Source organism: Alexandromys fortis, unplaced genomic scaffold (genome assembly GCF_014885135.2).
Source record: "Alexandromys fortis isolate MF-2015 unplaced genomic scaffold, M_Fortis_MF-2015_v1.1 scaffold_12, whole genome shotgun sequence".
NCBI classification, from domain to species: Eukaryota; Metazoa; Chordata; class Mammalia; order Rodentia; family Cricetidae; genus Alexandromys; species Alexandromys fortis.
In genome coordinates, this window is record NW_026067937.1 from 20,087,997 (window position 1) to 20,376,354 (window position 288,358).

The window sequence follows — 288,358 nt, forward strand, 5'->3', positions numbered from 1 at the left end:
TACTTAAACAAACGCAGCGTAAACAAAAGTAACACACCTTCACTCAGTTCACGTAATATTCCTCAGCATAAACAAATGTAGCACATCTTTGCCCAGTTAAAATAATATTCCATAGAAGTATTAGATTTGAGTGGCCCCAGGGCTGGATGGGGCCTAATGGGTGTTGTCTCTGAGAGGTAGCCTCCAGCACTGGGGGGAAGAAGTGTCCAGCATTCAGTGCTGGCTAGCTGGAGACAAGGCTCTTCCAGAGACTGAGGACAACCCGCCAGGGGCAGCTGATCCTGGAAATTGCTCTCGAGGAGTGCTGGCCCCCGTGGGTGGGAGGGGCCTCTAAGTCCACCTGTAGGCCTGGGCAGGGCATCTGTTTGAAGTGCTGACCCTCAAGAAAAGCACACATTCAGGAAGCCCAGCCCTAGCTCTGGGCTCACAGATGGTGACCGGACAGCCTATCCTGAGTTCCCTGCTCCCTTAAGAGGAGCGTGAACTAACGCCATGAACATGGTCTGGACCTAAGAACGCTGTCTCCCAAGCCCCCCCGTTTCAGGTGGACGTTTCTGACCACTCCTGGGGAGCAGCCATGTATCACAAGGACATCGCCGGGACACCTCTGGTCAGAGGAGACGGTAAGTCTCAGTTTAATACAAATTCCATAGACCGTGAGGTAAGGCTGTGGCCTTCTGTGTAACTTATGACCCCTGTGAGGATAGTTCAGGTATCCAGTTATGTTTGTTCCGTCACCAGTGTTTTACAGCCCGAAACTCTGAAGTATGGTCACATACATAGTGTTTCCTACTCTCTGGGTCTCTTGGGGTGAAAGGACATGATAAATGTGCTCACACAAAATGCCAGGTTTGCTGGTGGACACAGCTGCTCTAACCGTTTGAGTATAAAATGTCACTGGGAACGGATGTTGCTGAAGGCTGGGTCCCTGGAGGTGTGGTGCTCTTGTGAGATGACTGAGCCGTGACTTAGCAGCTGGTGAGGTCACAGCTGAGTGAGAGCCACTGGACAGCAGACAGGGCCTGCTTAGAGGAAGTGGTTACTGGAGGCATGCCTTTAAAAGCTCGCCTTGTTCCTGGTCCCTTCACCCTTCACCCTCTGCCTCCTCTGGCCACTGTAGAGTCGGGTCCTTCAACCAGTGTTTCTGCCATGCCACGGCCTGAAAGCAAGGGACTTAAGCCATAAGTAAAAATAACCCTTTCTTCCTCTAAGTGGTGTCTCAGATAATGTCGTCTCAAAAGCCTGACTGATAGATCTGGGATTAGGCCACGCTTGGGAACCCCACCCATGGCTGTGGGAGATGAAGACAGGCTGGGGTCCCTGGCTGACCCATTTTGTGGCTGCTCCCTGCGTCTTCTTGTCTCCACTTCCTTTCTCCCTCTGCCATAGGCTGTTTGTTCCCTGTAGCTAGCTAGCGGCTCCCTCAAACACTGGCCTGCAGGCCTTTGCATTCTCGGCCCTGAGGGAAATCTGGAATCTGGACTGAGCATCACAGTAAGCAGTGAAGAGGCCCAAAGGTGACATGTGAGCAAAGAGGGAGCCCTGTGTAGAGGGCTGGGCCCCGGGTCCAGGTTCCCGTGTGACTTGGCCGATAGCCTGCGCTTAGGAAATCTGCCTAGGGGAGGAGCTCAGATGAAGACTGAAAGGGAATGTGGCTCTGGCCTTGCTGGTTGATCGAGTTGTGGGGACCGTGGGAACAATGACTAGGAAGAGGATGGTTTCATTTTCCGGGGTTCTGTTCTATTTTATTACTAGAGAACACAAGGGTGTTAAGGGGGCTGGAGAAGAGGGCTCCATGGTTAAGAGCACTGTTGCTCTTGTACAGGACCTGGCCTTGGGTCCCAGCACCCAGATGGCAGCTCACCAACAGTTTCTAACTCCAATTCCAGGGGTCCCAACACTCTCTGTTGTCTCTGCTGGCACCAGGCACACGTGTGGTGCCCATCCCTACATGTGGGGTAGTTGCTCTTGCACATAAATCTAAAAGATTCTGAGAGGCACATGTCTCTCAACATCAGAGAGGACATTAAAACATTTTAATAATAATTTTTAGTATGCATGTGCGCCAGTACACACCAGGGCCAGCAGAAGACATTGGATACCCTCATGCTGGAATTAGGTATTATGACCCACTCTGTGTAGGTGCTGAGTATTGAACCCTGGTCCCCTGCCAGAGCGGCAGACACTTGTAACAGCTGAGCCATCTCTTGAGCCTCCAGCATTAAAATATTTTTGCAACACATTATAACGATGCCTGAAGTTTTCTGCGGCTCAAAGATAGTTTCGAAGCATGCTTTAAAATCTCAGTGATTTCCAGTCGGTCTCTCAGGAAGGGCAGATTTGCCTTCACTACTTTCTGTGTATCTTGATGTAATAACTTTTTAATAAAATGGCGACTTTCTCCTAATCCCGTTTTTGATCCCTTCCCTCTATGGCTCTGTCCACATGTCTGCAGTTACCCTTTTAGCTTCCTTTCCCAAAATTCCTGTTGGAGGAGAGAGAGACAGGGACAGAGGAAGACAACAGAAGGAAATGGGGCTCTCTGAGAGCTTGCTCCCAGAAGACATTGCGAGTAGATGGCAATGAGGGGGGGGGGCATCTAAACAGGACCAGCAGGGACAAGAAGAGAGCCCAGGCTTTTATGAACTAACTACCCAGGCCAGCGCCGCCGAATCCCACGGGGCTTCTCCCAGCTCCAAGGAATGAAGCTGTTACTTTCCCTTTCTCTGTGGTTTGGTCTTTAGTCTTTTCGGATGTCAGTTCTTTGTCCATCCCAGAGAATGAGTTCAGTGATGACCTCCACCTGCTAGATGACCATCAGCACCCCCATTACATTTCCTGGCTTCTCTTGTTTGGATTTGAGACGTATACCTGACTAAAAATCATGAAGTACTTGGAAGTGGCCTTACAATCTGGACATGGCTTCTTCTGAGCAACGGGACACCCCCACCACTGGCATGGTGGGAATCCAGTAAGGCCCCACCTCCATTGCAAGTAAGGAGAGCAAGGGAGCGGGCCTCAGGCGATCATTTAGATTTTGTGTGGCTGGCAAACTTCTACTGAAAGAGCTAGGGTGGAGGCTTTTGAGAGATCCTGCAAACCAAACCCCCGGGAACTGATGATCCTCCCAGGGAGAGCAGGAGGGAGAGGGAAGACTCCCCACTGGACATTCCTGGGGAACGGCCATGGGGAATGACCAGAGCACACACTCCTCTGTTCGGTTGCTTCCTCACCCCACACTTGGCTCTTGGGCCCCTGGGCTGTGAAGAGCAAAGGGCAGGCACCTGGGGCCAGCTGGGAGCCCGGAAGACTTGCTGGGTTTTCTCTTGGCATTCTAGCGCCTAGGCAGAACTCAAAGTCGTCTTGAAGTTCTGATGGAAGGAAGTAATACAAAGTGGAAGAAAGCCTGCTTTGAGTTCAGGATGGGGATTGCCTGCAGCTCAAGTCCAGCAGGTTCCAAGTGGACTGGAGGGCAAGGGCTGTCTGTGTAGGGAAGCTTCATCGGAGGTTGTATATCCGAGGGGCTGTTTGTCCAGGCTCCACAGAGATACTGCTGGCGCGACAGGGCCAATGCCTTCATACATGTGTCCTTCCCCTAGCCTACGCTCCGCCATGCCCCTGGCCCTGTTGTATATGCACTGCTCTCTGCTGCCCTTGCAAAAAGAAAGCAGTGTCTGGGGGTCTCCAAGCTGATGGGTAAGCGGGGAAGAGAATGGCAAAAGTGCAGGGTGTGGGGCTGCAGGGTTGCAGAGCTGCGGGGCTGCAGGGCTGCAGGGGGCATTCGGTGGAGAAGTCTTGCCCTGGGTTCTACCCCTGGCCCTGCAACAATCAGCCCATGCTACTAACGATGTGTAAGGGTTTTCCCAGCCTGTAGCCTAAACGGCTAGACCTTGGACGCACGTGTCCATGTGCAGTCGGCCCAGGCCAGGTGCTACCCACAAGCTGCTGCCAGGATCAGCCTGCTTGAGTGCCAGGCTGTAACAAGGGCTCCCCCAGGTCTCAGTGTCTGTTCCTTCTGCCTGGCATCTCTTGGCCTGTTTTTCTCTGGTTGAACTAGAATATTCTTTCCCTCCTTGCTGCCACGTTTGCTCTGTCCTTCTACACCTTCTCATCTGGTTTTCACTTCCCAGCTGCATTCCGTGCTCTCCAGATTACAGGTGCATGGGGCAGGTTATTCACACAGGGCATCTATCATGCTTCGAGATCATAAACGTGAGAAGAGGGGTCAAAGGTGACACTGACTCCAGATTTTATTTAATGGTGGGTTTTACAAGGCTGGGAATTAAGGTCACAGGGTATTGAAGACTCGCATTTGCGAGAGTAAATAATCCAGGCAGGTACCCATGCCCGTGTCTGCAAGTAAGTGACAACCTTCGGACAACACAGACTGGAGATGCTCCAGTGTATGTTTTGTCTTACGAAGGGGTAGTATGGGGCAGCCCCCCCTAGACTGTCCTTGCCCACGGGGGTCTCTTTGATCTGTGGGCTTTTAGAAGGAACACCTGATAATTTTATACACGTGAGCCTGGTCTCATATAAACTAGAGGTTAAGAAAATTGGCCTTCGCTGGGAAATATCAGAGTATGTGAAAACCAAGACAGAAAGTCTCCACAGCTTCAAGCAGATCCTGGCGTGGGCTGAGGGACTAAATGAACTCATTACTTGCCCGTGAGGCTTAAGAGAATTGCCCATGTGTTCCTAAGCACTTTTCTGCCAGGTGTTGTCAATAAAGGAAGGACCTTCATGAAAGGCTTCCAAGGTCACAGAGGGACCACTCACTGCTGTAGAGCCAGGCCTAAAAGAGCTGGGTAAGCCCTGCTCTCAGGACATGGAGTGATTATCCCCCTAGCTTCCCATGTCACGTGATCAAGAGTGGGATAAGGTCGCTAGTTCTGCTTGTCCACCTCCGACAATGCTCCCATTAGCCTGGCCTGGCCCGGATATTCAACCAGGGCATTTCTAGAGGTTGGACAATGGTTAGCTTCGTGGCCAAGAGTGTCCCGTAGATGTCCACCAGTGTGAACCCTTCAATCCGTGGGACTATAACCGCATCCCCTTTTATCTACCCACCGCCCACCAGCGATGGCTTCAGACCTGAATGAGAATCCCCTTTCTCTATGACTGTTCCCTAGGTCAAGTTGCCACTTGTTGGAACTTTGACTCCTTCACCTGATGCACATGTCATGAGGTATAGTAGGTAAGGTGGCTCTGAATAGCCAGTTTCTGCTGGAAAATGGAAGAGTGGCTGGCAGGTAGCAGTGGCTGGATGCAGGCACAGCACAGATCAGCCTGAAAGGACCCATGAGCTGGAGGTAACCTGTTTCAGTTGGATAGCATTAGGTTTGTAGCCAAGTCTCGTGTGTGAAGCTTTCTTAAGCAGGAGTTTTCTCCTCCAAAGGCCCCTAGCTTGCACATCTGGGGCCAGACAGGAATGTGACAGTCACCAGAGGCCAACCTATAAGAAAGGAACGACCTTGCCTAGATGCCGTGGCTGAGAATGAGCTGGGAATTCTGTTTCTCTGGGATTTCTGTAAATGACTAGCACGGGGAATTTCTAAACTGGAAGATTGGTTCCCAGAAGGAGGCAGAACCCAAATTCTGGGCTTCTGAGAGGATGTTACTGTGCCGAAGCTTGGCTCCCGGGCTCTGCCTAGTAGACCCTAGTATAACACGCGTGACCACGAGCTGACGGGCTAGAGCCCACTTGTCTCCTTTCTGTATCTGGTTGTCTGTGAACTGTGTAAGCTTGACCCTGGGGATGTTTTAACTTTGGGGTTTGGCATGATATGAGGCTGGAGCAGAGCAGCCTCCATCACACAGAATGCTCTTGGTGAACTCAGTCAATGGGGCTTCTTGCCCATCTCAGGGATGGTGTGGTCCACATAGTGTTTTGAGGACTGGTGGCATCAAATGTCCTGAATACAAGTAGAACTTTAGGGGACCTGGGCCTGAGTCCCAGTGGTGAAGGACAAGGCAATGAAAAAGACTGAAAGAGGAGGGTGGGAGGTGGCAGGGGTCTGAACCATGGGTGGGTGCAGAAAATCCGTCACTTAGCCTAGCCAGCTCAGACTCTTTCTGGGGAAAGGGCTCTAGCTCCCCACTGCTGACAGGCTTGGACAGCCTCCCCAGGTGGAGGAGGGAATGCAGGTAGCAAAAGGGCAACTCCTCCTGTCTTATGTAGAAGGGACAAACTGGTTCCAAAATTCCTCCAAAGTCAACACATATCTGCTTTCTCAAACACTGGGCAGGTTTAGGCCCCCAGACACTCAAACAGAATCCTGATCTTTGTCAGAAGATGTAATCCCACATCTTTGCGGGAGATGATGGGAGACGAAGGCCGCCTATGCTCACAGAGCCACGGGGTATTGAATTGTTCAGGCTGTCTGCCTTCATATGCAGGCGCATGCATATGTGAATTATGATTGCGATTGTGAATGTAGGTTTCTAAGTAGCTGGCCACTGTCTCGGGGTGACCATTGCTGTGATGGAACACCTTCGGGCGAAAAGCGTTTATTTGGCTTATATTTCATTATCAAGAAGGAAATTGGGGCAGAAACTCAAGCAGGGTAGGAAGCTGAAGGCAGGAGCTGATGCAGAGACCACGGAGGGGTACTGCTTACTGGCTTCTCAAGGTTGCTCAGCTTTCTTATAGAGCCCAGGACCACTAGCCCAAGGGCTGGGCCTTCCCTATCACTAATTAAGAAAATGCCCCTACAGGCCAATCTTATGGAGGCATTTTTCTTTTTCAACTGAGGTTCCCTTCTCTCAGATGATTTTGCTTGGGTCAAGTTGCCATAAAACTACCCAGGACAGTCACCCTGTCTATCCAGGGAGGGTCTCAAGTTAGACACTGGGAAAGACAGGTATCTCTGTCATCTCAATCTCCTTGCTCACGGGAGCTCACTGGACTCTCCTGTGACCTTATGGCTGGCTAGTTTTTATTGTCAGCTTGACACAAGATAGCCACGTGGGAAGAGGAACTCTCAGTTAAGAAAATGTCTCCCGTGACATTGGCCTGAGGGCGGTCTGCGAGATATTGTCTTGATTTAGGGATTGCCGTGGGAGGCCTCAGCTCACTGCGGAGGGTGGGCGGAGCTACCGCCAGACAGGTAGTCGGGATAGTTTAGAAAACAGGCTGAGCAAACTGTAGGGAGCAGCACCCACGTGTGGTCTCTGCTTCAGTTTCCATCCCCAGGTTCCTGCCCTGAAGTCCTGTCCTGGCTCGCTCCATGATGGACTTCTATCCGGACAAGGAAGCTGAAATAAACGCTTTCCTCCCCAGGTTGTGTTTGGTCATGGTGTTTCATCACAGCAAGAGAAGCCCTAAGACAGCTTATACAGTTTAAAAGTTCTGGCAGAGCCTAAGGAACACAGAGTATTACAATGTTCAGGAAGTCTCACCGGTTCCTGTTTCAGTCATCTGGGTGCACCTCTCCTGGTTATGAGGGCAGGTGCTTTGGGTCCAACCAGTTATCATCCGACTCACACTGGTCTTCTGTTGAGTGTGAGCCGCTGGGTTCAGCTTTCCTATAAACGGCTGTGCACTGTTAGAACTCCCTGAGAAGCGGGCTTTGGAGGCAGGATTTGGCTTCCGACTTCTGACTCAAACATCTGTCATTAAATAAATGTCCTCCTTTTGCTGAATCAGGCTGCCCCGACTCCTGGACAGGAAGAGGTGGCAGAGGAGACAGTTTCAAGGGGATGATGCTCTAAGACAGGCTTACCTGAGTATGAGATGCTATTTAGACTGCTATTTATCATTAATAATTTCTTCCTGATAAGGAAAGTGTGGGGCACCATGACCTTGGCTCGCTTTAACACTGCAGCATCTACCTGCAGCATTGCGGCTCTTTATCTCGTGACATAAACCTCTGCGGCTGTCATTCATTCAACATTGAAAGCGCCACCATCGTAGATCTCTCTACTGTCTTGAGTTTTCTGTCAGGTTTACTGGGAATGCCCCAGGTCCATGGTTTAACCATATGCACACAGGTAAGAGTATGTGTGAGTTGCTATTCAACTTTATTTTATTAAGGTGATCTTGTACCATATGGTCTGCCAAGCTAAACAATGGCCACCTTCATGACATCAGCTGTGTCAGCTTCCAAAAGATCAAAGCCAGGCCTCCTGGCTGTTGGGCTAATTAACGTTATTCTAAGATTGCTAGATGTTTTTCCAATGGCAAAGAACGTTATAAAGCTTAAGCAAGTCACATAAACTATGTAAAAGGTCAAAGTTCAATGCACTGCTATCAAATCTGAGCTTAGATCTATGGAGTTGTTGGGCAATTCTCTGGAACAATTATAAGGACTGACTGAAATGGGAAAATGTATGTCATCAGTTTTAACTGTTTGGTGTTTGCTCAAACTTTATCTAAATATTACACAGTAACTAAAGTATGAGATTGGTGTCATGAGATTACTGACCTTCTGGAGGTCATAACCATACGTGGAGGCTATACTAACGTGGTCAGAGGAGTTAAAGGGGAGAATGTTTTCCACCTTGCCTTCCAAGGTCAAGTAGATACCAGGAGTCTGTGTAGCACCTCTCACAATGTTCTGTAACTATTGGGGAACCAATAGTTCTCTTATTTGTGGATGCCACGGAGCCCCCACCCAGCAGGAAGTAGATTATTAAACAAAACAAAGCAAAAACCAGGCATCGAGGTATAAGCAGGAACTTCTGACCAGTAGAAAACCAGATCTCTTGATTGCCAGAATGAAAACAGCTGAAGCTGGGGCACCTGGGCTGTCTGTCACTCACTGTCACTGCGACAGGGCACTGTACCCAGCCAGGAAGCAGGAGGGAGTACCTTCCTTCCTGTGGCAAACCTTTTGGACACTGGCAAATTTAGGGCCAGCATCTCTAAGCTTCACCACTAGGAGGCGCTCGAGCCCAAAAGGTTTGAGACAGTTCTGCAGGGCCAGAGCGCAGAGTCTGTTGGCTCTCTGAAGGGCAGGCAGCGCTAGACCCTGAAGCTCCCAGTAACATTGGCTTCCGTAGCAGGTGCTGATGGGAGGGTGTGGCCGCCAAGGGAGGGTTCTACCTGTACCCACACAGCCCAGCAGAATATCTGAAGAGCTAGGAAAGGAGCCATCCAGGTCAAATCAAGGTTGTGGCCTCTAAGGACAGGGTTGTATGTAGAGTCTGCTACTGTTGGCCTGGATTCGGGCTGGGAGAGGGGCAGGTGTAGGTGCTGCTGTCTGGCTTCGGCAGGGTCACAGTAACAAGACAGAGGCAAATCTAACCCGATCTTACCTGCATTCCCCGATCTTCCAAACCCAGTTTTTTGCCTTTCTTCTTTCCTGGGATGTATCCCCAACTTTGGACGAGGTTGTTCCCAGTCTGTCCAGCAGAGGGAAGCAGAGTCTCAAGTTATCACGAAACAGACAAAATGTGTTCAATGTGGCAAACGGGGTTGAACTGTGGGGAAGCTGGGACTATGAAGACACCACCCAAAGTGAGAGCAGCGACAATAAGGTCTGGGGACTAATGTAGAGTGTCAGGAAAGGAATGGGAAAGGGTTGTAGTCCTACAGTCCTTCACGTGGCTACTGATGTCTAGGTCTATAAAGGACCCATTCACTTGTGGGAACAGTTAAGAGGACAGAGGTCCCTGATCTATAGTGATATATTATTTGTGTTTTAATACACAAAACTTGCCTGAAAATCAGAGGGCAAAGTAGCCACACTAGTTAGCTGCACAGGTCAGGGAGGGCTGGCCCACTCCTTTAATCCCAGGACTGCAGACAAATCTCAGAGTTCAAGGCTACCCTGAGCTACACTAGATTGATCCAGAAACAGATCCAGGTGGTGGTGGCTCACACCTTTAATCCCAGCACTAGAGAGGTGGGGACAGGAATGATAATGGCTGGGTGGAGAGAGGATTATAAAGGGGAAGAGACAGGAACTCAGCAGAGTGTGGAGTCCGAGGATTCATGGAGACAGGGTCTCGCCCTTTTGGTCTGACAATCTGGTAGAGGTTAAAGGTCTCTCTAAGTGACTGGCTGTTTTGCTTTTCTCATCTTCAGCTTGAAGCCCGATGTCTGTCTCTGGGTTTCTATTATTTGTGCAACACTGATCCTATTCTATATTTTCCAGTAGAGGAAAAGTGCACAGGGAACGTGACAGAGAAGCAGGACTTGGGAAGGGGGAGGGGCGGCACGTTGCCTTCCAGGTCTGCTGGGAGCTCACCAAGGAGAGCAGCAGCAGGGGTGGCCCTGCCTCAGATGAGCTGAGCCACCATCACAGGGACTCTGGCGGAGGCTAAGGACTTCACCTGGGTTTCCAAGCAAGAGTGTCAGGGACACAGGCTAGTGGCTCAGCCACCAGGAGAAAGAGGTCAGGACTGGAGCCCAGGGATACTCACACCCAGAGCCCGCTGTTCCTCCCACTCGGTCCATCCCAAGCCAGGCAACCTGACTCTCTCTTGGAAAACTCTGTCTAGTCATGGAGTTCTTCCCTAGACAAAGGGAAGGCTCAGCAGCCACTGGCTGACTGGCAGGAATTCAGCCAAGTGGGTGAGGTGCTGTGCTTCCGGCCACCTGGACAGCCCACCCCACTCCCACCAGGACACCAAGAAGAGAAGACAACAGCTGTGCTCTCTGATGGACAAGCTGACCCAACCCCTGGTTCTTGGCTATTCCCAACTCATAAGATATTGAGAACTCAGGGTGAAAGCCCACAAACAGTCTAAAATGGCTGTGCTCACAGCACCTCTGAAACAGCTGACCTTAGCGAAACAACAGCTTTTTTTTTCTGTGTGGACAGAAGAGCTGTGGCCCTGATCCAGGGTGCTGGTCTGTGATCTTTGCCATCGTGAAGCCCACTGTCACTATCAGTAAGGTTGCCACCCGGCAGTACTGGCTTGTGCGAGGGGCACTATTTGGTGCCTCTGTCCCAGCACCATCCATGACCACTTTCTAGGGCACGTGGGTGACCGATGGGATAGTGAAGAGAAGGCTTTCGTCATTCACACAATATTCCCAGACAGACACTGCCTCTGGGCCAGCGCCCCGACAATTCAGTCTGTGTCCACAAGCCTTCCCATCGGGTTCCTGACTTAACGGTTTGACTCAACGACACATCAGAGAAACACTCCGAGGCACCGTGAGCTCCTTTACTCCCAGGCCTTGGTGTTTTCTGCATCTTGGGTCAAGTTTGCTGTCAAAACATTTGGCATGAGAACGCTCAGTTGAGTGAGCTCCTGCTCCTCTACTTCATTCCTTTCCTTTGCTTCTTGATACGAGCTCTCTGGAACTTTTGACATAGCCAAAGATGACTTTGGATGTCCGATGCCCCCACCTTCATCTCAAGTGCCGGAATTACAGTGTATCTCACCAAACCTACTGATTTTTTCAAAATGAGAGAAGCTAATGAAATTCGGGTCTGCTATATGAGACCCACCCTACAGGCCTGAGCAACTTTTTGGTTACAAAGAGATCCTTGACAGAGATGTCTGTCCCTCTGGCAAGCTGGGCAGGAGCTGTTCCTGGTAGGGTGTACATGGATGTTTCCTTGGCGAGGAGTGGCTCACCATCGGGGCTCAAGCCTTAGGTGTAAATGCAGAGATCTGCCTTCCATTTAAGACATTCCCAGATATCCAAGAGCATAGAATTACTACACACCCAAAGCTGTTCGCCCATAGCTGCTCAGATAGAGGAAATAAGCGTGCCCTGGTTTTACCTCCCTTATGGATGAGAAAAGTGATTACCTAAAAGTAACCTTGCATTAAAAGATTCCTAACCCCTCATGCTCACCTTCACCTCAGTTTACTGATGATTTAGTTCAGGAGATTTATTGCTTATATTGTATTCTCAGGAGAAATAATCATCCATCTACCTACTGCCTGGGGGAAGACAAACCTCCATTGGTGCTTCTGATAGGCATCAAGCCCCAGATCTGATAACTAAGAGGCTCGGGTCTCCTCTTTGTTTTCAGTTGCTTAGAGTAAAAAGTGTAAACTTCAGACCTAAAAGGCCCTTAGAGCTTGCTAACATTTGACAAAAGTGCTAATAGACTAAGGGCCAAAAATGTTCCTTGTCTGTGTGTGTGTGTTTCTGGTTCCTTACTATGCCTACAGGATTTTGTGGTCTCTGTAGCTGGGTAAGAACAAAGAGAATTAACAGAAGCTGGAGCTGAAGTGTCCCAGAGATTAGCAGATAGGAAAATGAGGAAGAGGAAGAAGAAAGAAGCAGATAATTGGAATTGGAATTGGAATTAGAATTGAGACAGAGTTAGAGCTAAGAAATTATAGACAGGACAGAAGAATTAGAATAGAGAACAAGAAGAAACCCACGGGTAGAAAGAACGTGTTGTGAGGAGATTTTTTTCCCTTTCACTTATTGTGGCATCTTTCTTTCGAATCTTGAGAGAAAACTTTAGAGGCAGAATCTTTAAAGTTTTTGATAAAAAAATACACTTAGGAATGAGTACATACCATATTTGTCTTTCTGGGCTGATTTTTATAGTTCCATCCATTAGCATGAAAATTTCACAATATCACTGTTTTTCATAGCTGAGTAATACTCCACTGTGTAAGTATACATTTTGTTTATCCATTCTTTAATTGAGGAACATCTAGGTTGTTTCCAGGTTCTGGCTATTACAAATAATGCTATTACAAATAATAACGAACATAGCTGAGCAAGTGTCCGTGTAGTGTGAACAGTCTGTGAGACTGGATCATCTCACCAGCAGCCTTGAAGCTGTTCTGAAGGCAGAACTCTAAGAAACTGCAGCAAAGGCATTGAGAGGCTGGACCACCTGGCCACCCGTTTGCATTGGTGTCTGCCCCCTTATCTGCAAACATTTAAACTTTCAAAGCTAACACATCTGCATTAATACGAGTATGGAATGTGCAGTATCTTTAACAAGTCAGTTAAAGATTTTTTTTTTGTTTTATGTTTGAGAAAGTAAAATATACATCATCTATTTTATAGGTTTTTACAGGTTTATTTCTTTATGTCTGTAGTCATAATTTTCAGATTTCTGATCAAATCTTCTTTAACCTTGGATAAATCCACAGCCTTTGTTTTCTGTGGAAACAAAAGCATAACCCCTTCTCCAATGCAACATATTTTTTGGCTTCCACTTTGAAGTTAAGACATTTTAAAAATATCTAGGTTAGTTTAATTTAGCAGTTTCTGTAATCCAGTGTCTCTTAGCAGCTAACATTTGTTCATCAGTAATCAAAAATTCAAAGATAACACAATAACATACAGGATCCAGACTCCCTGTGTATTTCCCATTTCTACATGGTTTATTCTTTTTAAAATTTAGACTTTATTACTTCTAGACTATTTACTTTTATGGTTGTCTATATCCTGTTTCATTCTTTTTAAAGCCTATGCACATTGTTAAAGACATTGCAATCTGTTTAGAGGTTTTCTCCATCTGAATTTCCTTTACTGCTATCTGTAATCTTTTCTGTCTGCATAATCAAAATCTTAAACCACTGTGCAGCTTAGCTCATGAAGCCCTGGTGGTTCAAGCCCTAGGGCAGTGGCCAGGAGATGTTTCTCTGTACTGCGACCTGTATAAGAGATGTCAGAACAAGGAAGTGGGTTTGGATCTGTTTTTGTGTGTTTATAACCTTTTAAAAAAGCTTTCTCAGATCTTATGTGGTAATACATGGTGAGACATTGGATGCCATTTGTAATGTGTTTTTCTCTGTCTGACTAGTCAGCTCCCAAATCACAACACAGAGACTTCTTATTAATTATTAATTATGAAACTCAGCCAATAGTTCTAGCTTGTTTTTAGTTAGGTCTTATAGCTTTAACTCATTTCTATTCATATATAATCCACCATGTGACTTTTACCTTCATCCCATTTTGTGTGTCTGACTTGTTCAGTGCCTGGCTTCTCCACCGTTCTTCCCAGCGTTCTCTCTGCCCCTAAAATCCTGCCTATTGGCTATTTTGTTTTTATTAAACCAATCACAGTGACATATCTTCACACAGAGTAAAAGAATATTACACAAGTTTGTTTATATGGTGGATTATATCAACAGACTTTCTTATGTTGAACCATCCTTGCATCTCGGGATGAAGCCTACTTGATAATGGTAGATGACTTTTTTTTTTTTTTATGTGTTCTTGGATTTTGTTTGCCAGTATTTTATTGAGTATTTTTGCACTGATGTTCATGAAAGGAATTGGGCTGTAATTCTTTCTTGTTGAGTCTTTGTGTGGTTTGAGGATCAGGGTAACTATAGCCTCATAAAAAGAATTTGGCAATGTTTCTTATGTTTCTTCTGTGTGGAACAATTTGAGGAGTATTGGTATTAGCTCTTCTTTAAACACCTGGTCAAATTCTCTACTAAACCCATCTAGCCCTGGGATTTTTTTGGTTGGGAGATTTAATGGCTGCTTTTATTTCCTTAGCAGTTATAGGTCTATTTAAACTCTTTATCTTGCCTTGATTTAATTTTGATATGGTACCCATAAAATTGTTTCTTTTTAGATTTTCCAATTCTGTGAAGTATGACCTACTGATTCTTTGGATTCACTCCGTATCTGTTAAGTTCCCCCTTTTGTTTCCAATTTTGTTAATTTGAGTATTCTCTCTCTGCCTTTTAGTTAGCTTGGATAAGGGTTTGTCTATCTTGTTCATTTTCTCAAAGAACAAACACTTCGTTTCATTGATTCTTTGTATTGTTCTTTGTTTCTATTTTATTGATTTCAGCCCAGAGTTTGACTATTTCCTGCCATCTACTCCTCTTGGTATGTGCTATAGGCATGTTATCCTTTGCTTTACAGCTAGTATCCACTTATGAGTGAGTACATACCATGCTCATCTTTCTGGGTCTGGGTTACCTCACTTAGTATTGTTTTTTCTAGTTCATCCATTTGCATGAAAATATCAAGATGTCATTGGTTTTTACTGCTGAGTAGTACTCCATTGTGTAAATGTATAACATCTTCTTTATCCATTTTGGATGAGGGGCATCTAGGCTGTTTCCAGGTTCGGGCTATTACAAATAATGCTGCTATGAATATAGTTGAAAAAATGTCCTTGTAGTATGATTGAGCATCTGTTGGGTATATACCCAAGAGTGGTATTGTGCTGGGTCTTGAGGTAGGTTGATTCCCAATTTTCTGAGAAACCGCCATACTAATTTCCAAAGTGGTTGTACAAGTTTGCATCATTGATTTTTTTTTTTTTATTTTAGCCATTCTGACTGGTGTAAGATGGAATCTCAGAGTCGTTTTGATTTGCATTTCCTTGACGGCTAATGATGTTGAACATCTCTTTAAGTGTCTTTTGGCCATTTGAGATAGATTCTTCTGTTGAGAATTCTGTTTAGATGTGTACCCCATTTTGGATTATTTGATATTTTGATATCTAATTTCTTGAGTTCTTTATATATTTTGGAAATCAGTCCTCTGCCTGATGTGGGGTTGGTGAAGATCTTTTCCCATTCAGTAGGCTGCCTTTTTTGTCTTATTGATTGTGCACTTTACTGAAGCTTCTCAGTTTCAGTAGATCCCATTTATTTATTGTTGCTCTCAGTGTCTGTGCTGCTGGGGTTATATTTAGGAAGTGGTCTCCTGTGCCCATGTATTGCAGTCTACTTCCCACTTTCTCTTCTATCAGGTTCAGTTTGGTCGGATTTATATTGAGGTCTTTAATGCATCTGGACTTGAGTTTTGTGCATGGGGATAGGTTTGGATCTATTCTCATTCTTCTACATGTTGACATCCAGTTATGCCAGCACCATTTATTGAAGATGCTTTTTTCCCATTGTATAATTTTAGCTTCTTTGTCAAAAATAAGGTGTTCATAGGTGTGTGGATTAATATTCAGGTCTTTGATTTGATTCTATTGGTCAAACTGTTTTTATGCCAATACCAAGCTGTTTTCATTACTGTGGCTCAATAGTAGAACTTGATGTTGGGGATGGTGATGCCTCTGGAAGTTCCTTTATTGTACAGGATTGTTTTGGCTATCCTGGGTTTTTTTTTTTTCCATATGAAGTTGAGTATTATTCTTTCAAGGTTTGTGAAGAATTGTGTTGGGATTTTAATGGAAATTGCATTGAATTTGTAGATTGCTTTTGGTAGTATTGCCATTTTTTGCTATGTTGATCCTACCTATCCAAAATGGAGATCTTTCCTTTTTCTGGTGTCTTCTTCAATTTCTTTCTTCAAAGACTTAAAGTTCTTGTAGGATAGGTCTTTCACTTCTTTGGTTACTGTTACCCCAAGATATTTTATGTTATTTGTGGGTATTATTAATGGTGATGTTTCTCTGATTTCTTTCTCAGCTTCTTTATCATTTGTATATAGGAGGGCTACTGTTTTTTTTTTTTAGTTGATCTTGTATCCTGCCATATACTAATGGTATTTATCAACTGTAGGAGTTCCCTGGTAGAGTTTTTGGGATCACTTATGTATACTATCATATCATCTGCAAATAGTGAAAATTTGACTTCTTCCTTTCCAATTTGTATCCCCTTTATCTCCTTTTATTATCTTATTGCTCTAGCTAGAACTTCAAGAACTATGTTGAATAGATATGGAGAGAGTGGACAGCCTTGTCTTGTTCCTGATTTTAGTAGAATCACTTTGAGTTTCTCTCCATTTAATTTGATGTAGACTGTCAGCTTGCTATATATTGCTTTTATTATATTTAGATATGTTCCCTGTATCCTGATCTCTCCAAGACCTTTATCATGAAGCAGTGTTGAATTTTGTCTAAGGCTTTTCAGCATCTCATGAGATGATCATGTTTTTTTTTCATTCAGTTTATTTATATGATGGATTACATTGATAGATTTTCATTTGTTGTGAACTATTCCTGCATATCTGGCATAAAGCTGACTTGATAATGGTGGATAATTTTTTGATGTGTTTTTGGATTCACTTTGCCAGTATTTTATTTAGTATTTCTGTATCAGTGTTCATGAGGGAGATGATATGGGATTCCCCCTGTATGCTGTGAATACCATTGGTTAATAAGGAAACTGTCTTGGGCTTGCATGGGGAATAGAGGTAGGTGGGGGAAATGCTGGGAGGAAAAAGGCAGGGTAAGGGAGAAGCCATGTAACCCCACTGGAGACAGATGCTGGAACTTTGCCAGTAAGCCACAGCCACATGACGATACACAGATGAATAGAAATGGGTTAAATTAATATGAAAGAATTAGCCAATAAGAAGCTAGAGCTAGGCTGGGTGGTGGTGGCACACACCTTTAATCCCAGCACTTGGGAGGCAGAGGCAGGAGGATCTCTGTGAGTTCAAGGTGAGCCTGGTCTATAAGAACTAGTTCCAGGACAGGCTCTAAAGCTACAGAGAAACCCTGTCTCAAAACAAAGAAATAAACAAAGAAACAAACAAGAAGCTAGAGCTAATGGGCCAAGCAGTGATTTAATTAATACAGTTTCTGTGTGATTATTTCATGGCTAAGCAGCTAGGAACCAACCAAGTGGCCCCTTCCTTCTATAGTGAAATCAGTCTATAATTCTCTTTCTTGGTTGAGTCTTTATGTGGTTTTGGTATCAGGGTAACTGTAGCCTCCTAAAAAGAATTTGGAAATGTTGCTTCTGTTTCTATTATGTGTAAAAATTTGAGGAGTATAGGTATTAGCTTTTCTTTGAAGTTCTGGTAGAATTCTGCATTTAAACCATCAGGCCCTGGGCTTTTTTTGGTTGGGAGGCTTTTGATGACTGCTTCTATTTCCTTGCAGGTTATAGGTCTATTTAAACTGCTCATCTGGCCTTGATTTAATTTTGATATGTGGTACCTATCCAGAAAATTGTCCACTTCTTTTACATTTTCAAATTTTCTTTGTATTTCCTCAGTGTCTGTTGTTATGTTCCCCTTTTCATTTCTGATTTTGTTAATTTAAGTATTTTCTCTCTGCTTTTTGGTTAGTTTGGATAAAGGTTTGTCTATCTCATTGATTTTGTCAAAGAACCAGTTCTTTGTTTCATTGATTCTTAGTATTATTTTCTTTGTTTCTATTTTATTGATTTCAGCCCTCAATTTGATTATTTCCTGTAATCTATTTCTCCTAGGTTATTCTGCTTCTTTTTGTTTTAGAGATTTCAGGTGTGCTGTTAAGTCACTAGTGTGAGATTTCTTCTTTCATAGTGTCCCATAGGTTTGGGTACATTGTGCCTTCATTTTCATTGAATTCTAGGAATTCTTTAATCTCTTTATTTCTTCCTTGACCCAGGGGGTAGTTCAATTGAGCACTGTTCAATTTTCATGAGTTTGTAGGCTTTCTGCAATTAGTGTTGTTGATATCTAATTTTAAGCCATGGCGATCTGATAAGATACAAGAGGGTACTCCAATTTTTTTTTAATCTGTTGAGGTTTGCTTTGCTCCCAAGTATGTGGTCAATTTTAGAGAAGGTTCCATAAGGTGTTGAGAAAAAGGTATATTCTTTTGTGTTTGGGTGAAACGTTCTATAGATGTCTGTTAAGTCCATTTGAGTCATGACATCTCTTATTTCTCTATAAGTTTCCTTCTGGTTGATCTGTCCACTGTAGGGTGTGGGGTGTTTGTCTCTTACTATTAGTGTGTGTGGTTTAATGTGCAATTTAAGCTTTAGTAATGTTTCTTTTACATATGTGGGTGCTCTTGTATTTGGGGCAGAGATGTTCAGGATTGAGACTTCATCTTGATGGATTTTTCCTGTGATGAGTATGAAGTGCCCTTCTTTATCTCTTCTGATTGATTTTAGTTTGAAGTCTATTTTGTTAGATATTAGGATAGCTACACTCACTTGTTTCTTAGGTCCATTTGATTGGAAAATCTTTTCCCAACCCTATACTATGAGGTAATGTCTGTCTTTGAGGTTGAGGTGTGTTTCTTGTATACAGAAGAAGGATGGAGCCTTCTTTTGTATCCATTCTGTTAGCCTGTGTCTTTTTATAGGTGAATTGAGTCCATTGATATTAAGAGATATAAACAGTGATTGTTAATTCTTGTTATCATTTGGTGGTAGCATTTGTGTGTTTTTCTTTTTTGTGGTTTGCTGGTGTGAGGTCATCTGTTGCCTATGTTTTTGTGGGCACAGCTTCCTTGGGTTGGAGTTTTCCTTCTAGTTCTTTCTGTAGAGCTGGATTTGTGGATAAGTATTGTTAAATCTGTTTTTTTTTTTTTCACGGAATATCTTGTTTTCCCCATCGATGGTGATTGAAAGCTTTGCGGGATATGGTAGTCTTGGCTTGCATCTGTGGTCTCTTAGTGTCTGCAGCACTTCTATCCAGGACCAGATTCTGGCTTTCAGGGTTTCCATTGAGAAGTCGGGTGTAATTATGACAAGTCTACCTTTATATGTTACTTGGTTTTTTTCCTTTGCAGCTCTTAATACTCTTTCTTTATTCTGTATGTTTTGTATTTTGATTATTATATTATATGGCAAAGGGACTTTTTTTTTGATCCAGTTTATTTGGTTTTCTGTAAGCTTCTTGTCCCTTCATAGACATATCCTTCATTAGGTTAGGAAAGTTTTCTTCTATGATTTTGTCGTATATATTTTCCGTGACTTTGAGCTGGGATTTCCCCTTCTTCTATTCCTATTATTGTTAGGCTTGATATTTTCATGATGTTCCAGATTTCATGGATGTTTTAAGAATTTTTTGGATTTAACATTTTCTCTCACCAATGGATCTAACTCCTTTGTAGTATCTTCAGCCCCTGAGATTCTGTCTTCCGTCTCTTGCATTCTGTTGGTTATGCTTGCATCTGTAGTTCCCTTCATTTACCCAGATTTTCAGTTTCCAGAATTTCCTCAGTTTGTGTTTTCTTTATTGCCTCTATTTCAGTTTTCAAGTCTTGAACTGTTTGAGCTGTTTGCTTCACCTGTTTGATTGTCGATTTCTTCCAATTTTTTGTTTGTCTTTTCTTCCATTTATTTAAGGGAATTTTCATTTCATCTTTAAGGGTCTCTATCAACTTCATAAAGTTATATTTAAGATCTTTTCTTCTGCCTCTTCTGGGTTAAGATGATCAGGCCTTCCTGTTGTATAACCACTAGGTTCTGGTGTTACCATGTTGCTTTTTAGGTTGTTGAGGGAATTCTTGCATTGGCACCTACCCATCTCTTCCTCCAATTGGTGCTGGCAGTGTCTTTGTCTCTTGGTCCAATCCTTGCCTGTGTCTTAGGGAGCTTCTCTTAGTCTACTCTGTGCAGTTGCTGTCTGTGTCTCAGGGAGCCACTGAGGTGTCTTCTGGCCTGTGCTCTTGGTCTGCTCTGTGCTCTTGGTCTGCTCTGTGCAGTCACAACCTGTGCTTCAGGGGGCAAAGTGGGACTTGTAGCTTACAAGGGTCTGATCAGTGGGGATGGTGTTGGAACAGTCTACCTGTAGGAACTCGCCTGCTGGATGGGTAGTGAAGCTGATGCAGATTGGAGAGGGGCCTGAGGGTTTGCCCTGGTACCAAGGGGTGCCCAGCTGGGTTCACTCGCTTCTTGGTCCACTGTTTCCTCGATTTCTTTAAGAGACTTTTTCATGTCCTCTATAGGCCCCTATCATCTTCATAGAGTTATTTTTAAGGTTGTTTTCTTGTACTTAGCTGCACTGGAATGTTCAGGTCTTGCTGTTGTAGGATCACTGGGTTCTGGTGGTGCCACACTGCCCTTCCTGTTACTGAATGTATTCTTATACTGACACTTACTCCTCTGGGTTTGGGATGATTATAGGTGGGGAGGGAGACTCTTGTGTTGTCTTTGTTGGATGGGTGTTTCATTCCTTTAGTATGTTTCCTTTATTGTCTTCTGGCCTGAATGGCCAAGGGTTCTGGTGTGGACTTCGGAGCTGTTTCCTTTACTTGTTCATGTAAGACAACACATTCAGTCGGGGTTCAATGTCTCCAGTGGAAATTTCACGGAGTGGCAGTCCTGTCATTGCTCCCTGGAGGGCCACCTTTCAGTTGGTGTGTAATAATACAGGGCCACAGTGCTGTCCTCATGCCACCTCTGACTAGGGTGCCACTATTGCAGTGAGCAGAGGGTCCCATTCCAGACTGTCATGGGGTGCAAAGGGGTGGGTCTAGGGCACAAGTACAAACTTGACCTCTGACTTCCATGGAACCCCACTTCCTTCTCACAAGGCCTTCAGCCTTTCATAATATTCTCCCCCAGTCCTTGGGAGCTATAAAGGGACGGCTCAGCTTGGACTCTCCTGGAGGCCTGCCACCCTTCCCACAACCCCTGTCACACACAGCACTGCACTGAGCCCTCCCCAGGACAGGCTCGGCCTCAGAGATGGCGCCTCACTTGTCCTATGTGAATAAGTCAGTCACATAGACTTGCCCTGGCTTCCCCAGTGCCAAAACAGGTAAAACTTCACAGGTTATGAATATTAGAGGTGACACTTACCGCAGGGCTGGCCAGTCCAGGCCCGTGTCACTGAGGTAACTCCGTGTCCTCTTCTCATCACCCATTCCCACCTCGCAAGCTTTCTCCTTGTTCCGGAGTGGCCCCTCTTAGCGACAGATGAGAACTCAGCACAAGACTGACCTCATTCTCCTCCCTTCATCCTCCTACTGGATCAGCCTGGATGGAATTCGGGTAGGCAGCAGGTACTTGCTGTGCTCAAAGCAGTCTACCTGATTCCCACCCTCTAACCCAACCCCTAGCCCCTAACCCCTCACCCCTCCATACAGCGCCAGGGCCAAGGGGCACACTCTCACACGGTCTTTTCCTTTCTTTATTCTGGGGTCTTGTTCTTTCTCTTGCCCAGCTCATTTCCTGTGCAGTTCCAAGGTAGAGAGAAGACGGCCAGCCATACCTTAGGCCCCTTCAGTCCTGTGCTCTGGGCTCCATCTGTGGGTGGCCTGAGGTTTGCAGAGGGGCCTTCCTCTACATTTCTCCTTGGCTCAGCTGCTCTCCCTCACACCGCCCCCCCCCCCGCCTCTAGCACCTGCCAGCGGATGTCAATAAAAACACACGTTGGGCACTCACTGGTGCCAGTCAGGGTTTTCTAGACAGACCAGTAAGTACATACATGTAAGAGGACATGGGCAAGGCAGCTGACCGCATCGTGGAGTGGAGAAGACCCACACCAGGCTTTTTGCAGGTCAAAGCCCTGAAATGTTACTTAGCTTGTGTTCACAGACTCAGGAACAAGCGTTTTCTGGGAAAGTTCTGGAACTCAAGGGCCAGAGAGCCTAGAGCTCCCACGCCAGTGCACACAACGGCAGAGTCCTAGCTCCTTTTGTCCTAACACAGCCAGTGCTGCCACCGTTTCTCCCCCTGATCCGCCTCTCACAGGCCAGTTTCTGCGGGGCACTACTAGCACCCTTGTAGCAAAGAGAGAATCTAAAATGAAGCCCATTTCTGAAGGGCAGAGATAGGAAGTCACCTCCACCAACAGGGGGTGCATGGATGCCGAGAGATGCAAGTGTCCTGCCAGGCACACGGGGGCGCTCTGGAGCTCAGGCAGGAAAACCCGCCTACCCACACCACGTGCTTCTGAGAGCCTTGATGTGTTTTTCCTTCCCCATTGTGACCTCTGCCAGAAACAGTATTTTGCTCTATTACGACTGAAGCTTACGGACAGGGGCTATCATTTCTGTTTTTGTTTGGTTTTGTAAATCAGCTATTTTCATCACATTAACGACTGCAGCTTTCCATACACCGTCTATGTGTACCAAAGCAGTGTACGGCTGCTTTGGAATCACAGCAGGGGTGGGGTGAGGTGAGATGGGACACTCTTACCCAGCGAGCTCACTGTAAACTAGAAAGCGTCTTGGTATGACTGGCTGCTTTATGATCTGCTGCAATGTGCTTTTTTTTTTTTTTCTCATTTGAAACCCTCTTGAGGGGAGCCCTGAGCTGCCAGCAGGTACCAGAGAAGCCAAGAGCAGGAAGAGAAAGGGGCTCAGTAGGCCAGCAGCCACCTTCCCAAGGTTCAAGACCATGTCACTGATCCGTTCATCCTATTGTGGCCCCAATCCTTCCCACAAGGGTAAGCCTGCCAGGCTCCCTGTGGCTCAGGAAACAGTGGCCGCTTTCTATCCCCTGACAAGGACACACAGGAAGCAGCTGCCCATCTGCTTCCCAGGCTCCTAAGTCTAGGGGACCCACCTAGGAGTGTGATGACTGTCAGAGGGGTTTGTCCTACACATGGTGGGGGGTGGGGGGTGGGGGGAGCAGGCAGTGTGTTCAGTGTTGAGCCCATAGCTGAGCTGAATGAAGTCCAAGCTCTTGGGTTTCTTGTAACAAGAGATAATGAATATCTTTATTTGAACTACATGTATGTGACATGGTTCCAAGAGAACTCTCCAGCTCAAGGGTAACAAGGGCCTTCTGGGATGTCCTTCAGCAGGCTGTAGTCAGGATCTCCACATTCCACATGCCTCCTAGTGGTGATCCCAAGGACTCCTCCCATGATCCTCCAAGGTCCATGCCTTTCTGGGCCTCACTGAAACACTCTGAAAGAAACCACTACATGGCTACCACGACCCATAAATTCAACACAGCTGAGCTGTATGTCTGGCCCTGGGCTGAGACCTCCTGTATATCACCCTGCAACCCTCCTGCTGGCACCCAGGCTAGACCTTGGGGATAGACGGCCTTTTAGAGATGCGGCTTAGAGTCTCTTCAGATAGTCTGAGGTCCTGGGACATTGCCAAATTATATGCTAATGCCTTTGCCTCTCAGGTGGCCACAGAGCCAAAGTTTTGCTGTCTCAAATAACTGAGTGAGTGTGGTCTCGGAGGGTTCAGGCGTTTCCTAGTCTTGGATCTTATCTTGGACCAAACTACGAGACTGCTGGCTGGTGTTTATGTTCCTGGACACACAGCTAGTCACACAAAGGTGTGTTAGAGGGCATGTGCCAGGCCGGGATGGATGGCACAGCCACAGATGGCTGGCTGGTGAGCACTTTAAATACGTGTAAGAATTTGGTTCCTAGAGGGTATGAGTCAAGTGTCCAGGGTAGATTACAGAAAATGGGACGCATGGGATTCAGGCAACTTTGGGTCAGTCCCTACTTTTATCAGCGCCTGTTTCTTAAATCTGTGAAGTGTAAGCGCATTGAAGGGGCTGGGCAGGTGTCTGGCACAGCCTAACTGTTCCATCCCACTAACAATTGCCATTATGGATACAATAATAGCAGGCACGGTATTGGAGGTGTTTTAGAGGAGGGAGGAGGGGCCCAGAAGCAAGAGCTGGATTCCAGCCTTCTGCCTGGTCCCACACCTCATAGAGACCACCAGACAGCAGCTGAACATATCTATAAAGTATCTTCTCTTTATTTAAGTTAAACAATTTCAAGGATGGTTTCCATCTATAAAATGGACAAAGTACAAGCTCTGTACAGCAGTTCTTTTTAAAAATTAACTGGAAAAAAAATTACCAAACTATATTTTGAATTTGCAAGACATACTCACAGATACCATCATAACCAGCTTCATGGAGACTCGAGGACCACCACGGAAAACGACCACCCTTGCCTGCGTGTGCCCAGGGCTCCTGGGAGTTTTCAGTTTTAGAAACAGGAGTGGGAGGGTGGGATAGCCCCATGGCTACAAAAGAAGGCGAGCACGGGGAGTCACTTTGGCACACTGTCATGTAAACATGGCTCACCGCAGGGCCTTGCCCAGTCCCCCCTCTGTTCAGAGCCGGGTTGAGTGGCACCCTGGTGGCCAGACAGATGGTACAAAGGTGATGACACACAGGGTGGGGTGCCAGTGTGTGGATGGGAAGCTCCACCCACACACCTACTTAAAATCAGCCCGCACTGCTTCACATCCGTGGCTCTCACTCTGCTAAGGGTAGTACAGAGGTGTCAGGGCTCAGCAGTGTGGACTACGCTGGGCCTCAGTTCCTGCCTTGTCCCTGACAGCCTTGCACTCGTACCTGTGAGTGACATTCCTCAGAGCCTACCTTGGAAGGTGGACATGTGCGGACTTAACCAGACACAAGGGCACCCTGTCTGATATAATTGTTTGTTGGCTTCTTGGCAGGGGTTAAGGAGACAGAGGGTCAGCACCTGGCCAGGCCTTCACAGAGGGTCCATGGTCATGGTGTGTACACAGATGGAGCTCCTCAGGTAGAAGAAAACTAGCCACGCCCCCTTTCGGTGCAGGTGGGAAGCAGAGCACTCACTGGCCGGCCCTCTGACCACCTGAAACTATGGTTCCTGTGATCTCGGGGACACCTGAGATGTTTGTGCGTGACGCTTGCAGCCCTACAAGGCAGACACACAGGCCACCCCTGTGGCTGACATGTGCCTGGATCCTCTGTGAATGCCCAGGTTCTAAGTCTACCCACAGTTCCTGCACCAGCCTGAGGATATACCTGGGGCTAACACTGTACCAGGGCTGCAGACACGCGGAGTTCACCCACATGCTGAAGGGATGGTCTTCTGTGCTCTGCTGGGCTCAGTAAGTGCCAAGGACCCAACATACAGGGTCTCAAACCACGATGAGCCTAGGGATAGCATGTGACAGCGGTCCAGTATCTCTGGTCTGTCACAGGGCAGTGGGGTCCCGCTGGCTCACATTATTTAGAAGCTGTTGGATTGAGTTTTCTCAAAGAAAAAAAATCTAATTTTAAAAGAAAACTCAAAGTAATAACTTGCCAAAAGAGGTAACCTATTTAGGTTGACAGATGACAATGGGCACAAAGTGGACTTTCTGACCCAGCCGCAAGACCCTCGCTCACATTAAACATTGATGCTCGTGGCTGGGGCCAGTGGTTCTGGGATGCCTACAGCTGGCAGAGCAGCATGGACTGGCTGGTGAGGCTTCAGAGACAGTGATGTCGCCTTTGGCTCTGAGAGCGCAGGCCCCTCTGCACGGCTGAGCTGCGCTGTGGGGTTCACAAGATGATGATGTAGGGGAAGCCTAGGGAGCTATCATTCTCTTTCTATGATCTCTATTTAGTCCCACTCAGAAGTTCATATGCAAACACAGCAAGTATGTCAGTGGAAGAGGGGAAGTGGCCAAGAGGCCAGCTGAGCCCAGAGGTACAAGGACAGGGGAAGACAAGGAAACCTGCAAGGGGGAGGGTCACCTTTGTGGGAATCACTTCTTTTCTCTTTAGACAGGGTCTGCCTGCCTCAGTCTCCTGAGTGTTGCGAGTACAGGCATCAACCACCATGCCTGGTTCACACACATGATTTTGGATGGGTAGAAAAACACAATGGAGACTTTTGAGTGCTTGCTATGAGGGCACCTGCCCCTGCTCCCTCCGTCCTCAACACAAACATGCTTGCTGCTTGTCCACTTGGTTGGCCAGCACTGGCCTGTTCCTCTGCTGGGGCGTGAGCAGAAAGTAGAAAGTGGGAGGCAGAGGACGCCAGTCTTGGGAGGGGGACCCTCTGGCCCGAGCCCCGGGGGCTCAACTTCCTCTTCTGCACACAGTCAGCCCAGCTCACGCCTCGCTGAGACTTGAGACTTAAGACTTTCAGACCATGATGGAACACTGAGGTATATAGTTTTGCGGAAAGTTTCAGAAACGTAAAATGTGATCTTCCAACTGAGCCGGTGTGCAGGCGGACGGCGGGCCCTTGAGGCCTCTTATTGCTGAAGGTTGAGTGAGAATTTCCACTGCTGCGACAGGGCCGGGCCACACACCTCCACACTCAGGCCTCCGCTCTTGGCTGTGCGGCTATCCAGGCACAGGTTGCTGCCCACGTGTCGCAGCTTGGAGTTGCCCTCGATCTGCTCCCATTTCTGCAGCAGACAAGAGAACAGCAGGGGAGAGGAGTGTGAGTCTGTGGGTGACTGTGGGCACACACCTGCTAGCTGCAGTCTTTCACTCTTGGGCACAGGTTATCCTAACAATGCTACTGTGAATACTGGCACATTAGAGCCAACCATAGCCAGCAAGTCCACCAACCCACTCTGCCACGCACAAAGCCCTAACAGCCTCAACAAGTCTGAGATGCCCTTATCCTACTGTTTAGCAAGTAATGTAAACATTCTATTTAAATATTTATGGTTTTATTTTTTAAAATAATACACTCTTCCCCACAGCTCCTCTTCCATTAACAAGGACTTGGCTCTAATTAATTTTGAAGCATGCACTAAAAGTTCCTGGAGTATGTCTGAAAATTCGGACACCATGGAATTAACTTTTTCACTCTTGCTGCCTCCTTTCTCCTTTTGACTGTGCAAATGCCACATACACGTGCCCAGAAACCCACTGTTCTCAATGGCCAAACAGTAAAGCACCGCACTGAGACACGCCGTGAGGCTGACCCTCCAGCACGGCTGATGCGAGCGGCCCTCTCCTGACCCTCCTGATTATTCTTCCACCTGCTCATGCAGATTCCTTGCCAACAGTGGAAGTCAAGGGCAACCACAGCCGGAGAGGCTCTGCCATTTGCACCATCTCGTTCCCTCCCTGTCCTTGACGCTGTCGGTTTTCTCAGGTCCCCATGATTGTCATGGAAAGCATGCCAAGAGTCTGCCTGACAGAGAGCGGAGTGAACAGAATCTGATGCTGGCTCCTGGGGGGGGGACCCTGTCTGTCATATGCTGAAGCATCAGCTGGACAGGGGGTGCTAAGAAAATACTGAGGTCACAGCTGTCCTTGGAAGGTGGCCCTCAGTGGAGTCACTGAATCTGTTCTCCCACAGGTGGAGGCATGAGGCTGTACTCACCACCCAGAAGGACCAAGTGTAGCCTCCCCTGCCTTAGAGTCAGTAAAGGAGCCAAGAATAACCCTAGCAAGTGCTTCTGTCCACTCTTACAGCAAGGACCAGATTAAAGTCTCACTTTATCACTGCTTTATGTCAAAGACACCGCAAGGACACTTAGGCTGTGGCTAGCTTGGATGTGTTCTACGTATCTGGGGACAGTGGCTTTCCCTGTTCATCCTCCAGGGTCAGGGCGCCCAGAGATGGGAGCGGCTCTCTGGAGACGGCTGGGGAGAGAGGACCCTTTGCTGGCGTTTCTCCGATACCTGGGATCTAAACAGGAACTGGATGATGGCTACGCCCCCGTCCTAGTGGTGATGAGCTGGGAAATTGGGTCTCTGCTTCTCTTTGTGAAATCAGGTGGATGGAAGGTGGCTTAGCTGTGGCTCTGGTAGCCCTCAGGCCTCAGTTTCCCCATGTCTTCTAGGGAGGGACTGTGGGGAGACTGGCTGAATCCTCCTGCAATAGGCTAGAAGGGCCTGCCTGCATAGCTACTGCTAATGCCAACTGGTGCTCTAAGGCTCAGAAAGGTGGTGTCAAGACCCCCAGCCAGACCAAGACCAGCTTCCAAGGCTTCAGTAAGCGTGGACCCAATGGAAGAAGCAACATACAGAGAGGCTCCTCACCTCACCAGGGCTAAGATTCTGTGATCTCGAGTGACATAGATGCACCTCCCAACACTCGGTCACACAGCCCAGGGCACTGAGGGCGAGCAGCCACTCCCTTTACGATGGGCTGACAGGGAGCTGAAGAGGCTGCTGTGGTTCTGGACTTCAGGAGAATGTCATGTTACAGGCAGCTGGCCCTGAGAGAAGTGGTTTCAAAGCCCCAAAGTCTACTTGCTGTGGGATGTGAGTGGCTCTGCTGCCGTCTCTGTGCTCGCCCAGGCTCACGTGTTTAATCATTTAGATTAGAATTTGTAAAACAAGTGGTTAATGTTTCTGTTTAAAAAAATCATGTAATTTCATATGAAATGCGCTGTGGTGTGAGGGGGACTGTGTGATGCGAACCCTCCAGTGTAGGAATGGCAGCAACTGGATCTGAGGGCGAGGGGATAACCATGTGGCCCTTGTCACTGTCACCACCATGGAAGCCTAGGACCTGTGCCACCTTGTTCCTGAGTGACGCACCTGTCTGCTGTCATTCTCCCGGCATCCCTGCAGCCTGATGAGCGAGCCAGGAGACCGGTCCACCACAGTAAGGCACAGGTCCATGTGCTTCACCGACTTTTCCTTTGTCAAGGCCCATTCCTGGAAGAGACCACAGTCAGACTGCAACCATCAGGGACCCCTGACTCAGCTACCCCACCTGGCCACTAAGCTCGCCCTGGGGAACAGTTTGCTTTAGTGGCAAATGTGTTTGAACACATGGGAAGCTGTGGAACTCCCCACTCCTGCAGCCTCCGCGGTCATGATGGACTGACTATGCTCTCAATCCAGGAACCAAAATAAACCCACCCTCAAGTCGTTTCTGTCGAGTGTTTGGTCAGAGCAGCAAGAAACGGAGTTAGTTAATACAGTGACAAAAATGAATCGTATCAAGAAACATGACTAAACAAAACCCAGAAAAGTTAACTAACAGAGTTATCAAGACTAATCGTATTAAGTATTTTAGGTCAAAGTGCAGGCTGGAGAGCAGGGTCACCTGTCTGGCCCTCACCCGCAGTTCCTCCCGCATTGTTCTGGAATGGCTCTGGTTTGGAAACAGATTTATGAATGTAGGCTGAGTTTGTGAAAATTATATAAATGATATATTGCAGCTCTCAGCAAATATCTACAGGGCTGACGTCTGCAGGAACCTGCTGCTGGAACAATCTACACGTCAACACACAGCATGGCTCCTCTAACTGGATGCTCACTATATGCCAAACCATCTCAGGTCTCTTCACAAGAACTGCATGGGGGCTTTGTTGACTTTCCAGACAAGAAAACTGGGTCGGAATGCATTTAAATATTCTTGCCTATGCTTTTAAAAACTCAAACACATGTATATGCATGTGCACACAGAGGGCAAGACTGTCAATCATCTCTCTGAATGCTAAACAAGATCACGTAGAAGATGGAAGACTGAGGACAGAGAGGGAGTGACATTTATGGATGGCAGTGGCTCTGTGTAGGGCCAGAAGGTAGGGTTTCCTAAAGTCATGTAAGAACCTGATCCATTTAAGGGTATAGCCACCCATATAGGGCCTCCAGGATCCACGTGGATACAGAGCTGCCCAGGCCCTGGGGCTTCTCAGCTTTCCTCTGGTGCCGCTGAGCTCTGTGTCCCTCAGTGGGGAAAAGGAGGATGCAGGATGTAAGAGCTGCAAAGGCTGCCTTTTCTCTCTCAGACCACAGGATAGGGCTGATAAACAGCAGAGACACCGTGCTATCAACTGCCAAGCAGTCTGGTGGCAGCAAGACACTGAAATCCAAAAGGGACAGAACTCACACTGGGGCAGCCACTGGGCATGTGGTCTCTTGACTCTGGGGAGTGCAGGAGGCAAGGGGGTATGGAGGGCAAGCGAGGGTAGCAGGACACAGAATGGATGGGGGTGTCCAGGACAGAGAGGCTGGGGAAAGAAGTGAGCCTGGGGCTTTGGTCTGATCTTGGTCTATTCCTGCCTTGAAATGGGAAGGTTTTTTTTCTCTGTATCACTGTACCTTAGCAGGAGTCACTGGGGAAGGCCCTTCTGTGCCTACTTCCTGTCTACCGTCTGCTTCCAGACACGAGGGGAGGACACAGGAACCTTCCTCTCTTCAGCTGTTTGTCAGCTGTTTTGGTAGGATAATGAAAAGTGTGTCTGCTATTTACCCAGCGTGCTGGGTTCCAGATGTGTCCAGGGTGTACCGCAGCTCTAGAATATAGAAGCCCACGACCCCTGCCATCTCCACTCCTTGTCCACCACACCTATATGTGGGCAACAGCTGGAGACACACCGGCTGTGGTCAGGAGGGTTATGGGAACCTCTGAGCTCTGAGGGTCTAGTCTACTTCCTATAACAAGTGTGGGCAGATGCTGAGGCAGCCATGGCGATCACATGAGGACATTGTGCACTTCGTTATTTTAGGAAGGGAAATACACTGTTGTCAAAAAATCTGGTTTGGCTACGCAAGCAGCAGGACCGGCCACCTCTGTGCTGGGTCCATCAGCAACCTGAATGTGTAAAGTATTTGAGATGCCTCTATGAGCTGCCATCCTTAAAGGGCATGGCCATCAATTCTCTCGTTCCCTGTGTGCTGCTGAGGCTACACTGGGAACCAAACAGCAGAGCTCGGACCACGCTGCTGAGAGCCAAGGAAGCACTGTTTCCCACCCACGGACACTCCTCTATTAACCCTGAGAGGCCTGAAGTCTTGGTAGGGACTGCTGGTGTCATCCCCTCCAAGCACTGAGTGCTAGCCACCAGCCACACACGGCAGCCTGAATTTAAACTCAGGAGAGTTAAACAACATTGAGGACTCGGTTCACAGCAGACACATCTTAAGGCCTCGTGTGCACGGTGGCTGCTGGCTGCAGTTCTACATTTCCAGCACAGCCCATGGGCACATGGACCCCAGGTAGGCCGTGGGGTGAGGCATCCGAGGCTGTGGTAAAGTGTGCCAGTCCCCAAGTATGCCAAGGGGTGGAGCCCAACACCTCCTAATCTTCACTAGCAGGCACTGATCCTCCACCCGAAAAGGCTGACGCCAAGAGCCTGCTAAGCAGGGACTAGGCAGTTTATGACACATCAAGGACCAACACGGGTGCAGATGAAGGCCTGGTACTATGGGAGCAGCTATGGCGAGGGTGACAGAGCCGACAGGAAGAGGTCAGGGAGACGCCTGCAGTCACAGCCTGAACAACAGGCGCTGATACCACCTTCTGTCCGCCTACCTGGTTTCCTCCAGCATTGTGACACTCATAAATTCCAACGACTCCATCGGCAAAGTGCCCCAATGTGTCCAGGCAGTTGGTTCCCTGCTGCAAGGCCCCAAAAGCTATGTCTTGGTGGTCTGGAACCCTGAAAGGTATTCATTGTACGAGTCAGTGCCTGCACCCTGGAGTTACTGTTCACCACGCCCTCTGCACATGGTCTCAAACTAGGCAGCAGAAACAGAGTGGCTTCTTGTCACTCCCTGACATGATACGGCTATAGCCTCTGGGTTCCCAAGAGTGTAAGTGGGCCAGACGCGGTGGCACGTGTCTGTAGTCCCAACACTCAGAAGGTTAGAGGAGGGTTTCTGTGAGAGTTAAGGCAGCCTGGGCTACAGAGGGAGAGCCCCTTCCCCATCTCAAATGACAAAATCAGCTGCAAATGGAAGAAGTTTCCTAGTGCTCTGCGGAGGGAGAGCTCCTCACAGGGGTCAGGAGGGCGCAGTCTGTGAGGATCTGTTGAGTGGTCCAATGTGCACACATGGTGGACTGTATGTTGAGTATCACGTGCTTAGGAAGACAAAAGCTTGGTTTCACCTTGGAGAGGCCGCGGTCATTGGATTAAGCATCCTATGCTCAGCCTTAACTGTGTGGGCCCTTGCAGATGAGGACCTGGAGCATCTGCTGCCAGAGCCCACTGGTCCTCTCAGGACATAGAGGTCCTGGCAGCTGACAGTGAAGAGTGGGGTTGAGGCTCGGCAGAGCGTTTCTGTCATTCACCCTCCAATAGGTGACACCATCATTGCTAATCCTACCCTATGCTCACCAAGAAGGCAGGAGCAGCTGAAGGCAGCTATGGGGGTGAGGACTGAGGAGCAGCATTGGCCCCTGGAGACAGGGTGCCATGGAGAGACAGCCTCTGCCTCACTAAAGTCAAAGCAGAGGTGCTCTGGAATTCTTCCAGGCCCACACAGCGAGGTAACTCTGTAAGAGAGCAGGGTCTGTGGGCACCTGTAGGGGTGGCACCACGGGCTCTCCCTGGTAGCCAGCTCCCAGCCTTATAAGCCTCTGGAACCTCTCTGATCATCTTTGTTTCTCAACCTTCATGATATGCACTGAGGCCCGCAGGACTCACCTTAGCTCTGGGTAGACGTTGTCCAGGTACCACTTGAAGGGCTTGCAGCCCAGCTTTTTCCTGAGCTCCAGCCTGCTTTGAATACTGGAGGAAAGGAGAGACACATTCACTTCTGAATGCCAGGGAGACTGATGTGGCCTAGGTGGTAAGGCATGGTCCGTCCAGCCTCTAGTGCCCACGACCTGCTCGCCTCCCACCAGGGCCTTGTTGGCAAAGAGCAGAGGCACCTGTTGATGCTGCAAGCTACCCCACCTGCTCCCAACGCCCACACTAGAAGGACCAGGCAGGCAGCACTCACTTTCCGTAGGGCACATTTCGGGCAGAAGGCACTGCTGCGTAGTAGAAGTTCTTGTATTCGTCCATCCAGACCTCAGCTGCCCGGCGGGTGTTCCTGCAAACCAAGTGCGCCTTCCTGAGCTGCAGCTCCCATCCTGTCCCCAGTTACCTGTTGTTTGCGCCTTCCTGAGCTGCAGCTCCCATCCTGTCCCCAGAGTTACCTGGCCATGCTTGCCTGCTGGTGTGAATAAGGACAGTGCCCACGAGTGTGTCCCTAGCAGAAGCTGCGAGGACAGCACAGACGTGTGCTGAGATGAAACCCCTGCTGGGCCATGGAGAAGGAGCCTCTAGCAGAGACCACTGAGACTCTGGTCATCCCAGCCTCCCACAGCATGCGTGGGTGCAGCACCAACCACTAGCATACTGGGAAAGGGAAGGAGCTCCCTTAGCTTCACTTTCTTTCATGTGGCCTTCGGCTGAGGGGGAAGTGATGGGTAGATTAGAAATGACAGCATGGAGAGGTGGGGCCGCCATGCCCTGGGCCTAGGGATCCTCACTGTCCTCAGCTCTGGTTCATACAGGAAGCATGCACCCACCCACAACACTTAGGAAGGGCCACTGTAAGCACAGACACAGCAGATCCTCTGCTCAGAGGAAACATGGCCTAGCATGTTCTTCCATGAAGACAGCAGGCAGGCAGTGGTTGCCCTACAGGGAAATCTTTTTCTCTACAGTAAAGGCATTTTAAATGCTAAACCTGTCATGTTGTCTGAGCTGTAATTACTAAATCCATCTCCATGTGGGGCCTCCATATTCCCCATAAAGTGATAAATATTCCTGTTGTCCCTGAATGGGGGAGGGGCCAGACTGCTGCCACTGAGACAAGATGTAAACACACTCATTCTTGGAATCCTGGTGCTAACCCCAGAAATGAAATACGTGTGCAAATGTCCTCACTTCACGGTGTATAGTGGAAACACTAGGGACTGATGAGTGGTTGTGGAGTGCACACTCACAGACATGTAGGTTTGTGCACTGGGAAGTGCCCAGATGACCGAAAGACACCTCTGGGCTTTTCTGGGTATGTCTGTAGGGGGGCAGAAATGAATAGATCAAGGAGGCTCTGACCTAACCAATGGCCATATCCCTCGGCAGAGTCACAATCTGGTGGTGTTGGTGAAAGGTAGGGAGTGCAGGCATCCCCATGGGGCTCTATCTGCCTTCCCGCCCGCCATGCAGTGAGAAGCCTCTTGACATGACACTGCCACCAGCTGTCTCTAGAGAGGTTCAGAAAGAGGCAAGTAACCATGGGCAGAAACCCCTGAAACATTCTGCAGACTCTGGCCACTGATGTTCTTTCCCTGGGTCCAACAGCCTGAAGTCTTACGCCATCTCCACACAGAGCTCTGTGTGTCTTAACTTGTCAAGTCTGTCCCTCAGCTGTCCGGTGAGCCCAATCTCCCTTCCCCATGGCGCTGACCAGATGAGCATCAGAAGTATCTTGTCTGACTTAGAGGTTTTGTTGGCTGCTCCCTAAGGGCCAGTTCCATACTGTCTGCCCCTATGAGGTCTCAGTTTTTTGTTATTTTAGACAGGGTCTCACTATGTAACCTTGGTTGGCCTCAGACTCACAGATATCTACCTGCTCCGCCTTCTGCGCACTGGGGTTAAAGGTGTGGGCTACCATTTTAGAACGGGAAAAGATTCCCAGGAAAAGCCTGGCTGGACCAAGCAGTTTTTGGTTTTGTTTACTAGAATCTATTGCCAATCACTAATCGGTTATGACCCATGACGTCTCGGCTGGAGAGAAGTGTGACGTGCTTTCTGATACGGTTTCAATGTCTGCTCCTTCAGAACTCATGCCGAAGATCTAGTTGTGCTGAAATGACACCGAGAGGCAGGAGCTTCAAGCAGTGGCCAGGCCATGGGCTCTGCAGTCGTGAGACTAGGGCAGCTACTGTGTTCCCATCTCCTCTCCTACCCTTCACTACATGGGCAGCGGGACAGCCCTTGGTAGGGGTTGATACCTTAGCTACCGGACAGTCAGCCAACAACGCCGCTTTTCTAATGACTCCGCAGCAGCACCGTTACTGCAGTGCGTGGTGGAAGAACAACACTGGTCTTATTTGCACCGAGTGATACAGCACTAAACCAGGTTCCCCTTTGCGATACCTGTGTACGTTTTTGTGCCCATCACATGGTAGCCTTTCCCTGGTGTCCGTCCCAGTGCTAACTCCCTTGACACCACACTTTTAGTGGCCACATCTGCACCCTGCCCCCGTGACGCTCTTCTGAGCTCTCCACGGAGCACACCGAGCAGCTTCTTTTCTTACTGGAATACCCTCTTCTCTCAGCCTGGAGGCCATGCCTGTCAAAGGACGCTGTCGCCACACAGTTCCAGGGTGTCTTCTGAGCAGACCGCAGACAACTTACCGGGCAAAGACAGTGCCACTGCCACCTGGGAATGTGTAGGGGTGCTGCTTCCGGAACACATGTCCCACACGGCTACACGGAATGATCTCGAGGCTGCCACCGCATTGCCACACTCGGAATGAGATTTCTGATAAAAAGGGAATTCGGCAACCATAAGTCTGCCACAGCTCTTGTCTCCATGGCATTGCTACCCCTGTCCTAGCCACCTACTACAGCTCACTTTTAACTGCAAGGAAAACCAATGAAGGGCTGCTTCTCTGGAACCAGATCCGGAACCTTTTATAGCACAAACCCTGGATACATCTGCATAGGCCAAGTCCACAGCACACCCCAAACTGAACATGCAAGGAAAACACCGGCCCACAAGTCTCCCAGACTACGGGAGTGTGCATCCCAGCAAACCACAGCTGTCCATGGAGACGGGGCACAGCCCAGGCTTCTCCACACCACTTCCTGTACACTGAGTACCAGGGTGCACTCTTTCTTTCCGGGAAAACAAGAATCCTTGCCTATCACCCTCATAGGCAAGGTCCATCAGGTCCAGGCGCTAACCAAGTTCCCAGGGTAGTGACCAGGGACAGTCCCCCACCCTTAGCAAGACAACTAAGTTTAAACAGGAAGAGCAACGCGTGCCATTCTGAAAGCCACCACTGAAGTCTGTAAGAAGGAGCTCCTCTCTAGGCGGTGCCCACACCCCTCAGCACGTGCTAGCACAAGAACTCTACAGAACCAGCACAGTCACCGACGGGACAGAGAAAGAAATGAGGAGATCTTTGCAAACCGTGAAGCTAGTGGTGGGCTAAGTCTTCCAGGCCAGCGTGCTGTCGTGGCAGCAGTGCTGGGAGTCTGAATGTCACTTGGTCGTCCTGCCTGGAGCCCTGTCCAGGAATGGAGGGAGAGCAGGGCAAGCTTGGGAAGAAAAGATTCCATCAACCAATTCTCTTGCATTGTGAGGCCAACCTCACCTGAACAGATAGGAGGTTTCTCAGCTTTTCCAACATCCAATAAAACTGTGAGTGAGACACACTGTATCTCAGGAAGAAAACTCGTATGAATACGCCTGCATGAAGACTCCAAGATCATCTCTCTGGTCAGGGCATCTGCTGAGCCAGCAAGGGGCAGCTTGGAGGCCAGGTCGGCTGCTTTCCAGGCTGAGCCCACGGCAGCTCCTTTCAACTGATTTCACATGAGCCCTGGGCCTGGGCATCCCCTCTGCTGCTAGCCTGTGGGCCCTGGGCATGGAGTACACCTTCCCTAGGCCTCTCTTTTGGGCACTAGAAGCACAGGACACCCATCCTAACACCACCAGGACCTGCCTAAAAGACAGCCCTGTCCCGAATCTCACACCATTTTTCTTTTGCAACTGCTTCCTACGTCAGTTACTGTTGGTCAGGAAAACAGGCAGTCTTGTGAGCACACATGAAGACATGCTCTGACATTTCTCAGACAACTTTACTCTCCTCCTCCCAGCATTACAGCCACCAAACCGGCATGGACTGTTAACTGCCAGCAATCTGTAGGGCTCCGCAGAAGGTGGACCCCATCACAGGCCTGGTGGTCCTGCTGAAACCCTCTGCTCAGCCTCCAAGTGTTTCCAGGGGGCACCTGCCAGGGACCAGAGGACATCAGACCTCCTCCTAGAAGGGAAGGCCTTCCACTCAAGGGTTGCCTTCCCCAACTGCTTGGGTTATTAAGCAGAATATAACAAAAGCCCATGACATCAACCTTGTGCTCTCTTCTCTCTGGGCTCCAGGCCAGGTCACCTTAGAGACAAATCAACCTCTGTACAGTGACACAGGAGATGGGCTGAGTGTATCTGTCAGCCTGTCTCTCAGAACCACATCAGTTCCTCCCGTGGCCTCCTGCACTCAGGACACACACTGCCCCGCTGGGTGGCTCTAGCCCCTGGAACCTACAGGTGGAAGAGGCTCAGGGACCTTTCAGGTTCACTACTTCAAAGTCTTTCTTGCTCAGAAAGCTTCACCCAAGCCCAACACTGCACCGAGACAAGGAAAAGAGACCGACTCATGACCCCTCCCTTCCCTCCCCACGGAGCCAGAGCTGGAAGCAGCTTTTTATCATGCTGGGTGGAGGCGCCCTACCAGATGAAATGTCTCCACCAACTTCAACTTCAAATGACACATTCCAACAACAGGCTAGCGGAAGCTGTTCTTTTAAGCCAACAGAAACTATCAAAGTCTCTGTCACAAGAAAAACTACTCAAAGTGAGTACTTTCCTCCCTCTTGAGTCCCCTTTCCTCACAGGGCACACCTGCGTACTAACTAAAAAAGCTAAACTCTGGATAGTGAGGGGAGTCATCTCTGAATGACACGCACTTAAGACCAAAGGCTTCAAGTAAAACAAGAAACAAAACCCGACAAGCTGACTGGAGTCTTTTCATCTGTCACACAAGATGTGGAGACAGCTGCCTGTGCAGACCACCACCTGGAAAGGGACCACATCCCACTTCTAGCAAACACGTTCTCCACACAACCCCAGAGAACCTAGACAACAAAGGAGACCCTAAGAGAGACACACATGGATCTACATAGGAAGGAGGAAAAGACAAGATCTCCTGGTAAATTAGAAGTGGGGGCTGCGGGAGAAAGGAGGAGGGGAGGGGGAGGAAAGGAGAGGAACAATAAAAACAAACAAAAGCTGTGGAGAAGGATCTGAACATCAGGGCCCAACCAGCAGCTGCCCAACCCCACTACCATTCTACATTAACCAGAGCCCTGGAATCAGCCAGATTTCTCCAGTTTTGGAGGCATGCATTCCGAACCCCCAGGTCAAAGGATGTGATAGCACCTGGCTTCTGTGCAGGATGACCTGAACTTTGGTCTCCTCTACCATCATCCCTGTGGTAAGTGTGTGTGCATGCACATACGCGTGTTCAGGGACGTGTTTGCCCACTGAATGGCTGCTCTGGGGCCTTAAGTGCTACCATGCCACCCTGCCTCCCATACTTCATCCCGGAGACACTGGTGGACTTGAGGCCAGAGGGTTGTACATACCCAAGTTCTCTCCTCCCCACACATCCATCATCATGTCGTACTTTCCCAGCTCTTCAAAATAGAGCTTATCCATCACAAACAGGCCTCCAGCGATCATAGGGGTTCTGAAGAGGAAGAAGGAGCAAGGGCGAAGTTAGACCACACCACAGGCTGACATCTGTCCTCTGCTGTGCTCCGAGGGGGTCTTTCATTCTCCACTGGCTTCTATGTCACTGCCTGGGGTCCCACAAAGGCTGAGACCCTTGGTTTTTATGTGCCTTAACTTAGGAGGTAAGCACAGTAGTAACACTTAAGTCGATAGCATATAGTTCCATTCTGATGTGAGAGTCTCATCTGTATGCTGTGAATGCCACTGGTTAATAAAGAAGCTGCTTTGGGCCTATTACAGCATAGAATAGGGTAAGGCAAGAATTCCAAGCAGATAGAGGAGGAGAGAATGCCATGGAGCCGCCACAGGAGACAGACACACTGGAACCTTTCTGGTAAACCATGAGCCTCATGGTAAAATATAAAATTATAGAAATAAGTCAATTTAAGATGTAAGATCTAGCTAGAAATACGCTTAAGCTATTGGCTGAACAGGATTGCAAATAATATGGTTTCTGTGTGATTATTTCAGGTCTGGATGGCCAGAAACGAATGAGCAGTCTCTGACAACACCACTCTGCTACAGAAAACATAAAAAGGAGACAACATGAGTCAGCAGAGAAGCCTTCTAAGAAAAGGGACCTAAAATTTCCTCACTGTTTGACCTGGTAGCAGATGCTGGTCTTGAAGGGAAACCAGGAACCTGGAGGGTGGGAGGCACAGAGCCCCAGTATCCTGGAAGCACATTGCGGCAGGGGTCAGGTGTGGGCTCTCCCCGAGGAGGGTTTCCTGCCATATGCTGCACTTACTTTATAGGTGCAACTGGGTTCCCCTGCCGGGACCTCCTCTGCTCCGGCGTCATGTAATCCCATTTGAACACCAAGTTCCAGTCAAAACCTGCCGACCCAGAAAAGAAATAGAGATGAGAAGACACAGCCCCTCTCACCTGGCTGTCCCACCCTAGTGTCTTGACAACGGCACATATGGACAGGCTCACTGCCAACCAACCAAGATGAAGACGGTGAGGAGGGAAACTAACAGCTGGGGTGGCCGGGAAACGGGTGGTGGGGGAGTATGGTGCACAGCAAAATCTTCTGTCTGCCAAAGCAACACAGAGCTGAGTTTTCTTTAAAACAACAAAACAATACATGTGGCTATGTGTCTGTGTGTGATTATGTACCCAAGAGTGCACGTGCCCATGGAGTCCAAAGGGAGTGCTGAAGCCCTTGGAGCAGGAGTGCTAGGCACTGTGTTCAGGTCCTCTGAAGTGTAGCACGTGCTCTCTGAACCTTATTTCTTGTCTCCTCTAACCGTGGTGTGTGTGTGTTGGTTTTTGACATAGGGCACTGCTATGTAGTCCAGATTGATCTTGAACTTGCAGCAGTCCTCCTTCCTCAGCCCACTCCCCCCACCCCCCACCCCAGGGCTGGGACTGGAGACATATGCCATCATGCCTGGCTTGGATTTTGCAACATTAAAATGTGTAAGAACAAGTGTGGTATCTGTGTGTGGTGCCAGTGCACCTACAAGGGCTGTGCACGTAAGACTGGGGACCTAGGGACAAGTCAGAGCTAGAAAAATCACAACTGGCTCCCAGAACCACAGTGTAGCATATAGTACCTCTGTGGGACCCATGGCTCTCCGGGCCTGGACCAGGACCTTTCAGGGTCCATGTGACAAGATCTTACACACAGAGTGTGATGGTGCAGGCCTGTAATCCCAGCACTTATGAGGACTGCCAAGGTAACAGGAGCTCTAGGCCAGTTCAGCCTTCTACCCTACTCTTTGCTATTGTGGAGTTGGGGGATCTGTGTGAGGCAGTGACTCTGCAGTCACAGAGCAGGGACAGAGGAAGCTGCTCCATCTGCGGGCAGCAATGACTCCACTGTCATGTCTAGTACGATCTCACTCCCACCTGCAAAGCACTGAAGTCAACAATTCCTAAAAGCAAAGGAAAATCTTGGACGAATTTCTCTAACATTTGTAGGCTGTATGACCCTACAAGATGCCAGTCCATTCACAAAAACAAAGGTCACCCAGTGGTGAAGCAGGCTATGTTTGGGTGGAGGGGAGGAAGGGCCAGCATCCAAGCTTGAACACAAAGGTAGGACTGGTGCCTAGTGGGCAGGCAGTGAGGGCCAGCAGCGGGATGGCAGAACTCCAGGGCAGCAAGCTGGCCAGGCATATAGGCTACAAGAGGAAGGGCTAGAACAGCCAGAGGACACAAAAACAGGTTCCAGGCCCATTCTGCAAATCCTAAATTCCATGGAGTCTCTCAAGCCCTGCCTCTGGCTGGGAGCAGCTCTAAAGCCTCTCAGATCGCCCCTCAGTTGTTGGGGCGTCTCCACCTCTATCTGCAGGGACATTGCACATTCCACTAGGTCTCTCAGTAACAGCTCCAGGAGAGAGGGACGGGTTAACAGGCTGGGGTTTCTGCCAGGGAAGTAGGGCTGGTTTCTTCTGTGAGGTGTACCCATCAGAACCCATACTATGTGAACTCTGTTGTCAATGTTACTGCTGACCATAGGACAGCAGAGGTCAGGAGCCTAGCCACACAGAACAAGCCAGCAGGTAGACAAATCACGGCTGACACCTACCACCCTTGAGGTCAGCAGAGGCACCCACATACTGGAAGTTGTCCATGTTAATGACATCAATAATGGGGGACACAACTCGGGTCCTGTCCTGAACAGGGACAAAGGAAGGAGAGAATATTTGTTACGTCCCCATAAAGCAAAAGCCACCATCCCAACAGGCCTTCCCATGAGATACCACCCTTGCAAAGTGGGCAGGGGCGGTGGCATGAGAGGGGCAGCTGACGACTGGACACTTCTGCTACTTCTTCTCCCAGGCTGTGCAGTGGCCCTGAAACCTTGGGTAGATTTCAGTGAGCAGAGCTAGGCCCAGCCACTCTATGACCGCCACCCTCTCATGGGCTGCACTGGGACAGCTCAGGAATGAACTCAGGGCTGAGGTGCCTACACCACAAAGACAGAACGGCTTCTGGGTGCAGATGGCATAAGAGAGGCGGAAGTCATCACCTCCACAGCAACCGACTGGAGTTTTCAGATCCTAATTCAACTCCTCTGGGATTCTACCGGACACGCCCACCTTCCCCTGACCCGTTTTGTTCATGTCTCAGTGCCACTCTGCTGAGGGCAAACACAGGCCCTTTGACTTCCTCAGACCTTCAGATGCAGCTCTGCCTCATGCTGACGAGAGGGTGTGTGGTCTGAGTTACAGAGTATTGCTAGCCAAAGAGATACTCGAAGGAAGCTCAGTGACAGGACTGGCAGAGCTCGGCACTCTTCACAGGTGTCCCCCATGGGCTTGAGGGTTGCTGGGAAACAAGCCTTGGGCCATGGAGACCAGCAGTCCCTGCGGCCACCCTACTCCCGAAGGCTGAGCATCGGGTGCTTCATGTTCTTTCTGCTGAGAAGAGATTACAAGAACCCTCATCTTGGCCTGCCCCTGTGAGCTGGCAACTCCATGACTCTCCAACATGGTGGGAAGCTAGCCCTAGCTCGGCTTTCAGCCAGTGGGGCTAGGACACTGGGATAAGTTGTGTGACATGGGTGGGTGTGTCAGAGAGGGGCCAGTTGAGGGCAACCTGACCCCACATGATTGTGGACGCTACTGAAATCCCTGAATGACCCCACGTGATTGTGGACGCTACTGAAGTCCCTGAATGACCCCACGTGATTGTGGACGTTACTGAAGTCCCTGAATGACCCCATGTGATTGTGGACGTTACTGAGGTCCCTGAAGTCGGTTCCTCACCTATCGGCTGAGCGGCACCTGAGCCCAGTAGAGGGCAGAGATGGGACTTGAGCAGCTTTTGGTGACTTAGTGACTTGCAGCCTGCAGAACGTGCTCGTTCTGTTTCCTTTCATTATGTTTGCTTTGTGGCCCCCAAGGAAGCACTTTCATAGCAGCCAGGAAAGAAAGAAAGACAAGCAGAAGGCAAGAAGAATAGGCCACACACAGTACAGTGCTGAAGCTTCTAGAAGGCAGGATGTGCCCGAGTGTGGTCAAAGATCACCTGACAAGCCCACCAAGGGGCATTGCGGTAAACTGTTTGTTTCTCCTTGTAAGCCGGGAACAGGCGGTCAGTCTGTCCTTACCAGGGCAGAGGACAATCACTGCGGCCACCCCAGTCCTCCCGACAGGCACCCCATCAGACGGCACTCCTATCAATGGGCAACCCTGCTGGCCACAAATGTTCCTGCATGTGAGCAGGGAAGGTATTCCCCCATGACTGGCCACTTCTTCTTCCCAGGCTCCTGCCAGCTTCAAGGAACCTGTCTTCCTCGGGCAAAGTGACCATTCTGTATCAATGGCACCAACAATGCCTAGGGTACCAACGTCCTTCCCAGTGTCAAGAAAAGCCACAGCCAGTGTGTCAAGCACACCCTCTGCGTGACCCAGGCTCACCTCGGCAACCCGCTCCAGCAGTGGTTCCAGCCATCGCTCGTTACACTCGCAGTGACTGTCCAGGAAGGTCAGGACCTTGGCCTGCGCGGCGTCGGCACCCCGGACTCGAGAGCGCATCAGACCTGTGAAGATAAAGTTCAAAGTGCACGAGGGGAGAGAGCTCCACCTGAGAGCCTTCCTGCACAGGCAGATCCCCAGCAGGACTTCAAACACTCAACCATTTCCCTAAGGCTATGACCCCAAGAAAGGCCTTCATCTAGCAGAAGTTCCCCTTAGCAAACACCCAAAGCATGACTTGAAAGCATTTTGCTGTCATGACTATAGTTCCCTACTGAGCTAAGGAAGATGCCATTCCACAGCCTAAGAGCTAACAGTGCAAGTCTGGTGGTCACAACACCTGTGGCTGCAATGCAAACAGCTCTGCCTTCATACAACAGGGACAGCAGATCAAAACCGAGTTTTGCGGCTGTGACATAAATCAGGGTCGTATTTGGCCGTGTCTGCAGTCAAGGCTGTGAGTAGTCGCTGGCAAGCTCGTCATCGTGATAGTCTTCCCATCAACTGCGCACTGACCCCGGGAGACTGCTACCCCTGCACAGGATGACTCCTCACCATGAACAAGGACGAGGGCGCTAAGTTCTTTTTAACACCAGCAAAATGGATTTTTGATTCATCTTATGATAGCAGTTTGAATAAGAATGGTCCCCAGAGACCCATGTGTTGGAATGCTTGGTCCATAGGAAGTGGCACTATTAGGTGGCATGGCCTTGTCAGAGTAGGTGTGATCTTTTTGGAGAAAGTGTGTCACTGTGGAAGTGGGCTTTGAGGTATTCTACATGCTCAAGCCATGCCCAGTGTGAGAGACACATTTTCCTTCTGCTGCTTCTATGTCAAGATGTAGAAGTCTCAGCTCCTTTTCCAGCACCATGTCTGCCTGCACACTGCCATGTCCTGCCATGAAGATAAGGGACTGAACCTCTGAAACTGTGAGCCACTCCAATTAAATGTTTTCTTTTTATAAGAGCCTCACAGAATGTTGAGACACAGAATGTTGTCTCTTCACAGCAATGGAAACACTAAGACACTTATTAATCACATGCTATATCAGAGGAAAAGACGAGATTTCCAACTCCAAGCCATATAAACCTTCACTCAGGTAATGGCTACAACGGCGGAGCTAAACATAAGCGGAAACTGTTTGAAAGGGCCTCCAAGAAGTCACTCGGGAGAAACTTGAGGGGATTCAATGCTTGGGAGCAGGAATCAGTAGGACCCAGGTCTGCACGGGCTTGCCCTCATTTCCCAGGCCCCTCCCACCTGCTGCAGCGCAATCCTTCCAGCCTGAGGTGTCTGTCAGGCGACCAGGACTTACAGAGTGGCTGGAAAGGAAAACAAGAAAACCCCAAACCTAGTGGTCAGTCCCGAAGCCTGTGGTCAGCTCCCGACTCGGGCGGCCACAGGAGCCGAGGCCTCAACTGCTCTCTCCAGTGCACACAGGTTTTGGAATTTGAGCTTGCCAAGTAAACAAAGCTCGGAAAACACCTCTGCCCTCCTACAGAAATTACAGAAGGACTTCCATTTATAATACAATTGTTTTGTAGATAAGGCATCTACCCAAATGTACTTGTCTGAACAAAAACTGCAGAGAAGCACCAGTATCGTGTAAGTATGAGGGCCTCAGCGGTGCCGCTCGGATATAAGCCCACCAGCCGCCAGCAGAAGCTCACAAGCTGGAGCCTTGGTCCTCAGCTATGGTGCTGAGAGGTCAGCGAATAAGAATAACCCAGCAACATCAAACTCAGCATGTGGTGGTACTACAGGAGGTGCTGGGAAGCAGGTGGGGCCTCGCTGGAGAAAATTGGTCACTGGAAGGGTACGTCTTCCCAGGCCCTGTCTCTTCCCTGCAGCCCTACTGCAAATGACGTGAGTTTAGGTCTGAAGCTATGAGCCAAAATAGCCCTTTCCCCGTTAAGGCTCTTTTCCTAAGGACTTTATTCCGGAAGTGAAGAACACATCTGGTGATTGCTTATGCTTGTCCCTGGCATCAAAGGCTAATATTCTTCTGGAGAGAAATGAGATGACTCAGAATATCTACAGTGCATCATTCTTATCATCTATCATACAAGGAAACATCAGTCAACAAGAGAAGGAGCAAGAGAATGTGGACCACACCCAAGAGGAAAAAAAACAAGCCTCAAGTGAAATTCACCTTGAGATGACTCAGATGACGGGATTAAAAGATAAAGATCTAAAAATGGCTATGACTATGCTCAGGAACTCATGGGAAATGACGGCTTTAATGAGTGAACAGGTGGGGACTCAGAGAATCGAGAACTGTAGGAAGAGTTAAATGGGTATTTCTCCAACAAAAAACTCACATGGCAGGAGGACTAGGGAACTTGAAGACAGTCAACAGAAATAGATCACCCAGGAAACTGAAGACAAAAACACGAGGAGCAAAAGGCTTGAGTGACTTTGAAAGGACACGAAGCAGTTACGTGCGGCCAGAGTTGAAGAACGGCACCAGAACTGTACCTGAAGGTGTGGTAGCCAACTATTTTCTAAATCTGTGGAAAACATCAACTTATAAAGAAAATGAGGGCTAGGTGGATCAAATGTGACTGCAGAGACACAGACAGATAAAGGCTCAGGAGGGCTGCAGGTGCCAACGACCTGTCACACGGAAGGGATGACAGCATGTATTAGGACAGTGCTCTGGGAGAAAAACAGCTGGACAATGGCTCAGTGGTTCAAAGCATTCTCTGTTCTTTCAGGAGACTGGGGTTCAGTTCCCAGCTTTCAGTTACATGTAACTCCAGTTCTAGGGAGTCCAGTGTCCTCCTCTGGCCTCTGAAGATACACGCACACATACATGCGCGAGCAAACACAAACACACACACATACACACTTTAAAAAAAAAAAGGAAAACAGGGTCTAAAACGTAGACCCTGCAATATTTTAAAGAGCTGAAAGCAAGACTCACGGTCAGGTCAGAACTCTCGGCCGAGAAAATGCCATTTAATAATAAAGGAGAACGATTCTTCGGATAGAGAAGCTGATGGGAAAGTCCTGAAAGGAACCGTCTGGGCTACAGGGCAAACACCACCAACAGCAGTGTGAGTGTGTGGAAGGGAGCAGCAGACTTGTGGCAGAGTCTCGTAGCCCAGCCCACTTTTCTACTCTTTTAACTTCCTTCAACAGTACCTGAGGCTCTGCGGATATGAGGTTTACAACTTACTCGAGAATAGGTGGCAGCGATGGCGCAGGGAACAGGACAGTGGAGGGGAGGCGGACAGACCAGGGCTCTCAGGGATCATGGACAGTGGCACCAACTCCAAGCCTACTGAGCTACAGATCAGCTCCTCGGGACCACATTCTCTGTGCTAATTAAGTGCCATTTGTGCCTGGTTCACAGGTGGGGCTTGAGGTCAACGTGCACACAGCTTTGTCATGCATCGAGCTTCATGTACGCTCTGCTCAGCTGTCAAGCCTACTACCGTTCCACACCGGCCATGATCTGGCTCCCCAAGTCTCACCACCGGAAACAGCACGAAGGACAGCTCTTATTGAGAGCTACCGTTTAGTGTGCTGTTCTGAGTTGGAACAAAGTACTCTGCTCAAGAGATTTATCAATTATTCTTTCTTCCTCTACCCTCCCTACTTCTTTTCTGACCCCTTGGTTGACCTCCTTTTTTAGGTAGGAGAGTGGGAGCAAAAACTGAGCTGGAAACCAGTTATCTGGTAGGTTGTCTGGGGAAGAACTTGGGGATCAGATGCTCTTTGGTTTACCGTAAGCTTGAGCAACTGACTCAAGTCCTGCAGCAACCTGCTCAGGGAGAGGACAACTTCCGTCTGTGTGGGATGGGCTGGTGACCTTGGGTGTGGGGAGCAGTGGGCTCAGTCACTGCACTGATTTCAGTCCAGTGAGCCTTCTGTTGCTTGCCTCTGCGCCTTCCTCATGAGAGCCTTATTTCCTGTGTGTCTGCTGAATGAGCACTTTCTGACTGACGGCAGCATGCATAGAGGCCCTCTTCCACGCACTTACTAAAGTGCTGCCCTGCAATTTCAAACAGGCTGCGTTCTAGGCTCACGTTCATGCTGACCTCCAAAATGAAAATGCAAGCACCCCAAGGGCAGGAGTAATGGCCTTCACATTTCTAACCTTTTGCCCTCTGGTGTCTAGCACAGTATAAAGCATGTATTAAATGTTTAATAAATGCATGATTTTTTAAAAAAGATTCTGGGGGCTGGATGGATGACTTAGTGATTAAGAGCACTTGCTGCCCTTCCAGAGGTCCCAGCACCCACATCAGGCAGCTCACAACCTAGGACCACATCTGTAGCTCCAGGTCCTAGGGATCTGATGCCTTCTTCACCTGCACACATATGACATACCCATCAGACACACATAAATTTTAAAACTGAAAAAAAAAAACCAACTCTTTCTGGACTGGGGAGTTGGCTCAGCAGTTAAGAGCACTGGCTGCTTTCCCAGAGAACCTAGGTTTGATTTGCAGCACCCATATGGTAGCTCACAACTGTAAGTCCAGCTCCAGGGGATCTGACACCCTCTTCTGGACTCTGCAGACACCAGGCTCACATGTGATACATGGATATACATGCATGAAAAACATCCATACACATAAACTGGAACAAAAATCCTTGCATGAACACCTTCCTGCTCTGATGGTATATGGGGACCAGGAGGAGAGAGTCTGCACTGACTCAGGATACAAATGCCACTCCTGGGTTCACATCAGTCTCATGAGGTGGAGTGGCGAAGGCCATCACTCTGACTGCTGGAAACTGGAAGAGGACTAGACAGTCACACCCACGAGTGGCCCTGAGAAGCCTCCTGACTCTCCAGTGAGAAGCCAGTCTTTTCCGTAACTGCCCACATGGTGGAGAGTGGCAGCTGGGGAAGGGCTGGCATCTGCAAAGTCACATCGACATGAAACAACAGCACTCTCCCACTCTCCCCGTCAGCAGGCTGTCAAACTTCGAATCTTGATGTGGGAAGGTCATCTGTCTATCTTTAGCTTTCATTGGTTAATTAATAAAGAAATTGCTTGGCCTGATAGGTCAGAACATAGGTGGGTGGAGTAGACAGAACAGAATGCTGGGAAGAAGGGAAGTGAGGTCAGAGGCTATGGAGCCAGCTGCCAGGTCAGACATGCTGAATCTTTCCCAGTAAGCCACCACCTCGTGGTGCTACACAGATTATTAGAAATGGGTTAATCAAGATGTGAGAATTTAGCCGATAAGAGGCTAGAACTAACGGGCCAGGCAGTGTTTAAAAGAATACAGTTTCCGTGTTATTATTTCCGGGGCTAAGCTAGCCGTGCAGGAGCTGGGCAGGACGAAAAGCAGGCCTGCCTGCAGCGCTATCTACAGAATCTGATTTGTATCACATGCCTGGAATTCAGAGACACTCTGCTCTTGATGGCTAAGCCTTAATGCTTTTTCTAAACCTTTGCAGTCAAGGGGCTGAAGGGACTTGTCTAGCTGCAAGGGAAAGACAGTAGCCTATTATTCCCAATGTGTAAACACAAATACAAATGTGGTTAGAAAATCTGACAGTTAAGCTGTGACTGTCCTTCCTGCATCTGCTGGGACAGGGCTACTGGGTGGCTCTGGTGAGGAAGAGAGACAGACAACGGCTGCTGTTCCCTGAAGTAGTTACACTGGGCCAGGAGAGGCAGGACCTAGAGCCCCAAAAGAAGCTGTACCCGTGTAGAAGGCCACGAAGACTGACTTATTGACTAGAACTTCATGGGAAATTCGAATGTTGCAGATCATAAGCCAAAATTATCTTGGTCCCTCTTGTTTTTATTAAATTTTGATTTTATGTGCCTGGGCATTTGTGGCTGTATATATGCATGTCTGTGTACCATATGCCTACTACCTTAGGAAGCCAGAATAGGATGCTGGATCCCCAGAAACTGGCAGTTACAGATGGCTGTGAGCCGTCACGTGAGTGCTGGGACTTGAACCTGGGTCCTCTGGAAGAGTAATCAGTGCTCTTAACTATGGAGTCATCTCTCCAGCCCCGCTGGCTCTCTGCTCAGTGTCAAGGTGACCAAGCATTCTGGTGACTGCAGATCTTCAGCAGGTCACTACCTACCAACCTCAAAGCCAAGAATGTCATCACAGAGCTGCTCTGTCCCTCTGCTCTGCCGTCACTAGTCCAATTAATGTCCCCACCAATATACTCTGTAAGCACACCAACTTACGACTTTAAGCTCATGACACCTCTTCTACAGCAGATGTCATTCAGAACAATCTAACGCCCTCTGGAGCAAGAACACTAACACAGGAGTTCAGAGTGATAGTCAATCTTGACAGGACTTGGAATCACCACGGAAACACCTCTGGTTGTGTCTGAGGGCAATTTTCTAAGATTAGATCAAAAGTGGGTGGCCCTATCCCATGGGCTGGGTTCTGGCTGCGTAAGGAGAAAGTGGGCTAAACACCAGTGCTCACTCCTCTCTGCTTGCTGTGGGCCCACTGTGACCAGCTGCCTCCATTCTGGCCACCAGGATGACCTGCATCCTTTGGGACCAGGAGCCCAAACAAACCCTTTGTTCCTTGAATTTCACTGATCCCACCAATGAGAAAAACAACTAATACACACCACCTCAAAAGTGCCCCAATAGACTTTCTTACCTTCTCGTCGGTCATTTCTGAGGACCCTCACTTTCTCGATTTTCCCCAATAAGGCCCCGTCCTCAGCTAAGGAAAGAAAAGAGAGAATAGTGAACCTCCAGTCTACACAGGCTGGATGGCCACATATTTGGTCACCTCTCCCCTATGGCCTCTGGAGGACATAACTTCCCTGCCCCAGGTGCCTGCTCCACTCTCTGCTCCATTAGGTCAGCCCTCCCACACAACACCCCAAACCAGGAAGGCAACGCCAGAGGTGGGGCTGTGAAACTCACGGTCATTGCTGTAGTCATCCACCAGGATTATCTCCTTGATGAGATGCGGTGGGCTCCTCTTAAGGACACTGAGAGCAGACAGAGGGACAAAGCCTTGTAAGGGCAGAACTCTGCTTGGAGCCGCCTCTCCCTTGCGGTCCCCAGTCTTGGCTAGAGGAGCCAATCCCCATGCCCCATGCTTGGCAGATGGATGCACTCGTCTGTAGCTCCCGCTGTTTGTGGCTGAGACGCAGCTGCCGTTAGGTACCCCACCCTTCCTGTGAGACCCTGGACCCTGGAGTTATCTGTTGGCCTCACCTGACCACCGTCCGCAGCAAGGCTGACCTGGCTTCATTGTGAAATGTGATCACCACACTGGTAGCTGGCAGGTCCACCCGCCACTGCTTCCGCTGACACCTGAGGAGGAAGAAGAGGATCCTGTGAGCATAGGCACAACTGGCCAGGGCCACCCCGGCTGACAAGCAGAGTGGACTGCCAAGACCTAAGGACCGCGGTGAGTCCAGCAGCTATGGGGGGTTCCGGCACAGATGGGACATATGAAAGCACAAGATACAACCAGATTCTGCTTACAGACAAGGGCATTCTGCAAGCTGTATGAGCTCAGAGCAGGCTTCTAACATGTAAAACGTGTGTTCCAAAGCAGTGAAACCCTCCCACCTCCAGGCAGACGCACCTCAGTCACATGCCTGCCTCAGTTCTCAGCAGCTATCTCTGGGGGACTGGTGCCATTGTTTTTCCTCACCTTGCACGTTGTATGTAACAGGCATGTGCTGTTTGGGGGACTGGCTCTCACAGTAACAGCCTACTGACTGCTATCCTTCACACTGCCTGCCAGGCTTCCTCCTAGTAACCTGGTGGTGAGTGTGCTCGTGGAAACAGGGCTGCCAGGTGGACAGGCACATTAGGGCTACCTCAGGAACAAGGGCATAGGACCTCTTCATTAAACTCTGTGGATGCCAGTTTTAAAGCCACACCTCTTCTGGGCCTTGGCAGAAATGCTCAAGTATCACATGGCCAAAACACTCAGCACGACAGGACCCAGCTCAGCAGAACCCACACGAGGACTCCTTTCAGGCCCATCTGGGGATGCCAGCACAGAGCAGTGTCCCAGAGTCTCCACACAGTCATCTGGGAGGATGGGGGACTTGTCAGAGCCCCAGGAAAACTGTTAGGTATGTCTGAGTGCAGCCAGAGTCCTGAGTCACCAAATGGTGCTGCCACTGACTCCAGACTAGTGGGAGCCCAGCCGTGCAGCAGGGTTAAGGGGTGTACTGAATTGAGGGGGGCAACTGTGAACCCCAAGGGGATCCAGTCCCTGCCCCAGGCTCCTCCATGTCCATTCTTGTCATCTCTTCGGGTGACAGAGTCTTCCACAGCCCCACTCATGGAAGACTCAGTCTACCTGGCAGCTTCATCATCAGTTCCCATGAGTATGTCTCTTGAATGGAAGTGGGAGGAGGAGATGGACTTTAGAGCCCTGGAGCTAAGCCACGGCTTAGCACTCAGCTGCTGAGCAATGGAACGTTGGAGGGCAGCACTAGGGCATGTGTGCTCCCCCCAGGTTTCACACATGAGCTCAGACCCCTCCCTCAGGTCTCACAACACGAGCTCAGACCCCTCCCCCAGGTTTCAATACAAGCTCAGACCCACAGATTCTGAGCAGAAGCAAGGGAAGCAGCGTAATTAGAAGGCAATTAGGCTAGGATTGCAGAAGGGGCGTCTTTGGCTAATTTTAGTCATTATAGTAAGTTCCTTTTAATTAATCATCAAAAAATGTGTAACAGTTGTTTTGGGGGCTGGGGGAACGAATTCCACAGTTAGTATCTGGTCTCACTGTAAGTGAGCCTTCATGGACAGGCAAACTGATAAAAATTAGCAGAAACTTATATTACAGAATCTGCAAAGCTTCAACTGTAAACAAATTACCAGATGATGTCACTGTCAAGAAGTCAACCTGGAATGCTACAGGAGGGAGGACTCCATGATTTGGGGCCACATCACCCCCTGCAGCCAGGTCTCCACTTGCACCAGCAGGAGACTGAGCCAGCGGATAGCAGTAGGGCTCACAGGGCTGGCTGGGAATGCGGAAACACGGGGCAGGGGACAGCATTCTTCATTCTCAAACTGCTGGATTTGAGGCCCAACCAATCAGGCCCGGTTCTCTCATTTCCCCTTTCTCTGCAGGAAGCTCATCTTCCAGGAGCTTTTGGAAGTCTCCTGGGCTCTGAGCATTTTCTGGGAGAAGCAGGCTGCTGCTTCCCACCGCTTTATTAAAACTCCTCTACATATTCATAAGGCTCTGGGCCTTGGTAGTCATGAGGCTTCAAGCAGGATCCCATCCTAAGGCAGAGGAGTAACAGGCAGGAACTGAAGGATCTCACACCCCATGGGTTGGAGTGTGTGCATGAATTCAGATAAGCCTCACAGTCAACCAAGATAGGGCCCCAGGGGAATCTCTTTAAAAAGAAAAGCAACGCTTCCTGCTGTAAAGAGTCCTCTAGGCCTGTCAGCCAGTCCTTGCTGCTCCAGAGGCACTGGGGAATGGGAGGCAGCGGGAAAGAGTCAGCTGTAGGGTGCTTCCTCTGTCCTGTGAGGACTGAGCAGCCGACAGCAAGAGGAGGGCTGCAGCTGGGTTCTCTTCCAGAGCCACACCACTAGCAGCCCGCCTGGGACCCTAGCTCACTTGAGGCTTCAAAGACTTGGTGTGACATAGTCATTGTCGAAGCTTCCTGTCCTTTAAATGGTGACTTGACAAACCAGATACATACAGAGAAAACACGCACACACACGTGCGCACGATCAACACTAAATAGATTCAGTAGGTTGTATTTATAAATATTCAAGAAACAGTAACAATAATAATTAAAGAGAAACAAGCCATGAATTTGAGAAGGGAATAGTGGAGGGGCTGGGGAAAACTACATAAATACAGTCTACATATATGAATTAAAAAAGTAAAATTAAAAGATTTTTAAAAACCCATAGTCTAGCTAGAAAGAGGCCAAGAAGAATCCTGCTTCTCCTGAACATGACACACCTTTGCAAACACTGGGTCTTCCCCCATCTCTGCTTTATTTTTTCCTGGAGCAAATCAAAGCTATGGTTGACTCTCAGGGACAGACCAATGCTACATTCACAGACTGAATGATCCTAAATACTGTTGGAACATTTGTAAAGATTAATGTGCGTCACGGTGACCAGACCTTGATATGGTGGCCTTGCTGATCCTGGCATTATCCATGGGTATCACAAGGGTGACGCTGAGGACACACAGTATGCCTAAGGTGAGGGCCAAATTCTGGCTACAGTAAGGTCACCAGGGTGATGTGGGTCCCTGGATCTCTTGGCAGGCAACCTCACCTCACATGACATCAAGACATCCACAGTGTAGTGCACTGACTAATGTAGAGACAAAAACAAGCAAGCAGGCCTTCACTTGTAGTCATGTCTTAACAGTCTGCAATGCTGCCATCTAGTTCAGAATTTCAAATGAAACGGCAGGTGACAGGCAATAGTAGCCATTCCTTTGTGCCCCTTTCAGCCTCAATCCCATTGTCAGGGGAGGAACCGCTACCCCAGATTTGTGGCTCAGTCATCCCGAGGTATGTTTTCAATAAGTCACACACGACAGACAGACATACCTGCTCTTGAACAACACAGCATCTCCATGGGCCTAGAGCTGATTTGGAGGACAACAGAATTACTGCTCACCTGGGCGTTCAGCTTGGCCACAAAACCCTGCTTGTTCCTACTCTTCAGCAGGGACACTCAGTCACTCCATGCTGCTCACGCGGTGGAGACACCAAGTGACAGCTAAGCCGTGCCCCATTCCTGTTTCACTCCATTGCGAACCTAAGGTCACATGGCCTTCTATTTCTTGAGTGGTTTTGGTAATAACATTTTCCTAGAAAATTACTCATTCCCTTTAAAAGTTTCAAATTTCTTAGCATAATCGTATACTTGCCATTTTCTTGTGATTTCAGCTATTCTTCAGCACGTATTATCTACTATCTGACCATGCTTTCTGTGTCTGTTAACAGCTACCCCTGGAGATGGAGCTGGGGATGAACTGCACACCGTCCTCTGTGCTGGTTCACTTTCCTGGTGTGCTCACCTTTCCTCCCCGCCTCCCTTCCTCGGTTACAGGCTGCCCCAGCTAAGAAACAAAGCTGATTTGGACTGATTCGGTCCTCACTTGGAAACATGGTAAGTTCTGTTCTGGCCAAGAGCAGTTAGGGGTAGGGGCACCACCTGGCTCTATAAAGATACTACAGAGGTGTTTGCTCTATCCTGAGCAGAGGTCTGCTCCTGCAGCCCCATGGCTGCTCTCACTGCTGCCGTTCCCACTCACTCAGCCCTTGTACGCACCTGAGTCTCCACAACACGCTAACAGCCAAAAGTCTTGAAAATCAGAGGAACTGGAAATAGATCCTCTTTCTCAGCTGGTGTATGGAAATGCAGGAAGGCTGTTGCCACCCTGACATGGGGATGCCGACCGCGAGCAGAGCCAGTGGCACACTGGAGGTCTGAATGCCTCTGTCCTTCCGCTGTGCTTGCCCACAGAAAATACTGGTCAGTTCCTCAGTCAGGGGAAGACAGCTCTGTCATCTCAGTGTCTGCCATGGCAATTGCTACAACGTTCCCCAGAGTATCTGGAACAGCATTGTCTACCTGCTGTGTGGTTAGGGCTCTTGCCAAGCCATAGCTGACCACTCATATGGGGCTGGCACAGGGCAGGCAGCTGCTGGAAGACTACAGACTGCTGACCACTACAAAGCCTGAGCTGAGCTGGCTGGGAGGGGGGGGTCAGCAGGTCACCAGACTCATGCATGGGGCTTAGTAAGATGCAGGTGCCTGGCGCTGTAAGTCCCTTGACCTAACAAGCAGACCAGGCAAAAACAAACAAACAAACAAACAAACAAACAAAAAAACAAAACCCAGGTTAAGCTGAAACATTTAGATTCATTTAAAAATATTTCTTTTTTTAAGTTTTCATATATACATGTATTTGTGTTAAGCCTATTTCCCACATACCCTCTTCCTTCCCAAGAGTCTCCTTTGCTCTAACCTAAACAATTTTATTTCTACTTTTATGCCATACATATATGATTTTATGCATTTATATAAAAATTTAGGACCTGCAAGTGACAGGAAACATGGGATGTCTTTCTGAGATAATACGATTATCCCACATTGCATCCATTTTCCTGCAGAAGGCATGACTTTGTTCCTTCTCTATGGCTGAAAACAATCCCAGTTTCCTTGTCTTTCCCCATGCTGGTGGCAGCTGGGTTGCTCTGACTAGCGCTGCAGAGACACCTGTGTGCAAGTGTCTGCCTGTGTGATCTTGACTTGGATATCCTCTAGGTAAATCCCCAGTGGTGGAGTGGCCGGGTCATCAGAACCTCATCTCTGGGTTTCTGTGAGAACTCCACACTGACTTCCTTTTATGAGACATGGGAGATGCTGTTCATGGCAGCATGTTCTGCCGTCCCTTCCCTGACCACAGTCACAGCACAGAGCAGACCCAGCCACCATGGTAAGCTGGAAATGGTCCCACCCCATCCCTACCTGGGCCAGATGCATGTCTCTAGCTCTTTCCTCTGCCTCTCAAAACAATACAGGCGGTTGCTATGGAATCTTCTAGAAGCCTGGGTGAGTGAACAATTGGATAACTTGTGAAGTAGAAATGGAAGCAGAAGAGGAAAAACAGCTAAAAGAACAAACTAGCTGTTATATAATGTTTGCTTAATCAAAATGCTCGTAGTGACCCTCCCAACAGTAGGGGCGGGACATCCAGCCACCAGCTGGCTCCCAGCTAGTCCTGATATCTACCCAGACTGTTCTGAGTCTTCTAGCACCAGAGAGCCAAACCTAAAATATTTAATGACCTTTTCAGGCTGCTCTGGAATTAAGCTTCTTAAGGTCTGGCTGCCAGCAGGTCTGACAAGCCCCATTCACCCTGGGTTTGTCTCATGTCACCATTTCTCACGTCCTGTAGCCCGGCACCACACACTGCAAACATATTAAGAGCCAAGTTCAAAAGCACACTAATCATCCCATGACACAAGACACAGTCTATCTACTGGCTGCTCTGCCTCTGAAAGCTTCCCACCCTTTGGGAAGTCAAGGGTCTAAGAGGAAAGTGCACGCGCACACGGACACCCCACCAGGGCTGGTAGACCTGCTGAGGGTGTATGAGGAAAGCAGGCACGCACGTGCGCACACATACGTGCACACCCCAGGGCCAGCAGACCTGCTAGCTCTCTACACACTGGACAGCTGTGAGGTTATATTCTGCTCACGGAAGACAGTGTGCACCTGCAGAGCCTCAAGCGATGCTCTCAGCAAGCTGAGCTGTCGTGTGAGGGAGGGAGGCTCTTTCATAGGGCCATCACTCACACTCTCTCCATTGGCTCATGATTTCCAGACACTAAAGAAACAAAAAATTTTCAGGTGGTGGCGCACGCCTTTAATCCCAGCACTCGAAAGGCAGAGGCAGGCGGATCTCTGGGAGTTCGAGGCCAGCCTGGTCTACAAGAGCTAGTTCCAGGACAGGCACCAAAAACTACAGAGAAACCCTGTCTTGAAAAACCAAAAAAAAAAAATTTTTTTTTTCAAAAGAGTTAAAAACTATTGGACGCTGAGCAAGCAGCAGCCTTGGATCTTCCTTAATCTTAGCACAGCTCATAGCAGTGAGCACTTGCCCTTAGGGCTGGAGTCACTTCTGAGAGTCAAAGCAAGAACTATCCTTTTAACTCATTCCTCCTGATGGCAGGGGCCTCTCCCAGAAGCTCAACTGCTGAGCAGCTGGGAGGAACCACAGTCCATCCCTTCCCCTTGCTTGGCCAGATGCCCACTGTGGTCCTCAGCTGTAGACGCCTTCTAACTCCAGCGTCCTATGTGGGACAACCCAGGTCTGGTTCCCACAGAGCCAGCCATGCCTCCATTTGCTCTACTCCTAAGTGCCAAGGCAACCTTCCCAGGGACTGTTGGGGTGAGCCGCTTACTTTCCCTCCTATGCCGAGCTCCTCCAGGCCAAATGCCAGTGTCTCATGGCAGTGGAAGTTATTCTCCCTATATGGAGCTGCCGATGGGCAAGACTATGACTTCTGCACAGCAAGTGGTCTGGGAATTGCCTAACCACAGATGCCTTCAATGTTCTGTGTTTTGTCACTTTTGGCAAACAGATCAGCTGGCAACTGCAGGCTGTGCTGGTCCCTGTGTTCTCAAAGTGAAGGACGACTAATAGGCGTGTAATTGCTGGGTATGTGGAGGTGGTCGTGAACCTCCATTCGGTGGACAGGACAGCATCACTGCCCATCTCTCCAAGCGCTGTGGCCTGCTGAGCTCTCTTAACCCACTCACGGTGAGTCCACAACCTTTCTTCCGAGGCTTGGGGAAGAACAACCTCCCTCTGACGACAAAATGTCAATCATGATGACAATGACTGGCCCTGGGCCCCGAGACATCAAGAGTTGCTGTGCTTCAGTCCAGCCTTCACCCGTGACACTGGGGGCCTCTGTGTATCTGCAGGCAAGTATGCCTGTCCAGCAGGACAGACTCATCCCTGTCACCCTCTTCTTGTGGACTCTGGTTTGGGAGGGTGAGCCTCTATCAAAGACAAGTTCACTTGCTTCCTGGGTCATGAGTAGCCATGCTGGCATCTCGGCCAAGGACAATGGCAGCAAGTCCTGGAGGTTCCTGGGACAGATCAGCTTCTGAATCAGAGGAGAGAGCCACTGAAGAAAAGCCCGCTTCCACCCCTCTGTGGCTGGTCTGGAAACAATCAAGACGCATGGAGCTGTGGCAGCCTTCCTGCACAGGCAAAGATGACGAGGCAGAAAACCAAAAGGTTGAGGCAGGGCTGAGGAAAGCTGAAGTGCTCCCAGCCCGAGACTCAGTCTCAGATGGCCACTTCCAGATTCCTTGCTCAACAGTGTCCCCATACCATAAATTCCTGCCGTAGGAATGCTCCAGGCCTCCCTGACAGCCTTCACCAGGGAAGAGTGACACAGTGTGACAAGGCACACCTACATTCCAGGAAAACCACAGCTTCCGTGGATCTGTGCACTGTGAACTTAAGTGTTTCCAGGAAGCAGGGGAAAGCTGTCCCTGGGAAGGCAAAGGCTCCAGAAGCATATCAGTGATGGGACCAAGATCCTACAAACCCACAAGAAGCTCCAGCCGAAACCAGATAGAGACCTTGGGTCATAAGCCAGGGAGATGACTCATACAAAGGCACTGACCACCAAGCCTGACAAACAGAGTTCAATTCCTGGGACCCATACAGCAGCAGGAGAGAACCAAGTCCTGCAAGCTGTCCTCTGACTTCTACACATGCATCATTGTGCGCATGCATGCACACACATGCGCGCGCTCGTACACGCACACAAGTAAAACATTAAAAAATTGAAAGATGTAATAAAGTAAGTTGGGGTACACCACAGGAGGAAGCATAAAACTACCTCACACCAGTGCAGATTTCCTGTGTGTACAGACACTGTGCAAATCAATATTTAAATCGTGTGTGTGTGTGCAGTGCCTTCAGAGGTCAGGAGAGGGCATCAGATCTCCTGGAGCTAGAGTAACAGGCCTTTGTGAGGCACCTGATGTGGATGATGGGCACTGAACTCGGGTCGTCTGCAAGAGACATCTGTGAAAGGTGACTATGAGCACTGGCTGCTTTTCCAGGTGAGTAAGGTTCAATTCCTAGCACTCACACGGTGGCTCACAACCCCCTGGAGCTCCAGGGTATCTGAATGCTGGGCCTCCAGCAGCATTGCTCTTAGAGTGGTGCAAAGATACACATGCAGGCAAAACACCCATACACACAAAAATGCCCCCCCAAAAACTTAAGATAATTATAATAATTGATCTAATCCCAGATATCAAATAAAACAAAACGTGGATGGGCCAGAGAAAAGCATATGTGCTCCTTGTTAAGAGGAGGCATGGCTTTAGTCTCAGCATTACACCAATGCTTGTCTAATTACGACTTTTGCTAAAAATGGCAACTAATTGAGTTACAAGTAGAAAAGAAAACTTTGTTAACCAATTAGAGGGGAAGATAAAGCAAAGACTAGCAAGTGAAGCAAAACCGTACCTGCATTAGAGCAGGCCACTGAACTGGCAAGAAAGCTGGTGGGGGAAGGGGCGGAGAAGGAGGCCGGAGCCTGGTGTCCTGCCTACTTTTCCACAATGGCTGCCTTCTGTCATGAGCTAAACCAGCACAAGGTTCTCAGAGGCTGAGTGGCATCCCCACCATGCTTTTGGACTGGCAGTCTCCAAAGCCATGAACCAAATAAAATTTACCTTCACCTCAGAATTTATTCAGTCTTTGGTACTCTGCTACAGGAGCAGAAAAAGGACCAAGATACAAATTCAAGGTAAACTGGCCCTCGGAAGTGAAGGATAACAGAAGACCTACTACATAGCAAGAATAAATGGCAGGGCCTGTGAGACACACCGCTGTCTCCACTGCTGAAGAGGCTGAGGCAGAAGACTGGCAAACTAAAGGTCTGCCTGGGCCACAGAATGGGAAATCTAATGGACTCTGTTTCAAAAGTAAACCAAGTCTGGGATGGAGTTCAGCGGTAGAGGGCTTGCCTAGCAAGAGCAAGCCCTGGCTCAACCCCTAGTCCAGGGCAAAACAAAATAAAGAAAAGTAAAACAGCCTATGAGTGCCATGCAGGCTAAACCATGTGCAGAATGAGAACGTTACAGGGGTGATTTATGTTGACAACGGAATAACCCAGGAACATACCCTCCCACCGGCCAGCCTACGACACTGCAGAGGCCTGTGACGGTGGAGGGAACATAGACTGTCAGGGGACCCAGGTTTCCAACATGGCAGTCAGGCTGTGGCACTCAAACAATTCTGTGTACTTTAAACCGTGTTCAACATACCTAGAAAATGTATAGAGGAAGGGAGAGGGAGGCCCGGAGTATGGCGCAGTCAGCAAAGTTTCTACATAAACATAAAAAACTGAGTCTTCGCCCTGGGAAAAGTCAGGAGCAGGAAATCCCAGCACTGGAGGAGAGAGGGTGGAGACAGGCAGATGGTGGAGCTCACTAGCCGCTAGCCCAACCAACTCAATGAGCTAACTCCAGATTAAGTGAGAGACCCTGTCCCAAAAAATGAAGAGGAGAACAGTTAAGGAAGATACCCTACCTCTGGCTGCTACAAATTGAACACACACGGTGAGGACATGAAGACATGGCCCCTATATGCAGGCATGTTCATGCTGCCCCCACCTGCTTAGCTAGAGGTGTGTGATCTCTCTGATTCTCAGTTTTCTCCCTGACTTGATGCGGGAACAATAATGAACACACCTGCCTCTAAGATCACTGTGGGAACCAGGTGAGAAATGTGAGACAGCCAGATGACGATGCTAAGGCCCCAGCACCAAGCAGGAACATAAGATCATGAAGCATGAGATCTGCTTCCTGAGTAATAAGATGAAGAAAAGACTGACAGCTTCAGTTTAAACTGACAGGAAGAGAAGTCATGCAGTTGTGAAACTGTTGCCGAAACACACACTGGCTTAAAAAAAGAAACTCAAAGCAGAGCTGCAGACAAGTGGGAAATAACAATATTTTAGCTATTTTAAAGGAGTCTTAAAAATAACTGGAACGATAACACTGCTCGGAGTGGTAGAAAGGAGAGAGCACTAAAAGGCTGGCGGACCCCAGTGCACCGGGTTATGGAACCCCTCCCATGGAGAAGTGAACAAACACCCATTCACCCCAGCTAGGGCATCCATGACGGACCAAATGTAGAACTGGTGAGTCAGGGCTAAGTTACAGGAGTGTGGGCAGCTCTAACTGAAGAGCTCTCCTCCCAGGGACTACTGAAGGCCTGGTCCTGTGACGGTCTTGGAGTCCCCACAGCTGCTGTGATTTCAAGATGACAATGGTCATGTGAGGACCAGTTCTGTCGGGCACACACAAACACTAGAGTGCACATGTGAAGTAGAACCTGCACGGAACCCAGAGGTGTGAGCAGGGCTTCCCCTTCCACTGTGGGCAAATCTGACGCAAATGTGAGCTTGGTTCTCCAGGATGAGAGAGAGGGAAGAGAGAGAAGACACACTTCTACACCTGGTGAGAGACAGAGGTTTCCTGGCTGCTAGAGACCTCAGTGCAGGCACGTATAGCACTGTCAGGAGGGGTTACAGTCTTCTGGGAGGACAAAATCTCCAGAGCTATTCATGTAAAACAGAAAAGTTCACCATATGCCAACCTCCATGGGCAATCCTTTCGAATGCATCAAAGGATTAGCACGATTAAAACAGCCACAGGTGTGGGTGGCATTCGTAGGTGGAGTGTAAGAAAACAAATCCTTTGCAAAGAATCTTCTGAAAGCACCTAAAGGGGTGGATGCCTTTGTCCTGCATTCACGGCACAGAGTTTATCAACACCATGAAACTGAAGAGAAAGAAGGCAAGGACACTGGCCCCAGAAAGTCTGAATTAGGGACCTAACTCAAACTCAAAGCAGCAGTCTTAATCAGCATAGAGAGAATAAATGCTGGGACCTTGTCAGAACCAAGCAACACACTGCCCTTTCAAATTATATCTTCTTTTGAATCAGTGAGCAAAGGACATTATTAAAAAATACTCAGCCCACATAGTCAGCACTGCAAACAGAAAGGGACATCACAGTCCACCCAGAGAGCCACAAAGCCACAAAAGCTGCAGCTATGAAGACCCCAGAAATCACTTCCCACATGAGGCCCAGAACGACGAGCAACACGGGGATGGGGACAAGTCCGGAGGGATGTTCTTAAGAGACGGCGAGTACTTCTTAGCTTTCTGATGTGGTTTCCTTTTGCTTTTTAAAAACACAACAGATGTACCTACTTAAAAAAAAAAAAAAGATCTCAAAATAATAATTTAAAAAGCAGTCTAGGAAAACGGGAGTATTTAAAGAAAGGAGGACGAGGGGAGGTTGCAGCACAAGGCTTTTCCACACGAGATGTAACAGAATAAGTTCATATCTGCCCGAGACAAGGTCCCCGGCAATGGGGGCCAGCAGCACCCTTGTCACCAGCATTGTCCTTGCTGTCAGCTAACCGTGATTTCCATGGACTGGCACTGCTAAGGCCAAGCATGACAGGGTGCAGACCCTCAGGTGAGGACACCGCTGTGTGCAAACCTCCAGGGGGCATACCATGACAGAGGAACTAGAGTCCTGGGTGGCGGAGGCACTTTGCTAGTGGCCAGAACAAAGAAACAGGCCGTTATAGCAGGTAGCTATCAAGGAAGACCTCAAAGTGGCCTCCAAACCACAGACTTTCCACCATCCCTTAGAGATGACGTTGGCTGTTCTGTGTAAACCAGAGAGATCCTTTTCTCACTAACCCAATAAAAACTCACTATTCCTTCTCTTCTCTTACAACATCATAACATAAAGAAGACATGGGTAACACTATCATATTTGGTAGTATGCATGAGAAGGGCCTGGAATGCTGGGGGAAGCCCTGTGTGCATAAGCAGTGTGAGCCCCATGTGTGTGTCTGCTCTGTACGACCTGCCCCACGCCAGAGACATCAGCCCTGAGAGAAAGAAGCAGGTGCATGGGCAGGCCCGGGCACCACTGCTCTTGCCAGGCATTATTCCACAGGAAATGATGTCCACTCTACCTCCTGCTTCCCTCTGCTGGCGCACACAGCATCCAAAGTGCCATGCTTGGAGCAGAAACCAGCTCTCCAGACAGCAGACCCACGTGTCCTGATCTTGTGATCCTCTGGAATGGAGAGGTAGACACTCCTACTCCTGGCAGGCACCCAACATTCTGTGACTGTGGCACAAATGGGCCTAGACGGGCAGGCAAGCCAGCACCCTCACAACGTGCCCTGTGCCCATGGCACGTGTGTATGCAGGCACACACGCATGTTCACATGTATACACACATACGTTCCAGCTTCCTGCATGAAGTTAAGGTAAATGGCTGTTATTGTATTAGACTGAAGTGGGGGTCTGGGCACTCACGGATTCCGTCACTAAGACCCAGTATCTTCAGAGCACATGGTCTGCACTAGAGAAGACACAGGTAACATTTGTGAGCCAATGTCCTTGACTGCTTACCAGCAAAGACGATGTAACTTCTAAAACCACATCCAAGTGTGGAATGTAGGCCAACTGTCCCAGAAATGCAAGACCTCGTATCATTCTGTCATCTTCCTGTACTACATGAAGCTTTTCCACTTCAAAAGCAAGTGAGCTGGATCTATTGCTATGCATCTGTAAGCCCAGCTATGTAAAAGGCTGAGGAAGAAGGAACTCAGGCTTAGGGTCTGTCTGGGCTATAGAGTAAGTTCACAATCAGCCTAGTCAACTGAGACCCTGTATCACAAACAAACAAACAAACAAACAAAAAAAGGTGGGGGGGAGGGGCTGGCAATGTGCCCTAGGGAGGACCTTTCGCCTGGCACGTGTGAGGCCTATGTTCAATGTCGGCACTACAAACAAACATCAAGTCGCTCCTTCTCTGGTGGAGGTGAAGTGAAGGCTCTCCAGTGGGCAGCTGGTGGAGGACAGCTTTATTGACTTATTTATCAAGCCATCCTGCTGAGTCTGTCTTTCCTGCTCTGATTCCCTTGGTAGTAGGCAGGGTCACGGTTTCAAAGGTATTCCCTCAAACTGGTTTTCTGCTGACCGGCTGCAGAATGCGCCACATACTCATGAAGCAACACAGCATATTCAGGGTCTGTCCTGGAGCTCAGTTTGGCACACAAGTCAAGAACAAAGCTCCCAGAGCACAGCTTGGTCTGCTCAAGCTGATTCACATAACAGAACTGCTGGTCAAGGGGCAGCAGTGACCGACACCTGCACAGAGGCCTTTTATATTTCCACAGATGTTCAAGCTTACGACAGCACCAAGAGACAGTCACAGCTATATTGTGATGGCTTTGCAGATAAAACCAAGGGTCAGAGTTCATCCCCACCTTAAACCCAGAGTAGCAAGTGACAGAGTTACTAACGAAAGTCACATCATCCCTTCCCGTGTCCACGACACTTCTGTTTACTTACCCACTCTCCTCAGAGACAGACACTGCCACTTAGGGCGAGATGTAAGAACTGCTGACTTTACACTGGGTTAGGATTCCAAATGAAACACTCAGGTATTCCTCTGCATTTAGTGACAATAAAGTCCTTTGTTCTGGACAGAAGCATTCATGGAAAACAGAGAATGAGATACATAAATTGCCTTGAAAGTTCTAGAGAGACTGCAGGCAGCCAGATGTACCCAGAAAGTGGGCCAGGTGGACAGATGCACCCAGAGAGTGGGCCAGGTGGACGGATGCACCAGAGAGTGGGCCAGCACTTCTTTTGCCCTCCCCTCACCTATGAAACCACCAGGGCAAAATATACCCAACAGAGCAATGGCCTTGTGGACAGGAAGCCAAGCCAAGTTTTGAAGGTGCCCTGGGCTCGGAAGCCAGTATTCAAGTCAGGATTTGAAAGCAATGAGACTGAAATTAGGGTGGGTATTCTAGGGGCTGGTTTATAGAAAGAGAAGGACCTGGAAACTTCTAGACTTCTCCCACTCAACGGAACCCAGTCTGTGGTTCAGTTCTGCATAGTACAAAGGTGACCTGCTTGTCTTCCCTGCTAAGTATATCTTCCTTGGGAGGTGGAGACAGCAGGGAGCGCCTCCAAACAGCTCTCTACACCTGTTCTCTACCACAGCACAGCATTCTATGCAGGGATTCGGCAGATTTCAGGCGGCGTTAATACTGACATGCAGGGGTCCCTGAACAGGAATCACAGACAGAGGAATAAAAATAAGAACATAAGAGGGCAGAGGACCAGGGGAAATAACCAACGAGAATGTGATGAGGGACTTAAAGGGGGGGAAGGGCACACAACGTTGGCAGAAGGGAGGCTGCAGGCACTCAAACCCTTCAAACCCTAAAACAGGCTTAAGTCACAAAAAGCAATGCCTACAAGTTCTTATAAATCACTAAAAAGCAAACACAGAGATATATCTTAAAATCTAACTGCAATACAAGACAAACTGGACCATAAAGAACAAGTCACAGTCAATTTCCACCAGGAACAGGGAGACAGCGATGAAGGGAAAGGAAAGATGCGGATACAACTGCCTTCCAAAAATCCTGCACTTTTAATGGGGGGTGTGGGTGGCATGAAACAGATGTCTTCAGACAAGCAGATCAATAGGATCCCCTGCCAGTGAACTGGTACCAACCGGAGCCACTGTGACAAGCTCATAGGATACAGATGGACAATGGTCCGGGCAGGAAGACAAGTAACAAGTTCTCATTCATCTTGGATTCCGCTAGTTTATCACAGTTCAAACTTTATCTAGCTGGCAAGACATGAACACTCACAGGAAGGAGAAGGACAAGTGGAAAGGACACAGCAGGCAGGACTCGTAACACAGTGAGATGCTGGCCTTAAGCTCAGCTCTCTAGAGCACACATCAGACACACAAGGGCTAAATGCTCCTGCCACGAGACAAGCTTGTCAGAGCAGATGCAAGTCCAGAAGTGAACAAGAGGCTACTTTACAGATCACGTTGAAGGTTCGGGGATGTGCACAGGTAGCAACACCAATAACGGAGAGCCCTCCTATGGCAAAGGTGTCGGCCCACTGGGAAGAGTGGAAACTTTTCTTCTTGCCATCCCAGGTAAGAAGCACAGGGCTCCAGGTAAAGTGCCTCCAGGGCTGGTCAACCTTACAGAGTGATGGCTGCTCAGCCATGAGCTGGTCCACTAGGCTGCAGACCTGGGGTGTGTGGGCAGCTGGGGGATGTATATACTGCTATCATGGAGTCCAGGATCCAGGGAGAAAGGAAGGACCAGAGAATAAGAAACCAATGTCATTACTGATTTAGCGTCACCTCACCTATTTCTGTCCACATAACAGATGGAGAAACTGAGCCCTGTGTGGAGCCATGCATGTGGTGATAAGCTTTGTAATCTTGCTGACAATCTTGGGGGTGGTGACTCCCTCCAGGCCTTCAGAAAGGCTGGCACAGTCAAAGTGAAATCTGCTGCCCATGGCCAGGCACTTTCCCCAGTGCCCGTCACACCTCAAAGGGCCCAACGGGGAAGGGCTCACACAGGAAAAGAGCAGTCTTGTCTGCAACACAGAGCGAACCAAAAGGAAGAATACACTGATGAATGGCAGGCCTTTCCCCGTTGGCCTGGAGAACTTGAACTGGGCAACGATAGCCAGCCCTCCTCCAGATTCTCGGGACCCTTCCCTCTGTGCCAGAGAAACCAGCTGCCAGCTGTCAAGAGTCACTGCTTCCTGATTTTAGTTACGTGTAGGTCGCATGCCAGAGGCTCATGCCTAAAGTTAGGAGCGTAAGGACTGGGGCATCGCAGCAAGGCAGCTGCACCCAGCAGCAGGGCACTGAGAGGGCACCTGGAAGCTAGGGGCTCAGATTCTTGTGGGCATTAGGTTTACCCTGAGCTTGGTGTTTGTGGCATACGACAAACATCTAAGTAACTTCATAATCTGCTGGCTTCCCAGCAGGTGAGATTCGAGGTGGCACCCCAAGTGTCCCAGTTGCCTACCCTGGCCAAGATCTACTGGTGGGATTTGTCAGTCATCCATCACTGCCACAAATGACCCACAGCTGCAAGCCCCGGTTTAGAAGCTTCAGTCCTGGTCACTGGCTTATCACTGAGGGTCAGTGGGAAGGCCCGGCGGTAGAAGAGCAGAGTGGGCAAAGCTGCTCACCTTATGGCGGAAGAGGAGCTGCCGCTATACAGAGTCCCCAGGGCTTCACTTTCTTCAGCTAAGTCCCACTTAGTTTCTGTCCCCTCCCAACAGCCTGACAAACTGTAAAGTCGCCCACAACTAATACCTGGACAAAGTCAGAGTCCTCATGATCCAGCCACTTTCCCACGTCTCCACCCAGCTGCACTGGGGACCAGCCAAGCCTTTAACACACAACCTAACAAACCATTCCACAGAGGGAGTAAGATGGGAAAGCCACCGGGCTTGCCCACCAAGGCCTAGTTCCAGTTGGCTGCCAGGTGAGTTCTGAGCGCAGGGCTTTGGGAACTTGACCTACCCACTTCACACCGGTGTACACTGAGTGGGAAAGACCAATGCACACGAGACCAAACACACGGGGCGTGCAAGGCTGGCTGCCTAACAACATGAAGAGGGAGCACACAGGTGGTTCCTCACCAGAGAGATGACACCCTCCAACTAAAAGATGTTTCCTCACCAGAGAGATGACACCCTCCAACCAAAAGATGTTAGCCCAGCAGCACACAAAAGGTGTTGCAGTATCAAGCTTAGGCTGCTCTGGCCCCTCAGCTACACTAGGAACTGGACTGCCCTCACCCAGGTCTTACATCTCAGTGGAAAATCTCTGTGCTGGCGGGCTCCTGAGACAGCCTTCTCTCGGCATTCACAGTGTTTACTCTCCAGAGGAACAAGGACAGCCAGGGCTGTGGCTAGCCCACAGTTCCAAACCTGGCCAACGCTGGTGACCCAGAGTAAGCAAGCACACCCAGCACGGTAAACACCCACCTAACCTGAAAAGTCCTGCTGGAAGCCAGTGACAACCTCAAGAGTGTGACATCCCTGAGGGCTACAAGTATGCCTTCTGTTTATGGCCAGACCTTCTGAAGAGTGGCTGCTGAAGTCAGAGTTCTCAGAAGAGCAGAGCTGAGCAACCACACTGTGCAAACTGAGCAAAGATTAGGCACTCTAAGGGAAGCCTGATGGACAAACAGGTTTGGAACGTGGGCAACCCCTCATCAGATGCTGCCCTGGGGGACTCGGCAGGACACCCCTAATCTCAGGGCCATCTTTCAGTGGGAGATGCAAGCACATTTCAAAGTCCCAAGATTTGAAATTCAAGATAAAAAGAAACAGGAGCAACTGACTTAGCACAGACAGCTGGGGAATCTGCCTTCACCAAAAGGGGTCTAATGAAACAAGCACAAAGGGCGGTGCTTGGCCAGCAGGAAAAGAAGCCCGACAGTGTGCTTCCATGAAGGTTATTGTTTCCAACAGAGAAGACTCTGAAGTGTGCTACCTTGAGCTCTTGGCAGAGAAAAGTCTCCAAACTCCAGGCTCCGCTTGGAAGCTGCATACTGTCCTCACAGGAGCACTTCCAAATGGTCCCACGAGCTAAGAGACCTGCATGGCTCATACCCCACTGCTGAGGGATACAAAGGTTCATGGATTCCAGACAAGGTGCTCCCTGAGTCATTCAGGACACACTGGGCTACTGCCATCCATGGCTGCTCACGGAGGTGGCCTCCTCTGCTGTCTCAGTCTATTCTGCCAGGCATTTTGTCTCATATGGACCCACCTATGATCAAGGGCTGGCAGATGGCCACCTTCCCACCATGTCCTCATCTGGCCAAGGGGAAGCTGTCCCTCTCAGTCTCCCTCTCTCTTCCTCAACAGCCTTCCTCCCCTCCATCCTCTTACTGGGATACCTGTTCCACTGGGTCAGGGTCCCATTCCTACAACTTTATTTCACCTTAACTGTATCTAATAAAGAACCTATCTCCAAATTCAGACACGATGGAGACTTGGGACTTCCACACGCTCATTCACCCACAAATACCCATGCTGCCGCTGGCTGCTGGCCAGAGGGAATGGAGGCTCCTGGTGGGGTCCTGGGAGCCAAAAAGCACACGAAAGAACCACATCATGTCATTTTGCAGGGGACAGAAGTCACAGACGGAAGTACTGAAAGAACCCTGGGCCTCAGTCCAGGCCCACAGGGTTCTGGGGCACTACATCCCAAATCTGATTTCTGCTGTGATGGGGTCTTCAGCCCACACAGAAGGAGACACTCACAGAACAGGTTGTGCTATACCTGCTGTCCCAGAAATTGCAGAGGGCCAGAGAGAAAGCCTGGTGTTCTCCACTGATGCCAACATTAGGAGAGCGGCCACAGTTCCCTTCCAGGAGACTGCCAGGCTTTCTGCAGGATTTAATTCACCCCAATCGAACCAACGGGGAAGGGTCCCAGCAGCTGCTGTGACACAGGCCGAGCAGAAATCAACCGTCCTGGGAGGGGTCATCAAAGATCATTTTGGATAAATAGTCATTTCAAAAATATTGGACAATAACATGTCTGTAGAGCTTGAGGGAATTTGAGAACTCACAATGGAGGCAGCAGCCGAGAAACCCAGCGCCATGCCGACAAGCCCCAAACTGCACCTTTTCCTGCACCACAGCAATACCCTGGTGGGAGAACCAGCTCAGCAACAGCTGGTGACACAAAGCCCAATGATCACACGGAGATTAAACTTCAGTCACTCCAAGTGGCCAGGTGACATTTTTACCCTAACTCCGCTGGGCTCTATTCCTGGAGGCTAAAACCCTGTATTAGTTACTTTTGTCACTCTGTGACCAGATATCTGACAACGTAAGGAAAGAAGGGTTTATTCTGGCTCAAAGCGGAGTGCAATTTACCATGGCTTAACATGACATCTGCTGGTCACATGACATATGCTGGTCACATGACATATGCTGATCACATGACACCTGCTGGTCACATGACACCTGCCAGAAAGCGAAGAGAGACAAATGCTGCTGCTCACCCTGCTTTCTCTCTGCATTCGATCTGGGACCCAGCTCATGGGATGATGCTGTACATCCAAAGCGAGACCCGCCTCAGCTAACCTAATCTAGAAACTCCCTTGCAAATATGGCCAGGGCCTTGTCTCCTCGGTGAGCACAATCCTGTCATGTTGATAATCACTGACCCTTCCAATCTTTTGTCAGCAGCTCCTAGTCCAGTGGGACATGAAGAAAGGGCTGTATGTCCTGAAGGGCCATCTAGACATCCCCCGCTATTAGCTGGACAGAGGGAGCAGAAGTAGACTCTGGACGCTGTCCCCAGACATGCATACTCCTCTGACTGTGTAACAGGGCTTTGTGCTCAACGCTTTCACAGCCTGAAACTCCACTCAGAGGTCCCAGGGGCCCTGGGACTGAGCCTGCCGCCCTCTTTTTAGAGACTGAAACAGGATGGCTACAACCAGAAGCACAACAAGAAGCTGAACAAAGCTGCCTTTAAAGAAAGAAAGAAATGCAGACAATCACCTGGTGTGGATGGAGAAGGATGAGAGCTGACACCATGAATCGATATCGCTGTGGTTACCTGGGTCATATACTGAATAATCCACAGGCTTTTCCCTGGTCCCAAAGGATAACAAGGCTATGTTTTCTCTGTAAAAACTGTTGAGTTCAGTGCTGACCACTACCCAAAGATGGCTGATAAGGAAAGAAATGAACCCCTAGCAGTCCCCAGTATCCAATCCTAAGTCTGAGGCAGGAGGGGAAAATCTTCCTGTCAGGGCACAAAGCTGTTTGCCAGTCTTCTAGGCCAATGTGTTGCCTGCCCCTCGGCTTTGCCTTCTTCAGTCTCTGGACTGTGATGGAGAACTTAACAAAGAGACTGGCACCTGGATAGCAGCGGGGGAAGAGCACCCCCGAATGTGTGTGGCACCACCTGAGAGGCTCCTCTTCCCAGGCATCCCAGGTCCCTGTCCTGACACCTGTGCCTGGCATGCAGAAGCAGAGAAAAGGCTCCCAGGTATACGGTGTATCCCCTGGCAGGGCTTCTGACATGCAGAGAGATGGGCCCCAGATCTGCACCCAGTCTGACCACGGGCAGATGTGAGACCCACTGCATGTTCCACTCCCCAAGAAACCAGGGGCTCTGGAAGCAGCTTCATTCATAGAAAGAGTCACCCACTCAGGACAAGAGCTGCCCTCAGGGGTCAGAGGTGTGAGAAGTGTCTCCTCACTTCTCAGTGACCCAAACCCAACCAGCCCAGTATGAGTTGCCAGAGTTAACAGTGCCCTGTCAAGGTTCTTACAGGAACCTTCGGGACACAGGGGAGGGGACCAGGCTGTGAACACCGCTTTCCTTATTATTGGTGCCAGACTGGTCTTCAGGGTCTGAGGATGCCGTGAGCTGAGCGTGGCAGAGCAGCCCACCCTCCACCCAAGTCCTGAATCATAGAAACGTGTGTCACGTCCCTTCTCCAGTGGTGTCCAGAGACAAGTGCTAGCGCTTGTCCTGCCTCCTGGTTCCCAACTCACTGAGAAGTCCATCTCTTCTCTGATTTCCAGAACATTCCCCTACTAAAGCTGGCCCAGCAAGTGGAAGATCTTCCTTCCAAGATTGTAAACTGTGTTTATGAACGCAACTTCAAGGTACTAAATGATCAGCAAAGACAAGGCCCACACAACTTTCTCCTGATCCCTCCGCTGGCCTATAGCCTGCTGCCTCTGCAAACCGCCAAGAGGCATGAGCCTCATTCCAGCATCCTTCCTGCTCTGACAATGCTACCCGGGTGAGGAGCTCCAGTGGCTTCAACAAGCCTGGAGGGACTTACTGGTCATGCCGGGTGTCAGGGATGCCTCTGTCCATACGCAGCTTGTCACTCTCAACTTGGTTGAACTTGTTGCGTGCATAGGGGTCCTGCCCAGAGCGAACCATTGTCCCACCAACATACGCCTCCTGGTTAAAGTCTGGCCACCGGACTTTCCCTGGAAAAAGCAGAGCAGAGGGTGTGTGACAAGAGGATACAAGACCAAAGTGCTGTCAGAGATGGCAACAAGTGTTAGATCAAGAAACGGTGGCCTTGGCTCGTTCACAGGATGACAATTTTAATAATAATAATAATAATAATAATAATGATGATGATGATGATGTAGCTGAAAGCACCCCGAGAGCTGTCATATGGGAAGCTGAGCGTCTGCAGTTTGCAAGACTCAGGCTCCACCTAAAGCTTCCCAACACAGCGCTGGCAACTCTGACAGCACTTCTCTTTCTGGGAAAGGGATGTCCTGTCTGCCTACTTTCCCATGGGACTTCACCCATGTCCCCAAAGCAGCCCAGGAAGGCAAAGGAGACAATGTGTGCATACATTAATAAGGTACTCCACTGTTCAGCCAGGTACTACAAGAATAAACGTTTGGACTATTGGGGTCCAAAACCAACGCCAAAGAGAAGCCACCAGGAGACGGAACTGAAGGGCCCAGAGGCAGCGGAGGCGACAGTCAAGGCACTCTAGGCCTCCTCCAGACTGCGCCTCCAGGAGGTCAAGGGCTAAGGTCAAGACAGTAAGAGGAAAGGGGGGTGCCAGAGTCGTTCCAACCAGGGTGCTGCCAGTTCTTTGGTTGGCTGGTGTTTAAGACAGTATCTCATGCAGCCCAGGCTGTCCTCACACTCACTAACTAGGCAGCTGAAGATGGTCTTACCTCCTGATCCTCCTGCCATCATCCTCAGCTCTCACTAAAACCATTCCATACTCACGTCTTTCCTCCCCACGAGGAGAGTCCCACGCTGCTAAATACCACTGGGCTAAGGGTTTCATTATTCATCCCTGTAACTCCTTGTGCACCCAGTACACCCAAACATGCTTCCCCTCTGAATCCCACTACTACAGCAGAATCACTGAACATCTGGAGAGGGACACACTCCCACAGTGTAGAAAATACCACACCCTAAGAAAAGGTATTTCCACAGCCTCTTGTGAGGCCTCCTTGGGGACCTCTCTGCAGCTGTCAGGATGCCTGGCCTTCTGGAGAAGTGAGAAATGTGACCGTCAGAGACACTCCATGACAGACAGGACACGGTTGTCCCTCGTGCACATGCCTTTTCCTGGGGAGAAGGTCGCTAGAATTGCCGGTGCACTGTACCCCCACACATACGTTTATTAGTTTTGCTTCAACTCCTTCCCGTTGGCATCTTCCCTGGAGTCCAGACTCCTATTGTGGTCACGGAGAGCGTTTTATGTGGTACATCAGGCCATGCAATTGCAGGGCACCTCACAGCCTTGCCTCGGTGTCTGAGGCACGAGTCACATGCTGGCATCATGGGCATAGCTGAGCACGGCAGGCTCATGCCTAGCCCCACTGAAGTGTTCATGTTCTGAGGGTGGGGGAGACAGACTAGGGAGCCATATCTAACCCTGGGGACCAGAAAGCCCCACAAAAGTCTATCTGAGCTGAGGCCAGGAGTCCCTGCGACACCTCAATGAATAAACTACTCTGCAGCAGCTCTTCCCTCTGACCGTGACCATATCCAGCTGGACACACAGATCCCACCTTGTACGATAGGGACTCTCCCTCGGGCACAATACCACAGGGCGAGAATGTGCTTTCCTTTCGGAAGTGTGGTAGATGTGAGAATGCCATGGGGGCTGCAGACATTTCCAACTGTGACACGCACCGAGTCCCGAATCAGAAGTGGCAAGGCATTCATACAAACCGCTAGAACCCTGGCCTCACTAGAACCTGACAGTGTAACCCTGGCCTCGCTAGAGCTGACAGTGTAACCCTGGCCTCGCTAGAGGAGAGGCGCGGTGCAGTCAGTGCTTTCATGCGGGTGGGACATAAAATTGACTTCATCATCTAATAATGGTTCAAAACCCACAATCTGAAAAACACTGGGCTCCAGAGCATCATAGAAATTGGTCGGTATCATGCAGAATTGTTAGGTTGGAGACTCCTGGGGCAGAGACAGTGGAAAGCAGAGGAAGAAAGCTCAGGGGAATAGGCTTCAGTCTGGCCCATCCCCTAGCCTCCACTCCATCCTGGCCCATGCCCTCTCCCGAGTCCAGCCCAGCCCACACAGACAGGCAGGCAGCCAGGAGCAGAGAGCTGAGCGCTAGGCAGCTCAAGCCACAGGAAGAAACAATGAACCGAATCCTGATATTCACAAAACACCTGTACTCACAAGAGATTAAAATTTCAGCTTGGGAAATTACAAGTTACAGAAAACAAAACAAAACAAAAACCCATCAACTTTGTGATAGGCTAAGAAAGAGGCATATGGCAAAGGTTCCAGTCATCAGTGAGAGCCCTGCTCCCACACACCCCACCTCGAGCTGATGGAAAAGCGTGAGACTACACTTCACAGGAGGCAGCAGGAGCTAGTGTCACCACTAAAGATGACAAGAAGATAAAGTGCACATCCAGAGAGTGTGAGAACCACAGAGCAGGTCACCAAGCCAGCTGTGGAGCAGGGCTAAGAAAACACTCCCCAGCAGCTTTGCTTAGGAGTAGACTTCTCAAAGGCATGGCCTTCGAGGAGCTGCGTGCTCTAGTGCATGCTGAGACCAGCCACAAGAACGAGGTGCACAGTGACCTACAAGCAGGGTGAGCTGTCTGAGACCACACTGACTGGGCTGGAACAGGAAAGGCTGGCATGTCTTTCCCCCACACCCCAGGTAGCCCTAGGCTCCTTGCCTCTCTAGAAATGGTGTTTAACCAGTCGAAGGTCACCTTCAAGATCATGTCCTTCCGGAGAGCACTGGCCCATGTGGGTTCCCATTGACTCTGTAGTGCTCCAGTCTTCCATTCCCCACAAGACAGAATCCAGAACTCCATGGTCAGCCCCAGTCACCTGTTGGCTCTTACTCTCAGCATCCTTGGTACCCAACATGTCACAAACCCCTGCGTCTACTGCTTCACCCTGGGGTCTCATCCTGGACGAAGCTTCCTGAAGCTGAGTATCAAACTTGACAAATCCTAGGCCTGGCCTGGAAGAGTACAGCTTCACACTGGCTCTCACTCCTGCTGCAGCACGCCAGGGAAGACCTCCAACTGGCAGCCAGAAAACAGCAAGTCTATACCCAACCTCAGGTTCTTCAGGATGAAAACAGCTGCTACCTATACAGCCCTTTCTAATGTCATCCCCAGGGACCAGAGATGGAAAAGAGGTAGTCTTCCTCTCCTGCCCACTCACTGCTGGTCAGTCTCTGATGGCCAATAGTGGCAAGCTGGAGGAAGAGCTAGGATAACAGCAAGAGGAGGCATGAGTGCTCCTTGCCCATCATTCCCAACCCACGGCCTGCATCATGAAAACAACAGCTCAGAGTCAGGAGAGGATGAGTCAGTGGACGTGGATCACCATGCCCTTGGGAGACGAGGACGGAGGGAGCGGGTGTGGGCCCCGAGAGGGGACCCTAGGGATGGTGCTGTGAAGATGCTATCCTCCACCTTTGTCTCTGGGCCATTCTATCCCCTGCACTGTCCTGTCCTAGCCACTGCCTTCCCTTGACTCCTGGCTGTACCACCCTCCGGCCACCATCTCTTCCTCCACTCTTTTCCCACAGATGATGTTCCCAGATGTCTACTGACATTCTGGCTGCACTAGGTCGGCCTGTGTTTTGGACTGCAGCTGTGTTTTGGGCTGCAGTTTTAGACATGGCTGGGCTCCCGAGAGGCCTCTCTATCCCAGAGCCTCCTGGGAGGCTTCATGAGTCACTCCTTATGGCTGCAATCCTTGGGTTCTCAGTTCAGTTCAAGAAACTTCCCACATCACCTGCGCTTGGGCAGGAGCACTCACAGGTCGGCTACACACGGGGCAGAAGCCCTGGGAAGCTATCTACCCAGCTCAGGGCTTGGGTGGCCAGGACAGAGAACTCCTTAGCACCAGAGAGCTGATGTCAGGTTTCTAACTCATCTATAAATGAACTTGAAAAGACCACAGAGCTTCTCAATCAAAATGTGCCAGCCTTCACATGACTCATATCAATACTTTTTACTTAAAATAATGTAGATTTCTTTCTTGAAATTTTTGTTTTTACTAAACCCCATACCTGAAAGAATAATTGCATCAATATATAATATGTTTTCACACCAACATGGCCTGGTGCATGTTTGAAACAGGCACCGAGAGACACATGCTCTTTTAAGAGGCTCTGGGAGCAAGGACAGGGTACCTGACACAAGCTCCTGAGGATGGGCGCACCATCTGTCATCACAGGTGTCTCAGGGGCTCTGAGTTCAGCACAGATGTGAGCCCCCCAGGATGTGGACTCTCCAGCAGAGGCTACTCAAGCACACTGGATAGAACGCTTGACCAGAGTAGAAGCACCTTCTCCTGGGACAGCACAGGAGGGGGCCTGCAATAACCCATAGACAGACACCTGTGCCCACGAAGATCCTAAACTCCAAGGTTGATCTCAAACTGAACCTATTACTCCTGCTTGAAAGAAAAACCTCATGATGTCCCTGCTCTAAGTGCTGAGCACAGAAGAGAAGGCCAGGAGGACAAGGCCAGGACTGCAGCAAACAAGCCTGCTTCCACAAGGAAGAATGTGAGTGCTGTTATTGCTCCCTAGCTGGTATGGAGGAATCTTGCTGCACTATGAGAAACTTCTCTTGAAATAAAGCATCCTAAAACAACTCATTATTAGGGATGAAAAGGCAGAAAATTCAAAGCAATGAAAAGTAATTTATCAATAAATCTATGGAATTGCCAGATGTTACAGGAGAAACAGAATTTCTTTAGAATCATTGATGCTATCAAACGAGCAGTTTCAAACAGCAATGAGCAGGAGCAGTTGGTCTGCATTCATGAGGTTTAAGCCTAGCAGTTATGGGCAGTAGGCAGAATGTCTGGCCTAACACCAAAGCTGGAGGACAACAGAAGAAACTAAAACTACAGAATACAATTTTTTTCATGAACATATACAAAAAAGTCAATGAAATATTAGCAAATAAAACCCAGGGATATACAAAAAGAATTCCATTTTACAGATGGGAATTATAAGTTATTTATAGTTGTACAGAAAATAAAAAGCAAAGAAGCACATACATGACTATATCAAACAATGCAGACAGGGTCCCTGACAAAACCCAACACTTCGTGACAGAAACTCTCAGCAAACTAAGTCAACAAAGAATATCTGAAACAAATCCATAGCCCAAATACAAGACACTCAAAAGTCTCACTGATGAGAAAGAAGGAAAAGGACCATCCCCTTTCATGCTGCGCCAGAAGTACTAGTTAACGTAGTAAGACAGGAAAGGGGACTAAAAGTTCCAGGGACTGGAAAGAAATAAACTGTTGTTAACACCATGCTTATCTATGCATAAAGAATGAAAGAACAACAAAAACCAGAATGTCTGGAAGCAATTTCAGCAAGACAGTAAGACATGACACTAATGAATAAAGGCGCACTGCTGCACACTGGCGATGAAAAAGTGGAATCTGAAGTGAGAAACACAATATCATCTACGTTGGCATTCCCCAAAATGAATCTCACACTTAAATCTAACCAATATGTAAAAGAACCACACAGACGAAAACTACAACGCTTTGAGGAAAGACACCAGGAAAAAAGAATAAGCGGCCATATATTTTATGTCTGCGGATAGGGGACACAATGCTGTCTGTCAAATGTCAGTTCTCTCAGCTTGATCCACAAATTCAATGTGATACCCAATCAAAATCTCAGCAAGCTATTTTGTGGCTATTAGCAAACAGACTATTTCAAGAGAGAGAAGACCCTGAAGGGCCACTGCTATCCTGAAAGAGAAAGATCAAGACAGAGGACTGATCTCATCCAAATTTAAAGTTGTAGTAATTATGGTTTTGGTAAAAAACACAAATACATCAACTGATCTGAATAAAAGAAATACATACACAGAATTGGTTGACTTTGACAAGGGAAAAAGCAGAAAAAATAAACTTCTTTCCACTTTTTCTTTTTTTTTCGGATGCTGGAAATAAGCATCTTCATTAAGGATGCTACCTGGATGCTGGAGACAAGCATCCTCATTAAGGATGCTACCAAAATTTTGGCAAACATTTCAAAACAGGTTTGTAATCAGAGTGTCTCCCTTTTCAGCCACAGCACTTTGAAGAGACGATAGAAGACAACACAACTTGAGCCAACATTAGCCAGAAATCCTTATATTTGATCACATAACTTCTGTTCCCACATGGTAAGACAAGTGAAAGTTTAAGTCGGTGTTAAGATATAAACTCCCTGCAAGGGAAGTTTGTGCTGTTTGCTGGATCACAGTATGCTATGATGAAATACATCCACTTGTTTTTATATTTCCGGTATCCAGGATTTAAAAAAGTCAAACTATACATTTAATGTGGGAAATAGCTTCTTTGCAAATCTCTCTTCAAAAAACACTAGATGACAGTATAAAAACAGATTACCTACACATTTAGTTTCTCATTTTTCCACAAAATTATTGAGCTGCTTCATTTTTATAAATATCAAATTTGCCCAGCATAATCAATCTGACACACTGTAGAAATGCAAATGCCTGTCTTCCACAGCAGGAGAAGCAGCTGACAGAAACAAACAAACAGAGCCGACAGCCTACTATAATGCATCTGTTGTTGAACCTGAGCATACCGCCTACTGAGGAAGGAGCTCACATCACATCAGCTCTGCAGACATACAGGCTGAACACACACGTTCTGACATTCTGACACTGGGAGGCCACAGCATGCTTCCCATGGCTGGGAGCTGGAGGCAGTGTGGCTACTTCTTAGCCACACAAAAACACTTTAAGGCAGCCATTGCAATGCAGCTTTAATGCACAGGGCAGATCTAACTCCAGAGCCAGTCAGCCCCAACACGTGTATGTGCATAGAAAACCACACTACTTTCTATTTTTTAACCCTCCAGAACAATATTTTGATCCTTTTTCATTTTGTGCAAATGTTTAAATATTCTACCATTTAAGGCAAAGAGTTTACATTAAATAAAGGTTAGAAAATAGGCTTCTGTTTATCCAAATGCACTCACCTTGCACATTAATTACTTTGCTTTGTTCTAAACACACAGTTCCTGAGTGTGGGCATCGCATCCCTGATATCTAAAAAAAAATCATCTCAAATAACAATACCAGCCAGCTTTCAAGGGAAAACTGATTTTACACAGACACTGGATGCCTAATATCTAAAATATTGCTTCGACTAACAAACAAGTCTGGGCGGAGAGGAGAGGCCAAGGTAAAAAGCAACTTCAAAATTCAGAGAAGCAAAGTATAATGAAGGGAAAAAAGTAACTCAAGTTTACTAATACTGAAACTTCCAACAAGCAAAGTTACATCTTTTAGAACCTAGATCAATGGTTCTCACCTGTGATTCATGACTCCTTTGGGGGTTGAATGATTCTTCCACAGGGGTCACGTATCAGATATTTACATTACAATTCATAACAGTAGTAAAATTAGCTATGAAGAAACAACAAAAAAACTCACGGCTGGGGGTCAGCACAACATGAAGAATTGTATGAACGGCCGCAGCACTAGGAGGGCTGAGAACACTGCTCTAGAGCAGCTCATGGAGGACTGTAGATACATCAAACCTTCCGGTCCAAGCAGAATTCCAGTGCCATGACTCTGCTTGCTGTTGGTCAAATTCACCTATTAGTCTTTGGATGTGAGCCGGCTTGTTATGAAGACACCGCATCTATAGTTTTTTTTTTTCATGGTAGTGGAGGCAATGCAACCTTCTTTAATATCTTTACTGGGATTTGGACTGGAGTTACTCAGCTTGACAGTTTCTTCTCTTTGGAGGTCTTCATCCTTTTCCATGCTCTCAATACCATATCATGTCGTCCCCCCCCCCCTTTTTGAGACAGGGTTTCTCTGTGTACCCCTGGCTGTACTGGAACTCACTCTGTAAGACCAGGCTGGCCTCAAACTCAGAGATCTGCCTGCCTTTGCCTCCTGAGTAAGTAATCTTCCACAACTCGACATTCATAAACAAACCAACACAGGAGTCTAGACAGGCACCTCCATCTGTAAACAAACCAATACAGGAGTCTAGACAGGCACCTCCGTCTCCTCACAAAAACTAACTCAAATGAGATCATAGACTTAAATTTCTAGAAAGTAACACACAAAAAAATTTTCAGATCCATAGACAAAATCATCTCCTGCTGTCTTCAGTCTCCTTCACAGCTGCTTACCAATCCCTGTGTCTGAAAACTGCACCCAAACCCCCAGGGGAGAGTCCCTGCTCTGCTGACCTCACGGGTGGGTCTGGTGCACATCTTGTTTCATGACCTTTTCTTTGTTCTAATTATAAATTCTCACAGAATCTCTCCCACGGTAGGACATGCCATGTTCCTAGGTTATGGTCACTTACATTTGACTCAGACTTTGCCACTGCTTATGCCCTTTGAGACAGGCTATGTTTTGCATTTATCATTATTTATACAATAGTTTTATTCACAATTAACAAAAATTGGAAGCAACTAAGACACCATTCAGCAAGTGAATGCAAAATTAAACTGTGTTATATCTAGGCAATGAACTATTACCCAGTGATAAAAATTAACCAGGGCTGGAGAGATGGCTCAGTGGTTAAAATGTTTTTGCTCTTGTAGAACCCTGGAGTTGAGTTCCCACAACCCACATCAAGTGGTTTACAAGACCAAGGACCTGACACCTTCTTCTGGCCTCTACAGATACTCACATGCATGCACACAAACACACCTACACACACACACAAACACACCCACACGAGGAGGGGAATAAGCCTAAAGAAAAGAAATTAGCGATCAAGCCATAAGAAGACAGGAAGGAGCTTGCGCAAATTAGTAAGTAAAGGCGGATCTGTGAACTCTAACCATAGGCCACCCCAGAAAAGGCAGTGCTGGGAGCCAGTGAGAAGAGAGGGAGGGAGTGCAGACAGAGCACAAGCAGTTTCCAGGATAGTCATTCTACCCTGACATTCAATGACTCTCTGCCACACATCTGTCAGAACTCGAGAGATGGGGCAAGTGGATGAGAGCACCGTACAATCCTGAGGGGCCACACATTAGGCCTCCATTGTATACCAGTACCTCCAGCCCCAAGAGAGCAGAGACTGAGCAACCACTGGGGCTTGCTGAGATAAAGGGGTCCCTCGTTCAAGGAAAGTCCCTGCCTCGAATGAACAAGTTGAGAATGACAGATGACACCCAGTATCTCTTCTGGCCATTGCACATGCACTTAATTCCTTCCCTGCGTGTAAATGTGTGTGTGTGTGTGTGTGTGTGTGTGTGTGTGTGTGTGTGTGTGTCCTACCAGGAATGTGCCTACCAGGAATGGCCCTCACCTTGGACTTTGGTGGTGATCCTGAGCTAATGTAGGTCATGGCTTGTTCCCAGTGCCCCAATGTGGTAAGAATATAGAGAGAAGAGGGGAGGTAATGGTATGAGACAATGCACTTGTACAATGTAAAGATTTGTCACTGGCATTGGTTTAATATAATGCTGATTGGCCAGTAACCAGGCAGGAAGTACAGGTGGGGCAACCAGACTAGGAGAATTCTGGAAGGGGAAAGGTAGAGACACAGTCGTCATCCAGACACAGGAAGTAAGATGAGGATGCCTCACTGAGAAAAGCTACCATATGGCTAAACACAGATAAGAATTATGGGTTAATTTAAGTTGTAATAGGTAGTTAGTAATAAGCCTGAACAATATGCCAAACAGTTTATAATTAATATAAGCCTCTGTGTGTTTCTTTGGGACTAAACAGACAGCTGTGGACCAGTGGGTCAGAAACTCCCGTCTACAGGTGGATGTGTGGCACAGGAATATTCTGGATCTTTTGGCAATTTTGCTATGAACCTAAAACTCCTTAATGATGTGGGATTCCCCTCTGTATGCTGTGAATACCGTTGCTTAATAAAGGAACTGCTTTGGGCCTATGGCAGAGCTAGAAGGGTACAGAGCTAGGTGGGGAAATCTAAACTGAACTCTGGGAGGAAGAAAGGCGGAGTCAGGAGAAGCCAGTCAGCCCCACGGGAGACAGACGCCGGTGGGAACTTTAGCCGGTAAGCCACAGCCACATAGCGATACACAGATTAATAGAAATGAGTTAAATTAACATGTAAGAGTTAGCCAATAAAAAGCTAGAGCTAATGGGCCAACCAGTGATTTAAATAACACAGTTTCTGTGTGATTATTTCAGGGCTAAGCAGCCAGGAACCAACAAGCAGCCTGCTGCTACACCTTAAGAAAAAAATTAAGTCTATTTAAAATTTTTTTCATGAACTAAAACTTCAGATCCTGTGTTTATAACTTTCTTCTTTCTCTTTCAATAGATTCTGCTGGTCACCCACCAACGTCCTGACCGGAAAAGCAAAAGTGTGGTCTTGAGCAGTGTCCAGGTGCTCAAGGGATTCACTCTTTGCCCCAAGCCACTGCTCCTAGCGCTACACTCAGGCAGTTCACAGTTAGGAGGCCACGGAGCAGGCTCCGGTCCAGATACAGTACCTGGAGGGAGGGTCTCCACACTCTGTGCTTTGTCGTCTCCATTGCTGTGGTGAAGGTCTTTCTTTTTAATGGAGTCGATGTCATTCCAGTCATCCTGGGGAAACAAAGACACTGAGTGAGTTGTCTGCTGGCTCACCTTCACCCACTTCAAAGGCTGTGTCTCATGATGCTGTCACCCTGGGGCACTCAACAGTAAGCAGGGAGTGCTCCCAGCATGCAGGGACTCAACAGTGAACAGGGAGTGCTCCCAGCATACAGGGACTCAACAGTAAGCAGGGAGTGCTCCCAGCATACAGGGACTCAACAGGGAGTGCTCCCAGCATAGAATCATCTTCAGAAGCACCCAGAAGTCTAGACTACACTCTAGGACTCTAGGGAGAGAGTGGGAGGTGATCTCTGTGGGAACACACTTGTACTTCCTCTGGCTGTGACCTGATCACACACCAATAGAAAGATCACTCAGAATTCTGGAATCCCAGGCTCTGTGGTGAGTACCACAGCAACTATGTGCTGAGCACAGCATTGTCATGGTGGACAAGTCATGGGACCAAGGTAGGCCCTGGGAAATCTAGAAGGTTTGGGTCTCTGAGCTCCTAATATGTCAGAGGACACATTAATCCTACTGACGGTAAACCAAAAGCTCACAGGGGACTGCCAGGGAGCCAGCCTTCAGAGCAAGACATAAGCTCTGGTGGAAATTATTCCACCCATATGGGCAAGCAATTGGCTGTCGTTTATCAATATTAAATCAAACTAAATAACAGCTCCGCAGCCACACAGCTTAATGCATTTTCCACCCACTTCAGTCTGATTTCTGCAAATAAAAAGTGCTTCCGTGTATAACCCAGATAGGAAAACTCCCTGAGCCCAGCCTTGGGGAAGACCACTTCTGGAGCAAAGATGCTAGGCAGTGGGAACCTTCCCTGGCAGCCCCGCCTGCTCTCCACGTAGCCACACTCCTTGAACTGCCTGCTGTGTGTGTCTGCTGTGCTGTGCTGTGTGCGCTGTGCTGTGTGTCTGCTGTGTTGTGTGTCTGCTGTGTTGTATGTGCTGTGTGCGCTGTGCTGTGTGTGCTGTGTGCGCTGTGTTGTGTGTGCTGTGTGCGCTGTGCTGTGTGTGCTGTGTGCGCTGTGCTGTGTGTGCTTGCTGTGCTGTGCTGTGTGTGCTTGCTGTGCTGTGCTGTGCTGTGTGGCTCTAAGGAAGATTTCCTTGAGCTTTGGTAAACAGACATTCTTGCCAAACATTACTTGTCCTGCCCATAATCTGCCTTTAAGGGAAGTCATCCTGTCCTTGGCCCCTCCTCTCTCTGAAGTCTTTCCTTCCTCCCACGGTTTCTGCAGTACAGTGATATGGCTGGGTTTATCATGGGAAGGGCATGTGGGGGTGAGGGGAGGGGGATGACGGACACACTGACCCCCTCACTCCAAACCATGTCCTGAGCCAGCCCTGCCCATCAAAGCTTCTTTCCCAGCCTCCACTGGCTCCCAGCACTTTTTGCTCCACATGGTAACAAATGTTTTCACATTCATCTGGACCCTATTTACAAATTTTCTTGGGGCCAGAAGATTCTAAAATGATACTTGTAATCAGTTCTTCTGATGATTGGATTATAAATAAACTTTCAACCCACCACTGGTGATGATTATGCAGTGACCCTAGAAGCGCAGCGGCCTGTGCTAACTACAGCTGTGCAGTAAGGAGAACCATTAGAAACTAAAGCAGCCAGCTATGGCACCGCAGGGTTGCACAGTGCCATCTTTTAATTAAGGGTCCATTTCTACTTCATAGCGGGTCTGTCAGATTTTATGACTAATAATGCTTCCCCCTACCAGGGCCTCCACCCTCTCACATAGTCTGGCTGCTGGATCAAGCTATTTCACCTTGAATAAAACCGAATGTTGATGCTGTCTGTGGAGCTGGTGGCTCCAGGCAAACCCTAGTCTGTAGCTGTCACATAACCAACACATCCAGGTCAACTATCATCGTTTTGGTTTTTTTTTCTTCCCAAAATACACTTTCTTCCCACCCATCCCCCAACTTCCCTATCTACTGTGTCTACCAAAACCCTAATTCTGGATGGGTGGATCAGCAGAGTGAAAGGTGGCGAATATGAAGAACAGATAGCTCAAGGCATTGGTGGGGGTGGGGCCTAGGAGAAGGCACTGTCAGGGAATAGCTATCATGCACCCCACCCCTCTAGTGAAGTAAATCGCCAGGGGCTCATTCTGAACATGTCATTAAAATGCAAAAATATTTTTCTGAGGGTCAAACAGGACTGCTTTGTAGTGGACTTCCACTCAAAATCCCCAACAGTGAGAAGAAGGAGGAGGAGGAGGGCAGGAGAGAGCAGGAGGAGCCACAGCCTGGGCTAACCCCATAGAGGGACCGTCTATGCAGGCGCTGAGAGCACTGTGAATACAGCCATCACCAACCACACTGTCAAAGACCAAGTTGAGACACATTCTGAACCCAGGGTCCAGAGGGCTGGAGTCCAGGCTAGGACATCTACCGTGCTACCTTCTAAATGAGGTAGTTTCCCTCTCCATCAGATAAACCACTATAATGAAGGGATATCGTGGAAACTTCTTCAGCCAATAGCTTTTAAGATACTGGCCCACTTTGGGCGTGGTCTCATGTACTGTAAGTGCAGGTGAAAAGCATGTGTGCCCCCCCTTTTTTCTGGATTTGGTTCCAGGTTCCAGTTCCCAGCGCACGCAGAGGACTGCAGATTCCCTCTCTCCTTCAAGCCTATAAGCTACGCGTTCAGCAGGCACAAATGGCCTCTCCCCCCATGCTGTATGAACTTGGGCTAGAGCAGAGAACCAGCAAGCACTCTGGGAGGGCTCTGGGAAAGATTGTGCACTGTGTACAGACGTAAGTTTCAGGGAAACCCGAGGGAGGGGAGCAGTAAGGATAGGGATGGGCATGGGCAGCCCCCAACATGAAGCAGAAGACAGGTAGACAAGGGCACCTTGAAGTTGTTCTAAAAACTCTTTGAAGAGGCCAGGCCAAGTGGTCAAGATACAGATGCAGTATAAAGAAAGGTCACACTGGACAAGGAAGTCTAGGACAGAGAGAGATGGTCAAGTCTCACCAGAAAAAAAGAGATCAGAGGTGGCACCAGGAATCCAACTGAACACCCTGGACAAGGCAGGCGGCTCTGGTCTGGAAGCGAGGCGCACCTATGAAGCCCTGAAGGAGGAATCTGGAAAATGGGTGGAGTTCAGGGACATATATATCATTCATGCTGCCCTCAAGAAGAGACCACAGGTGGGTGAAAGTGGAGCATGAAGGGTCAGTACTGACAGAGAAGCAGAGCTAAGAGTCCTAGCTTAGAGCCTGAGCCCAAGCCTGGGCTTCTAGGCAGGGCCTAGTCAGTGATAATAAAGTCTCACTAGCACTGAACTTCAAAACTGGGAGTCTGCGTGAGCTACCATGACTTCCTGTGGCCCAGGTTTTCTGTCACTGGTGGCCTTTTACACGAGCTACTTATTACAAGCACAGCATGTAGCATGCAAGACCTGCAGGTCCTCTGTGGTCACAAGTACTGTTCATATTCCTTTGGTGTATCCTTGGCAGTGTGGTGAATGTAGCTAGACAACACGCTCCTCCACCGGTAAGCCATGACACTTTTAGCTAGACAACACACTCCTCCCTCCACTGGCCAGCCATGATCACTTTAAGACTCCTCACATCTGCAGGCATTAACAGCACACCTCATCCAGCAGCACTGTTCTAATATGAAAATGTCCTAATGTCACCATGTGGGGATGCCCTGTGCTCAGGACGCTTGTGTCCAGGCTGGAGAGCAGGCGCTGTGCTTCTCCTGCTAGAGTCTGCTTAGTGGTGGGTATATGCCTGTGAGGTGGGAGCAGGAACCACATGGTTTGTGCCATGTTTGTAACAGGCATAAAAATATCCCTCTGAAGAAAAGAGAAAATAAACAGGCTGTTTGAAATCTCCCCTCCTGAAACATATTTAGTCAATGTTAAATCATCTCAGTTACTAGACCATATGTCAGGCACAGAACAAGTCCCCAAAATACTCCTGAATGTCGGGTTCCTCAATGTCACCTGTCAGCATCATTTAGAGACTATTTGGTAGTTGTCACCGAGGCTGATCAGAGCAGCAACACTTGCGTTTATAAAAAGCCAGGTTTCCAGATTCTGAAAGAGGCGCTTACTCAGACACTCCATACCCACTGAGGGGCCATTCAGCCAGAAGCCAAGCTCTCAGAGCATATCAGACCACACCTCCCACAGCCAAGCTCTTCCACCAAGGGATCCAGAAGGACTCAGGGACTATTGGCTGCTTCTAATTCCTTGGGGTGGGTGTTCTACCATGGTGGAGCAGAAGAAAAACCACAAGGTTCTCCCAGACAGGGGGAAGCACCCGCTGCCCACTGTGTCAGGGCCTCACTTTGACTGGGAGCTACTTTTCTTGTTGTGACCAAATACCCGTAAGCAGTTTTAGTGGAGATAGTCCATCATGGCAGGGAAGGCATGGCTGGGACACCTTGTGCTAAGGGTGACAAGAACAGAGGCCGCCTGCTCACACCTCCCCGGGGAGCAGACACAGGACACAAAGAAAGGCTGGGTTGTATTTCCCAGGGCTGCACTGTAGAGATACACTTCACCATCTCCTGAAGTTTCTACAACCTCTCAAAATAGTGCATCAAACCAAGCAACAGACAGACTGAGTCTGGGCGAGGCCCCGGGCAGGAGGATCACACTGTACATTACAGGTTTCCCAACACAATCTCTGCACACACTGATCGCTCTGCTTTAGAAAGCAGTCTGAGCTTCATTTGTGGTAAAAGGCCTACTGGGAGCATAAGCTGGGCTAAAGAAGCAGGGCGGCCCTCCTAACCATCACCGGCTGTGGAGGGGCAGCCTGGAACCACAGTCATGCTTGACAGATGCCTGTTCCATCTCTGAAGCTGTTTTGTACCACACACAATGGAAAATAGTGAATCTTCTGGTCTCACCATGAAGGGATGGCACTGAGACACCTCTGAAGAACAGTAAGTGCCCACACCAGTCTTCCGAGCCCACACAGACAGCTCAGAGCCTTCACTGGGATAATAGCCGAAAGACATCAAAGTGGAGGAATCAGGAGTGGAAGGGAGGTGAAAAACCGAGTTCTTAGTCTTAGTCCCAATGGCTGGTCCTAGTCAATCCCACCGTGAGGGCGGGACCTGGCTGGGGTCTGAGAGGTCCCATAGCCTTGGGATGCTGCTTCTCCCTTATGCTCAGTGCACTGACCAGCTTGTGGAGCTCTGTCCTGCTCAAACAGGCAGAGGGTAAGATTCTACTGTGACATCTGAGTTAGTGTGCTTTATATACATACACTCAGTTAACCACAAACAACAGGCACGTCGTGTCAAAGGTCATCTGCGCATCTGTTTTACTATGTGTGTTCACAGGAAAGCTGCTGAGGAGTAGCATGGGCACTGATCCTCTGGAGTACTGCAACCAGCTCCACCATGTAACCTTTCTCACACACACTAATTTGGCAGAGTACCCTGCACGCTCAGCGTCAAAGCTCTTTTAGCTAAATGTTCTCAGCCACACACAAGAGCAATGGCTGACAGCACCCCAGTCTGCCAGGTCCCGTAAGCCAGGGGCACCCGAGACACACTGGGGAGGATTAGACTTGTGCTGGTCTGTCACCTTAGGTGACTCTGGCTACATCCTTGGGCCTCAGTTTGCTAATATACAACACAGAAATTAAACATACTCTATCCTTTCTCCATAAATGGCATTCTGATGGGGTCAGCGACCGCAAGGCAGGATACAACCTAGATCACACTGCAGACCTGCACTGAGGAAGCCTTTCATCCTTGCGCAGAGCCTACGCAGGCTAACCGCAGCTATTACACGTCCTCCTGTCCTACTCTGACTTGTCTTTAAAAGAATGTCCACTTCTACAGTCGTCTCTCCCAAGTACATGACCCATGAGAAAAACACACCAGACAGCATGAGGGACATTCTACAAATCCTTGATTGGGACTCATAAATAAATAAGCAAATGAGTAAATCAATAAATGCAAAAAACACAGAACGAAGTGTAAGAGGAGTATCACAGCAAAGAGGAGAGCCTAAAAAGGTGAGGACTAGATCTTGTGCCTTGGCCACGAGAGGATCAAGGTGCCACAGGGCCATGTTGCAATGCCACCTTGCTCCCAGTAGGAGCCTCCAACCACACGATTCCTTGTCATGGCTTGGCTCCTATAACATGGTACTTCTCTGGGCAGTTGTGTGGACGGAGAGGGAAGGAGACTCTAGGTGACATGCTAGGAGCCCAGGAACCCAGGGGGTTGGGTTAAAACCTAAAGGAAAACGTGACTTCACACACTATGTCCAAATACACCTTCCTTACGAGTCACCACACCTAGGTGTGCATCTGAACACAGAGACAATTAAATAAAGCGAGAACTTTAATGAATAAAATATCCATATTGGCATCCTATGAATGCAAAAACTGAACGGTGAGAATGGGAATTCCGTACAACATTCACAAGTTCTCCAAACCTAAAGTTTTAAACATTATAAGTACAATGCTCACATAGATCTCATTTATACAAAGCTGTCATCTGCTTACGTCTGGGCGGTGGGGTCCCTGGACATTCTGAATGGCAGTTTCAAGCAATCATGCTCCCATCCCCCTTCAAAGACGCTAAGACAGAAATCTCTTGAGAAAATGCTAAGTTACTCAATGCCAGCCCTAGGAGACAAGGAGTGGGGCCTAGGAGTGATCTATTTCACACTGCGACCTTTCTAAAAAGAGCAACTGGTACACACAAAACATGGCCAATGACATCCACAAGGGGCCAGTAGATGGCAAGTCACCTTGCAGTCCTGTCCCTGAATGCAGGAGCAGTGGCCCCAGGATACGGTGATGGAGTTCATGGCTGAGCTGGACGTGATCCGGGTTTGGCATCCATTCTCCTCCTGTAAATGGAGAGCCTGCATAGATAGCGGCGTGGACAGCCGCTTCTCAGCCTCGATTCTGTTTGTTCTGGGCTTCCAGCTCCAGCCACAGCAGATCCTCTCACATTACAGAAGTGACACATGTCAGAAGCTTGACAAGAAAATGTCTTTCACATAAAAAGGAGGAATTTTAGCAAATGCTTCCCACTGTGACTCATGCTAGTCAATCAAGCCTTAAAATAAAGTGAAACTTCCAAACAGATGACAGCAAAGTGGTGGGAAGGCTCTGCAGTCAGACAGCACTGCACCGTGTACAGCCAAGGGGGAGGGCAGCAGCAGAGGGCACAGAGCAGGGGCAGGGTCTCCCCGGCTCGTGTGACCATGGCCTTATGCGTCACTATTCTGCACATTTCACACCATGTGGCATCCTGCCCTATTCACCACCAAGATTCTGTGTGTCCTTGTCAGCCTCAAACATCCACAAGGTGTCCCATTGTATCTTGGATGATCACACCTTGCTCCAGTAGGCCACACCTTGTGATGGGCCTGGCTTCTACATCATGGTCCTTGCCTGGCTGGTTCTGTGACCCAAATAAAGACCTGCAGACTGTGCATGTGCCTTACAGAGTATCTCTGAGGGGGAAAGTGAGACTGGGGGAGGGGGGCTAGGAGCCCTGGGAGCCAGAGGTTAAAAACATGAACACAGACCACCTCCCTGTTTCCCACAAATCACCATGGGAGCAGACACCCACAGGAAAGTCCAGGGAGGCCATTCCAACAGTGAGTAGACAGGACGGGTGCTTGAAAAGCCCACTAGTTCCAAGCTGGACCTGGTTAGTCCCTCAGAAGAGCACCCTCTTCAGAGAACCTAGTATTTCCCCTATGGAAGCATCAGTTCTATGGAGATGCTGGAAGACAGAAGTGGGCAGTGTCAGGAGGGCAGAGGGGCCATCCCAACACTGCTCATGGAGACAGAGCAGAGCCAGCATATTCCAGTGGGGGTCACAGCTAAGGGGCGGAGTGGGAGAAGGTGCATGTGTACTTGGTACAATGTGGCTGCCGTGAACACCATGATGCTCTTGCAGCCAGGTGGGAGACAGAGGAAATGTGTGAAAATACTCACAGCAGAATGACGGTAACCCTGAGAGTCTTCCAGAAAGATGGGGGACACAGCGGAAGAGAGAAGCAGACATGAGACAGGCTCTACACATCAAAGATGGCCTGCACTAAGAAAAACCACGATACCTCAGGGAGGCTGTGGGGGGTTCATGGAGGGGCCTCAGTAAACATTTAAGTTCTGATCAAGCTCAGCTAACACAGCTATTTCCCTCACCTAGTCTGGTCTTTCCACGACTAAACACCAGGTCTTTATTCACAATGGGCCTGAGGCTTGCTAATCTCCTGTTCCTGATGAGGAAGCACATGGTGAAAAGTGGCAGATACAATGTAATCACCGGGAAAAGTGGCAGGTACAATGTAATCACCGGGAAAAGTGGTAGATACAATGGAATCACCAGGAGCAGGATCCACCACATCTGATCCAAAGGCTGCCTCTCCTGAGGGCCAAGCGCTCCTGAGGCCGTTACTCTCTTTACAGTGTTCACATCTCCTAAGGGAGTGACCAGTGAACCCCAACCCTAAATACAGGAGCAGCTCTTTCTAGGTAGCCCTGAGACAGGGCCTTACCTCCCCTTCCAGGTCTACCTACCTTCTGCCCAGTTATCACAATGAACTAATACCAAATAAGGAACACATTCTTTGCACAAATACTACAGTATTGCTTATACAAGTAGAGAAGAAACTTAAAATATTCTCCACTAAGCACTTGATTTATGTTATAGCCCCTTAAGAGGATATTATGGATTCATTAAAAATTATAATGATAAAGACCACATCAAATATGCAAAATGCTATGTTAAGCAGGAGACCAAATTTTATGTACACAATAAAACAACTATGTAAAAATACGCACCCATATGGACTAGCCTGGAATGAGACTCAGGGAAGTAGAAAAGCTCACGCTGGCTGGGAAAGCTGGGTGGTGTTTCCGCTTCTCCAACTTTCTTCCATGTTCTTAAATTATTCTCATGAATAATTTTTAAATCCAGCACAAATATGTTACGGGTGGAATTATGAATCTACATAGTGCGCAGCGTTACTTAAGCAACAGAAGAGCTGGCCAGACCTGGCCTAAGGTTGCCAACAGTGCCTGGCTGGAGAGCGGTTTCTGGAAATGCAGTGAGCCCAGCCTCTGCTCCTCAGGTGTAGCCTACACAGTAGTCCAGAAGCCAAAGGACCCTAGGAATTACGATAAATATCCAGAGAACCTTACAGCCTGGACTTCAGCAATGCTGGGCTTGTCTCTGTCTTTTTGGTAAACACCACTCCCCATAATAAACCTGTTTTCTTCCATCAACTGGCCAAGGAGAGACCACATCAGCCTTGTAAGAACATAGTCATTACTATGAGCTCATGGCCATTGCCAGAATAAGCCTTAGAGATACTAAGCAATGATGCCCTGCAAGCAGTCACCACTGGACTAAGTGTCAGAGGAGCGCTGGATGCTGACGTCTTTACAGGAGGCTGGCCATGTGCAGAGCCAGGTGCTCCCACATGGTTCAGTGAGAACGACAACACTGCCCCCCTAAAGCTCCTGCCTCTGAACACCCCACCTGCTGGAACTATCAAGCTCTTGATCTCCCCGTTATTTAGTGTGTGATCTTCACCACACCTGTGGACAGTACCAGCATCCCATTCAAGAGAGGAGAAATCTGAGACACAAAAGAATGGAGGGCAAACGAGTCTATCATGAAATCAAGGCTGCCTAGGCCAGGGTGCCAGCTCTGTTCCCATCACAGAGACAGTTCGGGATAGACTGGCTGATCAGATCACGGTCAATCTCCTGGCACATGCTGGCCAGAGCCTGGGCCACAGCTGTTCCGGCAGCACAGGTCTTCTCATTCTTCTCAGCAACTTGGAATGCTGTGACCTACTCATGCCTGTCTTGAAAGTCACCTCCGTGGCCACACGTTATCACATCTGAGCCTCATGAGGCACCAGGGTGACCTGCTTTACAGCACTCAGCTTTGAATAAACTCAAATTCCTGCCCCAGGCCAAGAGCCACGGGAGTCATCCTTTCCGTGTGTGGTGGCACTGGAGGAATGGAGATGACACACACGAGAGCAGCAGGGGAACGTTAACAAAACCACAGAGCTAAAGCCACAGACCCACATTCGAGTGCTCAAATGAAGTCAGAAGTCTGCTGCCCGCGATCTGGTGTCTGGCATTAAATCCTGAAACGCGTCATGAAGAACACTGGTTTGGAGCTATGGGCTGCAGGTCAGAAGTGGCCATGTTTCTTTGCCCTTCCTCCGTGGACAGCTGAGGTGAGAGGCTGGATGTGGCCTCCAGGGCACTCTGGCAACTGCACCAGACTACGCTGCCATGTGGAGAACTGGAAAGTGGTGCATGTGTTGTGGCTATCTTGGATGAGGAGCAGGATGGCGCTACCAACTACAAGGCTATGGAAGGAGACCCAGCATTACCCACATCTAGGGTGGTTTGCTGGGTGGCACAGATAACTAGACATGGGTGTGACACGAAACTGTGCAGGAAGTCACCAACCACAGCTATTCCACAAGCAGAAGCAGGTCCTAGACTGCCAACAGCCAGTGCCATCCACACAGCTTAAGGCAGCAGCCCCACTCTGGGTTCTGCACTCTTCTGGAAATGGGGAACCAGGAGAGTTGGTGTGGAGCCTGACGACAGTCCTTAGGTGCAGCTGCCATCTCATGTGACCAGCTAGGAGGAAGAGACCAGAGGCTCTCATCATTCGACCCCTGAGCTGTGCTGTGTGAACCTGGCCCCCTTGGCACCTTTCCTGAACTTACGCTCTTGTGACTAAACGCAGACGAGCTAAGTCATCACACAGAACGTCTACAACCTCCAGGTACCACTTCCAACATGTGCCACATGGCAGGAATGCCAGGTGCTGCGCCTCCCATGGCAGAAACCCAACACCAAGAGGAACATTCCTTGCCTTGGCATGAACGCTGGTGGAAGGAGGTGAGGGAGAACCGTTAGGGGTAGTGGTGGTCATGGAACACATAAGTCACCTGATGGGTGACCACTGGGTTCCAAAGGCATTCAAAGACAGCCTCCCCTGTGTCTCTTAAAAGTCATTTAAAAGGTCAGCCACCGCTGGGCGTAATCCCAGCACTCAGGAGGCAGAGACGGGCGGATCTCTGTGAGTTCGAGGCTAGCCTGGTCTACAAGAGCTAGTGCGAGGATAGGCTCCAAAACCACAGAGAAACCCTGTCTTGAAAAACCAAAAAAAAAAAAAAATTTTTTTTAAAATTAAAAGGTCAGCCACCTTTCCAGAGCCAGGAAGAAAGGGAGACAGACTGCCTACAGGAAAGTGGGTAACCTCACTCTTTCTCCTCAGACTGATACATTTAGCCATACTCTGCCCACAACCAGAAGTTTACCACATCAAACTAGCAGTTCATCACACCTCCAACCATAAAATTATTTTGCTGCTACTTTATAACTAATTTTGCTACTGTTATGAATTATAATCTAAATATATGTTTTCCCATGGTCTTAAGCGACCCCTGTTAAATGGTCATTCAACCTGCAAAGGATCATGACCCACAGGTTGAGAACTGCTGGCCTAGTGGGAACCAGACACTGGGCAGGGTAGTATTCTGAGGTCACAGTACCCCATATCCTGGAGGTAACAATAGAAAAGCAGAGTGGCCTCCCTCTCCCCCAACAGGAAAGCCTAGTGCATCTGAATCTAACCAGATTATATCCAACTAGTTTCTTCAGACTGCAGAAGGCAGAGCAAGGGCTAAAGACAGCAAGCAACCAGGAAAATTCCCATCATCCCTGGGCTCACTAATTCCTGAATGCCACTTTTTCCTGATGCCTCTGGTGAGCTCCAGGAGCACTGATCATTCCAGTCTCAAAGCTGGAGAGTCGGGCAACATTAAATGGAGAGAGAGCTGGCTGACAGAATACGGGTCACTCCTGGGTACACAGCTCACAGGTAACTGCTCAGGGCAGTGGGAGGCACTGACCTGCGCAGACCAGATGAGGCCAGAGGGATACTAACAGGGGCTGCCCTGGACGTTCTGCTTCAGCCACTCAGCACCCACAGCAGAGGAGACCCTGGCCAAACTCACAGGCCTGCCCTGTGGCTCAACAGCCAACTGCAGGAGAACTCAGCCTTTCGAGGCTGAAGCCCAAGGCCAGTCCCCCTTATCCTTCTGTTCATGCCTGTGTAACAACCCACCTGTCCACGGGCTTGCCAACAGGCTGATGGCACTCTACCTTTATCTGTAAGCAGTGGCAAACCAATGGCTTCTTGGAAGAGTCTGGATGGGACCTGCAGATGCTGGTTCACAACCTGATTTGGGTCTATCTGCAAGAAAACTGGCCTGGACACTTTAACAGGCCTCAGCCTGTAACAGCGGGGAGCTGCCCAAGATGGGCAAGAAAGCAGGTGCTGCCGAGGGGGCTGCTACAGACACTGCCATTCTCTCTACTACTCCAGAACCCCGCCCCTGCCGGTCCTCACTCCCTGGGTCACACATACCACCCAGAAAAGGTAGGTCTCTCTGCATTTCCGATCAGCAGCCAATCCTCCATAGGAAGCAATCACGTCTGCCTCTGTGGATACTCACCCTGTCACCCCCATGTACCCCCAGGCTACCCCAGGCACTATGCTAGCCCTCTTTCCCCCAGCCAGCAGCTGGTGTCCTCTCAACCAACACAGTAGTTCATTCAACAGGCATCCTTGTTCTAATGGACCTCTGTCTACACTTTGACATTGCTTTCTCGGTGTGTGTACATGTGTGCATGTGGAGGCCAGAGATCAACTTCATGTCCTTCTACTTGAATCTTTGAGAGAGGGTCTCTTACTGACCTAGAGCCTGCCCAGCTGGCCAGCAGAGTCCAGCAATTCAAAGGACTACAAGCATGTACCACCACAACTAGCCTTCTCATATGGGGTCTGGGAACTACCCCAGCTTCTCACCTAGTACAGCAAGTGCTATACCAACTAAGCCCACCTCCTCAGGCCTCGCGAGAGACTAGAAATGCTCTTCTAATGGCCTATAACCCACCCTGGGTGCTCTTCTGTGTAGCCTGATTTGGGGTTATAAACCCTGTACCCCTCAGAAATAGTGTTTCATAGAAAGACTTCAGGCCTCACAAAGCCATGTTCTGCCCATAGCTGGGAGAGTCCTACCAGCCCCACAGAGGAGGCTCTGTGTGGCTACACAACCTGTAACACTTGTGGGAACGGAGATCTAACCACTAACACTCCCAGTTCCCAATCTGTGCTTAAAAAACATGGAACTGAGGATTTGTTTATCTTAACCTCTGAACTAAGTCATCCTGAAAAACCTTCCAGATGGACTCTATTCTAATTTCAGTGCGAGGACAGGTCACCTGCATTGGTCACTGGGAACGGGTGGCCATGACATCAGAGACCTAGCTCCTAAAGGTCACAGCAGAAAACAATGACCCGACCCAGAGAGGGATCTGGACAGGGCACCGAACCAGGGAGAACTGGCACCCAACTTCCTGGCAGAACCTCAACCAAAGCCGAGTGATTTCTATATAGAGAGAAGCAAGCTCCCCTGGACCTGAACTCAAAGCTGGACAGAGCTGCAGCCTCCTGGGGGTGCTAGAACAAAGCCCAGACCAAGGTCCAACAGCAAAGGCTCTTTTAGTTTGGGTTCAATCAGGAGAGGCTGTAGTCATACTAAATAGTATATAACCACGTGGGTCAGGTCTTGAAGTTAACTCACAGCCCAGAAGATATTACTTGAATCTGGGAGGCTCAAACAGCACAAGTTTATCTTTCATAGTTCTGGGCAGCCAAGGCCTAAGGGTCACAGGGTTGGTACCTTGGCAGCTGAGATGTCTGCTCCAGGCCCCTGTCCCTAAGCCTGCAGGTGGCTGCCTAGTCCCCATATCTTCTCATCACCTCCCTCTATGTGTCTCAGTGTCTAAGTTCCCCTTTTATAAGGACACCAGTTACATGGCTTAGAGCCACCCTGATGACCTCATTGCGACTACATTTCTTCTGCAAAGACCCTGTCACCAAATACAGCCCCATTCTGAGGTCCTGGGGATTAGGGCTCTAGCCCTCATTTAACCACCCCAGAGATTTTCCCAAGGGGACAGACTATATGAAAAGACAGTCCCAGGGACCTCCCTTGGCTTTGGCTTCCTTCCCATCCCCAGTGGCTTGATCTTAAAAAGCCTGGTGATTCTGGCTGTGGACCAGCCCTGGGAGGGCAGGTGCAGAGGCCAGTACGCTCAAGGGACCACGCTCCCTCTCTGTGCAAGTGTGCCCCACACAGAGACGAACACAGCCCCACAGCCCCATGTCACTGAGGGTCTCCACCCGCTTGTTTTCTGCCAAGACTGAACAGTAAAGTATTTCAAATGTTCAGAATAACACTTTTCAGTTTCAGGAGGAGGTGAGTTCTTGGCCCAAGAGCTCCACAGACAGTTACTATTCAATTTTGAGTCCCAAGAAGCTAATCTGTCAGAGACTTATTATTCTCCTCGAATAATGGATGAGAAAAAGCCCATTTTGTTGTCTTTAATAAGTTAGACACTCAGGCAGACAGACCCACACAATAAATCTGCATATGTGCGTAAAAGGGGCTGGGCTCCGGGGACTTTTATTAACGTATCAATTCCAGACTGGAGGCAGAGGCCAAGTGAATGCAAACCAGTGCCTCTGGGGAGCCTGGGCCTCCACCTAACCCTGCTGTCAGCCGTGCCAGGAGGCCTCAAGAACAATGAATGTAATCTATCTCCCGGGGTGGGGAGCAGCCCAGACAGCCTGAGCTCATGGGCTGACAAAAGGAACCTCAGACAAGACCTCTGGGTGGAATCAGGAAAGCAAGCAGGGGAGGGCTGGAAGCAAACTCAGACTGGTGATTGGTGGGTTCAGAAGGCGTCCTCAGACAAAATGGGTATTGTTTTTCAAAAGAACAGAACAAGGTCGCTGTAAAGCCTATTTCTACATAGAAAGTGCTATGGGTGTTGTTTTTGCTTTGTTTTGCTTTCCTCTGATATGTAGAAATATGCTTACAAAAGAAAGGAAAAGGACAAGCCAAGTCAGGTCCTAGTGGGTCCAAGGAAGAGCTGCAAGCTGTACTGCTCCTGTATGCTCTATATACCGTATCTAAGGCAGCCACACAAACACCCTGTGGTGAGGGAGACATCAAGGCTCTCTGCTATCGGTTCCAGGCAGAGCGTAGCTTCTCGATTATATCATTTAATTTTAGCCCACTAAAGAGATCCGAGAGACAGTTCATACTGTGACGGTTCAGGCATGAGAAGAAGATAACGTTTGCCCACCCCAGGGTCAGTGTGGAGGCAGCAGGCACAGGGGAGGAAGGTCCAGGAAAGAGAACAAAGAGCCCCCTCCTGGGTGTGTACTTGGAGCACGGGATGATGAGGGTGAGAAGACAGGACGTGGACATAAGAGATCAGGACTTAACAAAGGACCAAACTCAATGACCTGGCTCGCAGACAACCTGTCTCCCTGGTCCCCTCTGGAGATGCACGAGGCACAGAGCCTTTCAGACTTCTCACCAAACTCACAGTAACGCAGGTTTGATGCAGAAACAGTCAGCACATGGAACGAGGCTCAAAGAGCACCGTTTGCCTCCTCTCAAGGAATGTACTCTGGGCTTACTGTCTGTGTCACAACTTTCAACGGGAAAACTTTGCCAAGGTGTCTGGACAGCGTGTGAGGTTCTTGCCCAACATCCGCTGCAGTGAAGCCAGGAGGCCATGCCTGAATCAAGGGAGCAAAGCCCTCCCTCTGGGTGGGTGGGTGGGTTGGAGTTGAGCCCTCCCAGCCTCTGCTCACAGACAAAGCCACACATGAATTATGAACTCCACTCTTGCTCCTGGGGTCTCCCAAGCCAGGGAGCTCTGTAACACATTCTCCCTGGACCACCTTACAGCTTTCCTGCCTGTTAAGGAAATCGTTGCTTTACAAAGGTATTTTAACAAGCTGTCTCCATGGCAACATATGCTGACATTCCTTTAGTAGGTATCATCTGGAGCCTCCTGGGACACCAAGGTGGACACAGTCCACCATCCTGGCCATATCTAACCATGCTAGGATGCAGCAGTAAAATTCTGTGAGAATACAATTTCATTGGTCTTTTATCAGGAAGATATTCTAGAACATCCTACAAGCTGCAGCGGACAGAGGAACTGATCCCATATCTGGCTGTGGCTCTGAGGAACAGTATCATCAAGGAAACAGGCCTCCTGGGACTGCTGCCCTGGGACTCTAAGGAGGCCAGAACCTGCCCACTTAGAATGTTCGGTTTTGAAACAAACACAAAAAGCATAACTCATAAATATTCAGAAAACTCAAGCCCTTGCTGGTAGGCCCACAGGAGCACAAGTGTCAAGCCAGAAAGTATGCACAAATGATCAGCAAGCAGACAAGAATATCCTGTTAACAGCAGGCCCCACTCCACCCATGAAAGCTGAGTCTCACTCTGCGTATCCATCTTACCCACGATGGAGAGGTCACTCAAGGTTAATCCACCTGCCCCAGGTTCAGCAGCCAAATGGCAAAGCTGACTGGCAGTCCCCAAACATTAAACCACACAGTCTATGCCCAGAAAGCATGGACTCACCTCAGAGCTTGTTGGGAGAGTGGCGCACTGTGCTGCACAGGGTGGCCTAACCTCTGCTGAGCTCCCAAGCCCCACGGATGGGGTATCACACCGATGGAGAATACTACCACACAGACCTTGCCAGATGCCACAGAGAATAGTCTTCCACATATAATACCACATTTGCGAGAGACAGGCTGCCTCTTCACCCAGATATTCCCATGGATGTGTAGAATTTATGACCACAGAACTTGCCTCAAATCTCTTCAGGACTTGACTGCCAGCTTACCCACTTTTCCTGGTTACAAAGCCTGAGCCACCTTCCCTCAGCAAATGCAAGCAGGAACAACCATACCTGTGCTCCCAACCATCTCTACACTTGAGTAAAAATGTCTTTTTATTATGATGTCTTGGTTTATAGTAGAAGCAAGACACACATGTAGGAAAGAGAATTGGCCAGGAAGAGAGGAGACAGCCCTGTCTAACATGGGTGTCTGCAGAACTTTCTCCTCCAGGTCCCCTGTCCACAGCAGCACCTGCCCAAGTGAAGCTCACTTCTAGTTGAACTGAATGACAAGGACTTCCCAGTCTGACTGACAGGATACCAAATATGACTGTATAGTCACCATGATCCCTCGAAGACAACATGGGAAGAAAGGAGAGTATAGTCTGGAAGAGGACCCCATGCTGTATTTACAATGGAATTATACCAACAGCACAGTATCCATCAACACAGGCAATGAAGTGTGCACTTCCACAGCAGAGTACTGCCCATGCCTAAAGGAGGCCAACACACACACACACACACACACACACACTCTATGGCAAGTGAACCCTAAAGATGCTGGTCAGCAAAACACACCTCAGAAAAGGACAGTGTGTCCACCCACAAAAGGCTTGCTCAGACAGCTGCGAAGGATGAGCAGAGTTTGAGGCGGGACCATGGTAACGGCAGCATAACTGTGAAGTTGACTAATGCCAGGAAACTGTGCACTGAAAGACAAGTGAGATGGTCTGATGGTGTGTGCGCTTTAGCACTACTTAAAAATCGTGCACATGTGCACATGTGTGCATACACACAGAAGCACACCACAGCTGGATATACCAGAGCCAGCATAGCTCATATCCATATGCCTTAAATGATGTTAAGGTCTCTTCTTCCAGTTGTAATATTATGTACCAACATTTCTAAGACAAATCAGCTTCCAGTATCCTGGTTACCTAATTCCTGTTCATCACAGATTCTGAAATTACAAGTCTCCTGGAAGTAACATCAGAAGGCTCTCCATTTATACTCTGAGGTATTCCTATCCGTCTTGTGGTCTGCCCAAGTGTGTATATATTTCAAGAGAAGTTACAACTTTTTGGTGACATGTAACCAAAGACCACAGAGCTGAGGCTGGCAGCACGGCAGAGCCAGGTGCTGGCAGGAGGGAAATAAACACAAGACCCTTGGCCGAACCTCCCAGCCACGCTGTCTAAGACGGTGTTGATACCTGACTAGAGATGTGAGCAAAGGGTCTCCTCGACTGCTCTGCCCCTACCCACACACAGCCCACAATCCTAGAGGTACAGTTACGAGGCTAACACCTGGGAAAGACAGAGGTCTGGAGGAATGGTCTGTTGGGATGGATTAGTCATGTGGGCTCTAAGGGATGCTAGACTAATATTTTTCTGGTCCCTTCCAGTGTTCTAAAAGGAGCCTATGAACCCACAACAGTTGCAGGCCTCCAGAGCTTAAAGACAGTCATGCTGAGCAGATATTTCTACAGTTCTCCAGAAACCTCAGTCATCTTCAGGTTCTCGGCGAGCCACTTGAATCCTGTGGGTTCCCCCAGCTTTGCTGCGATGCTGGGAAAGGCAGACTCTTTTCCAATCTGCTTCTGCACCACAGGTCATGGAGGGGAGTGGGTGCATCTACTGCAGACCTGGGGCAGTATGCCATGGGCTCCAGGTACACTGGCAAGGCAGAGGCAAAGACCTGGAAGTCTGTGTCATGTGCTGATTCAGCCCAGGACTCGGCCCCAGCCTGCTGGTGTGGCACAAGGACTGGACAGGGACCCACATGGTGAGCATCTCACCTGAGAGACATGAAGGGGACAGAAGCTGGCTCTCTGCAGTACCACCAGCACACCTCAGTTGTAATGACTGAACCTGGAGCTCTCATCCACATTTCCTCATTTCAATACATGCCCAGAAACAGGATGGACAGACCCTTCCACCATGAGGGACAATGCCTCAGCCAGGGGAAATGGCTGCTGGGGTCTCCGAGGGTAATAAACACTAGCAGCACAGCAATACTGGGCACTGTTCCCGCATACGGTGCTGCAGGAAGAAGGCAAGTGGCAAGTGGGTACATGTTCCCATTACTAAATAAAAAACACAGAGGAAATGACAAACTGAAATCACGAGGGATCAGAATGGAGTACAATTCTAAAACTGAGAACATCAGAAGGAAGAAATTTCCATTTTCTTCCTTAAGTCAGATGAGTGAGCATATATCTCCACTGTGTTAATGAAAGACAAAAGCTGAGCCACACAGCCTCGCTCCTAAGCCAAATGCTTCTCAGTGTGGGCAATGGCTGGGTAAGAGCCTCCATCCTGAGGGCCTGTGTAAGATGCTGAGCATCTGTCCAGATCAGCCCCGATGCTACAACAGGAGGGAGGAAGAATCCATGAGGAGAAATTCCCATCTACCCTCAAAGACTAGATTCCCCCATGGCCACCCAGCAGAGAGAATACCCTATAAGTACCTTGGAGGTACTGGGACAAAGGCCATCAGGCCTGGCCCATGTGACAAGGACACCCCTGGGTAAAGCCCTTCTCAGTAGAACATCTGCTGACAATCCCGAGAACTAGCCTTTGCAGACTGAATGTGGAGAAAACCAGCCCTGCCTATGTTGGACTTCCAGGAGTCCTAGCACAGCTAGACAGTCAGGAGCCTCCCAGTCTCCCCCAGCACAGCCTGAGGACTCCCAGGGGGAAAGGGGGTTTAAAACAAGCTAGGTGGGGAAAGATCTGTCTGTCTCTGGTCTGAAGGAAGCCCTAAGGAAGAACCCCAACCCCTTCTCTTGATGGCTGACAAATTACGATGTGGGTCACCACACCAATCCCCCCTTTAGACCCTAGATCTCACTGTTACCAAGACCCAGCCCTGCCAGACCCCAAGGGGATACACAGGTAGGGGCAGTCATTCCAGAGCCAGCAGGAGGGGTACAGGCCCAGTCCCACAATCTTTCCCACGGCCCTATCTCCTCTGTGGCAGTGGTGACTACTTGGAGCAGAGATACCCACAGAACACCCACTTGGATCAATCAAGCCCTCGCATCTCTCTCCAGGCCTTGCTCTCCACCTTCCTGCTCTAGGTTCAGACCCAACACCCAAGGGTCAGCCTCCTCCTAGCTTGAGTCCCTGCCTTCCAAATTCCGAGTCTCCTGACCTGGGCTGCTATTTTGCTGCTATCCCATGAGCTCATAAGGTGGCTTGACCAAGGTCCACCAAACTTGACTGGGAACACACAGAAACCACTGCTGACACATCCACATCTACTTGAGTGTGAATCCCATCGTCCCCTGTGGGCATAAGCTGTATGGAAGCACCCCCCTGCCTGTCCCACTGTGCACAGGACTTCCCTAGACAGACAGGATATAATTCATGCTGGCTGCCTCTCCAGTGAAACCCAAATGGCTCTGTATCAACTGCTGTCTCCTGAGGCACCTCACCCAACATTGGGGCTAAACAGCACGCTTCTAGATTCTTCACTGCAAAGTATGGGCCCGGTGCATCTCTAGCGTAAATTATGGCATTGCAGCAACTCAGAAGCAGGTATTAAATGGGTGTTTCTAACTGCCAGGGCTGATAGATGCTGAGCCCAGGGACGGCAGGCACAGTCATATAACCCAAATGGCACTAACAGGTACTAATGACAATACAAACTATATGGCATAAAAGGGGCATGTGCAAGGCACTAAGGTGCAACTGCCAGCAAGTGAACCATTGAGCCAGTGGACTTAGAGTTTATTATGGGGTTGAGGGTGGGGGGCATTCAAGTGTCTCCAGAGAGTTGACAGGTTTCTATATACAAGCAATCCTCAGTCTGCTGTGGTAGTTTGAATGAGAATGGCCCCTTGGCTTATGTCTTTGGATGGTTGGTTCCCAGTTGGTGGAACTATTTGGGAAAAACTAGGAGAGCCCACTGGGAGTGGTCTTTGGGGTTTCAAGAACTTATGCTATTCCCAGTTAGCTTCGCCCCCAACCTTGCTTCTCAGTTGTTGTTTCAATACGCTAAGTTCTTAGCTACTGCTGCAACACCATGCCTGCCTCCCAGCTACCATGTTCCCTGCCAGGATGATCATGAACTCTACCTCCTGGAACCGTGAGTCCCAAATTAAATGCTTTCTTTCATAAGCTGCCCTGGTCATGGTTCTATTCCTCAAGGGGACTAAGGTGAACAGAAGCCGCTAGAAGGGATCTATCTCAAGGACCATCTGCCCAAATTCCCCATTTAAAAGTAAGAACACAAAGGTCAGAAAGATCTGTGTGCGAGGCTCTGACCACATCCTGAGTTGTAACCCTGCTGTTCTGTGGAACCCTAACAAGCAGGTGGTATCTGCCCTCAAGCAACTGCAGAGGAAACACCTCTCTGCAGATCCTTGAGCCTGGACTGTCTGTGCCTCTTCAGACCCAAGGCTCTGACACCCAGTGATCCACATAGCAGGGGACTTTCTGGTGTTGGGTAACTGGACACTGCAGGATATGAACTCATCACTTCTTTCTGAGAGTTCCATGTCTGTATTCTCTCCCCAGTAGTAGGCAGGCAACAGGACGGAGAAACAAGTATTAAGAACAGCAACAGACCCTGCATTTCCACACTCAGATTCTGGCTTTGATTCCTGGCAACACAATCTATTGAGCATGAGACGAGTTCACTAGTTCCAAATGAGCCAGCTTAGACTACAACCACCAGCAAGCACGCTGTGAAGCTGTGGCAGCACCCCAATATCCTCATTTCCACAGGACCAGAGGAAACAGAACTGCTTCGTATGGGCTACAGGCTTTAGGAAGGGGTCTGTTGGGGACCCCTCCTGACTAAAACATCTGAAACGTGCCGGAGTTGGTGGTTGTGACCATGCAGGGCCACTAGCTATCCCTGAGCACTGCTCAGTCACCAGTCCAGATGTGAGGGACAGTGGTTCAGGAAGGCTGGTGATTCAGCAGAGAAGAGGGGCTTCTAGACAAGGGAAGGCTGGGAAGGAAAAGACCCATAGGACAGGTGTGAGTCCTATCCAACCACAGCTCAGGCTTCTCTGACCCTTCAAGGAGAGAAACTTGGGAAAGACCGAAGTCCCACTGGAATCCTTGACTAATTCCCTTCACTGCTTAGAGTTCTTTCTTTTTTTTTTTTTTTTTAATCAAACCCAGACACCAGTGGTCCCAACTTGCCACAGACTTGAGTGTGGCTTTTAACTAACAAGACACAATGCAATACTGGGCTCCACACCCTCTAGAGACTCACAGCACAAGCCTGCTCCTAGTGGAGCTCTGGGAAAGGGCGTGGAGCCCAAAGGATCATTGAGCCTGCCATTTACACACGGTAGTAATCAAGGCCCAGGTCACTGGCAGAGCCATGTGTGGGGTCTCCTGCATTCATGAGTTGAAAAAATATCTCATATCGAAAATTCTGAGCCCTAGCATCCACGAAAAAGTCAGGCTGGTGGCACACTTACAATTCCAGTACCGGGGAGATACAGACAGCCAATCCTAGGGCCTTGCTGGCCAATCAGCCTAGCCCAACTGACAAGCTCCAGATCCAGGGAGAGATCTTGTCTCAAAAAACAATGTGGATGCTGTCCACAGAGTGTAAAGGAAACTACACTCTGGCTTCCGTGTGCACACACACAAAACCTAAATGCAGAAGCAGCTGGGATGAGAGACGGGGAGAAGAGCAGCCCCTGTGGTAGAGAACTAATGTCCCTGGGCAGCCAAAGGGCACTAGGTAACTTCAGAGACACCAGAAAGGACTCAGAGGCCAAGCCTGCACCCAACAACACTGCCATGAGCAGCTCAGAGAAGACAAGAGCCCCATGTATGTAAGCCACCTACTCCCTCACGCCCTCCTCCCCACCACAGCATGTGCTGGGGCTTCAGGATCCTCACAGGGCACCACAAAGTGAGGCTTTGTCTGAACTCATCAACGCGACTCGTGTTTCACGCCGTGTAAGCAATACCACAGTAACATGGAATGAGTTATAGCACCAATAATTCACACCTCGAGAAGGTTCCCACACCCAGCAGCACGCAGGGCAGACAACAAATCGTTTTGATGTATTCTAAACAGAGCGCACCACCCAGGAACATCACAACATGCCGCAAGGTGCTCAAATACATGACATCCTTCAAAATAAAAGGACCTTTCATAATAAATTTTAAATCAAACTATTAAGACAACCTCCCAAAGCAAACAAATAAGGAGGGCCTGGCATGTGTGGAGAGGTAAACGCCACACCAGAGCGAGAGCTCACAGTGGGATTCGGGGAGCCTCTCACCCCTGCAGAGACTCTCTTCCCAATAAATTAGGAGGGGCCTGAGCCCCTGCCTCAGTCACCAAATGTCTATCCTGAAGAGGGAGCGACTCCCACCACCAGGCTGTGACTGTGCACCAATGGCTTACACGTGGGAACAAGGTCAGCCCTTGATACTTTTCTCCCATTCTGAGCTCTGAGGGGCGCAAGGCTGACCCACAGACTATAATCTGTGCTGATGCCTGGAGAAAGAACTACCACCCGCCCCTGTGCCCGGAAGGCCCAACTACCCAGCATGGCCTGAACTGTGCCTCCTTAGAAGCCACTCCCAACACAGCAGCAGTTTCTCTTCTGATCCCAACCAGCCTAAATCTCCCCAAAGTAGCATTTCTCACCAAAACCTTTACTCCTTAGCTCCTACCCTGAAGACGCAGGCTGAAGGGTGGCTCAGGCCTCCTGGCAGACTCCTCACAGTGCTCCACAGTGAGCCCCAGTGATGCCCATCTTCCCCTTCCCTGACTGTACTTCACACCCAGTCCTCTCCACAGCCCCATGTTGCCGTCTGCTCCCACCAAGCAGTAAACACACGACCACCGTGCGGCCCTTTACCCTCTGGGTTCACGCTCGAAGCTGTTCCCCGGCTCTTCTCTCAGTGAACACCTCATACACCAACCCTGTTCCTGGCCTGTCTGTCTCAGAGGGTTTGCATGTGCATGCATGTGACCTCCATCTGGTTGGGCACCAGAGGTCACCATCCCACCCAACACCTGTCAGTTTGGTCCATGAAACATGTAAGTAGGTCCAGGGAGACGAACAGGAAAGAAACCATGTAGGGCCCATGGAGATTCGACATGGGAGAGCAGATGTCAGTGCCGAGAATGGTTTATCCACTGAGACAAAGCTGGGCACCTGGTTCCATGCCGAGTGTCACCAACCCCAAAGTTCTTCAACCTTCACAGCAGACAATGTCCTCCTGCTTAAGGAAGCTCCCAAACCCTTTAGTACTCAGCTCTCCCGCTGCCCATCAAAACCCACAACCTCCGAGGACCAACCCCTGTACAGATGCAGGCTTTGCCCGCACTTCCGCCACTCCCTATTGGTATAACACTACACAATACAAACTGAACACACAATCCTGGCTGCAAGGCTCCTGATCCTAACAGCAACCCCCACCACCTCCTTGTTCCATCTGCCTTTGATTTAAAACATGTTATGCTCTCAAACTCCAGCCAAACTGGCTGGCACTCTCAGGAGGGCGACTTGCAAACTGTGAAGTGGACTGGAGCAGTATCTTCCGCAGCTGCTTCTGATCCTGTGTCCCCACCCTCCTCCATCACATACGGGCCAGAGACCCATGCTCAACAGCTTACAGGCTCTGTCTGAGCTCCGACCTTTCCCACACTGCAGTGTCAGGAAGCCAGCAGACGTGGGTCAAATCTTACCCGCTAAGGACAGAGAATTCTAGCTCAAGCTATAACAGGTCACAGGTTACAGGTGGCCCTCTAATCTCAGCCAGGAGACAACATCTAGGGGTCTGGCTGAAAACAGTTCACAGAAAGAAAGCAGAATGACCTCCTAGTGTGGAGAGTAGGTTGTGTCTAGCATCTCTCACCAAACCTAACTAATCCTCCTCCTGAAAAAAACCTGGGTACTCAGGAATAGGCCATATCCCCAGACCCCACTGACTGCACTGCATCCTGCCACAGCGTAAACCCAGGTGAGTGCAGCCTGCCCAACGGGGACACCACTGTGACCGCTGACACCAAAGGAAGAGTTCAGGCCAGAAAAGCAGGGGACTCCTGATTACAACCCTACTTCTCAAAGGCTCGGAAGAAACCGAGTGTTCTCCGAACCCCTGGGAAATCACAACCTCTCTTCGAATCTCCACACCTGACTCTTCCGTACACCAGCGGCTCCCCATGGCTGCTTCCGTACACCCACCATGGCTGCTTCTGAGCATGACTCATGGCACAGGCAGATTTTGGAAGAAGTCCTGGTTATTTTTTTTTCTGCTTTTTCATAATATCAGGCATCCCACTACTGACAAGAAGCCATGCTGGCTTGTTAAAAGCCTAGAATAACCAAAGCTGGGGCCAAAGGGATAGCTTATTCACAACATTCACCCACAATCTAAAACACACACTTGGGTGCCGATGACTTCCACTTTGCCGTCTTCTTATGTGCGCCAAAATCAGAAACAGAAATAAGAGAATCAACTTCCAAGAAGCACCTGGCAGGCAATGGACTTCATTTGCCTCAATCTGAATCAGGGCTTGACATTATACGGAACTGGTGACATTTTTGTCTTGGTTGGCTTTTGGTTTTTGTTGTTGTTGTTTGCTTGCTTTAGGCAGAGTCTCACTATATAACTAGCTGGTCTGGAACTCTCTAGGTAGACCAGGCTAGCCTCAAACTCAAGAATTCAACCTGCCCTTGCCCCTCAAATGCTGAGATTAAGGGTGTGTGCTGCCACATCCACCCATCTCTGCTGCTTAAAGCTGAGGCAGCTTGTGAGCAGTCCAGAGGACAGTCATCAGAAATTCTCTCAAGCTAGCTACATGCCATCACTGGAGACTGGACTGTGTGGAGAAGGGGCGGGGGGAGCGGCTAGAGTTCACCATGGATAATCACATGAGTCTTTAAATGCCAGATGGTTCCGTTTTATATCATGCCTGTCAAGTGTACAGGCCATTTTCAGAATTACAGATGCCCAGAGTCTAACAAAACTGTGGTCACAAGGCTAAAGTAGAACAAACCCAAAAACAGCAGTGGAAACACTTCTACGGGACTGGATATGGCTCAGCTAGCAGAACACTTGCCCAGCATGTACAAAGCCTTGGGTTCCACCCTCAGCACTGGATAAAAAGCGCATGGTGGCATATGCTTGTAATTCCAGCACTCGGGAGTTGGAGGCAGGAGGATCAGAAGTTTAAAGTCACCTATATACCAAATTCTAGATCAGCTTGGGACTTAAGACCACCTCAAAATGGGGAGGGGGTGGGAAAACATACAATACAGCCCTCCTGTTGTTCTATAATAAATGCATTTTTCCTTCCATGGGCAGCAGGACAGCAGGAAAAAGAGGCCCACTGGGTGGAGCAGAAGTTTTTCTCCGCAGGCACTCCAGCACAGTCATGCTGACAGGAACAAGAAGGTAAGTCAGGACAGAAATCAAAGGTGAAATCTGCCAGGCTCATGCGTGTGCCCCTCACTGTGAGGGATGGCATGAGTCAGCCATCTTCAGACCCTGGAACTCCCCCAGAGCCCGGAGCAACAGCTGAGCCCACTGTGACAGGGTCCTGAGCAGTACCACGACGTGCCGTTTACCTACAGAGCTGATGAAGCCATTTCCTTTACCGTAGCGGTACTTCTTAACAGGAGAAAACAAGCCAAATCACCAGCAGTCTAGCCTGCTCTGAGCAGGACAGCATCAGTCAAGCAAGAGGCAGAGCCAGTCTCCCAAACAGCATCTTTGGAGATGGAAATTTCTCTAAAGGCACATGCCACTTAGAGGATGAGACCAGTGTTCTGACTTCATAGTCACCTCCTGAGAAGCTGCCCCTGGGCACACCTCCTCAGTATAACCCCAAATGAGCTGTCACCGATGAGAGACAGGTGGCATCTCAGCCAATGAAGACGACTATGAGTAACAACAGTGTATGCAGAGACAAGATGCCAGTATTCTGGGAACAGACGCCAACACGCAGGAGTGGGGCAGACATAAATATGCATTACATGTGTACAGACCTCACACACACTATAGAGTCACAGCTTGTTCGTCAGCATTATCCTAAATGCGGGTAACAGATCCATGTTAATAACATCAGAGCCCTTTAAACACGCTCTGGGGGAAACACATCCTCATGCCTGTGCACACACACACTCCTGTAGGCTGACCAAACAACCGTGACCCCAGGCCTCCTACTCCCGGGAGGAAAACTGTTAGGAAGTACAGCCAGAGGAAAGAAAAAGTGGAATCCTCAACTCTGCAGGTAAAGGATGGGACCAGAAAGGATTGTACTGAGTGAGGTGACTCAGATTCAGAAGACAAACGTCACATGTTCTTCTCATCAGAGGCTCTAGTTCCGAACTAAATAACTACAGATATCAGGAAAGTAAAAGGGAACCACTGCCAGGGTCGGGGTGGCAAGCAACAGTGAGGGAAAGTGGGGTACAAGAGATCTGACGGGGAAATGGGAAAACAGAGCAGCCCTATTTAGGGAGGAGGAGGTGATAATACAGAAAAAGGAGGAAGGAGGGTAAAATAACAGGAAGGGTGTCTGGAAAAGTCATGGGGAATCATACCATTAACCAGCTACCTAAAAATACCTATAATACATATAAATGTCCCTCCCACCCACCCTACACACACACATAAAATAATTTAAATTAAGTTTTCCCTTTGGGCTGACAATGCTTCCTCCAAGAGCCAAAGACCACCTATTAAAACCCCAGAACCAGGCATGAGAAGGCCTCTTTGAGTTATTGGTCAGGGCTGTCCAAAAGATTCCCAATCATCACAGGCTACTGCACCCCAGAAGTGGAAGGTAAGTCCCTATTACTGAAGACATCATGCACCGCAGGCATGGCAAAGTCTCCTCCCTGATGACTAGAGCTCATGGTACCAGAGGGCACCACGAAAGCTTCTAGAGACCAACAACCTGCCTGGCTATGACACCTATGAACGACAACCAGCATGGCACAATAGCCCAAGGGTACAGTAGTGACATGTGTTACGTTGGCAGTAACCAACAGCTGTTAAACTAACTTAAGACCGCTCAACAAGAGAGAAACCATGCCAGCACTGGAACCCAGCCAGCTACCCAGAACTAGTGAAGTCATGCATCTTGGAGGAAAACCCACTACTTTATAAACCAGCACAATCTCTTACTACATTCCAAATATCTGTCCTTTTACTCAGATAAATGGAATCCTATCCTTTTCTAAGGAAACTTCTCTTTGCAACAGACGGAGACCACTGTAGAAACCCACACGCAATCAAAATGCAGTTGTGGAGGTCAGCTCCAATGGATCCATCTACAACCCAACTTCTGAAAGGGGGGCAGGAAGGCTGTAAGAGCCAGAGGAACGGGTAACTTGCTGTAAGACTGTATCTCCTAGGAATGTCAGAGGCTACACCGCTAAGGTCTCACCAACTGGACTGCCTAAAAGTGAGCTGAACAATAGTAGAGAAGCTAAAGTGGACGGGGTGGGGCACAGAGAACTAAAGGCAATTAAAGAATGCTAAAAGGGAGAAATAGTCTTCCCCAAGGAAGAGCACGTCAATTGGTTATCCAACACCAAATGGTCAGTCCCGAAACATGCATACAGGTAACAAAATACAGACTGAGCAGGTTGTATTTATGTATTTATAAATATATACAGATCAGTGAAAAGAGAAATCATGAATTTGAAAGAGAACAAGATAGGGTATATGGGAGGTCTGGGGAGGAATGAAAAGGAAGGGAGAAATGATGTAACTATAATCTCAAATGAAAAGAATGTTAAAGAAGTACATACAACCGGGAACATTAGACAGAGGAAGCAGCAACAGTAAGAAGGAGCAGTGACTGGCAGGAAGAGCGGTGGGGCCACACAGCCACTATCAATCAGCCTCGGGCTTGTGACTTAACTATTCAATCCAATAAAGAACAAACACTGTTGAGGGAAAACTACGCAGCTTGCTTTTCCAAATAAGATATGGTCCCCTGATTCATGACTATGCCCGGGAGAAAGGCATGCCTGTTCACACTGGAGGGTGTGGTGTGAAGAACACAGCATCTGCAGTTCCAACAACCAACCTGCTCAGGAACACAGGAGCATGCTTAACCACAAACCCAGGTCTAACTTCAGCAACCCTTTTCTGCTTCTGCAAGTTCCTCTCAACATGGTGTCTTACTTAAGGGTTTCTGCTGCTGTGACCATGGCAACTCTTTAAGGAAAGCATTTCATTGGAGCCGGCTTACAGTTCAGAGGGTTAGTGCACTGTCATCACGGTGGAAAGCATGGCAGCACACAGACACGGTGCTGAAGAAGCAGCTGAGAGTTCTACACCTGGATCAGCAGGCAGCGGGAAGGAGACACGGTCTGTCTTGCACATCTAAGACCTCAAAGTCCACCCCCAGTGACACTTCTTCCAACAAGGCCACACCTCCTAACAGTGCCATGCCCTAGGGGTCATGAGAGCCATTTTCATTCAGCCCACCAACAATGGGTGTTGGGGGTTCCTGTCAAGTAGGGCTCATGATGGTACTGACCTCCTAGAGCTGTCATGAGGCCCAAGCCAAGAGGTCCGGAAAGAGTTCCACACACAAGGCCTTGGATATAAGCAATGACTGTTGCAAATGATGGCTCTCACCCTCTTTCTGCAACCCTCCTCCAGAGGAGGGACAGACAGAGACATGAAGACAGCTGCCCCCTTTCAGGAGTGTCTGGAAGATACACCTGTCAGGACTAAGGTAGGCACTAGTATCTGGGAGCAGAACAAAACCCTGCCAAGTACACTCCTGCTGCCTGGTTGAGTAACTGGCACTGGCAGGTACCGTCCTTACCAAGATGGAAACTGACAGAAAGAGGCCCCAGAACTGAAGCAACAGTCAGCACAAACTTAAAAGGGAGAGGCCGGACAGGCAGGCAGGTGGGACAGTGCAGCCTGCAAGGCCTGGAACCAAACCCGAGCAAAGGATGTCAGGATTAACACTTACCCCAATCCGAGGGCAAATGCGGTGAACAACGCCTGTCTGCGCTCTATGCGCTACCATGCAGTTCGCAAGCTTCGGGCAAGGGGCTGGAGGTTGAAACACACAAAGACAGAGACAGGGAGACAGAAGCACGGACCTCTAGTCACTGGTAAGAAGCCCTCTATTCAATAGCACCATGGAGGCTTATATACCCGTCAGGTGGGTCAACAGGTTAAAACCTTATCCTCTGATCCTCAAAGCAAGGCAACACGTGCTCGTGAAGCAGAGCTGGTAAACAACTTTGACACAGCTTTCAGTAACTCAAATCAGAAGGAAAGTAAAGATCTCTAGCAGGGAAGAGCAGCTGGAGGCCAGAACTCCAAATGGTCCCAACACAGGACAGCATGGGACTATCTACATACACTGGCTCCGTTGGCATCTCGTCTAAGCTGCCCCACAGGTGCTATGCCACTGCAATTCTGAGTGGAATCCAAGGACCTGTCTGAATTCCTTGGGCACTCATGGGCTCTAGGAAGCATACAGCAGGTACAGGGAGGACCACAGCTCTGGAAAAAAGAAAAGCAGCAAAGGCAACAGATGGCCTGGTATCCAGAAGGGCACAGGTAAATGGCTGCACCCATGTGCCTACCAGCTCTGAGGATGAGCACAGGAGACACAACATAGGGCAACAACACCTGGGAGAAGTCTAAAGGACGCTCCCCAGAAGCTGTCCTAGATTAACTGGTTCATTTCTAGCTTGGCACACACAGGAAGCTATTGTGTAAGTTTTCTCCTAGACTGAAACATTCCATCCTTCAGGGAAGATCTTTAAACAGAAAGTGAAACAACTTGAAAGAGTTTCAGGAAGTCCCTGAAACTGACCAGATTCACTAGGCCCCTCCCTGCCCGAGTAAGCAATAAAAGCTGCAGATCTCCCTCACCGCAAGTTCGACCCTGGGATCAGAACATCTGTTTGGAAGAAGTAGAAATCAGAAGAGCTGCCTGGAAGAGGTTTGGACCAACTGAGGCACCAGGAAAGGACACCTTCAACCTGCTGAGTTGCCTGCAGGCTGTACACTGTGTTCCGGGTTCCCAGCTTCATGCACTGTCACCTGTGCAACTGCTTCTGGATCATTCCTGTTCCTGTAAGTAACGCCAGTAAAACTCATTGGTTCACCAAGCTGAACTTTGGAGTCTTTGGTCTGTCATGGGCTCCCTATGAGTAGACACATATGCAGCTCCCCAGGAAAGGTTTTGTCACACACAGATGCTCACTTGAAAGCTTCTTGGCCTTTCAAGTTGGGAAAGGGGCAGAGAGCTGGCTCAGCCAGAAGAGGCACTTGTGCAAGTCTGATGACCTGAGTTCAATCCCTGGAACCCATGTAAAGGTGGAAGGAAAAAACTGACTCTGCAACATTGTATTCTGACCTCTCACAAATGCTGTGCCCCTGCCTATAATATATACACTTATACAACAGTAATAAGAAGGGGCTAAGCCAGGCAGTGGTGGCGCACACCTTTAATCCTAGCACTTGGGAGGCAGAGGCAGGCCAGCCTGGTCTACAAGAGCAAGTTCCAGGACAGCTCCGAAACTACAGTGAAACCCTGTCTCAAAAAAACAAAAAAAAAGGGGGGGGGCTGAAGAGATGGCTCCTTGGATTAGAGCACTAGCTACTCTGACAAAGGACCCAGTTTCAATGCCCAGGATCTACATGGCGGTTTACAACCATCTATAAGTCTAGTTCTAGGAGTCCCCAACAACTTCTTACCACCACAGGCACCAGGCACACATGTAGTACAGACATACTTGCAGGCATACACATAAAATACTTTTTTTAACAGCTAGGGAAGCCATTGGACATTTTACCATCAGCTGGCCCGGGCAGAGCATGCCTGGTACGGTGACGAGCAGAGAACACTAACCCTGGAATTTTTTTTTTTTTAAAGGGGCTTGTGTAAGTGGAAGAGCAAGAGGGAGACAGTCAAGGAAAGGATCCCCTGAGGAGCAGGGCTCCCCCCAGGACAGCATGGAAGGGCTGTAAGCCTGTCTCATGACTGTGAGCCACAGGGCTTGGTGTGCAGCTGGCACAGGGCCATGGTGACACAGGGAGGGAGGGACGTGGGTTCCACTCAGAGCACAGAGTTCCGATGGGTGGAGGCACCATGGAAAACACTCAGAGATCAGAGGGCAGCCCTTTCCAGGAAGAGGTTTGTGATAGCTAGCTACCCTGGGCACAAGTGAAAGCCACAGGTGCCAAAACCTGACCTCCTCTGTCAAATGCCCATGTGCCACTTGGGAGACAGAAGAGAACAGTTCACACAGCTATAGCCTGCTGTGACACGGGCTGGCCCTGCTTTTGTGGTAAGGGTCACGTGTTGTGCAGCTAAACCACTAGTGAGGCCAAGAGCCTAATATGAGCTACCCGGCCTGCCTCTGGACATTGCCCCTCACCCTCCTCAGCCTCCCAAAGGGAACAGCAGAGCAGCAGCAAAGGACAGCCACACCTGGTGACGGCTCTCAACTGCACAGTAGGCCATGTGCACAGCAATAGAACGGAAAACAGAAAAAGAGGGCCGCCTGGCCTGAGGACCCTGGGCGCTGTGAAGCAGGAGACGCTCAGCCTGGGGCAGGAAGGACAAAGGAATCCTATAATTAAGGTCATAGAGAACAGAAAGATGTGGCTCCAGGCTAGAGGGTCACCAGACAAACCCAGGGCGACCTCAGGTAGTGCTAATAGACCAGAGTAGGAGCACTTCAAACACTGGAAGAGCACTAACCAGAATGAGCACAAATGACTCAAAATCAAATGAAAACCCTACCGGGTCACCACCGCCTGAACACTGACCATGAAAGCACAGGGCCCACTGTGTGCTTACACCCTTCAGAGACGGGACTACACACACCACACCACACCACACCACACCACACCACACCACACCACACCACACCACACCGTGGATGGCAGCGTGCTTCACAGGTGCTTTCAGAAGAAACACTACATCTATGGACAGAGTTAAAACAGCAGCACAATGAGAGCCTGAAAACTCTGAGCCCCATCACCGTCCACTGATGTGGGAGTGTCATATATCAATCTGTTGATTTCATTGGCTGAGCAATAAAGAAACTGCTGGCCCTGATAGGTTAAAAGATAGGTGGGCGGAATAAACAGGATAGGATTCTGGGCAGAAGAGGAAGTGAGGTCAGACTGCTCTGCTCCCGAAGAGACACCATGCTCAGCTCTCCCTGGCAGATGCACGCAATGAAGCTCAGACCCAGGATGGACATAGGCTAGAATCTTCCCGGTAAGCGCACCTTAGGGTGCTTACACGCATTGTTAGAAATGGGCTAGTCCAGGTGCGAGAATTAGCCTGTAAGGGCTAGAGTTCATGGGCAAAGCAGTTCTTTAAATGAATACAGTTTGTGTGTTGTTATTTCGGGCATGAGCTAGCCAAGCGGCCGGGGTGTTGGGGACGCAGCCCCGCAGCCACTTCATATTTCAACAGTCCACAAGGCTGCCCACAGCACAGAGTGCAGACCAGGGCCAAGGGACACCTCTGGTGCAGGAAATAATCCTGCCCACCACTGAGAAAGGAAGAGGGGACTTAAATAAAATAATTTCTATCCTCAACAAGCCTCGAAGCCAAGTTCCAACTTGCATAAAGGAAGCATTTAAAGGATCACAAGAAACTACACCATGGGGATGCCACCCACAAAAGGCAAAAGCCAGGCCCCTAAACTAAACCTACAAAAGCTCACCAGCAAACAAGCAGCAGGTATCAAGGGAAGAGGAGACTAAGGCTGTGATTAACCGCAGAGGGAGCCTGATTGAATGCTGAATTAAGAAAAGTTCAAAATAAAGTTACAACATGCATGAACCACTACCCAATGATGTAAGCTGCTCGTTCATTACACGGCAGGGGCATCCGTGGCACTGCGTGTTTTTAAATACCTTTCATAGACACACAACAAAGTACAGAAAAAAATCCCCTTGGGAGTCCAGTGCAGAGGGGCAGGGGCAGGGTGAGCCTGGCCCCCAGCTGCTGGGAGGCTTGACGTAGGATGAAAGGCACCAGGACCCATTCAGCCTATTGCATTTATTTCAACTCCTCTGTGAGGCCGTCATCACAGGAGTATGGGGACGTAGTCTGTAGAGTCAGGTCTTACATGACGGGGACACCCCTCAGACAGAGCATGCAGAAAGGGAATGCCAGCCAGTCCTTGCATGGCAAAGGCAGAGAAGAGCAGAGGATGGGGTAGAGAATTTGCTATAATGTCTCCTCGATTTTCCTGGCCCAGAACTGCTCTAAAAACAGTAAAGCCGCCGGGCGATGGTGGCGCACGCCTTTAATCCCAGCACTCGGGAGGCAGAGGCAGGTGGATCTCTGTGAGTTCGAGACCAGCCTGGTGTACAGAGCTAGTGCCAGGACAGGCTCCAAAGCCACAGAGAAACCCTGTCTCGAAAAACCAAAAAAAAAAAAAAAAAAAAGAAAGAAAAAAAAAAAAAACAGTAAAGCCTATCAAAGATCGGCTTGTCTTTTCCACAGGGTGCATGCCATGTGTCTTCACCATTCTCATGGGGCCACTGCACACTTTGGTAAGACGAGAGCCAGACAGGAAGGAGCATCGGCACTACTGTGGTCACAACAGTCAGGGCGGCTACACGCCCCATCAGCATTCCAAGCCTCTTGGCAGTTCAACATGCTCTCCGTGCTCACGGCACTGTGTGGCCTCTTCAACAGGAGTCTCTCCCTCCTCACAGCACTCAGAGGCAGCGGCAACAAGGGCAAGGGGGTAAAAACCTGAGAATGAACCCAGTGCAGCCCTGAGCTTGGCCAAGAAATTTACATTTGGGAAAATTCTTCCATGGGAGCAATTCTGAAGTTACCAGGCAACAGCGGAGACAGGCAGGCTAACCTGCACCAGCCAGACATGGACATGGTGGGAAACAGAAAACAAAAATGGCTTGACAGAGGTCTAACAACGTGTCATGGCCCGAGAATCTGATGGCCAGGGACACAGTGAAACGGGTCAGAATCCACAGCTGTAACAGAAGTTAGCTTCATGCTAAAAAGAAACCGGTATCAACTCCAGGCTGTGTTAAAAGGAGACAGAGACCCAGGCTTAGAACAAGGTTAATGGTCCTCGTGGAGACATGCAAGAGGACCCAGCCCCCTACCCACTGCCCCTCTCTGTGGCATTATGCTGACATTACTCTGTCAAGAAAGGTAGGGGACAACTTGCCTCTGGGCATATGATGCTCAGCTGCACATCTCCCAGCGCCCCACACAGAGACAGTGACTTCCTCTATCCATCCAGGCGTAACTTATCAGTGCATTACTCCCTGGGCCTCTGAAGCCAAGATCTCAATCCTGCACATCTGACATAGGAAAGGCGGAGAGGCTCCATCAAAGCCCGAAGACCTTTCTGGCTCCCAAACCTTTTGATAAGGATTGTCCCATCATTTGCTCAACACATCACATAGATGCCATGCCAAGCTCATGCACGGACTGTGCCCATGGTCTTCCACAGCTTCACTGTACTGGCTTTCTGGCCCCAAGGCATGCCGGCCACATCTTACCCCACACACCTGGGCATGGGAGCTGTGCCCTACAGCCACAGAGATAGCCTAGACCTAGCGCCCAAGGACAGCATAAACCAGATTGCTGGGCTGTGCCGAGGAGAGGCGTGGGGGAGAATGGGGCTCAGGAACAAAGCTCACCTTGCTGCCTGCTCAGAGTGGGTGGCTGCTCTGAGCACCACAGGAATTGTCCCAACAAGGTCTGTACCATGGCTTGGGGCTCTGCCTCTCTAGCTGATGTGTGGGAAGAACACCGCCTCAGGCCAGAAACGCCTTAGCAAGCATGCTCACAAGTGTGCTCAGAAGTCATTAGGAGCTCAGGCCCGGATGCCATGATCTGGATACCTGGGGTGGACACTGGTCAGAGCTGAAGAGGCAGCAGAATTCAGAAGAAAAACCGGAATGCAGTAAGACTTTCCTGAGCCCATGGAAAAGCCCTCAAAGTCCAATGAGGACAGTTGCTTTCTGGGAAAGACACTCAGTGTGAGTCTTCACCCTGGCCTGGCCTGGGCTTCACCAGCTTCCTGCCCCGAGTACCCCGCATAAGACAAGTTTTCAGGGAATCTCTGCAATATAGTACACCTTCCCACAGACGACCCTCTCACTCTTTTTGCACTGCCCTCAACCCCACGGAGAAGCTCTAACATCTCTGTTTAACTCACGTAAGAAAGAACAAGTCCCAGTCCAGAAAGGGAGCTCTCGGAGCAGGCTGGCTGCACCCCAACGCCTATGCTGCCAGCCCCTCTCTTCTCCCTCCACCACAACCTATCCAGGCTAAGAACAAAACACACAGGAGCAACACGTTTTCCTGCGCGAGACTCTGAAAATAGAACCTGCACATGTGACGCCTGCTCTACACAGACCACCATGACTGAAGTCATGACCTTCAACAACCAGCCACATCTGCATGGCACACACCCCTTTCCCATGTGTCAACAGCAGCGGCCCATATTAAACAGGGCTCATGGGCTCCTTCAAGGAGCTCAGTCCAGGCTGAGCAGCGGGACTGGGGACCATTACAGGATCCCTGAGTAGAAAATACCTCCACGGAAAAAGGAGCAGAGCCACCTGTTCTGGGAGCCCAAAGCCAGGCCACTATGACTGTGATGGCCCATGCTGATGCCAGTTCTCATGCCTTCCTGGCCCTCTTCTTGGTGAAGCAAGATCCCATCAACCCGAAGCACTCCCTCTTGGCTAAAGCCTGTCCTAGGTTGTTTTTACTTATAACCAAGATGCTCTACAAGGGAGACACCTATAACGAAGAACACAAGGAGTGCTGGCCATGCATCCTGGCTTATATCTAGAGCAGGCTCCAGCCCAGAGCCCCAGATTCTGCATTCAGGTGACCTGGCCCTTCCTCCACAGGAAAATCTTCCATTCTTCATCTTGCATAAATTTCCCGAGTGAAACAGTTTTCATTTTAAGAGGCTTTAGTTCCAGGCAAGCTGACAATTAATTTAATCAAATGAGCTAATCCAAGCGAGAAGCGTAACAGCAAACATTCCCATTCAAATGCAGGCACAGGGACTTAAGGGAGTGGAAGTGGGGAGTTAGGACTGAAAGCATCCCTAGTGATTTCTGCAGAGAAAGTCAGCTCACTCAGGCTTCTGCATAAACAGTGTGGCCAGACTGTCTCCTGGGGAGTTCACCTGGAATGTAAGTACATGCATGCACACATGTCACAAGCACATACAGGTCTGAGGATACACAAATAGGCATGTACATGTGCCATGTGCACACACATACATGTACACAACATGCACTGTGGTATGCTGTGGATACACATGAAATACATGCACAAACTTCTGAGAAGGCAAGCCCCAGGAGCAGGCTCGAGAAGTGAATAAGCCTTATTGCATTTTCTATGATCACTATGGAGGCCTGGAAGGACAAAACTCAGGGGAGCAGACAGAGTGGGAGGACAGGGGAGGACAGACATCTGTCAACCGTTCTCTGGGCTGACACCCAGTGCTCACAGAACAGATAAACAAGTTTAGCTGTCAGCCAGATGCTGGCTCCTCTGGAAGCCTGGAAGCAAATATCTGAATTGTGAAGATCCTTGGGGAACCTGTAGGGCTCTCATCACTACAGGGCTGCCATTTCTGCCACGGTCCCTCTCAGGCTGCTGCCAACCATGTAGGAGACAGTGGGAAAAGAAGAAGATGCCTGGGTTCCCTGAGCTTCCAATGCAATCTCTGCAGGGCAGGTGCTTAGCACTACCTTCTAGAGTGGTGTGTAAAAGCATTAAACCTCTTAACACCAACCACTGAAAGAGGCATCACAATTTCAGAGGTGCCAAAATGTGGGGTAGGAGTACTCCTGAGAATCTGGAGGTAACCCAGCAGGAGCCCCAAGGCAGCAGGAACTCAACTCTGTTCTTGTCTGGGGAGTGCAAGTGAGAGGCAGCACTGGAGACTTGCCCCCTTTTATCCAGGGGAAATGGCTGCTTCAGATCCTGACCTCACAGAGACTTACCGGGCTGCTACAGATCAGCCTGGAGACTCTCTCACTTAAAACAACTGGATGACGAAGTACTCTGGGCCTCTACTTCCAGAAGGGACCATGGACGTTCCATGGATGCTCCATGCTGGTCCCCCTATTTCAGATGCCCCCCAACCTAATGCACCAGAGTGCCATTTGTGAAAAGTCAGGTCAACTAAAATAGGCAAATGATAAATAGCCAAAAAGCATTGGGGCCAACCTCGGCCTCCGGCTCCAAGACACACCTCAGGAAGGAGCACTGAGCAGCAGGGTCAACAGACAGTGTAGCCCCAGACCCACCAGGTACGCCACACCCTGTGCAATTCACTTTCCAAGTCTGTGCTTGCAAACCTGCGCCTGCAACAGATGGACTGGGGGAATCCTGGATGTCTCCAGCTCTGAGGGCCATCAAGAGTGGCTTCCTAATGAGGCCAGCGGTCACAGGCCAAAGACTGCTTACAACACAGCCCCTAACACTTCTGTGAAAGAGATGAGGTATGCAGGAAATGTGGGCAGGCCTCCATGCACTTGAGTCTACATTTTAGGATTACAGAAACCAATTAAGAAAGGCCAGTGGCAAAGTGGACAGCTGCACAAAGCAGTCCTGACCACCTGTCTCCCTTTCCTGACCCACTCAACACATAATACATTGTACCTAAAGAGGCAGGTGTTGATGGAGGAAGGTCATTGGTTAATTATAATAAACCAACTGCTTGGCCTCATAGCTTAGAACATAGATGGGAGGAGTAAACAGAATAGAATTCTGGGCGGAAGAGGAAGTGAGGTCAGACTCTGCTCTGCTCCCGGACAGACCCAACAGCTCTGCTCTCTGGAGCAGAGACACCAGGATGGACGGAGGCTAGAATCTTCCCGGTAAGCGCACCTTGGGGTGCTTACACAGATTATTAGAAATGGGCTAGTCCAGGTGCGAGAAATAGCCTGTAAGGGCTAGAGTTCATGGGCCAAGCAGTTCTTAAATGAATACAGTTTGTGTGTTGTTATTTCGGGCATAAGCTAGCCAAGCGGCCAGGGTGTTGGGGACGCAGCCCCGCCACCGCCCGTATTTCAACAAGGTGTCCCAAGGTGTCACTGTCCTGAGGCACACAGTGCAGGGAAGGGCAACCCTGGGAGCAAGTGGCAAGACCTCTGGGCTAGAATAAGAGCCATCTGAGGCTGCTAGGTCGTCAGAACAACCTAGCCCGGAACAACAGAGGGCAGTTCTCCAGCTTCCTCCACCATCAATCCAGCCTAAGACCTTCATTTCCTAGAGCAGCAGTTCTCTGCCTGTGGACTGCAACCCTCTGGCAAACTTCTATCTCCAAAAATATTTGCGACTCATAACAGCAGTAAAATTACAGTTATGAAGTAGCAACAAAAATAATTTTATGGTTGGGGGTCACCACAACACGAAGAACAGTATAAAGGGTTGCAGCATTAGGAAAACTGAGAGCCACTGTTCTATAGAGTACTTCCACTGAGGTTTAGAGGATAGAGAGAAACCCCCACTGTGTAACAGCCACAGGTGACGTCTTGGCCTGTGGCCCAAGCAGGTCTGGGGTCTTCGTCTGTATCCAGAGGGCAGGTACAGGACTAGCAGCCAGAGGAGCACACACCTGCAGAGCATGGTGCATCCTCAGTAGGGTGACATACATGCGTTTTCCTCTGGAAAACTAACCTGAGTGAGGGGGAAGGAAGGGTCCTCTGGAGGTGATGCCAACTAGATCGGCCTTCAGCCAGAGGGCAGCAACTGCTGGGAGTGAGTGGCCATAGAAGAGAACCTTATAGTCTGAACCCACAAGGTCATTCCAGAATCAAGTCCAAATCAGACCAAGTGATTACGTGCTGGGGGAGGGGTGCTTTCAAAAACTGCCAACCACTGTGTTCCTGGAGCCACACATCGGGCCTGCCAGAGTTTCACCTTCTTTCTTCCAGGCCCTTCCCTCTCTTTTATTTCTGCCTTTGTTTCATTTTGGTTCTAGGGAGCTTCGCTTATGGTGCTCAGAACTGAAGCTGGAATCCCGACCTTACTACAGGCACTCTGCACTAAGGATGCTCGGAATTGAAGCTGGAACCCCGACCTTACTACAGGCCCTCTCTGCTAAGGGTGCTCGGAATTGAAGCTGGAACCCCGACCTTACTACAGGAACTCTGCGCTAAGCTGCCTCCAGGGTCTCCTGCTCTCACAGTTTGGAGACAGGTTCTTACTAAGTTATCCAGGTACCTGGAAGTCGCTCTGTAGACCAGATAATCCTTGAACTTGTGATCCTCCCTGCCTCAGCCTCCCAACCAGTGAGAAATTATAGCTCTAAGCTGCCACAGTAGTCAGCTTCCTGGGAGCAGAAACCTCCTCAGAGACGCAGACGGCTGCAGCCGCCCACATCTGCCCAGAGCCAGCCAGAAGACAGCATTCTTCTGTCAACCCCCGAGGTGTAGGATAGAGTGCTGGTCACACTATTCTGTGGAGTCACTATCTGCTAAGGAAAGTGTTTCTAAAGCCGGAAACTTGTTGGAGGTCGGGCTTTCCTAGGGAGAGCAGGCAGCCCTTCAGCAGGAAGGCATCTGGATTTTTCAGCTCTAGTGAATTCTCCCAGGAAATGAACCACCTTCCGCAACAGCTACAAGGGAGCCACGCAGGCAAGGTCTGAACAGCAAGGAGAAAACCCACAGATCTGAGGAACATCGTTAAAACCTACACGCCCTGGACGCCCTGCTATCTGAGGAACCATCACTGAGCCCAAAGCCGCACTTGCTGCCTTTGCCTACTCCTTCCCAGCAGCCTCTTCCCTGCACAAGGCTTGGTGGGAGGCAAGGTGCCTGCAAGGTCTCCACGCGCAAACCTAACTTGAGTATAAGACACCTTTTATGAAGTGTGGCTCTAAATAGTCTTGGGACTATTCCATCATTCCTCAGCTCAACATGACATGCCAGCACACTGTCCCTTCTGCCTTCTGTGTGGTCCCTACTTGTTCCTCTGGCCCGCCCTCTCACTGCCCTCAAAGGAATGTTTTACACCAACACTATCAGGGTACTTTCAGCCTCCACCACCCAAGAGTCTGCTGTTTGCCACAGAACCTTCATCTGCGGGTAGCCATGAACCAACTGGAAGGTGTGTGGCTTTCCTGCTCTAAGGAAAGCCATGGACGGCCTGAGTTGTCACCCACCTGACTGGGGGAGGGGTCCTGACTAGGCACTGTCATGCTTGCCACTGTGTCAGACCTAGGAATTATTACTATCTACACTCAGAAAGCAGTGTGAACTCCCCCACAGAGCCACATCTGCTGCACACCCCAGGAACTGCACCCAGCTTGCAACTGAAAATGATGTTCACTTCAGGCCCAAGTCACTGTGTTTCTCTGAAGCTGTGGTTGCCTCTGGCAGGAGCTCCCTGTCCTTGTCCTGTTCCCACACTCCAGAGAATCATCTACCTGGCCTGTGGGCAGCCAACATGTCAGGTACTAGACAGAGGTAACAGCGGGTGCTGAAGACGCCTCAGCAAGCAAGTCTGACCTGCCGTCTTCGAGCTTCATCTGGTTTAAAGGGCAGGGCAAGCTTGTTTTCAGGAGGGGAAAGTGCCTCTGCTAACAGAACAATGGAACATGAAGTTCTGTAAGCCGCTCTGACACATGACCTGTCTTCGGTCCTTCACACAACACTGGAGGGACCGTGAAGGAGCCAGCGGGGTGGTACCAGGGAAACAGAGTGGCTGACTGGGGAGACAGTGCCTTCGCTGGAGCCCTCTGCACTTCTTCAGGCAAAAAGGGGCAGAAAAAAGGTAAGAAAAGAGGCCCTTAGTCTCCCCAGGGATAACTCCATCACACATCAATCCACCCTGCCAGGCTCAAGTGCAGCAAACTGTTGAGAATGGGGGCCCACTGCAGGTCTCCAAAAGAACAGGAGACTGTTTTCAGGAAAGATGTGAATAACCACATGCACCGAAGCAGCACGGAACTGTGGCGCACTACAGAAGCCTGCCCCGGAGGGTACCCTCAACACTGCCTTCTGCCCCGGACCTCAGCAGCCCAGGGCCTGACACTGCAGGCATGCCATTTGGAGCCTTTCACATCAGGATACTGCAGGCAGGGGAGTCTTGGCCACACTAACATGCCTTGAGACACGTGTATGCAAGGTGGGACAGGCAACTGAGAGGGTCAAAACCATGACATCTAGAAGGAGCTGGACACAAGCCAGAGACCTCAGTTCCCCCAAAGGAAGAATTACAGTGAGCAAACACTTAGGTGTAAAACACACACACACACATACAACCTGTGCACATATATATTACCTCACCCCCACCCCCGGGCACACTTCCTAAGGGTGCCTGCGTGAACATGTATAGTTACCGGGCTCATAGCTGCTGCAGACCTGCATAAGTTCCACCCACGTCCTTTGGACCCATTCAAGAAACACTTAAATACACTCAAAAATCTAGACAACACGCGTTTGGGCAAGCTGCCTAGAATCACAGCGAATTAAAACTGCTGCCAGGACAGACTCTTCACTTTTAATCATTTGCTGAACAACCCGGTTTTTAATTCTAACTGCAAAGACCTGGGACTCCATCCATGGGGAGCTTATGCCCTACTGCGCGCATGCGCCTGAGGGGGACGGAGATGGGGGGGGGTCTTTTGCCCAGAAGAGCTCAGGCCTGAGGGAGGAAGTAGACCACTAGCTAACGGGTCACATGTGTGGTGCCCAGGATACCAAGCCCAGGGAAAGCAGTTCCATAGAAGGCAGGTATCTCTCGAGAGTACTGTAGGGAGGGACAGCGCCCTGCCCACAGGCGTCAGGCCCAGGACACTGGTATGGAACAGTTTCTGACATTAGAGGAGCAGAGTGTCCACCCAACTCTGCACAGGCCAGATTCCCAAAGATACCTGGTCACAATACTAAAGGCTAAGGCCAGCCAAAGGCCAAGACTGTAAAAGTAAAACAAAATATACTAAAAACTGGAAGCCCATGGCTGAGTGAGCCTGCAGCAGAGCTCTGGCCTCAGTCTAAGTATCCAGACCAGCCAGACCAGCTGCTCCGCTCCGGGCGAGCTGTGTACATGCCTTAGCATCAGGAAGCTCTCCCCTGCCTCACAGAGTGAACGCCCATCTTGGTCAGACATGAGCACGGGGTACTCAATAAACACACTCTGGAAATGGACTCAGCCGGCTCCTCTCCTTACGAATGTCATCCTTGTGAGGACAGAGTTACACAAAAGGCGAAAGACAGGACACAAAGAAAGCCAGGTCCAGGTAGGCACCAGCAGTCCTTCCACACGCAGAACTCAGACACAGCTTCAGCCCTCACTCCGCACACAGTCCCAGATAGCTTAAGCCTGGGCTAAAGAGACATAGCGAGTATAAGCACTTGGAATTTCTAGGAAAATTAAATCATGTCCAATTCATACTGCCAATATTTATGGCACACACACACATATCAGGATGTATTATCTGGTATTAATACTCATAATTGGTCATTTGGTTACCTAGAGTCACCGAGTCATACAGATCACCTACAAACATTTTTGCACAGCATACTCACACACACCAACCCATCTAGAGCCCTGAAATCCAGACACGTAATTAGTTACATTAACTATTTTGCAGAAGCCAGCCTAAAGACTCAGAATATACTTTGCCCTACACACCAACCAGTTTCACGTTACTGATACAATGTACTCTGGTACATACTACCCTATTTCTCCAAAATAAAGATACCTTCAGGCCGGGCGGTGGTGGCGCACGCCTTTAATCCCAGCACTCGGGAGGCAGAGGCAGGCGGATCTCTGTGAGTTCGAGGCCAGCCTGGTCTACAAGAGCTAGTTCCGGGATCGGCAGGCACCAAAGCTACAGAGAAACCCTGTCTCGAAAAACCAAAGATAGTGGGACACAGAATGTTTCACTTTCATGTGAAACTGTAAGAAGTATTATAACTTTTAAACAGCCAAAAAGAAAAAAACCCTAGCTAGTGTCCACAGATGGGTCAGCTGGATAAACAAAGGAAATATAGGTCATCTACAAGACACTGTAGCGGAGGGGGGGAGCCTAACAAAAGGTCTACCATTCATGGATTACACTTTAGTTTATTTACTTTGTGTGTATTTATTTTAACTTATTTATTTGGTATGGCTCAGGAGCATAGTGCTTGCTTCACACACACAATGGCCATACGATTTCCAGCACAGCAAATCATAATAACCATTTGGAGTACATTGTTACAGAAGCCATCTGTGACGCTAGGGTAGAATTCTGCAATGCCCAACAAGCCTTTCCCTTTCTGCCGCTATCTGCCTTCTCCATGAACTCTAGATGGCACTCAGCATGATTCTGAAATCCTCACAGCAAATGTTATAGTGGGAGGAGCCATTTGTTTGTGCCTCAACAACTGTCAGATGCAAGAAGGAAGCACTCACTGTGTCTGAGACAGCCTTTCCCGCAGGAGGAGCCATGTGGACGAAGTCCTGCTTCTAGGTTCAGCTCCAGAGTCACTCCAGTGACTCACTGCAGAGCTATCCCTCAGCAGTGACTAGTGAAGGGGAAGGAGGTTCTGGGGAAGACGGAGGGGGAAGAGAGTGGAAGAAAGGAGGAAGTGAAGAGAGAAGCCCAGAATACAACAAGGGAGTAAGAGGGAAAAGAGGCAGGGTGAGTTGGGTGGGGAAGGGAAATGAGGCGGAGGAGGGGGAAGTAAGAAAAAGGGGGGGGGAGGAAAGAACAGAAGGAATAGAAAGGGGAGAGGGGTGGAGAGGAAAAAGTAGGGCAGGGAAGGAAGAGGGAGAGATGAGAATGAAAGGAGAGGAAGAAGGAAGGGAGAGGGAAAGAAGGGGGGAGGAGGGAAAAGGGAGGCTGCCAGGGTCCCCAATAAGCTGTGCGTTCACACTCTTCTGGTCACTGAAGCAGATGACTAAGCTTCACCACAGATAAGCACATGTTCATATTTCAGCTCAGTAATTAGAACCTTCTCCAAAGAGAGAATCCTCTCTGCCTAATGTGCTGGGTGCTGGAAGGAGAAGGCTCATGCAGCTAGCGAGGGTCCCTTCTTAAACCAAAAGCAGTAGGCATCACCCAGGCTGGTGAGAACCCCACGAACCCTTGCATGTCCAGCTGAACAAGGTTCCATTAGCCATACACATGAGCATGGAAGTGCATCACAGCAGGCAGGAGTTCAAGCCGCCATTATCACACACACATTCTGCAAACAGACTGGCTTGAACAAAGGTCTCTATCTCGGATCCTTCCTCGGCAACTGGGTGGGCCTGGAATTCTACCAGAGGGACTGCTGGTGTTGACACCCGGCCTCTGAACTAAGGCCTCAACCTACCTGGCCCTCCACAGGCCTTCCTTTCCCACTACAATGGCAGAATGCCTAAGCATAGCAGCTGGGCTCCTAGTTACAAATTCAGGGCTGTAGCACAATTCTAGTTGTTCTTAATAAAAAACCCGGAGTCAGATATCAGGGGGTGAAAGCAGAGAGATCAGAGAAGCAGTGCAGCCAGCCACTAGAGAGACCTTTTACCTCCACCGAATCCTTAGACCAAAAGGATGATCCTGTCCTCAGACTGCATGCTCAGACTGTGTCCTCAGACTGCGTCCTCAGACTGCTACATCGGACTGCTGCCTCAGATTGCATCTCAGACTGCATCTGAGTTTCTGCCTCCTCCTGCTTTATACTTCTCTCTCCACCCAGCCATACCTCTTTCTGTCTCCACCCCCCTAGTGCTGGGATTAAGGGCATGGGACTCCCAAATACTGGGATTAAAGGTGTGAGCCACCACTGCCTGGACACTAGTGGCTTAGCTGTGCACTCTGATCTTCAGGCAAGCTGTATTTGTTAAAACACAAACAAAATATCACTACAGAGGGTAGCCAGGCCCAAGGTCACATCCATTCAGCAGGCTGTCCCAGGTCCATGGGGCCTCGGTGTGAGAAGGAGCACTTGGATGGAGGAAGCAGAAAGTTCTCCCACCAACATGGACCCTAGGGTCACCACTCTCTCAGGCTGGTCAATCCCCACAAAAGACACAGTACTCCAGAACTCTTCTATGTGCCTGGGATGCAGACCCAGATATCTCAGAATTCACACCGAGGACAGAAGCAGAGCAGAGCACCCTACCCTAATACCCCCTTGCCCCAGGCAATGCCATGGAGCCCCCTTCCTCCCCGCCCGCAGACTTCTCCATTACATGAAACACAGACAGCAAGAAGGCTTCCCAGAGTTTGGTTTGGTGAGAGATTTTCCTGTGAGGGTTTTTGGGGTTTGTTTGGTTTTTGTTTTTTGTTTTTGCAGGTGACAGGTTTAAGATAGGGCTAGGCTGGCCTGGTACTCACAGAGATCCACCTGCCTCTGTCTTCTGAGTACTTGGATTAAAGGTATTTGGACTCCATCTGACCCCTCATGCTCATGGGCATGTAGTATTGGCCAGCACTGCATTCAGTCATGTTCACGGCCACATTTTTATCATACCTAAGTGTAGTAAAGACCAATCATACCCCTGTGACTTGCTGGTCATGACCAATTCAGAGGCAGCCCTTAGCTCCAGTGACTAACACACTGCCTGCCAACACTACACAACTACACAACTGGAGACACTGGAAACAGTGTAGTAACAGCACAGTGGAATGGAAGGGCTGTCTCTGCAGCAGCTGAGGCAGCCAGGTGACCACCATGAGTTCTGGGTATCTCTAGTCTGTGCCCAGTTTAACTGCATGGCGTCACCTGGCGCTTTTCACCTGTAAGGAGCTAGGAGCACGTATAACACAGGTGGGGACCAGGATTCAGAATCTACTTTCCATCTGTGAGGAGAAAGACCACTGGCCTCTAGCAGCCCAGGCACCTTGGGCAAGCAATGAATTTAAAGGCAAACCAAAGACACTGTTGTCCCCGGTTAACAATGAATGATCCTAAGGTTTCGAGGCTTACAAGGCTCTGACTGGTCCAGTGGTGACTGTGCTACTCACCAAAGCGTTCTGGCTTACTAGAGTCAAGCGGCAGCAAGCTTCACCCTGGCCGGAGGCAGAGCTAGCACATCAGATCCTGGCACTTCCTTAACTGAACAGGCTGCAGGAGCACATCTTCACTCAGTAATATCCCCACAGCAATAACCATTACTATGTTTCATGACCTTGAAGGCAGCACCCACAATGATTTGTATCAAATTGAAAGGCTACCAAAAACATCTTCACATGGAGATGCCTCATTCTCTGAGAAAATGTGAATTGTGCAGGCCAACACGTTGCCTTGTTTTGGCTACCATACACACTATTCTTAACCAAATCGGCTTCTCTGAACCTGTTGACAAGCAACGGGGGTCCTGGAGCCCCTCAGGATGCTGACTGGTTGGGGGTGGGGCAGTATATTGTGGTGGACTGTGCTGAGCACTTAACAAGACGTAGGGGAGAAGCAGGGCCAGGATCAGCTTGGGGCCGCAAGGGCTCGGGGACTCTGTCAGTTCTCCATCCGGGCCACAAGGGCTCCGACATTATACACACACACACACACACACACACACACACACCTCTGTACTGTTCGAAAGCTTTACAATGTTACATTAACAGTTTCATAAGATCAGCTAGGCCACTGAGAATTCAAAGGCTCAGACGGAGGGAAAGGTTGTCATGAAAGGAGTGAACCAAGGTCTGACCCTGGGTGGCAGTCCTCCCTGACCCAGCTCAGCATGCTGGTGCCATCCCTCCCACTTCGGGTGCGGACTGCAACCCCACCTGCAAAAACACCAGGGACTCATGGCGTAGCGCAAACACAGCGCAGGCAGGTCAGCAGAAGCCCAGTGAAGGGTTCCAAGAGGCCTCACGTCTCGCCTACCCTTGTACCCACTGCACGGCAGAGAAAGCCAGACTCACCTCAGAAACAATGCTGACTCCCTACCTCGGCCAGCACTGAGGACCACCTCACACAGCAGATCCCAGTATAAAGACTAAAATGACTTAAAACCCATATGCTGGGTCCAGGAGAAAGATGCTGAGCCTACACTTCCATTCCCCTGCGGAAGTAAAACCCAGAACACCTCCCCCTCAGCACAGCACCACTTCATAGCAAGGCAGCTTTCTGAAGGACACAGCAATGCCTTAGGGAGGAGGGATTTCAGTCTTGAGCACTACAGGCTCCAGATCACCTGCTCTCCACCCACTCCCCGCTCCTCTGGCACGGCTGCTAGCTGGCCTTTGACCTGTGCTTTCCCACCGACGGTCTTCTGGTTGTCAACCAGGATGGCTGACCCTGTCAGCTATTCTGTGTGCAAAGTCCTCCCCGCCTTGACAGACAGCTGCCACACTTCCTCCCTGGAGTGAAACAGAAAAAATGGAAGGTGTCTATGCCAGACACTTCTGCAGCTCAAGTGAAAGGACAAAAAGAGTTACTTCGAGCAAGAAGGACACAGAGGTGTTGTATGGACTTCCTTGGGGAGATGCAAACAAACACACCCCTAGACAAGGCACCAAGAGACCAAAGGTAACCAAACTTGGAGAACTAAGGAGTTTACTGGGCTTACTTACAGAACACAGGTGACCCCCAAATCAGACACCCCCCAAAAAGTCTCACCTTAACCTGGACGCTGACTTCGCTATGGCTACACAAACGGAGTTAGCACTCAATTAACCTTCCACACTCAATCTAGTTTATCACCTCCCAAGACTACAGCACACTTACAGCTGGGGTAGAACTGCAGACAGCTAGCTGGGAGGGCGGTGTAGGGAGGAAGGGCTGGAATCTCAGATGAAGGTCATTATCAATAAAGCAAGCTCAACGGGCCACTGGCAGGTGATCACGGATGCTCAGATTAAGATGGTGACAGCTGTTATACCTGGAGGGCAGCTCTACACTGGGCTCTCAGGGGTGGTGTGATACATCAAGGCCCTGGAGGGAAGAGAACACCACCTGGGGAAAGGCATGGTGCACCAGAGAATCTCAGGAGTGGGCCACCAAAGGGGCAGGCATGGAGCATTGGAGGACCTCAAAGTGAGAGAGTAAAACCAGCCTGGACACCTGTGGGACCAGAAAGGCAAAGCAAGCCAGGCACCTGTTCAGCAGCCACCCAGTCCAGTCACCAGTGCCACCTACTAATCAATGAGACCTTCAATCTTCATTGCCTGGGACCATCACTACAGGCGGACTCGTGGAAATCCCTTAAAATAGGACCCACAAATGACACAGCCTCACAGAACCACAGCTTCTCTGTAACAAAAGGGTCCTTCCTGGATCCAAGACAATACCAGGAGGCCCAAAGGAGAGAAAGACAGTCCAGGAAGATAAAGAAACTATTCTTCATCTGACAACTCTCCCCCATCTGCTCCCTGAAGCCCTCCCCAGCAGATGGGCCTCACTGCTTCACAGAAGGGAGAATGGGCACATGTACAGTAGGGGCCGCAGATAAGCCTCACTACCCCCTTGGGCACCACCTCCATCTCTCACTGACCCCAGCGCACCCCTCTTCATCAAGAGCAGTACAAACAGGGATCAGTCACTCAGCATCCTCACTGTGCTGGTTTGAATAGGAATGGTCCCCATAGATTCATCTGTTGGGATGCTTGGCCCATAGGAAGTGGCACTATTAGGAGGTGTGGCCTTGTTAGAGGACGTGTGTCACTGTGGAGGTGGGCTTTGAGGTCTTATATGCTCAGGCTAGGCCTAGTGTCACAGTCTCCTGCTGCTGCCTGCAGATCAAGATGTAGACTGCTCAGCTACCTCTCCAGCACCATGGCGGCCTGTAGCTGTCATGTTTCCCACCATGACTATAATGGACTAAACATCTGAACCGTAAGCCAGACCCAATTAAATGTTTTCCTTTGTAAGAACTGCCGTAAGTCGGCCATGGGTTTGCGGTCAGTCTGATCTACAAAGTAAGTGACAGTTATAGAGAAACCCTGTTTCAAAAACGAAAAATTAAATTAAAAAAAAAGGAGTTGTCATGGTCATGGTGTCTCTTCACAGCAACAGTAACTCACCAGCATTTATATTTTAGACTATTTTTTGCTGGAATCATGACACAGTGAAGTTTGTTCATCTGTGATGCAGGAGTAAACATGGAAAGTCTGCACCAATTGGCAGAGGCAGCTCTCGGGCCCTGCAGGAGGCTGTGCTCACGCTGTATGGCTCCCCTTGCCCATGCTGTATGGCTCCTCTGGCTCACACTATATGGCTCCCCTCCCTCACGCTGTATGGCTCCCCTCCCTCACGCTGTACGGCTCCCCTCCCCCACGCTGTATGGCTCCCCTCCCTCACGCTGTACGGCTCCCCTCCCTCACGCTGTATGGCTCCCCTTACTCATTTGTCTTGCACGTGTCACTCGCCTACGATTTCAAAGGCAAGCAGAACTGAACTGATGAAATGAGGAAATCAGTTCCTGTGGGAAAGTTCCAGGTAACGTGCAATTCTCAGACAGTAACAACTCCAGATGTTGAAATAACCAATTAACAATTAGTTTTAAAAATTAATTATATAGCCACACAGTTAAAACACACATCCTGATACAAATGTTCAAAGACAAGTTACCAGGGAAGAAGGGAAGGAATTGGGAAAGAACTTTTGAGAAACTCAGTGCTGGGTATGAAGGCTGAGGCCTGTGCACTGGCTCTCACAATGGGACACTGCCCAGCCTACCATCCTCTCTGGACTCAGCTTCCTCAGGTGAAGAAGGAGCAAGAGTGCAGAGTCCTGTCACCTCAGCTCTTCCACAACAACCCACTGTGTAGAGGCTCCCATCTCTAACATAACCCTCAACACTAACAACAGCCGTCAAATGCTGAGCATCTGCTGGGTGACACCAGGACCAATCCCAACAGTTCACACACAGGAACCGGCTCCCCACTGCAAACTGCTGAGACAGGCAAATGAGGAAACCGCACAGAAAGGCTAGGGGACTTGCCTGAGGTCACAGGGCCACCCAGGAAGCCTGGCTTAGGCCCAAGCCCGGGCTCAGTAGTTGGCTATGTCCTTTCTGCCACATCACACCAACCCTACAGAGGAACCCAGAGCCACTCGGCTGCAGTGTCCAGGTTGTCTCCAACCCAAGTGGTCTTCAGCGTTTCTGTGCACCGCTCTAGCACTATGACCCCCAAGCCTTGGTGACCAGGTGGCAGGGAATCGCTACTTGCAAACACTGTATTGGGCTCAGGTCCCACACTGGACCTGCTTACGGATCCTGGCAACTTGGCGGTCAGAAGAGGCAAACAACCTTTTGTGCCATCCATGTCCTGTTAGGGAGAAAAACCTCTAAAACAAAACTCTACTGCAACAATGCCGACCAAGCCAGGAAGGAGAGATAGTCCATTTCCTAAAACGAAGGTACGAACTAGCTCATGCCATCACGGGCAGATGACGGGTGGCCCACACTATTCCCTGATACCTACTGCTATGTGTTCTTGGTTTCTATCAGGAACGAGACACCCCAGCCCTTACCTGCCTCTGTGAGCTCAATGGTGAACCTGGGCAGCTGCAGCCACACCTTTCACAATGCCAGCCTTGGGCCTGGTCCTCAGACCACCCAGAAACCCAGACACTCCCCTCTGGGCTCATCCACATCAGCAGTCTAGATGGAGGATAAGCCGAGAACAGCCGTGTAATCAGCACCCTCCTGGTCTGAAGCTGTGGCTCTGACTCCCAGAGGGAGACCTGCTATTTGTGCCTATGTATCGGAGACACAGCTGGAAAACAAGCCAGCCAGTGCTGGCTTCCTGCAAGCAGCTACTGGGACCTTAAAATAGCCTGCCTTTGCTATAGCAGGACCTGGGGGATAGTCTGGTAGCCTTGGGGTTTTCTAGAAATTTAATGTGTGTACAGAGGAAAAACTTCCCAGCCCAGTATGGCCTTAGGCCTAAAGGGAAGCAAGGCAAATGGCGAGGGCTGAGAGCCTTTCAGAACTGCAGCGACAGACTCATATAAACTGAAGTCACCAGGAATTACACCTTACAGAAAATATGCAGCATCACATCCTTGCCAAAACCACCGGTTACAAATACAACATAATATGTGGGACTTTTGCAACAACATCCTGGTGGAGGAACAAAAAGGAATAAAACATATTTATTAATCGTCTCCCACTCCAGCTTCCTGCCCACGATAAGGCAAGGTATTGACGTAGATATACAGGGTGACCAAGAAATCACTATTGAATGGCCACGCCAGCCTTGTTGGGTAAGGGGCTGTGAGCTACTGATGGCAGCTTAGGGGACAGTGACTTGTGTCTACCCAGATTCACACCCTGCCACCAACTGCTCCTAGAAAGGTATCAAAGTCAGTCAGGTGATTCTTACAGGAAAAAAAAATGGCAACAAACAGTGAGTGCCTTCCTGTCAGGGTCTCCCAGCATTTCAGAGCAGCCCGGATAAAACCTCACTAGGGTTCTGAACCCCAGAAGGGACCAAGCTAGCTGCTTGGTAATGGGAATCTCAGTGTAAGACAGGACTGCCCTCTGCGACCTGCGGAAATCTCAGTGTAAGACAGGACTGCCCTCTGCGACCTACAGAAACCTCAGTGTAAGACTGGACTGCCCTCTGCGACCTGCGGAAATCTCAGTATAAGACAGGACTGCCCTCTGCGACCTGGCACCTGAGGTGACCTCTCTCACCGTTAGTACTCCGGAATGTTCCTGAATGGCTGTACGCTCACAGCTACTCTCTGTCTATCAGGATTCTGGGAAATCTGTCAGAAAAGAGGCCCAGAGAACAACTAGGCTCTCCTGGGTGGGAAGAGCAGGGCCCTAACTGGTTCATTCTGAGATGGTTTTGCAGTTGAACTTCAGAAATTGGTATGTCTCCAAAAAACATCCAAGATTCTGTAAGCCAGGTTAGGGCCTCAGTGCATCACTGCAGGCTCAGAGTCTCAATCTGCTGGGCATGTCAAAAGCTTAAACAAAAATCCAAAAACAATAATCCCTGGAAATCCCACGAGATGGGAACAGACGGTGAAACGGAGAACTCGGTAGGATTCAGGGTGGGGGTGGCTAATTACACAACTGTCAAGACACCTTAGGAAAAGCTGTCAGCAACGATTTTGGTGACACAGTGGACAAGTGAAATGAGCAGACAGAAAGTGACTTAGGGTAGCTGGACTCAGAAAAGGTTTTGGAAACACCTTATATATTCCACTTGTGTTTTCCTTTGTGTCTACGAACAAGAGTGATATACAGGAAAATCAATGTCTAATTAAGTCAGAAAGGGCTTTTCCAGTGATTAGAAAATAAAAACGTTACCGAATAGAAACCATGGTATTTAGTTCAATGGACAGTTTTCTCTTTCCTAGTGGCACATAAACCACAGAGTATTTTACAAATAAGGGAGCCTTGGAGCTGATGAAAAAGAATTACAAATGGACAAAATTGAGTTGGGAAGACAAACTGCCAAGGCCAGGTGGGCAGGGACAGAGAGGAGGTGGCCTCTGGAAGCAAAGGTCCAGCAAGTGGGTCAACAGGAAAGCCCACGCAGTTAGAACAGGATGGTCAGGCCTCAAGGCATCCCATGCTGGGCCAAGCGGCTGCACCGAGGCACCACATAAATTCCCAGTGTGAGCGTCTATACTCGCCCCAGACCTGGGGGGAACTTCATTTACAGGCCAAGTCTTTAATTTGCATGAGCTCCTCAAGCTCCCATCCCAAGTGATTCGGCTGAGAAAGACCTTTCATCTGACGTCTGTCCATTTCCCAAAGCCAGAAATCAAAGGTCACACCTGGGCTGGCCTTCCAGGAAGCTATCAGAAGCCACCACAGCACTCCTTCCCGTACTACCTATCCTGGGCTGCCACATAGCCACTCTAGCTGTTTGCTCCCAGAAACCCCTGTGTAACAACTCCCTCCCCCACAGATACCTGCCTGTCCTGGGAGTAAAGCTGACAGACAGCTCTCACCTGGGGAACCCACAGGAGTTATGTTTTTATCAGGTGATGTCCCCCAGCAACTCCAGACAGTGAGGTCACAGCTTCATCTTGCTTTCCACAAATACCACAGACCCCAGAACCCACGTTACCAAGTGCCACCTCCCCAAAGCGGGGCACCAGCAGGTTCTAGCTTGTGCCCTCTTGCAATCGTGAGGGATGAACAAGCCCACTTGCACCTCCAGCTGCTCCTGGGGATGGAACAGTAATTAATGGAGGAGACCCTTGACTGCAACACAGGCTCAAGACCTGAGCTCTGACAAGAGGGGACAACTCTGTATATTCACGATGTCCTTTCATAGACCCTAAACCATAAACTTCCTTCCTGCCTGCCCTGCTGCCCCTCACAGACCAGCTCAGGAATCCAGAGACTATCCCAAACACAGCCTAGCTAGTCTACCACACACTCAACTGTAGGTGTCTTTTGGAACTGAGAACAATAGGAGGGTAAGCTACAAGGGAGCAGCAGGTAGCTTGGCATTCACCAGGCGCATGAGGTAACCAAGGGAGCAGGAACAGGAAGCCTAGGCAGCCTGTGACACAAGAGCTCTGCTGGTACACTATAGGCAGTGACCCCTGGAAACTGGTTTATTCTAGTCACTGAGCACAGATGAGGATGGGCAGAGAGGCTGAGCACTGGGGAACCTGGGGGCCTCGGGAGCAGAGAAAACCACAGGCTGGACTCACTCTCTCCATGATCCGCATGCCCTCTGCCCCCATCCCCTTACGCTGCTGTGTGCCAGCACCGCCCTTTATGTTACACTGTCTGCTGTCCTCCCCGCCCCACCCCTGTGGAGTCAAGAATCACAGTCTGCTGGGTGCCCAGGAGGATTCCAGACACGGCTGTGCTAGGCGCACAGAGAGTCTCGAGAGACACTTGGTAAGAGAATAAAAGGCACAGACTCTGGTACCACTCTCCTGGCCAATGCAGCATTGAGGACAGCTGTTCAGGTCAGGCCAAAGCCTGTGGGTAAGAGGGTAGATCTAATGGTGGACAGAAAGAAACCTAAGTAAGGCAAGCAGCCTGCCGCTGCTTAGAACTCTCCTGAGCATGGAGGTTACAGGGTACCTTCCCAGAGTCGCCACGTTGTAAGGGAAAGGACATTGACAATCAAGGAAGGGGTCGGGGAAGCCTGGGGGTTCACAGCCACATCCTGACAATGGGAAGACCTCAGGAGACAGGTGCCACCACAGCCCAAGTGATTCCCTACTCACAAGCTCTGTGACCCTGGGAGAGCCTCTTGCCTTCCCTACCCTTCAGTTTCTTCAATAATATGATAGAAGCTTTCAGGACATACATGGCGTGCAGCAGGTGTAGGCAGGTATCTGCTAGATTGTAAAACTTCATTCTCACCTGAGTGCCCCTAAAGGGGGCCTACCGTAGAGACCTCAGAGAGTGGCTGTTTCCTTCTGAGAAGGCCCAGACACAAAGGTGTAGGGAGAAAAAGCAAAAGCTAACAGTCCCATCAACAGGTGAGTCAATCCTGTCTCATGTCCTGGCAGGATCTGGTATGACCTATGAGGGGCACTGGCACCCAGTGTGCCAGGCTGACAAGGCTGTGAACCTCTCACAGTGGAGAGGGCGTCACCATGGAGACAAGTCCTCCAGCCCCAAAGCTATCCTGCTGGATGTGAGAAAGCCCAAAGAGTGTAACCACTGCTCCTGCGGAGACAGATGCTGCAATTCAGGGGCCCTGCCCCATCCCTTCCAGGTACTCCTCCTCCTTGAGAGAGAGAAAGGAGCTGCTGGAGGTTTAGCTGGCCAGCAAGAGGGCTTGGAAGAGACTGCTCACACCACGGGGCGGGGCGCTTCTAGGAGGAAGGAAACAAATGGAAGAGACTATTCACCGGGATGACAACCTGCAAGGAGAGGTTGGGCCACGGTAACAGGTACAGGTTGGCCCCAGAACGCCACCCTCCGCTGTGGCTGTCAGAACCAGCTTCAGAATGACTATGGCTCCCAGGAAAATTCAAACTACAGCTCCGCAAATGAGACTCCAAGTGAGAGGGTCTGCTTTTCTACACGTCCAGCCCAGATGAATAGCGGCCATCTACATGCCGGCATGCTAAGAAACCCAATCTGTTCATCACGACACACACTTCCTAGGCCCACACTACTGGACAGGATTAAGTACAGACGAGTCAGTTTTACAGCCCAAACCATGTAGGAAGAGGGCTGGGCAGCTCCACAGCCATTCCAGGCCTGGGAACCTAAAGAAACAAAGGGTTCCAGCAGGTGAGCTGATTGGTGTTGACGCCTGAGACCCCACCCCCACTATAGGAAATGGCCTATAGTCTCTGGGGATAGAGGTGTGGAGGCCTTCTAGAGAACCTCTGAACCCGAGGTTAGTCCTGAATATAAAGTCAGGGTCAAAGGTCAGGGAGTCTTCCCACCCAGAGAGAACAAGGTCAAGTTGTGCCCAGGCCAGGAGAGGCTGTGGTGAGCTCCTCTGCAGATCAGAGTGGCAGTGGCCACACAGCTAGCAGAGCTGCCCACCCGGCCCAGCCTGTCCTAGAAGCTCCGTGGCAGCCTTTGTGGGAAGCACTATTGGGTCCTTGCATCAGAAGAGACCTCAGCAGGAAGGAGCTGAGAGCATGTGTGTGGAACAAGTGCCTCTGTGTGGAAGGCCAGGCCTCAAGGCAGCCAGCGGAGAGAGCGCCAACACTGGCACCTGCTTTGACCCGACAGGGAAGTGGCAGGCGTCCTACTGGGTGACAGGGTTCACCCTTAGCTGCTCAATGTGGAAAGAGGAGCCAAGAGAAAGACTGTCTTTCTCAAAAATACAGGGGGCAGAGGGCAGGGAGAGACAAGCAGCTGGGGGGGGGTGAATCTAGGTGCTTAAAACAGTGGCAGCCAGGCTGTATGACCTGGTGACATACATGACCCCACTCTGCCTAGCTAGCAAATCTCAGTGTCACCCTCAAACCGAGCTCTCAAGGGAGTGGGCTTGGCCAAGGCCCAGGTTTCTCACAGTGCGTTCAGCTGGGTCTGCAGAAGGCTGTCCAAAGCTGCCCAGAAACACCTGCGGGCTTCCTGGCCTCTGCCTGACCCTCCACTCAGTGCCCAGGCAGCCACCACTGAACATGGACAGGGGAATCAGGGCAGCCTTGGGCTGACATGTCCTCTCAAAGAAACACAGTAGTCAAAACCCCGAGACTACAGCAGCAGCAGCAGCAGAAGCAGCAGCAGCAGCAGCAGCAGCAGCAGAAGCAGCAGCAGCAGCAGCAGCAGCAGAGAAGCTACAAACATCCCTGACTTCCTGACCTAACTGTTCTTCTAACCACTTCTCACAACCCTTAAACACAAAGGATGGCAAACAATCCCCAACTCCGCCACTCCTTTTCTTCCAGCCTCGCTGGGGAGATCACAGCAGGCTTACAGCCTCAGAAAAGCGCTCCTGTTCCCAGGGCCTTGCCACACAACCCCCCCCCCCACACACACACACAGCAGTTAGCCCTTCAAGCTGAGCAGACTGAGGGACCCAAGCCACCGACAAACAGGTTCATTTTCACTACTGCTGGAGGGCCCAGGGCATAGCTCACTATCTTTGTAGTGTTTACAGTCACAATCTGTTTCTATTGTGTTTGCGCTCCCGTGGGCAGCCACAACAGAATTCTACACAGGACTCTACTTTAAGGAGGCCAATCTTACAGCGTAAGCAAGGCTATTGCTGGGCTTTCCCTGGCAGTCTTCCACCTCCACTACTGTTCTTCTGAAGCAGGATCATACAGCCCAGGCTGGCCTGGACTTGAATGTCATATGTAAGAAAAGGTAACCTTGAATTCCTGATCCTCCAGCTTCCACCTCCCAAGTGCTAGCATGACAACCTATGTCATCACACTTAGTGCAAACGGCCTTTCTGAAATTGCACACCTATCACTGCTAACCTGCTAGCACAGGTAACAACACTGTGCATGGCAGCCTCTGGCTAGCCTTCAATAATCACGGCGACACTTCCCAACAAGGGATCAGGGAGGAGTGGGGAGCCCAGAGCCTACCCTGTCAAACTCAGGTGAACCGCCAACCTGATCAGGGAGGAGTGGGGGGCACAGAGCCTACCCTGTGAAACTCAGGAGCACCTTCAGCCAGATCAGGGAGGAGTGCGGAGCCCAGAGCCTACCCTGACAAACTCAGGTGCACCTCCAGCCCTCTCACCATCATGGACTTTACCTTCCACACCTCACCTACTTCCTTTACTGGCAGTTGGCTACCGGGAACCCTACCATGACACCACCGTGGGGTACAGAGCTGGTGTGAGTGTCCCCAGGGTTTTCCCATAGATGGCTCATTAACAGTATCCAAGGTCCCAGCGCAAACCGAGAAGGAACCCCCCCTACCCCCCGCAGACCTGTCCCTCGGGAGCTATGCAAAGACATACACAGTTAGCCAGAAACAAAGACCTCACTGGATTCTGGCTCACTTCATTTCAGGGGTTGAGGGATTTTTCTCTGCTGCCTTCTTTCTTTTCTTCTTTCTACATCAGTTATTTAGCACCTGTTTTTTTTTAAAAGCCATGGTACCAGGATGCTAATCTCCCAAGGTTATGATAAGAGAACTGAGAGTCAGAGATGAGCGGTGAGGGAGGGAGGGTCACTAAGCACACGGAAGAAAACAAGGTGGTACTTGGCACCAGTGGAGGCACTGTGCCACCACCTTCCAGTTGCATGTCTAGACGGTACTGGTTCCCTCCAAACCAGCCAAATGAACTAGCAAGCCAGCTTGTCATGGGACGCCCTCTGCAGGACAGCATAGCCCCTACAGTTCTCCCGCTGAGTGTCCCCCATCAGCAGTCCCTCCCTAGTTCTTAGAGAAGCCCCTCCCCCAGTGTTTCCTACAAGAGCCCAAAAGACAAACATCAGCACCTGGGGCCCAGCGCAAGGGTGCAGCACAGGTAGCAGCTCCCAGGAAGAGTGATGGGTACCTCAAGCACTTAGGCAGTCCATGAAGGAGCCTTGAAGACTCTCGAGCTCACTGCTCTCCTGCTGGGAACCCTTCCTGTGGCTGTACTTCAGCCAGAGGCAGCTTCCTTTCCACTGAAAGCCTTTCCTCTCCTCAGCAGCTCCATCCACTGCCAGCATACCAGGGCCCCAGGGAAAGGTAACATGATTAAACTTTTAAAGCATTTAGGATGCTCAAAGGGAAGGCATTCTTGAAGTGCAAATCATCAGTTTAGGGAGGAAAGAGTAAATATGGCAGGGGGAGATGCCTATACAAATGAAATGCAATTGTAAACATGATGCACAAATTGCTTTAACACAGCGCCTCAGCACTGCGGAATCTCGGCACTGAGTGCCGGCTTTTCCAGCAAATGCTGACAGTTGGTTTTCAACTTCTTAGTTCATTCAATCTGCAGTCTGAGGTGAGCTGACTTTCTGGGTTTTGCTAAATGAAGAACAGTGGTTCTGAGAAGAGTTGTTTAGCAGGCAGGGCACACCGCTCACAGCCTGGCCTGGCTGCTGAAGCAGCAGAAATCCTAACAGGATGCCCTCAGACAATCCCCAAATCACAATCCTGAAGCTTGGGGCCCCATGGGAGAAAAAAAAAAAAAAAAAAAAAAAAAAAAAAAAAAAAAACACACTAGGGCATAAAGAAACTAACAGAAGATAGGACAAGAGTCCTGCTACAAGCAGGACCAAACACAAGAAGAAATGCAGCCTGCGTGTCTGTAAATAAATAAATAGCCTCAGGTTTTCAATAACTCCACTCTTCATACTACACATTCATGGGGTACAAGCTAAACAAACCCCAAATTTTCTCCTATCATGAGGATGAACTAACTAAATGTGGGGAGCGCACTAAAGGATTCGAGACGGCACTCCACGGTTCTGGGGCATCCTCTCCTCTCTCAGGGTCCACCCTGCTACATGAATGAGAACACAAAGCCTACAGCATTTGCACACTCTTCCTCCTCCTACAGACCACTAAACCAGGATACTTCCAGTCAGGATTACATTTTATGGCTCACTGACAAAACAGAATCCCAGGTCCTCAATCCACGTTTAACTGTTTATCTCCCCCACTTTTTTCTGCATGCAGAACACAAAGAAGTCCTGGGCTTTCTTCAAACTGGTTTTCTTCAAACCTAAAGCTCAAGCCTCAGCAGCATCCAGAGGACTTTGGGGGGGCACCCAATTGTCTGTCCACTGAAGCCCCCCCGAGGTAGGGCAATAACCCCCCCAGGGGGGCTGATGCCACAGGTGCCTCTCTACATACCTGTGCCAATTCAATACTTTGTCAGTTTGCTTTACTTCGTGAGCATAGGGGAAAAAAAACATTGCCAGCAGCCAGGCTATTCCCAAGGTGGGGAATGTCTACTGGGGAAGCAAAGTTGGTATACACCACACCTGCTTAAAGCCACTGTCTTTCTCCAAATATAAATAAATAAATAAAACGGGGTTGCTTAAAAACTAGCAGGGGCTCACAACACAATAATCATTCAGAAAGCAGAGCTGGGAGTCAGTGTCCAGGCCACACAAGCCAAGCACTGTTTCCACTTTCACTGTTGCAAATAAAAATGAATCACGAAATCCTCTAAGAGCCGAATAAGACACTGCCACCTCCCTCGCTCTATACCTGCAGCTGGAAAACTTGAAGATGCCGGAAGGGAAAGGGAGTTAGCCAAGTGCCCTTGACATTCAGGGTCTGACTAGGGGTAAAGTCGGCTCAGTGACAGTCCTTCCTACTCAAGACCCTATCACTATCTCCCGCAGCCCGGCCACTTCCACCCCGTCTTTTCCGGTCGCGTAGTGTCACTCGGCATCGAGTAAGGAGGGTTACAGGGCTTTGCAAAAGAAAGCTATGCTTTGAGGCTCATTAGCTAGTAACACATCACAGAACCCTCCGGAGAGGCGACAACTGCCCAGAGTAGACAGCACCAACACACCGACAAGGAGCTCACGTTCTAGGTACCCAAGCCTAGTGCCGAATCAGGACCTACGAGCTCTAAGCAACCCGTGGTCCCCACAGCCTCATCACTCGGTCCTCAGAGTAGGACCCATCAGAAACACACACGGGGGGGACTTGGGGCTAGAAATGGCAAGTGCAAGAGGTTAGACAGTTCCCGCTGCCGTGCAGGGTCAAGACCTGCAGCAAGTAGGAGGGGAGGTCTGGCAGAACCGCGATACATCTTCACTGAGTGCAGGGTGAGGGGCAGCGGGTGAAATCACGCCTCTGATCGCTCGAGCACCGGGGTTCTGGCGGGTCCGAGATACCCATGATCCCGGAGCAGGACGTCGAGGGTCGGGGTTCGAGCTGGGAGGAGTGTGGCTCTCAGGGAGCACAGGGTCTCAGGTGACAACGATCCCCAAAATCCCGGAACAGGGAATGGGGGTCCTGGGGCGAACGAGGTGGAGTGCAGAGGAGGGGGCAGGGAGTCTGGCCCCTACGTTCGCGGCACAGGGAGCGGAAAGCGGTGGATCCACCGAGACAACAGTGCCCAAGATCCTTGCGCAGGGCAGTATGTGGCCTCGGGTGCCCGCGCCCCCAGTGCAGGAGGCAAGTCGCTGGACCCAGAGCCCCTGGAAAGCGGAGCAGGGCCGGGGCTCGCACTCCTGGCCTGAGGGCCCGAAGGAAACTTGACTCGCGCGTCCGGGCCAGGGTCCCCGCGCCTGCTGCCCGGAGCCGGCACCACTCTCGGTGCACGGCGCCTCCCAGCCACAGGCCCGGGTCGGCGCACAGGCCTCGCGGCACTCACCTTCCTGCCGGCGCCGCCCGCACCCGCGGCCAGCGCGGAGCCGCCCCCCGAGTACATGTAGTAGGCGATGCCCAGCACCCAGAGCAGCGCGAAGCACAGCAGCATCCGCGAGCGCCGCCGCATCCTCGCACTGGGCGGCCGCCGGGCAGCTGTCGGCGCGGCGGGCGGAGCGCGCGGCAGGCGGAGCGCGGGGCGGCGGCGCGGGAAGACGCGGCAGCGGGCGGCGGGCGGCGCTCAGCGCCCGGCAGGAAGCGGCGGCCCGGCGGCGAGGTCAGGGAGCAAAGGGCGACCAATCGACGCCGAGGGGCGGGGCGCGCGGGGGCGGGGCCGCGTCTCCATGGCAGCGGCGCCCCGCCCACCTCGCTTCTCTGGGAGTGGCAGGTGGGGGACTCTGAGGCTTGCAGGATTCCCAAAGACCTGAAGTGGTCCTAGTCCGGTCTGCAGAGGACGCCCTGGCATCTATCTCATTTGCTATTTGAGCAAGTATTTGGATTTTTCTTTTTTTTTAAGTACAAGGTCTCATTCTATAACCAAGACTGGCCTCGAACTCACCATCTAGCCCAAGCTGGCCTCAAGCTCACACACTCCTGCATCAGACTGCTGAGTCTTGGGATACAGTCATGCCCCCACCCTGCAGTTCGAACAAGATTGAGTCAGGGAAGGTAGGTTTCAAGGCACTTGCTTGTGAAGATGAGCCTGCCTGCTTTTAAGAGCAAACCCGGGTGGTTTTAAATAAACATGAAAATGAGGGGAGAAGGATGGCAATTTACGTTTTTAAATCTTTTCTTTTTCGTTGGCTGCTTTCCTGAAGGAATGAGGTGAGTAGAGTAATCCACTTAATAGAGCAGGCAGCCAGTTCTCTGACAGCAACTCTCTGGTGACTGTAACCTTGGCCATGCCCTTGTGACTCTCTAAGTCTGTGTCTGAAAAAGGTTTTCCAGTTCTTGAGAGACTGCAAATATTACTGAGATCTGCACAGACTCAGGAGGCAGGGACTCCCGAGAGGTAGTCTACCCGATCCTGAGCAAACCGAAGGCACAGCAAGCATTTGCTACCAGGATTGTGAAACTCTCCTGAACTCCAGACCTTTTAGAAATGAGGGGGAAGAGTTACCCTGTTCCAATAGGCACCCCACCCCAGCAGACACCCCACCCCAGCAGACACCCCACTCTAGCAGACACCCCATTCCAGCAGACACCCCATTTCAGCAGATACCCCACTCTAGCAGACATCCCATTCCAGCAGACACCCCGTCCCAGCAGACACCCCATTCCAGCAGACACCCCATTCTAGCAGCCACCCCGCCCCAGCAGACACCCCACTCTAGCAGATTCCCTGTTCCAGCAGATACCCCATCCTAGAGGATACCCCATTCCAGCAGATACACCATTCCAGCAGACACCCCGTCCCAGCTGACACCCCGTCCCAGCTGACACCCCGTCCCAGCAGACACCCCATTCTAGCAGTCACCCCGCCCCAGCAGACACCCCACTCTAGCAGACTCCCTGTTCCAGCAGATACCCCATCCCAGAGGATACCCCATTCCAGCCGACATCCCGTCCCAGCCGACACCCCGTCCCAGCAGACACCCCATTCCAGCAGACACCCCATCCCAGCCGACACCCCATCCCAGCCGACACCCCGTTCCAGCCGACACCCCATCCCAGGAGATACCCCGTTCCAGCCGACACTATTCAGCAGTTGTCCATCACGACTGCCGAGATATTAAGGAAGATCGGCTCGTCACCACCATAAGAAGTCCAGTTCCAAGAAGTGGACTCTGAATCTGTAAAACACTGAACAACAGACGACAGGCCTGAAAAGGCCCAGAGTTTGGGGAAAGTCAGATAAGTGAGACTACGATCGCCCTTCACGGGCCTGGTAGTGAGGGGAAGGGAAGAAGCAAGGAGAAACATGACAAACTGGGAGGAATGAGAGAGAAGAAGAGCAGCCCCTCCTCCAGCACCCACACCATCTACTTAGAATTTGCACTTCAGCGGAAGACAGAGGCAAGTCACCACCTGGAGCCCTGCCCCCAAATGCTTCCTAACTGAAAAGCTGAAAGACAGAAAAATGCCAGAAAATTCATCATATTTCTGACTGTGGAAAAGGAATCTTAATATTTCATCTGATACCCCGCGTCCCCGCCGCACCATTGACTGGTGGTGATTGTGTTTGCCTGTGATCTCGACACTCAGGAGGCTGAGCCAGGAGAATTGCTATTAAGACCACCCTGGGCTACAAAGTGAAACCTGGGGGAGGGAGGTGGTCTGGGGAGATGGCTCAGCAGTTAAAGCACTTGTCGGACAAGCGTGAGAACCAGCATTTGGATCCCAGGAGCCCACCTAAAACTGGGTAGACTCAGTGGCCTGCCTGTGATAGAGTGTACGGAGGCAGAGGCAGACAGTCTCTGGGGCAAGCTGGCTAGCTAGACTGACCTGAGCATAAGCAAGTTCAGGGTGCAAGAGACCTTGTCTCAGTACATAAGATGAAGAAGTATCAAGGACCACACCATAGACCAACCTCTGGCCTCCACACATAGGTTTACATGTATACACATGCACCCACCAGACAGGAACATGTATGCTCTGACCTTCACACACATGTATACTACATACACGCATGCACGCACACTCAAACATGCATATACACATGTGCACAGCATACAGACATTCGCATGCAGAAAAGGGAAGGGTGGAGAAGAGAAAAGAAAAGGAAGGAAGGAGGAAGGAGGGAAGAAAGGGAGGAGATTGAAAATGAGATACACAAGTACAAAGGTTCAGATAGAAGTTGTTGGAAGCCAGGACAGAGGAATAAAGTACATTGAACTGGAATCTCTAATGATGAAACTCCAAAAGGAAAACAAAGTGCATATTAAAATGCTAATCTCTGAGCTTTATGCCTTTAATAGCTTTGATGCCAGCACTTGAAAGTAGAGGCAAGCAGATCTCTGAGTTCAAGGCCAGCCTGGTCTACAGAGGGAGTTTCAGGACCGCCAGGGCTACACAGAGATATCCTGTCTGGAAGTCCCCCCTCATAAAAGTTAATCTGTTAATCTCTGCTGGGATGTAACTCAGGGATAAATTCTCTCTCTCTCTTTCTCTCTTTTTTAGACAAGGCTTGCCTCCGTCTCACTGAGATCTGCCTGCTTCTGCCTCCCAAATGCTGGGGTTAAAGATGTGCACCACCACTGCCCAACTTAAGGATAAATTCTTACCTACCGTGAGCAAGGCTCTGAGATTGTATCCAGAATCACCACCACCCAAGGGTACTTTCCATTTTAATAGATAGTTTTCAACAACTACCATCTGGAAAATAATCCAGGAATAATGGAAACACAGCAGTATATGTGGAAGGTGACTTCCACATGCCTTGGGAAAATGGTGTGGAATGACCAAGACAGACCTTAGCATATCTACTAGATACCTATTACTTATTTTAGTAGAGGGGTTGTGTGCCTCATTGGGTAACGTGTTTGCTACACAAGCGTAAGGAGCCGAGTTCAGATCCCCAGAGCCCGCAGGAAGTCAAACACGGTAGTGAATGACTGTACTTACACCTGCTCCTGTGATGAGATAGGAGATGAGATGGAAAATCCCCAGAAGCTTGCAAGCTAAGTAGCAACAAAGACACCCTATGGCCAACAAGGTGGAAGGTGACAGCCAACACAGGAAGTCGCATGCTAGCCTTCACGTGCATTCCATCACACACACACACACACACACACACACACACACACACACACTTCCACAAATATACATATCACACCACATACAACAGACGCACACATTATAATTCAAAGGCTAGGAAGATATAAAGATACAGGCAGCTATCAGACTTCCTAAGATCAATACAAAAAGTAAGGCAACAAGAAAATGCATTCACACAGCACTCAAGGAAAGAGTTCCAGCTAGGGGCCCTCCCACCCAGCCTCCAAGCATGCAGGATACAGATGAACCGGTATGAACCAACTGTAATCACTCAGAAGCCCCACACCCAGGGGCTTTTCCTCAGAAATATCAGCAATTGCATCTCCCCCCATCAGGAGACTACAGAGAAACTCACAGAAGGAGGGAGGCACCACATGTTACATGCTGGGAAGGTCAAAGACATTTTCTTATTAACACAGAATTGTGATACGATCCAGCAATTCCACTGCTAGATCTATACCTAAGAGAAGAAAGAAGAAGACACCCATGCCCATAGCAGCGTTCTTCGCAATATAAAGGCAGGAGTGACTCCAGTGTCCATCAACGGATAATGGATGGCATGGTCCCACCCTGGAGTGCTACTCACCCTCAGAAGGGAAGGAGCAATTGCCACATACTACTGCGTGGACAGCCCTGAAAAAATTACGTAAAGGAGACAAGCTATGACTTCACTGGTAGAGTTGATAGGGCAATCAAACCCATCAGAACAAAAGGTAGACTGGAGATTGCCAGGGCTGGGGGTTGGGATATGTTTAATAGGAAAAGAACTTCAGCTTGAGATGAGGACGTTCTGGTCATGGATGTCAGAGACAGTTGCAGGGCAATGTGAAGGCTCCTGATGCTACAGAAGTGTCACCCAAGAATGGCTTGAGGCTGGGGGATGATCCAGTGGGTGGGAGTACTTGCTGTATGAGCATGGTGACCTGAGTTCAAATCCTCAGAATCCGTGTCTCAAAAAACAAACAAACAACAAAAAAAAAAAACCCACACCCTAAAGTGGAGAGATGGCTCAATGGTATACTGCGCTTTGTGAGGATTCTCAGCCGCCCACACTAATTAACTCACAACCACCTGTAACTCCAGCTCAAGGGAATCCAATGCCTGTGTGGGCACCTGCACACACACACACACACACACACACACACACACACACACGTTTAAAAATTTTTTTTTCTTTTTTGGTTTTTTAAGCAACACACATTTCTCTGTGTCATCCTGGCTCTTCTGGAACTAGCTCTGTAGACCAGGCTGACCTCAAACGCAGAGATCTATCCTCCTGCCTCTGCCTCCTGAGTGCTGAGATTAAAAGTATGCACCACCATTGCCCAGTTAAAATTAATCCTTAAAAGAAAGAAAAGAAAAAAAGCTCAGTGTGGACATTTGAGCCTCTAACCCTAGTGTTCTGGGGTTATATGCTCAAAATAATATAATAATTATAATAATAAATAAAGGCTAGAGGTGTAGTTCAGTTAGTAGAGTGCTTGCCTAGCATCTAAGTACTGCATAAGCCAGGCGTGGTGACACATATCTATAACCCCAGTACTGTGGGGACAGGAGGATTGCTGGGGCTTTCTGGCTGCCAATCTAGCTCCAGGTTCAGAGAGAGACCCTGTCTCAAGGGATAGCGCAGAGAGTGACAGAGTAGGATACCAGATGTTGTCCTCTGGCCTCTGCAAGCACAGGCAGGCTTGTATCTACCACACACACACACACACACACACACACACACACACACACACACACATTTTTACAAGTGTGGTCAGGTTTGGCTGTATGTGTTTTACAAAAATAAAGACACACGCAAATGACAAATTGAAGGAAATTATGTCCATAAACGTAGGTAAAGGAAAAATACCCCTGGTGTGTAAAACACTTAAACACTAAGAGGAGATTTCCTAAGAAATGGGAGAAACTGTAAACAATTCTCAGCCATGCGCCAAGAAGAGCCCATCAGTGTGTGCAAAGATGGTACATTTCGCTCCTTCTCAAATTAAAACTACAGAGATACTGTTTATCCCCCCTACAAACTGGCAAAAACTCAAACGCTTGACAAAACACTGTCAGCAAGACTATAAAAAAGAATAAGGCAGACTTCTGTGAACAGATACGCAGTGATTTCCAGGACATGCTACGAGATGAAGAAACAAGTGTCAGAGAGCACTATCATATGCTGCTTTTATATAAAAATGAAGGGAAATAAGAAAACATAAATATATCTGCTTGTTTGGGTAAAACACACACACTAATGATGAATCAGAAAACAGGCAGATTGGTGAGCCAAAAGCTGGGTATAGTGCCTCATCCTGTGGCTTTCCTGCCTTAGCTACGGCAGGAGGATTGAGGCCAGCCTGGGCTACATAGTGAGTGCCAGGCCAGCATAGGCTATCGTGTGAGACCCCTGTTGTGATACTTTGTGGTTTAACAAACAAAGTTTACCTGAAGATCAGAGTGTGGCACAAGCCACACTTGTTAGCCTTGGAGGCCAAGCAGTGGTGGAACACACCTTTAATCCCAGCACTAGGGAGATGGAGACAGGAAGTGATATGGCTGGCTGGCTGGCTGGAGAGAGGAATAGAAGCCGGGAGGAGACAGGGACTCAGGATTCAGTCTGAGGACTTGTAGAGGCAGGATCCTGCGTTCAGTCTGAGGATTCCTAGAGACAGGATCGCTCATTCATTCTGAGGATTCAGTAGAGGTAAGAACGAGTGGTTAGCTGCTCTGCTTCTCTGATCTTTCTGCATTTATTTCTATATCTGACTCAGAGGTTTTTATTATTAAAACCAATTAGAATTCACGCTATACCCTGTCTCGTTAAAAAAGAAAGAAAAGGATTAGCGAACCACAAGGACCCCTAGAGAAAGACACGGGGATGGGAGGAGCAACTTCTCTACACCCCTTTTCTAAGTTTGATAATAAACTACATGTTCAAAATAACAAATACGGGCTGGGGCTGTAGTTCAGTTGGTAAAGTGCTTGCCTTGAATGCATGACCTGAGTTCCAGCCGAGCCCCACAATGAACCAGATTTGGCGGTGCGTGCCTGAAATCCCAACGCTCAGGAGGTGGAGGCAAGAGAAGCCTAAGAGCAAGGCTATCCTCAGCTACAGATCAAGTTTGGGGCCAACCTGGGCTACATGAAATCTTGACTTGAAAAAGAATTATAAAAAGGCAGAAATAAAGCAGTAGAGATGGGAAAGTGAGCAAAAACGAAATCCCAAGCCTTGTATTTGAACCCAACTATGTTGCCAGTGAAGAACATCAAGAGACCAAAGAATGAATGTTTGTCACAGTTATTTACTTCTGCTACGTAGCTGAAGATGACCAGGCACTCTGGATCTTTCTGCCTTGGGCTTCCCAGATTCCAGGTTTGCACCACCAAGCACTGCCTTTTGGAATGTTTAAACAAAGTACTTGGACTTTACGTCTCAGCATAGAGGATAAAAGAACCGCAAAGAAATCTGACCCTTCCTTACGTTGTCTTTTCCCCTAGTGTTATAAACTATCTTCTTTATCACATCATACTGCAGATCATAAAGGTGTTTGGGTGACTGGGAATCTCACTGTTTAAGAAGAAGAGAGGTACAATGTGGGCTAGAGAAAGGCAAAGAATGTTCCTACTGACGAGATGCAAAGCTAAGGATGAGGGTGTGAGCTCAATTCACACATGTCCACCCCTATGCTCAATATGCAAGCCATGAAAATTACGTGTTATCTAACGTTACATATGGGCTGTAGTCAGCAGCAGCCAGCAACAATGGGCATACCTCCCGTTCTGTGATGGCTGGCGGTCTCAACCTGACACATTCTAGAATCACCTCAGAGATCAGTTTCTGGGGATACTCTGAGGTATTATCTTGATTACTTTAATTGATGTGCTAAGACTTATCTTAATTGTAGACCAAACATTCCTTGAGCAGGACGTCTTGGACTGTGTGTAAAATAGGGACAGTGAGGTAGGTGCTACAATGTGCTCGTTCCTCTCTGCTTCTTGGCTTCCCTTAGCTTCTACACCATGGTTTCCCTACTATAAGGGACACCTGAACTGTGAGGCTAACAGACCCTTCCTCCCTCAAGCTGCCTTTCCAGAGTGTTTTATCCCAGCAACAGAAAGGAAGCCAAGGCGTGCCCAGCGCTCCATCCCCAGTACCACACTGCTCTGAGCTGGGTGTCTTTGGAGAAATGACTGACTCTATACCTGGAAGGTACTAGATGAGCCAGGGACATCTTGCTACAACAGAAAGTCAAAAAAAGGCAGGGGAGAAAAGGAAAGAAGCTACCATGACAATGTCAGAACAACATGGAGGCAGCTTGCAGTACCAATCACCCCCACTAAACCTAGGATACACTCCTTAAAACAAGTATGGAAGAAAAGCTAACTCTTTGAGTCCATACTGGCCAGAAATGGGTAAATATAAGGGGAGAGGAAAGCCTCTTTCAATGAGTGCACACTGACCCTTGGGAAGGAGCAGAGTGTCACCGGTGCAGCAGACACAGTGAGGGCTGTGGAGAGGACAGTGGATAAAATGCTGGCTGTGCCAGCATCAGGACCTCATTTTGAATCCGCAGCATTGACACAAAAAGCCTGGCATGACAGCACACGGTCCCAGGGACAGAAAAGAGAGACAGGAAGATCCAGGGGCTTGTTGGCTAGCTGATCTCCAGGTTCAGTGCAAAACCCTGGCTCGAAAGTTAAGGTGGAGTGGGCTGGAGAACTGTCTCAGTGATTGGGATCGCTTGTTGTGCCAGGTGGTGGTGGAGCACGCCTTTAATATCACCACTCAGGAAGCAGAGGCAGGCAGAGTTTGAGGCCAGGCTGATCTACATAGTGAGTTACAGGACTGCACAAAGAAAACCTGTTTCAAAAAGAAGGAAGGAAGGAAGGAAGGAAGGAAGGAAGGAAGGAAGGAAGGAAGGAAGGAAGGAAGGAAGGAAGGAAGGGAGGGAGGGAAAAGAAAGAGAAAATCACTATTCCAGAGGACCCAGACAGATTCCCAGCACCCACACTGAGGTTCACAACCATCAGGGGATCCGGGTAAAATGTATGTGTTTTCCACACTACAGTTACAGTATCCCTTAAAATTTAAGACATTTGCTTTGAAAAGTGGTTTTACTTACAGTATGCTGAATTCAGAGTTAGCTTCATTTCAAACACACATAAGATGGAAAGTATCCTGTTAAGGATGCACAGCCCGGGCCTCTGGGTGGAACATGCGCATTCATTCTCTCATGTGAGGTTTCCTACAGTTTCTACGGGTCAACAGTGAGCACTGTAGGTCTGTCCTTTAGTCCCTAGCAGGGTACTGCTCTGTAGCGGTCACTTACCGCTGCCAAGTTTTCATGCTAGTACCAAAGGGCTTTGCTTCCTGACTGGACAGTAGTTGGGTGGAAACTGCTGTTTGTATTTAGTAATACATGAAAATAGCTTCAGAATTGTGGCTGCCAGCTCACTGAGCACTCACTATTGTCTGAGCCTTGGAGTCTTAAAATTGCAGATCAAGAATGAATGTGGGAGCCAGGCAGTAGTGGTGCACACCTTTAATCCCAGCACTCAGGAGGCACAAGCAGGCAGATCTCTGTGAGTTCAAGGCCAGCCTGGTCTACAGAGCGAGCTTCAGAACAGGCTCCAAAGCTACACAGAGAAATCCTGTCTCAAAACCACCACCCCCAAAACATAAATGTGGGGATCCCTGAAAATCTGACTAAAATGTACAATGATCAAAAATTCAGAATCAAACGTGCCCACCCATGTTGCATCGTGAGACTTCACTGAAGCCTTGGTTCTGGCACTCAGCACATCTACTTTCTCCTGTGCATGATACTGTGGCACACAACACCAGCCAAATCCTGGAATACCTAGGCTCCACGGCACATGACACCAGCCAAACCCTGGAACACCTAGGCTCCATGTCTCACAATACCAGCCAAACCGTGAAACACCTAGGCTCCATGGCACACGACACCAGCCAAACCCTGGTATACCTAGGCTCCATGGCACACAACACCAGCCAAACCGTGAAACACCTAGGTTCCATGGCACACGACACCAGCCAAACCCTGGAACACCTAGGCTCAGCTTCAAGACTTCCGTATGCTAAGAACTGAAAAACATTTTCTTTCTGATTCAGTAGGAACATGAAGGTTTAATTACAGGGAGCAAAGATTTTTGATATTTTTCTACTATCTTTCCTCAGCATGAGTCAAATTGGTGTGATCTTTGGGGTGCATTAGAATGTCAAATTTTTTTTTTAAAAAATGGTGTTTGAACTGCTAACTTGAGTTTCATTTTAAAAATTGCTAAATGAATTTTGGCTTGGGGTTAGGACTGAATTTCCAACAATTTCTGAAATGTCTCTAAGCACTATTTTGTCTGCTATTTTGGACTATGTATTTATGTGAAGCAGGGTTCTTAGCACTGGCTACTATAAAATCAAAATATTCACCAACTCTGAAAAACCCTGAAGATGCTCATTGTCCTGAAGTATCAAATACTCTGCCAAAATTAAGTCTTTATGTAAAAATAGACTAACATATTAATCTCATTAGAATGAAAGCTTTCTCTTGTCTTTAGTAAATGGTGTAATTATAGATAGATAGATGATGGGTAGATAGAAAATTGCTTTCAAGTAAATTTCTTTATGATTTATCATTAGTGAATGTTTGAGTTGTATACCTATTTTATATACCTATATCTAGGCTTGTCCATCTCTCAGATGGAAAGGGGCCAGTCACAAGTGGAAAAAGTCATAGCCCTGATATCAGCCAGGACGAGTCCTGAAGAAGTGAACAATACACAGCCGAGCCTTTTCATAATGGTTGCCTGATTTTTCCTTTTTCTAAAATATTGCAATGGGGGAAGTAGACAAAATTATGACTGTGTAGAAACAGAACATTTCTGTGGGTGTAGGAGAGTGTAGATGCACACGGCCTTGTGGAGACCACAGGTCAATCTCAAGGCTGTTCTCGGGCTCCATCCACATTATTCTATCTTTATTTGTTTGTTTGTTTGTTTGTTTATTGAGACAAGGTCTCTTACTGCAACCCGGAGCTCACCAAGTGGGGTAGACTGGCAGGCCAGCAGGCCAAAGGTTCCACTTGCCTTCCTTGTCCCAGGGCTGGGATTGCAAAGGTAGCCCACCACTCATGGCTTTTTATCTGCACACCGGGGCTAGTACTCAAGTCCTCACACTTCCTAACTGAGCCATCTCCCTCACCTCTAGGACCAGAATAATAAGCATTAATATTGGGTAATCAGAATTCCCCACCCCCACATTCAGATTCTAAACCATGTGTACACAAGGGCTTTTGTCAAGATATTAGAATATCCTTCCCAGGTTCTAGCACAGTCCCGAGAGCTGCTGCCCTTGGAGTTCTCGAAGGGGGCACTTTAATGTCTAGGCTGTTAGAAGCTCTTAGTGACATCAGGCATGGTGTCCACCACCCTCCCTGCCTGCTCAGAAATTTCCTGAAGGGCTGCAAATGACAAATACTTTATCAGGTTAGCCAGTGGTTGGCCCCCATTCTTGGAGCCCTGAGACTGGAACTCTCTGGCAGGGACACTCTCACCAGCAGGATCTACAGCCTCCTGGGATCATGGACGCATCTCCACTCCCCACAGGAGGGCTGTCAGGCCAGGTAAGGGTGTCAGGTAAGCTTCAAGAAGGGCTGTTCACACACTGGAGAACTGCTTTGTCTCCTTGACTTCCCAGTGGCCTTCCTGGAGCCTCCCTAGGACCAGAGCTATGGGGAGGATGTGGCTGGAGGCTGGGTGGTCAGCACCATGGTACTTGTAATCCTGAATTACCCTTTTCTCATGGGCATGACGAGAACCCACCCACAACAGCCCAACATTGTAGTAAGGGAGGAAGGGTCATCAGGAGCAGGGCAGGGCAGATTTACTTCATTAGAACCTTCTGGGTTGCGGGAGGTGACTTACAGCCCCCTCCACGTCCTCACTAGTTATTCTTGCTGTTCTGAGGGGGTGTTCTCATCCATTCTCTTCCCAAGACTCATCCCAGCTGTGTCCAGGACTCAGAGCCCTTTCACCTCCATGGTGCGCAGAAGTCTGGGATACTGTGAACTGGGCAAGGAGTCAGGATGACAAAGGTGCAACACCCCGCTTGTGTCCGCATTCAAAGAAGCTTCGCTTGTACATTGTCTTTGGATTATGTATTCTGAAGCAGAGGCAGATCCCTCCCCGCCACAGGCTGACACTCCCCCAACATCAGGAGACTCTCTGCTCCCCTCCCACACTGTAGTGCCACCTCCTTGCGGGATGAGCTTCTTGCTAGGAGGCCCTGCTTCCTGCAGTGTTCTGCTTCTGGAGATTCGACCTATAACTCCAAGTGGATCTAGGTTCCCGAGGACTCGCGGAGGCTTGCTTGGACTCCCACTCTGGGCTCCATGCAATGCTTCTTCAAAGTGCAGAGCCTTCCTGAAGGAGATGAGGTTCCATGGAGGCTTTGGGTTGCCATTCTGGAAGCTACTCACCTGAGTCTGAGCAACTCTTTGTCAGCCCGGAATCAGGGACTGTGACTGGCTGTTGTAAACTGTGAATCTGAGATATGACCTTACGCATTCATGGATTTGGAGGAACCAGAACTGGTCCTCAACATAAGCTTGTCACTCTGTGACCCCGAAGCAAACTTCTCCAACTGGAGAATAATAAGCGGAGGGCGATTGGGTTATGTTTTGAGATGATTATTAATTCCTTATCTGGGCAAATGTTACTACTGTGCTTACGCAGAAAATGTCCTCCCTTTCAGAGACTGCGCAGGCATATTTATGAGTGAGATGTCTTAGTGCCTGCATCTTCCTTTCAAACGACCCAGCAAAGAAGTACATTTCTAGAGAACATTGTGAACATACTATGTGGAAATAGAAATAAGGAGAAAAAAATGTATGTGGAAAACATTTATTGTTGAGTCAGGTGGAGAGCAGGATGGAGTCGTCTCTGTTCCACTCCCCCAGCCTTTCATCTATGCCTTAAGCATTTCAAAATGAAAAGCTGGAAGAAAGTAGGGGACGAATGCGGGGAATTCGGTGAATAGCTGCAATGAAAATAATTACAATTTTTACTGAAAACGAAAAAAATCTCAGACATTGTGGCCAGACAGAAACATCCGGCAGGCCCAGCTGGCTGCCTATCAATCAATTATTTGAACAGGTGTTTATTACTGGTCTGTGCTGGGCCTAGAATGTCTACAAATAATGAAAGAGAAACAAAACGACACACTATGGGGTTCTTGGTTTTGAAATGCTGATGATCAAATTCAGCTTCTGGAAGGACTTTGCTCCGCCTCACTCACACACAGGCACTGGGGACTGGGGGGGGGGGGGGTCCAAAACCCACCAGCATTTTGCCTCTGTTAGCAAACAGGCTTCCTTCCCAAGAAGGAGACCTTTCCCAGAAGCTGCTTCATCAGAAAAAGAAGCGATCCAGGTTGTTTCAGGATGCCAGACAAGATGGGTTTTATGAGGAAGAGGCCTTCAGTCAGATCCTAAACAGGGCCAGCATGAACGTTATGTCCAGAAGTCTGGAGAGAAACTCGGTTACCGGCAAATGAAGAAAGCATTTAGCCTCTGTGTGTGGGGCAGTGGCAGTGGAGAGCTGGGGGGGGGGGGGACCTCCATGAAAATGGGCAGTGCCACAGCTGGTTCCAACCAAGGAACAGGCAGTGAGCCCAGAGCCCCTTAGAAGCCTTGGTGAGCGGATCCATCCAGAGCCATGTCAAAGCAATTACACGATCAGTTTAATGGGGTAATTACTGGGCATGCTTGTTTAGAGTGGTACGGAGAGGAGACAGTCCTGTACCAGGCACTCGGAACTGACTTCTCACTTGGGCCTGTAGAGTAAATAAAAACAAACAGACAAACAGGATGAAGCCTGGCTCTCTGTCTTGACTGTACAGGAATCTCCCATATTTTGGGTCACCTACTTGACTCTGTACAGGGACTCATGGAGTCTCTGTCTAACCCACCTCTCCTCCCTTTAAGGCTGATGTAAGTCATCGTCCCAAACCTGTAGTTACCCATTCTAGAAACAGAAGAGCCTCACAGGACAGATAACCCTGCTATGAGGGCGGTTATCTCTGAGGTGAGTCTTCAGCAGGAGCCGAAGTAATCGTTTCCTAAGAACCATTGTCCCCTTAAGCAATAAGGGTTCCTTTGGGCTGCCCTGCACAGGCAAAGCTGAGATAGTGATGGGTGGGACCATACCTTGGCCAGGACGGCTGTAAGTACACAGACCTTGTGCCCTACCTCAATCCTGTTCTGTTTAAACCTAAAACTGAAGGCAACCTTGGGGGTCAGCGGACCTCTGTTTGCTCACTCTTGGCCACACACGGACTAAAACCCCACTCTCTGCCTTCCACGGTTAGTTTATTTCTTTCATTGGTGTTTTAGGGCCTGTGGCTAAGTCTTGCCTGTTTGGGGGCCTGAAGTCTGATGGTTTCTATTCCTGAGTCCTAAGGGTAAAAGATTCAAAGTATCATTTCCACTGAGATAACACCCAGATAACTGCAGGAGCAGTTACTAAGTGTCTGTCAAGTTCTAGTCTGTTCTGTTTGTTTTGGATTTTATTTTAAGATAGGTTTGTCTTCGCTCCCCCCCCCCACTCTGAAACCCTGACGGCCGGCAGCTAGCTAAATAAACTAGGCTGGTCTCCAATTTTGGGTGAACCTCTTGCCTGGACCTCCCAAGTACTTCGATTACAGGTGTGGGCTACTAGGTTAGCCCCGAATCTCACTCTACTTGACAACAATGTATCAGTGAAGAAAGCAGAACTTAGACCATCTTCCAGGGGGGGGGGGGGGCTGGGAGGAGGGTCTTCTCTAATTCTTCAACAAAGACTAAGGACACACTCCCAGATTCTTTCACCACATAGGAGCCAGGTGCGTGGGAACCAGAAATTCACATCCTTTTGAGATGCAGCCTACTGTTTTGCCGGCATCAACGATGGAGAATTTGGAGACAGAGGAGCCCAGGGCTTGGAGAATTTGGAGACAGAGGAGCCCAGGGCCAGCCCCCAGACTGCAGCAGTTCTGTTGGCAGAACCATGGGGAATATATGGCCACTGTGCACTGAAACGCTTACATACATGCAGATTGCTTAGGACAGCGGATGCGATGTTTTCTTTCTCCCCCCTCCCTTTTTCTAGCATGGTTGACTTTGAAATAAATGAGTCTTATTCCAAAGAAATCTCTAAGGTACCACTTGATAAACCGGCCCTTTGACTCTAGGGGCTCACCTCCTGGTGCCATAGATAAAGCCTGCACAGAAACAAATTATGGTAATAAGGGTCAATGCTGGACAGAGACAACGAAGAAGTCGACAGAGAATCTAAAGTGCCATCAAGGGCTGGGGATGTGGCTTAGCTGGTCAAGTGTTTGTCTGGCATGCTCTAAGCTTTAGGTTCCATCCCTAGCACTGCCTAAATCTATAATCCCAGCACCCTGGAGGTGGAGGCAGGAGGATCAATAGTTCAAGGTCATCCCTGGCTACAAAACTAGCTGGAGGCCAGTCCAGACTATCTGAGACTGTATCTCAAAAACAGAAACAAGGTTTGCTGAGACGATCAGTGGGTAAAGGCAACCTGAGTCAGTTTGGTTTCCAGGTCCCACATAGTGGAGAGAACTGACTCTAGCAAGTTGCCTTTGACCTACACACGCATGCTGTGACATGCGCAACTAATAGCCACCGCCACATATATAAACAAACACCATGGAGATGATGGGACACAAGTCAGGTTGCCACCTGCCTCTCCATGGGATTTCCCATTGAAAAAGGTTGCCCTGCCCCAGCACAGGCTGCACTGGCCTGGACTGAAGTCAGTAGCTGGCCTACCATATCAGATGCTGTGGTTTGAAAGAAAATGGTCCCTAGAGGGACTGGCACTATTAGGAGGCTTGTCCTTGTTGGAGGAAGGGTGACACTGTGGGGGTGGGTTTTGAGGTCTCTTCCCTCAGTGTGACTCTCAGGCAAATTCCTGCTGCCTTCTGGTCAAATGTAGCTAGCACTGTGTCTGTCTGTATACTCCCATACTCCCCCATCACAATGATAATGGACTGAAACTGTAAGCAAGCCACCCCAATTAAATGTTTTCCCTATAAAACTTGCCGAGGTCATGGTGTCGCTTCACAGCAATAAAAACCCATATGAAGACAGATGTTGTCTAGCAGGAGCTGAGAGGGACTCTGGCATTGGGTCAGATGCCCGTGCCATGTGGCAGATACCCTCGTGGATGCTCTCAGGTACCCTCTGCTTGTGGCATTGCTCACTCTCATTAAGTCAGAAAAGGTAAACCTGTTCTTTCACTTGGATAATAAAGTGAGTTTTATTCTCCTTTCCACGTATTCAGTTAAAGTCACACATTACTTAAAGATAGGTGCGTTAGGGAATGCCTGGCTAAGCAATTTCTATTTCATGCTATTTCAAGCACTACGAAGCAGGATTCGTATGCATGAAGCCAGCTCTGGCATTATCAACCCATATAATTGCACAAGGACCACCATCCTGGGTACATTCTACTACTGGACCACACTATGGCCTCTGGTGTTGGGCAGTCAGATGTGGCAGATTTGTAACTGGGGCGATGCACCCTGGATACGTGCTGTGATCGACACCATATCCACACTCCTGTTCTGAACTGGGGTTTGCACAGACATCCTAGCTGCTCTGCTGCTGGAAGAGAGAACCAAACTCCTGTCAGGCAAGTGCTGTACCAATGAGAAACCCCTCAACCCCCTTTCTTTAGTCTTTTTAAAAAATTATATGCTTATTTATTTATTTCATGTGAGTGTACGTATGTGGCTGCACACATGCCACAGTGTGCATTTGGAGGTAAGAGTTTATTCCTTTCTTCCACCATTGTGGGTCCTGGGGATGGAGTTCGGGTCATCAGTCTTGGTGGCAGGGTCCTCAACCTTCTAAGCCACCTTGCCATTTTTTTTTCTTTTCTTTGGGAATTGTTCTCGGGTTGTACTTGCGTAGCAAGGATTTTACCATCTGAGTCATCACCCCAGCTTTTCATTCTTTACTTTTAGGCAGCCACAGAATGAGAGACCCAAGGATGGCTTCACAGCCAGACCTGGGATGGTTGGAAACACAGCACCGTTCACGGATGGCAGTTCCTCTTTGGGCATCAGTCTCTCTCTAACGTCAGCTCAGAAATACGATGTCAGCAGCGCTGAGCACTGGATCCTGGTGTTACGGCTAGGCACATCGTTTCAGACGCTGCTGCTTTCATTTGGGTCTTGTTTGTGGTTGGTGTCTTCACAAGTCTGTGGCCAGGAGGTTGAGCTTCTGGTCCCCTTCCTCTCTGGTAAGGTTTCCACACTCCTGGCTCCTCCAGCGGTCTTTCATCTCCCATAATGTTCTCAGGCGGCACAGCCTCCCACATCACAGAGAGAATAAATGTCACAGGAAGTGCTTCTCAAAGCTTTCTGTCAGAACCCCGAACTGGAGCTCTGAGGGCATCTGTCTGTCTCTCAGCTTCTCTTGTTTGCTGAGGCCTGAAGGTTTTGTATTTATTTCCTTGCTTGGTCAGGCGGGTTTCAAGCTTTCACGTAGCCAAGGATGACCTTGAACATCTGACGCTCCTGCTTCTATCTCCGAATGCTGAGGGTATACACTAGAGTCACCACACAAGTGTGTGGAGTGGTGGGGATGGAGCTCAGTGCTTTCTGCATGCTAGGCAGGCACTCTATCACCCAAGCTACAAACTCAGCCCTCCAATAGTTTTATTTTTCAATACAGGTTCTTCCTACATAGCTCAGGTTGCCCCTGAACTCAATTCTCCTATTCCCCCTCAACTCCTCTCTCTCCAATACTAAATTATAGTATGTACCACCATATCCATCCTTATGTCTGCAAGAGAAGTCTATTTTCCACCATGAATAAAGGAGTCCCTAATTCTGTCTGACCTTCAAGATGCTTCTTTCTCTGCCGAGAAATGTTCTCAGTGTATTGTGGACTTCCCCTCTGCCCATGATGAACTCCAGGGGTTAGAGCTCCCCTCCATACAATAGAATAACCAGACAAAAGCAAAATACAAAGTTTTGGTAGACAGTGGGAAGCAAACAGTAGAAGTGCTGCTCGGACAAGATCCAACCATGTAACTGCCCAGCAAGGCACGTGGGGCTGTTCACAGCTGCAGGACAGGGTGCTCTAGTCGAGGTCCTGAGGACTAGAAGAGAGACCTGGGAAGGCAAGGTGGCTAGAACCTGTGAGATATGATCCTGAAGGAGAAGCAGCAGCAACTGCAACAAAGGACATCCAGAGAAAGTTCTGGGAGCCTATAGAAGGAGCCACTCGGGGTGTTAGATGAACACAGATCTTCACGTGCACAGAAGACTGTGGGGTCTGGGATGAGCTCTGCAAAGCCGGAGCCCAAGCATTCCCAGGCTCGCAGGTGGGAGGGAGCAACCTATGCCCTGCTAACCAAAGAGGGAAGACCTTGTAGCACACAGGACATCAGGCATGGTCCTCGGGAAATGCCACCCAAGAGGCCAGGGTCCATCAGCCTGAGACCCAAGGCTGGTGGTGCTTAGCAGGAGACTTAGGAGGCGGCAAACTGATTTGAGGTAACTTGATTTCTTGCTAGAAGGAAGCCTGACACTTGAAAAGGTCAACAAAAAAAACCCAACACCTCAAAAATAGAAACCCCACAATGTCTGTCATGCAACCAAAATTCACTAGGCAAACAAAAAGCAAAAGCATTTAAACCATTATCTGGAGAATCAAAAAATCAACAAAACAGAGCAGGAACAAGTGGGCTGAGGAAATAAGACGCTGTTATGTATAACAATATCCTTATGATATATAAATATAGTCTACTGTACAGGGAAGTAGAAGAAAAGGCAAACATAGGCACGAAATTAAAGAGATAAGGTCGGAATGAAACTTGGAAAGAGGAGAACACGACGCCTAAAATAAAAACACAGCAGTGTGACTGGACCTTACAGTACCTTACAGTAGTGTATCTCTCCCACCCATCAGTTCCCCCCAAACCACTCTGAGGCTTAATATTAATTACAAACTGTTTGGCCAATGGCTCAGACTTATTACTAACTAGCTTTTTGTTTGCTTGTTTCCAGACAGGGTTTCTCTATAGCTTTGGAGCCTGTCCTGGAATTCGCTCTGTAGACCAGGCTGGCCTCGAATTTACAGAGCTCCACCTGCCTCTGCCTCCTGAGTGCTGGGATTAAAGATGTGCACCACCACTACCTGGAACTAACTAGCTTTTACATCTTAAATTAACCCATTTTATTACTCTATGCTTTACCACGAGGCTCATGGCTTGTTACCTCACATCTTGCTTCTCATGTGGCTGCTGGTGTCTTTCTGACTCCATCTTCCTTTTCCCTTTATCTTTGCTTGGATTTCCTGGCTAGCTCTATTCTGCCTGGCTATTGGCCAAATTGGCTTATTTATTAATCAATGGTAATAAAACATACTTTTATGGGCACCCTATATAACATTGGAGTCAGACAGTGGTGGTGGTACTTGCCTTCAATCCCAACACTGGGGAGGCAGAGGCAGGCAGATCTCTGAGTTCAAGGCCAGCCTGGTCTACAGAGCAAGTTCTAGGACATCCAGGACTACAAAGAGAAACTCTATGTCTTGAAAAAATAAAAAACAAAACCCATTACAATACTGAATGAGCAAACATGATTGCTTTGTCATAATAAAGAGGCCAAGGAATCAAGAGGAAGTCATAAATCAGCTTTAATTTTTTTTTAAGTGAAAGTGGCAAACCTGAAAGGGGGAATAGACAAGTTACAGCCACAGTGAAAGTGTCAATGTCTCGGTGACTAACACAGCTAGAAGCAATGGAGTAGGTGAGGTACAGATGATTCCAGCAATACCATCTATCAACCTTCTCTTATATAACACTCCAACCAGGAATAGCACAGCAGAGCCTGCCTTCTGTTGACTGAAGACCGAGCACAACACAAAAATGTAAAGAAAGGAAATTAGAGCTGGGCCTGGTCCTGCAGCCCTGTAACCCCAGGAAGGCGGGGAGGGCAAAACAGGAGGAGTCCAAGTTCAGGGTCTTCTGGGATACAGAGTGAGTTCTAAGTCAGCCTGGGCAACTTAGTGAGACCCTGTCTCAAAAATAAAAAGCAAAAAGAAATCTGGGGATGTAGTTTAATGGTAGAACATGCGCCTAGCATGTGTGAGGCCCCAAAGCCGGTCCCGGGACCTGGAAAGAAGAAAACAGATTTACCGTGACCCACAGTTTGGGTCCAAGGTTGGGAGGACACATATTAGACAAGTTCCTTCGTGGGCAGGGGCATGACCTTTACATTAGTATTTTGAAACCTCATATAGAGAATTTAAAATATATTAGAAAAGTAGGGTCAGAGAGAAAATATTAACGAGGAATTAGAAAATTAAGCAAGATGCCTCAGCAGATCAAAGGACTTACAGCTCCAGCTGACTGACTTGAGTTCCATGCCCAGAACCCATGTTAGGAAGAGAAAACTGATTACAAAAGTTGTCATCTGAAGGTAATGCCATGCTGTGGTATGCATATGCCTACACAATTCACCATAGTAATAAACAAAAAAGTTTAAAAGATGCATACATACACCGACTTTTTTTTTGAGAAGGGGTCTCATATAGTCCAGGCTGGCCCCAAACACACTATGACCTTGAGCTTCTGGTCCTCCTGAAGCTGGGATTGCCAGTGTGTGCTCCTGCCTCACTGGGTTAGTGTGGTGTGGGGCGGGGCTTCATGCATGCTAGGCAAGCACTCCAGCGCATAAGCCACACCCTCCCTAAATGCAGTCTGAGGACTGCCCACCCTCTTGGCTGCTTCTGGGCCGCCCAGCCTCCTCTCCCCTGCATCCTTTCTCCTGCAGGTTCCAGGTATTTACCAACCCAGAAAAAAAACCGACATCATAGAGCAGCGTGGCTGCTGTCCTGCATGATTCAGAGTGGCACGTCACCATGAATTTAAGAAGATAAAGTCACAGCCCAGAGCAAAGTCGCCGAGGTGTCCAGAAGCCCTTCCCTTCACTTCGCAAGCTCACGCTTTAATAATTTAATGCAGTTTCTACCTGACAGTGGGGTTTTATGAACCAGGGAGAAAGCTACAATAAGACACTGTCTCTCCCTCACCATTTTCACAGCTGCAGATAGCCTGCCGTACCCACCATCTGGGCAGAAAATGCCCAGGCTGAGGAAGCTGCCTTTTCCAGCCACTGTGCTGGAGGCCCTTCAACCCCCACCTACAGGAATTTCCGGAAGCTCTTGCACTCAGAAAGTTTGTCAAAGAAAAAGAGGTGTCCACTCTACTTGATGGAATGTGTTTAATTTCACCCATCTGTTTCGGGGACTTCGATCACACAGTACACTCCGAGATGTTTAAGTAAAGTTTACCTTGACTGGAGGGGCGGAGCTGGTGATTGGCTGACCTTGCTTTAGAGCTGGAGACTCAGCAAGAGATGTGTCTCTTGGGGCTGGAGAGATGGCTCAGCGGTTAAGAGCACTGGCTGCTCTTCCAGAGGTCCTGAGTTCAATTCCCAGCACCCACATGGTGGCTCATGACCATCTACNGGGGCTGGAGAGATGGCTCAGCGGTTAAGAGCACTGGCTGCTCTTCCAGAGGTCCTGAGTTCAATTCCCAGCACCCACATGGTGGCTCATGACCATCTACAATGGGATCTGATGCCCTCTTCTGACACGCAGGTATACATGCGGAGTACTCATACATAAAAATTAAATAAAGTTTAAAAAAAAAAAGAGATGATGTGTCTCTTCACTCTTCCCAAAACTGAAAGGAAGGACCCAACTCAAGTCCCCATTCTTTTCCTCCTGTGGGTCTTCTCTATCCAAATTGCTGTCTTCTCTATGGTCAGTTCTGGTTGGCTAGTTACTAGCTAAGCCTCCTGATTCAGGGTAAACGTTATTTAGCAGTTTTGGAGTGCTGTCTAAATTTCCTCAACACCCATCCATCCATCATCCATCCATCCACCTTTCCCTTCATCCACCCATCCAGCATCCATCCATCCACCTGTCCCTTCATCCACCCATCCACTTCGAAGTGCTGGGGATTAAGCCCAGGGCTTACATACCAGGCAAACACTGTACCACTTATCTGCATCCCTAACCCTCTTTTCGTTTCCTATTTGAGACAGGATCTCACTAAGTTGCCCAGACTACTTTGAAATCTCTCTGCAACCTTGAGTTTGCAATCCTCCTGTTTTAGCCTCTGAGTATCTGGGAAAACTGTGTGTATAAACAGGCCTGGCCTGATCCAGCTCATTTTAAGTTAAATTCTAAAATCCTTACCCTATAAACTAAATAGTTAATATATGACAATATCAAAACAAAACTTTAGCTCAAAGGGATTCTTCTGGTCTCTGCAGGACCTGCACACACGGTACATAGATAAACATTGCAGGTAAATCAGCCATATACATAAAATGAATAAACCTATGCATTCTAAAATTTTAGAAAATGAGGTATACTCAAAAGGAAATTGAAGTTACCTCTACCTTCACCAGCCAAGAACTGTTTTGGTGATTTTTATACGTAGATATTGGGGCCTTGAAGCGTTTGCTCCCAGGTTTGTGGGTATTTGAGCTCATTCTATAGACAATTTATGGTTCGCTTCTTTTTGACATTTTGTTTCTTGGATGGTTTGAGGTTTTTGTTTTGCTTTGTTTTGCTCTTTTCTTTTTGAGACGTGGCTTTTCTACGTAGCCCAGGCTGGCCTTAAACTCCTGGCAACCTTTCTGCCTCAACCATCACGTGACCTCCTATTTGTCTCATACCCCGGGGTTCTCTTCCATCAGTCTGTCTTGTTGGAGTCCCGTTTATTCCTGCAGCTTCCTCCTAATCCAGGTACTGCCTTAGCGATGATAATTGTTCTGGGAACCATCAAGGGTCAAAGGTCAGCAAGGCGTGAGAGGACGGTGTTTAATCTCCCAGTCTGACCTGCGCTGGTCCCTTCCCTCCCTCAGATAAGCCGTTTTATCTGAGTGTAGCCATTTTTCATCTGTGAGAGGCCCTGCTCTGTGGGGTTGTTGGAAGACCAGAGGCGTAAATCCACGCATAGATTTACATGAAGCGTAGTGTATGCTCAGTAAGTGCCAGTTACTACAGCTTTACCCAGAGGGAGATACTGGGGAGCGGGTGGGGGTGGAGGATGGGATAGCGTGAGTTAACCAACACTATAATTGTGTGTAGTGAACTCTAGGAAAGGGTGGTTGAATTTGTATTGTCCTATCTCTCAAATCTGCACGACACTGGGCATACTCTCTGGTTCCTTGGTGCTATTAGGAATTATGTCTTGTCTGAGGTGGTAGCAGGAGCCAGAATGGCGTAAGCGTTATAACCTCTGGGTTATACCCTGTCGTCATGACAGCATGCCTGATTTAAACAACTTAAAGGGGGAAGATGTATTCTGGCTCACGATTTCAGAGGGATCCGTCTATGGCTGCTTGGGCAGATCATCGTGATGAGCAGGGCTGCTCCTTCCTCTAGTAGTGGACAGGAAACAGAGAGTAGGGAAGAGGGTAGGCAGATACAATCCTCAAAAGCCCACCCCTAGTGACCACATCCTTCAGCGAGACCACTCCTTTTAAAGTTCCCAAACTTCCCAGAGTAGCACAGTCAACTGAGGACCAGACATTTAATACGGACATTCCTGATATCAATCATAAGCTGGGCACGGTGGCACACGTGTGGTCAAAAGCACTCAGAGGGGGAGGCAGAAAGAACAGGGGTTCAAGGCCAACCTCAGCTACACAGTAAGTTTGAGACCAGCCTGGGCTACATGAGGTCCTGTCTCTAAATAAACTAAAGAAAACACAGCTGAAGAAAGCTCTCTACGGGGACACTGGGCTCTTGGGTCCTGCTTGAGTTGCAGTTTCCAGTTGGTGACAAACAAAAATGACGGAGAGTCTTGAGCATGATGGAGCACCGTTCTTAGGCCCCTTCCTCTCTGTTCCATCCAGCGGGCTCATGCCCAGTACCTAAGATGTTCCTGCAGCAGCCAGTTTTATTCTGCCTTCCACCTGACTAACGGTATAGATTTAATCTAATTTAAAACTTAATCCAGGCAAGTAATTGGTAAATATGGAAAGCCAGGATTTCCACCCTGTGCACAAGGCATATGCAAGAATAAAGTATATTTATTAGAATAATTACTAGTTTCGAAAAGTCTAATAACTACCTCTTACTGGGAGCAAGCTCTTGGGGAGAAGGGGAGGGGGAGTTAAGTTGGGCAGACAAAGAACATGGTGTTTGTGGCTCAGCTGTCAAGGAGAGATGAGCATCGCTTGCTGGCCAGAACCTACTCTAATGAAAGAAGAGAGTAGAAAATCCTGGTGGGAAAGTCGGGCCTTGGACCAAGTGATTATACTCATCAAAAATGTCCAGGGAAGCCGGTTGGTGGTGGCACACACCTTTAATCCCAGCACTCGGGAGGCAGAGGCAGGCGGATCTCTGTGAGTTAGAGACCAGCCTTGATGTGGGAGTGTCATATCAATCTGTTGATTTCATTGGCTGAGCAATAAAGAAACTGCTTGGCTGGCCCTCATAGGTTAAAGCATTGGTGGGAGGATTAAACAGAATAGAATGCTGGGCAGAAGAGGAAGTGAAGTCAGACTCTGTGCTGCTTCTAGAGGGACCGGACAGCCGCCATGCTCTGCTCTCCCAGGCAGCTGCAACCCACGATGGACTTAGGCTAGAATCTTCCCGGTAAGCGCACCTTGGGGTGCTTACAAACATCATTAGAAATGGGCTAGTCCAGGTCCTATTTCAACACAGCCTGGTCTACAGAGCTAGTTCCAGGACAGGCTCCAAAGCCACAGAGAAACCCTGTCTTGAAAAAAAACAAAACAACAACAACAACAACAAAAATGTCCAGGAAAGCAATCAGCAAGAGAGACCCATGGGTAAACAGAAGGACTGCACTGAGAGGTGCTGGCTCACAAGAACACAGGCTAAGAAGGCCCTCCACACTATTCTCGGCTGGAAGCTCAGGGAATAGCCAGTGTGAACATAGGGGCTGGAGAGAAATGTGCCCACGGCACCTGTGCCAGGAGGTCACCCCAGAAGTGTAGAGTTTAATAGTAAGAAAGAGCGGGGTGTCCCAGCTCCAGCAGAGAGTTTGCTTACCCTGCTTCCCCACTTTGTGTTCCATCTGGGCCCAGGGGACCAGATCCTACCATAGCAATGAGGGTAAACATCCTCCCTCAGATCTCCAACTCAGGGGCTTCTCCAGAGAGACCCCACAGACGGACCCAGAGGTTGTGTCTCACTACCAGTGTAGATGACACGAAAAGAACCATCACAGCGGCTGTCTATCTGCTCCTGTCCAGTCCACGGGGTGAGGGTGAGCTTCGCATTTGAAGGCTGTCTCATCATCCCTCCTTAGAGCAACCTCCAGCTCCAATGACAGCTGCGCAGTCAATCCCAGTCACCCTGGGTTGCTAGAGGGGTCCCTTGAGGACACTGTGAGGCTACGCTCACTGTAGCTCCAAAGTATTGCACACACTCCTTGTAGTACTTAAAGGAGAACCGTTTTAGGGTTAGCAGTCATGGAAAGCAGTGGAATAAACGAACCAACCATGGGTGCCCCGTGCTGGTAAATCCCCCAAAACATGGGATGTGCAGGGTGGTTTGCTTAGCCGAACTGAGAAGAAATGGTAAAACCTGGAGGAGGCGTACATGTATTCCATCTGGCAAGTCTCCATCATTCATTCATTCATTCATTCATTCATTCTAAAAACTGCTCCACAGAGAGCTATTGCATATTTGAGCCCTATCTGCTGTGAAGCAAATGCCTTATGGTGATTGTTTTTGCTTGTCCCCTTGACAGGATTTAGACTCACCTAGGAGACAGACCTCTGGACTTGTCTTTAAGGAAGTTTTTACAGTGAGTTGGTTGAGGCAGAAAGACCCACCCTAAGCATGAACGGCACTGCCCGTGAACCAGCGTCCATGGACAAGGAGAGTGAGCTGAGGCTGAGCTTCCTTCCTGCTCCGTGACTGCAGATGCTCTGTGACCAGCTGCCTCAAGCTTCAAGCCATGCCGTCTGTTGTGGGACATTTGGGCATCGTGTGAAGATGTATGGCTGTGATTGGTGCAATAAAAAGCTAAACAGCCAATAACCAGGCAGGAATTATAGGCCAGACGCCGGGGCAGAGAGGACTCTGGGAAGAAGGAAAGCAGAGCTGCCAGCCAGGCACAGAGGAAGCAGGATGGGAGGTACGGAGATGAGGAGACAAACCAGACCAGAATGTAGATTTAAAAAATATATATATGGGTTTACAGAGAAACCCTGTCTCAAAAAAACAAGCAAACAAAAATATGGGTTAATTTAAGTTATAAGAACTAGGAGGGACAAGCCTAAGCTAATGCTGAGCTTTATAATGAATAACAAGTTCTCATTATTTGTGAGCTGGCTGTCCCGATGAGAAAGTACGACAACACCTTCTCCGCTATAACGTACTGAACCCTCAAACTGTGAGCGGAAATAAACTCTCATCCCTAAGGTGCTTTTGTCAAATACTTGCCACGGCCCTGAGAAAAGCATCATACATGCTCAAAGCCTCTGAACAGAGGCTGGAAGGAAAGAAAAGATGTAGAGAGACGTGAAGAACAGCAAGTGTCCTGAACCGCATGCTGTGGGCAGACTGAGGCACAGCCTGCGTGAAAACACGATTTTCTCTTTGGAGGCGCAGAGTCACTGCCTCTGAAGACACACCAAGGAGAGCTGGCAAGCCCTCCCAGCTGCTCACAGTGGCTGCTGGCTGCAGGAATGCAGCTGCATTTGAAGGGTGGATTAAAAGGCTCTGCTCAGCATGGTGCTGGGATCAGAGCTGCCCTTGAGCCCAGGAGCCCTGGAAGGTCCCAGAGCCAAGCTGGCTCCTAGCAATGAGATTACAGAGCAAGGCAGCTGGTAACCCTGGTCTACCTCTGGGACCCTAAACTTCTTTATACAGGGCTGGGTTACTGTTCCAACTCGCTAAAACCTTCGGTTAGTCAAACCTTCCTGGAATGATGATGAATAAATGCAGGAAGGTATCCTGATGCCAGTCTCTACTCTCCACATGTGTCTGCACCGGCGGACACATACACATACTCAGCACGCATACACATCCACGCATGTCTGAGGAGGAGACGGGACATGAGTAACAGGTTCTGCAATTATTTCCCATGCCCAGTGAGCCCAAGACAGGCAGACCCGAAACTATCAAAGTGTGTATTTCTTTACTCCTCATCTCACAGTAACTATAAGGACTTTCTTCCTTGGCAATGGGCTGGGTTGGATAACAAGAAGACTAAGCCTGCTTACAGAGGCATGTGAGTTAGAGATCAGAACAGAGTAAGTGTGAAACCTACAGCTAAGCTTCCAAAAGGGAAAAGACTCCCGGAGGCCAGGTCTGATGTACACCCATCACTCCAGCATTTAGAGGGCTCACAAGGTCAAGTCTAGCTTAAGCTACACAGCTTTATGGTAAAATAAATAAATACCTCCTAATAAATAAAAATAAGAACAAAGAAGAAAAGGTGGTAACTGAGGTAAAATCAATGGCTAAGCTGAGCTGGTGTCACGTGCCAATAATCCTAGCACTTGGGAGGAGGAAGCAGGAGGGTCAAGGTTAGAGCCTCATCTAATCACACACTGTGTTGGGGGTTAGTCTGGGATGCATGAGCCCTTGTCTCAAAACAAAACAGAACATGAGTGCTGTGCCACATCTGCGGAAAGGGGACCAAGCTGCTGTGCTGTTAGGCCTGACCATGTCCCCTTTGGAGTCCTCGTCAACTTCTAGGGTTAAACACCTTTATCTTTCCCTACCCCCAGATCTCTGTTATTCTCTGAAATTGGTGAGCCAGTTCTACAGGGTCCTCATGGAACCTGCCACCACACTCATTGTCACCTGCCGTTCACAGGGATGTTGCAGGTTAAGCGTGGCAGTGTATTCATTGCCTGTTTTTGCTTTTATTGTACAGTCAGTACTATAAATTTTGTTTTGAGTTTTATGACTTTGTAGTATTTTAGATAAAGTCATTTGTACTTGTGTAGAGTGAGAGGACTGTTGAATAAACCTCGGACTAGATGCAAACTGAAAAAAAAAAAAAACAGAACATGAGGCAAACACACAGACAGCCACAGCTAATCTTTATTACCTGCAGATTTCTCATTTCCTACGTGGTAATAGCCACTCATAGCGGCCAAGGCCGAGGCTGGCGGCGTGTTTGCTGTCACTCACGCCCTGAGCTGAATTGTGAAAATTGGAGTTGGTTCCAGCGGATGTCCAGCAGAATGGTGCTCTGTCTTCCCGTGCCAGCAAGCACGTCCTTTCTGCAAGCGCCTCGGCACAAGCCTTCACACTCTGTGCTTTGTTTTTGGCTTCCGTGCTGAAGGTGTCCCTCGTAGGTGCCAACGTGCCGCTGAGAGTCCTTGAGTACAGGAGGCTATGAGGTGCCTGGCGAGGAGAAGCCGTGTTGGCTCAACTTTGCTGAGGTGGGATTGCAGCCATGCCAGCTGTGACTTCTGTCTTCTTGAGCTGACAACTGTTAATGAATTCACAAGCACAAACACACACAGGTCCGCGCCAAGTGCTGACCAGTCAGATGGGAAAGCTGTCGGCAGAGTCTCAAGACACTACTCCCCGGCTTTCCCAAGAGCGGGAGTCAGTGGGCTACCTCAGTGTGGGGTGACTCTGAACACAAATACTGCCAGTAGGGAGAAGTCCCAGCAGAGAGCAAGGAGAACGGGGGAGAATTTTCTAGACTTGCCATTGAACACGGATCTCAGATTCACAAAGTACAACGGGACCCAGACAGGAATAGTAGCAGCAAGCCAACAGACCCAGCACAGTGATCCTGCAGAGCACTCCCCAAATTCAAGTCATTAAGGCTAGAAGAAAGATGGTCCCAGTTCATGCTGTGAGCTCCAATTCCACTGGAGGTGGAGGTGGAAGTTTGGAGAGTTAGAGGCTAGCCCGAGTTACACAGATCTTCTCCAAAGAAAGCACATCACAATTGCAGTAATCAAAGAGATCGGAATTACATCCTGTGAGACTGAGGACAGGGTTCTCAGTATCAGAAGAGAGGAGTCGGAAACCATCCTGAACAACAGATCACCTAGGAACCTCTGCCTACAAACACCATGCAGGATCAGAGGAAGTCAGACTAGCGTGGTTGCTCATGTGGTAAGCCCAGCATTCGGAGGCTCAGGCAGGAAGATAACTGGGGTTGAGGCCAGTATTTCTGAAAGCAAACAAGACCCTGTCTCAGCAAACAAAACAGAGGAAGGTGAAGTTATCTGCAGACACATAAACGTGGAGACAACTTTCTCCTGGGAACCCCACTGAAAAACTGAAATGCAAGTCTCAGAAACTGAACCCAGGTGGAGAAGGATATCTTCACTTGCTTTCTAACACTATGATAAAGACCAAAGCAATTTGGGGAGAAACAGGTCTATTTCAACTTACAGCTTCTAGACCATCATGGAGGGACATCCAGGGAGGAATTCAAGGTGGGAGGAGCCTGGAGGCAGGGGCCATTGAAGGGTACTGCTTAGTGTCTTGCTCTTCAAGACTTGCTCAGCCGGCTTTCTTACATAACCCAGAACCACCAGCCAAGGGTAGCACAACCCACACTGGGCTGAGCCTTCCCACATTATTCAATCAAGACAAAGTCTCACAGACTTACCTACAGACAACCTGGCGTTTTCTCTTTTGAGGGTCCATCTTGTCAGATGACACCAGACTATATCAAGCTGATGGAAGAAGCATAAACCCCCCACCACTAACAACCACCACCACAACCCACAACCAGCAGAGGAATTCTGCAGGAAAGGAGGAGGGGCAAAGGGCGTGAAGAGACAGAAATCTTCCCTTTCAAGCACCGACAGAGCTTGAGCAATGCTCTCGCCACGCAGTCACTGAACAAACATTTGTTAGCATTCAAGATACGCTGTCGAGAGTCTTACAGGGCAGCGCCAAGTGACACAATCCCAAATGTCTGCTTTGTGAGCAGCTAAAATTATGGGATGGTCTCTACGATGAAGAGGAAGGGCAGGGCAGGGTGTTGGGGCTGTTGGGAGTGCAGTAGGAAGACAAGTCTCCATTCTTAAAGTCAGCCTGGTCCATCAGAGGGGAGCTTGGGCTCCCAGGCTACAGTGGAGGTGCCGAGGGGTGGTTAGGGAAATCGGTCTGCACTCATTCGTCATCTCTAACGCTCCATTGCTTCCTCTTGTTTTTTAACTCAAAGGGGTAGAATAGGGCCGAGCCTGTAGCTCAGTTGGTAGGCTGCGTGCCTAGTGTGCAGGAAGCCCTGAGTTCAATCAGAACTACACAAATCAGGCATGAGGGTGCTCCCCTATCATCCCAGCATGTGGCAGACAGAAGCAGGAGGATGAGGTGCTGGAAGTCATGCTTGGCTACATAGACAGTTTAAGGCCAGCTTTGGGTACATAAGAGTCTGCTTTTAACTCTCACGCACCAAATAAGGCTATCCTGATATAAGTGGGAAAGCCATGGTACCATAGCCACTTCCCCGACTACCCTTGAAAGGAACAGCTGAGAAGGTTAGTGATGGGGTCACGGGGGAAATTAGCTAAATCACCTACCAGTGGGATGGAGGTGGTTTACAGCCAACCTGAGCCTTGTCTTAGGAGAATAAGATATTGATCTAGAGTAAAGATCCTTTAGAATTGATGCAATGTGTTTGCAGAGCAATTTAGCAATCTTTGTTGAGATCTGGAGTGAGATATAGTGGTAAACCGGAGTGTTATCCTGACTTAGGAAGAAGTGGGTTTAAACCCGCAACTACAGACAACGGTTAAGAATGCAGGCTATTCTTGAGGAGGACCAAATGGAGTTCCCAGCACCCACACTGGGTGACTCACAACCACTTGTAACTCCAGCTCTGTGGAGTTCTGATACCTCAGGTCTCTGCAGGCACCTGCACTCTTGTGTGTGCGTGCATACACACACATACACACACACACATAATTAAAATGAACTAAGATACTTAAAGTGAGACACAGAATTTTGGGTTGTGTCCAGGTGTACATTTAAAGTAAGTTTTAGTCTGCAAACCAGTTTTCCTTACGAGTTTAAATCTGATCTATTCTTCCTTCTGTTCCTCCTCATTCATAAGCTGAGCTTGCTGTTGTTCCTTGGACAATTACGTAACACCAAAGATCCCAGTTTATTAAACTCGAAGTGCCCTGACTTATAAACAGTGTTTTTAGAAAGGGTTTTTAGTTATGAAAGTTTTCCTACCCTGTCATCAGACCACTTCTGGGAAAGACCCTCCTTCCCGAGCCGGGGGAGGGGGTATAGCACTCCCCAGCTCACAGGGATTTGCTCACCCCGTCACTGACCTCAGCAGAGAAGGGGACTTTTGTAGGCGATGCTGGCCTCTGAACAGGGTATGCACTGGGAAGTGAACTCAGTTATAAACAACACGTGAATCCATGTCTGCAGCTCACGCCTACAAGGGATGGATGTGAACCAGATGACATGGATGGTCAGGAAGAAAGGGTCCGCGCTAGGTCGAGAGAAATTAGCCTTCTCCCCACCACCAGGAGACTTGGCTTTCTCTTGAAGAGCTGGACTTGGTTCAGGGTGGTACAGAAACCGAGGCCAAGGCCAGATGCAAATGCTCTAAGGGAAGAGGAGGAGAGCCACCTTTGACTGTCCAGAGCTAGAGCCTGGAGGCTGGCCTTCTGCAGGGAGAGGCAGCCAGGGGAACAGGGAGCCCTGAGCTGGGTACCTTCCATCTCTGGGCTTAGGGCTACCTGGCCCTTGCTGACATGTCCTCTTTCTGAGATAGCATCCTGGAAGGCCACAGTAGGTGGCAGGAAGCTTGACAACATAGACCATTTCCTGTAACCTCCACAGATGAAGACTGGCTGTGCGGACTGTAGATAAGCTGGACTCCAAAGATCTAACCACAAGTGTCCCCTGGAGACGTCTATAGAGAAGCCTGAAGAGCTGAGCGCGGCAACACACACTACTACCCCAGCAAGAGGATCAGAAGTTCAAGGTCACCTTCACCTGTGTGTATTGAGTTGGAGGTGAGCCTGGGTTCCTGAAGTCCCTGTCTCAAAAAACAAACAACAAAAACAAAACTCAAACCTAAGCAAGGTGCCTTCATATCTTGGTGTCCCACCCCATGGTTAGGAACCTGGAAGAGAGTCAGGGAATATTGGCCTTTCTAAGTCTTCTGATGACCCGGATGAGGAGCCTCAGAGAAAGCCTGACATAAGGAATCGAAAAAAAGGTCTGTTTGAGTCCACTGTTTCCAAATCACGAGCATCTAACTCTTCCAGGCCGATACAGAAAGTGAGACAAGGCCATCTTCTTGGTCACGAGGCACTGGAGCAGCCAGACGGAAACGCTTTCACACAACTGGAAAAGTGGAAAATGTCCTCTACTGAGCACGGCTCTTGGGAAGAAGCCCACACCCCTGTGCCCTGTGGGTGGGAGCATGAATTGATGCAATATGTTTGCAGAGCAATCTAGCAACCTCTGTCAAAATCTTACAGGAATCTTACAGGCTCTCAGGAAGTGATCCCAGAGCTTTGCTCTGCTCGAGTGTGTTTGCAGACGCAAAAGGCGTGCATGCATCACGGCAGCTCTCTCAGGGCTGTTTATCATCGCAGACCCAGAAACAGCCCCACCGTGTCAGCAAGACATTTGTGCGCACTGTGGTACAGCCACGCAATGATTCTTGCTAGGCTGTTAGAGGAACCATCCAGATCTCTGTTTGTCTCTGGGACATGTTTTGTGGAGGGGGAAAAAAAGCACTTATGTAGGGTGAGACTTTATTTCAAGTAAAACAAAAATGAGTATCTGTGCTTTTATGTGCATGGGATATATTTAGAAGGGAACCAGAGTCATAAGAGGACGTTTGGGAGAGAATGTCTTTTATTTACTTTTTATCTGCCAATCATAAGCCATTTAAATTTCCACCATGAGCGTGTATTACTTTTGCAAATTAAAATTGAGGCAATAAAGCTAAAATAAAGAAGTTGAAGACAGGACTGGGTGGCGCAAACCTGTAATCTCAGCTGCTTGGGAGGCTAAAGCAGAAAGATTGTAAGTTCAAGACCAGCCTGAGTAATTTAGCCAGACCTTGCTTTAAAAACAAAAGGGTGGCCAGGTGGTGGCTACACACGCCTTTAATCCCAGCACTCAAGAGGCAGAGGCAGGTGGATATCAGTGAGTCTGACGCCAGCCTGGTCTATAAGAGCTAGTTCGAGGACAGCTAGGACTGTCACACAGAAAAACCCTGTCTTGAAAAAGCAAACCAAACCAAACCAAAAATACAAAACGAAGGCTGGGGATATAGTTCAGGGCCAGACCATTTGTCTAATAATAATGAAACCCTAGGTTCAGTCTCCAGATCTGTAGTACCGCAAAAAGAAAAAAATAAATAGGTTGAAATGCAGTTTACAACTGTTTGTACATAGTGACCTTACGTCCTGGTCTGGGTCACTGTAGAGAGCCCTGGCAGGCAGCATTTACTAGGTTCACCTCTGAGTCACCACCTGCAGCCTCACTGAGCTTACCTCCTGCACTTAGTACCCACCCAGGCTCATGTTGGTCCTGAGTCTCTTTGTGTACTAGAGAAGTACATGCATGGCAGGGTTTTCAAGGAACAGCCATGAGTGGGGATAGGAGACACCATTACTGCCCAGCTCCATCCTCCAGAAGAGCACGTGGGCATTCTGCGCCCTTCTCCAGACCAGAAATACAGACTCTGGCTGTCACTTTCCCATAAAGCATGGGCCAGCCATGCGGGGAGCCGTGCTTTCTCCAAGCAGCAGTGGCAGCAACAAGGATGCAGTTTCTGGGCAATGGGGCATCATGCCTGGCCTTGCATGTACCACCCATGTCTTCATCCAAACCACCTAGTGAGCAGATGCTATCTTGATCCCATTTTACATGTGAGAAGACTGGCCGGCCAGTGATCTTCAGGCTGGTCATCTTTGTTTCCAGTGGGTCACCCTGTACTTCCTAGGGCCCACGTTTCAGAGCCTGGAGCTCACAGACTCTTCCTGCACTTTACGGATCTGTAGGAGCAGATGCTGGGTGCAGATGCCGAGGGACACATCTGGACTCGTAGAAAGAAGCCAGAGCAGCAAGAGCAAGGGGCTAGTGCCAGCTGTGTGGGAGCAAGGGACAAGGAGCAGAAGTCCTTCCTGACTAAGAAGGGAAGGCACTTGGAGAGAGTTCCTGAGCTGGAAGCCAGGGGTCACCTACATGAGCTGCTGTTGGAGGCAGACACCATGCACTGAATGCTGCCCTCCCCCAGCAATAATGCCTATCAGAGTGTCCCCTCCACGGTGACAGTATGAGCAGGTATGGACTCTGCGGTGATCTGTGGTCATGAGGATGGAGCTCCCCGAACTTGTCAGTGTCCTTAAGGAGAACCTCAGAGAGCTCCTGCCCTCTTCCTGCCGTGTGAAAACCCAGGACCGGGAAGCAGCTACACCAGATGCTGAGCCAGCCTAGCTTCCATGTGGGACACCAGGCTGTTGTGAGGATTCAGCTGCTCTTTTCTTTTTCTGCACCAGAGACTGAACTCAGGGCCTCGCTCATGTGAGCTGAGCACTCTCCCGCCTGGCTACACCCCAACACTCCTTTTAATTTTTGTTTTGAGACAGAGTCTCACTAAGTTGCCCAGAATAACCCTTAAACCCACTATGTATCCCAGGCAGGCCTTGAACTCAGGAGTCTTCCACCTCTGCCTCTGGAGGAACTGGGATTGCAGTCTTGTGTCACCAGGTCAAGCTTCAAACTTGCTTTTTTTTTTTTTTTTTTAAGGTTTTTTGAGACAGGGTTTCTCTGTGTAATAGTCTTGGCTCTCCTGGAACTCACTCTGTAGACCAGGCTGGTCTAGAACTCCCAGAGATCTGGGTGCTGGGGATTAAGGGTGTGCGCCATACCGCTGGCTAAACTTGTATTCTTTATTCTGCCTGTTAAAGGTGTTTTTCCGCGCATCCCCAGCTGACCTTGAACTCACTGAGAACCATGGGATGACCCTGAACTTCTGATCTTCCTGCTTCCATTCCCCAAATATTGGAGTTACAGGCATGTGTCGGCACCTCTATTCATGCAGTGCTTGGGACTGAATCCGGGACTTCGCTCATACTTGACAGGCACTCTAACTACTGAGTTAGTTCCGGGAAGGAGAGCATCCATGCTTTTCCCAAACAACGATACTTAACCACTCATCAGCCAGACCCTCCCTTAGTGCCCTCACCTTCCCACGCCTAGCTCCCAAACCTCGTGCCTCACTGGAGGTCCCAGTTGCAGTAACGGCAAACCTCGCTAAGACTCTGAACTTCTCTTGTTTCTTTCCATTCCACTTGGCTTCTCTGGAATTCGGGTCTTCTTCTCCCTCAGGTCTCTCTGAAGCCCTCAGACTTCACTGCAGGTGGGTCACCACCTGCCTTCACGTCTGGGTCATCTTCAGCAAATATAGCTTGGGGGCTGGGGCTGCAGCTTTGTGTACAGTGCTTGCCCAAATGCATCAGGTTCTGGGTACAGGTTCTGGGTACAGGCACAAACCAAAACTAGGTGTTTTAGTTTGCTCTCTGTCACCGGGATACCACACCATGACAGAAAGCAATGTGGGGAGCAGAGGGTTTGTTTCGTGTTACAGCTTACAGTCCAATCATCGGGTGAAGCTCAGGCAGGAACTGAAGCAGAAGCCATGGAGGAACGCTGCTCCCTGGCCTGCTCCCCATAGCTTGCTCAGCTTACTTCTTTATATAACCCAGGGTCACCTGCCCGGAGGTGGTACTGTCCACAGTGGGCTGGGCCCTCCCATATCAACGCTTAATTAAGAAAGTGACCTACAAATTTACCTACAGGTCAATCTAATGGAGACAACTGGGGTTCTCTCTTCCCAGATCACACTTGCTTACATTAAAACAAAAAAACAAAAAAGCAGGACCAGGCTGTGGTGGTGCACACCTTTAATCCCAGCACTCAGGAGGCAGAGGCAGGTTGATCACTGTGAGTCTATAAATTGAGTTCCAGGAAAGCCAAGACTGTTACTCAGAGAAACCCTGTCTCAAAAAAATGAAAACAAAAACAAAACAAAACAAAACAAAAAAACCCAAGCAGGGCACTAAGATCAGAGTGAAATAGCCCAGTGCAGGTCCCCTGCTGAAAGACAGAACCCCAAACCAACCAAACAAAAACTCCAGAAAGCACCGCTGCCCAGCTCAGATCCCTCACCAGCTCTTCCATCTCTTTGTGTTTGGGACACTGCAGCCTGCCCTCGAGGCCCTGAGACGCAGCTCAGCTTGTGTAGATACAGAGCCCCAAGCTTGTGAGGGCTTTGGCAAGAGAAAGAAAAGACTGCTGCCTGCTAGCTCTGTCCTGCCCAGAGTGTGCAGTGGGCGGTGGCGGTTCATGGCTGTACCGCCGGAAGACATCTTTTAGAGCATCGTGGAACGAGCGCAGGAAACGACTGCCTGTTCTTGCTGCAGCTGAGCTTCCCCAACGCTTGAGGCTGGCAAAAGAGACCAGGGAGGCCATGGGCCTAGCTGCTCTCTTGGAGGGTGCCAAACCAGTGGTAACCTGAGTAGCTTGGGCTCTGCAGGGGACTAGCCCTGGGTTATTTTGTACTCTCCAAACAATCCTGATCTTATTTCGTTCTCTTGGTCCTAGAGGCATGGGCAGTTTCCTGGACCAAGAAGAAGGCTCCTCTGTGAGCACCACCACCCACGTGGCTAATGTCCACCTGCACCCCAATCCAGGACCCGTTTTGTCCAGTCTGGGGGACTGCAAGGTCCCATATAGTCTCCGGGGGTAGGCTTCTTGTTCTGCCTCATCTTTCTTATGGAGCAGCTCCTCCATTCTGAGGCCCTGAGACCAGAAGCACAGACGATCTGGTCCACAGCCAAGTTGTCTGAGCCCCCAGTTCATCAGGGAAGCTGGAGACAGCAAAGCCCATCTCTGGGGCCCTGGTAAGAACCACTCCCCACCCCCACTCAACTGAAATGACGTCTTTATTTCTTTTCAAACTCAGCTTCCACAAACCACTGGGGAGATGAAATCAGTCTGGAATTTTAAGCCTCTGGGCATTTGGCCCTGCCCCTGAAGGGGGCTGGACCACAGCAAAGCCAGCGCAGTGTGTCAGGGTCACAGAACCCTCCATCAGGATCAGAGTCTTCCTTGTGAAACGAACACTTGTACCATACACTGACCTACCCATGGCACTTCTGGGCCTTAGCTCCAGTTCAGCTGAGTGCCTGAAAGAGGGGGCAGGGTGCAGAGGCTCCCTAGGAGCATCTGATCCAGAGAACCTTGTCTTCTGGAACCTTCTCTGTTTCCTGCCTCAGATCAGACAGATGATCTCCTGAGGCTCCTGGTTCTTTTTCTTGCCTCGGGAAGAGATGTGGCGCTGGCTCTGTTCCTGACCTTTGAGTCTCTGCTCATTCATTTCCTGATGCCCAGCACTGTAGCCCCAGGATGAACGGGCGCCCTGTGCAAAAGCCTGCACGGCATGGTAGAACGGGATGGGGATACCTTGGACTGGTATGCCTGGATCCAAGGCTGTGTGGTTTGTTTGCTCCTTGCCTCATTTTCCTCATCTGAGAAATGGGTTGAATTATGTCCCCCTGAAGTTTACATGCTGAAGTTTCAACCTCCAGGACCTCAGAAAGTGACTGTATTTGGAGACAGGATCTTCGCAGAAATTACCCTTTCGCATGACTCATCGGAAGAGATCAGGACACAAACATACCCATGAAGGGACAGTGTCTGAGGGCACAGATAGAGGTGACTACCAGCCTCTTCTCACCCCTGTTGACCAAGCTCCACTGGCCTACAGGACTTGGTTATAAAAGCCCCAACAGAAGACACGGAGGGTGTTTATGGCCACAACTATTTTAGAGTCTGGCTGTGTTCACTCTAGAATTCTACTCTCTTGGATCCAATCACTGGTATGCATTTTCTAAATCTGGAATTATGAGTAAGTCAATTCCAAGCATTAGTTGCCTAGTCTGGACAGTAGGTATGTATACACACAGAGCCTGCCTTGTAAGGAGCTCGGGGACACTGAGTACCGAAGACTACAGCAGCAGTAATTCAGGGTTTGACAGAAAGCAACCTGGTGCTAAAATGAATAAGGCCAGATCAATTGCAGGTAAGCCTGTATTTTTATCATAAATTGTACCTCCCCAGACAAACCAAAGTGAACACTGTAAAATGCAGAAGCAAAAGTTGCATTGCTTTCTGGACATGATCCCCAGTAGGGCTTGAATCTTCTTTGGCAGACAAGCTTCAGCAGAGCGGGACTCTGAGACTGGAGGGCTTCCCACTGGCTTTGGCAGTCTGAGTTGCATATGGCACCCCCTGGACACAGGCCCCCGTCGCCTTCCACCTAATCCACAACCCAGAGCCTCCAGAGAAAACAATGGCAGAACCCCAGGATGAACAGCAGTGACTTACTAATGCTAGGCAAACATTGGAAGGGGGACCAAAAATAGCTCTGGCCCATGCTCACCCATCAAGAGGAAGCAGCTTCTTGAATGGCTCCCCAGGTGTTCAAGTGTTGGAAGCTGTGATAACTCTTCCAAATCATCTGTCAGAGGACTTCACCTGACCAGAGAGAAGATTGAGTCCTGTGTTACCTGAGCTGGGGACAGGGCACTTCAGTTTGAAACCGGCTTGGTTATGAGCCATATATTAGATCCTTCACAGCTCATGAAGGCAGGGCTAGCCCTTAATTAGACACTGTAGTCTGTTTGTAGTGGTCATTTTGCTTGTTGCTGTGGCCAAACACTTGAAGAGGTCAACTTGAGGAAGGCGAGTTTTATTCTGGCTCACAGTTTGAGAGGTCGCAGTCAATCATGGTGGGGAAGGCATGACGGCAGGAACTCGAGGTGGTTGGTCACGTGGCATCTACAGTCAGGAAGCAGAGACATGAACTCTGATGCTCTGCTCCCTCTCTTGCAGTCTAGGACCCCAGTCCATGGAATGGTGTCACCTGGCAGGATAGGTCTTCCCTCCTCAGTGAAACCTTTTTGGGAACACCCTTATAGACATGCCCAGAGGTAGTTACCATGGCGATTGCAAATCCTATAACCTTGGCAATGGATATTAGCCATCACCAATTAGCTGGGAAACAGAAAACCCAGCTGTTTCTCAGCTTTGCCAGGCATGCTCACAGAGGACGACTTAACATCCGGATAAGGAAGCTGAGCCTCTCTTTGCTTGCCTGGGATGCAGTGTTCCTCAGGATCTGTGCTTGGGCTGGCTGAGTACATCCTTGCAGGTAGTGGTTGAACTGGCACGTTTATAAAGCCTCAAGTTGCTGAGCACGGTGGCTCAAGCCTGACTTCCCAGCACTCCTGAAGCCGAGGCAGTGTGTTTGTGAGTTTGGGATCAGCCTGGGCCACATAGAGAGACCCTGTCCTACAATGGGAGAGGATTCTGCTGTTAACGGCCCCTACCTTCATACTGTTCCCACATCCCTCTCAACAAATAAATCACCATGGGTCTGATGAATCCATGTCGTCAAAAAATGGGTTTCAAGGAAGCAGATATCCTACGGAGAGAACCACAGCATTTGCTTCTGGAAGACTAAGACAGAATCCGTGTGGGCGGGCTGCCACCAGGATCCCACTGTCCACAGTTTTCTCATTTTTGGCAATGGCATTTCAGACACTGAGCGGAAGGCAGATATTTCTGGAGGAGGTTTGACCAATGTGTTTGACCTTTAGGGGGAAAGTAAGAAAGCAGGATCTGGGAGGAGGAGGAGAGATTCCTCAGCCTCCGTTCCCCTGCTGCCTGCCGAGCAGTGCCGGGAACGACACCGGAGTGTGTCGGCTCCAAGTGTAGAGTGTAGAGATTTAGTACAAATTCACTATTTCCTTCCTCGGCTTCCGGTTCGGTTAGTCATGGGGAGGTCTGAATTTTCCTTTTCCAGAATCCTGGCCCGGAGTTTGTCTTGGCAGCTGGTCACAGCTCCTCTGAACAGGCTCTTGTGTTTGTATGAGGCTGAGCTCTGGAAAATGGCTCCTGCCCAGAGTGAGTCAGGGCTCCCGGGACAACTGGTGAAGATTAGTTCTGCCATTTCACAGCTGCAGATGAGAGACAGGGTCAAAGCCCGGTACGAGCAGCTCCGGCTCTCACACCCGAGGCTGGGTGTATAAGGGGAGGCCACAAGAACAAGACCTGGGTCCCAGTGGTTGTCATTCAGTAGCTTAACCCCCAAGAGAACCCCTGTGGAAGAGCCACAGCTCAGGCATGCTCTTCTGAGAGATGCCGCGACCATGGAGGAGACCTCAGAAGAACCAAGACTGGGGGACCATGCCCGGGGACCATGTAAGGACTTCTCACTTCTGCAGGTGACTTGGGCCATACAATTCCTCTTTCTTAACCCTGCTCCGAGAAGGTAGACCATCAAGAAGCCCAAAAGACCTACATAGGAGTTGTGGGGCACTGAGCTACAGCCCTATCTTTACCTGTACCGGTACTGCCTGTGTTCTGTCTATTTATTGTTTGAGGTTCTGGCTGCTGCTGTTTTTCAACGTAGTCTTATATGGCCTAGGCTGGCCTCACCTCAGAGTCACTGTGGAGCTAAGGACGACCTTAAACTGCTAACCTTCCGGCCTCTGCCCCCTCAAGGCTTGTTAACGAGCACGAGCCACCACTCCTGGTTCATCCATTTTTTTTTCTTGAACAACTTGTCATAGAAAGACCACGCTAGGCTCTGTGCCTGACCCCATTCCCAAACCATGTGTGTATCTATATTACTTCATCTAATCCTCTGAGCACCCGAGAGAGGGATGTCATAAGGTCAGCATTCCCGTCCCCTCTTCAGAAGAGGACATTTGGAGCAGGAAGAGGGAGAGACTGAGGCACAAGGGATCCAACTCCTAAGGATGTGACTGCAAGGGGAACAGGGTAGCCAGCCCCATGCCAGGGCTTCCATGTGCCACATCAGTCTGGTACTCTGTCCTTCAGACTCACCTGCCCTCTGGATGGCTACTGTAGACAATGGCAGCTTTGTCTCTTTCTGAACTCCTGTGTGTATTTGTTACGGTTTGGGTGTCCAGTTAAACGTGTTGATATTGAACCAATACCACTGTGAGGTACTAAGAAAGAGGTAGAGATTTTGTCTGGTCGGAGCACCTGGGAGCTCATTGGGGAAAGGCTTTCTGGTTGAGCAACGCACCTGAATCCTAGCGGCTTCAAAGGAGGGAGCGAGACCCAGGGACACAGTTGAGTGCCTTCTGTCTCCCTGTGTTATCCTGTACTGTGTCTGGACTCTGCCAGCAAAAACCACCACCATCAGCCCCTCAACCCTGACCTCCAGACCCATGCACAACAATAAACCTGCTTCATTATAGGTTTCCCACACAGAGACAATATCATCGGCAACAGGAAACAAACACAGCACTCACAAATATGCCCACATGTGCAGAGCATGCTGTCTAGAACAGAAATCTGCAACCTTTCTTTAGGCAAATAGCATTTATACTTCTTTGTATCCTGTATAGAAATACATTCTTTCCATAGATACTCATATAAAGCTATGCTCATTTATTTATTTTAAAAATTTGTGTGTGTGTATTTGTGTATGGTCACACCAGTCCTATGACATACATGTGGAGGTCAGAGGGCAACTTGTGGGAGTCAGCTCTCTCCTTCCACCCTATGGATTCTGGGGATTGAGCTCAGGTCATGAGGCAATCAGGTCATGAGGTCTAGTGGCAAGCATCCTTACCTGCTGAGCCACCTCATTGGCCCCGCCTCACTCTTTTAATGGCTTCCTAATGTACCCCATCATGAGAGCCAGAGCTTGTAAACGGTCCCCTGACATGAGCTTGGGCTGCTCCTATTACTACATGTTACAAAGTTGCATTCCAACACCAACACAACTCTCCTCTCAGAGACAGCATTGCACAGGAAGGGTTGTGACGGGCAGAGAGGCCACCTCAGTGATATTCACATTCTAGTCCCTACTCTGGGATTAGAATTGAAGTTGTGGACCTCACGCAAATAAAAAAAATTACCTGGATGTAACTGCTGGAACCCATGCTGTGACCTAGGTGTTTGTGCCGCTTGACTTCGTATGTTGAGCCTATTCCCCAAGCGACAGAATTGAGAGGCATTGGATTATGAAGGCAGAACCCCATGAAAGAGGTTGGGTTGAGGTGTGGGGCGGCACACCTGTAATTCTAGCACTTGGATGGCTGAGGCAAGAGAATTGCTTTGAATTTGAGGCCCTCAGGAGTTACATCATGAGTATCAAACCAGCCTGAGTTATAGCGTGAGACCTCCAAAACACAGAGGAGGTAGGAGAGGAAGAGAAGAGGGAGGGGGTGACAGAGGACAGGCCTTCCAAAAGCCCGGGGTCTTGCTGGGTTAGTGTATGAAGCAGGGCTATGACCTAACGGGTCCAATAAGAGGCTGGGCACCGCTCTAAGAACAAAAGCTCAGCACAGTTGGAGGGTGATCTAGGAAGGGATTGTAAAGACCATCCTTCTTCCAGCTGGGCTGCGACCAGGAAGCAGATGGAAGATGAGGAGGTGAAGATGCGTGATGGATCTAAAGGGAGGAAGAGGAAGCCAACACAAGGCAGAAGGAGATGGCCCAGCACGAGGTGCCGCAAAGGGCAGAGCAGCTTTAGGCAGGCCCCAGGCCGGTCAGGCAGCAGCCGTGATGCAAGGAGCCCCACAGGGGCAGCCTGTGACAGCGTGTGAGCGGGGACACAATTAAGGCGTACACGGACTTACACTGGGCTCTACACGGTCTGCCATGAGAATCTGAACAGAGCACAGGTCTGCGGGAGAAGGCAGCAGGCTCTAGACACAGTCTGCCATGAGAATCTGAACAGAGCACAGGTCTGCAGGAGAAGGCAGCAGATAGTGGATCTAGGACTCACAGAGCATGTTTGCTGGCTGGCTGTTGCTTGCCTGCTCCAATCTCTGCTTAGAGACAACACCATTCTCATTATGGGTCTCTAAGGATGAGGAAAAGACATGCATGCATTTAGAGGTCTCTGTGTACACACATGTACACACACCTATACTTATACGTGTGCCTCAGACTTATTAGTAACGTGCTCATATGTGCACACATGTGCATGCATGGGCACACGTTTACAGCACACACACGGAGCCACCGCATCCTTCACTCAGAGGAGGTTGTTCCTAAAGGATCGTTGCCGCAATTTCAGAACTGACTAAAATGTATCTGAGAACTCACCCTGGACAGTCACTGATGGAAAATGGAACTTAGGCCAACAAGGACTGTGGTCCCTTCGGTCCCAGGATGGCGCATCTTTTTAACCCCACAAGGAGCATCACGGCCCTCAGAGGGTCAGGGCACCCTTCCCTCTGAGCCCCGGCACTGTGTCGAAGCTGTCTTTGGGGCAATGAAAGTGCTCCCCTGGCAGCTCCAGCAGCCTCACCTTCTCCGTGGCTTGAGTGTTCGAGAGATGAATATGAAACTCCAGGAGAAATGTTACCAAGCCGAGGAAAGGTTATAGACACAAGACCTTGCCTGTCTCAAAAGAACCAGAACGGATTACTGTAATTTGCCTCTCCTCGGGGCAGCAAATGCTAGGCAGAACAAAGCCTTTAAAAGAACCATTTAAGGTAATTTATCTAAGTGGCTCCCAAATGTCATATGCTGTGACAGTCTTATGGCTTTTAGGAGCTCGGATTCTGGCTACTGTGACCCGCTAACTCTGAGGGTCTGAAGGATGGTCTAGAGAGCTGTTGTCAGGAGCTCCTTTGGGTGTGGACGCTGTTGTCCAGCATCCTGGACAGAAGACAATGATACAAGCTGCTTGATCTGAGAGGCAGAAGTACCCAGACCAGACCAGCCTGCCACCTTAGTGGGCAGCTCCTTACTACCTACAGCAGATCATCTCTCCAGCCACTGTGGACCAGCATGCCCTTCTGAGAAAGAGGCAGGTTGGGTTGTGGTGGCTCACGCCTTTAATCCCAGCACTTAGGAGGCAGAGACAAGCTAATCTCTAGAAGGTTGAGGCCACACTGTTTTATAGAGTGAGTTCTGGAACAGCCAGGGCTGTCATACAGAAAAACCCTTTCTCAGGAAAAAAAAAAAAGAAGCATAGGAATGCCTTGTATATCTGCATGTTTGTATCTGCATGCACATATGTTTGTGTCCACATACATGTTCATACAGATGACTTGTGATGACCTAGAAACCAAAGGTCAAGAGACTTTTTTTTTTTACTTTTTTTTCTACTGCATAGAATAGAAAACTGAAATTCAGAGAAATAAAAATGAGATTTTAGAGACCTTGGTAACCAAGTCAAAATCTGAACCAAGTGCAAAAATCTAACCATCTGTTATGTTCTTACTGTATCTCTTCCTGGGTAGCAAATACCTGTGGTTCAAAGGCAGAGTGGTAAAACAAAGAGACCAAGGAGCTCAATGACCCTTTCCCGTCTACCACCTTCCTCTGCGTCTGCCCTAGTCACCTCCTGTGACTGTGATGGGACACTAACCACAAGAACCTCGGTGAAGAAAGGGTTTATTCGGTTTGTACTTCGGCATCCCAGTCTGTGGTCGAAGGAAGCCAGGGCAGGAGTTCCATGCAGGAACCTGCACTCAGGAATTGAAGTGGTAATCGTGGAGAAACTGCTCACTGGCTTCCCCCAGCTCACATTCAGCTGCTTCTCTTATACAGCTCAGGTTCCTGCATGGAGCCATCTCCCCAGTCTCCAATATGTTTCTGTTTTTGTTCTATAAGGGTTGCATTGCCTGTTATTGATATCTTTGCATTGACATTAGCATTTTTTACAACCAAGCAATCGAGATATAATTCGCAAACCATAAAATTCACCTACTTAACTATGCAAGGCCAAGTGTCAGTATACTCAGAGGCGTGCAGCCACCTCACAGTACCCGAGCCTGCTAACCAGTCACCTGGGAAGAAGCAGCTTTAGTTATTTCTCACCTGATTCTATCCCGCCCCGTCCACAGTCAGAGCCAGCATCCTAGTTTCGGCCTCTTCAAGCCTATCCCCCTCCTCCCTGGATTACATTGCTGTGGGTAGAAGGACAGTAGAAGTAAGCTGGACCAAGCAGGCCTCCTGCCCACCTAGTCTCCTGCTCGGCATTCTGCTCTGTTCTCCGAGACCTGGGCTCCTGGGGTGGATATTTCTGGGTTTGTGTTGAGTGGGAGCATACATTGACATGGCTGTTTCCTTCCAGACGGGGCAGAGACTGTCTGTTTCTAACTGCCTCGACCCTCTTCTCCTTCCCTGGACCGGTCCTCGCTGGCCACTTTCTGTGAGGTGTCATGTGTTTCGTGTTTATGTGTCCAGCTGACCAACAAATGATCAGCGAACCCAAACTCGGCGGCCTCTCGTTAGGAGAGCGGCCGTCGGACTTCTCAAGGCTTTTCCAGCACTGCCGTCTTGAATCCCAGGAAATGAGCCTGGGTATACAGGTCTATAAAATACACATGCCAACCACTTACTGACAGCAATTCCTGAAAAGTTTCTGCTTTTTGGTCTATGTATATAGTTTCTCTCTCTCTCTCTCTCTCTCTCTCTCTCTCTCTCTCTCTCTCTCTCTCTCTCTCTCTTTCTCTCTCTCTCTCTTTTTAAATTTTTGAGACAGGGTTTCTCTGCAGAGCCCTAGCTGTCCTGGTACTCGCTCTGTAGACCAGGCTGCCCTCAAACTCAGATATCTGTCTCTGCCCCGAATGCTGAGATTAAAGATATACACCACGACCGCTTGGCAGTTTTGTCATGTCTTTACAAAAGCCAGTTTGAAAACTATTGAGTTGACTGTGCTTGTTTGTCTATTTGTTTGTTTATTTGTTTGTTTTGGTTTTTCGAGACAGAGTTCATCTGTGAAACAATCCTGGCTGTCCTGGAACTCACTCTGTAGTCCAGTTCCTTTATTTATATAAAGAACTCAGAACTGACCGAGGGCAGACAAAGTGGTTCGGTAGGTAAAGGTGCTTGGCACCAAGCTGAGGACTGAGTCCAGTTCCTGGGACCCACATGTGTGCCACTGCGCACAAGCACACTTGGCTGAATATTTGAAACTGTGGGACCCAGAATCTTTAATGGTTTTCAGTTTATTGATATTTTAATTTTGTAATTGTCGATGTCGAAAGTACCGCTTTGCATAAATATATAATGCAAAATGACAAAATTATATTTAGGGCCATTTCAGAAATTGGAAATTCTGTCTTAATTCCAAGCCAGAACTCATTTAATGATTTTTATGAAACTCCAACCAACTTAAATAGCAATTTTTAAAATCAAACATTTTAACATAGAGATTTACTAATTTGATACTTTCATACTAAGGAATGAGGGTTTTTGTTTTCTGTAATTAAACCATTATGTTTCTATAAGAACAGAAGACTCTGTAAAAGCACAGCAGTTCAGCCAGGCATGGCGGCACACACCTGCTTTGTCAACGCTAATAGATGAAGTCACCTTTAATCCCAGCACTCGGGAGGCAGAGGCAGATGGATCTCTGTGAGTTCGAGATCAGCCTGGTCTACAGAGCGAGTTCTAGGACAGGCTCCCAAGCTGCACAGAGAAACCCTGTCTCAAAAATCAAGTCCAAACAAAACAACAACAAAAAAGAGATGAAGTCAGGAGGGATAGGAGTTTAAAGTCCTCCTCAACTACACAGCGAGTTTGAGGCCAGACTGGCTATATAAGTCCTTGCCTCAGAGGGGGAGAAATCAATAAGTAAACCCCTGCAATCTATACCACACAGCTGTCTTGAGTTGGAGCTGAAGTCTTTCATGCCGCTTTCCTTGATGTCACGGGGTTTGAAGCACTCAGCACAAACTGTGTGTTCAGAATGAAGGCTGCTCAGGTGTTGGGATGGCCAAGCCTCCTGAGGCGCTGACTCAGGGCTGCAGTCCAGTTCAGTAGTACCTTGGATTCTTTGTACGTTTGACTCTTGAATTGATCTTTGGTCCTTGTGCACTCAGAATCCTTATTTAAAGCTGCCACATCTCATGACACACTCCACCACACCGCTTGCCGTGTGAAAGGTATGGGCTGTGACTCATAACTTAAGGATCAGGATTTGGTAGCATATTCCACAATGAAAACTATCCCAGGGCTGGAGGAGCCTGGTGAAGAACTGAGTCCACATTGGGTTCTCAGAGCATCGGGAACCCGCTCGGAGCATAGTCTATTATCCTGGAAACAACCTCAGTACACCAACCCTGCCAACTCCAGCCGTTCCCAAGCCTGCCAGTTCTGAAGACCTTTCTAGCGTCACCAGATGTTTCTATTTTAAAGATCGAAGAAGGCTCTTTCTAAAGGCCAGGTTTCGAGAACAGAGACACCCAAGCAGACGAACAACCTTTTCTGAGCTTAGAGAGTCTTCTGGTGGGAGTGAGGTGGTCCATGGATGTCTTGATGGAACCTGATCCTCCAATAGGGGGCCGAATCCCAGATTCAAGGAGACTTTGCAGCTTGACACAGCGAGACTTCCCCGGTTTGCCTCTTGCTCTAGCATTCCTCTAGATTTCAGGAACGTTGACACCATCCTGGTTTACATATTTCTAGCCACTCAACGTGAGTTCAGTGCATCTTCCCAAAGGGATGTTTGAGGCATAACAGCTCCTCCTCTCCCTCAGGCCAGTTCCTAAACTAGCACGCTCTGGGTTTGATTGAGAAACTCGGCCTCATTGAACAAGGCCAAAGAGCAATGGAAGATAATTTCCAGTGTCAACCTCATGCCTCCACTTGCTGTGTACGCGTGTGCTTGTATCCCCACAAATCCATGCAAATATGCACACACACCACACACAGTGTACGTGGAAATGGAAAATGGGGGGAAACTCTCTGAGCTCTGTTTCGGCCTTGTTTATCACTTCCTGGTTTAGAGTTTTACAGTATCTGGCTACTCAAACCTAAAGTTAAAGAAATTAAAATGGAACTAAGGCAGAACCCTAGCCCTGTGATCACACACACCCTGGTTAGAGGCTCAGTCGCCATGTGGAAGCTGGCACTCTGAGGGTGCCATTGCCCTTGCGACTGATGGCTTTAGTCTCTTAGTCACAAAAGCAGAACAAGATATTCCCCAACTCCAAAGAAGCAAGACCTCTGGAGTCAGACTTCTCTGGCTAAGGTTTAGCTAAAATTTCCTTCTTAGGGAGACTAAAGGATAAAAATAGTCAATTTTTGAATATTTAATAATATTGAATATATACAACAGCCAAGAAAGAATTCTTTCTTGGTTTAAAAAAACCAGCAGCAAAGGCCAGTGAGGCTCCTGGTGTGTGTTTTGAGATAACTTGGCAGCTGAGAGACAATGGCTGGCTGGCTTGGAGATCCAGCTCATGCTGTAAACCCTGCGAGGCTGAAAGAACAGCTTCCCAAGGGCTCAATGCTACCTCATTATTTATTGGCATTTGTATTAATACCAGGAAAGCCAAGGTCTCTAAAGATGGCATTTTCTTGTGAGATGTGTGCTCCAAAATATACTTTGTGCACCTGTTTCTTCTAGAATTTAGTAGGTAAAGTGAGTAGGTGGACACAGGGGGAAATGGCCAGGAAATCAGACGCTGTATTTATCATGTTGGAGGAGTTCAGGGCTTCATGCTGTCTCACGCCAGGTCAGGTGACAGTTGGGCAACCTCTCTCTGATGGTGCTGCTTGCAAGTGCTCGCTGGCTTTGCCTTGTTGAACGGAAGCAAAGCTACGTGAGCGGTCGTTCCAAGACAGAACTGGGCAACGACGGTCAGCAGTGCAGGTGGCAGCTGAGCAATCATTTGGCCTCTCAGTTGAAGAACTTCCTGTGTGTGTTTAGTTGAGCCACACACTCACTGTGAGTCGGGTCCTCTAGTCAGGTTCCATTACAGATGGGCCAGTGGAGGCACCCCAGTGGCCCTGAAGGCACAAGGAGAGTAGAAGGCTTAGCTATGCAGCACTCTGTGTTCTGTAGAGGAAGTTGGTCCTGGAAAGCTCTGTAGAAATACTGAACAGAGACAGACCCACACTGTGATATCCATAAGGAAAGACCCCACTTGGGACCCCAGAGGAGGCTGGGCAAGATAGTGAGGGCAAGACCAAAATCATGGCTCTCTGGAGGCTCAGAGGTTCCAGCTGGCTAAAAAGGAGGTTGTTTGGAAACCTGGAATCAGCGCAGAGGGAGTCCACAGTCCTCGATGACAGCTGCTGGGACTGCCGGGAGATGGAAGATGCTGCTGAGAGAGCCAGGATGCTAAGCAACTGTGTCACGGTCCTTAGGGGAGCAGCCAAGAACCATCCTAGAAACTCTTTCTATGACAGATTTACTTAACAGCTCAGCCTCCCTACCTCCAGGGGCCCAAGAGATGCAAAACACTACTCAGATTTGCCAAAAAGCCAAGCGTGGTAGCCTACTCCTCTAATCCAGCACGTTTAAGGCTGAGATAAAATGATTGCTGTGAGCGCCAGTCCAGTCTGGGCTGCACGGGAAGGGCTGTCTTTGGGGGGTGGGGGAGAGGCGGGGCTGGGAATGCAGCTCAGTTATAGAGTGCTTGCCCGTCATGCTCAAAACTCTTGGTTCCAGCCCCAGAGCCACACAATAAATCTAGGTGTGGTGGTACTCCTGTAATCCCAGCTCTTGGGAGGCAGAGGCAGGCAGATCGAGAAATTCAAGACCATCCTTGACTGCAAGACAGTTCTAATTCGACCTGGGCTGCATGAGACCTTGATTCAAAATAATAACAAAATTTTATTTTTATTAATTTTTAAATTAAATTAGAATAAATTATTATTATTATTATTATTATTATTATTATTATTCATGAAGAAAAACTCTCCTGCATGGTTGGTGGATGCTTGGGAGGTAAAGTCTGAAGAGATAGAACCAACAGTTTGACAACACAGGGGTCAGGACAGAATCCCTCCAGAGAAGCCAGTGGGCAGGGCTCACCAATGGCTGTCTGAGGGCCTGCCAGCAGCAGGTGCCCTGAGGTCCTCCAGCAGGAAGGGCTCAAGGAGGAAGAGCTCTCAGAAGACACCATGGAGCCAAGAGAGAGGCCTGGGCTTCTGTCTTTTCTCCTGGAGCAGCTACCAGCACCACCAGGTAAGCAGCTTAGAGCTTTCTGGAATGTGGTGCATTTTGCTTCATCTGGTGTGGGCTCCATGCTCCAGGAGCTTGCGTCAGGACACAGGAAATGTGGTTTCTTGCTTCCTGAGCACTGTCCAGCTGCAGCAGTGCCTGTGGCCGGAATGTGACCAGTGCCAAACTCAGCAAGTAGGCGGCCATTGCAATGCTGGAAAAGATCTAAAGGAGAAGATAGAGACTGAGAAAGAGGCAAGGCTGGTGTCCTAGGATGTGGCAGAAGGGTGAGCTAGCTGCCACTCTGATGAAAAATTTACAAAGAAAGTGGCACCTGGTGCTCTAAGAGTCTTACGAAGTGAACTGAATGGACCACTTCTGAGGGATGCAGGAAGCTCATCAGCCTTGTCAGGTGGCATTCTAAGTCTAAGAACCCATTCAGACCCTTTATATGTCATCATGCATGCATGATCTCTCTGATGCCATGCTGTTGCATGAACATGCAGACCCTCTATGTGCCGTTATGGAGGCATGAGCTCTCTAAGGCCATGCATGCTGTTCCATGACTGCGCTTGTCCATCTCCTCTACAGTGCATTCCAAGTCCTTCCCATTTTATATTCCTAACTTGTAGATTACACAAGCTGTATAGTGTTTGTGTCTATGAGACTCACATTTCACCTGTGTTGCTGATGAGCAGTGACCAGAAGGTGAGATTGACCAGGAAGGCTCCAGTGATCTGGCAGCTACCGTGTGTTGACAGAGGTTTCTGTCCTGCCCAGGCCCACAGTCATTCAGCCCCAAAGAAATACACAGAGGTCTATATTAATTATAAACTGCTTGGTCTAGTAGCTCAGGCTTCTTATTAACTCTTATAACTTATATCAGCCCATAATTCTTGTCTGTGTTAGCCATGTGGCTTGGTAACACAGCTACATCTTGCTTCCTCTGTGGCTGGGTGACAACTGCTGACGGACTCTTTCCTTTTCCCAGAATTCTCCTGTTCTCATTGCCGCGCCTATACTTCTTGTCTGGCTACTGGCCAATCAGCGTTTATTTAAAATACAAGTGACAGGGTACAGACCATTGTCCCATAGCAACCGTGGCTCATCTAGGAAGATTTGCAGTGAAGAACTTGCAATGAGATGGGGTTCTGGGTGTTGTGGTGTCTATTCTTACAGCCAGCCAAAGTGGCTTATCTTTGAGGAGCTGCTTGAAGCTAGGAAACTGGACAAAGTGACTGTCAACTGTATAAGGCAGAGAGCATTACTCACTTGAGTCACAGAGGCCAAATGAGGCACAAATACTTACTCCATGCTGTGTGAATGGCCTGGGCTGTTCACAGAATACACAAGCAAGACTGTAAGATTTAGCCCCTGCCTGCAGACGCTCATGCTGCCAAGCAACACACTGCACACACAGGCCACGTGAGTGGCAAGTGACAAGTGCTCGTGTCTGTCACCACCATCTCTGTCTTGCTCTCTGATGCCCTTACCACAGCTTCAGACTCGCTAGGCCTAGAGCTCTTGCTGACGGACAAGACATGTGTAAATAGCCCTCTTTTCGGGCTCTCTTCCAATCTGCGCACATCATTGCATAAAGCCCTTGAGACGTCTGGCTCAGAATACACACTCAGCAAGGGAGGTCTGAATGAGTCCATGTGTGGGAGGCAGGCGGCGACTTAAGTAATGCCAGTGTCACAGGAGTGTGGGATGACAGCGTCTAGGGAGGCACACAGAAATCATGTTGAGAGTGCTGTAGGCAGGTCAGAGGAAGCCTCTGGAAGGAAACTGGCTAGAGCTCCAGGCTTGGGAGGTGTCGCAGGGGAAGACGCCAGTGCAAAGTAACAGGACATGAGTGTGACTGAGCCTAGGCTTGGCTGTGGGTGAGTCAGGACTAAAATCCAGCTCAGGCTTCATACACTGAGTCACTGGTGTTGCCAAGGGGGACATAGAAGCCTCTTTCCTCGCAGGCGTGTGTGTATGGGGATCAAGAGGAGGAGGAGGGGTGTGCCTGGCTGTGGAGCACACTAAGTAAATAAAAGGCATCTCTCTTACTCTTCCTCACCCAAATCTCCTTGATTCCAAGCCCTGGTGGGGCCCATCGATACAAACTAAAGCTGATACAAAGCTAATGATACCCAGCCTCAGGCCTCTCCTGCACTGATGGAGAGGCTCCGGCAAAGTGCTCAAGTGTATTTTGTAAACAGAAGGTTTTTTGTATTCCTTTTCTTGATGTGGATTTTAAAACAGTATCAGCTTTAGCCCCAACCCCTGATCCAGACCTGGATCTGCAGCAGGCAACCCATTGTCAACCCAATTGTCAACCCAATTGTCAGCCCATTGTTGACCCATTGTCAACACAATGCATATTGTTCCTCTCCTCCTGAGGGTCAGTTTCAGGCTGACTGCCTACCTGAACTCCTCCAAAAGCCCATTGGCTACAGAGACTATCCCAATGGTCCAGTACACCAGACTCTGAGTTTCTCATCTCCTGCAGGTAGCTGAGGAGGAGAGGAACATGTGGGACAATCTGTAAAGGCAAGTGAGGTAGGACATGGAACTACAGGGCCAGCAACCACATCCTGGGGTGGGAGGAGGGCTGTTCAAGGTAGATCTCCCCCAGCCATTAGTCACTTATGGGTTAGAAACTGGGACCAGATGCCTGAAGAGAAACAAGCAGCAAATGAACACAAGCTGAACTTGCAGGATGCATTGTGCTACTACATGCTTATACCATGTGTGCAGTGACACACCTGCAGGTGCTGTGTGCACTCGTACTATGTGTGCAGTGACACACCTGCAGGTTCTGTGTGCGCTCATACCATGTGTGCAGTGACACACCTGCAGGGACTGTGCACGCTCATATCATGTGTGCAGTGACACACCTGCAGGTTCTGTGTGCGCTCATACCATGTGTGTAGTAACACACCTACAGGTGCTGCTGTGACCCAGCCGAGCGATTATGAAAATGATGCCCTGGAGAGCTGACTATGAGACAGGTTTGTCCTTTTTGGGGAGATCTTTGAGGTGGCAATGCTAGCCTGCTGTGATGGATCCATCACTGCCACATCCCTTGGATGGAATCCCAGAGTGGGGGCTCGTGAGGCAGCAGACACCCTTGGGAGAGGCATTATAAATAAACCGCTGGAAGGAGACTCTGCCAGACTTCAGAGCTGCCCTTGTGGCTGGGTATTGATCGCTGCTGCTACCAATTATTCTTCTGCCTAGTAAATGTGCTTGCTTTTCCTCTGTCAATCTTTGTCCTTACCTAACCACACGGAACCCTGCTGCCCTTGGCAAAGCCCATCACCCAGGGCTTTCCGGCAGCCAGCCATTTCCAGAGACCAACACTGCAGGGCTTAGTGCGTGCACAACCACCTCCATCTTGTGTCTGACAATTGTCCTGAGCATGGCAACCGCAGCTTGTGGATGGCTCTTCAACACTGTTCAAACCTTGCTTGGCATGCCCCATTCCTATTTCTGACTCTATGAATCCCAAAGGCTGGAAGAAGTCCACTAGGTTCATACACTTACAGCCTTCTAAAGTCTTCTCCAGGTCCCCCAGAGTCTTCCCTTGCCAACTGGAGGCAGAACACAGGTACAAGCAAGCAAGGACCAAACATGTTTCTTATTATAACTTCAGAATTTGTTCTCTCTTTTTAATGGAATTCCCAGACTGGCTTGGTTGAGACTAATGGTCCCCAGGTCAAAGGCACACAGAGAACTGTGTATCTATCTGGGAAAACAGCACTTTATGAGACTGGAGGCTTCCTTGTATTTAGGAAAAGAAATTATGTGGAGACTGTGGTAGGCAAGGTGCTAGATGTCCTGACTTGTTCCCAATATGGAGATTCTGATTAAAATGAGATTTCCAAGGCATCTGTCACTCTCTCACACATGGTCACTACATGTCTGTGTGGTAGACACTGTGACAGAGCTCAGGTTCTTGTTGCAGGAAAGACTATTGCCATCACCAGGTGTCTGCAGCCTTCAGCCCCTATAGCTACTGTGCTCAAGGTCACACTCAGATTGAGTCAGTGTGAGATCTAAGAACTTCCACGCGGGCACGACACAGCCAGGTCTGACAGGCCTCCCGGGAGGTCTTCAACTGAGCTACGGATTCATTGATCACAATTCCCAGTCCTGCCTCCTCTCCACACATCCTGTTGATCCATAAGCTCCTCTGGGCACAGCTCACATTTGAGCCCCCACCCAGCACCTGCTCTTTGAGGAATCTGGCCTCTGACAAGGTTCTTGGTGAAACCAGGCATTAAGAACTTCAACCAAAGATGTTGAGAGCCACGTCACATTCCACACTCCCGGGTCTGGTAAAGAAATGAAACTCAAATTGGACAGTAATGCTTCTCCCCAGGGGTACCTGCTGTTGGTGCTGGCATGTACTAGGTGTGGTTGACCTTCCCAGACAAAGGCAGCCTTTCAGCTGCTTGGGTCATTGTAATGCCACGCTAGCTCTATGTGCTATGTGCTATGGTACTTTTTGAGAGCCGGGCAAGGAACTGGAGATTGAAACACACACAGATAGACACAGACAGAGACACAGGTCACTCTCTTGAAACAAGAATGCCAAGAATGCCCCCTTGAATCAAGAATGCCAACTTTATTGTGTTGCTTATATACAGGACAGCTTATATAGGGTCTCCTTGACCAATGGCCACACCCTAACTCTCAGCTGCAAGCCCATCAGAAACCACTCCCCTGCTATCAGGAACTCCTTAGGGTCTCGTGCTCAGAGCAGCTGCAAAACAAGTTGTTTACTCCAGCAGGCAGGAAGTCACAGGAAATTCAGGGTCTGGGGGTCCACAGTCCCCAACTGGTCATCGTCCCTGAAATCCCTACAATATTTCTGTCACATATGAAGGCCCTGAAGTACTTTCTCTGCTGGTTTTCTGGGAGGGCATCTCTCCTCCTGTAGTGGGAGGTCCCTGTGAGTCAGGACTAGGTCGAGAGCAGTCAGTCATGATGGGGGAAATGGCAAAATTATCTCTATGACGAAGAGACTGCTATCTGTTCAATGGCCAGCTCTTTGCCTCCCTTTCTGACTTTGGCCATGATGTGACCAGCTACCTCAAGACCAGGCCACCATGCTTTTCCCACCATGGTGAAGTACACTGTCCAACAGTGAGGCAGAATGAGCCTTTCCTTCCTGAAATAGCAACAGGTAGCTAATATACTTGCTTTGGTCCCTTTGGGGCACACTCCAACCATAAGACTTTGTTACCTGCTGTCCTCTCTATACCGATCGATCTTTGCTTGGGTCACTGCCCCTGTAGAGCCATGCCTGACTGCTGATACCGCAAGCAACCTTCTTGTCTGAACAACACAGTAAGTGACTCACTCCTCCTGTAGAGCAGAAGTCTGAGGCTTTGCTCGTTTTGTTCAATGCTGCATTCCTTGGACTCAACAGAGTTGCCAAATAAACAGAATGAACAGTTTAATGTTATTTTTGATGCTATTTTCTTTCCCACTGGATGCATGGATTGCTTCATTTACTTAATTTCCCCCCCTGTTGTTTAACATTTAGGTTGCCTCTGATGTTTTCCTAATATAAAAAAATAATCTTTAATGAGCGTGGCCAATACTCAAGCAGTTCACTTTAGTTCCCAGGATTTGCCTATACAAGCCTGATGAGAAAATTAGCTCAATGCAATCCCACGGATATGCTGAAATGCAAAGTGGAGGAGTGCATTTCCACACCTCCAGACTTCACCGGCACTGTCCTCAGCTTGTCCAGTGCACAGTTACAGCCAGATCCAGAGGAGGCGCTCCCCCTTCTAGACCCTGAAAGTGCTCACCCTGGGAGCTGTCAGACCCCCTCCAGCAGGTGGAACCAATAGCTCCTCACCCCACATGACTCTTCTTGGCTCTCCTTGCCATGCTTGGCAGTACTTTTCCATCCTGACTACTGCTGTGGGACCATGGTAAGATGTAAGAACTAATTAATAAGAAGTCCGAGCTACTAGGCCAATCAGTTTATAATTAATGTAGACCTCTGTGTGTTTCTTTGGGGCTAAATGGCTGCAGGACTGGGCAGGACCAAAACTCCAGTCAACAGACTATCCAGCCAGAATCTGGATGGAGAACTGTGCATTTATCTTTTGTGCTAACTGCAACGTGTGGTACACCCTACATGACAAATAAGTACCTGCAGAAACATCCTCAGAATTCATTCCCAAATGAGTAAAAGAACTACTGCTTGGTGATTCCTGCAATGGGAACAGAATGGCTGCCCCTCCTCCACCATAAGAAACCAGTGGGACCAGTACTATGAAGAGGAAAAAAGCCTTCTGTGGAACCCTGTCAGATTGTTCCAGAACCCTTCATTCCTATGCTTGGATTCTCTTCCTCTCTCCCAGATCCTGTGAGGTGTCTTCTGAGCTCACTTGCCACTCTGGGGACACACAGTTGCAGGATATGAATAATTGAACAGAATGAATTAGGATGATGGATTGTGGGTCTCAGGTGCTGAGCTGTACGGAACTGCTGCTCCATGCACTACAATGGAGCCCCGGAATATTAATGATGTATGCCTTCAGTGATTGCATCTGGAGTTTATCTGGAGAAGACAGAGAACACCCAAGAGAGCTGGACCACAGTGCTTGGAGCAGCAACTTTCCTGAGTGAGTCACATCCCCGCTGGTGCCTGGCCGCCTCCTGGGCAGTAATAGCACATGGTCTCATGAACATCAGCCTTGGATGCCAGCATGCCTGGACCCTTGTGCTGAGATGGGGGTTGTAATAGTTAATATTGTCTTCTTGACAGACTTCTAGAGTCACCTAAAGACAAACCTCTGGGCATATCTTTGAGGTAGTTTCTAGATTATGTTGATGTGGATGATCACTCCAAACATGTTAGGCACTCTTGTAGGGTCTGGGATCCATGACTGAATAAAGGAGAGAGTGAGCTGAGAAGCACCAGCATTCATCTCTCTCTGCTTCCTGACTGTGGATGCTATGTGGACAGCTGCCTCATACTGCTGAGACCATGGCTTCCCTTCACGAGAGTGTCCCCCAAACTGTGAGACAAAATAATGCCTTCCTTTTTGGAGGGACTTCTTGTCAGCTATTTTGCCTCAACAAGGAGAAGAGTGATTGGCCTATGGAGGATGGAGGATCTCAGAGAGGAATTTGTGGCTACGCAGCCCTTGTAGGGTAAAGGAAACAGACTCATAAGTCAGGAGGAATGTACATTAGGAACTGCCTTGACACAGAGCCAGAAGTACAGGTTTCTACATGGCCCTAAGTGCTACTGGAGGAACTATTTCTCAGTATCAAAGACAGGATGGAGCCAACACCCACCAGAGACACAGCAAAGACATTGTGCAATCGCACAAGGAGAGGGTAGCTGTCAGAGGGACCCGGTCAGGCTAGAGTCCCAGAAGTGACCATACAGGCAGTTCCCAGAATGCTACTGAAGACTCAGTGACAGCAATCCATATTCCTCCCATAGAAGTGCTGTTTCTTCAAAGACTGTAGACTTAGTTCTGTCTCAGAGGCAAAGCACTTGGGCCTTTGAGTCTTGCTTCTCTGGGTGCTGAGAGCAGGAGACAAGCCCAGCAAAGTCCTGGATTTACATGCTAGCAGAAGAGAAGTAACCCCAAACCAGCAGCAGGGTGCTGGGGCAGGTGCTGTCTGTCCTGGGATATCCTGGACAGTATATACGTGTGTTATTCTCTCTTTGCTTGTCCAAGAGGCTCCAACAAAGACAAGCATGGTTGTGTCTGTCACTAAGCTGACTTTAATCTCCCAATGAGAGCTCCGTGTGTGTATAGCTCAGTACAGTGGCCAATATCCACGAGCTGCCTATCAAATATGCAGATGCATGCAAATTGTCCTTCCCTTGAGGGACTCCCTGTTTCTAAGAGCAGACATTAAAACTCAACATTTTAACACAATACAGAAGCACTGTTAGGACTCAAGGTGCTGAGGGACACAGGGGATTTTCAGAGAGGCCTGTGTGTGGGACTTTCCTGCTCAGACAGAACAGTGACGGTTCCGTGTGCACATGGCCTAGGACTATGACAGCCTCAGGGAGCCAGCTGACTTTGCAGGGGGTTGTGCCTAGATACAGGGAGCTGGGAGGCAGAGGCCAGGGCTCCTAGCTTCTTTGGTCTCCAGGCCGGGATCTTCTGGCTAGCAGCCATGCCTCCAGACCTGATGAGAGTCTGTTCTTGTAAGCCTTGTGTACCCAACGTACCCTTCTCAGGATGGTGCACAGGGCCCACCCCTCACTCCCACGCACCATCCATCCCTTCCGTTCTTTATATAGGGAGAATCCACGAGGTAGAGGCCCCGAAATGAAGCAGCTAGACTGTAGGAGCTGCCTACACACATCCATCACCTTTTCTCTGTCCTGTTATGAAATGCAGAATGCTTCGCTAGGATGTCTGGGACACCCGAGCGCACAATAACATCAGCTAATTGAATTGATTGGCCTGATTGCTTGGGTTATTTAATTTGGGTTGCAGATAAAGCAGTATCTGGAACTTGCCTAGTGAAGTAAGGGATGTGGTTCCATCAGATAGCAGGAACATTACACACACTCATGAGCTCTGACTTTGAGGTCTATGACAGTGGCCGATTGACCCTCCCTGAGCTAACCATAAAGATGCAGTAGACACAGCTCATATTATCGAGATCAGAAAATATGTGGGTCCGAGTCAAAATGTTCAGATGGAGGTTGGGTAGCAGGGCCCCATCCTGTACACATGGTGGACTGCACTGAATTTTAAAATTTTGTTCTATTTTAAAGTGGGGGAGGCTGGAGTGTACACACGTGTGCACATGAGTACAGGTGCCTATGAAGGTATCAGATGCACACACATGTGCATATGAGTACAGGTGCCTGTGAAGGTATCAGATCTCTTGGTGTTGGAGTTTTAGGAAGCTATGAGCTGCCAAAATAGGGTATCAGGAACCCAGTGGGTACAAGAGAGCTGGTGAACTCCGATGGACACTTGACCTCACCCCCAGCACACTGTCTCAGGTTCTGAGCGATATCCTGTGGGAACGAGTATTTTAGTGAGCTGGAGAAAGCCAAATGACCTTTGCTGATGGAAGAAAATCTACATAAAGTTCCCCCAAATCAGGTCACTGACTAGAGCTGGCCTGGCCCGATGGTGGGCATTGGTGTCACCTGCTTATCTTAGCTCCTTCCAGTCTCTAAAAGGCAGCAAAAGGGCTGGTGATGAGAGGGCCTTCGAGAAGCTAGGCTCTGTTTTCTCCTGATGTCACACGTATGTGAAGGCATCTCCCAAGTGTGATTCACACTAAGGATCCCGTTCCCTTCATTACTTTCTCTCTTGGCTTCTGGTTCATTTCTAAGGCATTATCTAGAGAGAAAGACATTTAGGCACCTGAAAAAGAAGTCCCTTGATCGTGTGTGGAGCCATTTCCAGCATGGCTGGAGTCAGCGTGTACTGCTCTGGGAAAGTGGCTGAGAGCGTTGTGCAAGCTGGCTAGGTTTTCTTGAGTTGGAAGGAAATACACTGAGCAGGATTGCAGCCCTAAAGAGTGCTCAGTGCCAACAGAAACAGTCTCCAGCCCTGCTGTCACACGGCCATCTGCACACACAGATGTGCTAGCAGTTCCCAGAACACATGCACAGAGTGCATATCCAACCCGTGTGCACACAGCACGGAGCCTAAACGGTAGGAAACACGGAGGCCAGGAAGGAAAAGAGAGACAGGGCGATGGTGCATAAGAAAGATGCCTTTGAGAAAACAATTTCCTAGACACAAATACCTGGATATGGAAGATCCAGATGCTATGGGTCTTTAAGAAAAAGAATCCCATATGAAGAAGCTGGAGTTACGCCCAGAGCCTTGAAGAGGTTCTGCAGAGGTCCCACAGTGAGGCTTTGACTCTGGAAGCCCAACATTACAGAGCTGGCCAGAATTTTTTTCAACAGTCTAAAACGGTAAGTTCCTCCGTGGATTTGATGTTGGCACTGCCTTGTTCTCTGCACTTCCACGGGTCACCTTCCGCCCTAGCTCTTTGTTGATGGGACACAGAGGCTCTGCCCTCTGCGTCATGGCAGCTTCTCGGTGAGCCTGCCCTCTGCCTCTTTCCCTCTCAACTCTCTTTTGTTCTCTGTGGTCACAGTGCTCAAAGCCACAGAGCAGAAATTTCATCTATTACGCTACTGAAGAAAAAGAACGGCTCTGTGCAAAGGGCCCCGAAGTGAAAGCTGCGGTTTTGGAAGCAGATAGATTTCTGAACGCAGTACCTCAGACACCCCTGAGCAAGTGTTTGGGAACAATCTGTCCTGAGCCCTTTGGTGTCCCATTTGTAGGCTGCCTTGGGTAAGGTAGCCTGTTTCTGGCATCCCCAAATGGACAGTCTGAGAGGGACCGGGAAAAGGGTTTCCACCGTTCCAAGAACTGTTTCCCACATGCCTTCCCTGGGACACTGGCTCCGCAGTAGCCTGAAAAAAAAGCTCCAGGACCTAGTGGCACATGCTTGCAACTCCAGCTACTCAGGAGGCAGGAGGATTGCAAGTTCAAAGCCTGTAAGTTCCAACAACTTAAGAGGAGACATCAAAGAAAATAAAAAGCCAGGTGGTGGTGGCACACGCTTTTAATCCCAGCACTCGGGAGGCACGTGGATCTCTGTGAGTTCAAGACCAGCCTGGTCTACAGAGTGAGTTCCAGGACAGCAAGGGCTACACAGAGAAACCCTGTTTTAAAAAAAAAAGTTGGGGATATAGAGCTGGGAATATAGCTTAGTATAGCTTAGTGGTAGAGCTATATCTCCAGCTGTTCCTGCTAGGGGACACCCTCGGTTTTTATTGTGGACCAGTTGATCTCAGTGAGGGGACAGTCCCATTATGAGGTGATCTGCCTGAGAGGTCACCCCTATTTTGATGACTTTGGCCTTGATAAGGTTCAGGGGTCTCAGCTTTAGGAAAAGACTCCTTGTATGATCAACATGTTTAAGTGTAAAATCAAACAGCAGAAAGGAGTCAGAATGAAGGTGATGAGAGCCGAGCGTTCATTCTGTCTCAGTTGTCACCAGGCATCGAGATGCCAACGGGAAAAGTCAACACTTTCGGCAGAAGCAGCATTGTGTCCTATGCTGGATCAGAATGGAACCACAGTCTTCTGTTCCTGTAAGAGGGGGAGCACAGAAGAGACAAGTCCATGTTGGACAGACATGGAGAATAGAGACAGAACTGCAGTCAAGATCTACCTCAGGATACCGCCAGTACCTGGGGAAAGCACACATGACAGCTGGCAATAAGAACCAACCAGAACACCACTTAAAAGCTAGGTGCGGTGGAACTCACCCACAACCCCAGTGCAGAAGGAGACCTGAGGATCCTTGGAGCTCACTGGCCAGCAAGCCTAGCTGAGCCGAAGAATTCAAGAATCAGGGAAAGACCGTGAAAAAAATAAGGCATGGAGCAACCGAGAAAGACGTCTGGTGTCAACCGCTGGCCTCCACATACAAACATGAGATATGTCTGCACACACAGGTGCACACAACTGTACGAACACACGCATGCATTGCACACGCATGCATGTACACACACCCCTTGTAACTTGCTGCTGCATCTGAGGGCACCGCACCTTGTTTAGTCCTTGAGAGGCACACTTGGGTCATCAGTGCTCTGTTGTCAAGTCGGATGCTAAGGAGACGTCACCTGAGCTCCAGCCACACCAGACAGTTTTGTTTCCCTCTCCAGCTCTACGAAAAGAAGTGGAGCTGAGAAAAGTTAGGTAACTTGACTTGGAATTCTACCAAACAGAGACAATTGGAGAGTTCATTACAGGTTTTGTCGATAACACATAATTGGTCTGTCTACAGCCATAATTAGCTTTGTCACATGGCCAAAAGGCCAATTCAGTTCCATCACCAGCTGTTGTTTTGGCTGAACTGACAGTCAGGCGCGGCCACATGAATCCCAAGATCTGCATATGAGTCAGGACTGACATCTGAATTTATAAATTCAGATAAATGCATGAGCTGTGGTCCCCTGCGGGGTCCAGACCAGCTACCTGGCATTGCAATGATGCCCAGGAATCCTGGAAACAGGGCATCTTAGATGGGAGGTCCTACGACTCTAGTTCCAGGCTGTCTCTCAGCACTGGGCTTTGGTTTGTGGAAACCTTCACTCTGCTCTGCAGAGGTTTAATTGTTCCTTTTTCTCCCCAAGAGCTCAGGATTCTGCTGCTGTTTTTCACGGGTCCCAACACATGGAGGGTACCCTGGACCCTTCAGACTCCATCCTCAGCATTTGAGTAATCTACAGCACCTGAAGCCCAGCCCATACTCTGCAACCCACTGTGCTTGGGACGCCTTCATCATAAGGCCAAACCATTGCCTCACTGGACATACATGACAGGCACGCACCCTTCATACGATGGGAACAGTGACTCCTGAATATTCTATCTACGCACGTTTATCAAATATAAACCCAAAAAAGTATGTAGTCCACCCTCCTGACGCCTCAGGGAAGACTGATGTGTCCAGTGTAGATGCCATGGCCTTCCCACAGTATGAATGGGGACCCCACAGTGCCAAGGCAAACACGGGCAATGCTCAAGGTCCCCAGATTTCCAGCGTGCTTGAAACATATTGGGGTCGATTGGGGTGCTTTCTTATTGACTAAATGACAGCAGTACTAAGTTGTTGGGCTCCTGTTTTCTTGAACATTTACTGACACCTCACTTCTAAGTCAAGCGTATCCTCTGGGGAAGTCTACTTCCAATAGACTCCACATTCTTCAGGGAGACAGCCCTGGTGAGATGCTGGCTGGTGGTAGACGGCTGTTCTGTGACAGGGGAAGACTGTGTGCTGAGGCCACTGTATTGCTGCTTTGGGGCATTTGTATCCAGCATGACAAAGTTTTGGGACTCCTTCAAGAGTGCACCACACAATGCCTGTCTGTGCTCTATGCGCTACCATACAGTTCGTGAGCTTCGGGCAAGGAGCTGGAGATTGAAACACACACACAGAGAGACAGAGACATGGACCTCTAGTCACTGGTAAGAAGCCCTTTATTCAATAGCACCACGGAGGCTTATATACCCAACAGTCAGGTGGGCCAACAGGTGAAAACCTCATCCTCTGATCCTCAAGGCAAGGCAACAACACATGCTCGTGAAGCAGAGCTGGTAAACAACTTTGACACAGCTTTCAGTAACTCAAATCAGAAGGAAAGTAAAGATCTCTAGCAGGGAAGAGCAGCTGGAGGCCAAGACTCCAAATGGTCCCAACACAAGGGGATGTACTTGACAACTGGGACAGGGCACCTGTCTAATAAGGGCTGGAATGGTCTCATCTCTGACCTCCTGTGTTTTTGTTTGCTTTCTGCTCTGGCAGGCTGCCAGCAAGAGCAGAATAACCTCTTAACCGAGAAAGGATCATAGACCCTCCTTGCTTTCGGAGAGGCTGTCACGCGAAGTCCGCATTCATCTTCCTAAGTATGAGGGCTCTGAGTTTGCTTTTTCTTAGAATGGGGGAGGAGAGAGAAAGAAATTGATGGTTTTTAGAACCACAGAGCATATCGGTGGCATTTGGAAAAGCCTGCCTTTCTGTATGCTCAGGGTGGCGATTTAATTAGTCTGTCATGCAAGATCATTAATTTATCAAAAGCCCTGAATTCCACATGAGACAGGTTATTAGTGGGGGACACCGTCGATGTTATTCTTTATAGTCAAATACACAGAGCTTGCCAGGCTCCAGAACAAATCACATTTTGCTCTCTTGCCAAAGGAAAATCTATTTCTTGATATTATTTAGAGCAGAAAACTGCGTATTGATTTAAAAACACAAATGAGTAAACCAAGTCCCCCAACTCAGCTACAACATGACAAAGGATAAAGAAGGAGCAAGTGGAAGTCAGCAGATACAAAAGAAGAAAGACTCCAGGAAAAATAAAAAGGGTGAACTCAGAGTTTCAGATGGAGGTTTTCCCGAAGCCCCGGCAAGGCTCTCATCACACGACATCGGGTCCATTCAGTGAGGGATAGGAAGAAATGAGTGCTTTATTTCCTTTTCAGATGGCAGGGAAGAAGTCTGACCACTGAGTTCATGTAAAACATCAAGCACACATCCTCGTCTGTGATCCACCTCCTTCTGAGAGATAAAAGGTGGAGACAGGACAGTCCCCGGAGCCTGAAGTTCACAGCGCAGCAGCAGAAATGAGAGAGACCCCGCCTCAACAAGGTGGAAGCTGAGAATTGACTCCTGAAAGTTACACTGTTATACCATGGTACTCGCGAGCCACAACACACACACACACACACACACACACACGGTATTACTTAAATAATTTAAAACTTCATTTTAAGAAATGGCTTGGGTATCATAGTAATTCAGACTGTAGGGGGGAATTGGCCATGAAGTTGCTTGATGGCCTGGTGGAAAAGAAATTTGTCCTTGTAAATGTTGCATGGCCCCAAACTGTCTCCTAGGGTCCCTCAGGTGGTGAAAATGGCAGACAGCCCACTCCCTGGGAAGGGAGATGAAGGGCACAGTCCATCTTCAGGACTGTGACTGACATTGGCATTTTTCAGAACGCTAGGTCTTCGGAGCTGTGAACTCGGTGACCCATTCAGAGCCCAATCCTAGGCTTACTTAGACATCACTTTCAGAGCAAAGCAAACGTTTTCAAAGTTGTATATTGCTGCTTTTGTCGTGAGCGTGACAAAGCACCAAAGGCGACTGAAGGAAGAAAGAATTTATTTTGACTCGCAGTTCTAGGAGCCTGTCCAGCATGATGAGGGGGGCGTGATGGCAAGAGTGGGAGGCAGCTTGCCATGCTGAATACACATCGAAGAACCCCAGAACGATGAATGCTGGGGTCCAGTCCACATTTCTCTCTTTTGTTACTGCAGTGTGTGTGATGTACATGTATGTGGGTGCGTGTGCCTTGGCATGTGTGTGGAGGTCAGAGGCCACCTTTGGAGAGCTGAGTCTCTCCATCTTTGCCTGGGTTTCAGGGATTGAAGTGATGTCAGCAGGCCTGCCTGATCCGTCTTTTCTCTGCTGAGCCTTCTCCTTTTAATTCAGTTCACACTCTTAGACCAGAGGGTGGTATAACCCACATTCAGTTTGAGTCTTCCCCTGTCAGTTAACCCCCTCTGGAAACCCCCCACAGACATGCCCAGAGATGTTGCCATGCTGATTCTAAATGCTGTCAAGCTGACAGTGAAGACTAACCATCACACCTTGGTTGCGAATTTTATATACACCAAGTGGAATCCTTCTTTTCACCCGATCCTTCTGTCTCCTCTTCTTCATTTTTGCCAAAACTTTCCTAACTTGGTTTCCAAGGTTCCTGGACCACTGTGTCTCCTGTTGAGGCTGCTATCAAGCACGTGTCCCTCTTCACCTTGTCAGAGCATCCTGTGATACAAAATGGTACGCACGCGGTCTCTGTCGTAGCTTTAATTTGCTCATTTATTGCACTCTTCTGGAGATCCCGGAGTCCATTAACCTTCTAGTCAGTGACATCAGTCTTCTCACACACGTGGGTGTTACGACAGAGAACTTAGCAGCCAGGACTGGGAAGCCAGAACACCTGATACACTCCAGGCTTCTCTGTGTACTCGCTGTGCGCATCACTTCAACTCCGCCCCACTTTCCTTTCACATGAGAGCAAATGATTGGCTCTTCAACATTACTGTTAAAAAAGTTAGGGCTATTTTTAGATATCAGTATGGCGATTTCTCAGAAAATTAGGAAACAACCTTCCTCAAGACCCAGCAATATCACTTTTGGGTATATGCCTAAAGGATGCTCAATCATACCACAAAGACATGTGCTCAACTGTGTTCATAGCAGAATTGCTTGTCATAGCCAGAACCTGGAAACAACCTAAATGCCCCTCGACCGAAGAATGGATAAGGAAAATGTGGTACATTTATACAATGGAGTACTACACAGCAGAGAAAAATAACGTCATCTTGAAATTTGCAGGCAAATGGATGGAGCTAGAAAACATCATATTGAGTGAGGTAACCCAGACCCAGAAAGACAATTATCACATGTACTCACTCATAAGTGGCTTTCAGACATAAAGCAAAGAAAATCAGCCTATAATTCACAATCTCAGAGAACCTAGACAACAATGAGGACCCTAGGAGAGACATACATGGATCTAATCTACATGGGAAGTAGAAAAATACAAGATCTACTGAGAAAACTGGGAGAATGAGGACCATGGGAGAGGGTTGATGGGAAAAGGAGAGGCAGGGAGGGGAGCAGAGAAAAATGTAGAACTCAATAAAATCAGTAAAAAATAAAAATAAATAAATAAAAGTTAGGGCTAACAGGTGATAGGTGCTTAAGAAATGGCCAGGCAGAGCATTAGTGACATTTAGGAAAATGATCAATAAAATAAAAGGAAGGTTCTTTAAAATAACTTTAAGTCAGAGAACACGAAGAAAGGAATGAAACAAGGTGCAGGTCCTGGGGTGCTACAGAACTTAGGGTGCTGCAGAGCTGGGGTGCTTCAGAGCTTGGGGTGCTGCAGGCCTAGGGTGCTACTGTTCATGTGCTGCTCCGTAGAGAATTAGTGAATCCGAACAGAAGCCCCTGCCCTTGGCTGAGGCTGCTCGGTAGCCCGGGATTCATACAAAGGAAATACACGGGTGTGTGCACACATAGGGCTATATCTGCTCGTGCAAGATGCAAACAGGTTCTCATCGCGCCACTGCTCCTTCTTGTGGGGTAAAGTGCACGTGGGGCCGTGGAACCCGGTTTCTCTGAGTAAGCAGTGACGGCACACTCCAACTCCTTGCCAGCCCTGTCTTTACCACCTCTTTCGGTGGGATACACAGAGTCAGGGCTGGGTCTGGTCAGCCTGTAGTCTTTATATTCACACTTCCCTCTCCCCTTTCTCTTAAAATTCCTAATATATTTTTAATGCATTTTATTTAAATTTTTAGTGGCTAACACTGCAGAGTTTTGCGTGTTTCCTGAGACGATACTGACTGGTGTGAAATAGCCAAACACTGGCCTTCTGGGAACAGGGCACAGGAACCAAGTGCTCTCAAGAAGCAGCACTTTGACCTTCAGGGAAGGCAAAGAGCCTCCATTTGGATAGAATAAAGGAGCTAGGTCGGTACAGCCTTGTGGGTGGTAAGGTTGGGGGACAATGTGTGTGCCTAGGTGAAGAAGGATTATGGCTTTGTTTAGGACGTGCCCAGAGTAGCCAGCAAGTGCACCCTGCAGGGAGAAGGGTATCTCCCTTGCTTCTGCCCCACTCTGAGCTGTGGGAATCAACACTCCAGGCTGTACGACACAGCCCCACCGAGGGCACAGGTGGACAGGACACCTGGTGGCCTCCCCGACTTCTCAGCATCCAGAGTTGACAGTATACTGCCTTAAAAGGAGGAATCAAAGGACGGAGCTGCAGCCCTGCGGTGAACAAGAAGCAGCAGCAGGCAAGGATGAGGTGGACAGAGAGGAAAGTGCCAGTGGGAGCTACCCCACCCTGCCTGTAGGCACTAAGCTACCTAGGTTTCTCAAGCATGGGGCTCTCTCTCTTTCTCCCTTTCCCCTAGACCCTTAATGTCTGCATGTGGGAAAATTATGGATGAACAAACAGGGAAAGAAAGAAAGAAAGAAAGAAAGAAAGAAAGAAAGAAAGAAAGAAAGAAAGAAAGAAAGAAGAAAGAAAGAAGAAAGAAGGAAGGATGAACATGTTGATTCCCATGCTCAGAAAGCTAAAAAAAGAGGGGCAACATGCATAAAGCTCACCACTCTGTACCACAAGCCTGGCTGGGCTCGCCCTGGACGGCCGCAGCAAGCTGCTCACTGGAGAAGGCCGAGCTGCTGACACAGAGCTCAGGATGTCAGAGCATGTCCGAGCCCAAGAGTAGGAGTGCAGATGACGGCGGAGGGGCTGTGCCTTTCACACATACACACACACACACACACACACACACACACACACACACACACACTGTGATGGACTGCGCTCACAAACTATGAGATGAGCTAAATCTTCCCCCCCTCATGCTACCTTTGGCAGGGTCTTTTGACTCAGCCCCAGGAAAAGCAATGAATACAGAAACTAACTCAAAATTAGTGATGATTGACTGAAAATTGATTTCTTCCACGCACTGATGGATTTACAACTTCTGTCTTTAAAACTTTTTTTTTTTTTTTTTTTTTTTTTTTTTTTTTTTTTTTTTTTTTTTTTTTTGCCGGTGGGGGTAGAGGGCAAGACAGGGTCTCTTTGTGTGACAGCTCTGGCTGTTCTAGAACTCTCTTTGTAGACCAGGCTGGCTTTGAGCTAAGAGAGATCCGCCTGCCTCTGTCTCCTAGTGCTGGGATTAAGGGAGAGCACCACTACTCCTGCCGGTCTTAAGAACTTTAACAAAGAAGTTTTCTTTAAGAAGAACAGTTATCTAGACACACTGAAGCCAAATTTCAGAAGCATCCCTTTATTCTGATTAGAGCATTAAAGATAATAAAAATATTATTTTTGATACATATTCACATCTTTAGACCAGTTTGTTCTATCTACCTATAATACAGGCACACCTGTATATGAGCTGTTCCTCTTCTGAAGAGAGATTTGGGGCCTTTCTTCTGTGTGGTCTTCCTATATTAAATGTTTTCACAGGATGGCCTGAGATCTTCAAACTTTCATTTGGAATTCAATTTGAAACCATTGGCGTCTTTGGCCTTTCTTCTATGGAAATTTGTTTATTTGTTGCACAGGATTTGAACCGAGAGCCCACGTGTCAACCACATGTTCTATACTGAAGCACACCTAGAAGCTAAAATGTTTAAGAAAATGCTCCCCACGCAGGCACAGAGTACCTAGTGACTCAGACTGCGTTGTGCCACGTGGAGGACAGGCTCCACGGCAGAGTATATAAACGTTTCGGCTTAAATACCCACACAGGAACATATTCACACTGCCTCCCTTCAACAGGATCTTCGCAAGACAAAAGTTGCCAAGTAAGTTACCTCTACTATGTGTTTAAGTGTTTTGCCGAATTTAGATGTTACAAAAGCTTAACCTTTCTCAATTTCACACTCTTCCAGTAAAATCAAATTGGTTAAATTCGGAGTGCTATCCAAAGATTCAGAACATTCCAAAGCCCACTTAACAGAGCTTCAAGACGAAGGCTTGTGTAGTGTCCTAGGCTCGTGTGCGGCTCTTTTACATTTTATTTCACGCTTTCTTCACTTCAGTAGAGAGATAAATTTGTTATTTCCTTATTTGCAAGTCTTTCTTTGAATAAATTTAATTCCCTGGAAGTGTCAAAAATTCTAAAAGAAGATTGTGTGTGTGCGCGCATGTGTGTTACAGGCACAGATTCTCAGGATTAAAGATTTACACATGATCTAGAAAAAAACCCTCTCCCAAATTTAGAGGACTTACTTACAAGACTTTTATATCATTACTGAATGCATTGTTAACTAAAACACAATTCCCTAAAGGTTTGTGTGGTTTTGGTGTCTGATCAGCATCGGCCAGCAAGCAGAGGAAGTCCATCTCCCCTGCCGAAAGACTTTTGTGTCCACGTCAACTTCCAAACACTCAATTTTAAAAGATTAATTTTTTCAAAACTTAATTTTTGTTACTGTACAAAAAGCACACCCAACCCCCAACCTTTAGCTGTCTTCACCCAACCCCACCTCCACCGGAGAGCTGTACATGGTGTTCAGGGATGGAGTGACCAGGGGCCTTTGCTCCACACCTTGCCCATAGGCTCAGCACCCACATTCACACATATTTGGCTCATGAGTTGGGGTAGAAATGGGGTGCACGGTACATAGCAGACCCTGCCCAGTCGATATAGATGGCAAGACCAAACTTGCACTTAACACTCATGGGTGCCAAGGGGTTATAAAGGTCGGAGACAATCTGATGACCAAACCAGGAGAGTGCTACCCAGGCGGTAAGACCTGTTACTATGGAAACGATGCCTCCAGTCATGGCTGAAAGGACCTTCTTCACCTTGTCATCCCCTCACAGCACGTGCCCTTCATGCCCATCATGGTGACAAACATGGCCAGGAAGCCCAACACCAGGGACACCACCGTTAGGGATCGAGTGGCCTGCAAGGTGGCTTGCAGAATGAGCACTGAGTCCTAGGTTTTGCAGGTCCTCAAACCAGTACTCTCCATGATGCACTCTGTCCTACATGACCTGGGCTGTGATGATGTCACCCGCATCTGAGCTTCTCTGCTCCTTTGGGATGGCAGTGCTCACCATCAGGTCCACCCAGCCAAGCACGGCCACCCAAAAGCCCAGCAGCCTAGGCCCAAACTGGCCATTTCCATCTCAAAAGATGGCAACCTGACGTAAAACAAAATCTGGGAAGCTATAGAAGAAAATCTGGATTGAGATTTAAGTCAACCACAGCGGAGTGGGGGGAATATTGGTTGGATAACTCCATATCTTAACTGAAGTAAACACAAATTATTCCCTCTGGTGGAGTGCCATTCTCATGAGTTCCAGACAAAAGCAATCCTGGAAGGCTCAGAAACTACCTAGGGAAGTGGAAGGCTCTTAGGTCGTGGCCTCCAGAAAGTATAGGGGGAGGCATGCCTCAACCCCAGGCTGCAGCGTGCGGCAGACCGAGCTGAGTGGTGAATTACCAGGTGCACAGTTTAGTGTGTATGTATGTTAATATCTCTATATATGTGACACATACATGTGGTTGCCTAAGGCACAACAGGGCATCAGAGCCCTGGAGCAGGAGAGGTAGGTGGTGTGAGCTGCCCAGCGTGGGTGCTGGGAACTGTACTCCGGTTCTCTGCAAAAGCAGCACGTATTCTTAACTGCTACACTATCTCCCTGGGCCTGCAGCACGACATTTTGTAGTCTACTCTGACGCTTGGAATCCTTGATCCTGATCACTGTTATTTGATGGGCAGACTAACACAACTTTTTAAAATCTAATTATGCAATGTGCATGAACCAAAACCAAAGCCAAATGTACCTTCTGTCGTTTTCTTAGTGAGACTATTTCTTCTAAGACAATTCTGTGCCTTGTCAGGCTGGTGTCCGGATACATAGCATCACTTTAAAGCCAAGAACTTGGGTGTGGCTCAGCGGTAGAGCGCTTGCCTAGCATGCATGAGGTCACGGTTCGATGCGGGGTCCCACCAAAAATCAGGAACAGAAAACAAAAGCCACTCCATCTCCAATACTGACCTTTTCACTGAATCTGTAACAGCATCTACAGTAAGGTCAGCAGATTCACCCCCAGCAGAGTGAACTTCCAAACGCTTGACTTGGAAAAATATGTGAAATTCATGAAAAAAAAAATCCAATTATCTTCTGCTTGGAGGGTTTGGTGAGACCATTAAGTGTTGGCATCATTTATCTGTTTGCAAATTCCCTTCTGTCAAGCAACACAAGCCTTCTTTGTTTTGTTTTTACAAATGCAACTGGGAAAGCTGAGAATTGCAAACAGTAAAATTAAATTAGACGACCAGTTATCAGGCCTAAATGAAAATCTTGCTACTTAAATGCATCTCCTGCCGCCCATATCACACTGGCAATTTACAGGGTTCTCTTAAAGAAACACAAGCTCATGATGCAGATATTGAGGCCTAGACAGCGACTCGGAGCTGCTGGGCTCCAGGTGGTCAGCAATTTGATTCTTATAAACCCTGGCACGCAGTCTGTGTGCATCACGTTAATCACCGACTGTCTTGAGGGATAAAAATGTGCAGCTTGTTTTTCCTGCAGCAAACGTTTTGGTGTTTCACTCATTTCAAGGTTTAAAAACAAACAAACAAACAAACAAAAAACACCAGCAAGCAACATAGGAGCGCGCTTCTAAACTTAAACACACGAGAAAGCCACGGCAGATGCCATGTCAGCCTGGCCTGGCCTGTGTCAGACTTGCCTGGCCTCCCGCTCTCATAGACAAGCCCCTGCAACATCCTGACCTCCCCAGCTGGGTCCTGGTGCTGTGTGTACAGCATAGCAAGGGAGGGGTTCCACTGTACCAAACACCCAGCAGGACAGTGACATGGTAGAAGGGGCCATGACAGCAAGACAGGGAGGAGAACAGCCACCTGCATACTGAGCGCCTGCGAGACTTTAAAGGACTGCCATGTTGTCCTTAGAAGAAAGACGTCTGCTAAACCACATTTGGGACGGGCAGGAAATAGATAAAGCAAGTTATTCGCAACTCAGAGCTAAGCCACCAAATGAGAAGCTTTTTTCATATTTAGATTACTGAATTTTAGTCCTCTTTTAGCACGTATATTTTAATTTGTACATCTTAAATGTGATCTTAAAAGACTTGTTTCGTTTTTAATTACGTGTTTGTGTGTGCGCGTGTGTGACTAGGCATGGCCTCTGTGGGACCAGAGAGAACACCAGGGCCCCTTTTCTGTCAGTCTCCACCTATTCTTTTGAGGCAGGGTCTCTCTTAGAGCATGCCGCTTGAGTTTTCTCAGTCAGGCTGGGAGCCAGCGAGCTCCCGTGACTTTGCTGTCTCCGGCCTCTCGGAGCTGAGGTTACAGGTGTGGGCAGAAGGCTTGTTCTGTGGGTCCCACTTTGCCGTACTCATTGTTACTCAGCAAGTGCTCCCCACCACTGAGACATCCTCCCAGTCTCCGTCTGCCCCCCCCCCCCCGTCTTTTCTTAAGGCACCAGTGACAATAACTGAGGCAGACAGTCTGTGTGGCCTGGCTGTCCCCATTCCCGTCACACCTGCAGGGAGAAGGGCTCCCTGAGGATGAGCGGCCCGGTTTTGGTGTAATGGCATAGGTCTCATGTAGCTCCTGCTGGTCTCAGACTCGCTAGGATGTGGGTGACCTTGAACTTCTGATCCTCCTGCCCATATTTCACACGCACTGGGATTAGAGTGTGCGCAATTACACCCAGTCTATGTGGTCCTGGGGAGTTCATGTTTACATAAGCTTTCTATAACAGAGCTACAAGGCTGTGTCAGGAAAGCATCTCTTAAATCACCTTCTGAAAATCTACTTCCTTGGAGTTGCCTGGTTTTAAGAGCTCTTTGTAAGGATCCTTTGGGGGAAACCACACTATTTCGTACAATGGTTGTCTCTGATTATTCTCTTATTAGAAATGTAGGTTGCTAATAATGTTCAATTTAATCAGTGATCTGGAGGGATGCTAAGCTTGTACAGAAATATTGGTTTATACATTGGGTTGTTTTCCTGGGTTAGATTACCTTGGGAGGAAATTACTTTAACCCAGCACAAACATGTTAAAAGCTCCTGATACACCTCCTCCATTGCTTTCCTGAAAGATTGAAACGGTAGTCTTTGCTCCCGTTGGTACCCACAGCTGTTCTGCACACCTTTGTGTGGGAGCATCCGCTGGATGCAAGAGGCAGGGAACATGGTGCTGGATGCAAGAGGCAGGGAACACAGTACTGGATGCAAGAGGCAGGGAACACGGTGCTGGATGCAAGAGGCAGGAAACATGGTGCTGGATGCAAGAGGCAGGGAAGACAGAGGTCTCTGCTTGGGAGGGGAGAGGAAGGCCTCAAGATCATGTCTCCACCTCAGACATGGAGCTGGCTCTGTGTGTCTCAGACTGGAATCCTTCTTACCATAAACACATCCGCATACATGTGTACACACACATATGTGCACATCAGCATACTCTGTGCATGACAAAAACACACCCGGGGAAGAATCTATTTGCTCCAGTGTCTACCCGCATTTATAAATAACCCTGTCCCCTCCTGTATCATCCATCTCGCTTACAGCTTTACAGGGTGGCCTTATTAAATTGCTATTTTGGTATTCATAGCATGTATTTTATTATGCTGCAGCAGTAGCACCTTGGGGGAACGCAGCCCCATAAATAAAATATTCACCTATCACTGCAGCCAAGGTTCTCCTGCTACCTCTCCTTATGCTTTGGTTTTTATTAGAACCAAAGCATTCAGTGAGTAAAGGCTGACCTCAGAATTGCCACAAACCTTGCTGGGAGCCCACCGGAGTAAAATCAACTATAGAACAAGAGACCTAAGAACTTCTGGCTCCACCTGGAACTGATTTAATATCGCCCATGAGTGGAGCATCCACCTGTCCTCTCAGTGCCTCCCTTTAAAGGGTTTTGAGGCATTGCTACTGCCAAGGTTCTGCCCTTGTGTCCCAGGCACACTTGCCCCACAACAGGATTTGTGCTTTGACAGTAAGCAAACTTCAGGCGGGTGTTACCATCCCTAGGCAGATGGTCCCAGGCTGTATAAGAGAGCTAGCTAAGCATGAGCCAGGGAGAGCTAATGAGCAGTATTCCTCCATAGTTTGTTTCAGACTTCGGCTTGGGGTCCTGCCTTGATCGCTTTAACGATGGGCTGTCACGTTAATCCACTCCTCCCCAGAAAAGAAACTAGAGCAGTCTTCAAAGACCTGTTTCCAGGTAAAGCCACGTTCTGAGGTCCTGGGCCTAGGATGCCCACATACAACCTTGAAGGGGTCTAAGGAGGACCTTTACCCTAGTTACAGCAATGGACCCACCTTTGGCCGAGAGACCACTACAACTGGGCTTTGCCTGCCCTACCTCTGATCACCCGGCCCCTGTGCGTCCACAGACTCCTTCTGGAGAAGACTGAAACTCAAGCAAAGTAAGTGACTGACTCAAACCAGAGAGACAGAAAATTCCAGAAGCAGATGTAGAGCACTGAAAGCCCTCACTGCAGTCGTCCCAGAAGTCGATACTGGAAGTCTGCAAGTCTGGCTCTGGGCGGTCATTTTGTGGCTCCACATGGAGCTGGTGTCCAATCAGCCATGAGAGGGGTGGATGTCCCCACTAGTCACACTGCATCCTGGAGAACTAGGACAGAAACGGTGGCCCACACAGGTTCCAGTCAGACCCCCTATTTTCAGCTCTTTCACCTGACAAGCTCTTCAGCAACTCCCAAGCCCATTATCCCATTTGTAAGACCCGCAGGGCATGCAAGGGCCGTGACTGCCAGAGAGAAGATGTGGAAGGTTGGGATTTCGAGTATGACCTTGAGGGGACACTCAGAAGCGCTCTGGGAAATGCGATGCTCCAGTAGAATGACATATTAGTAGCTCTTTGGGACGATTGAGCTCTATGATGGCTACAGTGTGCGGAAAGCGCCTAGTACTTGGTACCCAGTGTTCATGAAAGTGGCAGCCATTGGTGTTGCCGTCCTTCCCCCGTCCTTTGCCATCCATGCATCCCATTGTTTCTACTCAAGCTGCCTGTCCTGATCCTATCCCTCCCTGAGTGTGACCCTCCTGTTCTCTTGGAACTCTTCTGAGCCCCTTCCTTGGGAGTGGCCACTCATACCAACTGGCAACAGGGCATGCCTTTGACTGAGACCTGCTTCACTTCAGACTTTCAGAGCCAAACACCGGCGATTTCACCCAAGAGCAGTCATCCAGGGTGAAGTTGGCAGCTAAAACAGTTAACTCTTGATTGATTAATCTAATCAGGACTCTGCCGGCTCATAAATTGTTCAGGCATGCCGTTAACTCAAAAGACCTCTCCTTGGCTAATTGCTTAAGTGATTTTTAAAATTGTTTTAATGAGCCATCCTGAAATTGGATCTGTGCTATTTTTTTTATCAACAAGAGAAAGGCATATGAATATTTTGGTGGGAAAAAAGTCACTTACGTTCTGATCTGGACTTTGTGAGATAAAAAATAGACGTGGAAGTCATTTTGCCTGCCACACTGAACATGCGGTTTCTTGTTGTTGTTTGTTTTTTTTTTTTCATTCCATATATTCTGCCTTTAGATGTCACCTGGATATGATGGCTCAGTAGCCTATGAGCCTGTGTGAGCTCGGGCTCTTATCGTACACAAACTCTAACAGCTACGAAATGTCACGAATTGTTTACAGGAACCACATCTGCCTCACAGGTGTGTGATACTTGCTCTCTCAGTGGTTTCATGATGTCACCCCACTCATGGGTACCTGAACCTCCCTTTTAATAACTCGTGTCTGTCAGAAGGATCTAGGGGGAATCAGAGGTGATTTTATGAGCAAATATGCCCATGAACGTGAGAGAAATGAGAACAAGGTGGGTGGTGGTTCTGCAGTTGCCTCCTGGTCACTCCAGGGCCTCAGAAGACTGTAAGTCGGAAATGGGAGGTAGGAGAGAGGACAATGCCACAAAAGACAGTTCCAGTGAGAAATCAGAAACAAATAAGAGACCAAAGGAAGTGTCCAGACAAAGTGAGAGTCACAAAAGATGACAAGGAATCTAGAAGTTAGAAACTGACCACTTCAAAGAGAAAGAACCGCCAACACAGAGGAAATCAGGAATCAGGAGACGTGGGGGTTAAACTTGATAATTCATTTGATTCGACGGACAGACAACTAAGCAGTCAGTAAAGTTGGGTGTTCCTGTGACAAGTCCTCAGAGGTCTGACCTAATGAATGGATCCGAAATTCTTATGAATCAGTAGGAGGTGGCAGACTTGTGGAAGTGGGGGCACAGAGAAGACTCCCAAGAAGGGTCAACTAAGGAACAGGGGTAGCACATTCAGGACTTTTCCAAGGGGTCACAAAAACAACTTTCTGGAAAACTGCATGGGTGAATCATTATCCTAATAGGCCCCCAAGATGTAACACACAGAGATCCGAGCTAAAAGAAAAGGTATCAGGTCAACAAGCACAGCAGACGGCTCGGCTTTGGTCAAGCAGCTACACTGACTCTGTGGCTTTCACTGATCCCCTAGGGGTGAGATGGCTGTGCCACTGGAGGAAGCAGGTCACTGGTAGCTTGTCCTTGGGGGTTGTACCTAGTTGCTATGGCCTCTTCTTATTTTGGCTTCATTGTTTCCTGTTCACCATTATGTATGCTGTTCTTGCAAGCAATGTTGTGATCTGTTCTGTTCTCCCGTTTCTTGTCTGCAGTGATTTGACTGTTCCACTCGGCTACCTGTCCACCATGTTGTGTGCTCCTCCACTCTACTTCCTGTCCGCCACGCTGTGAGTTCTCCACTCTTCTTCCTGTTTCCCTGAGTGTGAACAGCCTCCTCTTCCACTCACTTCTGCTACCATGATGTTCCACCTAAATGCACAGGGCTGAGTAACGATGGACTGAGCCCTCTGAAACACGGGCCAGAATAAAGCTTACCTCCTTTTAAATTGTCCGTTAGGGTATTTTAGGCACAAGCAACCAAAAACAACTAAGACAGGTGATAAGCACAAAATAGGAGGGAAATAAAAATTGTAAGTAAAAGAAAATTTTGTCCAAGAGGGAAAAATTAGGGAGAGAAGAGGAGGGAGAAGAATAAAGTTCCTTGGGAATTTTATAGGCAAAGCTGCATTAATATTCCACCTGTGCTTTTAACAGTGAGCCATAGTGAACAGTCCAGCACCTCTCTGCTCTCGCTCTATGAGCTCTCTCTTGTTCAAAACACTTGTTAGACAGCAGCGCCACTGACCTGAACTTGACTCACTTCCACACCCTGGTAGTGCTGCATGACTTCAGTGATTAGCTCTTGAGCTTTGGGGAACATCACTACCTTCTAGATCCTTCCATAGAAGCTGATGAATTCAGCCCTCTGATCTCGAACTTCCTGGTTGTTTGTAAAGTATTTACTGTAAGATACCGGTGGGGCAGGTTTGGTGAGAAGTCTCCAGAAGAACCTCCCTGAAGATCAGGGAGAGTGGAACTGGCTGCCACAGGCCTGGCCAGAGTCCTGGTCTCTTGTCAGGCTGTTTGTCCTTGGGGATGTTTAGATGTCCTTTTTTTTCTGCCTCTTTTACTGTCCTTTCTCCCCTCTTTCCTTACCATTCAGCTCCTCATTTTCTCCCTACTTGGTATACGTCTCCCACAGTCATTACCTCTGCGTATCCATGACCAGAATATTTGAGAGAATAAAAGGTGGGAAGGTTTTTTTGACTCGTGGTTTTGGGGGGATCACAATGAAGGCTACTGTGTGTAAATGGAGCAAAGCTGTTTTAAATTTCCATGCTCTAAACTGTAATTATTTGAGAACTGCTTTTGTGCTTGATAGGAGAGAGCATCTCGTTTCGTTTATCGTTATTTGAGTATATAATTGGCTCGTCATCACGTGCTGAAAGCAGCCATTCTCCCTTCTCTCTCTGCAGCAAGTAACAAATAACTTCTCTAAATAAATCCCCTGCCCAGCCTATTCTTGTCCTAACATCGAAGCCTGGCTTAGTAAGAAGGTCTTGGCATCTTGTGAGGCCAGTCTTGGCATGGCGTTTCCTTGGATACCTGGAAATTGTATTTCCCCATGAATTTTACAGTCAGTTCATCAATTTTCACATGAATGTACACCTGTAGGGGATATGCAGGGACTCTGACGAGAACTTTATTAAATCTCCCAATCAATTTCAAACCTGTTATCAAGAGATAATATCATTACCAAGTTTCCTCTTCAGCTTTGTCGTTCTCTCTGGATAGTTTCAGCCCGTGGTCTCTGTGCATTCCCCGTTCATTCAGGTCTGACTTTCTTTCTCTCGGTATTACTTCATTGTCTTGAACTAAATATGCCGTTAGACCTAGTCCTTTCTGATTTAACACACTACTGTTCTCAGTTTTTAAAGTTTATTTTATGTTTATTTCTGCTATGGGAATATAAGCATTGCTGTATTTTCTGTATTTGTTTGGTAACTGACAATTAATGGCAATAATCTATAGATTTAAATCATTTGTCTACCTACACAACCAGATTATTTGTTAAAAAAAAAAAAGACAAGTCTCATTTTTGCCTTTGAAACCTTGAACCTTACAGTGTTGGTTTGGGTCACAAGTGAAATAGTACATATATAAGTGGTAAAGGCAGCGTTCCTTATGCCAGTCTCGGAGAGAGACTTCAGTATTTCACCATAAAAATGTTTGTTGTGGATATTTCTTCATTTATCTGTTATGTATGTAATGTATTATGTGGTCATGTGTCTACATACGTGTGCATACTTAGGTAGCATGGCACTTTTTCTGCATTTGCTCCTCGCTGCTGCGATTACACGTATTTTCACCATCACGCCTGATTTGCTGTACAGTTTTGAAAAGTTTCCTTACGAGGAAAAGAAAACATTGACAAATGGATACAGACTCTTACAATGTGCTTTTTTGTACCCATTGAGAAAAACTATCACCGGCATAAACTGTACCGACTGATTTTATAATGCTAAATAATAAACTCAACTTGATCATAGTGTATAATCTTTTATATATTGCTGGTTCGTCAGCTATATTTTATTTACAATATGTGAATGAGAGTGGCCTGCGAACTTCCTAAATTTGTGGTTTGGAGGCTAAGTTTACCCTAGTCTGAGAAAATAACCTGAGAGAAGGTCTACCCTTTCCTGCTCTACCGAAGAGTTACTATGTGGAGGTAAGCGTTCTCCGGGATACTTGGTGCAGTTTGTCAACAGAGTCATCTAGATTGTAGTTTTCTTTATAGAAAGGAGTTTCTAAGCCATTTTTAAGGCACAGTACAACAGTACCACAGCTCAAAATATAAAAAAGTAAAATAATGTAACAAAACAATAATATATTTTATTAGAATTTTTAATAAAGTTCTATCTACCTTTTTTCCTTTTACACTCGTTTTTAGTGTCTATTTTAACCTACAGATATAATTGTTTCCTGTGTTTTTTTTTTAATGTTTGTTTGTAGAAGTTCTGTGGTTTTAGTTTTTTATTTTGGGTCATGTTTTTGAAGTCATTTTTGTGTATGTAGTGAGATAAGCCTCAGATTATTTGAAAAATATCAAAAGACTTTGTAAATTATGCTTCTCCCTCTTCTTTCTCAGCCATCACCCCCAGCCAGATGTTCACCTAGCTATTGCTGTAAGGAATCTGTATTAGTTATTTCCTCATTACTATGACGAACAGTTGACAGAAGCAACTAGAGGGGAAAGGGTTTATTTTGGCTCCTGGTTCGAGAGGATACATTCCATCATGATGAGGGACGCATGTGGCTGGGACTCCTCAGATCTCCATGGACAAGCAGTGGTCCCCAGACTATAGAATCTCAGGACACTCCTCCTGTGAGCCACTCCCTCCAGGTAGACCTTACTTTCTCAGGGATCCATGACCTCTCGAACCAGGGCCACTAGCTGGGTACCAAGTGTTAAAACACATGAGCAGATAGGGGACACTCTGTACTCAACGGTAACAGAACCTTTGTCCCAGAAGGACCGTCTTCTCCTTCTCTTCCTTTCTCCTAAGCCACGCCACAGCCATGCCCCAGACAATGGCTGGCTCATTCTGCAGACTTGCTCGCCATAGAGGTGCTCAGGCCATTGTTAATGCTGCTGGGGCCGGGGAAGTTGACGCTAACTGCAGGCAAATAATGCGGGTCCCGATAATCACCTTCAAATGAGCTTCTGAGAAACTGCCTGTGCAAAGCGAACTTTCTCGAAGCTCCCCACGCGCCACTTACGCAGAGATTAAGAGAACGTTGGCATCCTGTGGACGCGCCTGGGTGTTATTTTTCCCCCCACTTAGCATGCAATTAACATGCAGGGCACATAATAACGGCACCCGGCCCGAGAAGCTGGAGTCTAAACACTGCTCAGCAAGGTTATTTAGATCTTCAATCAGATCCACCCAATCGAGGCCAATTATTTTCCTGGCAGAGTTAATTAGAGTGTGTCTAGAACGAGTGAGACCTGAAAGGTGGCGCTCCATTCCTTACTCCTTCCCCTCTCACCTTGAACCTGGAGTAACGTCCTTAATTTCAAAACGAAAGTGCCTTGAAGGCAGGAACAGATCTACAGAGAGCCTCTTAAGCTTGGAACCAGACCGTCTTCCTGTAATGCTGGCTGAAATCTTCAACTAAGAAGAAAGTTAGTCACAACTGTGTGGGAAGAACCACAAGCGTTGAGTGACGGCCTGGGAGAAGTGTTCCCTCATTCTCCGGCTCACATCTGTTTGTTTGGGGTAGAGCATCTGGCAACACCAGTCACGACCGGCTGTGACCTTTCCCGTTCACCCTTTGGTCTTTCTGCAAAATGGGAACATAACTTCCGTTGCAGACTGGTGAATGTAGCCCCGTGACAAATGAGCAAGGGAGAAATCGTTCTTGGGGAAAATAACTTAGGAGCTATCAACTAATGCAGGAAAACAAGGGCAGGAAGTAAAGTAAAAGCAAGACTGATGGCCTGTGTGGCCCGGGCCTTGGAAAGGAGGCCCAATGCACGCGAAGGCTTCCCTGAGTGTTTCCTGACTATACACTGCAGGAGCATGTGGGAAAGGGAAGAGAGGCAGCAGGTTCTACTTGCTGCATCCAGTGTCCTCTGACCCACCTGTGTGTGTGCCCCACTCCTGCCCACCGTGATGCCCTCTGCTCAGGAAAGGCTGCAAAGCCCAGCTGCAGGCCCCACCACAATCTGGCCTCAAGCCAGCGGCCATGTTTTCACACAAGTTTGCTTCTCAGTCCTGACTCCTGATGCTGTTACAGGCTGTCTTGCCAAGCTGAGCTGGTCTGCATTCTGAGAAGCATCACTTGAATTCCCATCACCGTCCCGTTCTTCCCATCCCTTTTGTTCCTGAATTCCTCCCAGGTCTCAAAGCCAAGGCTGTGATCCTCTTGAGCCTTTACTTCTCTTTCTGTTCCTATCTTCCCAGAAAGGGTCAGATTCTTTGTGACTAGGCCACATGGTATCCTGTGTGATCCTGTGGGTGGGTACTGTGGTATGGATGTTAAATGTCCCTCACCGGCTCATGTATTAGCACACTTGGTCCCTGTTTGATGATGCCCTTTGGAATGGCTGTGGAACCTTCAGGAGGCAGGACTTTGTTGGAGGAAGTGGGTCACTGGTGATGGGGCCTTGGGGTCCAATAGCCTGGCCCTATTTCCCATCCCCTCTCTGCTTCCTGAATGCAGATGCAATATGACAAGCCAGCATCCTGTTCCTGCAGCCACGCCTTAGCTGACTGCCGACACACTTTCCCATCGTGGACTGGTTTCTCTAGAGCTGTGAGCCAAAATAACCTTTACTTCCTTAAGCTATTTTTGGTCAGGTGTTTTGCCATAGCAACAAGAAAAGTAACCTGTCGAGTCTAGATTGCCCACCAGGGGGCGAGGCTGAAGCAGATTCGGACTTTGTACTCTCAGGCCGGGTCGGAAGATCTTTGCCCACCTGGCATGCCAGCTGCCTTCAGTGACACATACATCTCAAGATCTCTCCTGGCTCCAGCTGCACAGAGTGGAGACTGGCTATCATTTTATCTGCTACGGAGGCGGAGACAGGAGGATTGAGAATGCAAAGTCAGTCCAGGTTACACACTGAGGCTGTTTCAAAATACAATTGGAAAGGGCTGGGAATGTAGCTCAGAGCAGAAGACTTGCCTAAGAGCACAGTTGAAGGGAACCCAGAGCCCCAAGTGCTCCACCAGCCCTTGTCAGTAGACAGACCTCTGGGAACTGCACCTCCCTGCTCCCGCCAAGTACACTGCCATCTGCCCTCCCATGGTTCAGCCACATCTTTGGTTTTTGTCTAGGTATCATGGAAGAAAGCACATCACTGTTCTGCAGAGCCCCAGAGAGCTGACTCTGTTTGGGTGTAGGAACCCCAATCGGGGTGTCTCCTGTGGGTTCTGTCCTCACCAGCTCTGAGCACCCTGTTGCCCTCTTCCCACAGGTGCTGTTACTCAGCCTATAGACGTCTTCCAGCACCCCCAACCCCAACTCAACTCTGTCTTAGCCCATTTCTTGCCGGCTCACTACACACACTTCCATCCTTTTTTTCTGCCCTGGCTCCAGAGCTATTCTGCAGAGGTTGTCTGCAAGGCGAAACCTTTCTGAACAGATGTTCAATGTCCCATGACCTGGAGCATCAAGAGGATACTTGGGAGCCATTACAGGTGAGTTTATTCGCTCAGACTCCGTGTGTTCTCATGGCGCACTGAAGCAGAACCGCTTCCTGTGAGTGCAGCTCGGGCTCTGGAGTGGTATCTTCCTCTGAGTTTCGAAGGGTCCTGCACCACCAGCAGGCCCACCCTCCATCCTCCCTTGTGAGACACTGCCACTGTCTGCCCTCCCAGCAAGCTCCACTCCCTCTGTTCTATCTCCTGCTTTGGGAGTCAGAGTGCCCTGGTCCTCCCTGTCTTCCTCCCTCCCTTTCTGAGGGCTCCCACACCCTCTCCTCACGCCTCTCCTTCCTCCCCATCAATGAGCCTGAGCCCTGCACCCATGATGGATATTGCCTGTACAGGGTGAGAGTTACCATGGAGATCTCAGGAAAGATTCCCAGAAAACTGAGAACATTGGCGAGCTTAGAAATAACTAAGGACGACTCCCGTTAGAGATGGCCTGCCGAGGGCCTGTCTCATAAAACACCAAGTGACATGAAGGACAATGGACATTGGTGCTGTAGCCTGCGTCCTGCCTGACACCCTTTCCATGAGTCAAAGCCCTATAGAGACATAGGTACCATCCACATCTTACATGTGGGACACTAAGACCCTGGTACCCAGGGTTAGAGCCAGGCAGCCTGGCTGTGGACAATAAGAGGTCAGAGAGGTCACAGCCGTGTTGAACCCCTGGCCTGACCCAAACCCCACTCTGCTTAACCATTCATTCACCTTCTTGGATTTGCTTTTTGTTTCGCTTCTTTTAGTTTTGAAATTGGTTCCACACTGTGCTCCAGGCTAGTATTGAACTCACTCTGTGGCCCAGATGGATGTGGAACTCTCAGCGGTCCTCCTGCTTCAGCCTCTTAAGTGCTGGATTCTAGGCATGAGCCACCACAGCCAGCCCTCTTCAGGTTTTAATGGCATGCTCTTCCATTCTCCATCTTAGAAATGTTGTCCTTTGTGGTGGTTTAAATAGGAATGGCCCCCACAGACTCATGTGTTTGAATGCTTGGCCCAAAGGGAGTGGCGCTATTGGGAAGTATGGCCTTGTTAGAGTAGGTGTGGCCTTGTTGGAGGAAGTGTGTCACTGTGTGGGAAGGCTTTGAGGTCTTACATGTTCAAGTTTCACCTAGTGTGGTACACAGTCTCCTTCTGCTGCCTACAGTTCAAGATGCAGAACTTCCAGTTACCGTGCCTGCCTGCACGCCACCCTGCCCACCGTGATGGTAATGTACTAGCCCTCTGAAGCTGATCCAATCCCAGTGAAACGTTTTCCATTACAGAAGTTGTTGTAGTCGTGGTATGTCTTCGCGGCAATAGAAACCCTAACTTAGACAGTCTTAATGTCACCGTCTCTTTAGCTGGCCACCGGGGCTTCCGACACGCTGCTCTTACCTGGAGGGAGTTCCTGACACCTTACTTCCAGTTCACACTGTCCATCTGTCTAGATGTTGCTCAGTAAAGCCTTCTCTCTCCCAGAGCAGAGCGTCCCCAGTCTCCCATGTATAACTTCATCTCTGTTGCGATAACTCGGTCAAGGTCAGCCTGTCCCACTAGACCGGAGTCTGCAAGAGGGGAGGCTACCATCTGCTTGCTACGGAGTCTGCAAGAACGGCACTGTGCCTGGCCTGCAGGTTCCTGTAAAACAAAGACCCAAGCAGCAGAACACCAGGGTCTCCAAAGCCCCAGGCCTGCTTTCCTGGGGTTTGAAATGTTCTTCGTCTGCACAGTGGAGGCAAACAGCCCTGCCGCCAAATGGGAGACCAGAGTGACATCCGCTTGGCCCAGAAAACCACCAGGTGCATTTCTTCCTGGTTTAGACTTCTTCCCTTCTCCTCAGTCAACCCAGAGCTATTCACGTTTCATTAAACTGATTCAGATTGAATCTAAATGAGGGTTAAATATAATTTTCTGAACACCACCAAGCTGTAATTCCTGTGTCTAAATAAAAAATAACAAATGGCTGAAAACAAGGTGCTGGTGCGGTTTCGCTTGCGGGGGTGGCTCAGGCCTCTGCATTTGTCTTGGATAATTCAATTTGCCCACATTTCTGTGAGTGCGTTATTGCCCAGCCACTGCAGACACATTGCAGGCATAGGAGATTCACGAGCCACCCTAGCAATAGAGAGAGAACGCGGTAGACAAGAGACCTGTGCTAGCCAGAGGTACGAGCAGATTTGGGTTCCCTGACAAGGTTGCCCCTAGGGATCCTTTGTGTCTGTGAGATGAAATCACAGTTTTGCACAGTTCCTTGCACCCCTTTGCCAGCTCTCAGGATGACATTAAGCTTCCCTTCTGGACCCAAAGTCTCCTGTTGAAAAGCGATCAAAACAATCCCAGGAACAGGTGGACGATAAATTAATGAATACAATCTCTTCCTTCAAATTGCGCCCGGGAAGAAATTAATTACTGGGCAAATGAGAAACAAAGAGAGATCCCCGCCTCCTGCGGCCTCCAAGCCCTCTGTGATTTTGTTCTCCTGAAATCTAATTTCCGAGACACACTTCAGGGAGGCGCTGGAGCCAGCCTAAGACTCCTCGCAGCGCACTAATGGGCAGCCATCATTCCTCAGTAAGGAGCCTGCACCCTGTGCCGGGGCCGAGACTGACAAGAGCGATATTTCAGGGGAGCAGCAGCTGTTCCCCAGAACTGTTAATAAGCAACAGGCAGATGGGGTGCCAACAGAGCTGGGGGACTAGACCCCCGGAAGGTGGATGTAAACTTTATTTATAGGATAATCTGTACGAATACATAAAATCTTTATTTTTCCATAGCGAGCCTTCTATTCCTTCCCAGAATGCAAATGGGCTTCCCGGGGCTCTCCACCAGCGTCCTTCTCAGAGTGTCTGAGGAGCGCGCCTCTGACAAGGTCACCTGGCGGCTATTTATAGGACTCTGCCACTTGGCAGAATCTAACTAATGGTAGAGGAGCTGGGTGACCCTGAGGACACAGCCGCTGGCCCCTAAATCTCTCCTCTGTCGAGCCCGGGAGCTAAGCTCGCATCTGTCCTTTGCTTTGGGCTGATGGATCCAACTGCCTTGTCTTCTCCTTCTTCTTTCAGCTCGACCCTCCCCATGGGACATGTCAAGCCCTGAGTCACCCTTCTGTCCCCTCACTGGGTCTGTTGCAACATTAATTAATCTCTTATCTCCAAGGCTTGCTCGAGGATGGATCAGGAAATCCTGTTGCTCTGTCTTCTTAAAGGCCCCAGGCTCTCCTAATAGCCGCAGGAGACTAGCTTACTGCCTAGAAACCTAGCCAGGAACACAAGATGAACTCTCATTCAGACACTCAATGCTGGCAACTGGCATCCAGCCCTGGTCATGCCTCATGCATCAGAGGCTGCATCCAGTCTCCGGTTAATACATCATTTCCAGTTCTCAGGGAGCTTTCTATGGGATTTTGCTTAACAGTTTGAAATCACATACCCAGTCACCTGATGCTCCAGCGCCATAATAAGTGGCTTGGTCCTGCCAGGGTGCCACAAGGGGTCCTGCCTTTCGACTACTTTTGCCAGCACAACAGTAATAGGTCTACTCAATTATATTGAACACTTCTCGATAAATGGGCGCTTTTAAAAGAGAAAGGACAATTTGCGTGGAGCATGGGTAGATGCCGAGGAAGGAAGCAGGTGTGTTGTGACTTAGGAACTGGCATTGTAGACTCCTCCTTGTGTGCACGGAAATGGAGATGGGTACTTTGTGTTGGCACCACACCTCCGGGGTTGCGGGAGCTTCTTAAAGCACAAGTTGCTGCTCTCAGAGCCTGTGATGCTCTAACAATCATTCCTGTGCCAGACAAGTTCCGGAGTCAGGAGACCCACTTAGGAGGGAAGATATCTCGATTGGCCCTGTACTTGCAAGCACAAGGACCTGTCCTCATCACCCATGTCAAAGTCTGGGCATGGTGGTCTACACCTAGAATTCCAGCCTGGGCAGTCAGACGGGGCTAACCAAGATTTTCTTTTTTTTTTAATAGGAAGAAAATACTATTTTCCCCTTTTGCCGTTGAGAATTTACTAGAGATGCTTTTCACTGACGTCACTAAAATGGTCATTTCTGGGCTAAAAACAAAGATTGAAGACTTTTCCCAGAACAACAGGGTACCATCAGCAGCTGTTTCTAGACTGTCAGGTCAGGGACACTTTTTGCCCACTGCTCCCCTTTGTTAGCACCCCAAAACAAGACAACTGCTCAAGGTCACTGACTGTAGCAGAGCTGGGCTGGGACCGAGGCCTCTGACCCAGGCCTGAGTTCTCTCTTCCACCTGTTCTCCTCAGAGACGAGCCACTCCCAGGACCCAAGGTGGTAGCCGCGAGCTGTGGGCCACAATCTGTACCTGTGCTTGTCATTTTGATTTGGTGTGCTTTAGGGAGATCTGTTACACCCGGATCTGTCATGGAGTAGAATGAGGAGCTTGTAAGTCTTAAGTTAACACAAGCCTGCAAACATGGTTGGAGGTCACCGTGCTGGGCCCAGGCAAGGCTTGTTTATTTATCTGGACGGGGACTGTGTAGGGTAAAGCACTCTGGCATCCTGTATCCAACATGCCAACGGCATCTGAAGACATGGAAAGTGATGAGGAGTTAGCCAGTCTCCTATTGTTGACTTAAATGGGTGTTAAAAGACTGGAAAGAACCTTATCTGTCCTTCCCGAAGATCCCCACACCGAAGCAGTGCTTCTCACAGCCACGGCTGAGCACAGCTGGCCAAAGGCACTCTGTAAAAGGGCTGCCGTGGGTAGCTGCGCAGGGTTACACCCACCCATGCCTGTTCATCCTGAACGCCTCCCCATGGCAACCGGGGCAATATCCAGAAAGCCAGTCTTGATCATTCATTGCTCCCCAAGTATTGGAGCCTGTAATGGGAGCCACTGTCTTTATTTCCCAAGGCACTGGGGTCTTTATAAGGATGAAGTTAGGTAGCTATTGAATGGCTGTAACTGGTTCTGCCCTGGGGAATGAGCATGTTCCATGAGGACGTTGAGGATATGGTTTTTTTGTTTGTTTGTTTGTTTTTCTTTCTTTTTTTGGATTTTTTGAGACAGGGTTTCTCTGTAGCTTCGGAGCCTGTCCTGGAACTAGCTCTTGTAGACCAGGCTGGCCTAGAACTCACAGAGATCCGCCTGCCTCTGCCTCCCGAGTGCTGGGATTAAAGGCATGCACCACCACCGCCCGGTTGAGGATATGGTTTTAAAGAGAAGCATCTCAGGGCTCTGCATGCTTGCTGCCCAAAGCCGTGAAGCTTCAGGTCTTTCATGGCACATCTGTATCTATTCAAACAAACCCTACTAGACTACAACGCAGAAGAAACTGTGTGAAAAGAAAGAAAATGAGTGTGTGAGGAGGAGGAAAACCACAGGCAGGAGAGAGGAGGCTGAGCGGAACAGTAAACTGGTCACCGCCATGACAGTGTATGCTGCAGCCTCTTCAGAGAGTTCCCAGGGCAGAGACCAGCAGAGCACTGCAATGTGGCCGCTCAGAATGCGGGGACCATCTGTCCCTGGACTAGTGCTCTTCCTCCTCACGGAGTGCTGCATGCAGAGAACTTCTGGAGAAGGCTAGGGAAGGGCCGCTGACCCCATCCGTCTGTCTTCCAGCACCCCAGTTTCCATCACCCTCTCTCCCCTCCACAGGTGACATCTTTAACTCCCAGTGCTAGAGATAACAACTCTAAGGTGTGTCAAAACAGAGAATTGTGCTCCTCGGTTGCAAGGCGAGACAAAGCCCAGAGGAAGGTGGGTATGATAGGATGGGGCAGAGACAGCAAGAGCAACTGTCTTGTGGGTACTCATTTGTGCCTTCTGGTCCCAAAGGATGGGTCCTTCTAACACTGCATGGCTTGCGGTGGGGCGGGGTAGAAGGCTCTTGTTTTAACATATGCTGACAATCTGAAAAAGATGTGTTGGGGTCCTGTGTAGGTTATAGCTAAAATTAAAGATGTATCTACCAGGATTTCGGTAGCACAATGTCAGAAGACGCACAATGCACAGAGAATAATGAAACTACAGCGCGCGAAAGAAGAACTCCAAATTGTTATAATTATCTCCACCGTTGTCAGCCAACCTCCTAACGTGGAAACACAATGGAGGCAAATGATGCTACCTGAAAGAGGAGACCCGACTCGTCCCCCACGTCTTTGCCTCATTGTTTCCTCTCCAGGCCCTATTCCCACTGTGCCTTCCCTCGCTCTCAGCCTAGCCTAATAATTTCCTTCCTATTAATATTTAATGCATGTGCATTGTGCGCACTTTATAAAACACGTCCTTTGTAGAAAAATAAAAGGAATAAAATAGCAATCATCGGTGTGCGAGCTTCCCCACCTGAGAAAACACAGAAGGTTAATGTCTGCATGTAAAGAACCCTCTTTGTGTGAACCACGCATATATAACCTCATTAACCCAACAGCCAGCTCCAGAATTGCTCTCGGGGAGATAACCAGCATTGGTAGGAAAGTCATTTCGATGAACATACAAAGTCTGTAGAAGTTGGAGAGTCCAGCACTGTGGCTCACACCTGAGAGCTGTCAAGGAAACTTCTGTGCCTGTTCCAAAGCGGTGGGTGCATTGTCCCCAGGGGAGCAAAAGAATTGGGAGGTAGGGGGTGGAGGGAGCAGGGTGGCACTGGGCTGTTTTCCTCATGTGACATGTTTATTACTCTGAAGTCCTCGTAAAGCTGGCGTCTCTGAGATGTGGATCAGTGACTGAGTGCTCCCTGGGCATATGAAGATTCCTGGGTTGCACACACACACACACACACACACACACACACACACGATGTTCGGTCTCCCCGCAGCCTGTGCACACACCTAATGACCCACAGGCACACAGTCCCACTCTACAGACACTCTGGACTGGAAGCACGGTCAGTGGGGAAATATGATTGCTTCATGGATTCTAAAAATTCTGCAAAGGACAAGACTGTCGGCTGTAGATAAAGAGGAGAGGGAAACGGGGCAGCCACATTCACGTGTCACAGCCTAACTTGAAGCACGGCCCACATCAACAGCAGTCCTTTCAACGGCATCTTTCAAGGCTCCTTGTCTTACCATGTCATGTCTCTTAGATGCCTATTTGTTTTCTAACGAGAGACCAAAAAGGGGTGGTTGAAGTTGGGAGAGGAAGTAGGAGGGGAAACCATGATCAGGATATATTATATATAAAAAAATCTTTTCAATAAAAGAAAAAACATAGACCACATTAGCAATTAAAGGGTCTTATTTCTTGTAAAATGCTTTATTAGAAGAGTAGTTTACTGCCTTGCAGCTCACAGCGTCTGGAAGCATCTTTTTCTGCTATGGGAAAATACCAGCCTCCTTCCCAATAGGATGGTGATCCTTTAGCATCAGCCCATCATGAGGTAGCTTGACTTCCATTAGCATCAGGCTTCTGCTGGTATCACTTGTCTGGTTTCATAGCTATCAGACTTTTTTATATGGTGTATTTGGTAGTCTAATGTATTTTCTCCCCAGCCTTGATTTGCTGTCATTATATTGAAATATTTTTATAGCTTAAAAGATCTCTGTGTGCATGTGTGTGTGTGTGTGTGTGTGTGTGTGTGTGTGTGTGTTAGTGGAAGCCAGAAGAAGGTGTCAGATCCCTTGCAGCTAGAATTATAGTCAGCTAAGAGCTGCCTGACAAAGATGTTGTGAACTGAGGTCAGTCTTCACTCCTGAGCCATCTCTACAGCCTATTATTTTACTACTTTTAATCATATGTGTAAGTATGTGTGAGTGTGAGTTTGCTTACATGAGTGTTGGTGCTCACAGAGGCCAGAACGGGGCATCAGATTCCTTGGAGCTGAACTTATAAATAATTTTGGGTAGCCTGATGTGGGTTCTAGGAACTGAACTTGGATCCTCTGCAAGACCAGTACATGTTGTTAACTACTGAGCCCCTTGTGTGGTTTTTGTGGCAGGGTCTCTGTTGCTCAGTCTGGCCCAGAACTCTTAGATCTAAGCAGTCTTCTTTAGTTGTTCTGAGGACAAATGTGGACACCAATGCCTAGCTTAAATTTTTCCCTATCAATCCCAATACCGACTCCATAGTGCAGTGGATTGGTGTATATCATGATGGTAAGGAAATGAACTCACCTTTCAAATCAGAACATGAAAAAAGGTTTATTGAGCACACTATAAGACTGCTGCAGACTGGCTAGTATCTGGCATGCTGCCCATCCTGGCTTATTTTCTAAGTCTTAAAGTCAAGTCTAGTTTAACTTCTGACAGGAGAAATTAATTTTGTTTCTTTCTTTTTTGTTGGTCATTTCTATGTCAATTGTCCATTTGGGGTCACAGTGTGTTTGTTGATGGTGGGGAGCCACAGAGACAGTTCTGCTGCACACTGTTGTGTGAATACTAAAACCTGCATGACAATCACAATATCTACACTGACTATGGAAGGAATGACAGAGACCAACAATACCTGGGAGGACTTCAAGAAATGTCTACTCACACCGACTCAGCTCAAAACAGATGGCACCAGCAGACAAAACAAACAAACAAAAACCTATTTTGTCCAAATCCAGCTTGGTGAACCAATAAGTTGACTAGAGTGATATGCAGGAGGACAGGTCACTCACGGACAACCACATACATCATCAGGAAGTTGATGTGAGAAGTCCTTCTGTATATATGTTGCTTTTATTGGTTAATGAATAAAGAAGCTGCTTGGGCCTATGGCAGGGCAGAATAGAGCTAGGCTGGAAAACTAAGCTGAATGCTGGGAGAAAATAGGCAGGGTCAGAGAGACGCCATGTAGCCACTGAAGGAGAAAGACATGAGCCACCAGCCAGAACCTTACTGGTAAACCATGACCTCATGGTAAAATACAAAATAATAGGAATGGATTGATTTAAGATGTAAGATCTAGCTAGAAATACGTTAGAGTCATTGGCCAAGCAGTGTTGCAATTAATATAGTTTTTGTGTGATTATTTTGGGTCTGGCAGCCGGGAAACAAACAAGCAGCCTTTGCCTACAGGAAGGCAAAGTGCAACTGACAGGCAGTTACACCAAGAGTTCCACTCACACGACCAACTCGTAAAAAATTGCACCACTGAAGACTTCCCTGGGCAGCTAACAAGCCCCTATGCCACCAAATAGTACCACTCCAGCCAACTGGTCACCTTTTATAGAGCCTTGGGGAAGGAAAGGCCTTCATGAGGAGCTAACAAAGGCTGGTGTCTTGGTGAATTCAAGATGGAGATGGTTAAAGAGCCACACCTCACAGCGCCCTAGTCCTCTGAGCCCTAGCTGGCTGTGAGGGTGGTGATACCATAGCTCTCTGTGCCCCAGATGCTGTGCTACTGGGGGACTATTGCTTCACACATCAGAAAGACTCACAGAAGGAAGACAGCAGACCCACGAGGCTCATCTCTCGAAAGGTGAGTTCAGTGAGCTTTCTCACTAATGATGACTGTAACAGAGCATCAGACAGAACCAACTTAAGGGAGTGGGGGCTTGATCTGGATCTCCAGGGTCCGGGGAGATTTAGTCTACTGGGTCAGGAAAGGCATGGCAGTAGGAACAAGAGGCTACTGCTTCTCCAAGATTGGTCCATCAGAGAGCAGAGAGTTAAACTAGAACCAAAAGCAGATACAACCTTCAAGGCCTGAGCCTAATAGCTTACATATCCCAGAGGGTCCACAACTTCTCAAGACAGCACCGCCAGTAGAGGACCGAAGTTCACATTCATAAGGAGGGGGGTACATTTCACTTTCAAATCATAATCAGAGGTAGGAAGGAGAGCTGAGCCCTCATGGGCAGAAGTCCTGTGTCACTGATAGAGCCCGCACATGTGCCCCCTCAGCCCATATCTATATCAGTAGGACTCCTGTTTTGATCATAGCTGGAATGGAAGCTGAGGTGACCTCACACCTCCAGGGCAAGGGTCTTGTGTTTTCATTGTCTATGAAGTGGAGAACACAGGCCTAAGTGCCACAGGTAGCTAGCTAGGTAGAAGCCAGAACCTGTCACCTGCAGCCCAGAAAGCATCACACACATCCCTGTGTGCCGAAGCAGGCAGACTAGAGGCAGAAGGTGTTTGTTTTGCTCTGATAACAGACTCCCCCAGCAAATGCCCTGTTCAAGCTTTAGGGAGCCTGAGCAGCAGAGGCGGAAGACTGAAGCTTCCACAAGGAATTCAAGGAGATTTGAAGAGAAAAATGAACGCTACTCATGCATGAAATCCCAGCAGCAGCCTGGCTGGGGCTCATTATGGTTCTGCCCTCATCTGTTCCTCACATCTCCTTCTTGGGGGTAAGGAATCGGAGCTGCTGACGCTATGGGAGTGAGTCTAAACCCAGTGAGTGGTGATGGTAGGCTACTGGGAGGTCACAGGCCAAAAGCCCTCTCAGTTGTCACTTAGTACCACCAGCAGGGGTATCTTCACAATCTCAAGAAGGTGGTCTCAACAAAGTGACATTCCAGGTCCTGGCACTGGAGGTAGCAACAGGCCCTGCCTGCCACAGAGACACCGCACAACACTCTGCTTCTCCTATGGATTACCGATCTCTCTCCAATAGAAAGGATAGCTGGGAGAGCTCAATAGTAGAGTGCTTGCCTGGCGAGGGTCAAGCCTTGGGTTACATCTCCAGCAACAACTGGGAATGCACAGAAACAAACAAAAAGTCCGATAAAGAGCGGAATCTTAGGCAAGAGTGTGGATCACACCCGTTACTCCAGCACTCAAGGAAAGAGACAAGAGAATTGTCTTAGGCTATGTAGTAATGCACTGTTTTGTTTTTAAAAAAAAAAGAATATAATCTTTGACCTTGGAGACTCTGGATGGGGTCTGTCTGGATTTAGGCTGCACACAGCATAGTGGGCCAGAGACTCATAGAGCTCATAAAAGTGCCATGAGATGACTTGGAGATTTGTTGTTTGATTGGTTGGTTTTTATTTGCTTATATCTATCTAGTTATTTAAAGACAGGGTTTCTTGTGTATCTCTGGCTGTCCTGGAACTCGCTCTGTAAACCAGGCTGACATCAAATGCAGAGCTCCACCTGTCTTTGCCTCCCAAGTGCTGGGATAAAGGCGTGTGCTCTCATCACCCTGGCTTGTGGTTTGGTTTTGAGACAGACCTTGCTATGTAACCCAAGTAGGTATTGAATTCTCCTCAATCATCCCACCCTCTCCTCCCCAGGGCTGGCATCTCAGGCCTTCACCATCATGCCCAGATTACAGCTGCAATTTTATTATGAAGTATACAAGCCCAAAACAGCCCAATGGACATGCTGCATGGGGCCAGGGCTCCACTGTCTGCTTGGCAGGTCACCCTCAGAATGGGGCTTCCAATGAGTTTTGTCATAGCAAGAGGAAGTTGAAGGGTAGGGGACCAAATCAATCAGTCCACACACTCACGTTACACTTTTTGATAGTTCAGCACATAGCTGATAAGGCCACCGTGTTCCAGAAAGCAGACCATCACTGACATGCACAGCAGCAGAACTGAAGTGGATAAAGCCCCCTCTCTACCAGGACCTCAACAAGGAACCCCTTTCTTACACTAACCCTGACAGCTATACTGATTCACAGCTTTGAGAATCATATCTGCACCCATCTTGTATCTTATTTGACCTATTTCCCAGTTCCCCCAATAGCTGAGGGAAAGTCACTAGAGACACGATGTCATTAATGATGCTTCTCATGACTCATATGGAGCAGACAACAGTGACAATACCACTCCCCAAGTCAGCACTGTCAGTACAGAAGCTGAGCTAGCTGCACAGGCCAAGGTCAAGGGCTGTAATGACCTCTCTGATGAATGACAGAGAGGGCTCTGTGGAGTCCAGGAACCAGCAGCTGTAGCAAAGAGGCCATCTCAGGGTGACAACTCAAAAGGTGAGTCTGGCAAGAAAGCCACTGGGCTAGGAGCCCAGCCGCAGGTTGAAGTCAAGGGAAGGCTTCTGCTGCAGGTACCCTGCTTTGCCTGAGAGGAACAGGGAGGTGCAGCATCCTCAGAGCGATGCTGAGAAGAGAGCCCCTGGGCAGTAACTTTCACCTGGTTATTTGTGCTCCTTGATGAGGGCAGAAGTGTGGGCTAGGCTGAAGACACAGGAAATATGACACCAGTTCTGGCGAACCAAACCCAGAGTCACCCTGCCCCACAATCCTCTCTAGCACTCAATGATCTGCGCAGCAGCTCAGCAATAGCCAAAGGCGTCTCATGTGTGACAGCCCCATGGTGACCACCGAGACAGAGCCTCATACAGATAGCAGCGCCCACCTGCTCAGCCTGAGACGAACGCCACCCTTGTTATAGCTCCCCATTCCCAAGGATTGCTGTACAAATATCTACACCAGTATCTTCATTTCAACAATGAAAACCTTCCCTTTGCCTCAGCCTCTTCCCCTCTAGCAGGCATGTTCCCATGGCATGCTCTGCTGTTCCTACAAATCAACGAGATCCGTTGGTTGACAATAGCAACCCCACCCCCACTGGGCCTCAGGTAAAGCTAAACCCATGCTGGTCTGGGGCAGCTCTGGCTTGCGGAGCTGCTTTGGCTCCCTGGTTCCTGGTCTTTCTCTGCTGGGGAGTCATAAATAGGTGGCTGAGCAACAGGACCCCACCCTGCAGCCTCTTCTACCAGGGTGATCCTCAGAGCTCTAATAGGGCAACCCCTGTGTTCCCCTACTCACAGGCCAGTGAGCACAACCCAATGGGACACTGTGCCCTGGATCTTTGTGTTGGCAGTAAGATGGGGCTGGGAGAAGCCTCATGGAGCCCAGGTCTAGAGAACTTAAGGCTAATCAAGCCCCACCTTTGCAGAAGGAAGAACTTGCCTCTGCCTCAGGACCATCTGCATCCCTGGTGTAGCCAGCTATGAGGATCTGGAACATAGAAGCAAAAGGAAGAAACTAGAGGAGGAAGAGGAAGCAAGAGGCAGAACTCTCTGCGTGTGGTACTGTGAGGTAGGATGTCCATCTGATCGTTGTCCCTCTCTTCTAGAGAGACCCATTGCACTAAGGCAGTTTTGTGGCGTCAGTCCATCTTCAGGGCCCTGACATGAGGTTTAGGTTTAAACAGAGGGCCAGTGGCATGCATAGCTAAGCCGTTCTACTCAAGGTAGGGTCTCGTCTGTCATCACTGCAGCTCCAGGCTGTCTTACAAGGTGGTTGACAAGTTGTCAAAATTTCATGAAGCTCTTCCTGCGAGACAAGTTCCTTTTCTGGCTGGCACAGGACCCTGGACTTTACTTTATCCCCAGCATAAGATTCCTGAGAAATTCTAATACCTAGAGACTCATTGGTTCAATCCAAATGGAGGGATACAAGTGTCTCTTTACACACGAGTGTCTCTTCATCCCTGGCAGTACGGACACATTTCTCTACTCATCTATTTCATTTCCAAGCACCCACCTCAGCCCCCAAACCCACAGTGGGGCACACAGAAGGGGTCCTCTATGCAGCCCTGTGTGTCACCCCCGAGAATGGGTTGAGGAGTAGTATCAATTTAAGTTTAAGTAATCACTCTAAGTGAGTGTCTGGAATCCCAACAAGTGCAGAGCCTAGAAAGAACCCAGTCCAGATACCACTCAGAGGCACAGGGAAGTAGCCAGCAGGCAGTGTGTTCCCTACAATAAGATGCTAAGAAAGCAAAGGACATTGAGCAGGAGGGGAGAGGGGTATGACTAACAACCCAGAGAACTGGGGGAGGGGCACTGAACAAGGGGAGACAGGTATGATGAATGACAGGAACACCGCTAACGTCTTCAGGCAGCCGGCGACTTGAGAACCTAACTGGATGCCCATCAGCTAGAACCTCAGGACACCAGGGTCCTGGACCAGCCATGGTGATGACAGGGTTGGTGGGCCCGCAGGTATCAGGCAAGCCATGTCAAAGTATAATTTCATTGGAAATCAGAGACTGGGAGCCTTGAGGGTTGTCCTGGTTGGTTTTTTATCAACTTGATACACGCTACAGTTATCTGGGAAGAGGAACCTCACTTGAGAATGCCTCCGTCAGATTTTAGATTACCTGGAGGAAAATCTGTAACATTATTTTCTTGGCTGACGATTGCTATGGGAAGGCCTGGACACGTAAGATAAAGGTAGAGTGTAAATCACACAATGGCCAGGGAGGGGACAGACAGGCTCCCTGTCCCAAGCCACACTCCAGTCATCCTAAATACTGCCCAGTCCGGGAACTATCTCGTCCACACAAACCAGGTTTAGACTTCATAAGCAGGCTAGCGTGTTGATGGCTGAACAGAGACAACAATGAGGTGGGACCCCCTGGGCAGGGACACCCTTCCCCTGGAAGAGCAAGCCTCCTCCTAGGTCCCCAGAAGGTGGGGTCATTTGCTTCTTTTGCCGGCCTTCTTGGTGTTTAATGCCAAGAACTGTAAAAACAGGGAGCTCACTGAGGCAGCCATGCCAAGAACTTTCAAGATGGACCTGGAACCACCCAGGGCAGGACTCCGGCCCATTCCAGCAGCTGCCAGTTGTGAACATTTAGAGGGCCCAGAGAGCGACAGCTTAATCTTGCTCAGAGACTCCAGGGTGGATCAAAGGTCGTCAGACTGGTTCTAAGAACATTTCCATTTGGTCCAAACATCCTTCTCTTTGACTCCTGTCTCCCGAGGCCCCTTCCATCTCACCATTCAGCACCTCCTCTGCCTCCTGCTTCCTTGGGATCCTGATGGAGCTTGTCGGGCCTGTGTTCCCCAACTGCAATTCCCAGACCCTCCAAAGAAGTTGTTCCACTTGGAGCTTTCTACATCTGGTTTATACCGGGGTGCTCAGGCAAGCTACACGCCTCACCGGAAAGGGCACGACAGATAAGTCAGTGGTTGGCTGAAAACTTTCCGTTGGTGTGTATTACTAGCACACTGTGGCATTTTCATACACGGTGCTACGTACACCCAATTCCTGTTTCCCTCTCCTCTTTCTTGCTAGTCTCCTTCTAAACAGCCAATTTCTTAAGCTCCTAGAAACACATTTCACCTTGGACCTTTTTAAAAGGGGCGTTTCTGTCAAGGTGCCGGCTGACAAAGCCACACTCTGACAGCGGAACTATGAGTCACCCACCAGAATAAATATAGGCTTGCAAAACAAGATGGTGGAGGTAGGTGAACCGTGAAACCAACGCTAGGAGGCATGGGAACAGGCTTATTATCTTTATTTACTGACTTTTAAAGATTTGTTTTTTATTGGGTGTGTGGTGGTGGGGAGTGAGGGGAGCTGTGGGTTTACAAGCCATCCCACATCTCCCAAGACCAAAAAGTTCAACACCCAGTTATATTTTAAAAGAACAGTGGGACAGAAGCCCCAAAGTGCCTCTCGCTTCTGTGAGACATGCACTCTTGTTCCTCTCATGTTTATATTATCCACAATGTCCTTGCTGGGCACCAAGAATGCTCCTTAGCCTTCATCCCTCATCTCCCTCTGTCTAAGCATCACAGCTTCCCACACTCACTAACATACCGTGAAGCGTGATTGGCCCCGAGCAGAAGCCTGCTATGACTCATCTCTCTTAAGCACACTGCTCCCTCATCCTCAAGGTAATATCACTGCCAATTGCTTTGCTTAGCTGTTTGTAAGATTTTATGTCCCCTGATGTTTGTCTTTTTTCTCTCCCAAGAACTCAATAATGTTATTGCATTATTATGTGTCTAAACACAGCACCTCTATCCTTCCTGGTCCTCCTTATTTTTCTTCCGTGTGTGTGTGTGTGTGTGTGTGTGTGTGTGTGTGTGTGAGAGAGAGAGAGAGAGAGAGAGAGAGAGAGAGAGAGAGAGAGAGAGAGAGAGANTAATGTTATTGCATTATTATGTGTCTAAACACAGACATCTTCCTTTGAAAGACTCTCTTTCTCTGAGTTCGGGGTGTTTGTGTGTGTGTGTGTGTGTGTGTGTGTGTGTGAGAGAGAGAGAGAGAGAGAGAGAGAGAGAGAGAGAGAGAGAGAGAGAGAGAGAGAAAGGGAGTGTGTGTCTTATTATGTAGCCCAGGCTAGCCTCAAATTAATAAAGATGCAATTCCTCTGCCTCTGCCTCCCAAATGCTAGGTTCAAAGGCATGTACCACCATGCCCAGCCTTCTCCTTATTTTCACTGACAGACTCTTCTCTCCTGTCCTTAACCTGAGCCAAGCTAGAAGCTTATGCCAATACTAGCCTCCCCTTGAACCCAAACATCACCTGTTGCAGTGACACGGACCTCCCTCCTTCTCTTCCTCCTCTTCCCTATGCCCTTTGCCAAGGCAAGTTTGCTGGTAGAGCATTCAGAGGAGGTATAAAAAGAAATCTGAGTTTTTGGTTTTCTGAAAATGCCTTTCTCCTGTCCTTACTCTTGATTAATAGTTTGCCTGAGGGCAGAGCTCTGCTTGAAAGTCAGCGTTCCTCAGAATGTTGAAAGAATTGTATCATTATCGTCTTTTGGTCTGTCTGTTAAGAATTCTAATGCTGTTCTATTTAAAATTTCATTATATGACATAGATGTGTGTGCACACACACTCTCACACACACACTCACACACACGCACATACACTCACACTCACACACACACACACACACACACACACTTTAGAAGTTACCTCTGGACTCCTGGGGATCTGGAACAAGGATGTGACTTGTTTAATTCCTCATTGTGGCCAACCTGTTGCTTGCTTGTTTTGTTTTTGTTTTTGTTTTTCAAGACAGGGTTTCTCTGTGCAGCCCTGACTGTCCTGGAACTCTTCGTAGACCAGGCTGGCCTCAAACTCATAGATATCCACCTGCCTCTGCCTCCCAAGTGCTGGAATTGAAAGCACGTGCCAGCATTGCCTGGCCTAGCCTGCCTGTTCTCAACGCAAACATTTGAACTCTTCAAATTTGGCAAGCGTCTTGAACACCCTGGGCTGCGATCACTTCCTCCCTTCCAACGTCTCCCACCCTCTACCAATCCCTTGTCCCTCCCTCTTCTTCTGTGCCTGGGACACTCCCGCCAGTCATCTCTCTCCATCAGAAAGTCTCAAATCTTCTCATTTTCCACTTTGTCGCGTTTCTTTGAAACACTCACTCTGCTGATGATCTTATGCCCACATTCTACTTTTTCATGACCCAGCTTTAATTTCTAAAGTCTCTCATATTCCCCGAAGCTATTCACAGGGTGTGTTGCTCTCCTTTCTTTGCTTCCTGCACTATCTGTATCCTCCGGACTCCTTTTTCCTATTTATTTTCATCTATCTCTGTCTTTGATATTGAAGACTTCCTTTGAGAATGTGTGTGTGTTCAATATTCAAACAACAAAGAGCTGGCTGGGCGCTACATTCAGAGAGAGCCGGAGGACTGAGTGGATCCGAGGGGGCACTCAAGTGTCTGCTGTGTAGGGGCCGCTGGAGAGGGAGGCAACCATCTTTCCATTTTCCTCTGGAGACACAGAAGCAAAGCGGGAGGCTGCAAGGTTGCTGAGCCTCAAGAAGAACCCGATCGAGGTTCCAACATCTGCTCTGCCCCCCACAGCACACTCTTCCCAGTCAGCCTTCTGGAGAAAAACTCTCTCTCATCCTGGGAAAGCCTAGTGTATTATTTTTGCATTGTTGTGACCTAAGTACCTAGCAGAAATAGCATAAGAGGGAAAAAACTTGGTTTTGTTTTTTTCTTTCTTTTTTCTTTCTTTGGCTCAGGTTTAGAGAGATTTCAGACCATCTAGGTAGGGAAAGTAGGCAGAGTAGCTCCGTCTGAAGTGGTGGGAGCAAGGATGGCAGCTGCTCCCATGGAGACAGAAAAGAAAGCAGGTCAGACCTTCAAAGGCCACCATCAGTGACCTTCTTCTGCCAGCCAGGCCCCACCTTCTAAGGGCTCCCCAGCCTTTAAAACAGCACCACAAAGCTAGGCACCCATAGTTCTAAACGTGAATTTAGGGGGCATTTCATATTCAAACTAATACCCAACCAAAGAAAGAGCCCACATGTCCTAGCAATGAATGGATAAATAACCAAAGTAAACGGATTTAATGGAATATTACTGGTGTATAAAAAGGAAGAAGGTACGAACTCACACTATAATTGGGTGAATGTCACATACATTAATAAAGAAGCCAGCCCACAGGCCGCATGTGGCTTCATTAATATGCAGTGTCTCAGATGGGTGACAGGAAGCAGGTTGGGAATTCTGGGAAAAGGGATGTGGGTGGGAGTGGACAATAGAAACAGCTGCTTACTCGGCAAACTTTCTTTTTGGCAATGAAAAAAAATAATGTTCTAAACTGGATGGTAAGGATGGGTATAGAACTCTGGAAATCCACACAAGACTCCTGCAGTGCTCACTGTACAGAGGTGAGCCATGTGGGGTGAATTACTTCCTGACAAAGCTCTGTCTCAAAAGTTGCTGACAAGCTATAGAGTAGAATACGAGCCAAGCCTGGTGGCTCAGGCCTGTGATCCCAGCTACTTAGGAGACCGAGGGAGGAAGATAAAAAGTTCAGGGCCAACCTGGGCTACAGAGAGAGTTCAAGGTCAGCATGGGTAAATAGAGGACCAGAGATACATCTCAGTTTACATAAAACCTGGCACCCAGGAGGACCTGGATTTAGTGCCATCAAGATAAGAAGAAGAAAATCGCATGTAAAAGGCTGTTTTCCCATTACTATTGTTGGTGTTGAGCAGAGTGTGTACCCAGCGTCAGTCCTGTCTCATCGCACTCGTGTGACAATCGTTTTTCAGCTACTTCCTTACTGCCGCTCAGAAATACAAACCTCACAGTAAACCAGAGACTCCTGGGAAGGTGATTCAGATGTGGGAGCTGCTCAGACACACAACCTGAGGTCCACAGGTCACTGGGTGCTGTGGGACAATGGTCTTTTATCCCATCACTTGTATTATTTTTTTAATAAAACACTGATTGGCCAGTAGCCAGGCAGGAAGTAGAGGCGGGGCAACGAGAAATCTGGGAAGAAGGAAGTTGCAGTCTGCAGTCATCACACAGACAGACAGGAAGCCAGACACAGAGCCAGTAAGATGTGACTGCCTTGCCAAAAAAGGTACCAAGCCGCGAGAATAACACAGACGAGTATTATGGGCTAATATAAGTTATAAGAGTTAATAAGAAGTCTGAGCAAATAGGCTAGTTTATAATTAATGTAGGCCTCTGTGTGATTTCTTTGGGACTTAACCACTGTGGGAACTGGCCAGTACAGAAACTTAAGACAGCAACTGGGGAATGTGATCTCCATGCAAGTATTCTTGGCTTGAGCCAAATCTGAGGGCTTTAGGACCTAAGCAAGTCCTCTGCTGAGCATATGTTTCCCTCCTGAGAAATCAGAGGCTCGGCTTTCTGTTATGACCACGTGACCTAAGGAACCATCAGAGCCACACAGTGGGGAAAGTCCTCTCCCCTCTTCGGCTTCGGGAGTGGCCCACTAGCCAAGGCTCCTGGAACTGGGCACCATTTGACAACTAAAATCTGATTATGAGCCAGAAGTGGAGTTGGGGGGGTCCCCGAGCAAGACCGCTCTTCGGTACCCGACTCCTAGTAACTGCACCTTGTTTCCAAGCCTCAGTAGAGAGCTCACAGTGACAGCGTCACATCTTCAAGAAGCCTTAGGCGCCATTCCTGCTCGTGAATCCAGTGATGTGTCCTGACATGGGAAAGGCGGAGAGGAAAGTATTAAAAAGATCCATCATCGGGAGAGCCAGGCCTCTGTGACGCTCACCAGTAGCCAGGCCTGGAAGGCGCTTTCCTCTGGAACACAGGTGTCTTGAGCCAGCAGGGAGATTTCCCTACCGGGCTCCTCAGCTTCAGGTTGCCAGAGATTACTTGAGCCTTCGCTAAAGTTGGGAACTATTCCCAAGCCTAAAATAAAGGTCATTACCGTCAACCCTAAGCAAGTCCAACCTTTTGACATTACGGCTTGACAACCACCATCTACAATCACACACACACACACACAAAAAAAAACCCTCATAAAGTCTTAAGTTTAGTTTTATTCATAATATTTCATGCTCCCAGCATGCCAAGGGTCAGATCTGCTTTAATCTCTTAAGAAATTTTACTTCTTCACCTACATGTTCTGCCCGAAAGGGAAGCCACTCGGCTTGTTCCCTCTCAGTCCCTGCTCCCGTATCTCTGTGTAAGCAGAGCCCTCTGCCTAGTGGTCTGTGTTAGTGATAGACCTTCAGGTTGGTGTTTTCTAGAAGCAAATGAGTCATCTTCATTCAAAAACAGTGTTGGGGTCTAGGGACATAGCTCAGTTTAGTGAAGCGGTTGCCATGCAACCACAAGGACCTGAGTTCAATCCCCAGAACATACAAGATCTGGGAACAGTCACAGGAATCTGTGATTCCAGTGGCGGGAAGGCAGACAGATGGATCTCCAGGGCTCTCTAGTCAAACAGCCTAACAACTGGAGAGCCCCAGGTCCTCGTAAAAGACCCTCATCCCAGAAAACAAGATGGACTGCACTGTGATGTTTTTTGTTCTTTCACTCTTTGGCTTTTTGGACTTTTTGGGGGGCCACCCCCCAGCTCCCAAATACATCATACATGGAGGTTTTTTCTTAGTTATGAGTGTACATAGCCTTAGCTTGGCTTGTTTCTGGCCAGCTTTTCTTAAATTATCCCATCTATCTTTGGCCTCTGGGCTTTTATCTTTCTCTATTCCTGTATTCCTTCTTACACCGTGTCTGGCTCTGTGGCTGTGTGGCTGGCCCCTGGAGTCCTCCCTCCTTCCTCTCTCATTGCCAGATCCTTTTCTCCCAAATTTCTCATATTTATCCTCTTTGCTTGCCAGCCCCTCCTAATCCTCTCTCCTGCCTCGCTATTGGCCAGCTCCTTATTAGCCCATCAGGTGTTTTAGACAGGCACAGTAATACAGCCTCACAGAGTTAAACAAATGCAACATAAACAAAAGTACACACCTTAAAATAACATTCCCAACAATGGACATTTTCTAAAGAGGAACACTTCAGGCCTTCACAGGCATGGATGGACACACACACAGTTTGGAAGAGATTGCTGGTCAGATGTAGGCAGGGAAGATGGTTGGATGAGACACCAACTTGAGGTGCATGAAGGTCGGGTAGTGTTTTTGTATTGCCCTCCTGTGGATGTGTGGCTGGATATGAGCCAGCTGTCTTCGGGATGAAAAGGCACAGGGCCCCAGACCTGGTTCACAAACCACCCTACCCTCCCTCAGCCCAGCCTCTACATCCTTCTCAAGCAAGCCTGGTCCATAGTCCCCTCCAGAAAGAGGCTGTGAGAAGCCAGAGTGTCTGTGTTTGAGGGTGCTGTAATGTTGCCTCCAGAGGTCACACACATCGCTGTCATGAAGAGAAGACAGAACTCTGCCAAGGGGAATCTTATTCTTCCCTAGTGTGCCTCTATCCCATTCACACCCATCACACTTTTGTGTCCCAACCCATTTACACCCATCACACCCTTGTGTGCCTCTATCCCATTCACACCCATTACACTCTTTTGTGTCCCATCCCCATTTACACCCATCACACCCTTGTGTGCCTCTATCCCATTCACACCCATCACACTTTGCGTCCCATCCCCATTCACACCATCACATCCTTTGTGTCTCTATCCCATTCACACCCATCACACTCTTTTATGCCCCATCCCCTTTCACACACATGTTCAATCTATGTTAAAAGTGCCTTTTAATAAGCACCACGTCCCCTGCCTCTTGAGTCCATGAGTCCCACTACTGTGAGACTCCCGAAGACACAAATCTTCACTCCAGAACCGCTAACGGAATCTCCCCGCAAAGCATTTTTTATGGTGACAACAAGAGAAGCGGCCTACTTTCCTGAATGGAGCTATGGATTGGATATGCAATGTACTCCCCAAAAGGCTCATGGGTACAGAGTTCTGAGGTGACACTATTTGGCTCTTATGATACTATAATCATAAGGGTTCTGACAAGGTCAATTAATTCTCTGATAGGTTTGGAACTGAGGAGATAGCTCAGGTAATAAAACGCCTGCCACACAAGCATGAGGAGAAAGACCTGAGTTCCATCCCAACCCCTTATGAAAGTTGGGTGTGGCGCACACGGGTAGTCCCAGCACTAGGGAAGTGGAGACAAGTGGGTTCCTGGGGTTTGCTGGACAGTGATGATACTGACCCAAAAAACATGATAGATGGTAACCAAAGAATGACGCCCAAAGTTGACCTCTGAACTCCACACTTATGAGTGCACACATGTATGCACATCAGCACATGTATGTAAATGTGCACCTTCAGAAATTCATTATAATCTGATTCTATTATTTGGAGCTCCATGAGACTGAGGCAGAGTTTGAAGTTCTATCAGAGGAGACCAGAATACAGCCACTAGAAGGTTCACACCAAGTAAAGCACCTGAAAAGACCAAGGCCAGTTCACAAGGCTAGTGTGAAAAGTAATGGCCAGAGACAGAACAGAAACAAGCTCCTGGGAGCAGGAAAAAGTAAATGAAGCAGACAGTGAGGTTATAAAGTGAAAACCAACAGGGTGGCATTGTCGCAAGAGGCCGAGAGGGATGGAAGCTTACTGCCGTGGACACGAGACACACTCCTTCTGGCCCAGGAGGGTCACACTCATCTGACCCAGATAGATCCATCTATCCAATACTGTGAAACCCAGCAGCTTCTGTTCCGAATGCCTGCTCTAACTGCACAGGGTAGGAAATAAAGGAGTTGCATAGACTTCGGGTCTGTGATATTTTTAGTTATGGCAAAGTTTATAAATTAAAAAAAAAAGCCGGGATACACAAGAGAAACAGATCGGAAGAAAACGTGAGCCCCAACAGGTAGATGGGCCATCTGAGGAAGGTACCGCATGGGTCAGAAGCCAGGGGAGAAGGGGCCTCTGTGCCAGGAGTTTGGACTTGAAGTTCATGGTGGCATGAAGTTCAGGAGAGATGACGGTGTTCCAGTATTGAAAACATTCACCCTGGACCAGTGTTTCTGAAAAGGTGACCCCCAAACTGAGTTTGCCTTGCAGTTTGGTCTGTGAGCACGTGAAAGACCATTCCTAGGCATCAAAACCCAATTTCCTGTGCCTCACACATCTCGGTTTAAACACCAGTAGACGAAACCTCATGCTCTGATGAGACCTCTGGGCTAATCCTTCGTTATAAAAGTAATTTACTCTCAAGAGGATGGAGCGACATAAGCTCTGGGATAGGAATTTAAATTGGGAGCTTCTTGTGTCCTTGCTCAGAAACTGCTCATCTCTACCTCCAGGGTGTCTGCTCCATTTTAATGACACGCATTTACCCAACTTCCCCCCTCATTGTCCACAGAACTCTGCCCCACATAGGTATATAGGAAATATTTTAATGATATTCTGTGAGGCCCTGGATTCTAAAGTCCTAAAATAGCAGGAGTGACCCGCCAACCTGCTGGTAGTTCAAGCTTGTCTACCCTGTGGGGCGCACTCAGGGACCCTGGGTATGACCTCTGCTCAGAGCCACGGAGGACGTGTGAGTCTCTGGAGAGATGCCCGTGTGGACCAGGAGAAGAAAGGCTGCTTTGCTCTCTTTCTCCCCAAGAGAAATAAGAATGGCAGGTGTCATGATCAGGGTTCTCGTGTTTTTACTGAGCCAGCCAATCACAAGAGGGCTTGCAGGCAGGCGAAGTGGTGCAAGCCTGTCACCCCAGCACTTGGGAGGCAAAGCCAGGGGAATCAGGAGCTATGTAGCCAATGCAAGGGCTACATAAGACCCTGTCTCAGAACAAGCTCTCTGTCCTTCACGGCTCTTCTTAAAGGCAGGGTTCTAAAGGCCCCACTTGGCCTCCCTTCCTGTGCGTTCCTTCCATCCAGTCAGGCTTGCCCCTAGCTCACATGAGCTGTTTCACCCCATGCCCACGCCTGTACCACTAGGCTCCCTCAGACTCCCTTTCTCTTCCTTGCCTCTCTGCAGCATCTGTCTCTGTACCCTCTCCCCTTCCCACAACCCAGCCATTGTCTCCCCAAGCTACGTCAGCGGTCTCTCCTTCCCCTTCCAGGACTACTTTCTATGACTACAGATTCAACGTCCCTAATGCAAAAATTTTAAAACCAATTTGCTCCAGAACCCAAAACATTTTGATACGGATACAAAAATACAAGTGTAAAATCCCACACCTGACCTTAGGTGAGGCACAGCCAATGACTAGTCAAATAAAATATTGTGTTAAATTCTCCCACAGGCTACGGGATGAAATGTGTGTAAAACACAGATGAGTCTCATGTTGAGACTTGAGGTCCATTCCCAAGATATTTCTTTACAGACACAAAAGCATTCTGAAATAATAATTTAAAAAAGGAAAGCTGAAACACATCTGGTCCCAAGCACTGGGCATGGAGGACAGCTAGTCACGTGACTGACCTGCTATGTGACTGCCACCACAGAGATGCTGGCTGCAAGGTTACCCTCTTACCACTTCACCCTTACCCCACATCAGCCTTTGAGTGGGTGACTAGGTCCTGCTTATGTCTACAGGGAGGCCCTAATTAACATTAATTCCTCCCATATCCCCTGTGACTTCCAGCCTCAAAGTGTGTTCTCAGCTGGCTTCTTTGGGACCTCAAACTTACCTCAGCCTGGATTGCTCAGTGGGGCACCTTGGAACCCCACTATAGAAGGAGGTTCAAGATAGCCCCTGTGGTGGTGCATAAAGTCAAGGTGCACCCAGTCATCAGCCACACCAGCCCAGAAGAGTGTGCAGACCTTGTCCACACTGTCATCTATCTTAGGAAGACCCATCAAGAGGTGTTTAGTACTAGATAGGACTACTCAGAGACTGGGGGTGGGTCTGTGTCCAGGCAGAGGCCTCCCCATGGACTGAGGCAAAGATGATTGGTGGACACTGGAAAGGAGCAGGCTTCCGGAGAGCCCGCTGGATCTGCCTCACTGGGTCAGGTTCGGTAGCAGAGAAGTAGCTCTGTGAAGTCTTTCACAAGGGCATGATCCCCTTGCCAAACCGCCATTACCTTCTGGATTTTAGAGCAGTGGCAGGCATGGGGCCACAGCACTGCACATCCCTTCGCGCCTGCAGCAGCACGAGGACTACTGTCAAATGCCCATGCCCCAGATGCCATCACAGTCGGGAAGGCACCTGGCTGAAGAGGTTGTTAGGCCCCCTTTGTAACCAGGCGCTCCAGGAAATGAAGCTGCCTGAGATAAAGTGTGCGGTGCCGTGGAGGGACATGGGGGTGAGGTCTTAAAGAGGAGCAGGCTGATGAGGAGCTAGCTGCCCTCCCCATGCCGTCTCTTGAGAATGCAGATAGGATGGCTGGAAGCCCAGCGGCCAATCTGGGTCATGAAGGAGCCTTGGGTATGGAAGGCCCACACAGAATGGGGCTGATGGTGGGAGGTCCCTGGAGACCAGATGGGACCTGCTGCCCTAGCCCAGTTCTAAAGAGCATACCTTAACATTTCTGCTTGAGTAAATTCAGTGTTCATCTGAATCGTCTCTTAACGGCAGCACGTCTAATCCTGCACCACCTTTGCTTTGGTGTATGAGTTGACCGCTTCTTTCTGGCTGGCAAGCATCTGTAGGGAGATGGCAGCCTGCACTGTATCCCTCTATAGTCCCTGGTGTCCATTGTCAGCTGACCTGCCCACGCCAATCCTATTCCAGCCTGCAATAGGGGCGACCCTGAGCAACTTTGGGATTTGTTTTGGTTTTGTTTTGGGTTTGGTATTCCCAGGAGGGATGAGCGGTTTTGTCAGCCCAGCAGTATAGGTGATTAAAGACAAGAATAAGCTGGGATGTGTAAGCCAGATCACAGTGGGAAGACACTGACGCTGGAGCATATCAAGAGAGGCTGAAAGAGCCCATCCAACGGAGGAAGGGGGCCTGCAGAGAACCCAGTGCAGCAGCATTACCATGGCAACACTGGGCCTGGGTGTTGAGGTGCTGATGGAGCCCCTATGAGAAGGGAGCAGTGAGGCAGGAGGTCTAAGCCGGCTTGTCCCCCATCCTCTCCTCCCACGCCTGCCCACGCATCAGCCCTCCTCTAAGACAGACTTTCTTGAAGCCTTGTGTTTAACCCTGACAACTCATGAGCTTGGCATTCTGAATCAGTTCGATGTACGATTTCATACAGAAAGAGATCATTTGAAATCTACAAGTCAAACAGCCTTCCTTGTCCTGTGACCTTACATGTGCCCTTCCAAAGCAGATACGCCTGATTACAAAGTTTGCCTTCTTCACATAAGCAGCGGCAGCAATTAGGAGAAAAGCCTGGGTTTGCGGCAGTTGCTGATCCTGTGGAAGCCGTACCAGAGCCTTCCTTCATTGAAGACAAGGACATAAGTGTGGCATCGTCCCGGAACCTGGGACCCCACTCATGCTGTCTTTACTTTGGCCCATCTCTGTTAATCCAAGGCTTCTTTCATATCTTAATTTTTGTTTTAATATTTTATGCATAGGTCTGGGAAGATGGCTCAGTTAGGAAAGTACTTACTGTATGCAAGTGTAAGGACCTGAGTTCAAATCCTTAGAACCCACATAAAGCCAGACATGGTAGCACCTATCTGGAATCCCAGGCAGGGGTGGGAGGATGCTTGGAAGATCACCGCAAACCAGCGTGGTGTATGATTTCACATGTATGCTATTTTTTATTGTTGTGATTTTATCAACCCCCCATGACTCTCTCTTGTCCCCCTCTCATTCTTGGTGACCCCCTTTTCCCCAACCAGTCCCCCTTCTTCTCTGATGTCTTTTTGTGCAGGTCTTGTCTGAGGAGCCATGGAGCTGGGTGGTTATGATTACAATGGCCCTGACATATTCAGAAGATGTTCCTAGCACTCCTGCCCAGACCTCAGCTCGGACAGCCTCTCCCTCTCCACAGAGTTCCATGGGCCTTGCAGGGGGTGATACCCATGCCTTATTTAGGGCTGAGGACTTCACTAGCAACTTTCTCTAGGCACTAACTCACCATCTCACACTCCATGGGTGACATGAGAAACTCCAGGGCTTGGGACCTGCTGTGACAGTTGCAGGACGTACCAGTAGCTTTACCCTATGTCGGCAAAGCATCAGTCATTGCTTCTTCCCGTATCCCCAGCCCTGCCAGGGCCCTTCCTTTCCATCTGTGCATGGAATGAAGGAGCCAGGTGATCACGAGCCAAAGTGACCTTTCCTACCTGTGTGCCCATTGCCCACTGTAGTCCAGCCAAATTCCCTGGACATCTGATCTCTTTTATTTATGTGAAAATGCACCTTGTTCTGAGGTATTTTTTTTTATCTTATTGGTGTGTTTTTCTTTTATGAGATACAATCTTACTATGTAGCTCAGGCTGGCCTTCTGTGCCAGCCTTCCAAGCACTGGGATTACGGGCCCCGACCATCATGCCCTGATTGGCCACTGGTTGTGTTTGCTTTGCTCACACCCAGAGTACTGGGATTGTGGGCATGCACCATCACTCCCTGTTTATGTCATGCTGCTAAGCATTGAGCCCATGGCTGCACGAATGTCAGGCAGGTTCTCTACCAACTAAGCCACATCCTTGACCCCTTTTGTGCTAATGATGAGACGTCATTGAACCAGAGAACTAAAACATTCTGAAGATGCAGGATTGCAGCACACAACGCCGGTCTGCGCTCTATGCGCTACCATACAGTTCGCAAGCTTTGGGCAAAGGGCTGGAGGTTGAAACACACAAAGACACACAGACAGAGACAGGGAGACAGAGACACGGACCTCTAGTCACTGGTAAGAAGCCCTCTATTCAATAGCACCATGGAGGCTTATATACCCAACAGTCAGGTGGGTCAACAGGTGAAAACCTTAGCCTCTGATCCTCAAGGCAAGGCAGCACGCGCTCGTGAAGCAGAGCTGGTAAACAACTTTGACACAGCCTTTAGTAACTCAAATCAGAAGGAAAGTAAAGATCTCTAGCAGGGAAGAGCAGCTGGAGGCCAGGACTCCAAATGGTCCCAACACAGGATGGTGGGATGGGAAGACTGGATTCACGGAGAAGCTGCATCTGTACTGCGCCTATGGCGCTAAGCAGCAGGGCCTTCCTGGAAGGCCCTGATTCCTGTGTATTCTGGCCTGGGCTCGTATTGAAATGTAGAATGTTAATGTATGAGGATTTGATTCAAATGATGTAAATGAGATGCATATGAAAATTAAACTTGTGATTAGCAGAGGGAAGGGAAAAGAGAGGAAACAGAAAGCTGAAAGATGAAGGAAACAAAGAATAATCCTGGGGGCAGGACGGAAGGAGGAGACGGAAGAGGGCTGGTCGGAAAGAGCCTTCTGGGTGCCCTTGACCATGGGTGGCAGTGTGCCTGCTGACCACAAACGCCTTCTCTTCTGAAGTCCAAGGAAGGCTTCAGGAATCCAAATGCCTTAAAGGAACAGAAGTGGAGGGGAGTGCGGGATGCGGCTTCAGTTATCTCAGCAAGCGTCCCCACCCCACACAGGAGGGAGGATGCTGCAAACGTGTTCCTGTGAACTTGACAGTGGCTGCTTGAGAGGCTTTCTGCATCTGAGCCAGGGAGCAAGAGTCTGGGAGCAGCAAGAAGTCTAAGGTGCGTGAAGGACATGCAATTGAAAGGGACAATGAGATGGGTATTGCCACGGGGACCCCAGTATCCTTTCCCTAATGAATGGAAGGTCTCTGACTCCTTCAATTTAAAATATCTGTAAATGAAATATCCAAGAATAAATAATAAACAGAACAGGAGACAGAACGGAAAGGTATGAGCATCCCGGTCCGACTGGAATCTCCACCTCTGAGTCTTACGCTCCTGAAAAAGATCATCTGAGAGCTTCACTCCCCACAGGGGGACAGTGAGGGCAGCTCCCCATTCTAGGGGAAGCTTGGGGAATCTGGGAATCACTCACATACAAACTCCAAGATTCCTCCCTCTTACAAGGCCGTTGCCGTCATGGGTCTTTAGGACATCATTAAACCCTAAGCGCCTCCCATGTGTACTGTTTCTAGACACTGTTAGGTCTCAGGAAGTGCATATATCCAGACATAAGATCGTGCTGTGAATCGCGATTAATAAAAACCCAGAGACAAAAAAACTGGGGTTTAACCTGAAGACCAGAAAAGCAAAGCAGCCAGCCACTGGCTCTTACCTCCACCTCAGTTCAGAAATAGTGATCCTGCCTCCAGGAATCTCGGAATGAGACTGTGTCTGAGAACTGTCTCCTCCTGTTTTTTAATCCCAGAATTCTCTCTAGTTCTGGGATTAAAGGCGTGTACCACTACCAGTTTCTATGGCAAACTAGTGTGGCTCCTGGGATTAAAGGTGCATGTCATTGGTGCCTGGCCTGTACGGCTGGCCAGTGTGGCTGATTTCCATTCCTGATCCCCGGGCAAGCTTTGTTTATTAAAACAAAATTGAAGTGACACCACAGTACTGGACTAGAAAAGGATTTCTGGTGGTTAGATAAAAGCCAGAATTCCTCAGGTTCCCAAAAAGAGTCATTTCCCTTGCCTCTGGCAGAAGGGACATAGGACTCTTGATTGACATATACCTGTGGTTGTGCTCTAAAGCCGGTGATGACCTCCAGGCTCCGTGAGGACCTATTACAAGTCCTAATAAACTTGTCAAAGTGCCCATGTTAACCCCTGACCCTTCTCACCTCAGCTCCCTGCTCTCTGCGAGGTCCGCCCCCCCCCCCCCCCCCCCCCCCCCCCCCCCCCCCCCCCCCCCCCCCCCCCCCCCCCCCCCCGCACCCCGACCTGGGAATTCTCATAGTTCTCCTATTCTCTCTTGCTAGTCCCGCCAGTCCATTGTCCCAGCTTTAGCTCTATCCTGTCTTCCTGTTCTCTTTGCTCTGGACAGTCTCAGGGGCCTCTGAATAGCTTCTCTCTCTTATCCAATAAAAGCCATTTCTCTTGTCATAGAGAGCTGCCATTCTGGTGGTTCCTTCACGGTTCCCCATGGTAGATACCACTAATAGAGGGCTTTGGGCATCAAGTTTCCAACATGAGAATTGTGTGGAGCAGACACTTAAGTCAAGATGGTATGAATTCTTCAAGATTAATTTTTAACTATGTGCCTCTGTGTGGGCGTGTGCACATGAAGGCACACGCCTGTGGAGGCCAGAGGGCGGTCCCGGGCATCATTCCCTAGGAATTATCCACCTTGTCTTTTGAGACAAGGTCTCTCATTAGCCTGGAGTTCACCAAGTAATCTAGAGCAGCTGGCCTTGGGACCGTGGGGGCTGCCTGTCTCCGCCTAGCCAGCACTGTCATTTTACACGTACGTCACCACGCGTGGCTTTTTCACGTGCTTTCTGGGAATCGAACTCAGGTCTTCACGCTTACAAGGTAAGAATTTTACTGACTGAACCATTTCCCTGAGCCTTTGATCACAATTTTAAGGAACAAAATAAATGCCATGCGTAGATACAAGTCCAAGAAAATGTGCAGGTGCTGTTTGACACGCCACAGAACCAGCCACATTGTAAGTTGAAAATATCATTCATCTGTGCTACTAACACACCAACCTGCCCAGTTCCTGCAACAGTAACAGTAACAGCCCCCTGTACAGTGCTGGGTCAGGTGTTTCCCCTTGTTGCCATGGCCACCCAGCATCTAAAGGAAGGACTTTAGCACATGTGAGTAGCCTCGGCAACGATCGGAATTCACAGTATGGTTCTTACTGAGTGGTTTTTACACAGAGATAAAGTAGGAAAATACCTGAAAAGAATTGTAAATCGGGGACCATTTTAAGAGAAGGGCAGAGGCCTTTACGCTGAAAGCTCAAAATGCTGACAAGGGAAAGAAAGGCAATCTAATTGAGTGGCCACTTCGTGTTCATCCTTCCTCGGACCGACTTTCCAGCCATGAGCAGGGCCAAGCGTGCTGGTAACACCAGTGATCACAACACTTCTGAGGCTGAGACAGGAGGTCAGCTGAAGGCCAGGCTGGACAAGAGAGCCGGACTCTGGATTAAGCACAATGTTTTAATAAAAATTTAAAAAGCAGGAGAACGCAGACTTCATCCAATCATTTCGTAAGAAGTAGTGGGGGGTGGGGGCAGCAACGGCCACTGGGACCAGAGGCCAGGCCCAGCTTCAGTGAGCCTCTAACCAGAGAGTCACTGGGAAATAGGACTTGGACTGGTTTAAAGGAACAGAGAGGCCAGAGGCCCAAGGAGGAGCAATAGTCCTAGAGTAACCTCGGGAGGCTGACGTGTTCATAGCTGAGGCTTGGAGCTCCCCCCACAGCTCTGCTGTCCTTTTCCCGATGGACGGCTCTCTCCTGGGAAGAGTCTTAGTGCCAGCTGCCATGCCCTTCTTGTCTGCACAGGTTTTATGCTGTGTCTGTAAGATGGGGGAGGGGTGGCTGGAGAGAGCGCTCAGTGGGTTAAAGGGCTTTATCTGTTGCTCTTCCTAAGGACCTGGCTTCAGTTCTCAGCGCTCTCATGGTCACGCACAACCATCAGTGACTCCAGTTTTAGGGGATCTGACTCCCTTTTTCTGAACTCTTCGGGCACACATGCAGACAAAACACTCACATATACACGTAAAATAAATATTAAAAAAAAAAGAAAAGAAAAGAAAAAAAGAAATCCCAAGGGGATAGGAGAATCAGTTCCTCCCACCATAAAGAGAAAAAAAATCAAATCAATTGTGAGGTTGAACCCAGCCCTGGGCCCATCAGGTAATGTCGGCCTCTGTGATTCCAGGGAAAGCCTCCCTGTGCACAACCTGTCTCAGTTTCCTCTGCCTTGGGTCTCACCCCCACCCCATGGGCCTATTGATTTTGGAGCCACACACAGTCTACCTGGCCTCCCATTGGCCCCTGCGTGGGTCACATATCCTCTCTCAGCGTGTTCACCAGCAGAGCAGGGCCCAGAACAGGAAGGATGAATCCAAACAGGCCGCAGGAAGCCTAAGAGACTAGTGGAGATGCCCGGGAGCCTCCAGCTAGACTGAAAGTGCAAGGCTCCAGCCGCAGGTCTGTCCTCGAAAGAGACAGCTGCGCTGCTATCCTTCAAAGTAGGCTTTGTGTTCAGAATGTAATTGTGGAAGTGTTCCCAGCAGCCCCAGCGTGGCTCCTGTTTGTCTGTGGAAAGGCATTGTTATTCTGCGAGCAGCTTTCTTCAGGCAGCACGCAGACCTGTGTGACCTCAAGGCAAACTGTGCTTCAAGCTGGAGAACACAGAGAGTGGTCCCTGGCTGCAGCTGTCAGAGTCAGGTCCCAAAGGTCAGAAGACAGGGTCCTTCGGCTGAGCGTGAGGCCTGGCCTGAAGATGGACAGGGCATTGGCCTTACACCTTGGAAGTCCCCCCCCCCCCATGCTTATTCCCTGCTTCAGTATCAGAAACCCCGGTGTGGCTCATCATAGAATAAAAGTCGCTTTCCAGCCTGCCTACAGCCAGGAAGAGACCATGACTAAACTCTAGGCCAGTGTGGGCTCTCTCAGCATAGGGATGTCTAAGCTCCATAGCTATCCAAGTGTGAAAGCCAGGCAGAGGGGACAAGTCAAAGCATCAGAGCCTGGATCTCTCATCAGGACTCTGGAGCCTGAGGCCCTGGTCAGAACAAAGGAACGCTTGAGTTGGACTCAGTGATAGAGCGATCGTCTCCCTGCACAAGGCCCTGGGTTCATTTTCCAGCACTAAAAGAGAAAAGGCAAAGGGATCATGGGTCCCTGACTAGGTCAGCAGGGTCTGAGTCCCAAGTGACCTTTAAACTAGTGTTATTTAAGGTTCCAAGCCACGTGGAGTTTGACCTACCCAGGACAGACTTCATATGATGAAGTGGAACGCCAAGAAAGACTAAGCCACTGTTGGTGAAGGGAGAGTTGCCACATCAGGCCATAGCAAGCCCTGGTCACATGCAGACTGCTCCCGCTATGACCCCTGAGACCTGGTAGGAAGATCTAGGGCTGGCAGGAAGACTTTGGGAGTGGGTGGGTGGTGACCGAGGTGACTTCCTAAGGTACCAGTTCACCTGCTCAGCCCATCTCTCCCAGAGGGCTATTCTGTAGTCCCAAGGCCACAGGGAGATTTTCAGGGGAGGGGCTGTTGAGAGGCTGCAGGAAGAACAGTTTTGTGCACTCCTAAGGTCATCGTACACAGAGCCATCACGGCCAGATGATGTCTGTGGCTTCACGGGCACACCATCCAGGAAGAGGGCCTTGATTATTTCACAGCGTTTCGGGAATGCACATAGCCAGGACACTTAATGCTTCAGCATCTCAATTAAACCCCGAGGTGAGGAAGAAACAGAGAGATCAAGAGAAAATGAGAGAGAGGAAGGAGGATTGGGAGTTCAAGGCCAGCCTGGGCTAAATAGCAAGACCCTTTCTTACAAGGAGGAGGAAAGGGGGCAGGGGAGGAAGGGAGAGGAAGGAGATAAAGCTGGCCACAGGTGCCACAATTCAGAGTGCAGGGGGGTTGAAGTAGTATTGCCCTCTGTATGCTGTGAGTCTGGGCAGCCGGAAAACAAAAGTACAGTCTCCCATTACAGGGGTGGCCCTGGGAAGGTGTCTAAGTCCCCAGTTTGCTTTATCTTCTTTTTCTGCCTAGGAAAGGAAAGTGGCCACACCTTGATGACAGTGGACAGACAGACAGAAGCCAGGGCCCCTGACCCACGGCATGGAGCAGGACTTCCAACACTGAGGAACAGACACTGGACCCACAATTGCCAAGGAGAAATAGACTGGCATTCTGTGGCCACTGACCACTTGGAGTCAGTGCAAAAGCAGCCTGGCCTGCCTCAGGAAGCATCTGGGCCCTGGCCATGGTGGTCTCAGGCCTGAACCCCTGTCCTAGGAGGGGTAGGAGGAGCCCAGTTAGGGAACTCCTGAATTTGTCACACAGTTGAGATGACCCTCCAGGGCAGGTAACTGCAGTCAAGTGGACCCAATGGAACTTACTCCATGTCCTCTGGGCAGCAGGCTAGCTCCAGGTCATACTTGCAGAATACATGGCCTTGACTGTGAGAGCCACTTGGGCAGCAGCAGTCCACTGGGGAGGGTCCAACGCTGGAACCTAAGAGAGCTTCCCGGAGCTGGGGCTAACAGTATCAACCCTAGCATCAGTCTATCTACATCCGGGTCCCTACAGCTAACACGCGGAAGTAGCTAACTCCCGAAGCGCTATGCAGCTTTGAAGTCAAACATTACAGAGTCCACTCTATTTTTACAGTTTTTCAACATAAAAATGTTTGTAGCCCCAGCCTAGGAAGATGGAGTGGGTAAATCTGCTAAGCCTGGAATTAAGGTGCCTCGAATAATACCCTGCGAGACCTAGCGTGGCTATTGACCTGGGTACCTCAGTAGTTCTCTGGGTTCTTCTTCTCCACCCTCAAAACAGATGTTACCCTGGGACCTATCTCTGAAGGCTGCTGGGTTAAAGTAAGAAATAGATGTAAAGCTAGCATGGTGTATGTTATACGAAAGGGCTCAAAAGCTGTAACGTGTGGATTGAAAGCTGTGAGAGTAGGTGGACCAAAGCATTAATTAGAGCAGAACCCATCTTACTTCCTTTGCCACCAGCATGGTTTCTGTAATCTCCTGTGGACAGAGAACCCTGCCAACAGTTCTGTGGAGCCCAGCCGGTGGTGCACAGCAGAGTGTCTGTATGCCTGTTCTGCAGGGATACATGCTGTCATGTCTCAGGTCAGTGTGCACAGGACTCAAATATTAAATTCCAGTCCTAGGAAAAGTTCAAGTGTTTTTACGGTCATCTTACATTATATACTTTCCCCAGCTGATATTCGCCCTTGGACAGTTTTAAAAGGCCTATAAGACGCCAGTGCTATGCACTGAATATTTCTGTCCCCCTCCCAACTCCTATTTGAAACTATCCCCAGAATGACTGCACTGGAAGACAGCACTTGTGGGAGGTGACCAGATCACAGGAATAGAGCCCTCCTGCAGGGAGGTACCTGCATACTGTGAGAAGACCACAGTCCACCCCGGAGCTCGGCCTCGCTGTCGTGTTGGTCCTGGACGTCCTGCCTCCAGAATATCATGGAAGAAGCAGCTGCTGTCCATCAACCGCTTGGCCTTTGGCAGCTTTGTTGTAGCTGTCCAAGATGACTGAGCCAGTCACACTTGACCAAGCTCCGAGACTCCTCATTAGGCATGCCTTCTTGCTACTTGAATTGAAGTGGGAGCAGAACCAGGTCCACCCCGACTATGCAGAAGGTCACCATCATTTCTGCACAAGGCAGACTTCAGACAGACAGGCAGCCTGGCTCTCATAGCCGCTAGCTTCATCCCAGGCCCTCGACGGTTTTCCCATCAGTCTCTAACCAGCAATGCCTCTTGATTCTTCAGACCACTCTATCATCACTTTCTTTACTTGACTCTAAATATGGACAGATCTTCCAAGGGCCGAGAGAGTTCCAGTAAGAAGGAAACCTGCCTCCAGTCACTAACCTTTTATGCTGACCCCTGCCCAGCGGGAACAGCTCTTCTTCCAAAGATGGAAGAGGTGGGGTTGGGTCCCTGGGCCCATTTGCTTTCCAGAGGATCTAAGATAAGTATCGGCTTTTCCGAGGCCTCCTCGTCCCACGGTCTGCATCCTGGAGGGCCCCAGCTCCTCGGGTTCTATGGCTCATACAGCTGAACTAGATGGACTGCACGAGGCCCTTAGCGTTCACACCTGCAGCCTGGACGGGGACTTCCCTGCCAGAACTGAGCAAAACTGAAGTTGCTGCTGCAGGTGACAACAGAGGCCATGTCACCATGCTCCCCGTGACGAGAGCAGGCCCAACGTGATGACACCCATGTGAGAGATGAACTCAGTGACTCTTGGCCGCGAGACGATGCTCAGTCCTGGGAATAGGTCCCCACAGGCTGACCTAGAAAACAGCTTTGAGAACTGCTGGAGGGTCCCTGTATCCGCTGCTAAAGGCCAAGCTTTCATAATTAATAAGAAGTCTCCATGTCGCCATTTGCGGGCTGGCAGTCCAAAGAGGGTCTGACAAGGAAGCTTGCTACCAATATGTTTTGGGTGGAAAGCTCAGGGTGTAACCTCCAGATTTCCATGCAGCCATTCGTGCCCAGCCACCCACAGCCAGTGCCAGGATGCTCGTCAGGCACAGCAGAGCACAGTACGGCTCCTGTGGTGACGGCGTGTGTGTGCGGCGTGTGTGTGCGGCGTGTGTGTGCATATGCGCTAGCTGGCTTTTGTCAACCTGACATATCCGGGAAGAGGGAATCTTTTTTTTTTTCTTTCAAGACAGGGTTTCTTTGTATAGCCCTGGCTCTCCTGGAGCTTGCATTGTAGGCCAGACTGCCCTCGAACTCACAGCAATCCTCCTGCCTCTGTCTCCTGAGTTTAAGGGTGTATTAAGGATTAAGGGTGTATGCCACCACTGCCCAGCTGGGAAGAGTGAATCTTAATTGAGAAAACGCCTGTACAAGATTGGGCAGTAAGCAAGTCTTGATTAATGATAGATGTTGGCGGGCCCAGCTCACAGTGGGAGATCTCAACCCTGAGTATGTATCCCTGGGCCGTGTAAGAGAGCAAGCATGAGAAATAAACCGGTAGGTTATCATTCCTCCGTGGTTTCTGCTCCAGCTCCTACCTTGACTTCCCTCGGAGGTGGAGGACGTACTGAGCTGTGGAGTGAAATCAGCCGCTTCTCTCCGCGTTGCTTTCGGTCATGCTGTGTTATCACGGCGATAGAAACCCAAGACAGTGAACAACCATGAGGAGGAGCGGGCCGATGACTGTGCCCGATCACGTGCTGCAGTCATCTTGATTACAGACTGCTGGCTAAATGCAAGTGTGACATGTGGCGTGTGTAGCGTGTGTGGGTTTCAGGGCACTCTACCCTTCAGGAACAAGACAACAATGGCTAGCTATGTCTGCTAGCCATATTGGATTTACCGTGATAGTCCTCATAAGACTGCATCTCATACATTCTGACATAGGAGGGGGTGGGAGAGTCATCAGACCATCTTCTGAGGTCCTAGCCCCCTGCTTCTGTGCCCCACTGCTATCCCCAGCTTCACGCAGCATCAAGAGCTGAGGGTGTATAGAGGGTAGAAAGCTTGACTCAAGAGGGCTCTATGTGTGCGGCTCTCAGAGGCCACCACCCGTGCTGGGTGGGACTTTTCAGTGACGCAGCTGAGTCACCCATGCTCCTGTAGTAACTCCAATAAACCTGCTAGTTCTTGAAGCTAGATTTAGGTAAAATTGGTTCTTTGGCCTATAAGGTCAGTGCCCCTAATCTGGGGTGAATAGACATTGGTTTGCATCTCTCCAGGAAATGTTACACAGTAGTGTGTGGTGTGTGGACGTGAGACATGAACAGACATTTGCTGAGTGACTAGACTCTCATGGGGGTGCTGTGTCTCCCCTCTTGAACTCCTGGCACCAGTCTGCTGGTCACATGAGTGTCCCAGATGCCTCTCTGTCACACCTATCTCCTCCTCTCTGCAGAGACTAGCTGAGCATCTAGACAGAGCAAAGTTCTCTGTTCTGGGGATGGAGCCAAGTGGATTCTCTTCTCCCTGCGAGATCCTAGGACAGAACTGCCAGTAAAAAACAAAACAAAACAAAACAAAACTTGGGCTGGTGAAATGGCTCAGTGGTTAAGAGCACTGCCTGCTCTTCCAGAGGTCCCGAGTTCAATTCCCAGCAACCACATGGTGGCTCCCAACCTGTAATGAGGTCTGGTGCCCTCTTCTGGTCTGCTGGCAGACACTGTATACATAATAAATAAGTAAAAAGAAAAAGAAAAAAGAAAAAAAGAAAAGAAAAGAAAAGAAAAGAAAAGAAAAGAAAAGAAAACTCAGGCTCTCTGCTAACACCTGAGACACATTGGGTGCAAAGAACCCATCACCCAGAGATGCCCCTGCAGGCTGGGTCCTGCAGCTGCCAGTTCTGTCTGGTCCTAGCAGAAGACACTCCAGTGGCATTGGTCTGCAGACCTCCGGAGAGGTGAGGGCTCACCCTTGCAGCCATTGGTGAGCGCAGTGGCTCTTATCAGCAGCAGCCAGGCAGTCCCCATCAGGTAGCTACACTCCCAGAAGCAGCAGCCCCGGTGAAGCAATCACACATTCTGTGATTCAAATACTGCAGCTGTGCCTACATCTAAACGACTGCACCATAATCCATTCCCACCACCACATAGTGACTTAATGCTAAAAACTGAAACTAATGGGAAAGACACACTGAGCCAAGGAGGCCAGCCCGGCTACTGCATACATCGGAGTGACGGACCCTGGTGCACACCTGACCATGCCTCTGAACCTCAAGATTTTGTGCCGCAGTGGGGAGCAGGGTAATAATTACAAGGCACCTTGGGAGTGGTTTCCCACACTCTACAAGCCAGCAGGCAGAGTGCAAGCCCTGAGACACTGTCCTTCTCTCCGGATGGCCAAGGGCTCCACAGACTTGGTAGCACTGGTCCTGCATTGTCCCGTAAGGACTCTCGATGTGGCAAAGCCTGGGTGTGTGCTTCATGAAAAGACGTGAGGGCAAGCCCACGCATGCCCTTGCTAGTGGCAAGGACCTAATTTCATCTGACAAGAGAGACTGGAGTTCGATCCTGAACAGAAGATCACGTGGCTAGGACTCCAACCCAACCCCCCCCCCCCCCCCCCGACATTTCTGTCCTTTCTGCCATGCTTCCCAGGCCCGCTCCGGGTTTAAACAGCTGCTCTTCTCTCTGCTTGGGAAAAGGGGAGATCCCAGGCTTCTTGAACAGGCAGCAAAACATCTGGATTCTATAACGTTAACTGGAAAAGGTAACACAGCTGGATTTACGGGCTCTTAGGAGTCAGTGTCCTCCTTGTCTACTGTGTAGGCCATACAGCCCCTGAAACCCCCTCTCACTTGCTTCCACTGTGGGGAGACTGGCCACCTCCTGTCCTCCTGTCCCTAGAGGAAACGTCCATTGCTGCTAAGTTCCAGCCTTACAGAGCCAGGAACTGTATTTCTGGGCCCCCTCTATTCTGCCTGCAGTTTGGCCCCCTAGCCCACTTGGCAGGATCTTAAGTAATAAATGGTGGGTACGTGACAGGGCAGAGTGCGTGGGAAAGCGGCTGAGAGTGACGTGAAGGCATTGAGGGTAGCACCCCATTTTCCCTATGACTTTTTACCTGGTGGCAACAAACTCCCCTCTTTGTTCTTGGGTTTAAATAGGGATGCTAAGTCAAGTATGATGGGACACGTCTGTCATCCCAGCACTCAGGAGGTGGAGACAGGAGCATTGCCTCAAGTTCAAAGCCATCCTGAGCTATATAGCAAGACCTTGTGTCAACATAAACTAGAGCTCTCACTTCAAAGGAGAAAAGACAGTTTATGCGGAATGCAAATATCATGGCGTAGGAACAGAGACTCGGATTACCCAGAATTCCAAGTTCTAATACAGCAACACTTTGATAACATTTTTTAAAATTTATTTTAATTTTATTTTATTGAGACGGGGTCTTTCTATATAGCTCTGGTTGTCCTAACTGACTTTGAACTCAGGGATCCACCTAGCTCTTTCTACTGAGTGCTGGGATTAAAGGTGTGGGCCACTGTACCAGGCTTTTGATAAAATTTTTACAGCAACAGAGCACAGAAAGTCATAAATCAATACACTTTTCCAATACATTGCTGAAAACTTGTGATAAGCTGGCTCCAGCAAGGCTGGAAAAACCTCTGCTGTGGGCCTCAGATGCTGTCCGAGGACATGCTTAACCCTTTGGTTGGCGGGAGCTAGTGATCTATTATATGGCTACATTCCAAGAGGCTTCACCTGTTAGTACCAAGACTTTAGGTCAGACACAGAAGTAGGTAAGAAGTGGCTGCTTCCGGGACTAAAGATAGCCCAAAATAAGTTCCGGTTATACTTTGGACATGCAACACTGCAATTTCTCCAGTCACTGAAGTTCTTATCAGTTAAACAGTCCCAGAGAAGGATCAATCCTTGGAAGGCGGTTCTTTCCAGGAACTCTTACTCAGGGAGGAATGTGTCATAGAGGCCGTAATCTAAACTTTCCTGCTGTCTCACCAGCCTTCCACAGACGTTAACTTCCACAGACCTTAACATCCGAGGGGCACTCCAAGATGCATGGCTCCATGTCTGAGACTCCCCTCTCCCTCGCATGTGCAGCGAACCCTCCCGTGCTGTGTGTTCAGAAAGGGAGAATAAATGTCCCTGATAGGAAATTAAGAGGAAGTGCTGCGGAATCGCCATTGCAAATTAGGCAGGTGGTCGATCCCTGTGACGGAGAGGGCTGCTCTCAAGGCGCTTGCTTCTCAGGGTGCATTTATTTTTCATGAGCTTATATTATTCAGCAGCTTTAGATCTGATTGCTGTGCATCCATCTGTCACGGGTGACCAGGCTGGTAGAGGGAAGCAGGCAGGAGGCACCCTCCTACACAACCCCATCGAAGAACCAAGAAGATATTTGCTTCCAAGAGCTAGTACAGAGGCATTTCAAGGAACTTCCTGAGTGGACATGATGAAATTTTAAAACTTTCAGAACTGGACACAATGTAAACCAACACATGAGGGAGTATTAGATTTTTTTCACCCATGGCCCTCCAGGTAGTTACATCTAGATTATCCCCTCGTGTGCGTGCAATGTGTGTACGCCTGTGTAAGACCAGAAGTTGATGTAGGGTATCTTCTTCAGTTGCTTTCCCCTAATTTTTGAGACAGTCTCTCACTGAATCTAGCCAATTGGAGCTTACCAATGGGCTAGACTTGGGGCTAGTGAGGCCCAGGGATCCTCCTGCCTACACCTCCCCATCACCTGGATTGCTGTGTCTAGTTTTTTACATGGATGTGAAAAGCAGACATCAGATCCTTGTGCTACGGTAAGTACTTCACCAACTGAACCATCTCCCCAGCCCTCTTTCTCAATCAAGCCCGCCTCACGTCACTGGGCCCTGATTCAGACTTGCCCGTTCATTCATGCATACACGCATTCAACACGTCCTTGTTAAGCACACGTTAGCTTTTCCATCAGAAAGGAAAGCAGGGCCGGGGCTGTTGGAATCCAGCAGGCAACAGCATCAAACAGCCGCCAAGGTCTTGGCAAATTATAAGCAAAGTGGCCACAGACATAAATGGGCCAGTTTTTGAGTGGATTCAAATTTTCATATTTTTGGTAGCAAAAAAAAACCTTCATGTAGATTTGCAGAGTGATATGGTTACATGCATATGTGATGTTTTGAGACACCGCCAAACCTGTCTTCCAGATGGCTGGATCCTTTCGCATTCCTACCAGCAACTTAGGAGAGCTCCAGCTCTGCTCGTCTTCCAACACCAGTTATATTATCAACATCTCTCAATGTTCCGCTTTCTCAGTAGGTGTGTAATGGCGTCTCCGGGAGGGTACCATGCCTGGCATTGTAACTGAGCAGTAATGAATCTAGCCCTCTTCCTATTGGCGTTGATTTTTATTTCTTGGGAGTGTTCCAGCACATATTCTTGGGTGCTCTTAGTTGGAATTTAAATAAAAAACTCCATTACCAATCGAATGTGGGACACCAGACGCCTCTAGAGAAGAGTTTCTATACAGAGAAGGCTTCTGGGCACTTTGACCTTTGTGTCTGCACACAATACCCAAGAGAGGGCAGAGTGGGCAGTGTTCCACTCAAACCTGGCCACGATGCTAGTTTCCTGTGGACCTCATCCCACACATCCTGGGAAAGCTATTTAGAAGACCCAGCTGTGATTCCAAGGGAGAAGGAGCAATGAGAAAACCCTACAGGCAGAAAACAGTTTTTCTCTACGCAAAGCATGAGTCCCTGCTTCTCGTTTAGTGGCCTCCTCCTTTACTGGGCAGCCCTAGTCAAGAATAAGACTTTGCTGACTCTTTGAGTGTAGCAGGCTTTCTTTTGGGCCACCAACCGGCTCCCAAATCACGACACAGAGATCTATTTAATAGTGATGAATGTTTGGCCTTATCTTAGCTCTTGTTTTAATCTGTTTCTCTTCATCTATGTTTTGCCTTGGGGCTTTTTACCTTTCTTTCATTCTGTATCTCTTACTTCCTTGTTTTCTCTGGTGTGTCTGGCTGCCAGCTTCCTGACTTGTGGCCCGGGACATCTCCCTCTCTTTCTCCCTTGTTTTCTCTTCTCTCTACTTCTCCAAGCCTAGATTTTTTTTTTTTACCTTTTACTTATACCCTCTGCCCACCAGCCCTGCCCACCCCTCTACTGCCTAGCTTTTTTATTAGTCCAATCAGGTACCTTAGGCAGGCAAGGTGAAACTGCAACACATCTTTACACAATTAAATAAATACAACATAAACAAATGTAACACATCTTTGCCTAGTCAAACAATCGCAGCATAAACAAATGTAACACATCTTTACATGGTTAAAGCAATCTCCCGCAACATAACAAATGTAAGACATCTTTACAGAATTAAAGTCCTATTCACAACACTTGAGAGCATCCCTCACAGGGGTAGAGGTGACTGAAAAAGATGCTGGACCCCCACACTGAAGACAAGTTCTCTGTTCTTATGTTTTCTCTTCTTTTTATCTGCTCCAACCAGGGTCACTTTTTGGTAGTATAAACTGTCATACATCACAAATGACATAAGCCAGTTGCCTCCCTGCTCCCCTCTTTTCTCATCCCCCTCCTTGTCATTAGCTAAGGTGGCCCTGCTCTGAGTGCCTCTTCCTCTCAGGGCGTACACATTTGCATATGAGCCCCATCCTCTTCAAGCCCATGCTCAGCCTATGTAATCCATTGCTGTATCTTTGTCCTATCATACCCGCAAAGGCCCACAAACTCGACGTGTTACCTACCACCCCTCCTGGAGGAAATTTCCAGAATGTAGTTCAGGTAAAGGCGGGGAGGAGACACAAGGACTACAGAGGAAGTCAGCTGAAGGCTCTGCTGTCCCATCCAGAGAAAATTGAATATAGGTCCTGGTGCACCTGTAGCAAGGATCCCAGAGGACAGAGGAGCAGGGGAAAGACTGACCCAAAGCATCACTCTCCTGGCAGAACCACGGCTTTGCTTCCCTGCCTTTCCCACCTCCAGCACCACAGAAATCGCGCTAAAAAAAAAAAAAAAAAAAAAAAAAAAAAAAAGGGTGGACTTCAGAAAACAGCGATCCTTAGATCAATGGCCCCCTCAAACCCTCCTAAGACATTACAAAAGCAGCAGCACAGAGCAGCAGCAGCCTCCCTAGCGAGGCTCTGGGCTCAGAAGCAGGTTTGAGCCTGAAGCTTAAATGAAAGCAATGGAAAGCGTGGATCTGCCAGAAACATTTCCAAAGTAAAGAAAAGGGGCTTGCGGGAGAGCCGGGATCAGAACAACACAGCGCTATTTCATGTCAGCTTCCCACTGAGCAGACGGTGTTAACAAAACCAGGTTGAGTGTTACCTGAAGCCAAAGAACGTTCACATTTGCCAGGGCTTGTCACCCGTGGATAGGTAATATGCCATATTACAGGCAGTCATGTACTTAATGTCGCAGCTATTGTTAAGCTGAGTTATTTCCAGTTTTTTCTCATAGGGACAAGGTTGCTACAACCCTCTGGGCACAAATTAAAGTGTTTTTCTTCTTGGCTATTTCTCGGGCAAAGGCCTCAGGTCTCAGCAACACTGGCATTTTCTGACAGCAGGCCTTCAAGCTCCCTTGACACCTAGGCAGATCCTTTCCCACACAACGTCTTGGTGACCTTGCCAAACCCAGTCACTGCACGGTGATACCGCATCAGGACACTCAGTGGGCACAAGCAGTGTTGCTCAGGGGCTAGGACACAGCTGATTCTGGAGATGCACTAGGAGACCCCCGAGGATAATACCGCAGACCACCCTGATAGAACCGGCAGCAGGCCTGTCAACCCTGGCTCGGCGAGTGTGTCTAACCATTGCCCGGCCTCTCTGCAGGGTCCACTCCGTCTTCAGCCCTTTGTTCATGGGATAGGAGGCTCTGGGTCCAGCTCTGGGACTCAGCCCTTGAAGAAACACGGCAGAAGAAAGTGTATTTCCTTTGTTAAATTTTGAGACAAGGTCTCGCTGTGTAGTCCAGGCTAACCTCAAAGTCGAGCAACCTTCCTGCTCCAGGTTCTCTAGTGTTACACTTACCTTTTGTATCTTTTTAGTTTCTTTCCACTGAGCAACCAACCGACATCCTAGAACTTCGCAGCAGCAATAAGCATGAGGACATTTCCTTACGTGGAAGGATCTAGAAGAAAACATCATGGTTGTCCGGCAGAGAACATGAATCCCCAGTAAATCATCTCAGAGAAAGTATCAAAGCCAGTGTAGTGGTTCATATGTGTGTGGAGGGAGTGCTAAGGCAGAAAGACGGCCATAAGTCTGAGGCCAGCCTACTACATAATGAGTTCCAAGCTATCCCTGGCCACAGAGTGATTCCCCATCTGAGGAAAAATGAACAAACACCTTGTTTTTCCATTCCCCTACTGCTGGTAGGAGTAACAAACAAAGTGTCTAGGGATGAAGCTCAGAGGGTAGACTGCCTGCCTAGCATCCACAAATGCTGGGTTCAATCCTGAGTGTACCCCATAAGCTAAGCATGCTAGTAGGTAGCATCCTGAGTGTACCCCACAAGGTAAGCATGACGGCATCCTGAGTGTACCCCATAAGGTAAACATGATGGCATCCTGAGTGTACCCCATAAGTTAAGCATGATGACATCCTGAGTGTACCCCATAAGCTAAGCATGATGACATCCTGAGTGTACCACATAAGCTAAGCATGATGGCTCATGCCTATAATTGCAGCTCTCAGTAAGTAGAGGAAGGGGAAATCAGTTCAAGGTCATCCTTGACTACAGTTCAAGGTCATCCTTGACTACAGTTCAAGGTCATCCTTGACTACAGTTCAAGGTCATTTGAGCTGTGCAAGTGTGAGGCCACCCATCCATTTTTCTTAAAGCCACATGGCTTTTCTTATATGTTATTCTTAAATATTTACCTAATAAGACAGATGAAGAAACTAGTTCTTAAAATAAAGTTTTCCATATAGCCCAAAACAGAAAAGTCAGCTGTTTGCTAGCTGAGTGAGGTTGGGCGGCAGAGCCAGCCTCTCTGGGCCTAATAAATGGAGACAATAGTTGCAAACACATAAGGTCTTCCTTCATATGGTGAAACGAGATAACCAGAATAGAAGCAAGGCTCTCTCGCCCGCCATCTCGTCTACTGAACCACCTCCCTCTTCCTGACTGAAGTTACCAGCCTCTATTGCCCTCGACTGTCAAGGTGCTCCGAGCTCAGCTAACCTGTTACCAAGGCTGCTTGGTAACGAGCTGAGGAGGGGGCTCAGCGGTAAAGGTGGAGCCACCAAGCATATACCATATACACATGTGTGCTGGGGCACAGCATACCACATACACATGTGTGCTGGAGGACAGCTACCATATACACATGTGTGCTGGGGACATCATACCATATACACATGTGTGCGGGGGACAGCTACCATATACACACATGTGCTGGGGACAGCATACCATATACACATGTGTGCTGGGGACAGCATACCATATACACATGTGTGCTGGGGGACAGCTACCATATACACATGTGTGCTGGGGACAGCATACCATATACACACGTGTGCGGGGGACAGCTACCATATACACACGTGTGCCGGGGGACAGCATACCATATACACACGTGTGCCAGGGGACAGCATACCATATACACACGTGTGCCGGGGACAGCTACCATATACACACGTGTGCCGGGGAACAGCATACCATATACACATGTGTGCCGGGGGACAGCTACCATATACACATGTGTGCTGGGGACAGCTACCATATACACATGTGTGCTGGGGACAGCTACTATATACACACGTGTGCCGGGGGACAGCTACCATATACACATGTATGCTGGGGCACAGCATACCACATACACATGTGTGCTGGAGGACAGCTACCATATACACATGTGTGCTGGGGACATCATACCATATACACACGTGTGCGGGGGACAGCTACCATATACACACATGTGCTGGGGACAGCATACCATATACACATGTGTGCTGGGGACAGCATACCATATACACATGTGTGCTGGGGGACAGCTACCATATACACATGTGTGCTGGGGACAGCATACCATATACACACGTGTGCGGGGGACAGCTACCATATACACACGTGTGCCGGGGGACAGCATACCATATACACACGTGTGCCAGGGGACAGCATACCATATACACATGTGTGCCGGGGGACAGCTACCATATACACACGTGTGCCGGGGAACAGCATACCATATACACATGTGTGCCGGGGGACAGCTACCATATACACACGTGTGCTGGGGACAGCTACCATATACACACGTGTGCCGGGGGACAGCTACCATATACACATGTGTGCCGGGGGACAGCACATCATATGCAAACAGGAAAGTAAATAGAAGTAATTTTCAAAGACTGTCGTGCCAATCATATTTTTTCTTGAGACACGGTCTCACACAGCCTACCTAGTTTGACTGCTTTTCTTTTTGACTCTTTGGGGGCCCGCCACCCAGCTCCCAAATAAATACATGGAAACTTATTCTTACTTATGAATGCCCAGTCTTAGCTTGGCTTGTTTCTAGCCAACTTTTCTAACTTAAATTATCCCATTTCTCTTTAACTACATTTTGCCTCTGGCCTTTTTTCCTTTCTTTTTCCTATATGTCCCTCTTTCCTTCTTACTCTGTGGCTGGCTGTGTGGCTTGGCGTCCTCCTCTCAAGCCCAGATTTCTCCTATTTATTCTCTCTGCCTGCCTTTTTGCCCTCCTGCCTAGCTACTGACCCTTCAGCTCTTTATTAGAACAATCAGGTGTTTTGGACAGGCAAAGGAACACAGCTTTACAGAGTTAAACAAATGCATCATAAAAGACTGCAACACATCTTTGCATCATTAAACAAATATTCCACGGTGTAAAGGAATGTAACACATCTTAAATTAATATTCCACGGCAACCTAGGCTTGCCTCAAACATGCAACATAGACGAGGATGAACTTGGGTTCTTATTCTCCTGCCTCCACCTCCCGAATGCTGGGATCACAGGTGTGTGCCACCATGCCTTATTTACGCAGCACGGGGATCAAATGCAGGGCTTGGCGTGTGTTAGTTAGGCAAGCACTCTGCCAGCTGAGCTGTAGCTCTAGTCCTCTAGCTGTGGCTCAATTAAACACTATTTATGTTCATGAATTATGAATACAAAGGAAAAACTTTAAAAAAAAAACACCCAGTATTGTTTTTATGAAAAACAATAATAACTGGAAGGCTTTGAGAAGATTCCATGAAGGTAAACTGTTAAAATAAACTGCTATCAGATTGTGAGAGCGTGCAACAAGGACAGCGCAGAGTAGCGGCGGAAACTCGAAACCGGCTGTCAACTCGCCTTGGGCAACACACCTTTAAATTCTCGCTCCCTTCCAAAGTCCTGAACTAAACGTTCGCTCAGACGAAGGAATCTATATGTGGCCAAAGGGGGAAGAAAAGGAGGGTTAAGAACTCTAGTCAAGGGCTGGTCCTCCAAGATGGGTTCTCAGCCTTTATCATCAGTAGACTGGCAGAGAAATGCCAAATTTGTGGTTAAAGTAATGCCGATGAGCTTTAGGGTGAACGTGGGGCCGTGTGAGCCCTCCCCCTTCAACAGTATTGAGTTAAGCTTCTCTGGTGCTAAGGGTTGAATCAAGGCCTCGGATATAACAGGCAAGAACTCTTCCTTCCCCAGCCTGCTCCAACCCTCATTTTACTTCGTATTTTCAAACAGGGTCTCACTGAGTTGCCCAGGCTGACCTTGAACTTGCTTTCCTCCTGCCTGCCTTGTGGATAGCTGGGATGACAATCCTGCACCACGGCCGGCTTCAGGCAGCTTTAACAGACCACCGTGCTGTTCCCTTCACGTTGGATAAAGCGTTGTCGCAGGACTTGGCGCTCACGAAATGCTAGTTCTCTCTCCCTCCCACTCCCCCCACCCCGAAGGCTGGATTTAGTTTAACACCCAAATGCCACCCGGTCCTTTGACATTTCACCACTCAGTGCACACTGCTGGGGTGTCTTCACATGCCCCCACCAAGCCAGTGCTATCTGCATTTCCCGAACCTTGAAATGTTGAGGCCGAGCACGTTTCCACTGTGGGGGTTCATAAGCACCTCCCCCTACACCAGTAGAATCTGGCTGAGGAAGGTGTGGAGCAGAGACTTCACGCACGGTCACCCAGAGGTGATAAAAATAACACCGGCCTTCCACAGCATTCTAGGATGAGCTTCGTGAGGCCAGGGCTCATCTTGCTGTACCCTCAGACGTGGAAGAGCAGAACCTGTTGTTCTTTTCCATTTAGAAGGTCCAGGAGTAGAAGGAAGGTTAATTGACTCGCTGGAGTTCACACCATCAGTTACTAGAAAAGACAGGGAGAAGCTAGTGGGCAGAGTTCGCGCTGAGAGTCTTGGTCTCAGGTCTTTGGGGCTGACTTCTTCCTAAGAACTGAGGAGGGTCTCCTGGCCACACTGCTGTACACGGCGTATGTTTGTGAGTGTACACCAAGGCCAGCTGCAAATGCCTGTCCAATCCTGTGGCAAGAAGAGTCCTAGAAACAGCCCCACATGGGAGAAAGTTTGAGGCTGCGGTAACTACCCTTTGGCCTCTGCTACAGCTCCCCAAAATAAGGAGCCAACAGCCTAGTTGTATAAAAATGGGACTCCTTGGTTACTGAACCTGCTAGCCTTCCTGTGTCCCCGAGCACTAGCTGTGACTAAAGCTTGCAGGAGACACTTAGGGAGGTTGCGTTGGAATTGGGACCAAAGCCTCTTCTATCTGCTAGGTGTGGGCCATCTGTCCGATCACCGGTGGGAACAATCTGCAAACATCAGCTCATACCGAGCGAGGCACAAATGCAGCTGGCTGCAGACAGGAAAGGGTTATGAGGCGCCATTGTCTTTCTGGGGCCAACCCAGGAGCCTCTGGGACCAAAACAACCTAAGGTCTCACCGGGAAGCCACTGTGCCCAAACACTGCTGAGACTCCATGGCACTGCTCAGGATGAAGACTGCTCCAGAGAAGGAAGGGAGGGGAGGGGCGGGGACTCACTGTAGGGGTGTGAACGTGTGCTTGATGGAAAGCAGCACGCTGATCATTCTCTGTTTCCTGAGGCCATCTGACCAAGGTATCAGTTCCAAAACCCCATCTGAGCCACCTGCACCCCTGCCCAGCACCTCCCCATCCCCTCTACACCATGAGTCTCCAATGTGGGATGGAGGGTCAAGGGTTGTTAAGTGCTACAAAGAATCAGAAACCTGCCATAATGCAACCAGAAAGGAAATATTCGATGTCCCTCATCCTGGCCCTGGCAGAGCAGAAAGTGGAATGAACTATGGCTGTCGTTTGGGTTTTGGTTTGTTTGTTTGTTTTTGGTTGTTCTTGTTTTCTAGTTGGCCCTGGCTTCCCAGTAAGCCCCTCAGACATTGTGAGTGGCTAGCAGCTCAGGACTTAAGGCCAGCCAACGAGAAAGCTAACGTTTGTCACAGTGACCACGGGCTCTAAAGGCAGCACCGTGCAGGTGAGAAAACGGGAGTGGCTCTAAGGTTTGAGAGGACTCTGGAGGGAGCTAAGCTCTGCGGTGCTGCTCAGGGCCAGGGTTTCACCATGCACCTTCTGCAGGGATTCATCTGAGCTGAAGCTAGCATGTACTCCACCCACGGGCTTGAGGTCCCAGTTCTCAGGAGAAGTGGGGGTGATTTCTTCATGGTTCCCTGTGGAAGGAGCTGCCTTCTGCTCGCCTTCTACTCTCTGCCTACTGAGCTGCGGGACTCAGCGCTAGACAGACAGTTCACAGCTGGCAAGATAAAGAGGTTAAAGCCACTGGGCTAGAGGTAGAGCACTCCCTAGAGTCACAGAGGTCATCTGGTCTCAGAGGCCACCCCAGCAAAATATGCAAGGTTCCCCCACAGCCCTGCCTTCTGCAAAGTTCACTTTGGATGTACAAGGGGGCAATGCGAGTGAGTGCCTTGCCCCCATGATGGGATATCTAGCCATGCTCCTGCACAGGGTGTGTGCATAACTGTGTATGAGTTCATGTGTGCATATGTGTGACTGTGGACGTGTACATGTGTTTGCATGTGTGTTCTGATCGGCTCCGCAGTCCTGGGGGCGAGTCAGGGGATGTCCTTTTGTAACTAATGAGCAGGCTGGCTAATTAAGACTCATTCGTGTCCGTCTCCTGAGAAGAAAGTGGCCGTGTGGCTGGCGTGGAAAACAATTAACCCCACTTGAGTTCAGAAGCTGATGTGAGCTGAGAGCTCATTTCCCTTCTGGAGCCACTAATTAATGATCCTCTTCCTTCCCCACCCTGGCTCCCATCTCGGCTTCTTCCGCTAGCAGCCTCACTTGTCTTTCTGCGCTGTTCCTGGCTGGCAGCGCAAAGGCAGACTTGGAAATGTATCAGAGGTAGCACCCACCATGCCCCGGGCCGCTGACATCTGCTTCTGCTCAGTTGCTTCTTTTGCTCAGAAGCGTATCCCAGCCTGATGAATGTGAGGCGCCATCCTGGGAGATGCCAGCCCGCAGCCCAGAGGCACTGAAAATAGAAACGACCATGGCTTATGCTTGGCAGGGGGAGGCATGTGGGTTTTAATGAGAAAACCCAGAACATGCTGGGTAAACGAGAGGCCTCTGCCTGCATGTGCGTGGACCTCAGGATCACAGACGAAGCTGGAGGCTTGTAATCACCTCCACCGACAGCTGCCCTGAGCTGGCCTGGCTGTTTGCAAATACAGTCATTTTTATTTGTGCTATTTCCAAATTGCTGCTCAATTTCCCATGTCACCTTTCTCTTTCTATCTGTGGTTACGGCCTTGAATTTCCTCAAGTTGAGTGAAGACGCAGCTTGCAAGGGGCCTTGTCAGGGCGTCCCAGGGAAGCTGCAGGTCCCAGGGGCACAGGGGACCAGAAGCTCACTGCATAGGAGCAAGGAGCAAGCATGCAGAGGGCTCGGCACTTACACAGAGGGAAGGCTCTGGAACATCGCTCACAACACTCCCTTTCCAGTCAGCTGGTTAAAGGAATGACCAGGGGTCAAGCAAAAAGGAATTTTCAAAAACTGATGAGGGGTGTGTGTGTGTGTGTGTGTGTGTGTGTGTGTGTGTATGAGTTGTCGGGTGGTTGGGTAGATAAATAGGTTGGCAGGTAGGTGAATGGGTAAATAGACACATGGATAAATGGACGAATTGATGAGAGGGTCGGAAAGTAGGGGAATTTTGAGATGAGCAAGAGATTTAATCAATAGTTCATTCGTGTGTTGAAGAATTCATCCATGCTGGTCCAGAAAGGTTTGGAGGAGAGAATCATTAAGCTTGAAAAACAGGGAGATCTGCCCACCAGAATGATTCCCCTGTTTGGGGACAGAGATGGGTCACCCAATTCTACCACGTCTCAGTTCAGTTCACACTTATTAGGCACTATTGGATAGCTTGAGAACGTCACATGTGAAAGGGTGTGTGGGTGTGCCCTGGTGTGCCCTGGTGACCGTCACAGTTAGTGCCCCCCTCCCCACCACTTCTCCTTTTACATGAGCTCTGGGGACATGAATCAGGTTGGCAGCTTTCCCTATTATCCTGTGAGCTTCCTCAGACCTCCTGGGAGGACCACGGCATAAGCTCAGTGCTCCCACAGACACCTATCATCTTATTGCTACATTCGGCCGTTTTTTTCAATCACACCAGAAAGCTCCATTTAAGTATGGATAAACCTTTTGTCTCCAGATTCTTCTTTTTCTAGGTTCTGTGGGAACCAGCACCACAGTCAGCGTTACCAAGATCACTGTTTATCTTATCACAGGCCAATGCGCTGACTTAGGGTGGTGACATCAGCCCTCCTGATTCCACGCCCAGTGGCCTAAGTTACTGACTGATCTCTTCAGGTGAGACCACTTAAGAGCTCTAACAGGCGTCCAGTGTGGTTTAGTAACCATTTGCTGGCTCCCCTAGAACTATGCTAAAAACCTTTAAATAGCTTGGCTAGTTAACTGTCACAAAATGGAACCTTCCTAGAAGATCTTGAATTTTCTTATTGTTGGGATAGAAATAGCATGTTCTTGCAAGTTTTTTTTATATAACGTGACAGTGGGAATTCTACTTAATATTTAATAAAAGCTAGGCTGGGAGACATAGAAATATTCTGTCTCAACAACAACAAAGGTTTGTTTGTTTTCTAAGGGGGGGGAGAGAGAGAAAGGAAGGTACATTATTGATGGTGAGATGAGCTGAGTAATTCCTAGCCACATCACCAGAGGCTGGCTTCAGAGAAAGACAAGCATGGCGGACTACACATGCAACCCCAGCATGTAAGAAAGAGATAGGAGGACCAGGGCTTTAATGCCAGCCTTACCTACATGAGATCCAGTTTTTAAATTCTGAAAGTAAAACAAATAAGGAGAATGTAAGACCTGTGTTAGATGTTAGGTGCTTTCTTCCCCGTGCCCTTAAAAAACAAAAACAAACAAACAAAAAAACCTGCCTCACTATGTAACCCTGCTTAGCCTGGAGCTCACCTGGAGGCCAAACTTGCCTCGTATTTAGCCTCCTCCTGGCTCTCTGCCTCTTGAGATTGGGGTTAAAGGCTGTGCCATCACGGCCAGCTCCCATTTTTAGTAAATAAAATGCTGCCATCCAAAGGTCGAGCTCCTGGCTAGAGCACTCCCGCCATCATGCCTGCTATACTAGCATGTCTGGTGGGTAAGGCAAGAATCTAGAGAAGACCTCAGACCACTGCAATTAGTATGGGGATCAAGAGAGAAGTATTGGCTTCTCCTCCTTCTCACCATGGAAGCCACGGCACTGACGCCGAGGAAGATAACCCTAGCCCTGATAATAAAAGACAGTAGCTAAAAGAAAATTGATTCTCAAGTCTACAAAGGATGTCCTCCTTGGGGCCTCCCAACTCTTACCTCCAAAAGGAGGTAAAATGTCAGGTTTCTAAGCCAGGCCTTTAATGGACAGGATTTGTCTCTGTCACAGAACTGGGAAATAGACCAATGATAGCCTCACACCAGGCAAACCCACATGAGGTACAAAGCAGCCACCAGATAGGGAATGGGTTTCTTTTACAGCAGACTGATCCTTCCTCTGGGGCTCTGCTGAGTCCACGTGTGAAAAGAAGTATTTATTCATTTGTACGACACCCTAGTTGCTTTCCCACAGTTAATGAATACAGCTACAACTTTTTTTTTAAGGATTTTGATTATGACATTATCTCAAGCCATTTCTATGAGATTGGGGTATTTATTTCTTAAAGAACTAAGATAGATGCCATTGGGTCAATCCAAAGAACAAAGAAACAACATGACAACATTGGACAGAACTAAAACTAGGAGTGCATGCCTTTAATCCCAGGGACTCAGGAGCCAGAGGTGGCCAGAGTTTATGACGAGCTAAGTTTATGTAGTGAGCTCCAAGACAGCCAGGGCTACATAGTGAGAGGCCTGGAGGGAGGGAGAGAGGAAGGAAGGAAGGGAGGGAGGGAGGGAAGGAAGGAGGGAGGGGAGGGGTGGTGGAACCAGACAGACAGCTCCATCTCTGCCAAGCACACTGCTCTCTCACACAGTACCACTGGGGAAGGAGGCAGGGTGGGAGCTGGCCAGAGAACATTAGCATTCTTCTCCTTCGAGTTTGCAGGGTCTCTGTCTACTCAGCATTTGTGCATCTGGAGAAAGTGTCAAGTGCAATTCTCACAGCATTCCTGGAGGACACGGTCTCTGCAACGAGTCTCTGAATTTGAGGCCAAGCAGGAACAAGGGCACCCGAGGCCACTGTCTGTAGAGCAACAGCTGTGAGGACATAGCTGAGGTTTCACCATGGTGTCTGTGTAAGCCTGACCTTGAGTGGGAGTCCTGCAGGAGTAAGCAGAACAGGAAGAGCAGGAAGAAAAGAACACCACATCCTGTGACATCAGGGGTTGCGAGCTGTTACCCAGAGCAGGGCAGTGTGGCCACTCCACTTCCCGTGACAGACTGACATGGTCTAGTGCCTGAGGGAAAACCCCGCCCTGTACCAAGGCTCATGCTCCCTGCCATGGTTCAGACATACACAGCTGGTTCTAAAAAATGAGTAAGCCTTCTGTGGAATCATCTCTGATAGCAAAACCAGCTCGTGGTGGTTATGTAGTTGAGACCACAGTCACGCAATAGGCAAGATGAGGACCCCGACCTATCAAGCCTCACTTCCTTTCTACACTCTCTCTGCTTGTGTCCTGAGCAGGGCCTTTTCTACGCCTCTCCTGGAAAGCAACGGTACTGGAAACGAAGGAAAGCAGCACAGTCTGCCCTCAGCCTCTCAGACCAGGCTACTCCGTTGTCTTTAGCACCCGAGCCTGGACTGCACATACACAACCAAGCTGTTCACCTCACATGACGAGCGACAGCTAACTGACGGGAGGCCACGGTAAAGCTGAGGACGAGTGAAAAGGATAAGAAAATAATAGGCAATGAGATTAAGACGACTACAACACTAGACTGACAAACAGGTGAGGGGACACAACTGGAGGAATAAAGTAGGAACCAGTGTGTTGATGGAAGCCTAACCCGGAAGGCTGAGGCAGGAAGAGCTCCAGTTTGAGGCCAGCCTAGGCTATATAACAAGGGCCTATCAGGAAGGGGAGAGGGAATCAGCATGTGTTTTATAAAAATAAGAAGTGCTATGAATGATTCTACACCAGATTAATTGGATAAATCCAGATGAAATGGACAAATCCCTAGAAATGTACAAATTAATTTAGCTTGACTCAAGATGAAATAGAAACTCTAAATAAACCCATAACATGTTTAGGCATTCAAACAGGAACCAAGAACCACCCAACAAAGAGAAGTCTAGAATCAGATGGTTTTGTTGGTGAATTCTATCAAATACTTAAGGAATTATGACCAGGCCTAAACACTAAGGTAGCCTTTCCTAACACTCATTCAGCGAAGCAGCCACTATTTCAAATCCAAAGCTAGATGAAGACAGCGTGAAAAAAGAAAATGACAGACCAAGAATATGTCTTCATATGCTGCAAAATCCTCAACAAAATTCAGCAAATCAGACTCAGCAGCACATAGCAGTGGACTTTAGCTCAGCAGGTAAGAGTAGCTGCTGTGCAAGCAAGAGGACCTGAGTTCAAGTCCCCAGAATGCACACAGAGAAGTCAGGCACGGCACTGGTAGGCTGTCCATGCTCCAGTGGATGGTCCCAGACTCATGTACATACAAGCATCACTATCTGGACTCAGGGGGTTATTTAAACAAAGAAGGCATGAAGTTGAGAGAAGGATGGGCTGGGGAGATCCGGGAGCAGTGGAAGGGGGCAATGGGAGATTAGATATGATAAAAAATACATTGTGTGCATGTATAAAATTCCTTTACAGGGAAAAGAACTTGGTGATGAGTCCTTTTTAAAAATGTTTTGCATGACTGTGCCTGCTGAGGGAAAGGGTTAGAGAAGGGAGGGAGAAGGGTCACGGGGCTTGCCACTCACCAGTCGCTCACTAGCCTCAACGACGGAGCTCTCTCTAAGAGTGACAGGACACATCTGGCCTCTGCATAAGCACGGTCACACACATATACAGCACCTGCAGAGAGACACAAAATTAATAATGGTAATAATAATTACAATAATAATAATTGCAGTGATACATTAAAGAGACTCTCAGGACCAAGTGTGATTTCTCCCTGGAAAATCAATCCGTGTAACACTCATAACAAAAACGAATGGAGAAAAATGCATGATTATCTCAACTGATGCAGAAAATGTTTTTCAGAAACTCAGTACCTTTCTGTGATTAAAAAAAAACAATAAATTAGAGTAGAAAGAAATGTTCTCAAAATGACATAGGTCATATATAAAAATCCCACAGCTATCATTGTACTCAGTGGTGAAAGATTGAAAAAAATTTTTCCATCTCAGATCAGTAACAAGACAAGGACATTGACCTTGGCTGCTTCCGTTCAACACAGCCGTTGAAATTTTAGTCAAAGAAATCGGGCAGAAAGAAATGAAAATTTCAAGGTGCCAAATGAAAAGGGAGAATCGAATGATTTCCATTCACAGATAGCACAGTCTTATATGAAGAAAATCCTAAAGAATCTACTCAAAAGGAAAACCATAAAAGCTAAAAACTGAATTCAAGAATATACAGAACATAAAATCAATACCAAAAATCAGTTGCATTTCTACAAATTCACAGTGAACATCTCTAAAAGGAAATTAAGAGAACTGACATCAGGCTGGGACTCGGATCAGCGCCTCCTTTAGCTGTCATTGGAGAAGCTTCCTCCTGCAGTACTTGGGAGCTGGCACACAGACCCACCACTGTGCAGAGAGTGAGAGACTCGGGAACATGCAGTCCTAAATGAGATGCTTTCACCAAACCCCTGCCCTCACAGCTCAGGGATCTAGGGGGAAAACAGGTGAAAAGGTTCTAAGAGTCAGAGGTGGTGGATTACGCCAAGGGAACAGTGTCTTCAAAACACAGCAGGACTGACGTCCACTGAAATTCAGAGAGACTGTGGTAGCACGTGTAAGACCAGCACAGGTCAGACTAGACAAGATGCCCGTGCTAACAGGAGGGAAGTGGAAACAGCTCCCACACCTAACCAAGAAGCTATCTGCAATTGATACCCACTAGCAAAGGAAAAGCTGAGTATATAAACCAAACTTCAAGGTAGGCTCCGCACCCAGGAGAAGATGACCACCATGAAATGAACTCAATGGTATTTCTGTAGACTTGCTGTCTCGTTTTGCTTGGTTTGAGCTTTCTTTTTTTTTTTTGTCTTATTGGTCTTTGTTTATGTATTTTGGTCCACTTTTGTGTTTTGGAGTTCTGTGTGTGTGTGTGTGTGTGTGTATTATGTGTGTGTATGTATATTTCTTGTTTTTTTCTTTCAAAGAAAGACAAAGGGTATGAAGTTGGGTGGGTGGCTCAGTGGAGAGCAGCTGGGAGGAGCTGGGGAAAGTGAAAGTATAGTTAAAATATATTATATGGAAATAAGTTCAATTAAAAATAATAAACACTTGCAGAGCTGGAGAGACAGCTCAGTGGTCAAGAGTACTTGATGCTCTTCCAGAGCACCTGAGTTCTGTTTCTAGCACCGAGGTTGGGCGGCACACAACCACCTGTGACATCAGCTCCCGGAGATCTAACGCCCTCTACTCACATGCACATACCACATACAGACACAAGCACCCATAAGTAAAAATATAAGAATGAAAAGTAACAAAGTATAGGATACAAAATCAGTTGTATTTCTTCAAACCCACAATAAAGAGCCCAAAATCAAATTAAGACAGATTTCACTTACAACATCATCAAAAGGAATAAAATACTTAGAATAAATTTATCCAAGGAAGTGAAGACTTGCACACTGAAAACTGCAAAATATTGTCAAGGTGAATTAAATAAACCATAAATAAATGGAAAGAAATCTCATGTTCCTGGGTTATAAGATGCAATAAATTTTAAACTATAATAACCAAAACACTTTACAGTTAACAACCCCCGCAAAGCCCTCACATTATTTTCCAGTTTTTTTTTTAAATCTCTCTCTCCCCTCCCCTTCCTTTTGTCTTATTTATTTGTAGAAATAGGGAGGACTATGAACAACCAGAACCTTGAGAAAGAAAACAAAGCCAGTGGCCTCCCATTTCCCGACTTCAATGTATAACTCAAACTGTAGTTATCAAGATGGAATGGAACTAACATAAAAACAGACGCATCAGTGTAGCAGAACAGGAAGACTAGAGATGTACAAAGTCAAGTGATCTTTGAAAGAGTGACGAATATACAATAGAGAATAGAATTTGTTATCTGCAGAAAATGGTGCATGCAAAAGAATGAGGGACCTGCTTTCACCTTATACCACATAAAAATCAACTCAATGGATGAAGAATTAACACCTTTAAACTCTTGAAAGAGTGATACAGCTAAAAGGGAGCAAAATTAGAAGAAGCTGAGCCAGGCTGGGGTCCAGAGTCCTAGGCTGGTTACTGTTGGGCTAAATAATTGAGAAGTCAAGGTAGGAAGAGTGTGCGGGGTGGTGGTGGCGCACACCTTTAATCCCAACACTCTAGAAGGCAGAGACGGCAGAGACAGGCAGATCTCTGTGAGTTCAAGGCCAGCCTGGTCTACAGAGAGAGTTCCAGGACAGCTAGGACTATTACACAGAGAAACCTTTCTTGGAAAAAAAATTAAACTAAGGTGGGAAGCATAGAGGAAAACAACCGATATTGACCTATGGGCTCCACACACGTCTATATGCTCCTGCACACATTCATGAGAATGTACATATACACTTGTACATAACACGTACAGAAGAAATACAGCCAGTAAGAGGTAGGAAGGGCATGGCTCAGCAGTACAGCACACTTAGGATTTATCAGTGAGAGCTATAAGATCGTAATTCAGTGGTAGAGTAGAACCACTCTAGAAGCAAACCAACGAGAGTTTGTGTGAAGCCCTAGGTTCCATCCCCAGCACCTCAAAGCCTGAGTGTTCTGTAGAATTACATCCCATTTTTTTCTTTTTTCTTTCTTTTTTTTTTTTTTTTTTTTTTTTTTGATTTTTGAGACAGAGTTTCTCCATAGCTTTTTTTGGTTCCTGTCCTGGAACTAGCTCTTGTAGACCAGGCTGGCCTCGAACTCACAGAGACCGGCCTGCCTCTGCCTCCCGAGTGCTGAGATTAAAGGCGTGCGCCACCACCGCCCGGCTCCATTTTTTTCCTATTAGAAGCCAAGAATTACCTTCAGTAATGAGAGGAGAGAAGGTAGGGTGGAAAGAGAGAAGAAACAGGGAGGAGAGAGAGACGAGAGACATAGAGACAGACAGGCAGACATTTATTCCTAGTAGGGAATGAATTCAAGAAGAAAAAACAATATAACCTTATGGTAGCCCCGGTGTTGCTGATGGCTGCCAGTATCCTATAAGTCTTTATAAGAACACCATCGATGTCATGACAGGGTCCTCGACTACACCTTCCCCCATAAACACGCTCATGCACTTATATCCCCACTATCAGCATAAAGTCAAGTGATGCTTGGCTTTAGGACATTATGTGTCAAACCATCACAGCTCTTCAGAGTGGTTTGAGCCAAGGGCTGTGTGTGTGGAGCAGCGAGTGATCTCTGCATATAGACTGGGATGCAGCCTATGGCTGACTAAGAAGAGAACTCCAGGGGAGCTGGAGGTTAATGTGAAGGAACTAGTAAACATGCATTTAGGTAGGGATGGTCACCCTCACTAAAAAGAATCATTTGGTTTTAAGCAATCTAAGTCTATGTTTCATATTATTTTGAACTATCAGTGTGGTGGTTTGAATGTAATTGGCCCACATACTCTCATAGGGAGTAGCACTATTAGGAGGTGGAGCTTTGTTAGAGTGGGTAGGACCTTGTTGGATGAAGTGTGTCACTGTGGGGGTGGGCTTTGAGGTTTAGGATACTGCCACTGTCTCAGTCAACTTCCTGTTGCATCTAAGATGTAGGACTCTGATCAGTGACTACTCCAGCACCATGGTCTGTCTGCATGCCATCATGATGATAATGGACTGAACCTCTGAAACTGTAAGCAAGCCACCCCAATTTTTTCTTTATAAGAGTTGTCATGGTCATGGTGTTTCTTCACAGCAATAAAAACCCTAAGACAAGCAGTAAAGAAAATTCTAACTCATTTTTCTTAGTCTGTTTACTGTTGCTATAACAAAATACGTAAGGCTGGATATTTTATAAAGAAAAGCATTTTACTTAGCTAATAGTTTCGCAAGTCTAAGGGAGGGTGTCATGACCTCATTTCTGGTGACCCCTTTCTTGGCACATCACAACAATGAGAGTACGTCCAAGAGGGAGGCAAGCAGCACCTGGGAAAGCAGGGGCTGTCAGGCTCACAACACGTCAGCACAGGATTCCCAGGAGACTCCCTATCCCTCTGGAGGCAGTGCCCCAGGGAGCTGGTCATCTTTCACCAGGCCACACCTCTTAAGGGCTCCACTACCCCACATGCTGCATTGAGAACCAAGTTTCTAACTTTCACACAGACTCTCAGCGGAGATGCACTCAGACCATAGCTAAGCCACTGAATGCTTCTAGTCAGTCTAAAAACCATATTAAAATAGGAGTTTATACGGCAATGCTATTTTGTGTTCCTTCTACTGTTCTCAAGATGAAAACAGTGACTATTCCTGTTTCATTGTAAGTAGAATAACAATCTATCAAACCACAGCTTGGAACTGGATTACAGATATAAGTTAGTGAACCAGTTCTTCAAGGTTCAGCTCTGATCATTTGAGACAGCATGGTGACGTGACTTTCTTTTCTTCTTCTTCATAACAGAAATGACTTGTAAATGAAAAATTTTATTAGGTATTAAAAGAATATGGTAGAATTGGTGAGAAAAAGTATTAACAGTATCTATATATGAAGATGTCAGAGAAAATATTACTTGGAATGTCAGCCAGGTGATATTCATCATGCAGGATAAAACAGAACAAAATATTCTGATATTTCTAGTCAAGTCAGACAAAATGAAAATCTAATATGCTTGCTGCCAAAAAAGTGACAAATTCATATTTCGTTCATTATGAAGTATTCACAGGTCTCAATATAAAAGCAAAACTATTATACCCATTTGAGAATCATTTATTATAGTTTTTGCTCATGAAATGGTTTTGTAATGCAGACTGGAGGTAGTGGTGGCCCAGATCCAAGGGCTCTGCAGAGGGATGTGTGTTAAATGCCAATTGTAATGAGAAGAAAGGGGTGATGATTAGTGAGTGAGGACAGGCTGGTGACTTGGTAAGACTAATTACAGAAGCCAGAGAAAGTTCACCAAAGAAAAACATGTATCCACTTTTTAGCAACATTTGTGTTACTGTGACATATTGCAAGGAAACCATGGTGTTTAAATTATGATGCAAATTTCTCAAGTTTAGTTTTACCTAGAATTAAAATAAGTTGATGAAAATAGTGTTTCATTTTCTTACAGCTAATTTGCATACAGCCTTTGTAACTGTACCAGGGGGGCAATTGAGCTCCCACTGCATCACTAAGGTGCAAGCTGCCCTGGGAGGCACCCTGACCTACTTCACCCCAGCACTGCAGGCCCACTTGAACAGTCTAGTACATAACTGTCAACCTGCTGCTGAAAGAAGGAGTGAATTTTCTATAGAAGATGCCATTTAGAACTTGAAAATAATGCTGTCCTCTGACCACAAAACTAATAATACAATAAAAATAAAAGGCATCCCAGCTGAAAAAGTAACACCCATATGCTTTGTGTATGCAGGTGGGAAAATTTGAGACTGCTAAGTAACCATCAAGACGGGAACCTACTGACATGGAGTCACAGCAGAAACATGGCTATAGACAAGAAGAGAGAAGCTTGGTTTTCACATGTTTCTAAGAAAAGGTACACAGTGAAATGGGGAACTTGGAAATATGAAATAAAATGAAATAAGACATTAAGACTTTACTTTTCTGGTTTTATTATACTTATTAAAAAGTTTCATGAGTAAGTTTTATTTGTTTAGATAAATGGATAAGCAAAAGGGTATAGGGTTGAGCTGGCTGGGTGAGGGATGGATGGACGGATGGATGGACAGACAGATGGATGGATATGTTAATGAATGGATGGGCTGGAGGATGGGTGTATGAATGCATGGGTGAGTGGGTAAACAGATATGTGGACATGTTGATGAGTGATGAGTGGGTAGACAGATGAATAAATGCACAGATTTGTGGGACAAGTGGGTGGGTGAGTGGATAAACTGGTCCGTGGCTGGTAGAAAGACAAATGCACATGTGGACATATGAAAGAGCAAAGGGGTGGAGGAAAACAGAGGACGTGAGAGATGGACAAAAGGTTCAATCAACAGTTTATTCACTTATGCTAGTCCAGTAAGTTGTAGAAAAGAGAATCATTAAATTTGAAAGATAGGGAGATCCTGGCCACCAAAATGGTACCTCTCTCTGGGGATAGAGATGTATCTTTCACCCGACCTTACCTCTCCCTGGGGATAGAGATGTATCACCCGACCTTACCATGCCTCAATTCAGTCAACAAACGTTGATTGGACATTGACTACTGGCTGGTTCCAATGAGATGTCAAGATCCCGCATGTTTCTATTTGTTGGGACACAATAGGGCTGTGATTAAACACAAAAATGGCTGAAGCATAGCGGCACATCCCTCTAGTCCAGCACTTGGGAGTTTGAGACCAGCTTGGTCTGTATAGTAGGTTTGAAACCAGCCTGGTCTACACAGTGAGTTCCAGGATGGCCAGAAGTACATAGCGAGACCTTGTCTTAACAAAACAAAAACAACCCACAAAATGAAGCAGCAGCTGAAACAACAAAGAACCCTCCTTCTACCTCGTGCTTGTCTAGACAGGTGTGATGGACCTGCTCCACAGTATCCTCCATGGACAGTTCATGAGCAGTTCAGGTCAGAGCAGGCTTAGCTACAGAGAAAAGAATTCTGAAATGTCTGTGGCTTTGTAGAAATAAAGTTTCTATTCTCCCTGCCCCATGGTTGTTGTGGGTCGGAGTGTGTGCCACTAAGTGTATTCAACGGCAACCCAAGAACTGACTTAGAGGCTGTGGGTATATCCCAGTTGGTAGAGCATTTACCAAGCCTGCATAAGGCACTGAGTTTAGATCCTGGTACCACATATTTCAGGCATGGTAAGACACACCTGTAATTCTAAAGCTCAGGAAGATTAGAAGTCCAAGGCTAGACTGGGAATTATGAAAGCCTGTCTTAAGAAAAAACACGACTCACAATTCACTTCTTCAATTCACTTTCTTTCTTTCAAGCACTTTTGGGTTGCTGTTCCACAGGCAGAGACAACTGGCAGAGCCAGGTATGTCTGCTTCTGAGGTCCCTGTCCCACA

The 288,358-nt window shown here is 48.7% G+C and overlaps 1 protein-coding gene and 1 pseudogene across 1 annotated transcript; both read right to left on the bottom strand.

The window, feature by feature from the left end:
• Nucleotides 1–24,190: 24,190 nt before the first annotated feature.
• Galnt2 (polypeptide N-acetylgalactosaminyltransferase 2) lies at nucleotides 24,191–143,437 on the bottom strand. The gene is made up of 16 exons (XM_050147004.1): nucleotides 143,191–143,437; nucleotides 81,768–81,861; nucleotides 71,127–71,280; nucleotides 50,060–50,158; nucleotides 49,763–49,830; nucleotides 49,491–49,556; nucleotides 42,825–42,946; nucleotides 40,988–41,075; nucleotides 39,200–39,287; nucleotides 38,304–38,407; nucleotides 35,289–35,415; nucleotides 32,878–32,970; nucleotides 32,580–32,663; nucleotides 31,466–31,592; nucleotides 28,738–28,857; nucleotides 24,191–26,639 (listed from the first exon to the last, which is right to left on the bottom strand). Exons 1-16 carry the CDS (start codon nucleotides 143,311–143,313, stop codon nucleotides 26,484–26,486), a joined length of 1,713 nt encoding a protein of 570 aa, XP_050002961.1. The 5' UTR covers nucleotides 143,314–143,437; the 3' UTR covers nucleotides 24,191–26,483.
• A 69,212-nt stretch (nucleotides 143,438–212,649) lies between these two features.
• LOC126504545 (claudin-7-like) lies at nucleotides 212,650–218,054 on the bottom strand (annotated as a pseudogene).
• Between the last annotated feature and the right edge of the window lie 70,304 nt (nucleotides 218,055–288,358).

Coding starts and splice junctions, on each gene's coding strand:
- Galnt2 (XM_050147004.1), bottom strand. CDS start 143,313: ATGCGGCGGCGCTCGCGGATGCTGCTGTGCTTCGCGCTGCTCTGGGTG. Junction 42,947..49,490: donor CAGAAATGACCGACGAGAAG/GTAAGAAAGTCT, acceptor TTATCTTCACAG/GTCTGATGCGCTCTCGAGTC. Junction 31,593..32,579: donor AACGTCTACCCAGAGCTAAG/GTGAGTCCTGCG, acceptor AATACCTTTCAG/GGTTCCAGACCACCAAGACA.